Source organism: Setaria viridis, chromosome 9, assembly GCF_005286985.2.
Source record: "Setaria viridis chromosome 9, Setaria_viridis_v4.0, whole genome shotgun sequence".
In the NCBI taxonomy this organism is placed as follows: domain Eukaryota; kingdom Viridiplantae; phylum Streptophyta; class Magnoliopsida; order Poales; family Poaceae; genus Setaria; species Setaria viridis.
In genome coordinates this window covers 46,654,618-46,924,380 of record NC_048271.2, presented here as the reverse complement: position 1 = coordinate 46,924,380, position 269,763 = coordinate 46,654,618, and the positions used below count along the sequence as shown (strand labels likewise).

Sequence of the window (269,763 nt, the reverse complement as noted above, 5' to 3'; positions counted from 1 at the left end):
GATCTCGTTCTTTATCAGTTATCAACAGTGGTTAATGTTCGTGTTAATCTTTTGTCCATATACGTACTCTGCAAGCAATGCTGGCCGTTTGCACATTAGAATCACTAAAAGGACACCAGATTCCTAATTAGGACGACTGGACGAGGCCCTATGGAGCTAGTGTGCTAATACCTTTCTGTCCGTCAGCATGAAAGCTGTTTGGTAACCATCGAATAATGTCTAGTGCAAGCTAGGCATGTGTTCAATTAGTTCAGTTTCTATTCAAATATGCATGTCACTGTCTCATATATATACATACAAACAATGAATGTGCAACATGTGGTGGAGAGAAATAAATACTGGTTGTCACACACTACTATATATCTTGTACTAGCACAGATGTTATTATTGGTACGTTCAAATGTGATCGAGGGTTAGCATTATTTATATGATCCCCAAGATATCAAATATGCATATGCATAGATTAGGATCGTTTTATAGGAATCGGTTGAGTATGCTCATGTACATGGGCGCACTTTTGCTGACATCCACTGTTGGCCTGATGAATACAGAAATTGAAGAGGTTTGCTCGCATCATGATGCTTAATCTTAGTAGCTAGCGTAGTACTATGATAGAAATACAATTGCGTGCATAAAACATGCGAAAATGATACAAATAGATTACTGTTTTTGAGCAGGTCATCGTCATATCCCGGGGTTCTGATATGACCGCGCAAATATATGACAGGAATAATACAATTTGCTCGATGCATGCATGTATAGTGCCTGCTGTCTACTGCAGTCTCAGGCTCTCAGCTCAGTCCTTTATCTTGGCCGTATGCCAAATATTAGCTAGTTTAGCCCTTTAGGTCATGGACTCATGGTCTAGGTTATACTCCGTAAATAAGAAAAGCTTAAACATTGCACATGCGGATCAAGTGGATAATGTGCTACGACCCCGTCCAGTTGGTCCGATCCCCAAGTGGGCGCGCGCGCGCAAGACCTATCGGACTGATCGATGACATTTTATGCCAAACATCAGCTTAAACAATTTGCAACAATCTTGACGAGATCCTGCACGAGAGAAGAATTTGGGACACAGCTTCTCGCTTTTAATCGGTCGATAGATTTCACCACGTTTGCGGAAAATTCAAAGCCCCAGCTCATCCTGCTAGCTGCTTGATGGTTTGTTTGAAGGGGAATTGCTAGCTAGTAGCAGTGTTCTGTCGGAACGGAAGCCTTGACGCGAGTGGTTCTGAACGACTCCACTGCAGATGCTGATGAGTGGTGAAGGGACATGTCAGATAAATGTGTGACTTGCACACGCATGCCATTCTTTGGTAAACGTAGACGGAACGTGTCATATCATATCACAGGTGGTAGATTCAATAATGGGGATGGATCGGGACACAAGTCACACGGCACTTGGGAGAGCACGGCATACATATCAAACGACAGGGTTGTTGTCACGCACATGTTTCAGACTTGGATGGGCAAAAAGAAAAATATTCAAAGATAGCCTAGGTGATCCTCGATCCGCGTCCTAATCTTTGACAACTCAACGCTTGTGCTCTCAGCCCAATTGGGCCTCTTTTGACTCCAACCAGATGATCTCCGATCTTGACACCATTGACAGTGTCGCAGCAAAATAGCGAGACACAATCATTCATGGTATCGTCCTTCAGATGCGATGCTCGTACTGTTTGCCTTTTTACAATAGTGATCGAGTTTTCCTTTTACAATAGTGAATTATTGATTATCGCCCTTGCTTACTAAAAGATAAGTGTCATCTTCTTCCTCTCTCTCTCTCTCTATCTCTCTATAGTCTATCTCATTAATCCATGCTGTTGTTAGTGTATACCACGCATAGCAGGCAAGCTCTCGGCAGAACTCCAGCACCACCGAGCGGTGCCGCCCTTGCCGCGTGCTTGTTCATGTTCATGGCCATTGTCTTGTAAATACTCACTCCGCTGTGTTTCATTGTCTGAGTTTCTTTGTTTTGGTTCGAATCCAACTATGCGAGATTGTAGCCAACTCGAACTATTCTTTTGATTTAAACTTTAAATACATATCATCAAACTATGTGAATCAATTGTTCGAGTCCAACCATCTATATATCATGGTTAATGGTGAAAAGTCTTACGGTTCAAGTCATGGTTTTGACGCAATTAAATAAAAAATATATTTATCGGCTCCTATGCAACGTTTGAGGCTTGAGGAAGGCTATCAGTTAAAAAAGATGTCAAACTACTATGTATAAGTGGATTGGACACATTTCCTACTTAGGTTAAGCAGTCATCTAGTCGCCACATAGTCTTTTAATTTTGGAAACCATGTTGACATGTATCGTGTGGCGTCATTCAGTATGTGATGAGTGATTATTGACATTGTTGGCATGTTCAGTTTATGTGCATTTTGTTTCTGGTTATTATAAATTTACAATAGCTGTTCAGTATTTATAGAAACATGTATTTTGGCTTGCGTGTAGGTGCACGAATGTGACATGACCCGGCAAAGAGGTTGAGCTGGTGAAGCGGGAGGTTTGAGCCAATGAATCATGAGTTGCTAGGTGAAGTTATGGGCAGCCCACATCGCTCACATATGGGGGCGTAAAAGATACTCCCTCCGTCCCAAATTATAGGTCGTTTTGACTTTATTAGATTCATAGACTTTGTTATGCACTTAGATATACCCTATGTCTAGATGCATAATAATATCTATGTATCTAGAAAAGTCAAAACGACCTATAATTTGGAACGGAGGGAGTACGAAGTTAAGATTGAGATGACAAATACCGTGTTGATTAACTCAAGGTGGCTTCGATTCAAGATAAGATGTGCCTCGATCGGGATCGGGAGTTGGAACCACTTGATGCCGCCTTGGCGCCAAAGGGATCGGATGTAGTTGGATCAGAGCAGCTCTAGCGTTGGTGTCTAGCTAGAGGGCTGCTTGGAGTTGTCAGAAAAAAGATTCGCTACTGCCTCACGTCGAAGAGAGGTGTGCTAGAAAGCACCACCTAGCACTAGCACTTGGTTTTGCATCAAGTGCTCCAAATAAAACAACATTGCTTGATCATTGCAATCTCCGCGGGAAGGAAATAACAGGGTGGCAGGGGATGATGACTAAAGAGGTAGGAATAATTTTTTTTTTATTTGGGCCAGGATTCCACTTGCTTGACTACACGCTAAATCATTTTGTTCCGGAAAACACCTAGATGACGTGTCCCTGATCTGCTCTCAGATAGCTTGGCTAGAATCTAAGCAAGCGGTAAGCCATGCTTCAAAAAGCGTGTAAATATGTCTTACTAGTTTCCCTTAAAACCAAAGACAGGTAGAGAACGTGTGGCACAATCGTAAAATTTGTATTGAGGTATAATAAAGTTATGAAACCATCTAGTCCATTCGCTAAAAAACAAATATGCATGATTATTCTCCCACTCGGGAGTTTAAGTAGCTGACTGCCGGTCCTGAGATTTGGGAGGTCTGAGACGAAAGTAAAACTCGGGCTCTTTCATATAAACATTATAACAAATATATATAAAATGTTACCGATAAATTTTAAATGTATCTAAAAGCAATATTCATATCATAATTATCTATATCTATTACCTTAAAAGTTTCTTTTAACATTCCTCGATGCAAAATCACTTATGATAAGGATGATGTTAATCACTTATGATAAGGATGATGTTATATCTATTACCTTAAAAGTTTTTCTCGATGCATAATGTTGCCAAAATCATTTAACCTCTCATGATGCATAATGTGCATCTGATGCATTTACTGTGTTCTTAGAGTCACTTACATTGTTATCATTGTCGTTGGTGTTAACATTTTCTTCCTGATTTCATTAGTTGGTTCATCCGCAACAACTATTGCCAACTCATTTGGGTTCGTCGAAGCGCCCGTATTACTCTCAGGACCCTGATAACTCTTGCCAAATTTATCTATAGCTTCTCCCTATGATTCTATCATTTCATCCACACATCTCTTCCTTTTCCTTTTCTCGCAGCCTGATTCATATTTTCCACAATTGTTATAAATCAATTGAGATTAAATAACTTGTAATAATAAATTAATAATTAATGATATGGAGAATTAGGAAATTGGCAATCCAGCAGCAAACTTGGGTGCCGACGCAGTCGAACAAGAACAGCCTGATCTCGTCCGGCGTAGTTGAACAGGAACAGGAACAACTCGTGCACAACGGCACGACGGGGATCGCGCGCGCACGCGGCAGGAGTGCGGGCGCAGCACGCGTGCGGTGGCGGCCCTGGGCGGCGCTACGGTACTCGAGTGCGCACGTGTGGTGGCGGCGCTACGGAAGCGGTACTCTAGTGCGATATGCTAACTGGCGAAGGTAATCGGCAGGTCAATTCGTACCAGCCACTATATAGAGGCCCACGAGGAAAAGTTTTACCAATTGGAGCAGTCGAACAGGAATAGCCTGGCGATCTAGGCGTTGGCCTTGGCCTTTAGGCCGGCCTAAAGGCACCTGAGTACCTGACGGAGGGCCTGACCTGACGTCCTGCTACCTGACACCGGGGCCCCTAGGAGCCCTGAAGTAAGCAAGGGCACTTTGGAGCTCATGATTCATTTACTACCGCTTGGCTTGGGATAGTGCTTCAAGTTAGGATAAAAGGGAGAGAGGTGAGACCTCTAAATCCATGTATCCAAAAGACAACGAACAATAATAATAGAGCACACATCCATCTCGAAGTCATGTATTCACGAATTTGACTAAGAGGGTGTGTGGAAGATAGGGGCTAAACTTTAGCCCTATCACATTGGATGTTCGGATGCTAATTATGAGGACTAAATATGAGCTAATTACAAAACTAATAGCAGAACCCCTAGACTAAATCGCGAGACGAATCTATTAAGACTAATTAATCCATCATTAGTAAATGGTTACTGTAGCACCATATTATCAAATCATGGACTAATTAGACTTAATAGATTCGTCTCGCGATTTAGCCTAGAGGTTGTGCAATTAGTTTTGTAATTAGTATATGTTTAATACTCTTAATTAGTGTCAAACATCCGATGTGACAGGGGTTAAAGTTTAGCCCGTCTTCCAGACACACCCTAACTTGCATTGGCGGAGCAATTCCTAACGCTCCGTACCAAATAATCCATGTCACAGGCCTACAGCACTGCTACCATTGGTTCGTGCGCAAGCTAAAGTGAGGCGTCTTTTCGTAACACCTAATGGAACGAATTTTGTCACGGCCAGTGCACGGATGTCCCCCGTTCGCGCGTCAGTAGTGCGTGCGCACTAGACGCGCTTTACGTGCAGGAACGGATATTCTTCCCTTATCCATCCGTTCTTTAGCTCCCTGTGCACGCGGGACAAAGCCTACTTCTGGCAAGCTAGCATGCACCGTCCATGTGTACAATATCCCAGAGTGCCATAGCTAGCTATCTTACAACTCACACCGGGGTTACGCCAGGGTCCTTGGTTCAGCTTTCAAAGTGCAGTGGTTTAAAAAAAAAAACTGAAAGCTAACCAAAAGCACCAGCTTCCTTCCAGATGCTTTCAAAAAACCTGTTTTTGGTAGTTCATTTTTCACAGTAGGGAAGGGGTGGTTGTGACCGCTGTAGATCGGTGTTTTCGTGAAATTTACCCACTACCACTGATTATGTTGTATGGGTTCGCTTCTTTTTTCCTCTTCTGACTGTCCCGTCTCCCTCACACCCGTCGGCGCTCTCTTGCCCGGTGCTGCTCCACCTCCCCGACCCGGCAGACTCTACCCGTCGGCGCTCCAACTACCTGGCGCTGCTCCACGGCGCCCCTCCTCCTCTCCCGGTGCAAAGGCTGCACGCCCAGTCGATGGCGCTCTGCAGCACACCGTCCTTGCCGAGCTGGCCCCGCCGCTCACCGCGACCCCCATGGCGGCGCCTGCGGATGCGCGCGGGGCGAGCAGGAGGTTGGGGGCGAGGAGCAAGAGGAGGGAAGGGGAGGCCGAAGACATTGGGTGCGCGCGAGCTCTGACACCGGGCCTCACTGGGGCACGCGCGAGCTCTACCCACCGGCAGCCTCCCGCAGCTCTCCTCCGTTGGCATGAGGGAAATGATGACGTGTGCAGGAAATATGATGACGTGTGCAGGAAGATGTACGGGAGATTGACATGTGGGTCATGGATGGCAGGTGGGGCCCACTAACAGCAGTTTCTTCTAGAGCTACAGTTTTCCAACCAAACGGTTTTTAGTTCTCCACAGCTCACATCTCACAACAGTTTTTTCACATCTCATAGCAGTTTTTTGAGAAGTCACAGACAGTGCCTTACGCTGCTCTCTCTATCGTGCCGGCTTCCCCGTAACGCCCCTGCCCGCGCGCACGGCCGGCGCGTTCCGCCTCGCCCGGCCTGCCGTCTCGCTTGGCGCCTCGTCGTCGACTTGATCGCGCGGCCTGCCGTCCAACTCCTGTGCATCGATCACCATCCCTCTCTCTCTCCACTCTCCTGGATCGGACCAGCGAGCGAGAGAGCAACACCCGCGCGCGGACGGCTCGAGTGCGCGGAGCCACACGGATAAGAGACCCGGAAGCCCGGAAACAACGCCCGCGCAACGTGCGCGCGCCGCCGCGACCCCCCCCCCCCCCCCCCCCCCCCCCCCCCCCCCCGGGCCGGGTACGTGCAGTGAGATTTACATGTCGACACGCCCGGGGTGACGGCGACACCAGTCGATCGGTCGGTGACGCGACGCGACCTCCGCCCCCGCGCTCGCCACCACCCGCGCGGCCGCCGCGCGCGGAGGCCGGCCGGGTTGTTGCAGCAACCGAACGCGCGGCCGGCCTTGCACCGACCCCCCTTTCCCTAGCTAGCTCGCCCAAGATTTTTATGGTCGGGCCGCGCCACGTTTCGATCGATCCGTTTAGCTGCGGTGTGCCGCCGCACGTGCTACAGCGCCGGAACGTGACAGCATGACTAGGAACGGTATGTGTGGGCGTGTGGCTACCACTACTACCAGGGAGGAGGCTAGCTAGCTAGCAAATGTCGTGGAGTCCTACGACAATAGGATGTCAGTGTTATGCAGCTATGGTGCTCACCGACACGAAGAGATCCCAAGGTTTCCTTTTTCCCAGCTCACGATTGTATGACACGGACACCATGCTTTTGCATGCTCCTTTTTCCACCTGTCAATTATAGGTTTATACTGCACATGGGAAACGCATCCGGAGGTAGATAGGCACACACCGAATGCCCATGATGAGTCAATTTCCCCTTTCCATTTTTTAAAAAAAAGGAAAGATAGGTTTCTCCCTTTTTTTTCTGAGCGGTTGTTTTCAGTCCAATTTAGAAAGACCCTGTGTCTGTCTGTACAGGTCAATGCAAATCCATCTTTTTGGTCCAAGCAAGATGGGCCATTTGCTCAGTAAGGAAGTAGAGTTATTGGGCCCTTTTGAGCCCATACAGGCCCATACTCACTAATGCATTTGACATGATGGATGTACGGCCTCTTTTTTATTTAGCCCGCCTAAAGTTTCAGGGAAGCCCAACCGAAACGATACGGCAGCGCCGCTCCATCGCCTCTCGGCGCTCTTGAATCTCTGAATCGCCGGATCGGCCGTGCCGGTGCACGGCGGTCATATCCGGGACGACACCACGGCCGCGATCCCGCGCGCGCTGCCTCCGCCCCGCTCGCCACTCCCCCGTCTGTCTCGTAGGCTCAACACCACCTGTTGTCCGGTTCATGCTCTCGCCTCGGTTACGTTACGCGGTGCACCGAGCACCGTGCACCTGCTGTTTGTTCGAGCTGTAAGCTTGCGAGGGCGGGTACGTAGAAGGTCGGCCGGCGGAGCCGCCCCTCCCAGCTATAGTTAACCTTGTTAACGCGTTTCGTTGGGTAAAGTTCATCTAAGATGAGAGGACGCAAAGGAGCATTCGTATGTAACGAGCACACTAAAAAAAAAGCAGGAAAAGGGAAGAGTTCGCCGTGCCCCGCGCACTGCGTACGTGATCATGTTGTGTTTCTCTTCATCGTCGCAGGCCTGGTCCTGGGTGCCTGACCAATGAACGTGATTCATTCTAAACTAGCCACCGACCGACCTGCCGAGGTCTGAGCTTAGTCGCGGCCGGACACCCATCAGGTTCATACCAGAAAAGCTACTAGAGACGATAAGACCCCGCTCGGCTCGGTTCAAACAGAGAAACGGTAAGGAAGGTAGACACGCATGCTTCCGGCTCTGGTCCGAAATCCACTGTGCGCACGAAGAATATGAAGACTATAGTCATGGTTCTGACTGTGACTCTGACTCAAAATCTGGCCTAACGTAATTTGGATACGGGTCACAGGAAGACGAGATACGAGAGATACATGGCTTTTTCCAAAATCGGAACGAAAGGGGGAAAAGTCTCAATGCCAAGGACCAAAGGTTTGCGCAGCTGACAAGGAAGGTATTAAGCGATAGATACATGTGAGATGCAGGATTTTCCCTTTATAATTCTTCAATTTCTAGTGCTTGAAGAAAAAAGGAAATGTATTAGGGAGCTCAGGTTACCAGCGGTACGGTGATATGACGAGGTTCAGATCTACTACTTGTATAAGATTGTGATACACGAAAGAAGAAGAAGAAGAAGGTTGCAGCGGATCAAAGAATCGCTGCTTTTTTCAGCGCACTTCCATGTTAGGATAGTGCTCATTAACAGACCAAAAAATGGTCGGCCCGGCGCCGAGAGCTCACGTCTCGTGTGACGAGAACCCTCAGGGCCACGCACGTCTCGCGGGTTACGCAAGGCGTGTCCACCCCAGACGGGGGGTCGCCGGGACGCCGGCTTGCTGTGCCCTTCGTTTTCGGCTCGACAAGGAGCACTTGCGCTTGTTTTGGAGCGCTCTGTTTCCGGCCGGCGTCGTCGCTCTGAACTGAAGCCTGAACTGAACGGTAGCCACACCACAAGATGATGGGGTGCAGATTTTTCGAGGGCCAGAGGAGCGCGCGCTGGATTGCATCCCGTCCAATCGTCACAAACGACAGGAACCCCACTTGGATTGGGATGGATCCCACCGGGACTCAGCGGCAACAGCCACCGCCCACCACCATTTAGGCTCACCGCTAAAGAGGACAGCGAAACCGTGACATCGATGGGTCCTTTCCCAATCGCCGGAAAACGACCGCTTGCTCTCTCTCCCTTGCTATCGGAATACAATGTTACTGGTTTCCAGCAAGCATTAGCGCCTTGAGCATGCCAAAGAAGGCGCCTCGCTATTATATGATCAGGCTCGTGTCGCACTCAGGACAGCTGAAGCTAGGCACAGTAGCCCTTGTACATAAGTGGGAGTATATACAGAAACTCAGAAAGCCTTCAGGTAACTAAGCTCTTTTTTCGCTCTTTACTATAAAATATACCTCTTGTCCAAAGAATTGCATGTTTGTTACATCGGAGGCGGCCTCCGTTTTCCATCATTGGAAAGAACTACATTTACCCCCTTTTACATGATAATACTTTGCCAACTTACATTCTTGAATCGACATATCAATGGACTCAGGCACACCAATCAGAAATCCCAGGAAGGTGGTCAAGTCTTCAGGCACAGCCCCCCTGAGAAGAATGAAGAATTCGCTACTTGCTATGGTTTATGTCATTTTCTTGTCAGTTTGATAGTAGAGTACATCTCCGGTATCGCTAACATAGTGATCTTGCTTTAAGCTTTCCGCTAGCACCCCAAATAGATGCAACGGGAGAGGACCCGACTTCTTTGGTTCTTTGTAGTATTTGCCAAGCACTGGCTTTGCTGCCTCAGTCTGCAGGTGATCCAAAAACAACATGACTTATGGTCTAGTGAAAGAAACTTAAGAAAGGGAAGCAAGAATAGGGTGGGGCAGACTCTTACCGCCTCAATGAGATGGTAATGCGGGATTTGAGGGAAAAGGTGATGGATGACATGAGTTCCAATGTCATGATGGATATTGTTGATCAATCCATAATCCCGATCGAGCGTTGTCAGTCCTCCACGCAGATAACTCCATTCCTAATAGAGCAAAAGACAATGTGGTATCAATAAGCAACAATGAGCAGCACTTGAAAACCTCAACGCAGGTGAAAAGTATATAATAGGCTAAGCTAGCAATATACTCCGGTAGACGACAAAAAATAGGAAGTTACATCATTTCCCCTTAAAAGGACAAAAGAGGAAACTGACGTTTTTGTTCTATATGCTTCCATAGCATCCTCCAATTAGATCTTACTCCAGAAAGTGACCAATGAAAGGCTAGACCTTTAATTTATAACATCCACCACTAGGGTTTCTCTGATTTAAGGTTTTACGGTCATGTTGAACATTTGCACACCACATCTTAAATATCAGATTATCTGCCATGTATATACCAGCAATAACATTAACATCTGTCAAGTGGTGTCATGGACAACATCCAGTTTCATCCAAGATAAATCAAAAGGAGAGAGTCAATTGCACATCTAATGTTTGTGGCAGGGTATGTCCTTATGCATCTTCCATTTGTAGAAAGGGTGTATTATGATTATGCAACTCACCAAAGTCTGCTTCACTAACATGCAAGATACTATCCTAAACAAACAGATATAATCTTCTTCTATTAATAATGTCCTAACTTAATTGAGGCAAACATTTAAAAGCTTCTAACCAACCAAAAATGGATGATACCCTAGTTTTTGAAGATTACAACCATCTTGAAACACTAACAATTTGGAAGCTTTGTTAACATTCACCTTTCCACGGTACCAAGGAATCTTGTCTTCATGGCCATGATGGTGCAAGTATGTGACCATATCCAGCCAAGCAACAAATACCTGCACACACCAGCAGCAAACCACATAAATTCTCCAGCACCACACACACCCCACCCATTCAGATTATCATTTAGCAGGACGTGAGCCCAAAATTGAGGACACGTCGCTCTTACCAAGTATGGGACGGCGTAGAGCTTTAGCATCTGAATAGGTCCCATCACAAAGGTGAGACCAGCCAAAACACCAACCATAGCCAGCCAGGAAGCGGTTGATGTTATGATATCCTTCTTTTCATTAGGTTGGAACAGGTCACTGCTTGGGTTGAAGTGTGATCCTTTCTTCCCTGGACTCCTTTTAAACTGCACACCACACATTAACCCGTAGGGCAGAAATTTAGAACCACTGCCATGTTACGAAACAAAACGTCTAACTCATATGTCATGGTATGCTCTTAGCCTCACCAAGTATAACGGGAATGCGAGCAAGGGGAATGGCATGGTAAACCGCAGCTTCCGAGTCATGAAGTCCAGGCTTTTGTACAGGCTCTCTGGTAGCTGAAAGTTATCACAAATGGAGAAACCATCAAGCACGATTCATTGTCATGCACCATCAGCATATAACTCCTCATAAAACCACACGACGAGAAAGCAACAGGAAACCTACCGGGTGCCAGGACTCGTCCTTCTCAACGTGCCCGTGGTTCTGATGGTGCGTCCTGTGGCTAATCCTCCTGCAATTCCATTCAAAGACAGCTCCTTTCTTAGCATCAACGATAATTTGCGACAGAAACTAGCAGGTATATGAAGCATGGGTAGTAAATCATCATACCATCCATGGTATGGGACAAGAATGGAGGAATGGAGAATGTGGCCGACCACGCTGTTCAGCTTGGGGTTGTTTGAGAAGCTCCCGTGTCCACTGCAAACAACCAGGCATGCGGCAGAAGTCAAAGAGCTGAGTTTGTATGGTAAAACTCGCATGTAAAATAAAATCCAATCCAATCCTTGGCATGGAGTCGTGGTGGTCGGAGCCGTACCAGTCGTGGCCGAGGACGAAGAGCGCCCAGAACATGGTTCCCTGCGCGGCCCAGTAGAGCGGCCAGACGAGCCAGCTGTCGAGGCGCGCGGCGGCGGCGGCCAGCCCCAGGACGATGACAACATCGCGCAGCACGTAGCTCATGGAGCGCCAGGGGTCCTTGACCCAGCAGTGCTTGGGGATGGCCGCGCGGATCTCCGCCAGCCCGAACGGCGGCGGCGCCCCGGGGTCGAACTCCCCGCCCGCGGCCTCCTCCCCCAGCGGGGAGCTCCCCCTGTCCTCCCCCTCGACCGTCGAGGTGAGGCGCGTGGGCGCGGATACGCGGAGCGCCCAGTCGCGGTGGATGGCCGCGGCCGCGGGCCCGCGCCGCGGCAGCGCCGCGGCGGAGAGCGATGCGGGGGCCGACGGCGCCGCAATGGCGCCCCGGCCCGCGCGCAGGCGGAGCGGCGCGAGGCCGCAGCACTCGGATAGCACGAGCCGGGCCATTGCCGGGGGGCAGGAGCGGCAGGGAGGCCGCGAGACGGGGTGGATACGGGGTGGAGGCGGCCTGGATGGAATGGGTGGCTATCGGCTACTTTGTAGTCCAGTCCACCGCCGCCGCCGCCGCAGGCTGGCACGGGACGGGATCTTCTGCGTTCGCGACGGATGGGATTGGGTTCCTCGGGTCAGGTGTGCGGTGGCCGACGGGCTCTGGGCTCTGGCCGGCCACGCCGAGCCAGGGTTTTTTATACCGGGGCGCGCGCGAGGGAGGCCGCGCCCGGGCGAGCCGGACCCGGAGTGGGGGCGTGGGGCAAGGGATGGGTGGATGGATGGATCATGGGCGAGCGCGTCGCGATGGAGGCCGGCAGGCCGGGACGCGGTGCGGCGTGGACTCGGACCGGGACGAGCACACTGCGTGGGTCGGGGCCTCAGGGGTTTGACGCGAGCCGAGCTCGAGCTCAGGCACGTGTGAATCGTTGCGGGTCAGGACGGAGCCAGCCAGGGGCCTTTCCATGCCGGCGGCCCGGACTGCCTTTTTTTAATTCGTGTTGACTCGCTTTGGACCCCGCAATGGGAGGAATAACTACTCGTCGATCGTCGTCGGTCTAAAAAGGTTTGTGTGTCGTGTAAAAGTCGTGCGCTCGTGTGGAAATCGCAGAGCGGCGACGGTGCGTAGTTTCATTCCGCCACTGAACGCTAAAGTAAGAGAGCTTTTGTATGACAGGTAAGGTAAGCATGCTTTGCCTCGTTACTTCGTTTGCGGACGGTGGGGTGGGAGTCAAAGCCGGATCCAACGAACGGGTCAATTGTCTCGTGTTACAGTCCGTGTGTGCGACTACGTGTTTGTGGGCAGGCAAGATTTCAAAGTGCGCAAAATCTAAACCGAGAGGGGATGTCAGAGGCCCTCGATTTGGAAATGGAACGGGATGCCAGAAGAAAAAAAAAGAAAAAGGAAGAAGTAACAAATTGAAGGAGTAACAGATCGAGACACCTTCTTCGTGCGACCTCCTCCTCCTCGACGAGCACCTCATCTTCTCTGGCGACATCTCTAATTCCGGTGAGTTCCGATTTGAGCTAGGGTTTCGGGTTGTGGTTAGGATTTTTAGGTTTCAGTTTGGGGAGGAGATTTGTACTTGCGGGTCTAGAGGGATGGCCAGGGAGGCTATCGGACTGGCGGTGGTTGTGGGGTGCCGCCATGGTGGTGGAGGAGGCTGGTTGGGGAGGGTCGGTGGCGGGAGGCGTCAGGGCTGCAACTACATCAAGCAAATTGCGACAATGGTGGCGGTCGTGGGGGTGGCGGATCCGCCGTCGGATCAGAAGGGACGGCGGGGAAGCTCGGATTGCAAGGCGCTGGGGAAGAGGGGGAGGGGGAAGGGGGGAAAGAGGGTGGACTCGTCGGCATTGGAAGCAACACTGGTGAGGGGGAAGCTAACGGGGGAGGGGGTAGCTTGCCGACAACAGACGAAACTTACGAGAGAGCGGGGGAGGAAGACGATAGGACTTTGTTTTTTTTTATTTCGTGGGGCCACATATATACGCGAACGGGAGGGGCATGAGGGCTCTCCAGTGATTGTTTTAGGGAGATCCCTCTCTCCCTAGTTGCCTCCCTCAAAGTATATGGTGCAAAGGAACATTTTATCTACTGTGTGTCTATAGAAAGTGAAAAAAAACATGTTAATAAGTAGAGGGCTTTCTGATCCATGATGGTGATCTTGTCCAGTGGTGGAAACGGGGGATGGCCGATAGGGGCCATGACCACCCTAACAAAAAAGGGTTTATTATTACTCCTTTGTCAGTCCATGGTCACCAAGATGCAGGGGTCGAGCCCAACTACCCAACATACGCAGTTGCTCGTCAAGACATCAAGATCTCGCCCTTGCGATATTTCATTTTCAATCTTGCAATCGCAGCGGACTCGGCACTAGCGCCGCAGACGGTGGCTCTGCGACAACACCATTGCGCCAATGACAGCGGGTAGCAGGTGGCCGCGGCCGCAATGGAGGGCAATATGAACGACGTGTCCAGCTCTTGATGTTCTTCCACCAACTCAAACCATAAGCAAACCCTATTTCCCTAATCCATATTTCCTAAACTATTTCTGATTTAATTTGTTTTCTCATATTGAGAGAGATTGCAATGAAGGTAACGACATATTTGATTATTGATGATTTCAATACGGTGAAATTTAAATGGACAAGATATATTGATCACTTTTACAAACTATTCGTTTTTTGTATTGCCATTGCACAATTAATTACTGTAGTCATTGCTAACTAGTGTATGCTTGTGTTGATAATGAAAAATTAGGATAAATTGTCAAATTCTTGAACCGTCAAATACTTGTCTGCCTTCTTTAATTTTTTATCCAGTTCCGATATTGATCCAGTCGGGAAGTTCGAGAATGCACGCCTATTGCCTCCCTATTCAACACACGCCTCCCTGGTGGAGACAAGTCAATGACTATCCATCCCCCGACTCACTGTGACCGACTAGCACGGTGCATACGGATTTCCAAACGATAAATCTACATCATATATGTCTATGTTTTCGTATTCATAAGATAGGAACCCCATTTCATCCTATTTTTTTATTAATTTAAGGGCATGAGACTCGCAAAGTCTCATCATACAATTGTCAGATGAGAGCATAGTCAAACAACTCCAAGTACTGCATGTGGAAGTATAAAAGGCGTCTGGCCTACTAGCTGGTGTGACGTGTTATCAAGTCCCCATTTTTTCCGCTAAAAAGGGGAAAAAAGTCCCCAATTTCTACTGGCCCTACGTTCCGTACAATAGTAGCGCATGCACTAATCAAGTTGTGTCTCGTGTGTATAAGTTATAATGCGTATGAAGCTCGTGCATAAGTTATAGGACTTGTGTAAATTAGACCAATCCTGATACGGCTAATTTTATGACTTATAACAAATTGAAAATCTGAAAGATGTCTTTATAGGTGAAAAGTGCTTTCTTTTTTCCATTCTTTATTTCTTCGCCGTGTCATAAAATGATTTAGAAGGCAAACAGTTAAACGATGGTCGTAGATGTGAACTTCTGTTGGCAGATGTGAAGCTCGTAGTACTACATCATGTAGCAGAGGGTCCCGGTGGATCCGTGGAGCAGGCGCGCCCACGTCACCGGGCGGCGTGCCTGGAGCCGTTGATGAACTGATGGACGGCGTCACGTCGAGATATTTCCCCAGCCCAAGTGGTGGTCGTGCCTCGTCGGCGCGCGCGGTGCGATCTGTGCCTCGAGGCTGGCACGTCCGGGCCCGCGGGGGACAGGAATCTTGGGCGCATCGGAGCTTTTCGCTGCGAATGTGGACTCCGGAGTCCGGACCCGGCCGAATCCTAGTCCCCTGGCCGGAACAGGATCGAAAATTAATTCAACCGGTAGGGTCGGATTTTGTTTAGGCTCGTCTTTAAAAAACTGGTAACTGAAGGTATTTGAATATAAGGATTTAAGGATAGATATAGTTTATTCTAAAAAATTCCGGGTAATTTATAGACTCAACGCCACGAGGACGGCACACCGTCGACAAGATGTGTGGTCACCATTTCGCGCCGACTCCGACGCAGAGGTACGGTGAAAGTTGCCTGACCGCGACTTCACATGGTACATGCAACCGGAGGACGCACGCGCCCGTGTCGTAGCAAGGCGGGCTAGTGGCCGCAGCGCGCCGTGACCCCGAGCCGCCGAGCGAGCAGGCGCGGTCGGGGCGCGGTCGCGCGCGGGACGGGGCGGCGCGGTGGGGAAGGCCACCGCGGTCGCGAGCGGTGACGCTGGGGACGCCATCGGCCGTGCCGCCGCGATAGGATCACGGGAGGAGGCCGCGTCGAGGGGGAGGTCCGGCGGTGCAGGAGGTGGGCCCGCCTGGCGGCGAGGTCGGCCGGCACTGGATCAGGGCGAGGTCGTGTGGTGCCGTGGACGGAGCGAGTTTGGACGGTGGCGTCGTGGCAGTAGAGAGACACACGTAATGGAAAGCGGAAGAGAGAGCGGGAGAGAAGATGGATCTGACCTGTGGGTCCCATATGTCAGGTCCGTGTCATTATACAATCAGCATGCCACACAAGTAGTTTTTATACAATTAGCATGCCACACAAGCAGTTTAATGTAGGTACCGATGATTTGGGGCTCATGTGTGCTGATCAGCAAGTCTAGGAACGTGGATATGTATTTTGAGAGTTCGGGAACCTTGATAACACTCGATGCCAAGTTCAAGGACCGGGTGTACATTTTACTCGAGAAAAAATATATCAGGTTTTGATCTATGTGATGTGCGCAGCGCTGCGTTCCGAAAACTTCCCTATGTGTGGCAAAATAGCCAAAATCATCCCCGAACTTTCCCCAAAGGGGTCAAGTTCGTCCTTGAACTTTCAAAAGGATCAATACAGTCCCTCAACTCTTGTTTTCGGTCAAATGCATCCTTCTGCTAACGTGGCGCTGCATGGTGGCATGAGATGAATGTGAAATGTCTGTTTTGTCCTAAGCTCTTGCATAATGATAGGTGGGACCTACATACTAGGATTTTTCTTTTTTCTTTTTTCTTTTACTCCTCTCATCTCTGGCTCCAGCGGTGGCACGGTGGCAGCTGGGACGATGGAGAGCGGTGGTGGCCGACGGAGTAGCAACTTAGAGGGGTCGACTGTTGGTGCCACCGAGAGGAACATGAGCAGTATAAAAAGTTCCCAATACAAGAGCAAAACAAGCATTTCACTTTCATCTCATGCCACCCTAGCATAAGGTCAGTACAAGCGTGAGGTTATACACTCATACTATGCCTAGCTTGCTTACGACCCGGAGCGGCAGAACATTGTCCTTTGGTCATTGATATTTTGTGGACGGAGGAGGGGATTAGTTGTGGTGGTGGTAGCTGCATCGCCGTCACCGTGGGCGGTGCGCGGTGCTGCGCTATGCTTTGTTTTGTTTGGTTGGTCATGCCTTTGACCCTTTTCCGCTCAGATGGGGGACCTGCACCGCACCGGAGGAGGCCATTACATACATCCACTAATCGAATGCTATAAACATGGGCTAATAATAGGAGATCTTTGCTCGCGGAACCGCCGCAGTTGTGGCCGGCAGCTGCACACGAGGCCCTCGTGGTCGGCATCCAGCACCAATTGTTTTGGGTCCACTCCATCGCCTTCCATCAGCAGGAAGCTTTCGAGGTTGGAGCAGCAGGGGTACTATTACTGGAGTTTCTTGCTAACCAACCCACAAATCAAGTGGATTATTGCGTTGGCTGCCTGTTAAGAGTGTGTTTGGTTGCATGCACCGCATGATGTATGTATGGATGATTCTGAATGGTATGGTTCACTCCTATTAGTATAATAATGTATTAAATGGGATGGCTTCATTCTGGATAGTTAGTACAATTCAGCCAACCAAATAAAATGATCATTATTATTTTGAACCATTCCATACATGAATCAAATGATACAACCAACCAAATTCATGCCTACATGGTGCCGTTCTGGTTCGTAAGCAAGCTAGGCATAGTATGATGAGTGTATGACCTCACGCTTTGTAGCTACTGTCATCATTTTAATAACTACGTTGAACAAAACAAGGTAGGAGTTGCGGCGCTCGCTGGTAACTGACCTGATGCTACGGCCATGGTGAAGGACGGAGAGATTGAATAGTGTACGTGCATGACTGCTACATGGTGACTACGTGATGTCTTAATTTCGTACAAAGGCACCAGGTAGTTTTTAAGACAAGGCTAGTCCCTCTTTTTCGTTTAAGAATTAATTTAGGTGATGTCCTGGTGTTTGTTTCATTATATATATCTCTAGCCTATCTTGACGGTTGGTGATTACTAAATCCGGTCCCTCTTTCATCTCTGCAATGGTACTGCGGGAATTATCGTTTGCCTTTGCTTCGTGTTTGTGTTTGTTCAGAAGAGAATAATCAGGTGGGCTGCGCAGACTTATGGGCTGCCCAGGAAGAGAAGAGAACAGGCCCAGAGAGGGAGAGGCTGAACAACAACATTCTCCTCCGCCCGGACCCCATCAATCAAATCATCCTGCCCAGCAAATGATCCGTGAACCGGAAAGTCAGAGGCGTTACGGCGTATGAAAACGAGGCTCGCTGCTTCCGTTGCCGCTGCGCCGTGTCCTCTCCCGGCGCCACCCGCGGTTTAATGATGTTGCCGGTTGCCCGTAGCATCGGAAAGCTCCGATCCCTTGGCAAGCAAGAGAGAGCGAGGCTGGGTTAGCCACTTTAGCATTCGTCATCCATTAGAGCCATACTAGTAAGGGCTTATTTGGCAACCAGGTATTAAAGTTTAACACCCGTCACATCGGATGTTTGGATACTAATTAGGAGTATTAAACATAGGCTAATTACAAAACTAATTGCACAGATGGAGTGTAATTCGCGAGACGAATCTATTAAGCCTAATTAGTCCATGATTTGATAATGTGGTGCTACAGTAACCATTTGCTAATGATTGATTAATTAGGCTTAATAGATTCGTCTCGCGAATTAGCATAGAGTTCTGCAATTAGTTTTATAATTAGCTTATGTTTAGTTCTCTTAATTAGCATCCGAACATCCGATGTGACACTGTTAAAGTTTAACACCTCGTATCCAAACACCCCCTGGATACTGAATTTATACGCCGGCAGGCGGCAGGTCACATCCGGACGATCCGGTTGACGCTGAATCTCGGAGGAAAAAAAAACACATGCTACCGCTGCAAGGCCGATGCGAGCTAATTGAACGCCACGTCGCTTTGCTTTCAACCGGCTAGTAGCTAGTACCTCTTCAACGCAAGAGTGCAACGGATGCGGGTGGCGATTGAATGATCGTGACCAAGCGCGGAGGAATCGATCACGATGACGGTGCTCAGAGCAGACTGATTTTGGTTGCGCAGAGAAAGATCGGGCAACGGGTGTGTTACAGCCGTGCAGATGATCCGCGGCGTTCTTCTGGCTCTTCATGAGGTTACCTATACCTACTAGACTACAGCCTTGTTTGTTTCCGCTTATAAGCGACTTATCGGTGGAAATGAGTGAGAATCCCGCCAAACGCTTTGCTTATTTCCACCGATTCTCGCTTATATGGTAAGCCGCTTCAGAAATTTGAATTGCGAGAAGCGAAAAGCGAGAAGCGAGAAAATTTTCGCTTAGATTATAATCCAAGCGTGGCTAGAAGAAGCGTATACAAACATGGCCTACTACTCCCCCACGTACGCGGACCGTCGCGGACTCAGTCAAGCACGTCACGTACGTTACCGTGACGCTGAGTAACGCTAGCGGCTCAACGCCACGGTGACATAGCCGATGTCGTCGAGCCACAGGCACAGCCGCACCGATAGATCGTGGGGTCGTCATCGCTTCCACCACTTGTTCTCCATGTTTTTCCTGATCTGCTGGGCGAGGGTGGCGAAGTTCTCGGCCTCGCTCTCGAGCTCCGCGGATTGCTCGGTGATTCTCTGGCGAGATGAGGGAGGGTAGATGACGATGAGTCACCATGGCTTGATCGTGCCCGTAAGCACGGGGAAGAAGTAACTTTCTACTTCGAAATTGGACGTGAAGGGAAAACGTGAACTGGGTCCATTTACCGCGAGTTTCTCCTGCCGCTCCATGAGCTTTTGTTTCGCGTGAGCCGCGGCGGCGGCGGCGTCCTGCAATGTACGACGGTGGAATATAGAGAGATCAGTCCGGTAGATCATCACGTAGCGAGAAACTGGAAATGTTGGTGAAACTGTAGAAAGAAAATTACCCCTTTGAACTTGTATTTGGTGAGGATTTCTTGGGTGCTTTTCTTCCTTGGCGTCTGAAAGTCGCTTGATCCTTCAAACAGTTGCTCTCTCTCCACGTCTAGCGATAGTAGCCGGGACACTGTGATTAGGAAAAAGAGAGTACGTACTACGTAGCATACCATTCAACTATTATTGCCGTACCTGTCTTGGTCTTGCTGTTCACAACGGACGTGGACTGTGGTGCTGGTTTTGACGGTGCTTCGTCGTCGACCTTGATGTCATCTGCTGTGGATTATGGCTTGGCTTAGTACGCGCCAGAGGCACAGAGATGAAATGGAAAGAGAGAGACATAACCAATTGTCAATTCTTGTGTTGGCGTTGGTCCCTTATTTCCCATTGCCTACAAGATTGCGCGCCCTGGGCTGTTGGCTTTAGTTTTGCCGTGTGAAAATTTCTTCCAGGTATGCGTTTCCTTTCTCTAATCCTTTTGTGGCGTCGCGAAGAACTCCAGCTGATAGATCCACATCATGCAAGAAGCCCAGCGGTGAGTACCAGATATCATTCTGTACGAGAGAGAAGAATGCAAATTCATATGCAGTGTTACCTGCAACCGAGGATGGACACGAAGCAATGCGAGAAAGTCAGCCTTGTTCCAAATTGTTCATTCAAAACATAACGGGAGTCCGGTTTGAGTTCCTAATGCGGGATAGCAAGCAAACAGATGAAAGAGATTTGGGCAGTTTGTTTTATGGTAACCACATTTAGACACCTTGAAGCGTGGCCTGCCACGAATTGAGTTAAGGGTCGGTGCTCTTATTTTTGGGTAGCACAATTCCAGCTGATACTTCGTGTTGTTTGAAATAAAATACGACTCAGGAGTCAAACCTGAACGCTGAAATCGGGGTGAGAGTGGAAGTGAGTTCTAAAACAGCAAATACTCCGAGCCCAAATTTCGCTGTGATTGTCACGAATCATATCGAGGTAGAGTAACAAATAAGGGGAAAATATGTTCACAGTGGAAACATCGTCAGTCATACGAAAGTCTGGTGGATAATGCAAGTCCAGTATGTTGTACTCATTTCTGAATGTTGTGCATATTCAAGCATTATCAGAACGATTTAAACCCTATTTTGCAGGCATGAATTTCACCAGAAAAAAAACCCTACCTTTTGCAGGATTCGGAAAAACTTCGTGCAGTACAATCTCCATAGCAACACGAGCTACCTGAACCATTATACTGGCATTGCCTAGTTTTAACCTCCATACGTTCCATAATCAACTTTCCAAACGACCAAACCCCAATGCCAAGCCCTGCGTGGCCGTTTTCTTTGCGTCGGTGCCTGATAAGGGCACGTCTTTGTTATGCGTCACCTTTGCTAAAACGACACGTGGCTGAGGTGTCTTTCTCTGCATTATCAGGCACCGGGGAAATGTTCGCTTTCCGCATATGCAAGATCTTCGCCACCACTTCAGTCACTCTGAAAGATATAGTCCCTCTGCTGTGCCGGGTACTGGTACAAATTTGGAGGTGCAGTTCTTTATTCACAGATACATACCAAGAACCAATGAACTGTTCAGTCTAATTCGGGGTTTCAAATTAGCTTCAGTTTACAGGACTAGAACTGGAAGTCTAATTTGTTGTTAGTTAACTGTTTACAGGACCGGCAGGCTGACCTGCCTCCTTATTTAACCTACTCTTGCAAACAACATTCTAATTCTTTTTTTTTATCTTTAATTTCTAACACAAAAGGGCGATGTAGGGGAAAAAAGAACCAGGAATTAGATTAGACCACACAAACGGGGCCTCGAGCAAAACTGTTTTCCATTGGCTTTCACCAAGGCTACTACTCCCACTGTCAAGCCCGCGCAGATAATGGAGGAGATGAAGTGCTGTGCATTCCGTCCAACTGCAGATGAGATGAGATGATGAATATACTATTTGTGGTTTGTATAATTTAGATTTTCAAAGAGATGGGCACAGTTAATATAAGAAGCATGACACTATCGAAAACCTCTTAACTCTTAAGACAAGCAAAGCAGGCAGACCTTGACTGAGAGTGAAAGTTGTCGCGGTAATCCCACCAACTATGATTGCTGAAGCCACAGGAAGATACTGCAGTACATTTTCCAACAATTACAAAAAGTAAGAACAAGAGCAAAGTTTTTTAACTATGTTTTCCCCGCCTAGGAGCATGCTGTTTAACCATATAAGGGTAGCAATTCCCACCAATGAAATAAAAAGGCCCACTACCAAGGCAGGCAAAATATTAGTTAATTACCGAAGCAGATTCAAATCCACCAGTCTGAAAAGGAGAAGTGCTGCCTTGGCTGACCGTATAATAACCACTAATAAGATCTAGAGCATCCTGAAGACATTAAAAGAGGCACAACATATGCATAAATTAGTTGAACAAAAAAGGCAAGACTAAAGCAGGTGTTGGCATGAATAATCTAGCATGAGTACAGGGAAAGATAAATTATTAATACAAATGGCCGTGAAGCTGTATCTGAATCAATACATCTTGCAATACATCCTTAAGCATGGACAAGGGAAATGATGACAAGAAATCGTGATACGCTGTGTGAAGTTTAGTTACGCTCCAACCACTGGAGAGCAACAAAAAGGCATACAAGAAACACAACTAAGAGGACTGGTCACTGATAGGACTAGACAAATATTTGGGCGCAATATAAAAATGGCTAGTAATGCTGCCAGTTACCTGTCGCACTCCATCATGAAAATTATTCAAATAATATCGCGAAAGGGCGCTCATGCCATCTTTAATTAGTCCAGGTAATGTCTGCCTTCCATATCTGTGTTACATTGGCAGTTGCCATGCAAGTTAGCTAAGTTATGCACACAGCATAGTGCCACAGTTTATTCATGAATTATTGAGGTAGTAAATGCTAGACTACCTCACTAGATCCCCTTTCAAAGCATAAGAACCCGCATACTCCAGGCTTAGCTCATCACCGTGCTCAACCCATACTGCCAGGCATTATCATAAAATACGTAAAGAACAGTCTACTTATTGGCAATAAACATTTCATCATAAAATTAGCTTACATTTTTTGAATATATCATTATTGTTATCAGAGATAGAAATGCTTTCAGATGATGATAATGCCCCCATCCGCTGCAATTGTGAATCCAACGATTTTCTTGCAAGGAAACTCTGTAAACCAAAGGGATTAGTAACAATCATATGAAATGATAAAACCCATAGTTCATTAGGACATTTTAACAAAGCATCTTTTAGTCTTGTTATTCTGTTATACTAACCATTAGCAATACTTCATGCTCTGCTTAGACCCAAAGGAACTACTGAGCAATGAGCACAGGCTACACCATTGCCTATTAGGATAGTGTTGTCATGTAGAGATGCTCATTAGGCAGTATTAGTTAGGTTAGGACATAGTGGCAAAATATTAAGATCTAACCAAACATGTGCCGGAAGGAAGTAAATTACAGATAGGCTTTCCAATGTCAAAAGATTGTCAGGATAGAAGTACAGAACTATTAGTGAAACTTGTTTCATCTTTCACACCTGTGGACTACAGAAAGGGCTAATGATGAGAATGGGACCTGACGATCAGACATTTTGTAAGTCGAGATGACATGGCTCACTGAGAGATGAACTTTAGAAAATTTAATGCAGTTAATGGAGCTGATTTGTACAGGTATATGGATGTGTGAAGTGCTATCAAGATATACCTAATTAATTTCTTTTGAAAATAATAAAATTACTTGACACAAATAAAATGGAACACACCTGTGTTACATTTGTACGGTCCAGGCAGTCAATGCAGTTGGACCTAACTACACCACTTTGCTCCAACAAAATCTCGCCTTTTGAGTCCATAAGAAAATATCTGCTCAGCTGGCCCAGAAAAGAATCAAGAGCAAATTACTTGCCACAGTTAAACCTTAGTTAGGATAAATCTTTGGTATGTTGAGGAACATAAGTTAAGCATGAAATGTTGGATATTTAAATATTACCCTTGTTTCTGAATAGCTTCCTCAATTTGATTGTAGAGAGCTTGCAAATTATCAAAGTTCCCTCCATGACAGACATGATGGAAATCAAAATGCACGTACCTGTAAGATGGAAGGGCCACATCCAGCATATATCTTATTAACCTTATGTAAATACTAATCCTTGGGAAAATTTAATCATTTCATCATTTGTCATACCCGAAGCCAATAGAATGTAACACCCATGATGGAGAATCAAGGCCGTACAGTGCTCTGAGTGAAATGTGGGTCCCCTAAACATGGGACACAAGTGGAAGGGAAGACCATCTATAAGCTGTCCGGTCAGGATGAAAGCGAGGGACAGAAGTCACAGAACTGAATTGAAATTGAATTGCCTCTACTATTCGTCTTCTCCAATGGGCTCTTCTCACATTATGGCAATTCCTCGGAGCAGCGGTGAGATCCTGGGACATGAGGAAGATGACGAGCACTCACTGATAGAACTGCGTGGCTGCCACCAAGGAATGCCGTGACATGATTAATGAGAAGAGCTGATCGCCCATCGCAGAAGACAAACAGTATAGGGGATTCCATTTCAGTTCAGTTCTGCCCGTCTCTCATCCTGGCTGAGCAGCTTATAGATTGTCTTGCCTTCCACCTGGGTTCCATGGCTATCCACTTGTCAGTCATAGCACTGGACAACTTGCTCTCCATCACGGGTGTTACACAGAAATAAGCATTTCCAAGAAGCATAAATAACCTGACACCATGAATTCTGCCCATTTCAGCAGCAAATGCATTGCTTAAATCTCCTTCATCACCTCGCTGAAAGTGACAACAAGTTAGATGAGCTGCCATCTGTCTCAATGGCCAAAAATAATAGTTGTTTACATGATCCAAGTTACTGTACCAACTACCAGCTACCAGGTAGGACGGTGACTAAATCTCAAGCTTAAATTGCCCTAAGGAGTACATACTTCCCCATATTTTAGATTAAATGAAACTTTTTCCATATTGCATGTGTACTTTTTAAAAAAAAAACCGTAGACAAAAGATCGCACATATTGCATGTGTGCTTTTCCAGGAAGACAAGATCCTCCTTAAATCATCTTTTGTTCAAGTGTTCATTTTACTAATGTTGCCAGAAATCAAGCAAAAGTTCCTCCGCTTGAACAAACTGCAAGTTGACACTAGTAAACATAACATAAATAATGTATTTTGCTTTGTAAAATCCATAATACCCATTTGCTTAATCAAACAACAGTATGTTACTTCAGCATGTATACAAAACTTACTTTATCAGTCAAGTCAACAACAACTGTCTCGCCATATCGTTGCGAAAGATCATGGAAGTGGCGTTGAACAACCTTTGGCTGCATGTAGTAATAGCTTGAGAGAAGTCATCATGCTATATTCAGTATGTAGCCACCATGTAAATGATTACAAGTTCTTACAGTTTCTTCATGTTCAATAATGCTGAGACGTGGTTTGTAGCTCAAATCCACTATTTGCTCCCAGAGAAGTGGAATAGAACCTCGAACCTAACAAAGTAACAAGGGGATATGAAAGCTTGTAAAGCATTGAAAATGGGACACAGTATAGCTATAATTAAATATGCTTATTCATCATATGTGCTACACAGTATCAAAAAAAGAAAGACTAATTACCGGATTTTATGGACAATAACAAATTTGAACCTTAGTCAAACTACATGGACAGTGGACATCCACAGAAATTTCTTAAGGTCCCACTCCCTCCGTTTCAAATTGTAGGTTGTTTTGGCTTTTCTAAGTTCATAGATGTTTGTATGCATCTAGACATACACTATATTTAGGTGCATACAAACATCTATGCACCTAAAAAGCCAAAACAACCTACAATTTGGGACGGAGGGAGTATATCATTTGACCATAAATTGTAAAAAAAAAACTATTATCCCATACTGAATAAAGGGGAGAGAAAAAAAGGGTCTTTTCAGGGTCATTCTTGATCAGTTTAAATAGTTATGATCATTTAGATGACGGGGTCTGATGTCATGTTTCATCTTGGGTTAGATTTTATTAGTTTGCATGTACTGAATCCAAATGCCATTCTAAACCTATGACATAGCACTGGTTTAAAAAAATCAGTCACAAAACTACTTATAGGCTGCATTAAGGATGCTCATCATCATCCAACAAGAAGTTTCATTCATTATATCATGAAGTCACCTGTATAAATGAGGATGTGAGACCTTCATACTCAACCAACTGTTCTGTTTCTACAAAATTTGCAGTGGCACCTTCAAGATTTGCGCCCCTTCTCCACATTCTTGTTCCTGCAATGGGTGAATGACAGAACAATACAATTCAGAAATCTCATCCTGTTCTATAAGTACTCATGTTTCAAGAAATGTTAGCAAAAAGGAACAAATATAGAAAGTCCAACCTAGACGTCTGTTGCATCTCCTTGAGAACAATGTTATCCTGACAGGTCTATCCTTCAAGGTAAATTGCGCTGACTGAAAACGTAAAAATAGTTAAGGACAGACCAACTTCCTGGAATCCTGGTCATGTTTATCCTCCAATGGAGAAAAAACAATGGGAACAGCATGTTACACCCTTCCAATTTGGATAGAAAGATACAGAAACCAAAGTGATGCATGCAAAGCAAGTATATTCACACCACTAAGTAATAAAGATATGAAAAATAGCATGTCATGATTTTTTTTGAATTTTTTGGATATTTCCTTGTATCAAAGGGATGATGAACTCATCAAGCTGCAAAAAAATAATCCAGAAAAATAAGTAAGAACATAAGCAAGGAGACAAATCAACAAAATACACATTACGGTCCCTTCATAGATGTTTACCTTAGCTTCAATAAGCTCCTCTAATAAATTTTTGTTCCAAACAAAACGTGGATCAGCCTGAGTAAAGTGAAAAAAGTAGTTAGCACAATACAATTATTCAGAAAATCAATAAGGTGGGGAAAAACTATAATAGGAATGATTCCTTATCGGGAAAAAAAGTGTGCATGATCCTAATACAATAAGGAAATGTTTTGCTATGAAAGTTTTTGCAGCATTTCTCCGAATATCATGCTCACTACCCACTTCAAAATGCCTTGGCACATCAAGCTTCAAATAATAAGAACAGCAGAACTTGCGCTCACATTTATAAACATATTACAAGTCAATCAGGTTTTTGCAGCAAAGCATTACAATGCACAGATCAAGTTCACGACGTCCTTTTCTAGGATTAGACACAACTGATAGAAAGGGCAGACACCGTCAGAAACATGCTCTGATAAGCTCAATCAAAAAGTGATAGTGGCAGTTCACAATGCAGATGGAAAACATTGCATAATATCTGCTAGCATGTGATATGTTTCACTGTTATATTTATGCATCATGAGTCATTAGACCAATCTGAGCTTGTTTTACAAGCTTTTGCTTGCTTAAGTTACAAATGTGTTTCTTTAAATTGCAAATGCATTCTAGTAACTCCTATTGTTTGGATCACACTTCTATTTAAAAAGTGCATGCCTGTCAACAAAAACTAACTATGCCACAAAGATTTGAATACTGTGGAACATACGAAACAATAAATCATCACGAACCTGCTTCCATAGTGGTTTATGTATCCTCCCTGCAGCCAACTTGGATGCCCTCTGCAAACTACACAATAAAATCTATACTGAAGTTGGCTTCAAAAGAAGGTACGAGAGAGGACTGCATCATCACATGCTTTCCATCTTGTCAGATGCCAATCCGGTGTAACAAAAGATGCACCAAAGAGGCATTCAGTAGATGATACAGTCATACATCTACAACCTATTAAAAGGCGCTCGATATATCCTACATCCAGAACCTACCACACATTTGTAAGTAACAATGAAATTAACAAGCGATCAATTAGATTTATCCTTGATTTATATGCGCAGCTAAGTTTCTGATATTTAAGTCCAAGCAGATAACAGAATTATGGTGATAATGTAAGGCCCCAAACCTAGTAACTTGTATGATATAGAGCGTGACGAGTGAAAAATTGTCATAGGCAAGTAAACTCACACTGTATAATGGTTATCTGCATTTTTTTTAATATTAAAGGTGATATGCCTTTTGGTACCTTTATTGAGTTACATGCATGACGAAGTACTTACTTTAGCGTCAAATCCCTGTCATATGAGTAGTACAGTCCACAAGTAGTTTCTGCAATTCTCAGGAGAGACATGAAGTACGCCTCATCCCTTTTCTGCAGGCAGATAGTACAGAAAACTTAAATGCAGTGACCAAGTACCAGAGAAATATAGCAAGTGCTTAGTCATGACCAAACAATGTGTGTGAAACTACACGCTAAGTGATAGTTTCTCCATACTTCCTGTGAAGTCAAGTGCTTTATAGCGTCATTGCAGCATAAGAATTTCATTGAGTTCACATGGTATACAGGGGAGCCTTGATAAGAGCCAGCATCTTTTTGAGAAGTGATGACGAGTACATAACTTCCTGATGAAAACAAAGATTTGCAGAGTGAGAGGTAAATTTAAATTCCACTTGACAGGTAAATTAGCAAATAGTTGAAAGAGCAGGATTGTTTTATTGCACGACCCTGTCATCCTGTACTGTACAGCACAAAGTACAGTTGTGATCTTTATTTTGCAGTTAATTTGTTGGCCCTTGGCATTTTAGTTTGTTACTCCTTGTTTCTATATTCTGCTACTATGGCATTCTGCTGCACAAGCAAGTTATAAAACTGCATCCAGATAAATTATAGTAAATGGATGTAACAGTGAATGCAGCAATGATAGCATATCAGTTCATACTGGTAAATTTCTAGTTTAGAATATGCTACCAGTTTATTGCTAAAAATGAAATCCTAGGTGCAAGAACCAAGAGTCTATGATTTTTAATGGAACTTTCCTTCAAATCCTAACTACATCTTTGTACATCACAAGTACTTCTGCCACATTAGTAATTAGTGGAATGAGATTCTGTGTTAACCACTAAAACCAGTACACACTACATAGTGTAAGAATACCACAATGAAATGAAAAACTAACCAAAAATACATCCAGGGTGTAACCAATTGCTCCATTTTGCCTCCAAGTATTTTAGGTTGAATAGCAGTGGACTGTAATTTAAGGTTTTCCTTTCTGTTAGCTGTAGACATTTCATATTCAGTTGACCAATAGATGCGTTGATATGGCGCTGTGCAGCAGGTGCTAAATTGACCAAATCACATTATCAATAGAGTTTAAAGTACTTCTAGCCATAAATGCAGCAACACATAGCACAGCTGTTCATAGTTCCTACAGTAACCAACTTTTAGTTCGGAACACATTGAAACATAATATATGACCAAAACGGAAGTCCGCGGGCGAAGCATCAAACAGAGTGGCATTTCATGCAGTTTTTCACTAGGGTTACAGCTCTACTTGTACCTTATGACTGAGAACCTCTCTAGCCAAACAAGCTCAGGTTAATATGTTTGAATTACACAATAACCATTTCACGGCTAAATGTGGGCAGACAGTCATTCCATGGTGCTGGTTCCTTGGAGCATACAAGTAGGATCACATGGCAGTTGAAACCGCTCCAGAAGTGATATTAATGACAGCAAAGGAAAGCACTGTGCTGGGGAAAAAGCACATAAAAACAGTATGATCCGAGGTGGCGCGTGAAATTAGGTGACTCACCGGCGAGCAACCTGATGATGCCGGCCACTCCGTATATCCTCGACACCTTGCAGTCGCTCCCCACCGCGGCTTCCTCTGCACGAGAACAAAAGCAGAGGTGATGATTGGGTGAACCACCAGCACTTCGCCGATTGGCGAGCCTAACTTCAAAACGACACAAATCCAGAAGCACGCTTCGCGGCCGGCGAGGTGCTGCAAGGTTTATGGATTGACCTGGGGAGAGAGGGCGGATGGAGCCCCCCGAGCGGGTGACGGCGAAGGCGGCGCCGCCGCTGTCGAGCGAACGGATCACGTAGCGGTCGCGGAACTCCCGCAGCTCGAGCTCGCGGCTGCAGGCGCCTGGACGGAGGGGCTCCTCGGCCAGCAGCGGCGCTTCGTCGGCGTCGGCGTCGGCCCTCGCCATCGGCGGCGAGCCGCGTGCTGCCGCACCTGGTCTCGGTCTGGATTGGTTGCTTGGATCCGAACCGGGGGAGGAGAGCCAGACGGACGTGTGAGGGAACTGCCGGAACAGACGTGTAACGTGTTGCTGATCTGGTATCACATGTGGGCCAGCTCTGGATTTACTACGTGGGGCCAGGAGTTGGTGGGGAAAGGGCCCACTAGACGCGAACGAACTACAGGTCACACTTGTGCTCATTTTTATGCGGTAATGCTAGGAAAAAATCGGACAGCTCAATATATGTTTCAATAGTTCTGAACTATTGTTTCCGTATGTTTCACAGTGAATGTTGCATAAAACACTACAGTGAATATTACATAAAACATAGTGTTTATGTTGCGGCGGGAATTTTCTATCACAAAGTCAAATGATGTAGTTATTTTTTCGCATATTTTTCAACGTTGCAACTGTAGATTTTTTGTGTTGCGGATGTTTTATTTAGGCTCTATGCATAAGTGCGACGATGTACCACCTAGAAATCCTAGCCGCCGTCTTGACCTGATCCTCTCGTGAAATCCTACTTGGATCAGTCTTAATGCACAGTTTCGTTACACAGTTACGAAGATTGTGCTTATTAGGTGTCATGGGGAAAAACTCCTCTCTCATATGAGAAAACTCCCTCTCATAATAATCTTACCAAGTTAGCATTTTGCTGTTGTGGCAATAAATTTAATGCTCATGAAACTTCTATGAAACCTCCATTAAAACTACCTTTTGGATATACAGTACCCACGACACAATCACGTAGTGTTCCACCCTTATACAGTGTGAATACCATGAAAAAGGAGCTATATGGGAGCTAGGGGCCTCAACCTGAAAACTCTGCGGAAGAGGAAGAGAAGGAACGAGAAAGAGATGAACAAGAGGTGAAGATGGAGTTGTTGGCTTGCTAATGTGGTTTTTGTGGTGCTGATTTACAATGAGGATGATGCCAAAAAGTTGTTGCCGAACGAAGGCACAATCATACATGAATGAGACAACGAGTTCATGGCAAAATCGACCGTTTCTTCTTCATTAAGACGCATAATGATGGGCTAAACTTTTCTAACTCCTCTTTCCATTACACATGTCTAGCACTAACGACCATAATCTTATTTTCCTCGTAAGAGCGCTACACATCAGCGGTCTCATAGGTCGTCTCATGCAGTGCCATGTAGGATTTTTGATGATATGGATGAGAGAGAAAGAGGCCACTGTTTCGCGAAGCAACCACCTCATAAGCTAAATTGTAGGATTACGAGACAATTCAACAATCATTGTACGAGTTATTGTTACCATACAACTTATAATATTTCTTTTTTCATATGCACAAATTAAGGAGACAACTCATGTGTCAATGCATGAGACCGTCTATTAGACGACAACAATATACTTGCCTGGTATACGAGTTTGCTCTTTTTTCCGAGGGTCAACGGGGCTAGGGGGGAGAGTATCCCCACCTGATTTCCGCTTCTTGCAAGCCAAAAGATTACATCATAAGGTTCAGCATATTTTGGGGAAAAACTAAAGTACAACCATTTGCTTCAATGTTCTACGGAACAGGAAACAGACTACACCATACTTCAGCGATCCAGCGTTTAGGGCGAGGTCAACGACAGCTCCAGAGGTGAGCGTCCAGAAGCGTCCACTTTGCTCCTTTTAACCGAGGTTCATGGGAAGACAAAAATTAGAGGTGATTTTCTTTTTCTTTCCATCTCTTAAAATTGGTACCATATAGCATACGGGAGGAACGGATTTAAGAATTGAGACCACGAACTTACCAGATATACTACTCCCTCCATTCTAAATTATAGGTCATTTTAATATTTTAAATTTATAGATATTATTATGTATCTTAGATATAGTGTATGTATATGTGTATAATAATATTTATGAATTTAAAAAAAATTAAAACTACTGGGAGTAGTCAAACCTCACCTGTGGCTAGTCGTATGCCCGTGTATAGCGAGACCTCCGCAGCAGTCGTCATAGCCAAAGGCAATTCGGGAGGAATATCAATTCCACTTTGAGCCCGATTTGACATCCCATTCTGACACGAAGGCCAGCCAGAACAAGCAAAAGGACTAGACCCTGTCCAAAGCCATTGCCTAGCATAAAACGGCTCAAGAATCTCCGTATCGTCCTCTCTATCGAGCCTGCTAGAAAGGGGCCAGACAAATAAGGTTTGAATTGCGTGCAATCTTTTTGTTTCCGAGAATGTTAAATTGCGTATAATCTGGTCCATCGATTTCCAATCCAACGAACAAAATGCAGTAATCCTAACATCCTGAATGAGGAATTTTATCTGCAGGCAGGTGGAAGAACTACAATCTTTTCTCTTCACGCGAAAGCCGCCAACGCTGAAAGCCTGCAGCAAGCAGCACTAGTGCCGTACCGAGCACAGGTACTGCGTTCCAAAATATCATCATCACTCAAATAAGGCCTTGTTTACTTCCCTCCAAAATCCCAACTTTGGCACTATGCAAAAAGAAGATTCCCCATCACATCAAACTTGCGGTACATGCATGAAGTACTAAATGTAGATGAAATCAAAAATTAATTGCACAGTTTTGTTGTATTTTGCGAGACGAATCTTTTGAGCCTAATTAGTCAATGTTTGGACAATAATTCACAAATACAAACGAAACGCTACAGTGTTGCTACAGGAATTTGGGTTGCCCAAAGTTGGGCAACTAAACAAGGCCTAACAAAAATTAAAAAAAATTATAAACAACTGAAAGAACAAAATGCTGCAAATTCCCATCTCTTATTCTGGAACTAAAGGGAAATAACACGAATTTATCTGAAACTAAAGGGAAGTAGCACAAATTTAAGCGGATCAAGGCTAATAAATCAGCAGACCTAAAGCCCACGTTAATCAGTCAAAATGAGCGCGTAACAACCGGCACCGCCTCGTCGCAAGAGGAAACAAACCTCTCTGCTCTACCTGGCCGTCTCCGCCTCCTTTGGCTTCTCCTCGGCTCCTCCTCGTATCGCGGGGCTACCAGTCCAACACCGCCGCCTTCGCCACCCAACTCCCACCAAACCAAGTCTTACCCCCACACCCGCCGCGCGGCCCCGGCCCGCAATGGCGCGCGGGCCGGCTAAGAAGCGTCGGCGCGAGTCGTCGCCCCCAGCCGCCGCCGCGGCGTGCGGCGGGAGGAAGCTCCTCACCGGCGAGCACGTCGAGGTGAGCGCCACCCGCACGGTCGTTACGGATGAGGCCCGCCGCATTGCGGTCGAGGGTGGTGGTTCGCGGGGGACGGGCTGGGCGCTGGGGTTTACGGTTTCTTGGGTTTCGCGATGCTCGAGGTTGCTGCTAATGATCGGGGCGTGATCAGTCGATTTTCGGTTTAATCTCGATACCGAGCATCGGTCATTGTCGTGGCGCGCGAGGGTTGGTCGCGGCCGGGGATGATCGCGAATGCGTCCGCGTGGTTAGTGGTTACAAATAGCATGTTCTTGTTAATCTGCAGTGATGTCGGTGCTTAATTACATGTGTCTAATTGGACCGCGGAGCTTTTTATTGGGTGGTTGGAGTGACCTCATCTTATTCATGCGTAAAGGCGACAAAAAAATTGTATCTTTTGGCTCAGTAGCAATAGCACGTGCAAATAGTTCAGAATCTTGGCGTCTTGTTTCTGTCTCCAGTGAGTTCCGATAGTATTATTGGCCTCTAAGCAAAGTGTCAAAAATTGCATCAGCTACCGTTCTTGAGCTATTTGCCACAGATAACAGTTGCCTTTTGCATCTTGACCATTAATGCCTGGCAGTTGGGCTGCGTTGCAGTAATTAGGTAGGAATCAATAGCCAAAATAGGAATTGATGATCCTATTTGTTGCCTGTATATGTATGGATTGAATTTGACCTGCCATTGAGCCACTGATGTTTCACTATCCCTTTTAACACACCCCTGGAGTTTCCTTTAGAGTTAAGTTTTCCCAATGGACTCATTGTTTTTGCGACACACTGATGATTGTTGGATATAACAGCCCCTGTTTTTCTTTTGCACTGTCACTTACACTATGTCTGCCCTCATATTGTGGATGGAAGCACCTGCCCGTTATTCAGTGATATCTTTCTCTTCTGTAGGTGCTCAGTTGTGATCCAGGGCTATGTGGCTCGTGGCATCAAGCTGTTGTTACTGGTATTTTGGACAATGCTCGTACTGTAAGATATATTGATTTCATTGACGAAAATGGATTGCCTCTTGTCGAGAATGTTCAAGTGTCAGATGCCATTGATGGCAAGTCAAGTATGTCACTTGCCACTGATGGCAACTCAAGCATGGCTGGGGAACTCATTCGTGGGACTGTAAGGCCGATTTGTCCACATCAACCATTGCAGGTATCGGAAGCAAGCTATGGGCTCTGTGTTGATGCATTCTTGGAAGGATCCTACTGGGAAGGTGTCATTGTTGATCATGCTCAAGGCTCCACGGAAAGGAAAGTCCTTTTTCCAGATGAAGGTGATGAATGCAATATAGGGGTTGATAAGCTACGACTTACTCAAGACTGGGATGAAGTTACAGGGAAATGGAAACCACGTGGAATCTGGTTGTTTCTCCAGATGCTATTGGCACATGAAGAGAGAGATGGTTTACCTGTATCAGTCAGGCAGATATGGTTTGACATGAGATCAAAACCTGCTTTTAGGACTGATGCCAAAATGTGGATGTGCCGAACAGAAGCTTTTTGGGAGAGATCACTTGCCAATCTCATTGCTGAGTTGTGGTCTATATGTGGCAGGCCTACCATAGATGGATATCAAGTTGAAACCTATTCTACAGTGGTAGAAGGTTCAAACTCAGCAGCCTTTCAAAAGGAGAGAGTTGAGACCACTGTCTTGGATAAGCTGGATCCTAATCCAGCTGTTCTCTTCCAAACCTTGTCAGAATACACCTCATGCTATCGCAACAATAAAAGGAAAAGTGCTCTTGTCAAAAAGGAGTTGGCAAAGCAACACCTTAAATCTTTAGGATGGACCATGCTGGATGACAGAGGTAAGAACAAGTTTTACATCTCACCTGATGGTAAGAGGTTCCCATCTTTTCTAGGAGCATGTGAGGCATGTTTAGCATCAAAAGAAGCAAACGCTGACCAACATTCTCACACAAATAATTTGCTTCTAGATAGTGCTAGTGTGGTGCACAAGAATGCACATTACATCCCAACCCGCATGGATCTCATCTTGAGAGAGAACAAGTCCAATGATAAATTAATCGAAACTTCATCAAGACCTTGGGAGTCAGTTCAACTGGATGCACAATTTTCCCCGCAGATAGTATCACTTCTTGCTAATTACCAAGATGGCACTACTGTTCTACAGAGGCGAATCAACAGAACTCAGAGTTTAATGTTGAAGAAGCATCTGCTGGCATTGGGCTGGAGTATTGAGTTCAAAATTGATGAAATGATTCTAGAAAATGGCCATCATAAAAATATTATGAGATACAGGTACGTGTCACCTGACGGGAAAACTTATGCTTCTGTCATTCAGGTAATATGCAGCTTCATAGTTGGAAGTGTTAAACAAGTTGATGGAAACAGAGTGGACAATATAACTGACAGGCACAATCATCGGACAGCACCAAAAGAAGATGTTCATGCGACAGTGTCGACAGACCTGGCAAGGCTTGGTAAACGTAAACGAGGGGATAAATTTGGTGCCCTTGGAGAATACATACACTATATGGAAGCTGATAAGCAAAACTCCAGAACAAGGAAACTGTTGAGATCAAACGCTAAGAAGTTTCTCAAATCTGCTGGATGGAATTTTTGGCTAAAGCAGAAGTCTAGAAGCAAACTCGAGTTGAGGTATAGTGCTCCACATGGCAAGTCCTACAACTCTCTAGTGGCAGCATGTAAAGGATACCTAGAAAAAGAATATGAAGAGAACAGTGATACAAGCTTTGGAAGTGCCGACCAGGATTCTACTGATGGTTCTATGCATCCATCCAAATTGATAGCACTCAGTGGTCGGCTAAGGGATTCAAGTAGAAGGCAGGATATGCCAGTTTTGGACAGATGTAATAACATGTTTACCTTATCTACACGTCATGGAAAATCTAGGAAAAGAAAATCATCTTCAGTTCCTTTGACACCTTTTCTTTGTTCAAGACATGGACGGGCCCTTCCAAGTCAGCATCGTGCGAAGACAGTTTTGTCTTTGTTGATAGAGAAAAATATTCTGTTACCAAGAGATAAGGTTATCTATAAGCAAATAAGTGATGGACCTGGGATAAAAGAAGGTTCTATTAGTAGAGATGGAATAAAATGCATGTGTTGCAACGAAATATTCACTATGGAGAATTTTGAATTTCATTCTGGGAGCAATACTCCATTACCTTCCACTCATATGTTTTTAAAGGATGGAAGATCCCTATCACAGTGTTTAGTTGAATTCATGGGCGGAAACAAGCCCAGAGCTTCATTGCATGTGCGCTTGAAGGGGAGAAATTCTGATCTGGAAAGTGATTCAATATGCTCCGTGTGCCATGATGGTGGGGAACTATTACTGTGTGACAATTGTCCATCATCTTATCATCATGACTGTGTCGGTTTGGAGGTACTCCTTTATCCCTATCCAAGTGAACCTAGTTACTTTGCCTCGAGTTTCTATCTTCTGTTGCCTCTATTGTTGCAAGCTTCCAGTAAGTAGGCTGGCAACATGACAGTGTTAACCATACACTTACTTTTCCATTTGCTTTAGTTACATGATCATTAGTACTTTGATTAACATTTTCTCACTCAAGTGCCAAACTATATGATTGGTAGTGAGAACTTGCAATAAATGTTCCTCTCTTTTGAGCATGAGGAGCATGTGGTTTAAGCATCATAGTTACCTGATACCATCACTGTATTTCCTCTGTTCTTGTTTCTCCATAAGTTTTCCTTTCTATTTTCCCTTGCTTGTTTGAAGAACAATATTTCAGTAGCAATCTGTTTTTGTAGGCCATTCCAGAAGGAAGCTGGTACTGCCCATCCTGCAGATGCAGTATTTGTAACTTGAGTGATTATGATCCTGATAGCAGCCAATTCACGGAGAAGACAATAGTGTACTGTGATCAGTGTGAACGAGAATGTATGCTTATTTCAACATTATGAATACAATGTTCCAGATTTTGTTTTTGGACTGCTGATTTTGTTCACCTTTTTTTGATAGATCATGTCGGTTGCACTAGAAATAATGGCCATCAGCTTATCTGCCGACCAGAAGGGTGTTGGCTTTGCAGCAGTGGATGCTCGAAGGTATTACTTGATAAAAATTGCTAAATTTTACCCTGAATAACTTTAAAATAGAAGTTGAACTTGATTCATTCTCATTCTGCTTTCTTTCAGACAGTAAATGATTCACTCTATTGTGCAGATATTTCAACATTTGCAAGAACTCATTGGGAAATCAGTTCCAACTCCAGTTAAAGGTTTATCTTGTACTATCTTGAGATTTTATAGAGAAAATGGCAGTGACCGTGGTCATTATGATGATGCAATAATGGCAGAACATTATGGCAAGTTGTGCATTGCGCTTGATGTTCTTCATGAATGCTTTGTTACTATTATTGAGCCTCGCACACAGAGTGATATTTCTGAGGATATTGTCTTCAATAGAGAGTAAGAAGCGCTACTGGACCATTTCTGTGCATCTGTTTTTATTTCACTTTCCATTGTTCTTGTACTGATTACTCTTTGTAGATAGACTTGTGAGTTGTGACTATTCTGGAATAGTTAATATTTGTACATTTGCAAAGAGTTGAAACAGTATAATTTTATTAAAGGTTAAATATTTTACTGAATTGCCCGAATGGAGCTACACTAACTTTAGTTGTGCAACGCTAGTCAGCAAAGTTAATCTATTTTTCACTCCCCTTTACACCTCCCACAGGATGGTAAATTTGTTTGAAATACCAGTTGTTTTTAGTCTATTGAGCACGGTTGTACATCTATATTCTCTATTCATATTATATATTTATTTTTATGTGTTTTTGGTTGGTGTTTTTTTGCTCATTATCTATTGGTATAGTGTACGCTGCTCTGAGTAACTTTTGTATCTATCCTTCACAGATCGGAACTCAGACGATTAAATTTTAGGGGTTTCTACACAATACTTCTCCATAAAGGTGGTGAAATAGTATCTGTCGGCACTTTTAGGTATATGCCTCTGTTGTTGTCCATAGCAATTGAACCTTTTGTTAAGCATTTTTGTCCATGTCCAATTATTTCCTTTCCTGATTAGGATATGCGGGCAGAAATTTGCTGAGCTGCCTCTGATTGGTACAAGAGTTTCATATCGTCGACAAGGGATGTGCCGACTTCTAATGAATGAACTGGAAAAGGTTTGTACTTATTAAATATATTTTAAAACCTTCTGTGATGGTATTTTTGTTTAAATATTGCAATAAAAGCTTCTTTCAAAAGAAAATGTAACAAAGCGTTTACATTTGATCCTCAAATACTCCCACCATTTCCAGGGTGGGTGCTGATTTTCACTCTCTTTTTACTTGCAGTTGCTTTTTGACTTGGGGGTGGAAAGACTTCTGTTACCGGCAGTTCCCGAACTTCTGGAAACGTGGACAGGCTCATTTGGTTTCACAGTGATGTCGAACTCTGATAGGATTGAGTTGGCAGAGAACAGCATTCTCAGTTTCCAGGGAACCACCATGTGTCAGAAGGTTTTAAATGTTGCATGCAACAATCTGCAAGATCAAAATGTTCCATCGTTGTCCAACTCTGGGTTGGCAGACAAAAAATTTCTGAGTTTTGACAAAAGAACTATATGTGACAAGGCTGTAGATATTGCATCCACTCATTCAGACATGTTGAATGGAACAACGATTTCTCTTAGTTTCAACAGAACAACTGTATGTGACAAGGCTGTAGATATTGCATCCTCTTGTTCAGAAGTATTGAATGGAACAGCGATGCCCACCTCTGACAGAGAATTGGCTGAAAACTCCAGTCTCTATTCACCTGGAAGCAGTTTATGCCAGAAAGTTATCAACACGTGCAGTTATCCAGAAGGATTAAATGGTCTCTCTCCACCCTCTTTCCGTTTGTTTATCACTTGCTAGTTGGTTTTCTGAGCACACTTCTTGGATATTAGTTTCTTAATATGTAAGCTGAAAAGTAGTTCAAATTCATTTCTTTAAAAAAAGGAACAAAATTTCAGCATTCTACATGACTAATGCTTTCTCTGCATTTTGATGTGTTTGGCTGCTTGCACATATTTATGTATGAAACAACAATGATTTTTTGAGGAGAAAATAATATTTTGATAAACTAGCAAATGCTTCGAATGTGCTCATGGTTTGCATGTTTTTAATACAACAATTTTTATTGGCAATTTTAGGGTTTGATTACCAAGTGGAAGACAGTGGCATCATTGGTGAGACCATGGAAAGTGATTGTCAAGAAGGCACTTCAATAGTGATAGAAGGGATGGAGCAACTGGAGCCAGAGCTGGTGCATGGAATTCAGAATAACAGCGGTGAAGAGGGCATTTGTTCCATTGATGGTCTGAATAGTATGCCAGACCCTCAAGTTGGTTTGGCAGTGGAGCCAGAGCTGGTACTGAAAATTCAGAATGACAGCGGTGAAGACGGTATTTGTTCCATTGATGCTCCGACTAGAACGCCAGACCCTCGAGTTGGTTTCACAGTGGAGCCGGACCTGGTACTGGAGATTCAGAATAACAGCGGTGAAGAGGGTATTTGTTCCATTGATGCTTCGACTGGTGAGCAAGTTGGTTTAACAGTGGACATGCATCAGCAACCGTATGGCAGGTATGGTTTCTTCTGTTAAGGGCAGATAGGGTTGGCTTATAAAAAAACTCTATTTGTGCTTGCTTGACTGAACTCAAAGAGGTGGCATTGTGGAATTTGCATACTTTGTTACATCTCTCTTTAACTTTTTAAATAACCTTGTTATCAGGGCCATTTTAGGACAAATGCTACATTTAATTGATCCTGACAAATAACCAGCCATTAATGATTTGTATTTGGGAGAAAACCAAAACAAAACTGCAGTATAAGCTGCCAGACATTCCATTCTCCTAGTTGGCAATCTGGTTTACTATCTATACTTTCTCGGTGAGACAGCATCTTGTTTATAAGAACTAACGATTTCTCTGGTAACTTGATTAAAAACAGTTCTTTACTACAACCTTTACATGAACTTGTATATTTTTCCTTTACTGGGTACTGATTGTGCTCCATTTCTAGTGCCGGTGCAGATCAGTGCAGCGAGAATTGCACTTTGCCTGATGAGGCTCAGCCTGTAACAGTACGTACATGCTCCGAATAACTTCCTGATTATTTTTTGGAAGCTGCTGGTGTCGCTAAGAATAACTCTCCCTATGTTTTGCAGCGAAACACAGCTCCAAGATTGAAATACAAGTTCTCAGGAAAATGCTACGAGCGGGTCAAAAACGGCGCTCCCCCTAGGAATGTCTGGCTCAGAGTCTCCACGAAATAATAACCAAGGGTGGATCCACTGAAGCTGTGGATGTAAGAGGATGAATTTTGCGGAATAAACTAAGCCGTCATCATCGGCTTGGCCTTGTCTGTGCGCCAGTCGAAACTAACCTAACCAGGCTACGGAAGTGATTGTGTAGTGTACTAGTATGTTGCTTACTTGTTTGACAATGTAAGTTAAGGAGTATCGACCTTAAGTCGGCTATAAGGAGGAGAATATGTTGGATCAATTTCTGTGGATGATTTTACCCTTTGATCTTCGGTATATATACCTCTCTCTGTTGTAGTGCTCTTTCAGAGGCTGTAATGTTAGCCAGAGGTTGGCTGCTGCTGATTCAGCACGCATGTGATCGATTCAGCATGGCTGGTGGTCTGTTTCTGGTGAGGGTCTAATCCATTCCCTGATCAATCAGGTGCAGCCGTGCGGGGGACGTTCTGTTTCCCAGAACGAAAATGCCGTAGCCGCATGGATTTCAGGTCTTCGCCCAAGTGCTTCTGGCTTCCGTTTCAACGCCTTTCATCCCAGACCCAGTCCCATGGCCCGACCCAACCACCGGTGCCTGTGAAACTGCTGTGCCAAAACGCAGCGGGAGGTGGCTTGGGCTTCCAGAGCCCGGTGCCAGGGCCGCTAGTGCACGGGAGGAGATTGGAGAACCAACTCGAGCACTCAATTTCTATTTTCTGTGGTAGTGCTTTGCTTCGAGGGAAAATAAAGAAAGGTACTACTAGTTGCCTGACTTGCCTCGTTCTATTCTATTGAACCCGTGTCGTGTATGTATGCGTAATAGGGGCCCCAGATTACCTCGATGCCTCTCCAACTTCACGAATAAATTCGAAAGAGAGAAGCTGAGAGCCCATCCTTTTCTCCTGCCTGCCTGCCGCAAGAAAAGCACATAAGTCCTTATCACCTTTGTGAAATTTACTCGTAATGTTCTGTCTTCCTCATGAAGGCATTGGTTCCTCATGAAGGCATTGGCGCATATTCTCATCAACCCGTAAAGTAAGCATCGAAATCTCGTCCTCACTATACACATTCTACATTTACAGAGAACCACTGCGGCTACTGCACTGTCCTCTCCTGCTTGGCATGGACGCATGGGCATGGTTACCGTGCCAACACTAGTCAGGACAGCATGAAGAGGAACACTCTTCCGATCCGACATACAACATGTACCCGATCAACCTCGATCCAGCCTGCCATTTTGTCTTTGTTTTCCATCAGCAGTCGGGCATATACGCCAGATTGCCAGCCGTGTGCCCGTCCTATCTGGAAGCTCTCAGGCATGCACGCTGACTCGAACAGGCATGCAGCATGCCTGTCACAGTCGTCAGACGTGTAGTGCTAAACTGCTAGCCGAAGCTGCGTGCGGACGGACACAAAGATTCCATTTCCCTGAGCGTACGAATTCCAAGGCTGAAAAATCTATCCGCGTACCTGCGGCGGCGTACAGGGAAGGGCAAATCGGCAAAGGCAACGAATCCATGGATGATCCCATTCCAGTTGCGCAAACTACTAGTGCGATCTTGCACACGTTCACGTGAACTCCAGCCGATCGAGCTAGCGGCCGCTCTTGACCTCACCTGCACACTATCTCCTCCATCGAACCCGTGATGATTAGCGCAGCTAGACTGCTTGCAGCGGCGGCGGTATAAAGGTAGCCATCGGAAAGGCGCCTTTGGTTCCGCTTTCTCCCTCTCTCTTTGTCGCCATGATGCTGCCGTTCTGCGGCAGGAGGGGTGGCGCCGTCCTCGCCGCCGTTGCGTTGTCTTCCTATGTCGTCCTGCTGCACGCGTTCGCGCTGCCGGCAGCCTCGGCGCTCGGAGTCGGGCTGGCGGGGCGCCATCGGCGCGACGCCACGCCCGGCGCGGCGAGCTGCGACGTCTTCAGCGGCAGCTGGGTCCTCGGCGACGCGTCAGCCTCGGCGTACACCGGTTACAATTGCCCGCTCATCGACGCCGAGTTCAACTGCCAGCTCTACGGCCGGCCGGACTCCGACTACCTCCGGTACCGCTGGAAGCCGGCCGGATGCGAGCTCCCGAGGTAACATGTCTGCCATGGCGACACGTACGCGTGCTTGCATGCCTGCAGCTGCAGATTTTCAACTTGGTATTGCTACCAGGTTCGATGGCGCGGACTTCTTGACGCGGATGAAGGGGAAGACGGTGATGTTCGTGGGGGACTCGCTGGGGCGCAACCAGTGGGAGTCGCTCGTCTGCCTGCTCCACGCCGCCGCGCCGCAGTCGCCGGCGCAGCTCGTCTCCTCGGACCCTCTCTACAACTACAAGTTCCTGGTCTGCACATGCACCGCGCGACGCGTGTATGATTATTCAGAGCTTGGTCATCGAAGGGATTCAGAGTTTACATACGTTCGTGCAGGAGTACGAGGTGACGGTCTCCTTCTACCGCGCGCCGTATCTTGTGGACATCGACGTGGTCCAGGGGAAGAAGGTCCTGATGCTGGACGACATCACCGAGAACGCCGAGGCGTGGCGCGACGCCGACGTGCTCTCCTTCAACTCCGGCCACTGGTGGACGCACACCGGCGCGATGCAGGGGTACGCGAACGCGATTCCTCCAGTTCGTGCAGGATCAAACGCTCGTGAATGTGCTCCGCGTTATTGAGAAAATGAGAATGATGTGCGCGCGTTACAGGTGGGATTACATGGGGGAGGCCGGGCGGTACTACGAGGACATGGACCGGACGGTGGCGTTCCAGCGCGGCCTCACCACCTGGGCCAACTGGGTGGACCTCAACGTCGACCCGGCGAAGACCCGTGTCTTCTTCCAGGCCATGTCGCCCACGCACTACAGGTATCACATTTCTGATTTCTCCTTCTCCCCCGTGACTCCATGAGGCATGAGCCTCTCTGCCTCTCTGGGCACTGCCACTCTACTGGCATCCCTGTCCAGACGCGCAAAGCATGTGCAGGCACGTGTGCGCGCGTGTCGCTGTGTTTTTGGCATCCAATTGAATGAAAATTGATTCATTTTTGTTTGGGCTTTTATACCTACCGTGGCCTGGAACACACACACACAGTTCGAAGGAGTGGCCCAACCCGGTATCCAAAAACTGCTACGGCGAGACGACTCCGGTGGTTGGGCTCAATTCGACGACCACCACCGGCCAGGCCTCATCGGGCCAGGAGCAGGTGATCCAGGCCGTGCTGCGGGGGATGAAGAGCCCCGTCCGCCTCCTCGACATCACGGCGCTGTCGGCGATGCGGAAGGACGCGCACCCGTCGGTGTACAGCGGCGACTTCTCGCCGGCGCAGCGCGCCAACCCCGGCGGCTCGGTGGACTGCAGCCACTGGTGCCTCCCCGGCCTCCCGGACACCTGGAACCAGCTCTTCTACACCCTCCTCTTCTACAAGTAGTAGCGGCACAGCAATTCACCCACCGTGCAGCTAGCAGCTAGCCACCGCATTGTTACAGGCCAATTGAATTTGATTATTGCTTCGGTGCGTGCGTGTAAACAATCATTAGTGTGACGTCGTCTCACAGTCACACTGTCACAGGAGTATGTGAGCTGCTGGGAGAAATGAGTTGTCCGTTGGTTCCCCGGTGCACGTTGCTTTCCACCTTTGTGTTCAGTGTGCACTCAAGAAGAACGTGTAAATCTCGGCATCAACAAAGCAAGTGCCTCATTTTCTCTCGGCTGTCCTAGATCCTACTGCTTTGCATGCTACATACCCGCCTACCCCTATTGTTCCTGGCCATAAACAAGAGAGCACTTTAGAATATAAAATTTTTAATTAATTATGCGCACAAAAATGAACGCAAAAACCAGAATACATGTCCAGGGCTAGAAAATTTCAAAGGCTTCAAACTTCTTATAACTAACTGGCTTCTTCTTTAAATTTAGCTGCTCGCCTGCTCCACGTTAATCTACTACAAGAAAAGAATGCCGATGATAGTCAATTAGTCATTAATGTTAGCGTTCTCAGGAATCAGGATGCAGTGCGATCTCCATTTGTTACACCTACAAATTCCATTATAAATCGGTAAAGGAGGCATGCAAGCGATCTCTTTTAGCACTAAATGCAGATTAGGTCAATGATGCGTTCGCTAGGTTTTCAACTAAAATAAATATTAAGGAAAAGACAAACAAGAAACTTGAACATCCTCAAAAATCATGTTTCCAAGTTCTAAAAAAATTATCACTTTTCAGTTGATGTTGTATTACGGTTCTACACAAAAAGATCGAGATCAAAACTAAGCTCTTTTGTGAGATTAAAAATGACAAATGTCAAACATATGCACATACATCAGGACAAAAATTACACATTTTTGTCCTATTGTGCATCTAAAGGCTAGATTTGTTATTTTTTATCTAGCAAATGGGATCGAGCCTGATCTTGAAATTATTTGGTGGGGCTGTAATATACCATCTATGAACATTGCATTTCTTAAAATTGTTGAGGACTTAAATGCATGGTTTTGACGGAGTTTTCAAGTTTTAGTTGTTTTTCACCGGATATGGTTCAGCGTACAGCAAATGGCGTAGGTAACTTCAGAGGGCCCAGCTCCATTAAAGGGAAAGTGACGTCCACATTCCCTGTCATGCCCCCATGAACTTAAAAAATGTTAAGAACGGTACGGAGCAGTGGGTAGTTGTTTTGGGTGCATTTTTTGTTACCAGCAGAGAGTACTTGTTCGGTTAGCTCTAGTGATTAGTGTTTGCCTTCATTTGAAGCTAGGGCGTATAAAGTGTGATAGATCTTGCTGTTGACATTCTTTATGCCACCACCAATCGGCTGAAGTTTTGCAGTTGCTCAACTGATAATTGTCCTTTCTGAAGAAACTCACCCAATAGAGGCAGAAAGGGGGTACATATACACGTTGTTTTCTGTTGTGGGAGTAACAGTGCAATTGCTTAACTTTAGTATCTATCACATCGGATGTTTGATACTAATTAGGAGTATTAAATATAGTCTAATTATAAAACTAATTGCACAGATAGAGTCTAATTCGCGAGACGAATCTATTAAGCCTAATTAGCCCATGATTTGACAATGTGGTGCTACAGTAACCATTTGCTAATGATGGATTAATTAGGCTTAATAGATTCATCTCGCGAATTAGTATAGGGGTTCTGCAATTAGTTTTATAATTAGCTCATGTTTAGTCCTCCCAATTAACGTCCGAACATCAGATGTGACCCTCCTAAAGTTTAGCGCCTCGTATCCAACACACCTTAATTAGGTGCCGGACAGTTCTGATTATCTCAGCTTTACCACTCGGTGAAGTGTTGAGTGTCTGACATCATTTCAAGAATCTCTTCAGGAATCGGCCATCATGGCCCCATAAGTATATACCTGCAACCTGCCCCTGCATGTCAATCAAAATATTCAGATGCATGGTGCATGCATGTTGTAGTTGCAGCATTCAAGATTCTTGAAAGAAAAAAGATTGATGCATATGTCATCAATATTTAGGGGAGGAAATGGTTGTATGACAGCTGACAGGTGGGCACAAATGCACAATCTGTTGAGAACGGCAATTAAGCTACTGCATCAGTTTCTCCAGATTGAAGTTTCCTTTTTTTTTAAAAAAAAAAGAGGATTGAAGTTTCCAATGATGAGCACGAATTGCTAGCATGCCAGTCATGTGTTGTCGTCCGGGCTTTGATTTGCCAAGAATCCCATGAAAGAAATATACTTACCGACGTAAAGCAGCATCTTCAATTTTCTCAATCCTAAATTTCTAATCCACCATCATAAGATCGACCGACGACGGAATGTAAACTGGGGGCCTCTGAGTAAAGCATGGAAACAAACAGCATACCAAGATCTAACCAACAAACTGGTCAAACATCATATCGAAACCACATGCATTATTTTTCGGTTTCCTGCTCATGCATGTGGTGACTGTGTCAGCAGTTATGCGTATAACCTTTTTGCCTTTGCTCTAAAGCTTTGGAGTCACCTCGCAATTACCTGAAACCCCATCTAGATATACACGTGAAAACAGGTTGACTAAGATTTAAAAATTCACGCCGGCCGTGCATGTTGCTGTCGTCCTTGCCTGGTTAAACCTAGACAGGACAGATGCTACCCAAATACTGCAGATTCTGTTACCTTCTGCCGCCAGTTGAACAAAATGATGCAGATTCTATTTAATTGAACGATCAAGCTGCTGCAGGAGTGAGGAGTGCATGTACGATTCGATGGATTGGCTGAGCTGCAGGTTTCACCGCATTCCATCTGAAATGATGCTGCCCCTGCAAAAGGCAGTTTCTGATGTTAGCTACTTCTTGTTGACAAATGCCCAGGTTGGTTGTCTCAAGCTTCAGCTAGCTATCACTTCTTCAGCGAGTAGTGTGGTCTGTGTGGAGCAAACAATTTGTTGGAACAGTATTTCTAGTTTCAGCTACCTAGCACTTCTTTCTTTTGAATGGGCCATGGGCTATATATACTAGCTTCAGCACCTTTTTGACAATGCTAAAGTGTACGAAGATGCTCAGAGGTTGGTTGTCTCAGCGCTCAACGCCAAAACGTTGCTTTTGCTTCACTCCTAATCAAGTTAGTAGCTAGAGCAAACAGATAAAATCAAGTGCAGAATGCATCTACCCTGGCCCCACAATTCACTCATCCTGTAATTCTAATTATATATATGATCTCTGCAACTGAAAGCACTACCACCACCACCACTGAAACCAGCTGCGGCAGCAGCCGACAACTTCAGCCATCTCTCTCACTCCAGCCACCCTGCGGCCTGCAACGAACATTGTCCTGCATCCACGTAGTAGCTGAGCTCATGGTGCAGATACCAGCGATGACGAAGAGGGGGAATGGGCGGGCCCCGCTGTCGGTGGTGGTGGCGATCATCGGCGGGCTGGCTCTGGCGGGCATCATCTTCACCGACGACCTCCGCTCGCTCACTGGTACATGCTTCTACTGCTGCGGCTTCTGAACAGCAATGCCCTGCACGTTTGCACTTGCGCGGTTAGCTTCTAGTGCTCACTGGCATATGCTCTCTTCAGAGATCATGGAGAAGAAGGAGGACAAACAGAAGGAGCAGAAGCGGACGTCTCTACCGGCCGGGACGAGAATGATGTTGACGAGGCCGGTCGAGAAGGTGACGCCGCCGCCGCCGGTCGAGAAGGTGACGCCGGCGGCTGCGGCGGCGAAGGGGGCGTTCGACCCGAGCCGGTGCAGCGTGACGGAGGGATACTGGGCGTACAACAGGTCCAAGAAGCTGCATTACACGGACCAGACGTGTCCGTTCATCGACAGGCAGGTCTCGTGCCAGAGGAACGGCAGGCCGGACAGTGACTACCTCTACTGGGATTGGCATCTCGACGACTGCAACCTACCAAGGTCAGCTACCGCTCGTGTGTTCAGTGTTCTGTCATGCATTTTTATTATTACTTAGTCAACCGCATGCTGTGACGAATTACTCCGCAGTTTTCATTATCTAGGTGGGTGCTGTGCTGGCCTGCTAGTCAGGGATATGTTAATTTTGGTCTTGTACGTTTTTCCCCTGCTCGGTTGGATACTTGGATATATATTTTGGTAAAACTTACAGCAAATCAAACAATGTAGCGTAACCTGAATCATAGGCTTCAGAAAAATAAAAATAAATTCATCCTGTATCTCTTTATAACCTTAAATGGCTCGCGTTTTTTCTCTTTTTTTGTGAGTTTTTTTTTCTTTGTTGATTGTTGGAGGGGTGTGGTAAGGCACGCACTAACGCACTTGAAGTGGGCTGAATTTGGCCCCGAATGCATCTCTCTACGGGTCTTATTGAGTGGGCCGGATTTAGCGGGCTGCTTTTCATCAAGCTTCTAGGCCGCAATGCAATTCTCTGCTGCGCGATCGCGCTAATCCGTGGCCCCGACGGACGAAACTCTGTGCGCGCCAGGTTCGACCCGGCGGCGTTGCTGGAGAAGCTGCGGGGGAAGCGGATGATGTTCGTGGGCGACTCGCTGCAGATGGGGCAGTGGCTCTCCTTCGTGTGCCTCGTCAACTCCGCCGTGCCCTACACCGCCAGGACCATGGAGCGCAGCACCACCCTCTCCGTCTTCACCGCCACGGTAAGCACGCCGCCGTGTCGTGTCCGGCCAACCCACACCCACGCGATGCCGCGCGCGTAATAAGCTTAATACTGCAGGAGTACAACGCGACGATCGAGTTCTACTGGGCGCCGTACCTGGTGGAGGCCAACTCCGACCGCAACATCCGGCTGGGCGCCGATGGCCGGGTGCTGCACGTCGACGCCGTCGAGCTGCACGCCAAGCACTGGAAGGGCGCCGACATCCTCGTCTTCGACAGCTACGTCTGGTGGATGAGCGGGAGCAGGATCAAGACGGTGTGAGTGGAGCCGCGTACAGTGGGCAGCGCACTGTCATCTTCGGAGGTTAGAGCGAGTCGGTGATCGCCACCAATTCGCACTCACCATTGCGAACTTTCAGGTGGGGCGCGTTTGGAGACGACGGGTACGAGGAGCTGGACGCCTGGGTGGCGTTCCGGCTGGGCCTCAAGACATGGGCCAACTGGGTCGACGCCAACATCGATCCAAACGCCACCAGGGTCTTCTTCATGTCCATCTCCACCACGCACATGAGGCAATTGTTCAGCTCCCCATCCATCCATGATCCATCGGAACTTAATTCCTGATTCGATTGCTCATCACATTTTGGTCTAACAACAACAAGCATGCGCTGACGGATTGTGAGATTTTTCAGGAGCGAGGACTGGGGCCGTGAGGGCGGCATCCGTTGCTACAACGAGACGTGGCCCATCACGCGGAAGGGCTACTGGGGCAGCGGCGCCGACCGCCGGATGATGGAGGTGGTGTCCGACGTGCTGGGCCGGATGCGGGTGCCCGTCGCGCTGCTCAACGTCACGCAGCTCACGGAGCACCGCGTCGACGCCCACGTCTCCGTCTACACCGAGACCGGCGGCGAGCTGCTCACCGACGCGCAGAGGGCCGACCCGCAGACCTACACCGATTGCATCCACTGGTGCCTGCCCGGCGTGCCGGACACGTGGAACCAGATCCTCTACGCGCACCTGTAGCCGGCCTTTACCCTTGTAGCTCACTCGTAAGTCGATCGTAACACCAAGAACGAAATTAAGTCAGTGACAGAGACATTAAGTAAGGAAAATGCTTACTTTTAGATTGATCCGTAGCTCAAGTCTTTAAAAGGATCGAGTTCAAGGACATCAATCCCGGCACACACATGCATGCCTGAATCGCTCGCTCACACACGTACACGTACACAGTACACATTACACATACAAGGACACGTACGCTAGCGACAGTACAACAGCAACGTAAAAACAATAGCAGCACGTGTGCTACCGCACCATGCCATGGCATCGGCGCCCGGTCGACACGCCACACACCGTGTACCTACTAGTCGTCCTTATCCTTCAGCTTATCGTTTGTTATTGTCACGCCGCGATCGCGACCGCGACCTCTGTGCCGTTGACCGAGCCGTTCGCCGCGGCGTGGCCGTTCGCTACGGGCGCAACCCCGTTGCCGTTGGCGTGCGCGGCACCGGCGGTTTGGTCGGCGGTGGTGGTGGCGGCGGCGTCGTGGGAGGAGATGAACCGGCCGGAGGGGTCGTTTGAGGCCTTCCACTGCTCCACCCACTCGATGGCCGCGGGCGTGCTGCACGCGATGCTCGGGCCCCACGGCACCGTCTCCCTCGCCGAGTCCTGCGGCGTCACGGTTAGAGCCAGACATCAGCGCGCCGTCGCAGATTTTAACTAGCACAGGTGTAAAAAGCAAAAGCAAAAATGTCGGTGTCAAGCTGAGCCAGTCACCTGAGGGAAGAGCCTCTCAAAGATCATCCGGTAGTAGTAGGCCTCCTTGTTGACAGGCGTGTTGTAGGGGTACACTTTGGCAGCGTTGATCATCATTTCATCGGTGACCTGAATGAACATTGAGGAACAGAGTGTTGTTAGCCGGCGAATTTTTAGGAGATGCAAACCCCAACTTGTGCAGCTGAAATGATTGTTATAAGAATCACCTGCTGCTCAGTGAAGGCCTTGAGGCCATCGATCCAGCTGTAGCCAACGCCGTCACTGAACTGCTCCTTCTGCCTGTAGAGAATATGCTGCGGATGCAGAGACATCGCACAAGTGTCAGTTCAGACTTCACAACACAGACTATCTGAAAAAGCTTCAGAAACCGGCGTTTCTGTGTTACCTTTGGCAGGTAAGGGTTCTCCTCGTCTTCGAACGCCTTCCTCATGACCCACTTCTCGATCCGACCCAGATCCTTGTCGTACTGCGCGCGTGGCAACAAGAAGATATCGTCAGAAAATCACTACCAATAGCAACCGAAGCAGAGCTCGAAACTGCAGCAGAGGTTGAGACGTCGTACCATTTTCCACTCAGGGTCCATGCCCATGGCGACGTCGACGAACTCCTTGTCGAGGAACGGCACGCGGATCTCCAGGCCCCATGCCGAGGTCGCCTTGTTGGCACGCAAGCAGTCGTACTGGTGGAGTGCCTTCACCTGCGTATTCCTCGCGTCAGGATCAGAGCCGCTTTTTCCTCAGAATCCAAACGAGATCGAAGAGTCCCGAGTGATGGTCGGTGGTGCACCGTGTATATTACCTTGCGGCAGGTCTCCTTGTGGAACTCCTCCTTGTTGGGCGCGAAGTGGAAGTAGAGGTATCCGCCCAGGAGCTCGTCGGAGCCTTCCCCGGACAGCACCATCTTGACGCCCAGCGACTTGATCTTGCGTGCCATCAGGAACATGGGCGTGCTCGCCCGGATCGTCGTCACGTCGTAGGTCTCGTCGTGGTAGATCACCTCCTCGATCGCGTCGATTCCGTCCTGGGTGACAATAGGCGATTTGCCACTCGTCAGCGTCGTGTCCAAGTTCACGGCCAAAAGCGTTACGACTTCAGGTTTCCGTGTCACGTTTCAGGGGGTTTAGATTTACACGTCTGGAATCGCGTGAATTAGTTTTTTTTCCTTCCTGTTACGTTTTGTCCATCTGATCAGGCCGGTCATTGCCCATGTGATTTACCTGTACGGTGAAATAGAACTCGTGGTGGATGGTTCCGAGGTAGTCAGCGACCTCCCTGGCGGCCTTCAGGTCCGGGGATCCCTGGAACGTGCCGGCAAGAACCAAAAAACGTCAGCGCTCCACGATTCGCGACAAAAGGACACGCGTTGCAGCAGGGTGAGGTGAAGCAAAACCTCGAGGCCGACGACGAAGGAGTGGAGCTCGGTGCCGAACTTTTTGGCAGCCTCGGTCTCGACGAGGTGGCGCTTGGTCACTGAGGCGACGAGAGAGGAGTCGAGGCCGCCGGAGAGGAGGACTCCGAAGGGCGCGTCGGTCATGAGCCTCTTGATAACCGCCTGGGGAGTCACGGAGCAGAGAGCAAGCACATGGCCACGTCAGTGTCAATAAGCACCGAATAGGACGACGACGCTCTGGTACGGTAGTGCAGGGACTGCACGCACCTTCTCGAAGGCCGCTCTGAGCACGAGCGGGTCGTACGGCGCCGCCGGCACCTGCTCGAGGAACCAGCGCGGGTTGTACCAGCGCCGGAACTCGGCGGCGGCGCTGGAGTAGAGGTGCCCCGGCGGGAAGAGCTCGAACCGGACGCAGTCCTCGTTCAGCGCCTTCATCTCGGAGGAGAACCAGACGGAACCTGCAAGCGAAGGAAGGAAAGACGAGGCAAAGACCGATCGGTCATCGTCGTGTGCGAGCCGCTTTGTCTGAATCCGACCGCCCATGCAGGCGTTGGAAACAGAAGCGTGAACGGATGGTGCGAAACAGGGATGGGGAGAGGAGGATGGAGGAGACGCCTACCGTCGCCGCCCCAGCCAATGTAGAGGGGGTTGACGCCGATGGCGTCGCGCGCCGCCATGAACGTCTTGTTGCGGGTGTCGTAGAGCACGAAGGCGAACACGCCGTCCAGCATGTCGACAAAGTTCTCGCCATACTCCTCGTACTACGGGACGAAGAACAGAGGAGGTCGGCGTCATCATGTTGTGTTCTTTTATTCGCTTTTGTTGAGAAAAAAAAAGAAGAAAGCATGGCGAATGCAAAACTGCCCGTTGCGACTGAGTAAAGAATAAAATCTCTCTCACCAGAGCGATGATGACCTCGCAGTCACTGCCGGTGGTAAAGGTGTGCTTGCCGGTGAACTGCTTCCTGATCTTCTTGTGGTTGTAAATCTCTCCATTGGCCTGAAATGGGCAAAAGAACATCGGTATGAGTTCGTGACATGCGTGGCGGCCGTCGATGCGTACGTGTGGCAGGTTGTGCCGTATGTGCGCTAGCTAGCTGATCCTGATCCGTTGATGTTTCTTACCACGACGACCACGGTGCGGTCCTCGTTGAAGAGCGGCTGGTCGCCGGACAGCGGGGAGACGACGGAGAGCCGCTGATGGGCGAGGAAGTTGCCCTCGTGCTGGTACAGCCCCGACCAGTCAGGACCCCTGTGCTTCAGCCTGCACGCACCACAAGGATCCGCTGGGTCAGAAAAATAACAGAACCAAACATACTAGTAACCAATAACACATGAAACACAAGGGCGAAATAGACAACGGGGATTCCAGTGCTGTTTTTCAGATCGGCCGTTGTTACTTCTTAGCCCCTACCGCTCGATTCTCTGTGATACTCCCTATACGAGCTTCCCCCGCAAAAAGACAAAACACCCACAACAACCACCAGTCCTTGATTATTCCATGGCTCTTTCCGGCACGTTCAAGAACGATTGCCAGTAACACGCACATACTCTGACGTTAACCACATATCTAAGTATCTAACACACCCAGAACCTGAGAACCTCATCAAGATCACCCAAACAAAGGATCCAGCAACAAAAACATGCTCTATGACGACGGTGCAATGGACGGCGGGTGCTTGCCTGCGGGAGCACGCGAGGACGCGAGCCCTCTGGGCCTGGGAGCAGTCGGCGCACCCGAGCACGGCGAAGATGCCACACATGGTGGATTTGTGGTGATACGAAACGCGAGCAGAGGTGGTGGTGGGAGAGAGAGGAACGAGCGTGCGTGTGGGAGGAAGAAAAGAGACGAGACGGTGGGCGAGCGCTCTCGTGCTGGGATGCAGGAACCAGGGGGAGTGGGCTGCCATTTTATAGCCGGCGCGCGCGGCTCCGGGGCCTCGCGTCTGCGACCCGGCGGGAGCTGTACCCCGGACACGCGGCGGGTGGCCGTTCGTGGGGCACCGTGCGCGGCGGGTGCTTATCCGTTCGGGATGCAGCGCCGGCCGAGTCAGCGTGGGGCCCGCTCCAGCGTCAGCTCCCCGCGTGGCCGTCTGATCTCCATCCGACGGATGGGTGAGGCCCGGGTGGTGGGGCCGGAACGACGGGCCCCGCCGGATTCACCAATGGCAGCCGGCCGTGCGCTTTGCTGCGGGATGCGAAGGCGACGGTGTTAGTTTAGGCCTGCTTTTTTCCTTACGGGGGAAGTGTTTTTGTCGCGGGTGATGATGCAAACGACGACATTATTGTTGAGCATCTTGGAGATGAATAATGTATCCGGAGACGTAAGTTCAGATGGTGGGAAAGATTCGACGAATCCGTCCTCCTACTTCTTAATCTTCAACGACGTTAAATTTTCTTTCCGGGAGAAAATTTCAACGATGATAATTGGAACCCGGCTAAGCTACAAAATGGACGTACATCAGATCCCACATCACCGTTAAACCAGAAGCAGGAAGCCGCAATATGACGTTAAAGTCCAAAGTTGCACTTCCTCGGGTCAGTTTTACTAGATTGTCTACTGCCTCGACTAAACTTAGGGTACACCCTCCTAAACTTACAGGTGTTTGATACACCCTTCTAAACTTTAGGATCTGTCACATCAGATGTTTGGATATTAATTAGGAGTATTAAATATAGTCTAATTACAAAACTAATTGCACAGATGGAGTCTAATTCGCGAGACGAATCTATTAAGCCTAATTAGTTCATGATTTGATAATGTGGTGCTACAATAACCATTTGCTTATGATGGATTAATTAGGCTTAATAGATTCGTCTCACGAATAATATAGGGGTTCTGCAGTTGGTTTTATAATTAGCTCATGTTTAGTCCTCCTAATTAGCATCCGAACATTCGATGTGACCCTCCTAAAGTTGAGGACTTCGTATCAAACACCCCTTGATCGATGGTACGGTACAAAATGACTGGAGATGTCTATAAAAACACTTGAGTGTTCTGAGACCTCTGACAATCGAATTTCACAGCCATAGGATGAGGATGCGACGCCCCAGGGCGATGGAACAAGGGGTATGTAGCCCCTATATTAACAATGTACACGAATTTTGACTACAAAAAATCAATGAAAATCTTGATCCCCTACTAATTAGCCATTAGCCATTAACTACAGTCTACAGCTCCCCCTCTAGCATAGCTTTGGCTTCGCCCCTGCAATGGCCGATCTTCATCCTTGAGCTTCCGTCATCCACCGCCACCACACATATATGCCCCCACCTTGTCGCGGTGGGTACGGTCTCGCCGGAGCTTCGCGACGACCGACAGCGAACCGCTGCGCTTCGGCGAGACCCTATCCCTCATGCGGCAACTGCATTCTTGTCCCTCCTGCCTCCGCCGTCTCACCAACGAGGAACCCATGGACCGATCATCACCAATAAGTTTTTAAAAAAAAGTCACCAAGGAGTTAACTATACGGAACACCGTCCAATGTAACCACCATTTACCTCATTCTCTAATTTGACACGCATTAATAACCAACGCACGAGCTGACGTTCTGGCAAAGTTCAATCATTGCAATGCCTAAGCTAGACACGATCAGCATTCAGCAGGGACCTCCATCCCATAGGCGAAGCTTAGGAATAGTCAACAATAATCCAAAGAACCCGTACGCGGCGATGACAGCCGAGCCGGGCTCCCGGCCTCTCGTCTACTTCCGGCGTAGCCTGGTCCTCGCCACGAGAACATGTAGCTCTATAGTAGATAGGTAGCAGCATTATTTTAGGCCGGCCATCGCCATCGTCCGTTGTCTGCTTGCTTGTACCGCATGAACAGCTCTTGGCCTCGCACGCACGCCGGCGATCGACGATATCGCCGTATCGGCATGCGTGCACGGTGCACCGGCGCACAGAGCGGTTGTTTTCGACGGTGGCGCTCGATCTCGGATGCGCGGTCGACGCCGGGTCATGTGCGCTCCGATTCGTCGGCATCGACGGCGACGTCTCGTGCCGGGCCGTGCCATGCCCATCTCCGGTGAGGACAAGAGCCGTGCCCGTGCGTGCTAGTGGTTGCGGCGAAGAGGGACGGGGTGTACGGTGGGCGGTTGGGCAGGAAGGAGAAGCACTGGCCAAGCAAATGCGAGCCGTGAAAAGCTTTACACCGATCGAAATGCATGGCTGTGGGAGCTAGCTAGCTACCAGCTGAAGGGGCACTGTCACTCTGCTAGCTAGCTAGCTAGCTGCCGTAGGATGGCAAAGATCAGAGAACGCACACTGCGCTGCAAGAAGAAGGGGAGCCAGCAGCAAGCATCCACGTACGTCGAAAAATGGCCAGAGGCTATGGTTTATTTCAAAGCGCGTGCAAGATTTACATATATGATATGTGTACTAGGCCCTCTTTCTGGCGAAAGGGATGTGCGGCGCTAGCGCGATACTAGCTGCTGAGTAGTCTTCGGTTGGATCATATCGACATGCTTGGATTTAAAAGGCCGTGGAGACTTTTCTCCCTTTTATTTTGGCTGAGAACGAAGTAGAAGAGAAATATAATAGCTCAACTTAGTTCTTTTTTCCTTGAAAAAGAAAAAAGGTAGGAGGAGCCCTGGTGGCCAATTAACTAGCGGATTGCTGGAAGCAGCAAAACGTTCAGATGTTTATGCAAAGACGGGACAAACAACACGCAACTAGCAAAGAGATAAATAAAACAACCGAGAACAAAGACAGAATCACAGAAGCACAATGCAAGCTAACACAACAACAACGGACGCTCGGTACCTTGTTCTTTGCTTCTACCTCTTAGATAGGAAACTAGCTAGGATTAGGATCGTCGTCCTCGTTAGCTTTGCAAATAAAAAAATATTTTCTTAATAAAATGCAGTATAGGGATTTTCATCTAATCATGAATGTTATCATCATTTCTAGCCAGTTGCAACAGGAATTTGGAAGTATGGCTACACCCAAAAACTCATTGGGATATATGTTTGGAGATCCATGGACACAGACGACATACGCCTCCCTTCCAATGCAATGAGCGGAGCTTCAGAGCGTCATGCGTTTCTTCCAATAAAACAACTCCGTTGAGGAACCCAACTCGATAACATAAACTCAGTAGCATCAACATCTGAAGAATTTCGAATAGCTAAAGGTGCTTTTGAATTTGCACCTCCAGAGTCCAGAGAAACATTGAACCATAGCTAGACTTCGTCAGCGTATAGCTAGGAGTGAATAGAATTCGTCGGTGTTCAAGTTGTCAAGTGCAGCTGCTAACATAGAGGACAGACAGAATGACGAAACGGTGAGCCCATCCTACATGCATGCTTTGGAACCGTAGCGGGATAGGAGTAGTTCAATACTAATGCATTATCACAGACTAATCGAGAGAAGCGAACAATGATCGGTGGTCCATGCATGTTGGCAGAGAATAATTGAGATCCCCATCCCTCCTTGTCTGGAATCAAGAATCAAGAATCCCGATCGAGCTGCGCACGTCATCCTATAGTACATTGGCCGTCTTTAATATGCAGGTCACAAGCTTTGTATTAGCCTCAGTGCATTGCAAGGTCACTGTTGGATGTTGGTCCCCGTGTACAATGACAAAGCAAGTGCTTCCTTATCGTTCTCTTCTCCCTCTTTAATTTGTACGGAGTACTATGTCAGCCAGACATGTATGTACTGAAAAGCTCTTTAATTATTTGCAAAGATGCATTTAGATCCTTAACTGTATTCTCTAAGTAATACAGAACACGACGTATCCCGTTCAATGAGGCTATGTAACATTTGCATCCGATTGAAACATAGAATTCAAGCCATGTACTATCTGACGCGTTCAGGATAAAAACAAATACTTTTCGTTTCCCCACTTGTCAAAAAGGAAAGGGAAACCAGGAAGCTAAATGTTAATTTAGCTTGACTCCACCAGGCGGAGGAGGTGCTTGACTGCGTGTAGCGCCGGGTAATGTCGTCGTCTTCCTCCTCTGGCTGGGGTCTGGTCGTCTGGCAGCAGCCGATTCCTTCACGTAACCGCGCACTCCGCTCCACGATGACGTGGACCACGAGCCCCGCGGCGAACCAACGTTGTCCAGTCTATCTGGCCGGCCCAATCGCATTTGCACGTCCAACTCATCATCCATCTCTCTCTCCGATCACAAATAATTGGTTGCACTGCCATCGATCGTACATGCACAAGGACATTGGGCACTTGGACTTGTATGCGTTTGTGGTGCCAACAAAGTGGCTGGCAAAGTGAAATGCATGGTCGGAGAGCATATCCGGCGCCCTTTTTCTAACCGAAGCAATGCGAATTATTCTCCAAAAAATGCTTGAGATCAACACCGAGATGCGTATATGGTTTCGTTGATGCTTTAACGAAAACCGACCACACTGGCCTTGTATATTAGTCCATGTGATACATGTTGTACTTACAGCGTGTGGTAACAAGGAAACACGGATTGATAACTAAGTAAGATAATTTATTCGCCAAAAAAAAAGATAACTAAGACTAACCAACCACCAGTTTCAAGTAGGTGAGCAGCAAAATCAAATTAATCAAAGTATTTAAGGTGGAATGCGCGAGCGTCGGCATGTGGGCATTCAACAAGACAACAACTTGAGGTTCTTTCAACCATCATAAAAGAAAATCTACTTATAGCTAGGGGCAACGTGGTATGCCGCTATAAGTGATTCATGATATATCGTAATTAAGTACTGCTATTTAAGATCTCCCTACCACTTATTCGTCCACAAATGGCGAGCTTATCCATCACCATTATTCTATATCATATCTACAAAAAGGAGCCAATCTCTCGTGTTAACTTTGCACATGCGGCTGTTGCTGCTAACCCTGTGTGATGTATGGATCACAAGAAGGTGCTTGCGTGCACATTATTTATCCTATCAAGTATGAACTGATGCGAATCGGAGAATCTTTACCCATTGAAAGGGCATTATGTATTGTATAAAAACTTGTCGCTCATTCAACTGCCAACGCATCTGATGTACCGATTAGACTAATCTTTTTGCTTAAATTGTCAGAAACAAGCCTAATAATTCTTCAGTGGCCTGGTCGATCTCATAACGCGTTCAGTGCCTTATCCGATTCAATGATTCTAGCTAGCTTATACAGAGTGCTAGTAGTATCTGTGGTTATTTCGCTCACCCATACACCTTACCACACACTAATGTTTAATGTGTGCATCGACTAATATTTGAAAAAAAAAAGAAGCCCAGAAGCAAGAGATGTATATGCCTCTATGGCTTATGCCCAGATATGTGGGATATGGTATTCAAAAATATTACACGAAGATGGGAATTCTCAATGTAGTGTTACTAGTGTAGCTATAAAATTGAAGATGTATATATAGAATCTCCCCCAGTTACTTCAATTTGGAGAGCAAACTTAGGAGTCCAAAATGGATACATCGATGCACAAGTACGTATAAGAAAGGGTGTTGAAACCCAAAGAGAGATCATCTGATCCAGGAGACAACATCAAAACCCTAGAGAGTACAATGAAGGACTGATCGTCAAGCTCCCACCCGTAGTCTAGCCCTAGCATAATTCTTTGTAACTAAGACTAGACACCATCATTATAGTCAATCCGGATATATACAAGAATTCCAAACAGAATATAGGGTATTACTCCTCGTCGCAGGCCCAAATCTATATAAATCTCTATGTGTGCATAACTCTTCTATCCCTATCAATCTACCATAGTCGAGGTTCCAAAAGGTAACCATGATCATTGTCAACTACAATCATCGACTTCTAGTGCTGAGCATATAAACTTGAATATTCTCTAGTACAAGCCACCACTTGATGCCTCCGTTTGGAGGATTCGACCAAGTTGTGTGTAGTGACAGTGGCTAGCTTCTAACCACTCAATTCAGGCAAAGGGCAAGAGCCCATTCATTGTCTTAAATACCCACACAAAATTCTCTCTCTTTTGTGTGAGCCTGAGCATCTCTGAATGACACTTCGGCTACTACTGAAAAAAGGGATAAAAATCATGAGTTGCACAGACAAAGACGCAAAGTGCAGAGTTGCTTTCCATTTTGTATCGGAAATGGGCAACACCACACATGGAGCGAATCGGTCAAGCGAGCTGTGTATTGTCTCCTGGCACGTTTGCTAACATCCTAGCTTGGCTCTAGTTTTTTTTTTCCCTGAAAATTAAAGCAACCGGCAAGAAATTTGGCAGGCATGTATTTGCCGGCAAGCTAACATCCTAGCTTGGCTCTACTAGTTGGCACACAATGTGATGATGTCAATTACTACTTGTTTGAGAATTAACACCATTAATGGAGATATATACATTTCCAAGTCAACAAAATAGCTCAGCTTCCTGAAGTAATCCTAACAAGTAATAAGCCCCTAAATAATGCAGACCACATAAGCATAGTTTGGGAATGGGCATATATAAGCATGTGCACGGCGCTCTGGATCAGCGTGACGTTGAATGAGCAGATTATGATAGGTTCCCCTCGATACTTATAGCGTATTACATCTGACGATGCCAGCATGCATACAATAATCCGAGATATACATGTTGGATTAATTTGCATCCAAAATGGTATAAAAAGTGCAATTAGGGAACACACGCATATAAGCAACGCAACTTGCAGAGATGTAGCTATCTCTGGCCTCTGTGCATGCACATTCTCACGGAATACGCAAAGCTAATGTATGCACCAGCCAGGCAGCCAGTGTATCCATCAGCTATCTGATTGTAGGATTGCTCTCGTTTTTTTTTTTTTCTCTAAAGGAAGGATTGCTCTCGGTTGATGCGTTTTTGCCCCTTCCAGAAATGTGCGGGTGCGCTTTAGCACGAGAAGGGTTTGCTACAGCTCGCTTCAGCATCCCAAGGGCCGGCACTGCTGGATCTATCGATCGGAGAAGGAAAACGGGAGGGAAGAAACCGAAACGCAAATCGCCTTCACCCTTGAGCGCCTCACAATCTTCATGCGAGCCGATCCAGTCGCGCTCTCGAGATCCGGATCGACACACATTTGCGGAGTACCTCCCGGTCGACGACGCGCGGTCGATGTGGCCTGTATCCATCCCTGAAAAGCCTCACTGCAACTGGCTACTGCTGACCGTACGTCAGCGTGTGGCACCAGAGTAGTAGAGAGCCGAGAGGCGGAGAACTGCATGTACCTAACCGTCGTGTACGCGGCCAGGTGCCGACCGAACTTCTCACGGTGCCGAAAGGCCGCGGTTGGCACTTGAAAGTGCCGGTGGTCGCGAGAGGAGAGTTTTAATTGGAAGCACTCAAAGAGTCGTCGTCGCAGACTAACTGGCAAAAAAAAAAGGTCGCCGAGATTATTCTTTTTTCGTGGTGGTGAAAGTAAAAAGGAGACGACGTGCCGACCTTCTCCGCGTGTAAGTTGTGGCGAAGAACATTGGAGCCCTCGGCGGCCGCACACCAGAGGAACCGGCGCGCGCGGCATATCCGCGGTTGATTCTTGCTGGTGCCGCGGCGAAGAGGGGACGCTGATGACGCAGCGTTTTCACGGGATATTTTATAGACATGCAGTACGAGTGTACTACGGTCTACGACGACGTTGGTACGCAGCTCTGCTCACAAGCGTCGTAGCTCGCTCTCTCCTCTCAGTCAGTTGTGGGCTGCCTCTCCCGAGATGTGGCCCGTCTATGACATATCCAGGAGCTCGGCCCGGCACTGGTCTTTGCTCCCTGGTCGCGGCAGCTGTTCGGCTGACATGTGGGCACCACTCTCTTCCTCTACTATTTTCCCACCAATTTACGTCCAGTTTTGAGTTGTCGCCAAAAAAAATGTAGCTCATTCCCGTAAGCAGGAAGTAAACTCAATCCATCCTGTGCAGTTAACTCAAGATTAACTCACAAGTGTAGCTCAGCTGGTATACCTATCAGGATTCGAGGTCTCAACTCGCCATCGGTACTTACATTTTCCTTGATTTATTTCAGGATTTAACCGGCGCTATTCTTTCAGTAGTAAGCGACATGCCCCTCGACAGCGAGACGCCAGTGGTAACTTCGTCAATATCGAGGATTTGCTGGCTCAGTCTTTCAGAGGTGTTCATAGGGGTAGGGTTGCGTGCGTGTGTTCATTGGGCGAGTGTGCATACGTGTTTGTGAGCGTATGCGTCTATACTACGTGATTCAAAAAACAAGATTAACTCACATCCGCTTAAAAAAAGATTAACTCTCATCGCAAAAAAAAAGATTAACTCAATCCGTCTATATGAAAACTTAAACTTTTGTGTATCCATCCCATCTTCAAAGGGAAAGTGCAGCACTAGAATATCATCTTTCTTCCTCTGGCAGGAGCTGGTTCCTTCACGTAACCTCACCCCAGTCTACAAAGACTACAAACAAATCTACAATGGCGTGGACTTGGAGCCCCGCGGCGAACCAACGTTGTCTGTTCGATCGGTGTCTACCTGCCCCGCCCAATCGCAAACATGTCATGGTCGGCCATCCGAGCTCCTACCACTCGCCTGCCCACTAATGGCGTGTGCTTATCATCCCCTAAAAGAATAGCTTATCTCGTGTGAACTTTCCACCTGCGGTTGCTGTCCGTGCGTGCGATGCGTTCGACCGTGCATCACGAGGGAAGAGAGCTCGATCTGCGTCTATTGTTTATCCCCTCAACCGATACTCTCATACCAATCGGAGATTCTCCGACAGAAAAACTAGCTGCCTCATGTGCATTATACAAAAGCGTTATCACAAACCGTGGATCGACGCGTCACGATACATTGATTCGACTAATCTTTTGCTTAAGTTTTCAGAAACCAACCCAATAATTCGCCATTGGTCGTCAGAGCTGTGTCCACTCCAATAATGCTAGCTGGTCTTTTGCGCCTGGTGATTTCACATGCACAGTGGCAGTTCTACTTCCCTTTGTATACTTAAGTGATCTATGGAAGCAAATGTAGATTTGTCTACGCGTACACGGAGTAGTTTGAGGATACATATACTGGATATTCTCTACTGCCACTTGGTATCTCCGTTTGCAGGAGGGCAACCTGCCGTCAGTTGTGGGCTGTGGAAGCCTGTGATAGTGGTGGCTTTGTTAACCATTAAAGTTCAGGCAAAGGGCAAGAGCCCCTTGTCTAGCTATTCCAATTCCTTTGTGTGCATGAGCATCTGGGAATGTCACTACAGACAACTTACTGAAAAAAATGAGAGAAAAGTTCTTCTCCAAAGTATAATTAACTAGCAATAAGGACTGTGAGTGGCACAAGCAAAGTGCAAAGTTGCTTCCGATTGGTATATATTAGCAAATTAATCACAGCACATATCGATGCATATAATGGCCCTAAAAAAAATATCGATGTATATAACGTAATAATGGAGGGAATCGGTCGACAAATCTTTGGCTTGTAGCTGGATACCCACTTTATTTCCTAAAACAATTAAAGGGTGAAACAATCCAAGTCAACAAAATAGGTCAGCTTGCCATGCCAAAACAATTCTACAAAATAACAAAACACTCCAACTAATGCACTAACAAAGCATTATATGGAAAGGGGGGCGTGCGGTGCTGAATCAGCCTGACGATAGAAGACGAAATTATATGACAGGGATGATAGGTTCCCGTTTGATAATTGGGCCTTTTATAGCGTATTGGCCATCATTTGTCATACCTAACTTTTGGCAAGTGTGGTAAGCCACAAAAAGTGTAGCAAAGAAATTTGAAGTCACACTTTTCCATGGTAAAAGAAATCTTACCACATTTTTTTATCTTTTGACATGTGGAGTCCAAAAAATCTTACCAAAGATTAGTTGTCCAATCAAACACTTGCCAACTTGATCAAACTTGCCTAAGGTTAGGTGTAGCAAAGTGTGGCCGGGAACCAAACACCACCTGCGTCTGGAACCAACATCTAATCGATTCTGGGATAGGTCAAGTGCAATTTACACACATATAATAAGTAGTGCAACTTGTTGCCACTTGCAAAGTGAACTGTTTGCTCGAGCTGTGCATCCATGGCTTACGCAAGTTCCGTGCCGGCGTCCATCAGCTATGTGCTTGGAGAGGAACGAGGGCCACTGATGCCTCTTCCAGAAGTGTTCAGGCAGCGAGACAGAATGTCCGTGCTTTGGCCACCAGAGGTTCGCTCCGAAGGAACGGCTCATTTCAGCGTCTCAAGGGTCACTGTTCGTGTCTCAAGCCTGCATCTGGTGATCTGGATATGGCCGATCATTGCAGGTCGAACAAGCAACTGGACACCGATCGTGTTCGTGTGCACCAGGACGGATTGCTGTTCTGATTCATCGAACGTAGCCGCGTACGCGGCGAAGTGCCACCTTTGTGCCGGCGGAAGGTCAGTTGATTCTTAATTGGTGGGTAGAGGAGGCCGGCGGCGGGGACGATGCGAGGAGTGGTGTGCTTGGCATTTGGAACTGCAGGTGGCCGCGACGGCTTGGAAGCGCCCAAAGGCCGTCGTGACCTTGGCAGCTTACTACTGTACTGTAGTTACTAGCTCTCGCACGCTTGCCCGGATTGTCATTCTGTGGTGAAAGCTCAGGAAGAGGAGAGGTTCGTTCGCCAGCGCAGTCATTGACTCGTTGGAGTCCGCCCGGTTGACACGCCAGAAGTGGGATCGACGGCGAAGGTCGGCATATCCGCAGTTGGTTACGGCTGCAGAAGATAAGGGACGTTTGGATATCAGGGATTAAACTTTAACCCTGTCATATCGGATGTTCGGATGCTAATTAGGAGGATTAAATATGAGCTAATTACAAAATTAATAGCAGAACCCCTAGACTAAATCGCAAGATGAATCTATTAAGCCTAATTAATCCATCATTAGCGAATGGTTACTGTAGCACCACATTGTCAAATCATGAACTAATTATGTTTAATAGATTCGTTTCACAATTTAGTCTAGGGATTGTACAATTAATTTTATTAAAAAAATTAATCTATATTTAATACTACTAATTATCAAACATCCGATGTGACGTGGGATAAAGTTTACCCCTACTGCCGAACACCCCAAGGTAGTTTTCTCTCGAGCATTTCCAATCTACATCGTCTGTTCTGTTCGCTCCGAGGTCCGAGAGCCTCCGAGCGAGAAGATACCGCAAGCGCAGCGGCGTGGGCCGTATCGCGATGCGTGCTCCTCGCCCAACCGAAATGAAAGGCTCGGCGCGATGGATTGGGCCGTCATGGCACAGTAGGCTTAGTGGGCTAGATGGGTTGCCTCCAGCCACGCCCTGGGCCGTCATTCCACAGTAGGCTTAGTGGGATAGATGGGTTGCCTCCAGCTAAGGCCCGGCCCCACAATTTCAAAGAAATTCTCGATGTGCCCCCTAGTCCAGCTGCTGTTCTTCGGCCTCGAGGTAGAACAGAAACAGACAACACATAGGCAGCAACTGCCACTGCCAGCAAGAGTTTACAAATTCGTTGGATTTCGTTACAACTGCGCCCATCTTTTCTGTTGGGGTCGCAGACTCGCAGTTTGGACTTTGGAGTACGTACCAGGAGCATACCTCTTCATTCTCGTAAAGATGGATGTTGTTGCGAGCACAGCAAGGCTGACCATATGCATGCAACGCGACGTCGGCCCGGCCCTTCAGTTAGCTAACTGCCATTTGCAACAGCAACAGAATTATGGTTCACTAATTGGGCACTAACTACACGTCTACACTACAGGAGACGGTCGTAGTCGTAGATAAAGCACCGGCGGTACTTGCGGTAGGGCGACAGCACCTGCTGCTGGAGACACTCCACTGACCGTGCCCAATCTACACTAGAAGCGTACCTGCAGCAAGTGGGCTTAGGTTGCAGCGGCTTCCAATGGAACCGGAAGCGCAGCAGATGCGTGGCGGTTGTGGCTTGACTTGCCCCTGCCCTTGCCCATGTGTGTCTCTAAGCTTCGCATGCATAATGGTACGGCCACTAGCTTCCACCTAATGGTAGCATGCTAGCAGTACTGCTCCTAATAAGTTTCTGCTTTTGGGAGTGATGGATAAGACACCACGACCGGCTGCGTTAAGTGTAACTAACTACTCATTCCCTCTCTAAATCACATACTACTCTCATAAGAGTTTTCGTGGGTTACTTATGTTTCGTTGTTTGATCTATATTCTATATATGGCTGTAGATCTGCAGTTCTGCACCATGCTGAAACAAAACTCTATTTTGCTTAGACTGAAACAAGGACCTTTTTTTTCTGGCTTATATCCGCTATTGCTGGAGATTGAGACTCGCGCATTTCTAGTAGCATATAATATGCAGAAATCGGTATTAAATCGATCGGTGACAAAGAAAGGAAGAGCCGCGTAACCTCTCGGCCTCTATAGTCTGACCTAGGGACCTTTTCTCTTCTCTGAAAACAAGATGCCATCGTCTGCATTGAGTTCGGCCGTTGCAGCTCACGACTCTGCCAGCAACGTTTGCCCTGCTGCAAGCTAAACCCGGGACGTCGTCCGTCCTCAGCAGACGGTAAAGCTGACAGGCCTTTGCGATCCGAACGTTCTTTTTCAGGATCCGTCCTGGCACACGCATTTCGCATGACTTTCTGCAGCTATATGTGCCCGGACCCTGGACCGGCAGTTCGGCAGCAACTGCCACAGCAAAGGCTCGCCAGTCGTAGTCGTAGCCTTGCGCCCCAAGCAGCGATAAAACGCTAGCAATTTGTCCTTTAAACAATCTCACCGTACCGATGCACATGCCTCTATACTCTACTGAGTACTGAACATGTACCCTCCAAGGTCTAAGCTCACCTCGACGCCTCCAAACATTTGTCTAACAATGACCACTGATCATGCGCTAGCTGCTGTTCCATTAACTGATGATCCCGAATGGTCACCATCAGCACGGCGCCGCAGCGTGCGCTTCCGACCCTTCTGCGCCACGGCAAGACGGGCCGGACATTTCAGCTCGCCTCAGCTCCTCTCTTTAATTTCTTTCTCTATGGGTACCGAGAGAGAAAGTTACCCGCGAGCTAATATTTGGTTAGGACTTTGGGGGGCTAGCTGGGATTGCTCTCACTTGAAGAGAAAACGATCTCTCCCCGGCCGGCCATCCGCTCCGATTCCTCCTCTCCGTCCTCTCTCCTAATAAGCTTCTCCTTCACACCCGACCTCCCTCCCATTTCTGTCTCTTTTCGTCTATCCTTTACCAGTACAACGTTCAAAAGGGAAAGAAGCTGCCTGAGATCGGTTGCTTCCATCCCACTTTGTTAAAATCTTAAGCCATTCCATTTGTGTGTCCCTTACATATGTTACTTTACAATCATGTGTCCATCCATCAGCACATATATATATAAATGGACTCAGCGATCGGACAAATACTAGCTACCATTGACATGTGACATTCTGGCTGCCTGAGAAGATTGGTTGGTGCCCAGACGCTGCGGTTGATGAGTTTGAGCCAAGCACACATTGTCCGCTCATCGGCTCTCATGCGTGTTCGAGAAAGGCAAAGAATATGTAGTACTATCCGGAAGTGGAGAAGCTGATCAAATGTTGGTGTCGAGTAATCACCAGAAAGATTTATCGATATGCAGAATCATCGATCGTTTCTTAGCTGACGGAGGGTCGGATCTGCCGGGCCGGTGTAGCACTGCACTACACTACTACTGGCTAGCTGAGAAAGAGGCACGCACCGAACGCCCTGAATAAGTGTTTCTGTTGACCCGCTCGTGGGCAGCGGAAAAAGCGCATTTCAAAACCTTGATTGAGAAGATTATTAGTTAGAGGCTTTCTCCGCAAAAGGTCGCGCCAGCAAATGAAGTAACGGGCTAGGTGCCTTTTAATTCACAGTGGTTCGGGTGAGCTTTTCAAATTCGTTTCAAAAAGCAACCTTGCAACAGGGTCTTGAAAAACAATTTGATCTGTTAGTACCAGAAAGCATCTGGTATATGTCCTTCGTGGATTTTTTTTTTCAGGTTGTTGTGATCTATACATTTGGTACAGCTGATCAGACATGTCCAAGCAATCCAACCAAGGCAGGTGTGTGCCCGTGTTAATAGCAGTACCCTACATGGAGGATATACTGAATGATTGGGATTTCATTGTGTGGTTCTGTTGAACCATAGACATACCCTGCAACCAAAAGGAATACTCACTAGGTCGCAGTTTCTGTGCAGAAGAGGCTCACTCGCTTTTGAGGACTGTTCATTATTTGGATTGTGCAGTTATCAGGGTTAGGTGCAGTGGAATTATATGGTCCTCAACTATGGGCACCTAAAACATGCCATGCCGATGCTGGAGAAGCTTGATCGATCAGAGAGAGATAGTAAAACCACGGCTTCATTGAGGTTAATTCTGAGGATCATGCATGGCTTCATCGCAGTGACGACTGAGGTGTAATAAAACAGGACAATACATTAAGCCGCTGGTCCTCGTCTTGCTACTGGAAGAAATTTAGCCTGTTCGGCTGCACTTATAAGTTAACTGAAAAGCTGAAACGACTGATTTGTTATGAGAGAAAAACACTGTTTGGTGGCTGATAAGCTGAAGCGAAGCCGATAATCATGGCGGACTTCGAGAGCACCGGGGTCAGTGCCCTTTGCATGCTGGGGTCAGTCGCACAAATGTACAGTAGCTCCTATAGGATTTCTGGAATCTTATCGGGTCAGCTGACCCTTTTTCTACATAAGATAATATTCGCTTCAGACACCAGAGCATCGGAACACAAACATTATAAAAATAGGAACATGTGACCAAGACATCAGAATAACCGATGTATCAAAGAAAATAAACCTAAAGATCAAAGAAAATAAAACTAAAGAAGAAGAAGAAACTCAAAATCTCCAACAAACTACTCCAGTAATCTTCTTTTGCGGCATATTTCGTCAAGTTGCCTCCAAATGAACCATCTTCTCCACATCAGGTGAAAGCGGACCCGAAGCTTGAGCCAAATCTAACAATGAGGAAGAGAAACAACTCCATCTGCTGATTGACGCTCTCACTACCAAACTAAGACCGCAACAAAACCATCCACACTTCCACTAACATAGGCAGTGGGGATAAGTAAGATACCCGTAGCTATTGAAGAATCTGAGTTGGGAAACCATAGTACCCGCACGAAGTGCACCATCACGCAAAAAGCCTCCAAAAAACGCCTCCACCGAGGAAATGACGATAGTCGCCACTGCTGTTGCCCACTGGGACAAAAGTATTCACCTGGAGATCTAGTGATGAGTGAGATCGGGACATATGGGTGGCGCCTCCAAGAAGGAAAACGCCCAAGGGTCGACAAGGTGCTCATACCGCGCCATCACCAATCGCTGGAGGCAGAAGCACCTGAGATCAACTGTCGACGAAGTGTGTCCCATACCACACTCGCCGCACGACGAGTTCAAAAGCACCCGATGCAAGCACAAAATTTGTGACCATAGTCACTGGCCATCCTCCCAAAGCACGACTTTGCCAGATCTGCACCGATGGAAACGCCAGAGCTGCACCAAAATCGGGCAGCCCAAGCCACCACACCGAGGTAGCCTAGAGCCGCGCGCCGGCAGCAACAGAAGCCGCAAACTGCCCACAACCTCAACTGCGCCAAGTCACATGCCGCCGGACCAGAGCAAGGTCGCGAGCCGCCTCCGAACAGCGCAAGGCTGCGAGCAGCCACAGGTGTTGCGCCATAGCCCGTCACCGCCTCCACAGCCCCGCGAGAAACCATCTCGCAGGAAGTGCATGCCACGGTATATTTTTAACGAAGGTGATTTTGATTCAAATTGTTAATAATAGCATATGTGTCGGTGCGAAATCTGGCCGACAAGTAAATATTTGTAGTTTTACCGTACGTTAGATCGGATATGGTCTAGCACATAATGACACAGGATGTATATTGGTTCGAGCAACGTGCCCTACGTCCAGTCGGGATTAGTCGATTGACTTTATTCCTGAGCCCAGTGCTCAAAGTTTGCAGTGGGGGTACAAACGAGAGGAGGATGAAAGGGGGTGCCTAAGTCCTGGCCTTGTTCTTGTCTCAGTGGAAGAGAGTGGCAGGAACTCAGACGTGTGCTAAGTGTGTGAGAGTGTGAAAGCATAAGAGTGTAAGAACGTAAGAGTGCGTAAGTCGTAGAGATGGAGGGTCTGTCCCCTTTTACAGTACAAGGGAACAACCTTACATGTCGGAAAGCATAAGAGAGTGAGTGTACGATCGCTGCTGTGACATCCTGGCCCAAGGCTTAATAGGATTGATAGAATACTCATACCAATAAGTTGCAACTTCTTTTCCGGAAGCTCATCCTCAAAGAACTCCGGGGTTAAGCGTGCTTGGCCCGGAGCAATTTCGGGATGGGTGACCGACCGGGATGTTCTTCCCGGGTGCGCACGAGTGAGGACAAAGTGCGTAGAAAAGACTTATGTTGGTCTGTGAGGGAATTCTTGATATCCTAGAGAGCTGCCAAGTGTATGCGGGCCCGGCCCCGAGGGGGCGGGACGCCACAGTTGGTATCAGAGCCGACTCTCGCTGTTTCACGGGCGCGTGCGGTCGCAGTTGCGCAGGCATGGTGTGCATGGCTGGTGTGGGCCCAGAGTGGTCACACAGCATGGCACATGTGCTGGCACTAGACACACGGACGTGGCCAAGAGGGGACGTTCCTGGCTTGGGGTTGACCGACGAGGGCGTCGGTCTTCTAAGGGGATGAGTATGTGACATCCTGGCCCAAGGCTTAATAGGATTGATAGAATACTCATACCAATAAGTTGCAACTTCTTTTCCGGAAGCTCATCCTCAAAGAACTCCGGGGTTAAGCGTGCTTGGCCCGGAGCAATTTCGGGATGGGTGACCGACCGGGAAGTTCTTCCCGGGTGCGCACGAGTGAGGACAAAGTGTCCGGAAGCTCATCCTCAAAGAACTCCGGGGTTAAGCGTGCTTGGCCCGGAGCAATTTCGGGATGGGTGACCGACCGGGAAGTTCTTCCCGGGTGCGCACGAGTGAGGACAAAGTACGTAGAAAAGATTTATGTTGGTCTGTGAGGGAATTCTTGATATCCTAGAGAGCTGCCAGGTGTATGCGGGCCCGGCCCCGGGGGGGCGGGACGCCACAGCTGCCTAGTCTTGTCGAAACCCACATCGTCTGGTGCGGTATGGCCTCCGTCCTCGGTCCCTGTTCTCCTCATCAGGACACTCCGTCGTAGCGAGTAGGTTTACAGCGGTACTGTACAAGTGTGCGCAGTGCGTGGCACAATACAATTCTGCGTACGGTCGGCTAACCCGGGTGCTTCCTCGTTATCCGTCCCACCTGCTCCCTAGGCCCACACCGAGCGGGCGTCCCCGATCGGTTGTCCCAGTCGGCCCCGACTGAGTCAGTCGGGGGAAGGAGTACGTGCGGTACGGTGCATCCCCAGCCGGGAGGACTCAGTCGGGGTCGGACTGTGGCCCCACCCCGACTGGCTCCTTCCAGTCGGGGTGCTGATGGTCGGAGGAATTGGTCCGTGGCCGGATCGGGGCCTCAGCCTGGCTACTCGTAGCCGGGTCGGCCCAGGTGTACGTTGTTGTTGTGCCCTTCGTTGAGCCAAGTGTCGCGGGAAGGCAATTTCGTTGGAGATCCCGGGTCTATGGACCCGTTAATATGTGAGTGATTTAGATACAATTATATTTTATAATGTTAGTGGTGGGCAATTTAGATACAAATTTAAGGGGTTATTTTAAATTATTTTTTATAATGGCATAGGTGTGTAATTTAGATGAAGATTAGGGGTTATTTTAATTTATTTTATATAATGGCAGAGGTGGGTGATTTAGATATAGATTTAGAGGATTACTTTAGACTATTTTCATAATGGTATAAGTGGGTAATTTTTTAGAAAATATAATAGATCCAATAGCTATGATGATTGAGTCTACCGAATTGATGGCTAGATGTTTTGTTTTTTTGAGAGAATTTTTAGGATTTCTCTGTTTTTCCTAGAGTGTCCACCTAAGATTCCTAGGTGGCTTCATGTAGAGGTTTCAAAAGGAGTTTCCAATTAGTAATAGTAAAATATGAACCGGATAAGTTTATTTTATTGTAGAAGTCTTGAGATTTGGAAGCGGAAAGAAGGTCGGATAGACAAGGATAGCAATGATTTCCGGTTTCCAGTTTCGGAAAAAAGGAGATGATTTTTCGTACAACACTGGCTTAAGGTCTTTGGATGTTAAGCATCCACAAGGAAAAAACACCAAAGTTTAAGTTTACAATGTACCCCATTCCGGGAGTTGCTTCTGTTCAATTCCAAATCAGATACTTTCCGCAGACAGTTCTGTGTCAACGTCATATAATATTGGATGGAGGGAGTATTCCAAAGACCAATGCAGACGAATGATACAACAATCAACAAGAGAGCTGGGTGACTGTTTCCCAATGCAAATGAAGTAACTTAAAATGGCATTTTGCATATACTAATTAAACAATATATGAACCGGATAAGTTTATTTTATTCTAGAAGTCTTGAGATTTGGAAGTGGAAAGAAGAAGGGTCAGATAGATAAGGATATCAATGATTTCCGGTTTCGAGTTTTAGAAGAAGAAAAAAGGATATCGATGATTTTGCGTAATAAGAACACTGGCTTCAGATCTTTGGAGGTTAAGCATCCACAGGGAAAAAAACACTGAATAAAATTTAAAAATGCGTTGGCACATAGAGATAGGGCAGCAGGCTATGATAGACAGCAACATTTTTGAATTTTGTAGCCCTACACCAACTTTGTCCCACATATATTAATTGTGATGATTAGCACAATCATATTATCGCTCGATCATGACCATCATCATTATTTCTGAACTGATGGAGTAGAGAACTGAGCATATCTCTCCATGTTCAGTATATTTCCCATTAGGACTCACAAATTAGTATTTGCTTAATCTAAGCCATAGTCAGTTATGAACACTTTAACAAATCTGAACAGTAGCCCAGCTTGTCACTTGTGGCTCCACTACGTTAACGCTGTCAAAACTCGGAAACCTAAAGAATGCGGCTGACACATCATTCTCCTATGATGCACGCCCATTCCATCGTTATGACTTTGTTTAAACGATACATATATGAGCAGTAAGCACAAGTTATACATTCCAAAAAAAAAAAAGAAAACGAAAGGGGCAGTGACGTAGGCCGGCATCCCCGCCAGGTGGACCTGCCGAGTCTGCTTCAGTCGCCATTGGCCCATTGCTTCCCCATCTCGCCATCTGCTCCCACCCCAGGCGCGACAGGACAGCCACAGTCCACCCACTGACTCCATCCATCCATCCCATAAACAAAACAAATACATCCTCGCGACCATACAATACAGCCAGCCTACATCCCTCCCGTACCCAATACGAAAAGGAGAAGCAAAATGGTATCAAGAGCAAGCAACAACTGAATGCTGGAACACACATACGTACACACCAAGAAGGGCAAGAAGGTGATGGGGATGGGCGGATAGAAGTATAGAGCACAACACTGGCACACGTTGCTGTTGTGGTTACATGTACAGCAGCAGCTTAACCTCCAAACCCCCCATGGAAGCCTTGCAAGCTTGCTTGTTACTCATTTGACCCACCCTCCCGGTAGGCCACAGTTTCTCTCTCTAGACACATAAGGAGGAGGCGAATGGGAAGGGCAGCCCAAATCCTTCCTAGCGCTAGAAAATAGAGAGGGTTAGAAGTGTTGGTGGAGGAAGAGATCCGGCAACCATAAAAGAAGAAAGCAGGCGAACCAAACCAAACATACCAAAGCGAAGCAAAGGAAAGGCACGCATCCAACAGAAGGGGACACCAAACTCGTAAAGGGATCGGCGTCATATATAGGGAGCAGCCAGCAGGCGATCGAGAAGGACAGGGGAAGGCACGCAGCCGCAGCAAGCAAGACCTGCGACTGCGAGCAAACTAAGCTACGCGAGCTCCGTTTCGTCTCCCAATCTCTATCCTATACAGAGAGGGAGGAGGAATAGAGGAAATCGAAGCAGAAGGAGCTTCCTTTTCACGCTCCCGATCGTGGGTGTGCACGCCACCCCGAAAGGGTCGTGCGGGCGGCGGCGGCGTGGGTGAGTTCGTATAAAGCGCGGGCTCGGAGGCCACCGGGGGGCTCCGGAGATGCAGCAGCGGCGCAAGTCGGTGTTCGCGTCGGCGCCGTTCGCGATGAAGCAGGCGGCGCTGGGCGCCGGCGTGGCGGCGCGCAAGAACGGCGCGCCGCTGTCGCTGGCGGCGGTGGTGTTCGCGCTCTTCGTCTTCGCCACGTTCCTGTACAACGAGGACATCAAGTCCATCACCGACTTCCAGTTCAGCGCCGGCGCCATCCGCGCCAAGGCCCCCGACCTGCACCTCCTGCAGGAGGCCGAGGCCGCCGCGCACGCCGCCGTCAACACGCTCGCAAAGCGCGGGGAGGAGGTCATCGTGCGCGTCCTCGAGGCGCCCGCCGCCGCGGGGGCGCTGTCATCGCTGCAGGGTGGCGCCAACGCCACCGCCGGCACCACCGGTGCGGCCGCGGCCGCCGCCGCAAAGGCGAAGGCCAATGCCAACGCGGTGGACGTGGTGCAGGAGAAGGAGCGGGACGTGACGCTCCCGACCGTGACGGGCGGCGGCGGCGCCGACGAGGCCCGGCGGCGCGCGGACGAGGAGGCCGCCGAGAAGGCGTCGTCGGCGAAGGCCGCGGCGGCCACGGCGGCGCTGCGGACCGTGGTGAGCGTGCCGGAGACGTGCGACCTGTACCGCGGCAACTGGGTGTACGACGAGGTGAACGCGCCCGTGTACAAGGAGGGCGAGTGCGAGTTCCTGACGGAGCAGGTCACCTGCATGCGCAACGGTCGCCGCGACGACTCGTACCAGAAGTGGCGCTGGCAGCCCACGGACTGCGACCTCCCGCGGTACGTTCTGGTTTCTTCTTCTTCTCCTCTCTGATGACCGTTTGCGTCCATGATCCCTGGCGCCGCCGCCCGGAGATCAGTCCATGATCCATCATCGTCGGTTTCAGAAACCTCCCCTGTTTCTCTGGAAACTGACGACGGCTTTAGCGGCACGCAAACGACAAGTAGACTGAAGTACACTATTTTTTTCGAAAACAAAAAACGACACTAGACTCTTAAAAAAAAGATTTGATCTTGTAAGAACACGGAAATTAATGGTCAGCGTGTCAGATGCATTAATGCAGCAGTACACAAAACGCTCGAGATTAGCGCAGGCAGAATGGAGTAGTAGGACTGTACTGTCCGTTGGGTCCATGCATGGACCCCGTATTAGTCTAGGACAGCAATTTGTCAGCGACGACTGCTACTAAACAAATTCGATCAGGCACGCCAAAATGTTCGCTCGTCCAACCGAGAAACAGCTGCACGCAACCTGACGCGAATAGAATACGCCATGGATTGTGATGACTGATGAGACGGCTCGTCTGGCTGCAGGTTCGACGCGCGGCTGCTGCTAGAGCGTCTCCGCAACAAGCGGCTGATGTTCGTGGGGGACTCGCTGAACCGGAACCAGTGGGAGTCGATGGTGTGCCTGGTGCAGTCGGTGATCCCAAAGGGGCAGAAGACGCTGACCAAGTTCGTCAACGGCGGCTCCAGCAACGTGTTCTACGCGCACGCCTACAACGCCACGGTCGAGTTCTACTGGGCGCCCTTCCTGGTGGAGTCCAACTCCGACAACCCCAAGGTGCACAGCGTCCCCGACCGGGTCATCCAGTGGCACGCCATCGCCAAGCACGCACGAAACTGGGTCGGCGTCGACTACCTCGTCTTCAACACCTACATCTGGTGGCTCAACACCCTCGACATGAAAGTCCTGTGAGTAGTCGATGTCGACCTGCTGCTGCTGCTGTTCTTGTTGCACAATGCTCATTCGATCGATCGTCAGGGAAGAAGGGCTCTCTGATCTGACTGACATTGCCATCTGTCTGTTGAAAATTGAAATTGGCAGGAAGGGGTCCTTCGACCAGGGCTCCACGGAGTACGTGGAGGTGGACCGCCCCGTGGCGTACAAGGAGGTGCTCAAGACGTGGGCGAAATGGGTGGACCGGAACATCGACCCCAACAAGACCACCGTCTTCTTCATGGGCATGTCACCAAACCACATCACGTAAGCCACAACTCTTTTCCCAGCCTGACACACTGCTACTCAGCTAACTTCATTTTTGCAGTAATCCATTATGAATTTGAATTTATCTGCATTTTGAATTGTTCCGTAATGCCATTATGCAAGCATGGTTCCTTGAGCACTTGTTAACGTCGAGGGAGATCGATCGATCGACACCTGCTGCACCAAACCGCGCGCGCACAGTGACACGGCTCTGTCGATTAGGCGCTGAGCAATCACCAATCCGCGCTGCCTTCACGAGGGGAGAACCAGCGAAAGTGACAGTGAATTAGAACCTACACCTCGCGAGAAGTGACGCCTGCTTTTGCGAAATTAGGTGCTGAGAAAAGACCAGCGAACCTTCAGAGGTGTACCACAAGCTGGCCACCTTCACTGCAGCAGCATGCCACCTGCCTGCATATTTAGCCTAGGAACATTCAGGCCATACGCCGTCAGAAAACATGGCTGACGTAGGTGCATCATCATTGGGTGAAACATGATCAATTCAACATACAGATTTGCAGATGCATTATGACTTTGTAGGTCAGGATAAGCCTGCATTTCTTTGGAGAAAATTAAGCTGAATCAAATGGGCAAGCAGGTGGACCATATAGAATTCTAAGGCCCACACCCATAGGCATGCGTCTCAATTTGGGCCCACCCTATACCTAAGGCCAAGAGCAAGTATACGATTCCAGCTTCCCGAGCCCCACGCACACTTAAGTTAATGACAAAGACAATGCGGTCGATACTCCTGTCCAGTTCGCTAATGCTGCCCCGGAAAAATGAACACCAGAAACTTGAGAGCATCCAGTACCCTTTTTTTCCCCGAATCACACAATACATATGCAGACGCTCACATATATATAAGCACACTCGTCACACAAACACATGCAATCCTACCCTTATGAGTATCTCTGAAAAATTGGGTCGGCAAATCCTTGAAATTGACGAAGTCATCACTAACACCTCGATATTGACGGGCACGTCACCTACCATAAAAAAAGCGCCGGTTAAACTCTAGAATAAATCCAAAAACATACAAGCATCAGTACCGAGTCAAGGACTCGAATACTGATGGGCGGGTTCCATCACAAGAAATATTACCAGCTGACCTTTCGCTGAGCATCCAGTAGCCTTGCCGTTGCATACCTTTCATACTATTTTTTTGCCAATGTTTGTTACGCAAAGGGATTCTTGTAGTGCTCCGTCTGCAAAGTTATTTTGATCCCCGTGGAATCTAGCACTCCAAAGCCTCACATGCAGTAATAATGGCACCAATATGCGTGTGTGCACCATCTCAGCGTATCTCAGGACGACCGAATCTTAGGACGCGCAAGGCTGGCGGCTTTAACTTTCATAAAAGGCACCATTTCTACTGGCCATTTGCCACTGGCTCACTGACTAACCGATGGGTGCCGCGCATATGCAGGCCGGAGGCGTGGGGCAACCAGGGCGGGATCAAGTGCGCGATGGAGACGCTGCCGATCACGAACCGGAGCACGTCGCTGGACGTGGGCACGGACTGGCGCCTCTACGCGGGGGCGCAGGAGGTGCTCCCCACGCTGCGCCGGGTGCCCGTCCACTTCGTCGACATCACCGCGCTGTCCGAGCTCCGCAAGGACGCGCACACCTCCGTGCACACGCTCCGGCAGGGGAAGCTGCTCACCCCGGAGCAGCAGGCCGACCCCAAGACCTACGCCGACTGCATCCACTGGTGCCTCCCGGGCCTGCCCGACACCTGGAACCAGTTCCTCTACGCGCGCATCGCCTCCAGCCCATGGCCCGCCCAGCAGTAGCATGCCATGCATCCTCTGATCGCTTTACTACTCCGACGGGGCAGCGTCCGAAGAACGAGGCTCCGGTGTTGTTGCTGCAACCATGCCGTACAGTACAGGAACCTGATCGTCAGCCAAGGACAAAGTTGTCTTGACACAAGGGATGCTCGCTCGCCTTTTCTTTTCTTTTTTTTTACCAATTTTCTTTCTTTTGGTTGCGTAAAGCTGTTCCGTGTTGTTAACCATCCTTGATTCTTTTGTTGGAACACAAGTGGAGGGTCTCTAGCTAGGGTAAAAGGAAAAAAAAAAGTGGCGAGCTGTGTTGAGTAGTAGCTCGCTAGCTCATTTGATTTCTTCTCCTGGTGATCAGCATGGCTCGGAGAAAAGCAAAAGGTCGTGCAAGAGATGTTGTAAAGGGGGAAGCAAAAGAGGGGTTACATTACATGTAAAGAAGAAATTTTTGTGTATTACACTATGCTGGTGCACCCAATGTTAAGAGAGGTATAAAGACTACCTAGAGGTGCATCTGTTCTTCAATCATGACAACTCCTGTGTGCATCCACTATCCTTTTTTCCCTCTCTCCAAGCAGTGACCACTTTGCCTAAACTGTTCTAGAACTGCAACTGCTGTACAATAATGTATGACTTGGCCATACAGGCACCATACAGTTGGATAATAAGAAGATGATCAAGATAAAGATCAAGATACAGCCACACGGGCACCATATGACTTGGCCACAAGAATGTAGGCCTGTCTTTCAGAGTTACTGTACTGTCAATCTCAGTATATGAAGAGAGAAACAGGCAGAATCATGCATGGATAGTTGAGATCATGTGATGCTCCGGCATCTGCGCATGCCAAAAGATGCCTGTACTCCCTGTGTCCAACAACAACGACCTGAGGAGGCACTGAACTTGAGCTGGGCCAAGGACACCATGCGGTGCACCGTGCACAGTAACTTTATATGGCACGCCAAGAGTTGCTGGGAACCACCAGCATGGGACATGCACAAGATTCTCGGACGCAGAATGGGAGGGGTCCTCCATTTGAGAGTGACTGGGATCGTGCCCATGCGATTGCTACGGGCATATACAAAAAATCTCCATGTAGTTTAGAACGGTACATAATGCTATACAATAAAAATCAGTTTAAAGTGGCACATAATGTCACATGGCAGTTTCAAATTGGATTTTCTAAAATGGAGTTGGCATGTTACATATAATTCGAGGAATAAACAGTTATCTTCAGCTCCTTCACGGTCTTTGAGTATAGATTATCTCAATTGGATGATGTCTTTCAGGTAGGATCATGGTTCACCATTAAAGCACCCTGAAATTTAACTACTGAAATTCGTATGCAGTGATTAGAAGGGAATATAATGCATGAAATGAAAATAAGAAGATTAAAACCTTGATTAGGGGTAACTAGGGTTTTTCTCACACGAAGGACCAGTTCACGAACATGAAGGCAAGGCAGTGCGGGGTGTCGTCGTCGCTCAGGACCTTCCACGCCACCGCCTGCTCGTACGACACGGGCCGCCCCATGCTCGACACGCAGACTCCGCCAGGGAGGTATGCGAAGCCCTACAGAGGACACAGATTGATGTTTCGCATTAGAATCACTAGTCCATCAACCCGTGCTCCCGCACAGGCTAATATTTTTAGAAGCTATTGTATATAAAAATTATTTAAAAATTAAACTCTTAGCTAATTAAAATTGTTTACCTACTACTCTCTTATTTTTCCAATACTTCAACATAATAATTATATAGATATGTACCTATCTTTGTCCAGTTGTGATTGCTTTTTAATCAATAATTACTCTGTACTTTTTCATCCATATTCATATTTTTTTCATTTTGTATCACACCTCCAATCCTTCGTACATTATGTTTAGCATACAAATCAATATTTTTCATCGATTCCTCACATACATGTATAAATGGTCTAAATGGTGGCACTCATCGTGTGTATATACTTTAACTTAGTATTTTTATATTAACAATGACATAAATAGGTAATTTAGAATCATATATTAATTTGCTTTTTGATATTTCTGTATGATGCACATGAAGATAATTAGATTAAGATTTAGGTGTTTACTTTAGGTTATTTTTAATATCGACATACGTGGGTAACATAGATAAAATTTTACAATGATATTTTAAGTTATGCTTTATAATGATGTGTATTAGTAAATTGGATGAAGATTATGAGGTTACTTTATATTATTTTTTATAATAGCTGAGCTCGGTAATTTAGATATAGGTTTAGAGCTCATTTTTTAATATTTTCACAATGATAGTGGCAAGTAACCTTTTAAAAAATATAATAGATCAATGGCTATGATAATTAGAGTTTACATGATTGGTGTTTGATGTTTTTAATTTTTATGAGAATTTCTCTCTTTTTTTCTAGCTTGTCTCGTGGGAACTAATGTGGAGTCTCCAATGGAAAAAAAATGTAGGGTTACCTCATGTTACTTTTAATAATAGCATGTGTGGGTAATATAGATGCAAATTTAAGGGTTACTTAAAACTTTTAAGTAATAGTGGTAGGCAATTCAGTTGCAAATTAGGGGGTTATTTTAAATATTATTTATAATGGCATAAGTGGGTAATTTTGATGAAGATTAGGGGGTTACTTTAATTAATTTTATATAATGGCAGAGGTGGGTAATTTATATATAGATTTAGGGGGTTACTTTAGGCTATTTTCATAATGGCATAGGTGGGTAATTTTTTAAAAGACATAATAGATCCAATGGCTATAATGATTTGAATCTATCGATCGATGGTCGGATGTTTTGCTTTTTTGTGAGAATTTTTAGGATTTCTTTCTTTTTCTAAAGTGTCCACCTAGGAATCCTAGGTGGCTTCACCTGGAGGCTTCAAAAGGAGCCTCCAATTAGTAATATAAGATACTATGTGATGTAGTTACGCATTTCTTATTTGCACATAATTAAAAGTTAAAATAGTGACTTAAAATAGAATTTCCTAATAAAATGCACTGAATAATTAAGCTCAAAACACAAACTCAATTTGGCCACTGAGCCCAGCAACTAATAAATAAAAGGAAAATGTTATTTATTTGACTAGGCTGAGGCAATGACTTAAAATAGAATTTCGTAATGAAATGCACTGAATAATTAAGCTCAAAACACAAACTCAATTTTGGCCATTGAATCTTCATTGCTACAGTACAACTGCGCTTCTTGGAATGCGGCTGCATGGGCGTTTGAATGCAGGGACAGTATAGAAAATTGAAAGTAGATAACAATCTAATTTATTTATTAAACTATAAGGATACATCCTTTTTCCTATACAGTGACCGACGAGTCAAAAAATAACAAAGTCCGTTGTCGTGTAATTAGCAATTACGGTCTATATTTTATCTCCGTGTGCTCTGGACATTTGATCCATCGACCATACTGCATACTAAATTACTACTACAAGCTGAGATGGGTCCAAACAACAGCGAGAAACGAAAAATCCGAACTATTATTTTGTGTGCTCAGATTTTCTACCCCTTCCCCTTCGCTCTCATCCGTTCACTCTCCTCTGCTGTACTCATCCAAATCCAGCCACCAGACAGAGCTGGAGCTCATCGACGCGTGGCCGGGGCAGCTGTGCATCTCCTCAATCTCACACTCCTCCCTCGGTTCCATCGACCCCTACTCTCTCCCTCTCCCAAATCCCACCCACACGGCCACACACACACTCACTGTCTTCTCCACTCTCCACTGTCGCCATGAGAGACAAGCTCCCAGGATGATTGGCAGGCTCGATCTGTCATCATATCTGGCCCTCTCTCCTTTTCCTCTGGGCTCCAGCTCCCTCTACTCCCGAACATCCATACGGGGGATTTCAAGTTGCACGCAACACTACCGGAAAATCCACATTTAAGTACCGGTTGGAACTTTAGTACCGGTTTCGCAACCGGTACCGGTAATTTGGTACTAAAGTGAGCCCTCAGTACCGGCTGAACAAACCGATACTAAAGTTATTAAAAAACTAAAAAAACAAAATCCCCCGGTCCCGCCTCCCGGCCCCCCCCTCGGCCCTCCCTCCCCATCGCCCGCCCCACCTCCACCTCCGCCCACCCCGCCTTCGCCCCGCCGCCGCGCCTCACCCCGCCCCACCGCCGCTCCTCACCTCAGGCATGAGGTGAGGGGCGAGCGGAGAGGGGAGACCGGGGAGGAGGGAGGAGGCCGGTGGAGGAGGGAGGAGAGGAAGGTGAGGGAGAGGGTGAGGGAGGCGGAGGAGCAGAGGCTGAGGGAGCTAAGCGGATGGATAAGGTGAGGGAGCGGTGGAGGATAATTAAGGCTAGCGCCTCGAGGGAAGGGAAGGGGCCGGTGCAAACCCTACCCCTACCCGGTACTAAATGTCACCTTTAGTACCAGGTAAAACCCCCGCCCGGTACTAAAGGGGGTCACGAGGATCTCCTCAGGGACTATCCGTTAGACTTGGTACTAACACTCACATTAGTACCGGGCCAATTTCAACCAGTACTGAGGCCATGAACGAAAGGAACATTCCCCTAATAGTGCAAGATGGGGGACCTCTTCGAGGGACAGTGTGTGGTGGAGCTCCAGCGTGAGGTGCACGTGGTCATGGCGCGGCGCTGCCTGGCAGGCATCCTGCAGGAGGGGTCGTTCCCAACACACGATGCAGTGGCTCGCCGGGGAGGCGAGCATGTTGTGGCGGTGTCGATTGATGGAGCTGAGGTATAGAGCTTGCCCACGCGGGATTGCAGGGAGCTCGTGCGCGCGGGCCTGCCAGCCACCGCTCCACCTAGCGGTGGCGCCTCCCGTTGCCTGTTGGCGCTGCCACTGCTCTGCCCCGCCTATCTGCTCCAATCGCAAGTTCCATGCCTCAATTCCACAAGTATGTATCCCTCAGGCCTGGGTTTCAAGAATCTTGGGATAACTTTAGGGATTCGACTTGTGTTTTGGGGTTTTGGGAATTTTCTCTTACCTTTGCCATTTGATTCTCCTCCTTCATTATTTCCCAAAATTGAGCCTCCGGATCTGTGATGGCGTCGGCGTGATGGAGATGGCGACGGTGACGGCATGGCGGGCAACAGCCATTGGATCTTTCGGTGTGTTTGAGGCGAAGGCTGGTTCTAGAGACGACGGGGCCGGGATCTACAACACGGCGGTGCCGGTTTGGCAGCGTTGTCAGGATCAATGGCGGAGGCAAGGTGGCGGCGATGGAGGCATGTTTGGCGTAGGTGTATTAGATGAGGGAGGTGGCCTTTGCCTTGATCGGAGGGCCTCAGATGGCGGGTGGAACATTGCTGGACCGAGGGACGACTCTGAGGGATCCCAATGATCAACAGCGGGCGCACGCGCGCGGAGGGGTAGAGGGTGAGCGGATGGCAGGGCGTCGGTCGAGGGCGGACCAAAAAACGCGTGAGACGCTCGTTCGACGATCAGGGTGTTTGGTTCTTTAGTCCGGACTAAAGTTCCTATCATATCGAATATTTAGATACTAATTAGGAGTATTAAATATAGACTAATTACAAAACTAATTGTATAGATGGAGGCTAATTTGCGAGACGAATCTATTAAGCTTAATTAGTCTGTGATTTGACAATGTGATGCTACAGTAAATATGTGCTAATCATGAATTAATTAGGTTTAATAAATTCATCTCGTGAATTAGCCTCCATCCGTGTAATTAGTTTTATAATCAACTGATGTTTAATTCTACTAATTAGTCTCCAAAGATTCGATGTTTTTAGCTGCAGAGACTTCGGATCATTTGAACCTTTTTCACCCGGATCTAATATGAGCTGTAAAATATCAGCCACACAGCTGCGGACATCTGGCCCAGCAGTCCTATATGGCAGCCGGTTTATTTGGAATCTGAAATTCAGGAATGCTAACAAAACAACGCACACCGGCAGGGGCCGATCCGCAGATTGCAGGGGGTGCTGCAATGCTGCAACACTCCCCGCCGGCCCTGCAAGTGCAAATGTATAAATTGTGAGCCCAGGAGCATTAAGACAGCCCAGTATGTGTTGGTTGTTGAATGTGGATTGAGTGATCGTCATTACGCCGAGCGAGTGAGATTGCTGCCTGAGAGAGGGTGAGCAACAAACAAACCCACCCTAGAATTGCCAAGGAAAACTTACCCTAGTACTCGAATTGTTCCAAAATATAGTATTTTTGGTTTCGTTATGAGTCGAATTTATTTATTTATGACCAATTTTATTAAAATAATACACAAACATCAAATTAATTTTATTAAATCCACCATAATGCATTTATTTACTATTGTAGGTATTAATATATTTTTATATGAACTTAGTAAGGTTAGAGAAGATTTACACTAAAACGTCTTGTATTTTTAAACGGAGCGGGTATTTAGTTAGTACTTCGTGGGAGAAGTTCGGATCAAACAGGTGACGTGATCGAAACAAAATGGAGAGTAGCACTTCGTCATTTCAAACTGTGGTCCTTAAACAGTTTCTCCCAAACTTTCAACTTTGATACTATGCAAAAAGAAGATTCCTCATCACATCAAACTTGCGGTACATGCATAGAGTACTTAATGTAGACGAAATCAAAAACTAATTGCACAGTTTTGTTGTACTTTGCGAGATGAATCTTTTGAGCCTAATTAGTTAATATTTGGACAATAATTCACAAATACAAACGAAACACTACAGTGTACTACAGTGCTACAACACTGATTTTGCATCTTCAAAGTTGGGCAACTAAACAAGGCGTGAGAACGCCACGGGTCATGCTGATGGAAGGGCGGGCCTGGCGTACGTCGCCACTGCTGCCGTGCTCCGAGACGTTTTTTCCGACTTCTCCCGAACTTGGTTCAGGAAAAAGGAAACACTGGATATCAGGATATTTGTGTGGCGGTCGCGACGTCTCGTCAGTCGTCAGTCACCGGCAGGCTCACCGCCGACAACATAACAGGCGGGAGAAGCGAAAGTTGCCATGACCGAGCGGGCAAAGCCTGACCGGTTGACCAAGGTCCAAGAACAAGATAGTATGGCACTTGCAGTTGCAGACTGGCAGTCTCTAGTCCGGGTCAGCATGGCAAGGATCATCCCTCGTCGGCAGTTTGTTCGTCAGATTAAGCAAAGGCAAAGCAGTCAAACCCGCAGCTACGTCCTAGCTTGAACGTTGACGCGTGCACTGAACGTCTCGACACACGCACACGCAACGCAACGCAACGCACGTCTCGTATATCTTCAGGTTGCAGTTCGCATCGCCCGCGCGCGCTCTTCGTTTGCCTACTCCCTGTGACCCTGTCCCGTTCGCACGCACGCGTGCGTCGGCAATTACGTGTGCTCGCAAGCCGGGCAGGGCTGGGGCGGTCCTGAATCCCGGTTGAAATTAGTAGTAGCCAGGTCGGATTGCTTTGGTTGGGGGACCGACTGGATTTTTGACCGTTGATTAGCCACGACCACGAGCAGAACCGAGCATGGGGCGGCTGCGTGCTGTGCTTTCGCACGTGGACGCACGAACCGGTAAATGCTGGGATGTGAACTGTAAACAGACAGCCGGTCAACTCGATTTTTTTTAACAAAAACGCCTCAAGTCAACTTTGCTTGCAGCAGCAAAAATTTAAGAGCGTTATGTGTCTGACGGTACATCGTTGGCTTATGCCGATCCTAGCTCGGGCCGTGTCTTGTCCCGTAAATGGGCCTCTAAAGGCTCAAGCCCAACCCGAGATATCCTGCGCAAAGGTCAGGCCTAGCTGTCCTGAGCAGCTGCGCCTGAGCTGTGCCATACTGCCATGGCACATCGGCGGACTCGGAAAATCGAGACGAACCATTCGTTACGTCAGGCGGCCAGGCCCCCACCGGCCACCGCGGCGCCGCATCGTGGTGACGGTGATGGCCCGCATCCGTCCAGCCGACCGCCGTGTGGTGGCGACCAAGTGCAACGGCTAGTACATTTTCTCCGCCTCGTGGAGCCTCGTGGTCGTGGACGTGGCCCTCGCGGCCTCGACTGCCCCCTTCTCTCTCCCTCCCTCGACCCCCTCCCGCGGTTCGGGGCCCACACCGTACCCGCTACGGCCACACGATCCCTTCCACCCAGAACACACCATACTGTGGCCCCAACGCAGGGTGGGACGGAACCCAGGTCGAGGTCGCCAATCGGCAATCGCAGAGACAAATGCTCGTACTACCGCGCCACGGTTCAGTGCCATAAATGATGATTTTGCAAAAAAGCATATTCTGCGAAACGCGCTTACGAGGCGGATTGCAAATTTACACACGTCGAGCCGGCGCGTGGCTTGGTCATCCAACAACCCTGGCGCGCGAGGTTACTTAGGGTGTGCGTTTGTGAGAGCTCCACATCTGATTCTCTGTTGATTCCAGCGGGAGTTCTGTTAAACAATTTTTAGAAAGAAGTGATTATCTGATGATTCTATGAAGTAATTTCTTAAAATAAATTAAGAGGTTGGGAGCTGAAAAAAATAGCTTCTTCTAATTCTGTGAAGTGATTTTTCATCCTAATTTTAAAAATTTATGCTAGAGAATCAGAGTGAATCACTTTTATTCTGAGAGAATCAGCTCCAATAGAGAATCATAATTGGATGACCTTAATCCAGTGTGCCAATGCGCGTCTGCACGAGCGTATGCGTACGCGTACGGGACGCGATCTGCGGCTGCAGGTAGTCGCCTTGCTTCCTTCCAACGTTCGTCTGGGTCCGGTCCAATCGCCGTTGGTCAGCGTCTCGTCCGCAACCGTCCCGATCCCCAAGTCTTCCAGACCACAGCGTTCTACAGCTCCCCCCGCCCCCGCCCGCAGCTTCCGTGCACGTTCCTGCTCCAACTCCCATCCCAATCCCATCAGGCCACCACACCCGCACACGGGGTCGGGTCGGCGTCCGTCCAAGGAAACCGGTCCACGGCGCCGCACGCCGCCCCCCAACGCCCCGTGGCGGACAACGGTTGGGCGGCACCCGTGTCCCGTGTCGCGGACGAGGAAGGGGTTGCGTGTTCGTGCAACGGATTGCCAATTGATTAATGACCGCGTCATACTAGGAGCCGAATAGCCGATCGAGATCGGCGTTCACAAGGCAGATGGATCATGGATCGGCGCTTGTTTCCTTCCCGTTCCCGTGGTCGTCCCCCACACGGGATTAACGTATGCTCGTTTGACTCGCGCGCCGTTCACTCCCCCAGTCCCAGCCCAGTGAAACCTGCTCCTCCGCCAGCCACAGCCAGGCTACAGTACAGCTACAGCCGCGCTCGCTCCCTTCCTCTCCTTTCCGTGGTCGTTTCCTATGACCGCCCGTGCGTTGGTTTTTTCCGGTGGACTTGCCAGTGTGAAAAACTGGGCGGTGCTGCGGTGGAGACCGGGTATAACACTCCAGGGCAGGCGCTATCGTTTTCCTTTCGCTACGAGTTTTAAAATCACCGCATTTTTCAAATTTCTATGCTGCTAGTGCTGCTGCTGGCGTCTCGCAAAACAGCGGGATTTAAGTTTGAACGCTACTGCATTCCAAAGCACGCATTCACACTTCCATTCTTGTGTTGCCCACGGAAGAAGAATTAGGGACTTCGAATTTAATTGGCTTTATACATAAAAATTGAATGATATAGCCAAACAATGGATAACTTAAGAAGAGCCAAAGCGAAACAGCAGAGCTTGGAGCACACATGCTAGCAAAAGAAGCTTGGAGGTCCATCGCTTCAAATGCTTGTCAATTTTCTTGTCTCAATGTAAACCATGAACAACTTGCCCGGTGCAATGTGCGCTCGCAAATGTTCACTGGGGCGACTTCTGCCTCATCTCTGTAAACTGCTTATAATTTGCAATACATTTTGAGTATAAAAAAAAAAGCGAAACAGCAGAGGTCCTGTCTTTTTAGTAAAAAGAAAAGAATACATGAGAGCCAGAGACCCAGAGTGATAAATCCAATTGGGACTCCTTTGCGGTTAGTGTAAACGGAAGAGAAGTTCTTCAGTGGACTGAAATATCTGCCAAGTTTGTCTTGGGCAGATTTATCGCACCAGAAAAAAAAAATTCTCTTGTCCCTTTGAAAATACGTTACAGACTGGAGCATTTGTCTTTTTCTAGAAAAAGTTGATTCCTAAAGCAGAGCAATAGTTTTAGATATTGAACCGGAAAAAACGTTTTTCCTCAGTGGAAACAAAAAACATTTAAAAAGAGCATCTCATATTCTCACGGCATAACATATGTTCCAATCTCCATGACAACGAGGGAACAAAGTCCATTCTTATCCCTACTAGTCAGAGAGGCACGCGCCATAGGCACGTTGTTTTAAAAAACCAACTAAACAAGAAGTTTACATATTTATAATATAAAAAATCTAGTAAACGGCGATGGCATATCTTCAAAACTCATAATAATAAGAAATTTATATTAAGTAACCAACATTTAGCATCACACGGATTAAAAAAATATTTAACTAGTAACAAAAAACTTAACTATTGCCATAATTATTCATCTAAGTAGATTGCACAAGCCCCAAATACGTGTTTTCAAATTTTTATAATAAACAAGAATTTAATATACATGCAACATGTGGTCATTTGTTTAAAAAATAGATTATATCCCAACATCCCTTGTGTTATAACTTACGAACAAATCTCACTTGTGAGTCTGAAGAAATAATAAAGAAAAAGGATGTCCATATTTGCTTAACATGTAAATTATAATACACGTGAGCCACACATGTGGTTATAAAAAAATAGTAAATCTAAATTAGTTCATTTTCTCATTTACATTCACGCACGATTACCAAAATGAAAAAGATCTACGTATTTACATGACTATCCATGCTCGCCAGCGACCCAACGACACCTTGCCTCAACCAAAGCCACTGGTCCCTCCAATGAACCATCATAGACAGGTAGTCGAGTGGTTGGAAAAGAGCTTTATCATCATGTTTTAGGGTTACCACTTATCACTTATCAATTCTCTGTATATAAAACAACAACTAAACTGATCAGCAATAAAGACGTGTTATGGAAAAGCACTTACCACTTATGAATATTACTCAGAATTTCCCTAAAAGATCAGACCTATGATTAGAGCTTCCAAACATAATTACAGTAGTTTCTTCAAAAAAACACAATTACAGTAGCCACCAGACATGTCATGGCCCATTTATTTTCGAATGGGGCAAAACTGGAGAGGCAAGTGGAATAGCATGGATGTAAACAGATGCTAGCTGCATCTCCACTAACTCCATCAACTATATCAACTTCTCAATATCTGCAAACATATTCTAGCAGTTGCCTTTATTCTTCCAAAGCAATTCATCAAATGCAGTGATGAACATTATCTGATTTTTCATGCAAAACTTAGTTCTGAGCAATGTAACAAAATATCATGTCGGTGTTTTTGGACTGCCAACTAGTGATTGTTTGTCGTACTCTTCTCACTTCCGATGGCTAGCACACAAGACACAAGGAGTTATACTGGTTCGGAAAAATTCTTACGTCCAGTTTCGGCAGGAGTCGTGTTCCTTGGATCAAGTGCACTGGGCTTACGACGAGGTGCTTGCAAGCAAGCGTTTGTGCGATGTGTGGGCGTATGCGTTGAATGCTAGAGAGAGAGAGAGAAAGGAGGCTTGGTTCCCCTTATATAGGTCAGGGACCGGGCAACAACGTTGAGAAATGGAGGGGGTCCCCGACCTCAGAGGTCGGAGGTTGTGGCGTGGTCGGATCTTCCTTGCACCATGAGGCCTCCTTATCCTGTCCCCTTGGCTAGTCGTGGACTTCGCACGCCTTGTACGGTGGCTCCTGTGCAGCGTGGGTTGCTTACGCACAGCCCGGCTTGCTCCGTGGCGTGCTCCCATCCTGTACGCCAACTCCATGGCAGTAAACAGGACGATTGTTGTTGCAGTCGTCTGTACTGGTGACGAATGGGTGGGTCGGGATTAGTGGCCTAGACGGGGCGCGCCTCTCATCCCGACTTCCCCCGACCTCTTTAGTGCGCTCACGGCCGCTCCTTGACGTAACGTCTGTCGCTAGGTCCCACCTCGCCTGCAGGACCGCACCGAGCCTGGCGCGGTGGCATGACCTTGATCTTGACGGGTCTCCTCGACGGCGAAGGTGATGATGATGCTGGGGCGCGTGGGCGCGTACGCCCACGCGTGGCCTCATCCTGCAAGCCGTCATGGGCGGTCCATAGGGTGTAGCCTCACCCTCAAACCCCCTGATTAAAGGTCGGCTCCCCTCGCCCGGTCATGTCTCCAGCGTGGGACGGTTAGGGGGGCCACGCCGTGCATTTAATGCCTCTCGTACGGCGCAGGTCTTCCTAAGTCAAGGAGTAGGTAAGGCATTGTGGACCCCTTGCGGGCCCTACCCTCGAGCTAGCTGAGCCGGCGAGTCGTGGCTCTTATCTTCTGACAAGGGAGGTCGGGCGGTGGGCCGCAACATCGTCTAGGTCACTTCCAGGATGCTTCTAGCTGTTGGACCTTTGGCCTTTTGGCGCCTGGTTGCCTTAGCCCCTTTCTGAAAGTACCCTGGTACAGGTACCCGTCATATCATAATGAACTGAAGGAAAAAAATTCTATGGGCACCAGTTAGTACAAAGTATTTCAAAGTTTATCAGCAACCTTTTGTTAGACCATCTAAGTACACCAAGAAAAGAAATGATAGTACAAAATACCATAAGAATGGCCCGCCAATGGAACTTAAGTTCTATAATAACATAAAGTCTATCTTATACCAGTAATACCTAAAATAAAGCACAAAAGATAAAACTACCTGCTGCAAATTTCAGCTGACATGACCAGATCTCGTGCCGTCTTTGCCATCATCAAGTCACTCACAACGTTCAGAAAAAAAAACAGCCTATGTGAGCAGAAATATAGCACCATCATTATGGGAATAAAAATAGAAAGTAATAATTAACCAAGAATATAGCACCAAGGGTCAAATTATGGATTCTTCATGCACTGCGGCAAGAAAACTAACCCATTCAACAAGGAAGCTGGGTGGGGATTTAACTCGTTCCTTTGGAAGAAGAGGAATGATATAGTTTTTAATGGTGCCTTGCCCAGGAGGGATCGGGGGCTTCTCCTTGCACAGGATGAAGCTGATCAATGGATGTTGGCAGGCGCAAAAGGCCTCAGTAGTCTGACCGCTGCTCGATCTGATGGTTAGCAGTGGTGGTTGGTTAGGGGTGGTCGCCTCATACTAAATCGGGCGCATATGTATTTAAGTCCCAGGATGGGTGTGTGGTGTGCGTTTTGTATGGTTATTTGAGTCTCTTTTTTCTATCTTAATGCAATGATACGCAGCTCTCCTTAGTATTCCAGAAAAAGAAAACTAACCCATCAAGACACATATTTTCATTGAAAATTTATCTGATGTCTCATGGAATGGAGGCAGGTCCTTCAACCCAGTTGTCCACAGAGAGCAGGGGCCTGGCAGGTCCTTCGACCCAGTTGTCCACAGAGAGCGGCGGCCTTTGGAGCAGGCTCAGCAGCAACACACTGTAGATGTTCTCAAAACACACCACACCAAGTAAGAAGTAGGTCCAAAAATCCTATATTTTTAGTCAATCACTTGAGGTTACAGATGACTGAATTTTGAGTTTCACAAATTTAACTGGTGTGAGCCTTCTACGCTTTTGCAAGATATCAATATAGCCGCATGAGGAGGCAATAATGATGTATTAAACTTTAACGCTTTGCATTCTACGTTCTCCAAGAAATTTCATCTGTTCACATATCAGCAACCACTTTAATAATCAAAAGGAGACTAATAGAATAAATAAAACAGAACGGAATTTCCTATTGAGTTCTCAATTATATCTAGACTCTACTACAGAAAGGAAGCATAGAATCAAAATAAATTTCATGACTAACCCAATATCAGTAATACAATCCATGAATTAATAAAAAAAGTAGAGCTGGATTGATAAATTAATATTGAAATCCAAAAATCAATGCTGCACTTCAGAAGATGGTGATCACATCAAGATAAAGAACCGGAGAATGATATGAATGAATTGGAACCCGCCTTCTTACTGCTGCAAGTGCATCCAAAAAATTATTCCTGAGATTTGAATGAAGCTATTCTCAAGCTTCTCTCCAGTCTGCAGTCGTAGCAACCATCAGTCCACTGAGCTCCAAATTGGAGCAAAAACAACTATTTTAAGTTTTTTGGAGAGTAATAATGCCAGTGAAACCCATCTAATTAGACCAGATGCTATTTTACATCAGTTTGAAGATGAAAAGAAATTAAGTGTCCTGACAAAGCTCATACAAGTTGATACCCAAGTGATGTTTAGAAAATTAAACATGCAAGGTTCAACTATGAAATGCACACAAAATAAGTATAGATATAAAGAATTATAACTCGATACTCAGTATGGACCATGAATATTTTGTTTTGACAGAATAACTTGAGGCAGTGACTTGGCTCGTAACCTAAAAACATTCTCTTGGGATTCTTTTGTATGATGAAACGAAAAGGAAGGACATCGAATAATATTTATTTACCTGGAGCACGAAGTCGCTGACAAGTCTCAAATCTCTATTTCACTATCTCCTTGAACTGCATCATGTTGGGTACGGCAGCACGTTTGATCGTGAGGTTAACCGCACAGCATGGCACGCTAGAACCTCAAGGCCGACGGTGAGGAGCTCGTAGAGTTGTGGAGGAGAAGGAGGGTCGTCGTTGCTCGGTCGGGATCGAGGCGATAAGGAGGATCGAATCATAATAGCAGTTGTGGACTCCCGATCCGGAAGTGGAGAAGATGAGGACGCACTGGGGAAGGTCCCACGGCGATGAGCTTCTTGGCGACCAGAATCGTCAGCTTCCTAGGACGTCGTGCCGACGGCGATGGCGTCCGGAGAGGAAGGGGTGCCAACATCGGTGAGGAAGCGGGGACACAGGGAGAGGCGGGCGACAACGCTGAGAAAGGCAGATGAACTCACCAGTCCCGGAGTTCGGACACACGGCTGATCCCAATCTCGACCACGTAGTACGGTGATATGGCACAATCAACAGGGAAGGGGATGCAAAGGAATGGGCCGTTGCCCTCAGGAAGTTGGCGACTTGTCGTTGAAGCAGCGGTCCGCCACCACCATTTCGTTTTTCTTCTACATTAGCTGTGGACCCCTGCTGGAAACTGCCATCACAGGGAGTCAGGGATTAAAGCAACGATTTCGCAGGGAGTAAATGAGGAAGAAGGGAATCAGAATGAGCTGATTGCGGAGGATTGGGACGAAAATCCGAGCTGAGATCACCGGAGGTGCGTGTCCGAGGTTGAGGGCAACAGGCGGGTACGGCGGGCGGGTAAGCGGGGCGTGCGGTGAGAAAAAAAGGGCGAGAATCGACAGAATCATTTTCTTTCATTGAAAATAATGGATCCACCTTTTCATGTCAAACCTTTTAACTAGCAAGTGAGACTATTGTAAGAGGTATACATGCCTAACTCTAACTCTAAGTGAAAATTGTTTTCAATTGTCTCGACTTGTACTTAATAATAGAATAGTCCATCCCCCGTCCCGTTAGGCGCGTCCACGGCAACGCGTCCCACGGTATATAAAAACCCCTTTCAAACGGCCATTTCCGCAGACCATTCCAAACAAAGCCGAGACCAGCGGAAAGGCGTTGGACTCGCGAGGAGAGGCAGGGCACCAGCGCCGAGCACAGAGAGAGCGCCCGGAAACCCTAGCTCCGCCGCCGCCGCCGCCTCGCGATGTCTTGCACGGTGGCCATCCCGAGCTCGCCGGTGTTCTCGCCCTCTCGCCGCCAGCTCTCCTGCAAGGCCGCGTCGGCCTCGCCGGAGCCAGCCGTCGCCGTCTCCACCTCCTCGCCGGCGCCCGCGCCCGCCGCCGCCGCCGGCTCGCCGCTCCGTCCCTTCGCGCTCCGCGCGCTGCTCCGGGAGGAGATCTCCCCGTCTTCGTCGCCCCAGCCGGCATCCGCCGCCTCGGTGGCCTCTGCACTGGCCGGGCCAGTCCTGAAGAGGCGGCGACCGGCGCCGCTCGTGGTACCGCCGACTGGCGCCGCGGCGGCCGCGGTGGCCGCGGTGGAGGTGGATCCGAGGAACGAGGTCGAGGAGGAAGGGGAGGAGTTCGCGGCGTACTGCCGTAGGGGAAAGGGACGAAGAAGGGTGGAAATGGAGGACCGGCATGTGGCCAAAGTCGCGCTCGGCGGAGATCCCCAAGTGGTAAGCTTGATTGAAAGTCAATTCGTCCGATCTGTGTACTTTGCCGTGATCTTGAAAAAAACGAACTACGAATTGTCCTTAAAACGTGACCATTCGGGTCATTTGGCCGGAAAATTTCAATTGTTTTCCTCTGATGAAGTTGTCCTAAGCACCGAGACTTAATCGACTTTTTCCAACTGCTCAGGCGTTGTTTGGTGTATTCGATGGTCACGGGGGGAAGAACGCGGCCGAGTTCGCTGCTGAGAACATGCCCAAGTTCATGGCTGAGGAGTTGAAGAAGGTAAATGGCGGAGAGATTGAAGGGGCGGTGAAGAGGGGCTACCTTAAGACGGACGAGGAGTTCCTCAAGAGGGATGAGAGCGGGGGCGCGTGCTGCGTCACGGCTGTGCTTCAAAAGGGCGGCCTCTTCGTGTCCAATGCCGGAGACTGTCGTGCGGTGCTCAGCCGAGCGGGGAAGGCAGAGGCGCTCACTTCCGACCACCGGGCCTCCCGGGAGGATGAGAAGGAGAGAATTGAGAATTTGGTAAGTAGTGGTAGTCCTACCCTTGCCCTTTCCTGCACAAACTATGCATTTTGAATAATGCATAAAAAACACTCATCCTACTGTTGATGAATGCGCATTTTGAACTTGATAACTCTTTGAAAATCGAGGAATTCGTTGACATCTGAGAATGCATCATGACGACAAACTCTTCAATGTGACTTACGTGCCTGCTCTTCTCCATTTCAGGGTGGATTCGTGGTAAATTATCGTGGAACATGGCGAGTTCAGGGCTCCTTGGCAGTTTCAAGAGGCATTGGGGATGCGCACCTGAAGCAGTGGATCGTGGCTGACCCCGACACCAGGACCCTCCTGGTTGACCAGCAGTGCGAGTTCTTGATACTTGCTTCTGATGGCCTCTGGGATAAGATTGATAATCAGGAGGCAGTGGACCTTGCACGGCCTCTCTGCATCAATAATGACAAGCCCTCTCGTATGGCTGCCTGCAGGATGCTCACTGAGACATCGATTTCCAGGGGCTCAACTGACGACATCAGCGTTGTAATCATACAGTTGCAGAAATTTACAAGTTCTTAACCTATTTCTGGGAGAAACTGGATTTAGAGGCCGTGTAGTGCTAACAGACTGGTGGTGGGGAGCAGGCAGGATAGGTTGACATCACTTATGTTACGTTGCAGGCTAAAGTTTTCATGAGCTTGCACTACTTTGTGGGGATTTTAACATTCATTCTTTGGCGTAGAACAATTCTTTTTTTTTAGAACCATTCTTTATGTACTTAGATCTATTTGATTCATTCTTTGACAGTACCATAATAATGCGGATGATTACTCGCTCCATACTGTAAAAAGGCAATTTGCCTATGTACAATGTTACATTCTATTCATTGATTAAAACTTATCCTGTTTCCTCATACGTTGTCTTTCTAAGTTTGTGTTGGTTGATCCAGATGACAGAATGCCAAGCATTGTATCATGCTGCAGACCGTAGCATCCTCTTAAACATCTCCATGTTTAGTGATCTCTCATTTTTATAATATAGAAGTGTCTAATATACAGTAGTTCAGACGTCAAATTCCAAGGAAAAACAATCAATTTTTCATGAATTGTGGCCCATCTAATCAAATCTCTATGCACATCCATTGTTAAGCTGTTTTAAAAATATTAAGTGGTATCAAGCTATTTAGTTTTCAGGAGAATCCCGCTGTTCAAAGGGTGCAGGAACAGGATACCGCCGCAACTTTTGCTTAGATTCTGACGACTAGAAATCGTCAGGCGTGTACGGGGTGCACTGAACAACGCCTGACGACGATCAGTGTGGCTAACAAGGCTTCGCGATGGTCGCCTGATGAGACCCAAGAAAACACCCGTGTTTCTTTCCATTCAACCTTTTCTTTAATTTTCCTCCTTTTTTCTTTTCTTGAAAGGTTTTCTGTTTTTTTTTCTTTTTGCTACAGAATGAAACGCGTGTTTAGGTTTGCCGTCTCTTTTAGGAGCACAACAATGTTGGAAACCGCGTAGAATACGGTAGTGCAACCAATCGAGCAATTAGCTTATATAGTACGAGTATCACTCTCTCAAAGTCAATTAACATATCAAAATATGCTGTCTAGTTGAACTATGATGTTTTCTTTTCTCCTGTCGATTTGCGCGTGGCCACGTGTTTCGGGACCAATGAAAAGAGCAGTCAAGTCATTTTCTTGCGAAGCATTCTAGTCAATGTTTCTTATGATCTGTATCTTTCGAATTCATCAGCCTTAGACAAAATTACTTCTGTTCTGAACTTGTTTCGCGTCTGGACAGAAGAATATACCTACGACGACGCGTCGTTTATGCCATAAACTTACCGCGTTCCGATTAATTTTGACCAAAGTTTCTTGCGGGACTTCACTTCTAATTTGATACAATGTGTATGTGGGTGGCGTATTGCTGTCCTCACATCAGTAGTTACTGTAGCCTCATCGATCCGTTGCATTATTTCTTTTTTCTTAGGGAAAAAAAACATAGGTTGGTAAAGCTGCAGGTACCACGGTAGTTTGAGAGTACTTGGAAGCTGAGAGGCAAGACAAGACTAACGTTCCAGGCTGGTGAGTAATGCCAATTAGAGTATATTGTGATTTCAATGATCGAGTAACAACACAATCAATTGAACTAACATGATTATCAACTATCAAGTATATAAGCTTTAGTAGGTCTCAGTGATGCACAGAAAGAAAATCCACTGAAATCCGGACAAAGTTTAGACTGAATGGAGTCCTAGGAAAGTTGTACTCGTCAGGAAGTTCGACGATAAGAATTTTGTATATGCCCAAGCATTGAAAAATTGCGCTACACGAAGATGCAACACACCAGATTGTTCGGTGATCATACTGAACGATGAATGCCTTCACGGGAGTATTTTGTTCTGGAGCTTAGTGCTCTCTGTGCAAAACTTACTTGAACAGACTGGATCCTCCGAAATCAAAGGATTGCACATGCTGGAGTACTCGATTCCTCCGCTATAACCTTCTTTTATTCTATATTTCTACTTTACCTTTATAAATAAAGAAAGTAGTTGCTAAGAAAGTTTATTAGGTTTCATCATGAATTTAACCTTTTTTGTGCGGTAAACTAATACAGTAAGCAGACCTTACAGCACATCTGAATAGAAATAGCTATGCAAAGCTTTTGTTAAAGTTAAACCGTTTTACATGTCCTAATTCACCTCTCCCTCCTTAAAAACGGGTCGTCATTCGTCAAGCCGGCAGACGGGAGCACTAGCAAATTTTGGAAGCTTTCACCGAGAAGCAGCATGGATGTCAGTCAATGTGGCCCATCTCAACGTGTTATTTCCGGGCTGTGCGGGCCTCAGAAAGGCCGATGATGCTACGCGTGCGCCGTGTTGCCTTCCGGACCTTTCTTTTTGAAAAGTTTGCCTTCCGGACCTAAAGCCCAGCCCAGGTATCCATCCTAGGTCCCGCGCAACTTGCAAGCTGTCCCAAACAAGCCCGACCAAGCCTGCCAGGCTCGTTAACACTTCGGCCTTCCCACCTGAAAAGAGAGCAGCAGAAGATACCGATAACAAGAGCGTGTTTGGCGTGGCTTTCGAGCTGAACTCCAGCAACTTCAGCTAGATTTCCAGTCAAACATCCTAGCTTTCAGATTTTCAGTCAAACACTCCAACTTCAAAATTTCATGGAGTTGCCAACTCCATGAAGCTCCTCTTGCAATTGGTGGGTAATTACCTACCAATGCTACTGATTAAAAAAACAGTTCGTTTCTTTTTCTCCCGAGACCCCTGCGCGCACCACATCTCCCTTCCGCGACTGCTCTGTTGGCTTCTGGCACCCGGTCCCGTCGCTGCTAGGGTTCGGCCGCCGCCACCCGGCACCGGCGACCGCCGTCCAGCCCCGCCGACCACCGCTAGCCGCCGACCCTGCGCGTGCACATCGACGGCGGCCGGGACATCATCTTCGCGCCCTACGGGGAGCACTGGCACCAGCTCCGGAAGATCCACGCCGTCGAGCTCCTCAGCGCATGCCGCGTCCTCTCCTTTCATGCCGTCAAGGAGGAGGAGGTCGCGTCGTGCTCGTGCGCCTCCGACGCGGCCGCGACGGCGGACGCGCCCCGCCGTGGTGGATATGCACGCGTGGCTATCTACGCTCGTGGCGTCCCGCCACGGTGCTCACCGTGGTGCGCGACCGGTTCGAGCGTCGCGACGTGTTCCTCCTGCCTGCGCTCGACCGCACCGTCAAGCTCGCCGCGGGGTCCAACCTAGCTGACCTGTGGCTGTCCTCCCACCTCGTCAAGGAGCACCAGGAAAGAATGGCCGTAGGCGGCGGTGTTGGCAAGGATGAGGACCTTGTTGACGTGTTGCTCAGGTTAGAGAAGACTGTCGGCCTCCAGTTTCCGCTCGACTTGGACATCATCAAAGTCGTCATGTTCCCTGGCGGTTGTGTCGTGGCTGGGGACAGCCACGTTTTCTGAGGAAGAAGAAGATGGGGATAGAGAGGATGACAAGTGGAGCTTGAATTGGGGGGCAACAATGGCAATCCACACTGAAATCGGTCTTTTTTGGAGCTGAAAGCACTCTTCTAGCCAAACATCCCATCTAGACAACTCCACCTCCACCCAGAGCTAGCTCCACCTGAAGTTCTGAAGTGAAGCAACTCCACTTGGAGCCATGCTAAACAGAGCCCAAATTGGCGGTCCACACAAACATACCGACGCAATAACCCTGCTTCCTCTTTCTTCGTCGATTTGATAATTGATGACTGGTGATCACTGATCAGATTATGAAATGGATTAAACCTTGACAAGAAGCACTGATATATGAAATACAAAATGCACGGTTATGGAGCGAACTTAACAGCAAAAATAAGCATCAAACCATGCGGTAAGATAACCAATTACCACTGAAAGTTTTTTTAGTCTCTCAAATCCTAACTATAAATCCGTTCAGACATCAACATGATACTGTTTATATAAATAGGAAGAGGTAAAGATGATGGAAATATATCGTGATAATTTGACAATGTCATGTCAATATCATATTCTATGTGCTTTATTAGACATTGATGGTCAAACATAAAAAAGATAGACGCATGTGTATTTGGAACTCAACTTCTATTAACCTGCAAATGACCAGTAAAATTTTTCTACTATCTTATCGTCTTTTGAAAAAAAAAGTTTCTACAATCCCCAAGCATACAGATACAACCATACAGCACAGGCACCATGGTTTTAGAGTCTAAACTAAGCGCATCGTCAGCGCTTCTCTGAATCATTTCGTCTCGTGCACCGGAACGCAGACGCAAGTACGCAACATGCATGGTCGCATGGATCACGCGGTGCTCCACCATCCTTCCTGGGATCCAATTTTTCGCAGCTCTCTACAGCAGCGGAGACCGGAGAGCCGTCAGTAGCCGTGCACTCCGCGTCTCCGCAGCCTACCAACGTGATGGTGCTAGTGGCTGTAGCCGCCTACGTGACGCCACGAGGTCCGACCCCGACCAATACGGTGGTAGGTGGCGCGATGCTCCCGGCTCCCAAGGAATGAATGCAGCGGGTTGCCAGAGCTGTCTACTCTGGCTGCAAGTGGGCCCGAAGAATGGTCCCGGCCTCCCTCCACCACGTTCTGTTTGCTTCCACCGCCATGCGGGCCCCAGGTCGAGCCATCGCCCCCATGGCCCCACCTGAGGCCGATTCCTAATAACCTCCGCCGTTGCTTTTCGGGTCCGTCCTTGGAAGTGAGAGAGTCGGACCCGCTTGCCCCCGCCACGCCCGGTAAGGCCGCCGCCGCTTCCCGAATGGCCGCCGCCTCCCCCTCCTCGTCTCCACCGCCGCCGCCGCCCGCTCCAGGGGCGGCTTCCCCGGCCGAGGAGCCCCGCGGAGGCGGAGGGGGACGGCCGCCGGTCCCGCCGTACGTGAAGGCGGCTGCAGGGTCCCTCGGCGGCGTCATGGAGGCGTGCTGCCTGCAGCCGATCGACGTCGTCAAGACGCGGCTGCAGCTCGACCGCTCGGGGGCCTACCGGGGCATCGCGCACTGCGGCACCACCGTGGCCCGCGCCGAGGGCGTGCGCGCGCTCTGGAAGGGGCTCACGCCCTTCGCCACCCACCTCACGCTCAAGTACGCGCTGCGCCTCGGCTCCAACGCCGTGCTGCAGTCCGCGTTCAAGGACCCCACCACCGGCAAGGTCTCCGCGCACGGCCGCCTCGCGTCCGGGTTCGGCGCCGGCGTCATCGAGGCGCTCCTCATCGTCACCCCCTTCGAGGCAAGATTGCGCATCTCTCTTCATCAGCATTGTAGTTCTTCAATTCTCTTAACTTGGCTGCGTTGTGCATGCTATAGCTTATACGGATCGCACAAGAACCGTTTGCCGCATAGATAAAAATCGATTATACTCTAGATGCTTCTTGTTGAGTAAACAAATTTCGAGATGTTACGCGCAGATTACCAATGTAAAAGCGGCATCAATACTGTATAGAAAAAGAACGGCTATACTAGTTTATTAATCTTTGTGTCAGAATGGTATTAGATGCATCTTTGTCAGCTTGGGATGTGCGACTAAAGAAAAGACAGCTATGCACTTCGCAGCCAAATTGTATTTTGCTAGTATCATGACTAAGCCAGGGATTGATCAATTGGGGAATATGTTAAAACCCTGATGCAGTCAAACACATTTGACCAAGAAGTTACTGCAAATGGCCTGCTTCTCTTTTAATAATAATAATTTGATATTACGTTTTGTATGACTCAAAATAAATTACTTCCTTTTCTCAGTATGACCATATTGTGTTTGTGTTAATTGGAAACACTAAAATTTAAAATTAGCACATGTCCGGTCCTTGTTAACATCACAGTGTTTTAAGATGATAAAGACAGCGCAACCATAAGAAAACTAAAATGCTCGTAAAAAGGGAAGCAGTCAGATAGCATTTGGATCTCAATTTTTGTATGATAATTCTGAATACGCATGCCCTGTTTATAGCTCTTGTGAACTTCCAGTCAAGGAATGGGAGCATAACTTTGGTCACATAGAACTTCACAACTGCATTATGCCTTTGTGAACAGTCGTCCGGTGCTTTCTGCTGTTTGGTTCTTACAGAGTGGTGACCCAAGCATATAAATCTTGCCCAGGCTATCCCACTTCAGAGAGTAGGACTGGAATGGTGATAGTTCATTTCTGTGTGGAAGATTAAGGGGTACCTAATAACTAGATGTTGCTGAAAAACCATAGTTTATTTATTTTGTATAAGATTTGTTTACGTATTGTTGACTGGAGATATAATGTTCCTCCAAACAATAGGTCATTTGGAAACTTAATCACACCAAGGCAACCAAGCATGATGTGTAGTTCCATATTCTTTGAGTTAACGTCGGGATCTAGAACAATTAGTATCCTTACAGTTTGCATAAACTTTGGATGCTTTTGATGTGTTTTGTTGTCACACCTGTGGGAGGCAAATGATTTTCATTTTGGCAAGTGACATTCTGCTCCTTTCAAGCTTCTATTCTGTTGAGTTTTTTTTTTTGGTAATCTGTAATATTTCTTTACCATGGATGCAGGTGGTGAAGATTAGATTGCAACAACAAAAAGGACTGACCACAGACTTGCTTAGATATAAAGGTCCCATACACTGTGCAAAGACCATAGTTCGGGAAGAAGGCCTATTTGGTCTGTGGTCTGGAGCATTACCAACTGTCATGCGCAATGGCACAAACCAAGCTGCAATGTTCACAGCCAAGAACGCATTCGATATTGTTCTATGGAAGAAGCATGAGGGAGATGGTAAGGTCCTCCTTCCATGGCAGTCCATGATCTCAGGGTTCCTTGCAGGAACCGCAGGGCCCGTCTGCACTGGACCCTTCGATGTCGTGAAAACTAGGTTGATGGCTCAAGGGAGAACTGGTGACATCAAGTACACAGGCATGGTCCATGCGATTCGAACAATATATGCTGAAGAGGGGCTGCGAGCGCTGTGGAAAGGCCTGCTCCCCCGGCTCATGAGGATTCCACCTGGACAGGCTATAATGTGGGCAGTAGCTGATCAGGTGATGGGCCTCTATGAGCGAACTTACCTGCAGCCAGCTCACGTTTGATCAATATCCTACTTCAGTGCTACTCTGAAATTTTTTGGGTTGTCATAATTTTGAGTTGGTGGTTAGACATGGAAATCGTCAGTCGAAAGTGCAAGCCATACCAGTAATTGGAAATTCTTTTGTTCATTGCTAATAGCTGGGAATTGATGGAAGCAATGAACTCTTGTACCATGTTGTCGTCAATAATTATGAAACTCCCTTTTGGGACTGAGATAGAATATTTCTGTTCTGGTGACTGCTGATGATCATGGTTGTCAAACTGCGTTAGGATTAGTATCATAGTATTATGCATTACTCAATCTGCTAGGTTCATCTGGAAAGCTGAACTGCTGAAGGTCTCATTTGTACCTGGGCCTTCAGAACGTGTTGTTTGTTACTGGGCCAGAAGTGATAATGCAGCCCATGAGCAAAATTGAATAATGGGCTTTATTCTACACTCTTTATCCTGCTCCGTGTGCAAACCTTTTCTTGAGCACCTACCTCTTTTCAACTGAACAAAAACGAAGAAAGAAAAAGTGCACGTGCTACGTAGCCTTTTTGTTTCTTAAAACGCGATCAGCCGATCACTAGTCCAAACCTCAATTAGTAATTGGTGGCATAAGTTCGTTGTTGAAGTTTAACACTAGTTAAACCAAAACCAGTTAACTTGGGGACTTGCTATACACCTTCTGATGAGCTCACTTGGGAGGGACATGGTGGGCACTGACTGACGTCCAAATCCGAGACCAGATTATGTCCGTGACGTTGCGTCCATGCGCGGGGGAGTACGGGACGGCCATGGTTGCCGCTCGGTTCGCGCTCGCGCCCCCACCACCTGAGCTCAAAACCTCTCCGCCTGGTTGCTGCCGCAGGGCGGCATCCAATTCCGAAGCTTTGAGCCTGCGACGCAGTGGCCTCCTTTTTACCTGCGTACTCCGGCGAAAAGCTCCGAGGGATCCGGTTCTCCTGCGACCGACCCGAGCATCAGCCTTCGTCGCCACTCGCCACAAACGTAGCCGCTCCTCGGTCCACGGTTGCCGCCGGGCTCCCGCACGCTTTCGTCCCGCCGGGTTGCTGTCTCCGTGCAATTCCGTTTCTGAGACGCCCGGCCACCCATGTGTGCGAGCGCGTTCAATTCCTTTCCTCGCCCGGCCATTGCGTTCGCGTTTGGAGCAGGAGGGCTCACATGATCTCTGTTGGGATCGCAAATGTTTCACGTGAGATTGAAGTGTCCCAGACGGGTCTCCGCAATCGCAACGGTTTTTCGTGTGACGAGAGGAGCGCGCAAGGTTTTTCAGGCCGGCGACTATGGGCGAGCTCGTGCCAGAAGACGCCACACGGGGGACCAGCACGGCAGCACATCATATACGAGTATTTGCTTAGTATATCTGGATTCTGGAACAGCATCGGCGCTCCTGTTCCCGTCTGCGCCACATATACCATTTTCGAGTGAGCTGAGTAGATGCATGAACGTGCGGGCCACTGCTGGGTGAAAACACCTTCAGTACCGGATCCAAATCCCCTTAAGTACCGATTGTGCAATCGGTAAATAACCAGTACTAAAGGATCCTGTAGTACGGTTGGGGAGCTCAACCCGTACTAAATTAGCTACCACGTCGCGAGTAGTCGAGGTCAATTTAGTACTGGTTGGTCTCCCCAACCGCTACTAAATTCTTTTTTATTTTCTGTTTCTTTTCTCATGTTCTTGTTTATTTATTCTATATTAATATTTCGTATTTGTTTTCTTTACGTATACTAGTTCTAATACACAATATATATAAAGTTGTATTTGCTCTATAATATTACATTTGAGATAATATTATACATAGACATATTGTGCGCACACATATATAAATAATATTACATTGCATCAACTCTCCATATTCAACATTTTGGATCAACTATTCTGAACCCGAGTCCTGACGGTGATGCAGATTTGATCTATTATTATGGAACTCTCCCGCTAGATTTACTACCTTGTTCAGAAAAAATCCACTGAGTTGTTCTTGAATTGCCTTGATTTTTTCCGTCTTGAGGAGTTATTCCTTCATGTGCATAATCTATATCATTAACAAAGGTTATTATATTAGATCAATGGATCTGCACAACTAGAACTAATTTATTGTTAAGAAATTTGTACACATACTTTGAATTTATGGTCGTTTATATGCTTGGGACGTACGAAGCCGTGGATGAACTCACATACGTAGTATTCGCAAAAATTATTCCCCGAATTCTGTCTCAAACACTATATATGGTAAAAAAAGTTATGAAATATTTATTGTATTCAAGGAAGATACACGATACGTGCAAATTCAATACATACCTGGGATTCAGAGTGGATACGAAGTTGCTTCTTGAATTTACCTGAGTGATGTTGACGGAAGCAATCCCATGCTTTGTTAAGCATGTCTATAATGTTGGTGTATTGATTTCTTGATCTTCTCAGAGAGTCCAGGATATAGACCATGCTTCGATCAACCACGACAACAAGGGGTACCCAATGGAAGCTGTACATATATGTATAGTGAAAAGCTATTTAGTCTTATTTTTAATTGCTAGTTCGAAAAATAAAAGAGATGGGAATGTACTTCTTGTAATGTTGTTTGTTCAAGAAATTATATATATTCTTCAAGGTCCGATTTGCTTTATCTCTTACAGTTGCCTCGTTTATAACATCCGGGACCATGAAGTCAATGTTATACAATCCTTTCCTCCGGCAAGCTTGAATCTCCATCCTGCATGATACAAAATTGTTGATGGCAGTTAGCACGCCAGTTTGTGAACCGCAAGCGCATGGATTATCGTAGCTTTCCCTTAGAGTATTCGTCCAAGGTTTATCAATCCGTGGATCAACAACGAACTAAATAGGGTTTTCCACCTAATCTAAATGATCTATCCTAACATGAAGCATCGATTGCATATAAAGGTAACTATAATAGAAATGAATAATAGAGCATAGATTGATCACATTCACGATTCATACGAGATAGCATAACCATAGGTAACAAGGATCTATCATCTTCTAGTTGTAGATCTAGCTAATAAGCAAACAAATTATGCACCTCATCCAAAGCAATCTTTAAACTACTACCTCCGGTCAGCCTCCCGAAAATCCCACTTTACATAAGCCAGATCCTATCACGATTCTCTCTATCGATGCAGGCAGTTTAAGGGCACGAACACAGGTGAACATGTTTAGCTATAATGAAGGATCCACATACTAGACCTAATCACCATGATTACACTACTCATGCTAGGTAGTCTAATCCAAAATTAGATTAAGGAATAAGCATATCCATGATAGATAGAAAATATAAAAGGGGGCATTGAGTTGCTAACAGATCGAATGACATGAAGAACATTGCTCACATAATAAATGTATTTAGATCATCACCTCTGAGTACATACCATCGATGACCTAATTCTGCTCCTGATCCCCACCATGGCACAACTGCGCAGGAAGGCCATGGTGGCTAGGTCTTGGCCTAAGTAATCTCCTAGACAACTTCGAAAACTTGCGACAGCCCACAGCTCCCTTTGATGAATGCCCTAGGTTTCGTTCAGTTCTGGTGGATGGATCCTATGTACTAATGAAAATTGGACATATTTATAGTCTAGAGGTGCCGTGGGGTGAAGGATACGTCGATCGGGGTAACAAACGGGCGAGGCCAATCGGCCAAGGCCCGCTCAGCCGATTGGCCTAGGTGAGTTGGCCACCTTCCTGGCATCAAACGTCAAAACTTTCTATATGAAAGTTATAGATTTTTTTGAGCCATACAATTTAGACACCAAATTCACCCCAATCAGAGTCCGAACGAAGGAGATATGCCTTGTGCAAGATCTGCTACTTCTTCGAGCCTTCTAACCTTCCAATCTTGGGTTTCTCTTATCTTGACCATGAAATATTCATTGAGTTGCCAAATCACCACATACTTCGCCTCTAAGTCATCTGGAATGATGGTTCATCGAATGTGGACGCATTTGGATGGTGAATTGGTCCAACAAAGACCGGGTCCAAATCCAACTTGTAGAAAACCCTTCACTTATGTCGTATTTCCTGTGATTTTGCAATATGGTCCAAAACACAACATATATGCGAATATGGGGTTATTTCAGGTCGCAAGTGAAGGGTTAGTATAATAATATGCATGAAAACACTATTAAAATGGTACTAAAAGTATGTCAATAACGAGCGTCAACAAAAAAAGCATAGGAGATAAGATATCGCACAATGACTAGATCGAGAATTTTGAAGTTAGAGAAAAATTAAACACTTATAGAACCTAGGAATAGATGAGTGATTTGTCAAGTGCATCTTGATTATAAAGGAAATAAAGTTCCTCGAGCGACATATTTATAATGGCATTACCACAGAAATAATGCTAATCTCCAATCCAAATTTGTAGCATGAGTAAACCCATGGCTGAAGCCTCCATGTACCATTGGTGCAATTTGTACATCTTTGTTGGAAGTCGGTCCACCAACTGCGGCTACACAAGCTCTTTCTCTAACTCAAATTTTTATTTACCAGCCCCAGCATGCTTTGGGATATGATCCTCCCCTCGAAGTTGAGCTGCGGTCAGATTTGTATCTTTGGCGAATAAAAGTAGGTTCTTAGCAAACTCCGAAAGCACTTGGAGTAGGGCAATTGATTGGTTAGATTGGATTCCGAGCTATGAAATACTTGACCCGTTTTTCTTCTTCCTCTGAAAAGTCTTTATTATTGTGCGGTTGTGCTCAGATAGCGGTGGTTTCTCTGACTTTTTCTTTTTCTCCAACTCCATGCCTCTAATGAAAGTCCAAAATTTAACCTTATCAAGTGTTTAGATAGAAATACATAAATTTAAAATTAAGACCCAAACAACATGATACACTACAACAAACTCAAATGTTGCTGAAAATTTAGATAGAAATATACAAATTTAAATTTTAGACCCAAACAATATGATACACTACGACAAACCATCCACTGAGTACTATCTAGGAGGACTTTAAGCATCTTTGGGTGGCGAAGACGAAGGTTTCGCTGATCCAGCTTCATCCTGTGGTTTATTTGTGCCTCCTGCTACTGTAGTACTCAGTGGACTTGAAACACCCAAAACTGACGATGGAGTATAACGACCACCCAAAGAAAATTTCTAACCCGCCGCAACAGCATTTCCATGACATATTTCCAAATAACGAAGCATTACTCTCTTCCACGTGCTCATTTTCTTCAGCTTATCATAAGGGCCAACTATGGTTTCCCCTTGCCGCGAGAGGAACGACGATCGCCCCCACCATCACCACTACCTCCAGCAGCAGTATCCATCTCTATGTACCATAATTTATTTAGCTCATATTTGCAAATGACTAAACTATGAATAAATTATATTTTTTTCCATAATTTATTTAGCTCAAACATAACATATAAATGAAATTTTTCTCCATTGTAGCTTATTCTAAAAATTACTAATTCCAACCTCTTTTTCATATTATTATCTCTATGTACCATAATTTATCTCGCTTATATTTGCAAATGATTAAAATATGAACTAATTATATTTTTCCTCATAACTTATTTAGCTCATATTTGTAAAGGATTAAACTATGAAATTATTGCTCTAACCTCATATCACTTTGACTAATACAAAACATAGTATCCAAAAAATTGTAGCTTATTCTAAAAATCACAAATATGCTCTAAATAACACATGCATATAAATGAAAAAAATTCCATTGTACATTATTCTAAAAATAAAAAAATACTCTAGCTCTAAAGCATAAAACTTAGTACACTAACCATGTGTTAAGTGAGGATGAAGTTTCTAACCTTTAAAACACTTAAATGAAGTGAAATCCCCACGAAATGGTCCAAAATCTGGCAAGCACCTCCCCTATTTCGCCATGAATGGATGAAGCCAGAGCTGGAGGAAATGGCTCGTGCAGGAGGAGGATTAGGAGGAGGAAGACGCCTGATTTATGGAGTGAAGTTAGTACCGGTAGGGGGCTCCAACCGGTACTAAAGGTCACCCATTAGTATCGGGTGGAGCCCCCTACCGGTACTAAAGGTCACCAATTAGTACCGAGTGGGTACTAAAGGTCACCCATTAGTACCGGTTGGAGCCCCCAACCGGTACTAAAAAGGGTCACAGGAGACACCTGTTGAACTAGTCGTTAGACCCGATACTAATGCTCACATTAATACCGGGTCAAAAACCAACCGGTACTAAGGGGGTGTTTGGCTTCGGGGGGCCTAAATTTTAGCCGTGGCACATCGAATGTTTAGATATTAATTAGGAGTATTAAATATAGTTCAATTACAAAACTAATTACACAGATCGAGGCTAATTTGTGAGACAAATCTATTAAGCCTAATTAGTCCATGATTTGACAATGTGGTGCTACAGTAACCATTTGCTAATGGTGGATTAATTAGGTTTAATAGATTCATCTCGCGAATTAGCCTAGAGGTTCTACAATTAGTTTTATAATTGGCTCATATTTAGTCCTCCTAATTATCCGAACATCCGATATGGCAGGGCTAAACTTTAGCCCCTAAGTCTCGAGACAAATGCTGAGTTTTCCGGTAGTGGCAGGCAGCCGCTATCACGTGGGGGCACAGATACATGTTATGGTGCCACAGTGACCGTACAGGTACAGTGCGTGCGAGTTGTGAGATTGTCAGGTTGATAGTCTAGGTCGAGCACTCGAGGCAGATGGAAAATAGGGGAAGCCTTCGGGGTGTTTGGTTGGAGCTGGCTACACTTTAGCCCTGTCACATCAGATGTTCGGATACTAGGACTTAACATAAGCTAATTACAAAACTAATTGCAGAACTTCTAGGCTAAATCGCGAGACGAATCTATTAAACCTAATTAATCCATCATTAGTGAATGGTTACTGTAGCACCACATTGTCAAATCATGGACTAATTAGGTTTAATAGATTCGTCTCGTGATTTAGCCTAGGATTGTGTAATTAGTTTTGTAATTAGTCTAAGTTTAATACTCCTAATTAGTGTCCAAACATTCGATGTGACAGGGACTAAAATTTAGCCCCTCCTCGTAGTTGATGCGTGCATAGGATCGTTGTATGATTCATCGGTGTGCAGCCCACTGCAAATATTGCAGTGGATTTCCATTGTTGTTTATTTTTATTTTTATTGTGCCTCGTTCACATCTTCAGTATTTGTCACCGTTATGAACTCGACACTTGACAGCACGACAGGTTGCATAGGGGGGACAGGGGCCTATTTCTGGTCATGCATTCGAGTGGGAAAATTTTCAGAGTTGGTGACCAAAAGAACGATTGTTTGTCGAAGCTGTCTCGGCACTTTGCGAGGAAATGACTTGTACGTCGCAAATATTTACATACAGTACTTTACACGATAAAAACCACCAGGGCGTGTCGCCACTGGAAATGGAAAGGCCAACGTTCACTGGCCGTGCGGCAAAAGTGAACCGGCCACCACGTTATCGACAGTAGCAGTTACTGTTGCTTTTTGTAAGTGACCTGTTTTGAGGTGAACCAATGCCTAAATCAATCAAAATCTTTTTGTCATCAAGTACTAATGCTTAAGCTGATTGCATGCGGAAACCCATCCTCGTAAGCCTACTTCGGGTGCGGCCCGCGTCGGATGTCTTCTTTTTAATCCGGTCTTTTCCACAATTGCACAACACGACAAACTTGTCGAGTAAGGTTTCACTTTGTGTTAACTAAAGCTGATAACCTAATCAGACTAGTTCAACACATGAGCGCTGTCAAAAACAAACCGGTTCAACTTGAACTCAAGTGCTAAGAATCCGTCTTGGGCGATACTTAGCGGATGGATAAGACTGAAGCTAAGCTAAGGTGTTACTAGGTGGTCCAACCCTAAGCCCTGGCCACTCTTTCCTATATTGAGATCTTTCTTCAGAGTTCGGATTATTTTTTTTACTTTGGAGGAACATTTTCGGAATAAATAGTGAAGACATTTCTAGAACAACTCTATTTATTCCTGGACTCTGTATCCGATCCCCACTGTTGACCTCGGAATCGGTCCTTGCGCACGAGTTCACTGAATATGCAGTAGATGGCTGTCATCAAACACTGAGTTCACTGAATATGCAGTAGATGGCTGTCGAGCACCGGTCATCGTAACTGAGAACCAACTTCAATTCTCATTGGTTGGCCGGCGCACCAGATGATCAAATGAATCCAATGCATTCAGGCATCCATTCAGCTGATGTTCGTTCTGCCGTTATGATGTGCGTTGGAGAAAGAGCAACGACGGCGTCAGTGCGTCACCCTTTCCCTTTTCATTTTCAGACCGCGGACTCTGCAGTTTGTCAACTTGGAGCGGTTCAGTCTTTCTGGATCCTTTATTACAGTCGGCTGGTACATACATAGATGCGCGAACTGTGCACTCGGGCTGCTTAAAAACTGTCAAGTTGATGCGCGCAACATCACAACATGGCTGATGCGACATCTGCATCTCTATCTACACATCTCATGGCACACAAAAGAAATATCTTTAGTAGTGTGATCGTGACAGTTGCCATCAGAGAAAGGCGCCGACCTCCAGCTTTTAAATCCAACGAGGGGATTCATTCAGGCATGGCGTAGTACGTCGTCGGATGCCATACTGACTAGTACCACTGACCAATCTATTTCGAGCTGGAGTAGTAGCGCATCGATCGCATGGTGCCGGGGCCCCACTGCCACTAATCTAGCCTAATAGCTCCACAAAAATGTGCTGACGTGACCTGTGATTTATCGGGCAAAGGTAGCGACGACTCGGATGCCACGGCCGGCTATTAAAAAACGCGACGGTTGCGGGCTGATGATGCGTGAAGGCTAGCACAGCAGGCCGGCCGGCAGCGCTGGACCAGGGGGCTTTGCGGCTGTCCGGCCGGTGCGTGCATCTCACCCTGCACTTGCACCGGCTCCCGTTCGATTGGTTCGCCAAGTTGCCCGTCCCCTCAGCCCCCTCCTGCCCTAGTGCCCTGAAAAAAGGTCGGCCGTCACAGGGTTCGCGGATCGCGGGCGGATGCCGCGCGCCGCGCCGCACGCGCTCTCTAGACCGAAACGGACTGCCGGTGCGCCGCGAGAGTTGTCTGCTGCTCTCTGGTATTATGGTAGTAGTACCTGTCTAGATCCTGCCAAGGTGTTTCTTGCTTGGGCACACCTTGCTCTGAGCTCGCACGCCTTGTGTTCCCAGATGCTCAGGATCAGCTCCTACAATCGTCAAGCGTGAAATTTACCGTTGTCTCGGACTCCCAGGGGAGAAGCGTGAGTTGAAAATTGATACTCCTCTTGCAAAAAACATATTCAACGTAGCAGACGAAAGTACGAAACCATGACAGTTTGGAGAGGTCCGTGACAGAGTGAGGAGTCAACTGAAAAGTGAAAACCCTGCCATAGAGGTCGGCAAATACCATTTCTGATGCGTCGTGGGCCTGTTCAGTGTTCACGGCCCTTTGGTAAAACTGTGCGGTCATGTGACCTCACTGCCGAGAGGAAGCAAGGAACAACTAGTCACAGGGTCACGCTCGGTAAAGTAATCGGCAAGCTAATGCATTCTTTGCGCGGCGCTGATGGTGACGGTTTGCGCATCGTTATCAGAACATGGGTGGAGACAGGAGGCGCCGAGGCCACCCACAAACACCGGCGCGAGAGGGATCTTGCTTTCGAGCCACTCGCACGTGATGGCAGCATCCGCCTTTATACGCCAGGATGTGCAGGAGCCGCAAAAAAAATCCGGTGCTCCCATCCAGCGAAGGGAGCTGAATTTTGTGGTCCGGATGACGCCCCCGAACCGATCGATTCGCCACGGCGCGCGGTTGCGTTGCGGCGGCGGCACATGCCGTCTCGGCGTCGGCCGGTCAGCACCGTCGCGCCGGCGCCAAAACTGGCACGACAACGACTGGGCGGTGAGCCAAAAGGCCGGGGCGGGGCCAGAGACAACGCGCGTGGTGGGGTGCGGTGGGCAACGGCACCACCAGAGTCCCCAGCGGGAACGCGTGACCGCGTGGTCTGGTCTCGCGACACCGGCCGGCCGCCCCGGTGGTTTTTTCTCGCGGCTTCGGCCGCGCGGCCGGCACCCGGGGCCCGGGGTGTCGGGCCGCCCCCGGCCTCCTCGCCTCCCGCCCCACGTTACGCTGCCCGCCGGTGTCGCGCCATTCCATGACACCCCGCCGCGACAATCCTGGGCGCCTCATGTCACGGCCTCCAGCCTCCTCCACCCATTCCCCTCACGCGTGACGCCGTGGGGGGGTCTCGGGTCCGTTCGCCCCCGCGGCGGCGCAACGTTTTTCGCGTTCCACGGGGACACCGCGCAGGAACCCGTCCGTCGGCTCCGGCACCGTGCCGGCAGGCGGATCCCCCCGAGCGGTCGGCGCGGCGCGTCCCGCATGCGTACGTGCGTGCGGGGCGTGGTGGATGTCCCGCGTCGTGCCGACTCCCGGCCGGGAAACGATTTGACTTGACCGTGTCTCCGTCGTGGGGAGGACTACTGCTACTACTGGCAGTCGTCATGCGGTCTGCCTGCCCCGGCCAGCCGATCGTTTTGCCTGAGATCTATGATGCCCCAGTCCAGTTCACCGTATCCTGGCTCGGGATCGTGCCGAGAACCTGGCCGCCGTCGTGGGTGCATGCCATGCGTTTCACTTGCCCCATACACCGGGGGTCCAGGGACAGGGGTGTTTGTTTACTCGAAAACAGCTGTGCCTGCCCTGGGTTAGCCAGTTAATTAACTACGCGCCTTTTCGCGGGTCCGCCGGCTTGTCCTGGAACGGAGGCAGCTCGTCCAGAAAGCGATGCCAGAAAGGATTTTGACCAGGGGAGTGCTTGCGGCCCTCTCCCAGTTTCTAGCAAGACGGGGGAGTAGACTACGTTATCAGGAAGCACACCCCCAAATTAGGACGGTATCTAGCCTGACAAGCTTGAGAATAGGTCGCGTGATAGCGTACAAGGACAGCAAAGTTGAGAGACCAAGTGAATGAAATTTGTAGCAGGCATGTGTATTCTGTTTTCGCTCATGTTGCAAGTGGCCTGAATGGGGATTGAATCTTGGGCGATCCAGTGCTGCTTTTGCTTGACGGCCACACCATTCAACGAGAATCAAGGCGGATCTTATCCTACGCGATGAGCATGGGGAAGTTGATCGCACGCATCAACTAAGGGGGTGTTTGGATGCGAGGTACTAAACTTTAGGAGGGGTCACATCGGATGTTCGGGCGCTAAGAGGACTAAACATGAGCTAATTATAAAACTAACTGCAGAACCCCTATACTAATTTGTGAGACGAATCTATTAAGCCTAATTAATCCATCATTACCAAATGGTTACTGTAGTACCACATTATCAAATCATGGACTAATTAGGTTTAATAGATTCGTATCGCGAATTAGACTCCATCTGTGTAATTAGTTTTGTAATTAGACTATATTTAATACTCCTAATTAGTATCCAAACATTCGTTGTGACACGTACTAAACTTTATGAGCATGTATCCAAACATGCCCTAAAGATGTGTTTGGTTGAGTTGTGATTTTTGAAAAGTAGCTGTGAGCTGTGGGCTGTGGAAAAGTAGCTATGCGCTGTGGAAAAAACGTTTGATGGAACAGCTGTGACTTTTGTGAAACACTTACGAGCGGACCCCACATATCATTTATACTCCACCCCACTCAACCCTCTCCCTCTCTCACTGCCGCTCATCAGCCCCTTCTTCTTCCTCCGGTCGTGCTGCCGGGATTGGGCGCCACCGAGGTGGAGGAGGGGTGCCGCTGGGAGAGGCCCGGAGAAGGCGCCGTCATTGGGAGAGGTCCGGAGAAGGCGCCGTCACCGGGAGAGGCCCAAAGAGGGTGTTGTTTGTCTGCCGAGCAGAGCACCTCGCCTGCGCCAAACTAAGCTAAGCAAGCTCTACTCCGCCAGCAAATCTGTTGCGCCTCGGCCACCTCCGCCTAACCCATTTCAGCCGCAGCTCCTCAACCACCCAAGCTCGCTCCCTGACCACATCAAGTTGAGTGCCAGTCGCCCTGCCGCTGGGAATCGCAGGTTTGCCACCCACCATGGCTGCTGCTACCGCTTGAGCTCCTCCTCCACCTTCACTGGCCGATTCCTCCTTCGCTGGCCGATTCATCCATCCACTGACTGCCTCCCTCCAATCCCTCGCGTATCACCTCCTCCATCTTCCCGGCTCCAGCCTCCGCCACCTCCCTTCGAGCGACAGCCAACAACATGCCAGAAATTGATGGATTCCCGTTCGCCCGTAGCCTTGCGCCGCCGCTAGGAACCGCACACCGATGGCACCCCTCCGGCCGTCACTTCCCCAACCAATCACCAAAACGAGATCATGGTGAGACACCGGTGCCCGCGCCCCTATTTCCACCCTCTCTCCGCCGCCGGATAGAGGCTTGGGGCTTCTCCCCTCCGCCGGACCCGACAACACTCCTCCTCTCCGCGCCGGTCCGCCGCGGCCCCTCCCCTCCGCGCTAGACCGCCACCGCTCCTCCCCTCCGTGCGGACCCAAGGTCGCTGGTGATGGGGGCCGATGGAGAAGGTCGTTGGCGATTGGGCCGCCAAGCGCTCGAGCTCGATGCGGCTGGAGAAAACATCGGGAGAAAGGGGAAAGAAACGAAGCGGTACGCTCATAACGAGTGGCAGTGGGTACTTTCTTCGAACTTGTGAAAGCCGAAAGCCCGAGGAAGCACCTCCCCACCTGCTGCCAGAAATGAACTGACTGAAAGCTACTTTTGAGCGGAAGCAGCTGAAACTTTTCACCCTTTTGGTTAGCTTTTGACTTTTGGGAAGGAAAAATGGCCTCCAAAAATCCAACCAAAGGGACCCTAAGACTGCAGCTAGTGGATGGATGAAATGGGGGAAATAAAAGCTCCAGATCAGGAGCAATGCAAATGGATGCCTATCTTGGCATCTTAGCCCCAGTGTTTGGGATCCATCGGCTGGATATGCCCGTAATAACTCAACCGTTATCTAGCACAGCCCGAATCTTCGAGATCTCTGGATAAGGCGATATACATGAACGCCGGCCTCATGTCTGGCACATACCCCGGCATATGTCGTGCCAATGTGTGCACACCAACGCTAAATGCCGCCTATGCGGATTGGCACAAGGAAGAACTCATGTAGTAAGCTCGCGGTGACCGATGCTGCCGTCCCACGTTAGACGTTACAGATGGATCATCAGAATTGTGTCCCCCCTCTGATTGCCACGCAGAGAATGTTCCTTTCCAATCATTGTTACTGATTGCACATTGTTGTTCGGCTTGAGGGGTGGCCAATGAACGCGCCAGATGAGGGCTTGAGAGGACAAACACAATCAGAAGAAAGGTCAATCCAGTAATGAGCCTGCTATTTTTAAAACCTCATGATTAGGGAAACTACTGACAATACTCTCTACCCACTCTCAGAAAATTGAAAGAGCAATACACTCCACCTACTGTCCTGCACACGTTGTCCGTTTCACGAACGGCGACTGGACGTGCCACCAGCGCCGTCGAACTGAACAACCTCGGGGCACGGACTGGCGGACGCCGGACGTCCAAACATGCAAAGCGGAACAAAAAAAGCGGCTGCGATGGCAAGTCACACGTTTTCCTCGCGAGAGCCACGCATTCGCGAGGCGATCGGCACCCACGTCGAGGATGGTGGTGCCGCGGGGTTCGCCGCTCGCCAGCCTCTGCGTTTGTGTGGCTCGGCGGCGCGCACGTCCCCCGCCGCGGCCGCGCCAGCGGGCGGAGGACGCCGCCGAACGCGATCCCCTCCCCGCGCGATAAATGCCGCGGCGCGAGCGCGATCCCTCCCGCGGCCTGGAGCCACCAGTCCGGGCCTCGCGCCACGCATCGCAGGCCACTGCTTTGCGCAGTGCCCCCGCTTTCCCCGGGCTCTTTTTGGCCGCCTCGTTGCCGGACCACCTGCGCCACGAGTGCCCCGGGCCGCCATGTCACCGCGGCGTCGCGCTCCACCCTGCCACATCGGCGGCACGGGACGAGGCCACAGTCCACAGATGATGAGGGGGATCCGGCGTGGTGTGGCTCGCCGCGCTTCGGCAACAAAAATGTTTTATCCTGTCGATAAGGAAATGATATGGACGCGTCGCTGAACGAAAAATTGTTTTTCGAGTGGGGGCAAAGCTCCACTGGTCTCTTGGATGCTAGCGCGGGGCGCGCAGCTCTTGTGTGGACACCAGAATCATCCAGGATATATTTTGATGCGTGCAGAGGACGCTGGTGCTCGAGGACATGCCGAGATTTTCAGAAGATTTCCTCTTCCTGCATCTCTTCGGTTGGCGTTGACATCTACTTCAGAGACAACAACTCCTTTCACGGCAGCAAATAGCCAAATACTACTAGTGGGCCTGTTCGCTTCAGCTTATTCAGCCGGCTTATCAGCCACCAAACAGTGTTTTTCTCTCACAATAAATCAGCCGTTTCGACTTTTCAGCCGGCTTATAAGCTGAAGCGAACAGGCCCACTAGAGTCGAAACTGTAATCAAAGGAGAAACGAAAACACACTGCACAGGATCGGTCGCGATATACTTTGCCGTGCTATTGGCAGGCAAATAGTTGGCGATTGTCACAGGAAAGAACTGGGGTGCTGTACATGCCATGGTCACAGACACACACAGGTAAATGCCATCCATCCAAATACTATCGACTAGGTAGAAACCCCCCATCAAGGTCACCCCAGTCTCTGCCCATGTGGCCTCAACGCAGCGGCACCCCGAAGATAACAGCCGCAAGTTGCACGGCGTCCCCCTCTCTCTCCAACGCGAAACAAACCGAGACCCTGCGAGTTATTCCCCCATGATATCCCATAAATATTCGGGCGAGTTTACATCCCGTCCGCCCAACATGCGAATCAAGTTGATATCCCAGGACAGGGAGGGCAACGAAATGAGAAAAAAAAAATGGGAGGAGAATTTCCGAGGCCGAAATCCTAGCCCACAGAAATTGCAGCGCCGGAACGGCGGAGCCCCACACTATATAAGCGCCATCGGCACACTCCCCCGTTTCTTGCACTCCTCACACCACCTGCTCCCTCTTCCTTGCCAATTGACTCCTCCACGCCTCTCACACTCGTCGGCTCTGCTCTGGTTTCGACTCCAGCACACGCGCATGGACATGGAGTGGCTGCGCGGGAAATGCATCGGCAGGGGCGCGTTCGGCGCGGTGCACCTGGCCGTGGACAGGGCCACGGGCCGCGCCTTCGCGGTGAAGTCGGTGGACGCGAAGGGCGCGCCGGCGGCGGCGGCGCTGGCGTGCCTGGAGAACGAGATAAGGATCCTGAAGCGGCTGAGCTCGCCGTACGTGGTGGCCTACCTCGGGGACGGCGAGACTGGAAACACGAGGGACCTGCTCATGGAGCTGGTTCCCGGCGGCACCGCCGCGGAGGCCGCGGCGAGGCAGGGGAGCCTCGGCGAGCGCGGCGCGCGGGGCGTCCTCAGGAAGGTGGCCGCCGCGCTGCGGTACCTGCACGGCGAGGCCGGCGTGGTGCACGGTGACGTCAAGGGCCGGAACGTGCTTTTGGGCTGCTGCGACGCCGAAGGCTGCGGCGCGAAGCTCGCCGACTTCGGCGCGGCGAGGCTGGTGTCCGAGGCGGCGCCCCGCGGGCCGCGCGGTACGCCCGCGTGGATGGCGCCCGAGGTGGCGCGCGGCGGCGCGGCGACGCCGGCGTCGGACGTCTGGTCCCTGGGCTGCACGGCGCTGGAGCTGCTCACGGGCAAACACCCGTGGTCGGAGCTCGGCGGCGCCTGCGAGGTCGGCGAGCTGCTGCTCCTCGTCGGGTTCGGCGGGAAGCGCCCCGCGATCCCCGCGTTCCTGTCCAACGCGTGCCGCGACTTCCTCGACAAGTGCCTCCGCCGCGACGCCGGCCAGCGTTGGACCTGCGAGCAGCTGCTGGAGCACCCTTTCCTCTCCGGCGCCCACAACGACGCCTGCGCGACGGAGCCGTTTCCATCCCCGTCCCCGTCGCCTCGCGCGGTCCTCGATTGGCTCCCGTCGGATTCGGACTCCGAGGCGTTGGACGACGCTGAGCCCGAGAGCGAGCACGAGGTCATGGTGCGCGCCAAGGGGAGGGTCGCCGAATTGGCCTCCTCAAACGGGCCGCGCGCGAGCTGGGATTGGGAGGAGCCGGATTGTGGCACCGGGCCCACCTGTGCGGCCGACACCTGGGCCCCACCTCCCAGCTCCGAGGCGCCAAGGACCGTGCCAGTGCCATCAACATCAGAAGGCGCCGCGGGAAATGGCAACGCCGGTGGGCCCGCCGTCCCAAGCTCCGCCGCGGCCTCCGCCGGCAGTGATCATGACGTCGTCCTCGTCGGCATCGGCAGTGGCGGCGGCGGCGGCGGGGCCTGCCGTGGCCACGGCCATCCTGGTTGTCACAATAGCCACCTTTGCCGGATTAAATGCGGGTTCGGGGTAGTAGGATTCGGCTGGCCGCCGTTGGCCGTTGTACCTTTGATGGTACCATGTACCGTTGTCCCCCTCATCGATTCAATTCAATCCAAATTTTTTGTCCAATCAGAGCAGGCAATGAGTTTTGCGTGCTGTTTTGGATGCCTTCTTCGTTGATTTTGACCCAAATTGCTGCTGATCGGACAGGTCGGCCAAGATTAGTTGATCAGCGCGGCGCGAGCGGCTGATCAGCAGCGGCGTATTGATGTGCTCAACTCCCGCAAACTGGTAGTTAGTTTTTCTTTTGCAGAGATGCTTTTCTAAACGAGTTGACTAATTATTCTCTGGAGGAAGAAGAAGGAGAAGAAAAAGGAAACAGCATGCTTATTCAGGAAATTGAAAAGGGTATTTCCATGGTGGTCTGGTATCAGGCCTAGAATGACAGGTAGGCATGGATCTGCAGAACGGGGAAACGATGGATTCAGCTCTTCTGAGCAAATACGGTGGCCTTGGATCCGAACTGCCAAAACGCCAGGTAGAATATTTCCGGTATGCTACCGTTAGTATTCATGCGTTGCCCATGGCTGCGTGGGCAGCCAGCCTGCTGAGTAAGGAGAGTGCTACCACGCAGCAGCAGTCCAGTAGAGCAACAGAGAGCAGAGAGCAGCGACCGATCCAGAATTCTCTGCAGTGCAGGGCAAAGATTTTGTTCCGATTTCATACAGGGCCCGTTTGTACTTGTACGTGAATCGCCAAAATTTTCTTCAGATCGGGTCCGTCCGTACCGCACGCAATGTACGCGAGTAGCCAAATTCCCTTGCTGAAACAGCAGCAGCGCAGAAGAAGTAAGCATCGGCATTCCCGTTGGCCCGTGCCATCCTTACCCCGTGACCCCGTCCTGAGAAGCGGGGCCGCCGGCAACCAGCGCTATCAATGAATGACTACCGGTATCACACACACATCCACACTGAACATGCGTACCCAAGCTGCAGCGCGCACCAATCTCATGGAGGGGATCGCACATCTGTGGTACAGCACACCAAACAACCAATCTCGCTTGTCCCTGGACAAGAGGGAGGCTTTCATGGCGGCTTTGCAGGTACCACGGCCGCGAGCGCGGGTACGCGCAGGGAACCACGCGTACATCACGTCCCGGCAACATGGAAGATACGCACGCCATGGATCTGGGAGATTTCAGCGAGCCGTTGGGGTTTTATGGCAAATCAGCAGGGGATCATGCGCTGCCCGCCATGGGGATTGTACGTTCCGGCAATGAGGACGGATACGCAACGCATCCCGTGGAGCGTCAGGATTTTATTGCAGATCATTGGGACATCATGCCCGGATTACCATGACAAATTGACAATATAATCCGCCGTATCCAGATAGCAGGCGAAGATTGTTTTATGGGTACGGCATATTGCAAGGGATCGTACAGAGTAATCACTCGTATCGCCAAACCGTCTATCAAGAAGAGCAAAAGGTGGCCAGCAGCACACGCCAAGACCAAAAAATGGAATCCAGATATAAAGATGCGTACACATAATGGATAAACAAAGTATAGCATCTCATATTATTGAGGACAACAAAAATGAAGTAGACAATCGGAGCGAAAAGATGACTTTGGACAACTCAAGCCGCGTCCATTCCCAAAGCAACTCCAAATAATTGTACAAACATGCTGACCCAGCCACTCCATCCCAGATAAACAGGAGACTTCAAGAACAGTCTATCAACCACGAATGCCAAGTAGATGACCGACACAACTAGATTCCACCCAACACAAACATTCATCCCGAAGAAAACACAAATGAAAATTTGTGAAGGGAAGATGAACCCTGACAACAAAATGAATGGAATGACACTCATTTGACACTTGTTTCAGTATACAAATGCCAAAAACGCATTGGAAGCGAATGCAGGTGCCTTCACTCTTTGACATCCTTCTTATCATCTGCTGCTGGAGATTCCTCTTTCTCCACAGTTTCCTCCTTCTTGGCCTCAGTCACCGTTAACTTCTCCACCAACTCAGCAGCAGAGGAGGCCTCCTCGCTGTCTTTTTCCTCGTTCTTTCCTTGCTGTTCAGCAATCTCTTCAACGGTATCTTTGAATTTCTTGCAGTCTGAAATAGAATGGCAGGAGTAAGTAGCAAGCCCACAAAGCCTGGTGTATAACGAGAAAAGAAGGATACTCAGGAACGAGTATGCCATGAAAAATTTGCAAGGCTAGGCCTAAAAATATCATTATGCCACAGCAATATCTCAGATAGAAGCAGCAACCAAACCAGCAAACACCTTGATTCAATTCATAAAGAGTTAAACCTCTCTAACAGACACAAAATTTACAAAACTGCGAAACAATCAATAATGCTAATGATCAGAAAGATATTCATACATATCAAACAAAAAATGCCCTACAATGCTAACATAAACTATTCATATATCATCTGACACATAGCAATGACTAAACCGCACCACCACTGGTCCTTTTAACATAGATCCAGTTAGATCTGGTACTTAAACTTTAAAAATATGGTACTTAAAACTGTCTCCTTCGATAGGAGGCAAGTAAACATAGCGGTGGTTTGCTACATGTTTTAATTTGTTATTTATTTCATCTCCACCTTAATTTCAGAATCATCAACGTAACCAATATGATCTATTCCGCTGTGGACTTCATTCATGTCTTAGTGTTGCTAGATGGTAATGATCTTGTCCTTTACTTTACAACTTGATGATATTGGATATATGTGGTTTGTCACTCTACCCATCTACAACCTGCCTTGGCATTGCATTGCATCTCATCATATGGCAGATAGAGTTATGTCGCCACTTGGCATTGCATTGCATTACATCTCATTGCACGGCATAGTTTATTGTACATGCATACTGGAACTCTGGTCCAGTAAACGTGAAGGCTGTGACAGCCTAGGTTAAGTATAATGACGAGGAACTGAATTGATTTATTCATTATAAGCATCTAACAATCAGGTTAAAACAATATCAGTTATCCATGATGCATGAGGCAATATGTGGGTAAGACATGAAAAAGAATCAGTTTCAGTATATTGGTCCATTGTGAATTATTCCGGGTGCATGCTGACACGGCACAGCAAATTGTCAGATCTCTGATGCATGGACCAATATGGGGACAATGCGAAAAATTAATTAGCAAAAAAGTAACAGCAAGGCAGCTGAGTGGAATGCAAAATTGTTGACAGTTATTGATGATGCATAATAACAATACAATGTCAAACGATGATCAAAGTTTAGCATCCTTGGACAGTTACCAACTTGGCACAGGCCAATATTACCAGTTAAGCTTTCCATGTTTTACATAAAAATGGAAAGTTTATGTACAAGTTCAGAGACCAAAGTGGTAGTTCACTACAAATTTAGGGAAGTTTGTGCCAGTAGGATAATGAAAACAGGTACAGCAATACCACATTGAGTGGAAACAAAAATAGCTTTTGCTTAGAGCACAAGTAATTCTTTTTTTCGAGGAACTAGCACAAGTAATGATGTCCTCCCACATTGAATAACACTTGAAATACAGAGGAGAGCCTGTGACCGTCCTAAAAGTAGCAAGATAGAATTACAGAAATCAATTCTGAGGATCCATGGATCCACAGGGCAGTAGTCGATCAACTCTTCTAATGAAAACTAAAGTACATAAACCAAACAGCAATCACCAGTCAAATTAATAGAAAATCCCCAATAATCAGAATTTTAAACTGTAACAGTGTAACCAGATAAATATGAACAGAAAGGGTGCTAAGCCTAAGATGCAAGGAGGGTTAAAGAGTTTAGATGTAGTTCTTAGTGCTTACTATCGACAGATCCGAAACGGATGGCGAACATCTCCTCCTTAAGCTCGCCATCAGCGAAGTCCAGGGCGTGCCACACGCAAGACTTGTCGCTCCCTGCGTGCTCCTGCATCTTGGTAGTCGCCACCACTGCGCACATAGGAACACGAAGCGAAACCCTAGGGTCACAGGCCCATCCACACAAATCGAAATCGCACAGAAAAAACAACAAAAAAACTGGGGGTTACCAAGGTGATTAGCGCAGATCTTGAGAGTCTTGGCCTGGCGCATGACAAGGCGGACCTTGGAGTTCTCCTTGTGCTTCAACAGCTTCACCGTGCCCGTTCCCCGCTCCTTCCACTGGTTCCCATCCTTGTCAAACCGGTACAGCTTTGCCTTCCTGCGCAACCGCACCGAGAGACAGATCAAAAACCTAGAAAAAACGGATCGGATCGAAGCGAAGCAAAATCAAAGCGTCAGATCAATCGCGGCGGATTCACATGTCAAGTAGGACGTCCTCATCCTCCTCGCCGGTGGTCACGGCGACCTCCTCCAGCTTCACGATGGGCGCGACCTGGGCGCCGGTGTCCTCGTCCTCGCCGGCCGCCGCGGCCTCCTCCTCCTCCTCGGCCGGACGGTGCTCCGCGGTGTCGGCCATAGCGTTCGGCGCGGTGGTGGCGGCGGCGGTAGCAGTAGGGCTCGGGGTCGCGGATGCTCCTGCTACCGGTTGCTGCTGTGCGTGGCGGCCGCGGCGGTGGGGAGGGGCGGCTATAAAGTTGAGACGTGGGTGGGGACGTGGGCGGCCGAAAGGGTTCGGCTTGGAAAAGCGATAGCCCAGTAGGGTTGCGTTGCGGGGGGAGAGATCTCTGCGACTCTGCGGGTGCGTGGGGAGGAACGGAGTAAAACCGTCGCTTGGATTTTTTTTTTTGCGAGTCAGGATTGAATTTGAACCTTTGTGGCGTCGATTTGCTGATCGACGGTTGAGATGTGTTATCGAATCCATGACGGGCCGTGGGAAACTGAAGCCCAGCCTAGCCCTTTCCCGGGCCGGTTCGGCAGGACCAATGGCTGACATTCGGCCTTGGTAGAGCTCAACTAAAATAATAGTAATTTCATTCTTGTACTTACATTTTTACAGTATTTTCTTATTTTGGCATGTATAGTTCCTCCCATGACAATACATCTTTATAGGTTTGTCCAAAATCAGACTTCTAGATTAGCATTATCTACAGAAATCTAGTGACTGCATGACACTATGCTAGATTCACCTTTTTTTTTTCTGTATGTCTTCCCATTTTATGAAAGCACATTTGCATGAAAGCCTATGACGGTATATGACCTATACACAATACACCGTGAGTCCATGGTGCTGTAGCAGTGTTAACCAGGGCTACAGTGCCTTTTCCAATTATCGTCCCTCATCATATTGACATACTCCACCCGTTACAGGTCGTTCTGGTTGATGCTACACACGACTCGACTCGAAACATAGTGGATAAAACATATATGAAGTATATAAATGTGCTTAAACATTTTCTTCAGAACTTATCCATTTAAATCTGATGATATATATTAAAAAACATTTTTTGGAGTTGCGAATGTTATTTTTCAAAAATGCCTGTTTGTTTTAGCTTACAATCATTGGGATTGTGTCTTGCACAAAGCTGGGAAAGTAGATTGTTAGACTGCAACAAATTTTCTTTTGAAAAGAGTAGACTGTAACAATTTAGCCCATGAAGTGTTACAATTTAATTGAAGATATTTTGCTTCAACTTACAAGTTTAATCAGCCTGTAAACTTGCAATACATAAAATATGCAAATTTTCAAACGGGTACACACAAGACGCAAGTTTGTCAACGTATCCGTCCATACCCGCCGTTGCCAGCTCGGCACACTCCAAATCATCCTACGTGGCACGTGGTTCGAACGAACTCCGCAACAGCCACGCAAACCGGCCTCAAAAGCTCGAATTCTATTGGTCGAGTTCGCTGGAAGTGCCTTCCAAGAGCCACGTGTACTTGGTCGCGAAACATCTCGACCCGAACTCCCGAAGGGACGCCTCCTCTCTAAAAACGGCGGGCCTTCCTCCATGGCCAATTCCTCCTCCGCTTCCCTCCAAATCCAGCCTGAATACGACTCAGAGATTCCCAAGACGAAACCAAGCCGAGCAAAATTGGGCGCAGGAACCTTGACCCAGCGAAGCAGAACCGAATCGAAGCCGCGCGGCACGCCGCGATGGGGATCCCCCTCCGGTCTCTCCTCGTCGTCTCGCTCCTCCTCAGTTCGGTCGCCTTGCACGTCGCGGCGGCCAAAACTATAGATCCCTACAAGGTGAGAAATATGCGTAATATTGGTGCGTATTTCGCTATTCCTTGGTTAATTGTAAACCCTATAGGCATTTTGTTCAACTGATTAAGCGGCGTGCGCATACAAAAGAGCATCACTGACAAACGAATTGACAATGCTAATTGTTCACCCGTGCGGTTCTAAATGGTGTGATACTAATACTGATGTTGATTTGTTCTCTAAGCGAGATTCTCTAGTAATTCAGAGGCGAGAGTTCAATAGTATATAGTGTAAAACTTAATTCTGTTTGATGGTTATTATGTTCATAATTTCATACCTGCCATGTGATAATTGTCAGACAGTAGTCACATTTCAAACCTGAAATATTACTTACATTTGATCCTTTACCCTATTGGAGGAAATTGGAATTGTTATATTTAAATGATATTAGTTTTGTCACTGTTTCTACATCATGTCCTCATGATAATTTTTGGTTTCAGGTTCTTGGAGTTGACAAGAAGGCCAGCCAAAGGGACATTCAGAAAGCCTTTCACAAGTATGTTGATGTTTCAACCTTTTAATTTCAGAAGACGATTCGATTTGGTTTCAGCCTATAGGATTAACAGTCTTGTCTCATTTCTGATGTCTACAGGCTTTCTCTAAAATATCACCCTGACAAGAATAAAGGCAAGGGTGCACAGGAAAAATTCGAAGAAATAAACAATGGTAAGAATCCGTACTTTGACTTTTCAATCCCTATTTAGCTTTAGAATTTGTAGACGCTAATGATGTATATCATAAGATCCTTAATTTGGCATTCCACCTCGCACGAACCATGGTACCTTTGGATGGAAGATCGTGGCCGTTCTGTCCATATGTGTCCAGAGTCCTTTTCATTTGATCTGGTTGCTTCTGTTTATGTTCCCATCATGAGGTGCATTTATAATGTTCCATGTTTAAGTTTTGTAACCATACATGCTCTATGTTTGACACATTCCGCTTCTGTTTACACTAAATTATCAGGCACTAAGGGTTCCTGTAACTGTTGTTTTATGAGCTGGTTTCATTTCATGATTGCTAGATGAAAATATCTGTCCCTTTTCTGTAATACTGAATTATCTGGTGCACTGGTGTACCTTTGCAGCATATGAGATTCTATCTGATGAAGAGAAGAGGAAAAACTATGACCTATATGGGGATGAGAAGGGCAACGCTGGATTCAGTGGTGGAAATTTTGGAAATCGTGAGGGTTATACATACTTCACTGGTGGTGGCCCCAAGACCAGCTATTTCCAATCTGGTGATGGATGGCAGACAATGGGTGGTCAGGGAAATACAAAATCATTTTCCTTTTCATTTGGTGGTAATCCTGGGGCCAGTGGTGGAAAGCCATTTGGTGGTGGTTTTGATTTTAGTGATGTTTTCTCTAACTTATTTGGTGGTGGATCAATGGGTGCTAGCCAGCATGGTGGATCAGCTGGTTCAACTAGAGCTAATACTGGAACTTCTGGTCAGCATTCTGGTGCTGTCAAGATTCAGGATGTCACTACACAAATTTTCAGTAAAGAAATATCTGATCAAGGAATTACTTGGCTTCTGTTATTTTATACCCCCCAGTCAAAAGGTCAATTTGTTCTAGAAAATGTTATGCAGGACGTGGTCCATTCACTGGATGGTGCTCTAAGGGTAAGATGAGATTAAAAAAAAAGAAATAATAGCGCTGCTCAACATACAGTAACAACATACTTATCTAATAGCCTTCTCTTTTGTGCAGGCTGGTAAGGTCAACTGCGATAATGAAAAATCTCTTTGCAAAAAGGCTGGTGTTTCGCTAGGGAAATCAGCCCGTCTATTCGTTTATTCGTATGCCACTACAGAAAAGGGGTCTTTGCATGAGTATTCTGGAGAACATGATGCTAAGAGCTTGAAGACATTTTGTCAAGAACACCTGCCAAGATTCTCCAAACGGGTAGATATTGGCCAATTCAGCTTCCCTCCAAATGTCCTCCCAAACCTTCCTCAAGTGCTCTTACTATCGAGTAAGAAGGACACACCAGCAATGTGGCGTGCTATCAGTGGGATGTTCCGCAATCGTTTAATTTTTTATGATGCTGAGGTAAGTAATTCAGTCCATTACTGTACTGTTCTATTTGCTTATCAAGTTTAGGAAATTCTGGTCATCAATAATTGCTCTGCTCTTTATGGGAATACTTGGCACACAGTGTACCATGAGATGTCAATCAGTATAGGGTGCAATTACTTCTAGGCAGCAATTGAATGGTTACTACATAAAAATATGGTATGGCAAATAATGCTACATGATTGACCTACAATTAGAGTAGTGTACATTTACCATGCGGGTGAACAATCAGGATTGGTAACAATATATGTTATTAGGACTCGACAAAGAACTTCAATGGAAATATGTAATGTGATAAACTGTGGTGCTTGTTTAGGTTCATGATGTTTCTCATCCGCTGCTCAAAAGTCTCGGCGTGAAGAATCTTCCAGCTGTAATTGGTCGAACCGTTAATGGGGAGGAGCATCTTCTGAAGGATGGCATTTCGGTGAAAGATCTCAGATCTGGTATCAGAGAATTGAAGACACTGCTAGAAAATTTTGAGAAGAAGAATAAGAAGCTAGCGTCGAATCAAGCTAATAAGAAACCTTCTAGTCAACGGGAAGAAAACAATGTTCCTCTCCTCACAGCTTCTAACTTTGAGGAAATCTGTGGAGAGAAGACTTCAGTATGCATCATCGGTGTTTTTGGATCAACCAAAGCCAAGGAACAGCTTGAAGCAGTCCTGTCTGAGGTGCATCTCCTCTCTTAAAAAGTTGCGTTTTAGTAGAAGCAGAAACACACATTTTCTTATTCTTCGCACAGCTACTCTTAATGCATAAAAATATCTGTTAACTTGTGATTCTGCTTTTCTTAGTTTTTGGTGTAACCATCGTTAACACAGACTATCTCTTTTCTTGTGATCCTGCATCCAGATATCTAAGAAGACTCTGATAAGGGGGCAGAACTACATTTCCGGAAGTGCACTCTCATATGCTTTGTTGGACAGGAACAAACAGTCCGTGTTCCTGTCATCGTTTGACAAGTCTGGATTCAAGTCATCTGACAAGCTTCTCATCGCCTACAAGCCTCGCCGGCGGAGGTTCGCCGTGTACAAAGATGAGGTGACACTGGAAGAAGCTGAGGGGTTCGTGGGCTCTGTTTTGAATGGAGACGTCCAGCTTTCGCCGACTCAACAAAAGCCAGTCCTTAGGTAGACAACCATTGCAATTCGAAGAGTTTTAGATCTAACGGTGTACGTGTTATTTTGAAGGCCTGTACATAGCTGAATGAAGAGAGTGAAATGTATAGCGTTTGTCGGACAATTTTGTCGTCCGGAAAACAAGAATTACTGACGTATCTCTCCCTCGACTCCCTGCCAATGTAGGTTCCGTTTACTTCACTTATTTTTAGCACCCGTCGAATGTTTAGATACTAATTAGGAGTATTAAACGTAGACTATTCGAGTATTAAACGTAGACTCGAGAGGTTTTCTAAATAGTCTACGTTTAATACTCCTAATTAGTAATGTAATGGGCTTTCTAAATAGTCTACGTTTAATACTCCTAATTAGTATCTAAACATTCGATGTGACACGTGCTAAAAATATGTCAGTGGAAGCAAACGCTCCCGTAATTGTGCGGATGTTATAGTGTCCTGTTGAGACGTGGAATGTACATCATATATACAGACGATCCTTGCTAGACTTGGGTTTCTCTATTTCTGTTCTCCTTTTTGCTTGGTTTCCAAAAAGTTGGAACACGTGGGTTGGCTAATACTGCAGACTATGACCTAAAAGGAGTACTTATTAACATATGTAATTAGTGCACTTTTTATTTTACTAAATCAATTTGATTCTATTTCGAAATTGGTGTCATTCCAGTTGAGATGGTTGTATTTTTCGAAGACAGGACTAGCCGACTAGCCGAACAGAACACTCACCCACTCTCCGGGCCTGCGGCAGTCAGTGATCGTGTTTGTTTCACGAATTCGGCCCAGCCCAAACGTATTGTCTGCGCTAAGCAATCGCCTCGCGGATCTGATTCGTGGACAGCCACAGCCTCACCCTCACACGAATGTTTATCTTCACTGGCCTTAGCACAAAATGCTGTGGCCGAGTGGAGGAGAGGAAGATGGCTGCCACCAGCCTCAGCTCCTCCCCGCCCAGGGTTACTGCAAAAGTAAGCTTCTTGTCTCTAGATCATAGTTTCATCTCGTTTATTCCTGCTTCTTGATGCAACTGCTCATGTGCGCACAGCTACCGGGAGTCCCCAGATCTTCGTCGTCCTACACCCAGCTCAGCTTCGGCTCGAGGCATCACTTCCAGAAGGCGGCGGCGGCTTCAGCCTTCCATAAGCTCCTGCTGCTGAGCTCCCCGGCGAGGAATAAGCATGCAAGAACCACCTGCCGAGCCACTGACAACGACCAAGCGGCGCCGGCCGCGGCGCAAGAAGCGGCCACCCCCTCTCCTGCTCCTCCCGTCCCCAGCGCCGAGAAGGCCCCAGTGACGCCCGGCAACGGCCAGCCGCAGCAGCCGGTCGCCAACGCCAACGGCAGCGCGCCGGGCGAGCCGCCGAAGCGCGTGCCGCTGACGGCGCGGGAGCGACTGCGCGCGGCGCGCGTGCTGGGCAAGTACGCGGAGCCGTCGGCGGCAAAGGGGGCGTCGTCGACGCCGTCGAAATCGGGCAAGCCGGAGTTTGGCAGCGGGGTGCTGGACGCGCTGCGCGAGGCGGACGCGAAGAAGGGCGGGGCAGGTGGCGGGCGGCGCGGGTCGCGGCTGCCCGAGGCGCCGGGCAACCTGTTCGACGACAGCAAGCGCGGGATGCCCAAGGAGGGGTGGACCTTCGAGCTGCCGTTCGGGGTGGACGTCTTCCTCGTCCTCGTGTCCTTCACGCTCATCACCACCATCATGTTCGGCACCGCATTCCTCGTCTGGAAGCTCGGCGCCATACACTTCAACGAGTACTAGCCTGTAGATTGTCTCTAGCTTTGGGGTGATTCTTGCAGACTTGCAGTGCTAGGTGAGAGAATTGCTTGGTTCTGTACTAGTATATTGATCGTCGGCCGTGGTTTGGCACAGATTTTTGAGAACATAGAAATGATGTGTTTGTACGATGTTGTAGTCTATACTTATCGACGAAACATGCTCTAGTATCGTCACTCTTTACAGGCGAGATAAATTCCGGATTCCGGTTAAGGTGAGGAGACAGAACCGACAATTAAAAGTGATTACAGTTACTTTCATCAAAGTGGCTGTAGTTTAGTGGTGAGAATTCCACGTTGTGGCCGTGGAGACCTGGGCTCGAATCCCAGCAGCCACACACAGTTTTATTTTATCTTTTTTGCTTTTATTAGTTATCTGCTCATTTTTTGTTTTCCAATTATAATTAATTATTCTGATTAGACTCTTGTCGTAAGCGACGCATCAGATTCGACCGTCGTGAGGCACGGACGGCTAGAACCCACCGGTTCCCGCGTCTCTTCCTCAGTTCCTCCCCTTCGTCGCCTCTCCGCGCTCCGCCATCGCCATAGCCGCGGCAGATCAGGATTCCTCCATTTTTCCAGATGAATCCCGACGCGGGCGGCTCCAGTTCCGCTTCGCCACCTCCGTCCTCAAGCCTAGGTGCGCTCCCAAACCATGGTTTTTACGAATTTGCCGTTTTGTTCCTCAAATTGGACAGCCCCCGCCGTCGCTGCTAAAACCCTAGCGCGTCCTGTCTCGAACTGTTTGCTGCAGGCGCGGGCACAGAGGCAAAGGAGGAGGAGGAGGAGGAGCGCGGCGGCAAGCTGCTGCTGGTGGTGCTTATGGGCCCACCGGGAAGCGGCAAGTCCACTTTCGCCGAGGCCGTCGTTGGCGGCTCCAACGCCGGCCGCTGGTGGGTTCGCGTATGCCAGGTGGGCCCCCACACGGTTCTCCGCCTCAATGCGTGCAAATTTGCTGAGCGGTGCTAGCGTTTCCCTTATCCTTTGCGAATGTGATGTTTCAAGACAAGGTGCTACTAATTGCAAAACTGTACTTGTTAAAAGTTGAGTGCTACTAACTGCAAAACGATACCTGTCTATCTGAAGTTAAAATTCGGTCGAAAAATTCATCTTCTGAACTCCATCAATAGCTCTTATAATCTGGAAACTGCATTGTTTGCTTCACTGTATGGTGTATAGTGGATCAATACTGTCAAGTACCAATTTAGTTTATTATTATCAGCATGACATCACATAGGGAAGCAGAGAATCTCAAAACACTGATGTATTATTTTCCAAGCACTTCCTGGGCAATTTAACTCATGGCGTTTCATGATGGATGTTTGTTAACCAGCACAATAGTTTGACAGTCTGACAGAATTCTCTTTGGGCACTTATCATGATCCAGGATACGATCGGAAATGGCAAAGCTGGGACTAAAATACAGTGTTTGAAGGCTGCAGCGGATGCTTTGAAGGACGGCAAGAGCGTTCTCATTGACCGCTGCAACTTGGAACGCGAGCAGCGTGCTGATTTTGTGAAGCTGGGTGGCACATTGCATGCGGATGTGCATGCCGTAGCCCTGGATCTACCTGCAAAGGTCTGTATCTCACGTGCAGTGAACCGAAAGGGCCATGACGGAAATCTCCAGGGTGGAAAGGCTGCCCTTGTTGTGAACCGCATGCTGCAGAAGAAGGAGACACCCTTGCTAACAGAAGGTTTCAGTCGGATCATGTCCTGTAATGATGACGGTGATATTAAAAAAGCAGTTGATTTGTATAGTGCTTTAGGGCCTTCAGATAGTCTCCCATCAGGAGTTTTTGGTCAGAAAAGCAAAGGACCCGTACAAGTTGGTATAATGAAGTTTCTAAAGAAGGGTGATACTTCCAGTGTTGAGAAATCTAGCGGATCCAAGCTTACATTGAGTGAAAGCAAGCCAGAGCAGCAAAACCCTTTGCCAAAACATGAAAAGGTTGAAGCCGATATTACCTGCCCAATGGAAGTGGGGAAGGGGTCGAATGACAAGAAGGAAAGTGGAGAGCATGCTAAAGAAAGTGATTCTGATGATGTTGGTTCCCGCACTCTGGCATTCCCTTCTATTTCTACTGCTGACTTCCAGTTTGATCTTGACAGAGCATCTGACATTATAGTAGACACAGCTGCTGATTTCTTGCAGAAATTTGATAGTATTAGACTAGTTCTTGTAGACCTGAGCGAGAAATCAAGAATATTGTCATTGGTGAAAGAGAAGGCTTCTAAGAAGAGCATTGACTGCAGCAGGTTTTTCACATTCGTGGGAGATATCACTCAGTTGCGTACGAGAGGAGGTCTTCAGTGCAGTGTGATTGCTAATGCTGCCAACTGGTAATATAATTTTGGTCACATAACATTTTGTGCTCCTATGTATTTTCTTAAATGCACATTTTTTAGAAGAGAGGCTTATGTCTAGATATATTCTTCTGTTGAATTATATGCTATTCTGTTTTTGATTGAACCAAACTGGCCTGTTTGCTTTTGAAGAAGTTAGGGCCCTTCTTGCTATGGACAAGGTGGTAATATCTGTGCCCTTATCATGCAGGAGGTTAAAACCTGGAGGTGGAGGGGTTAACGCAGCAATATTCAGTGCTGCTGGAGAATCTTTACAGCATGCAACCAGAAAATGTGCAGATGCACTGAGGCCAGGGACCTCTGTTGTTGTTCCACTTCCATCAATTTCTCCTCTGCATCAAAGGGAAGGTGTGACCCATGTCATACATGTGCTTGGGCCAAATATGAACCCAATGCGACCAGATTATATGAAGAATGACTATACTAAAGGGTCTAAGATTCTTCATGAAGCATACAATTCACTTTTTGAGAATTTTGCATCCATTGTCCAGAGCCACATGGGAAAGCAGAACGGCAGGTTGGGGGCAGAAATGTCAGCATCCGGAGGGACATCACCTAATGACACGAAAATGAAGCGTGAGGACAGCCATGGATCTGAAAGGATGAAAAAACATAAGTTGCTTCCACCTACCATGACAACAAAGAAACAGCATGAGTGTACAAAGGCTAACACGCCAAATTGCCATGATAATTCCATGACTTCATCTGCTGCTCCAAACCAATCTAGAGAGGGAGATAACAAAAAGAGTGGTGTGCTCGCCAATAAGACTTGGGGATCCTGGGCCCAGGCTCTTTATGAACTTGCCATGCACCCGGAGAAATATAAGAACACTGATTCTATCCTGGAGACATCTGACGAATTTGTTGTTCTCAAAGATCTCTATCCAAAGGTTTATTATCAATTTTTCTACTTATATACCATTTTTTGTTTTTTGTTTCTTTGTTATTTTCAGTGATCTGATTGAACTCTTAGCTTCTCTCTTTATATATGCAGGCCAAAAGGCATGTTTTGGTGATATCTAGGACAGATGGTCTTGATTCTCTTGCAGATATCACAAAAGAACACTTGCCTTTGCTGAGGAGGATGCATTCAGCTGGGGTCAAGTGGGCACAGAAGTTCCTAGAGGAAGATGCGTCATTGGTATTCAGGCTTGGATACCACTCGGTATGGTCCTAAAACTTTTCTTGAGAGGTAGAGGGTTTTTGGTCCGAGGAAACCCTCATCTTTGATGGACTGGTCCATCATGGCATCATCCCAAAATTTTGGTGTGATAATATGATTCCCAATTTCTGTAAACATTTTCTTATGAGGGATGGTTTAATGATCTATTCGGCTGTTCGAACCCAATACATGGGTGGGACGGATCATCCATCTGTCGTTCTTCAAACCAAACACACTACTGAGCAAGCCTAGATGTCGTCTTCTTTTTACAGGTTCCATCTATGCGGCAACTGCATCTTCACATCATTAGCCAGGATTTCAACTCCACGAGCTTGAAAAACAAGAAGCACTGGAACTCCTTTACCACGCAGTTTTTTCGTGATTCTGTTGATGTCATCGAGGAGATTGAGCAACATGGATCACCAACCACCACCAGTGATGAAAAGGTACTGGCAATGGAACTTCGGTGCCACAGGTGCAGGAGCGCGCACCCAAACATCCCAAAGCTGAAATCCCACATCGAGAGCTGTAAATCTTCCTTCCCTTCGCATCTTCAGCAGAAAAACAGGTTGATATCGTCGACCACGATGCATGTGGATTGCACGTAGAAGTTAGAACTTGCTATGGCTTTGCGAGCACATTTTGCAGGTCGTGCTTGGACAAGGATTCGGTTGATCGAGTTTTATTTTTGTTTTATGCCAACTTCGCATAATCTTATATTATCTGAACTCCGGTTTTGCAAAACTGCTACTGGTTGTAGCATGTCCGCCATCCGGTCCTGACGTGACAATGCACTTCATCCTGGAGCATTCTCCTTCAAGTTTCACTTCTTTCAGTTTGGATTGGATCTCTTTAGCGTTACATGCATCATCCGGCTCAAGACAAAATTATAATTTGTCAAAGTGTTCCATCCATCCAGCAAAAGTTTGGTCAATAGGTCACTTGTTACTATTGAAAGTAACCCTTCTCTTTGTTCTTTCCACCAAACCCATCATAGATCTTAGATAATCGAGATCAAGGATATGATTAGGCGGCGCCCGGCGAAAGCAACAGAGCACATCGAAACCACATACAGGTAGCTCCAGGGATCGCACGGGAAAGCGTGCGCATGATGGCAACTTGCCGAGAAAGTTGAAGTAGATCTTCTCTCTCTTAGCCCCTGATAGGATAGATTAAATCATCCGCACCGGGGGGCGCACCTCTGATGATGCGCCCCACATTCCATTATGTCAGGGCATCTATGCAAGGTTCAGTGCACATCGGTTCTTGCACCTCATCCCCTTCTATGTTCCTCGACCAGCCAAGAGCTAAAAGCTGCACAAGGGACACGCCAAGGACCACGTAACTCGTTTACATATGCGTATCACAAGATTCACTCCCTGCTCGGCAATGTTCCTCTGATCACTGAAATCACACTGGTAGCACAGATAGAGATATAGAGTCCGTGTCACATCACACAACACATACGGCAATCGCGAACCTTCTCTGCGGCATTAACAAGGGAGAACACAGGGGATTTGTCACAAATAGATACAGGACCACTGGAACACAAGAACAAAGAGAACCGGGCATTAACAAGGAGAAAACATAACAGAAAGGGCAAAGCGTCCACGTTATTCGATTGAGCCCCATCGTTCCACTACCACTACCGAGAATCCGAGGCTTGGATTTGAGCTTGCAAGACTGCTGTTCTACTGAGGATTCGGTGGCCTGGAGTTGGCTGCAGAGACCCTGGAGCCCCACTCCAGCAGCTCTTTGCTGGTGTCGTCCTTGTGCGCGATCACCTCGATGAAGCACAGGCAGTCCTTCTTCTCCCCCAGCGCCGTCTCGATCGCCGCCGTCAACTCCTCCTCACACTTCACCTGCACAAGTCATCATTACATCAATCAGCAAGAATTCTTCAGCCGTAACAGCACGCGGCACCTGCTGGTTCAGCTTGTTCTGGTAAGCGTTAAACTATGGCAAATAGTTTACCTTGGAGGTCCAGCACTTGCCCTCTCCATTGTGGATGGCATCCACAAGGCCGGTGTAGTTCCAGTTCTTGATGACGTTGTAAGGTCCGTCGTGGATCTCCACCTCGATGGTGTACCCGCCATTGTTGATCAGGAAGATTATGCTGTTCTGCTTGCACCGCAGCATAGTTGACACATCCTGTGCTGTGACCTGCAGAAGGTTTGCCCCAGGATCACATTAGAATCTACTAGCTATCATCCATCAAACTGAAGCAGAGCAAAATATATGTAATCAGGCAATGAAACTTCACCTGGAAACTCCCATCACCAATGCAGGCAATCACACGCTTGTCATTCGCCCCCTGAGCGTAACCAAGCAATGCACCGACTGACCATCCGATTGAACCATACTGCATTTGGAATTCATACCTGCAGCATGCAAGCAACCATCGTCAGAACAAGGAAAACAACAAAAATTAGGACACATAACAGAACAGTGTGCCGTCACAATGCTCACCCACAGCCCTCGGGCAGCTTGAGCTTCTGGCAGTTGAACCAGGAGTCACCAGTCTCAGCGATCACGGCACTGTCACCTGTCAGCATCTTCTGAACGTGCTTGAAGAGTACATTGACACGCAGTGGCTCATTCGGCTCACTTTCCAGTGGCTGGCCCTCAGGCACAAAGATCCTCTTATAGTTCTCATAGGCAGTGGTGTTCTTCTTAACCCTCTTAGCCAATCCAGACAAGAACTCCTTCATCATGACACATCCAAATGCCGGCCCATTCCCAACTATCACACGTTCAGGTTGGACGATGATGGCCTTGTCCTTCTTCAGGAGGAAAGAGTAGCCAACAGAGCTGTAGTCATTGAAAATGGGTCCAGCAAAGAGGTAGGCATCTGCGGACTCAACAATCTCAGCACAAAAGGCAGTGCTAACTGCGCCCCAGTAGGTGCCGATGAAGTGGGGGTGAGTCTCTGGCACAAGACCCTTGGCCGATGGCATCACTGCATAGGCATAGCCGCTGGCATCTACCAGATCAACAAATGCCTTTCCTGCCTTCGCCACACGCAGTTTGGGGCCACCAACAAGCACCGGCTTCACCGCCTTGTTCAGGAATTCAACGGTAGCCTCTACTGCAGCCTCTAGCCCCATCTTGTTGCTCATTCTGCAACATTACAGACACAGTTAATAACAGGATTTCAGATAGTATCTTGTTGCACACAGTAGCAGACTTTTAGTGCCATATTACAGTTCACAGACAAAAGTCATCTGATGACTAGAAAATAAACCAAGCTTTCGCACTGGGTACGCCCTTTTTTTATCACATCATATGATTGTTCATCTAGTCCGAGATTTCATCAGATGACTTGACTTCATATAAAATTAGTCTATGTATCTCAGAATCAAGAGACTAAACAACAAATGTTACCTGGGGGAGAGGAAGAAGGGCACGGGGTCGCGGCTAAAGGTGGGGTGAGGTAGCCCGGGGAGGTTGCAGCTGATGCTGAGGTACACCGGCTTGCTCTCCCTCAGCGCCGTGGCGATGGCCGAGTCGATCTGCTCGTGCGCATCGTCCAGATTGGTCACCACCGCCTGAATCCACGAACAAGCAAACAAAGCCATTAACCGACCAGATGATGAAACAGACACTCTAAACCCACCCAAAATCACAAGGAGCAGAGGGGGAACACGCGCGGACGCACCTGGTGGCAGGTGACGGTCTGGAAGCAGCGGAGCTCCTGCGAGAAGTCGGGGAGGCCGATGGTGTGGTGGAGGATGCGGTTGGTCCCGTAGTCGTTGGAGTTGGGCCCGCCGGCGATGCAGATGACGGGGAGGTTCTCGCTGTAGGCGCCCGCGATGGCGTTGAGCACGCTGAGGCCCCCGACGGTGAAGGTGACGGCGCACGCCCCCACGCCGCGCGCGCGGGCGTACCCGTCGGCGGCGTACCCGGCGTTGAGCTCGTTGCAGCAGCCGACGAGGCGGAGCCCGGGCTCGGCGATCAGGTGGTCGAGCAGCGTGAGGTTGAAGTCCCCGGGGACGGCGAATACGTCGCTGACGCCGACCTGGACGAGGCGGCGCGCGAGGTGGCGCCCCAGTGACGCCTCCCCCGCCGGCAGGGTCGCCGCGGGCTGCGCCGGCGTGGACGCCATCGGGCACCCGGGAGCCGACGCCGGGCAGCCCACCACCGTGCCGTTCCCCGCCCCCAACGCCGGCCCGTCCACGGATCCGATGTGGGTGTCCATGGATGGATGGATCGATCGATCAAGCGCCAATGGGGAGGGAGAGGAGGATCAAGGTGGGTGGGGGGGCGAGTGGAATTGCAGCGGAGCAGAGGGAGTGGAGGGGCGAGATTATAATACGGTTTCCTGGGGGTTATCTGAGGTTTTTGGCTTTGACGTGTGTCGGGTCAGGTTCGGTGGGTGGGTTTCCGGAGGAGACACCACCTGTCCTTTTATACCGAGGTGGAGCGGCGGGGGCGTCCGCGGGATTCTTGTGTGATCACGGGCGCGGGGGGGTGGGGGTGGGGGGGGGGGGGGGGGGGGGGGGGGGGGGGGGGCGCTCCGGCAAAACCTGTGTCATCTTTTCTTCGGGGAAGGGAAAACCATGGGCCGCGCGGCCGCGGCGAGGGAGGCGTCGGCGAGCCCACCGCACTAGCCCCCCGTGAGATGTGTCCCCACGCGTCAGTATCAGGAAGGACGGGCGAGTTTTAGCCGCCTGGTGGGTTTCGGTTGGGCTCGCGGGCGTAAACGGGGAAAGGCGCGTGTGCGGTGGCGGTTTTGGCTTGGAGCGCACGTCGCGGTTTCGGGTGTTCGTTTGCTGCGCAAGGCGGACTGGACTCGCTCGAAATCGGCCGCCGCCGCCGGTTGCACGCACAGTCGCGCCGCACCGCCCTGCTGATCTCTTCAGAAATCTGTAACAGTAGCTAGGATTTTTGCTTGCGCGCCTGGCACGTCTCATCACGATCCAGCTACGCCTTATCTCTGAATCGCCACACCCTATCTCTTACCCAAAAACGCGACCCCATCAGCGGTAGCGCCGTGCCAGGAACGACGCCCATGATGAGTTCACCGATGGAACGCGCGCCACTACGCTGTGCCTGGCCTAGCGTTTGGCGACTCGATGGGAAGTTTGGAACGCGGCCGGCCACGAACCCGCTGCAGGGAAAGCGGCGGCAGCAGCAGCGATCGCGAAACAACGTCGCGGTATGCAACCCAAAGCCTCCCGCCGGTTTCGGTTGGATTGCATTGGCTGGATCTGGACCGGCACTAGTCCGGCACAAAGCGCCGCCTGCTGCCTCAAGCAATCGTTTTTCCAAGAGAGAAGAAGGGTGGGTCACAGCTAGCAGTCCGCAAGAAAACGACTCACTGACGTAGCTGGCGTCGTCACGATCCACACGTGCGCTGATAGCTCCCTTCTACTTTGCGAGTGATTACAGAGCAAATATATACTCTTAACTCCTACAAGCAAATAATCTTATGCCGTCCGTGGCGGACCCAGCGGTCGAACGGAGTCTGGACGACAATTCTCTTCCCGTCTCCCATCCATCAGAACAGCAAAAAAGGTTGCTAACTGTGGACAACAACAGCTTAGTTTCTTTGCAGCTGCAGCGTCGGAGCCAGGGCATGTGCGGATGTGCTTAGGGTGTCCGGGCCTTGGGTCCGCCCCTGTATGCCATATTAGAAGAAAAAAAAAGAATGAAAAGTCCATGCTAACTATTGCTCCTTGATTACGTACTCCTCCCTCCGTTCCACATTGTAGATCATTCTAACTTTCTTGGAGAGTTATTTGACCAAAATTATAGAGAGGATTAAGAAGATTTATAGCACCGAATAGATATACTATGAAAATATATTTAGTGAAGAATCTAATGGTGCTTATTTAGTATCATAAATGTTCGTAGTTTATTGTATAAATTTAGTCAAACTTGAGATGATTTGACCCTCCAAAAAAGTTGGAATGACTTACAGTTTGGAACGGAGGGAGTAGCCAGCTGTAATAATCCAGCTGTAATAATAATACTGAGATCCGAAATCCGGTGCTCTGTTTCGCCACGTATGAGCTGAGCATAAAGCTTTATGGTAGAAAACGATTACATTGGTCAAGTGGGTCAAGTTCCAGTCGTAGACAAATAAACAAACGATCATCTGCCACCGGAGAAGAGTACGCAGCAGTTTTCAGAGCGAGAGCGAAGCCGTAGCGAAGGTTTCCAACGCCGCACCGCCGCCGCCAGCATGCATGTACGCAGCACCGGAGCTGGACCCTGCGCGCGGCCAACTCGTGCACGTTGCCCTCTCGCAGCTCGCGTAGCCGATGAGTCAATGCAGAAGTCAAACCCAGGGGGCTGTTCCCGCCACACACACACAAAAAAAAAAACAGGGGGCTGGGCGGCGCTCGTCAGACGTAAACCAGGCGACCATAGATTGTTCTTGCCAGCTCGGATCTAGATCGGTGGCGGGTGGAACCGGGGAAGTCTGCGACACAGTTTGCATCAGGCCGGCAGCCAGCCGTTGCACAAACTGTGATACTGACACGGAATCAGTATCCTAGGACTTTCGGACTCCATCATGCTTCAGAACTCTTGGGATTCACCCACCAGCATAGTCCCTGCATGAGAGCCTACAAGAGGAGACACGGACCTGGCATTCTGGCGAATCAATTTCTGATGTGCACTTTCAGTGCAGTGAGAATTCCCTCCAAAGAGACGTCAGGTACCTTTTCATCTCATTGTCGAACCCCTCCAGTCAATTTCTTCAGGTACCTGATTATCAGATGACGATGCTGGGGACTGCGACAGACCGGGGCTCCTCCTATAGAAGATGGTTAAGTGGGTGCACCCACATCACAAAAATCACCTTCACTCTACCAACTTCAGAAAATCATGGACCTTATATACGTGTTTTGGTTGATTGCAGTGTTCCAGTTCCAAAAACATAGGAACTTGTTATGAATAGTCTATTTTACCCCCTGTGAATGGGTCCAGGTGTCATTGTCTTCTCTTTTCTCCTCACCTCTTCCTCTCTCCTCTCTTTTCCCTTCCGCACCATGAGCAGCCACGGCGAGGGCGTCGTCGAAGAGCTGCTCAACATCGTCCTCGAAATCATGACGCTGCTCGTACAAGTATCCGAAAGCATGCCGGCATCCCAAGTTCCAATTTCCTCTCGTCAACGCACCAATGTCCAACTCTTTCCTCGATCTGTTCATCTCAGTAAGCAAGAAATTTACCAACCCCTTCAAATCAAATCCACTGAAGCATGTCCCCCATGCCACTCCTCTCCCCTGATGCCACTCCTCTCCCCTGAATCCGTCCAGCACAAGCACGTAGCTCTCCCTCAGCTTCAATCGTCAAGCAACCAGCTGCTACTCTAATTTCACCAACTAGCGTTGTTGCATCTCACCCAATCGCACATACAACAGCAGCTCGCCGCCCGCCGTTGGGCCGAGCTCCGGAGGACGGACGAGCGAGGGAGCAGACTGGCTGCGCTCTACTCGACCTCGTGAAGCTCCTGGCGGTGCTGGTTAGCTCCAGCGGCGACCTTGGGCAGTGAATCGGCACAACAAGGCCGGCGACGGCGCACGGGTGGCAGCGATTCGGAAGCAACCCGTCGGCGTCGCCTGGTGGATGATGCTCAGCTCGGCATCTCGAAGGTGCGGTAGCGGTCGGCTTCATTCGGTGGAGTGTCCAGGCTGCCGGCAATGGTGCAGCCTAGACCCGCGGGGCGGCCATGGTGCGCGAGGGGCGCTGCTGCACGCGCCGAGGCTTGAGCTCGCCACCGTCGGGTGGAGCTTGCCTCGCGGAGGTTCAATCCAGGAGCCATCCATCCATTTACCCCGGAGATTGGGCCGACGGCGCCCAATTTAGGCAGCGGTGGTGGTCTAGCGACAGGAAGAGAAGGGGGCGACGGGATGGGGGGCCGAACGGGAGTTTTTATTTTCGTGAATCGAAACGGTATGTGCGTAATGGGTGGCAACGGTGGGTAAATACCCACTAACTCCACCAGGAGGTCTGAAAAGGGGGTTTTGGAGCACCTCTTGAGATACTCCACAAAAAATGTGGATCTGATCCCCTGCTCCACCTTTTTTCTTAGAGCCGGAATTAGTGGAGCTAGACACGTTTGGCTGCAATTCTTTTTAGAGTTTGTGAAGTGGAGTAAATTTTCCTGAGGTAGAATTCTGCTAAACATACCTAAGAATTTTAACTTTGCAACCCACCATCGCGCTAATCTCATTCGTCATTTTTCATGTCAACATTCGGCAGGCTCAAGCGCGGCCCGGCCTGACAATGATGGACCTGTAACCTTAACAGCTGGTCCGAAACTGACTGAAATCCGGTCCAACGACCTTTCTTTTGGTTGGAAAGAAAAGTCAGGCCGTGTCTGACAAGGCCACTTGAAAGCTTAGGGCCAGTCAGCCCACAACCTTGTGAGGCTTTACCAAATGGGCCACGCGATGAAAGTGTGGGGAAGCCGCCCAAATGGCTGAAGGCTCTGCAGGCTCAACCGAACTCCTCCGAAGCATTCCGCACATACAATTTCTTTCTGGAAATCGCAGCGCCAGATGGATCACATATCATCACAATTCGCACCACGTACCATGGGTCTGTTCGCTTCAGCTTATAAGCCGGCTGAAAAGCTGAAACGGCTGATTTGTTGTGAGAGGAAAATACTGTTTGGTGGCTGATAAGCCGGCTGAATAAGCTGAAGCGAACAGGCTGCATGTACGTTGAGGCCTGAGAGAACCTGGGGCGCAGCGCAGGTGTCGGTGGCCAATGGCCACGCCACACTGGCCGTGGCGGCGGGGAGGACTGGAACTCTGGAAGCCTGGAGGGCGACGCAGCAGTGCCCGCCCGCGCGGGGTCGCTGTCTTTCCCACGTCGGCCGTGCGTGTGGGCGAAGCCCCGTGGACGGCCGGTCCAGCTCGGCGAGCGCGACGGACGGCGGCATATTGCCTCCCCCTTTTCCTATCGCCAGGACCAGCGGCGGGGGAGGCCACCAAACTCGCCTCTGTTCCATTAAGAGCAGACCAGCAACACCAAACTCCAGTTAGACCTGCGTCCAGCGTCCTGGCGCGACGCGCACGCCTACGGCCACAGTACTCTCCCTCTTGATTCACAAGCCACGGTTTCAGTTGGACATCGGAAGAATCGGGACATCTTCACTCGACTGCAGATGGCCCTGAAATCCTGTGTCTCACTGTCTGACCTCTCAGTCTCTCAGACCAGCGCTGAACTGAAACTTCCGGATTGCATACCGTGCGAATGTCGGCAAGGCAACAAGATCGGTTTTTCTGATGGCATGTGGAACTGCTGGTGCAGAAAAGGGAAACCTCTGGGTGACAACAGTAACTTGGAATCGAAGAACGGCAAGTTAGGTGCAGGCCTGGGGAGGAATAGGTATTGCTTAGCACGTTGTACCTGGCCAACCCCGGGGTTTCTTTGGATTCCGGCTACGCCGGTGTAGCCTCCATTTAACATTCAACGCTGGTGTGTCTGTTGGTGAAGCAAGTGGCTCCAACAAACTATTTTTCCTTCACTTCTACTGTCCTACGAAATACGGGCTACCAGTTTACCAGCCTGTGGAAAACATGGTAAACAGTTTGGCAGTCCCGGGTGAAAGACTGGAACTGTTCTCAGCCCTCTGGTCTAAATGTGATGCTATTCCTGATCTAACATTGTGATGGGATCACTCACCAAACGAAGATGGAGGCCCGGGGTGATCTTGCCATTCAACAAGGGCGTCAGCTCCAGCGACGAAATCGGCTCCATTCTTGTGTACGACTGACAACGAAAGTCCAGTGCAAAACGTCGGATCAAGCACCGCCCAAAAGTTCCACACCAGAAAAGGCTGATGCCGACGCGCACGTTGCCCGGATTTTTTTTTCCCTACACGGACGGTGCCGTCCTGGGTGCAGCGCGGCGACGGCAATGGCCGGAGTGAAACCCACTTTTCACCGTGGCAAGTGTGAGGTTGCCTTCACTGACGCAATGATGTTCCGGTGAAAAGTTTGATCAAGGAAGAAAAAGTGGGGTGCCTCATTGTACTGGATGTTTGGCGGCTTGAAGGCCGCCTGAAATCTGAATCAACTCCGGATCGTGATGAGTGTCCTCCATTTGTGTCTGCAAAACACGACGAGATGTGCTCATATTATCAACGTTGGTTTTGAAATGAGTTGTAGATGATGAACAGCGTACGAATAGCCACATGTTTGTCGGAATTCGTAGCAGAAACACTGGAGACACTAACTCAGATTCCGGCTATGCATCTTCTCATCGATCTGCGGAACTTTAATGCAGATGACTGAGAATGATTGTAAACTGCAATGATCACTCCCTGGTACAGCTTCATTATCTGCAAATAGACGATTTAGGGGGCGTTTGGATACCAGGGGCTAAATTTTAGTCCTGTCACATCGGATGTTCGGATACTAATTAGAAGGACTAAACATAAGCTAATTACAAAACTAATTGCAGAACCCCTAGGCTAAATCGCGAGACGAATCTATTAAGCCTAATTAATCCATCACTAGTGAATGGTTACTGTAGCATCACATTGTCAAATCATGGACTAATTAGGCTTAATAGATTCGTCTCACGATTTAGCCTAGAGGTTGTGTAATTAGTTTTGTAATTAGTCTAGATTTAATACTCCTAATTAGTGTCCAAACATTCGATGTGACGGGGGCTAAAATTTAACCCCCTCCTCCCAAACATCCCCTTATATAGTTCCTCACATTTATGTGTGAGACTGCCGATAAATCTTTAAACACAGTGGCAGATGCATTCAGGTGCCATACACAGATCATGAGGAAGCATCTTTCATGGTTCATGCACCATACATCAAATATCTGGCAGTTTTGTCAATCAATTCCGAAGGAAAAAAATTGCTGGTTGGTAAATGCTTATCCAATTGCTCATGTTGGGTGTCATATATTGATATATATGCGTGTGCGCGATCTAAATGTGGGATCCGAGACTGAGAGACTGGGGCTAAATTTTAGCCCCTATCACATCGGATGTTTGGACACTAATTAGGAGTATTAAACATAGATTAATTACAAAACTAATTGCACAACCTCAAGGCTAAATCGCGAGACGAATCTATTAAGCCTAATTAGTCCATAATTTGATAATGCGGTGCTACAGTAACCATTCGTTAATGATGAATTAATTAGGATTAATAGATTCGTCTCGCGATTTAGCCTAGGGGTTCTGCTATTAGTTTTGTAATTAGCTCATATTTAATCCTCCTAATTAGCATCCGAATATCCGATATGACAGGGCTAAAGTTTAGCCCCTGGTATCCAAACGTCTCCGGATCCACGAACTCCTTCAATATGTCAGCAATTTCCGACGCATCAGGGAACTTTAATTAGAACCTGTGCACCATGTTACAGAGGGAAACTTCTTGCTGTCATCTCTGTTTACGCTGTACTGCTTTCCGTGTTGCCACCTCTGGCAACAGTTTCAGAACCTTAATATGTAGGGACACCAATCCATGTAGCCATTTCCCCCATAAACGGTAAACCCATTGAGAGTGACATGGGCATATGCTTACCTTTCTTCTGGTACCAAATGAAAATCTCTGTTTGAATCATCATTTTTCCCTCAAAGCGATGAATCTTCAGAAATCACAAGGATTATTTCTGCAAGGCTTGCTGTAACTGCAATAAATACTATAGTTCAGAAATTAATAAAAATTACTTCTACAATGTGTGTAACCAAGTACCTGAAGGAATGGATCATATTCATGCGTCTAGAAGGTAAACACATCCTGAATTTATTTCCATTTTATTCTCTGTTTTGGCCGGCTTTCCCTTTATTTCTTTTTCTTCCTATAATTTAAAACGTTTACTTGCCTATTGTTAGCAAAATTTGTCCCCAGCTATGGCTGGTAAAGGAGCTCCATCGAACTCCTTTTACACAACTTTAGACAGAAGAAAGCTTACAATCAAGCTTTGCAGTCAGAATAAATCAACCATTGGAATCAAGAAAGCAACATAATTTCCGATAAAGAATAAAGACTAGAAAACAAAGAAAAACAAGAAGTAAGGAGATACCAAACTAGTTTTTCTCTTTGCTAGAGCAGCATAGCACTCCAACAGCTAAATCTAATATCTCAAAAGCACCTGCTAAGTGAACAGGAATCAAACCAGGGTGATTCAATTCAAATGATCCAAACGGCACACAGAAAAAAGTGAGAAAATAATGCAAGTAATGACGGCATTTTACTTTAGTGAAGTTCCACAGACAAGTCAGCTACCCCATAGCGATCACTTTAAGGACAAGTAATTAGCCCAGCAACAGCTCCCACCAAACTCAATGCTCCACCCATTCTTGCTTACACATTTGTAAGTTTCTCTAGCCAGTGATACAGCACCTCACTTATAAAACATCGCCTTTAATGCTACCACTATATGAATGAGGAGGTAGGACACATATATATTGAGAGGATCCAATACCACCATACTGTAACCTCATCTTCTCTGATGAGGAAGAGATGATGAGGGAGGGCGATGCATGTGTTGCGCTTCTGAGAAGCAAGCTCCATGGCCTGATCGAGAGGAACCGTGCTCTGGAAGAGGAGAACAAGCAACTAAGACACCAAGTGAGCCGATTAAAAGGTCAGGTCTCCTCTCTTGAAGGGCAGGACACTGATAAGAGGATGCTATGGAAGAAGCTGGAGAATTCTGCAACCAGCATCAGCTACTCCAAGGAAAAGCAGTTTGTCCAGAGTAACGATGATGCAAAAGAAGCTGTAGATCTCAACAGCTCATTGTGCCACGGCAGGCAGCAATTCTCGAGGGCAACGCTAGTGAGATCGAGGGCACCAAGAGTTCCAAATCCACCACCCAGTCCGACATGCATCCAACCAAAGACCAATGTGAGCAAGGAAGGATGCATGGCCCCTCCTCCTCCTCCACCACCTCCACTACCTTCCAAGTTGCAGAGAAGCCCAAAGGCAATACAAAGGGTGCCAGAGGTAGTCGAGTTGTACCGATCGTTAGTACGCCGTGAAGGCAAAAACGACGCAAAGTCTGGATCCGTGGGAATTCCAGCAGCAACTAACAGCAGGGAGATGATTGGAGAGATTGAGAACAGATCAGCTTATGTTTTAGCTGTAAGTACATATATTTTCTATCTCATTTTCAAGCATATCGATGTATAACATATTCTTCTACTTATCTACTGATGCCCCCTTTGTCCTTTTATTCTTTTTAAAATAAAAGTTTGCAAGAAGTGGTTTGGATAATGTTTCTTCCCACTTCCAAGGCATTAGCTATCAGTTCTTTACTGGATTAGAGACGTTGGAGAAGGATTGCTGCCAAGAAATTAATTTCTGAATATCTAAAGTCAAATCTGTTTCTTGCATAACATGTTACTCATCAGAATATATCATATATATCATATATTCTCTCTCCATCCATGTGCTACTTTGAGAGCAGCCAAGATTTTGTTTGGTTTGATTCAGAACGACGTATCACCATGGATAGAGGCTTGGGCACAACCATTTCAGCTGTTGATTCAGAGATAAATTACTGATACCCCTGCCTGGGCCTATCTTGGTAGCTAATAGGTAGTTTTCAGAGAGTTTTTAAGCTAAAAATTTCTCCATTTACAAATATGTATATTTGATTTAAAAAAGAACTCTAATAACATTCAAAAAAAACTTCACCAATTTTTGTGTTGCTAAACTAGAGTTGATAATAGTTCACATCTCTTTAGTCGAACTACTACTAGTAAAATATGTAATGGTGGATAATGGTTTGTACAGTTGGGTGTAGAATTTAAGTCATGCTTTAGTATTCTTCATAGGGCCTTAAGTAGAAAGGAAACATTTTGAAACAAATTTGAAGTGTGTGCAGTCGAACCTTTTAGACTTTGCTACAGTATCTTAATAATTATTTAGGTTATGATATGTGTATGTTTGTCTAGAAAAACATTTACACGATAGTTAGTTTTACCAGGTTTTATAAATATTTTACAATAGAAAGTAATAGTCAAATCCCCTTTATGGGTTACCATGTCTGTCCAAACCATCACTTATTTGTTAGTGTTGGTAGTGGCGGTGATTTTCCCTATCAAACTCTTTTCAGAACTAAACCTAAACACCCCGTTATAATTTCCATTCCAACAGATTAAATCAGATGTAGAAAATCAGGGCAACTTTGTGAACTTCCTCGCAAGTGAAGTTCAGAATGCCGCATACAGAGAGATAGCTGATGTTGAAGAGTTTGTGAAGTGGCTTGATGGGGAATTGTCATACCTTGTGGATGAAAGAGCAGTGCTCAAACACTTTCCTAACTGGCCTGAGAAGAAAGCAGATGCCATGAGAGAAGCAGCATTCACCTTTCGAGATCTGAAGAACCTAGAATCAGAAGCATCATCCTTCCATGATGACAGGAGAGTGGCTACACCTATGGCTCTCAAGCGCATGCAGGCTCTGCAGGATAAGTGAGTAGATAAGTGGAATGTGTTTAACAGAGTAGAAATTGTTACATCCCTACTTTGTTTTGATCCTGCTTCTGCAGCATCACTAAATCAAGGAATCAGCATTCACCAAATTGTGATTTCCCTTGTTGTAGAATTGAACAAGGTATTCATAACACTGAACGAGTAAGGGACAGTGCAAGTGGAAGATACAGGGATCTGAAGATCCCATGGGAATGGATGCTTGACTCCGGAATCATAAACCAAGTACGTATTCGCAAACTGGCAACATTGTTCACAGTATGTTTTTGTCACAGCTTGCAATAAAGAAGAGACGCTTGATTGCACAAAGTCTTGAGTCCCGTTAATAGACATATGACACATGTGCATGCCCATCCTGCATTAAACAGCTAAAGATGGCTTCCTTGAAGCTTGCAAAAGAGTACATGAACCGCATTGTGAACACACTGAAGTCAGATCCATTTGCAAATGATGAAGAGCTCCTTCTGCAAGGTGTCCGCTTTGCCTTCCGCATACATCAGGTAACTTATTCCAAACTACAAATTACTTTGCAATGGCATTGGCATTTGCGTAAACTAATTAACGGCCTGAGCCAAAAACAAATCTGCAGCTTGCAGGTGGCTTCGATGAAGGATGCCGGAAAGCATTTCAAGAACTAAAGGCTTATGCAAGCAAGTCAGAGTGATCTGAGTTCACATGCGTTCAATAAAAATTGAGACGATGAGATCACACATAGATTACTAAGTTTTGCCGAGGTTGGCTCCAAGTGGAGTCCACTAAATCTTGAGGATAATGCTGCATTTTATAAAGCTTAATTTATTAGGCATCAGTTGTTGGTCACTTGGATCCATGTTGGGGCTCCGAAAATTCTTAGCGCATCTTACATATGAAGTTATGGACACACACATTCGAACTAAATTTCTACCAACATTCACTCATTTACTATGATGCGCTCTCCAAAACAATTAATCGACCAACATATGATCGAGTACAGAACCATCCAAGACAAATGCGCGAGGCAAGACAAAACGAAGCAGGCATGAGAAATGAGTAATCGCTGGCTAAATCTGCAGTCACACATGAATAAGGGCAAGATATACTGCTATCCTGCAACTGCTCCACAAGTACCTGTATCGCACAGGCTTGGGTGAATCCCAGTCGCGATGAGACGCGAATTCGCGGCAGAAACAACCGGCGGGCCGGTCCAAATTGGTCATCTCGCCGCGGCGACGTGCAGCCGCCGGTCGCCGTCGTTTACTGCTTCCCCGCAGTTTTTCTCACTAGGATTCGTGGAGGGAGACGGGGGATCGGGGACAGCTCGCCACCTCATCCGGACCCACGTGCCAGCGAGTCAGCGAGACGATCCCGCACCGTCACCGTCCGCGCACGGCGCACCAACTTCCCGGCGCTTCGGGCCTGCGTTTACTGTCGTTATCACCGTATTAATGACTGACCTGCGGGCCACGCATGTTGTCGGCCCCACTTGCTGTGACTCTGGAAGTATATTCTCTGTACAGTACTCAGAGGATCGTGCTCCCGTGTCGGCCCCACTCCACATCCGCGAGCCCACGACATCGACGCTTCCTTCTGGGCTCCGGCACCTTGCAAGTCCCACAAAGGCTCCCATCTCGCCGGCGATGGCGAGCTCCGGCGGAATCTCCGACCAGCTCTTCGTATCCGTCAAGCTGGAGAGCCCCTGGCTCGCGGAGCTCGACCTCGACCCCCACCTCTTCGGCTCCCATCCTGTCGCCGGCTCGTGGGACCCCTGCAAGGCCGTAAGCTCCGGATCGCCTCTAGCTCGCGAGATATGTGTGCGGAGCGGATTTTTGACGCGTTTCGTTTTTATTTTTCTGCAGCTGCCGTTGGAGCGGGCGGCCGCCGCCGTGTGGGACCTCAGCTGCGTCGTCCCTTCGCAGCATCGTGAGTTATTTGATCGCGGGGGTTTGATAGCTTAGCAGGGCCGCAAAGGGTTTGGGTTCTTCCATGACGAGGTTTAGGGTAGGAAAAGCGCAATCCGTGCTGTAAAGTTGGGATGCTCCGGTAATTTAATAATTGGGCCGGGGTACTTTTCTTATTGGGATGAATTAGTGAATCCTAGTTTCTGAGGTGAACAATGTAGTATGCGAAGCTTGCTTTTAGTACTAAAACTAGTTATTTGTAAACTGATATTCTAGGATTTTGTTTCCATTGTTAGCATTCTAACTAGTTTTTTTTTCCTTCTATTTTTCCTGTTTTACTAGAACCGCTGGATTTCAAGTTTATTTTAAAGCAAAAAAATGATAGCTCTCAGTGCATTGTTGAGGAGGGACCAAACCGATCTCTAGGTTGCCAGAGCAATGAAGTTGAAATGAGGACTGCTGTGTTTAAACTCAATGAAGGGAAGGATGTACTTGAGTGCAAGGTTCAGGTTGAGACAGAAATGCTGTCCCCATTTGACCTGGCTGCTAGTTGGAGGGCTCATCAGGAGTATGTTCTGCCTTCTATGGTGCGAGGGGCCCATGATATTACTATCAACACTGGGTTAGAAGGCAGGGCCAAGGTCTGTTTCACTGTTTTTATTTTTATGTTTGGATATACGTAGGCAATTTCTAGAGAAAGTAGAGAATAAGGAACCTAATCATATTGACATATAGCCATTTAGTGGTCTGCATAGAAATTTAACATTGCAAGATAGGTGATAAAAACAATTATTCGACAAGTGACACTGGCCACAGGCTCACAGCGAGGTACCTAGAATGGGGTTCCAACCAATGGTTGGCACTTAACAGTCTGATACTTTCGAGGGTGCTGTTTGAGCTGTAGATAGCTTTGGACAGCTTGCGACTTGGTTGTGGGACTTGCCCCCTTTTTTGGAAGTTCTAGGAAAACACATTTATTCCAACACATATAATGACATGATGAATTTACTGGTGATGTATGATTGTAAATCTTTTATCAAAATATATTATAAAAATTATGAAGCATATCACAGGTAGAACCTGAATTTCACGAGAATACTCTTCCCACAAAGCTGATGTCTATGTTTCTATTTCGAAGTAAATGCTGCTTCCTTTTCTGTTCTGCCAATTTTCTCTTGTTCATTCAAACAGAATGGCTTCGCTTCTGGTTTGGAGCTTGATTTAGAGAAGTATGTAGTTCCAACACCAAACATGGGTTCAGGTGTTGTTTATGCAGCTAACTTGACTGAAAATCCACGTTCATTATTGCAAACTGGGAGTTCCTCAAACAATGATACCACAAAGGACATTTTGTACAACTCGACTAAAGGCGATTCATCCCCGAATCACTATATTAACACTATGAAGGTATAACTTCAGTTTCATATTCGATTAATTGTTAGCTTAAAATCATGGAAGTGTGGTAATTTAGGTGTTCCACTATAGAAAAAGTAGTTGTACTTTTGGCCGAAATATGTGATAATTTTGTCAGCTTCGAAGTTACTTCTCCAGTAGTGTCATCATAACTTGTTCATGCATGAAGCAAGTTAATTACTTTATTTATATCTTCAGTTCATTCTGAAATAAAAATTTGGTTGGATTAATTCGAACAAATTCATTAGCCTGAAGTGCATGGATTTATGGTATGAAGCCACCAACTTTACTTACTGAAACATAAGCCACTCCCTCTCTCTGGCATCTGTTGTCAGCTTAAATTTGTTATCTGTACAAGTTCCTTCTCCTGTAGAGTTTTTACCTTCTATATCTGAATTTTTTAACATTTTTTTACTGATATAAACTGAAAAGGTTTGGACCTATAGTCATTCATGTACTTTTTTTAACGTTTCATTACCATCTGGAATATATAGCCCTATGAATATATACTTTACCAGTTATAATAAATTCACCAGGAATTGTTTCATAATTGTTTGCTTCAGGGCGCAACTGGAGGGCATGCACCATCACTGGAAGAACAAAGGGCAATGTTTGTTGATAGAGGTGTTGGCTCACCAAACTTTGCAAGACCAACAAAGGAAACCTTTTCAGTGAGCAACTTTAAGTTGGATTCTGAAGCAAAGGTTGTACATACACTTGACATCACTACTAAATCTTTAATGTTTTCCATGGGTTTATAGCAAGTATAATCTCTGTAGTGTCATTGGGCTATTTGATGCGTTCTTATAGGCCTTAAACTATAAGTACCAAAGGGGAACTTCATAACTACTTAGGATATGTTTGGTTCCAGGGAAGGAAGAATGCTTTAAAGCATATTCTTTCTTGCCTGTTGACAAAATTGGGGAAAGACAGGCAACATCACCAAATATGCCCTTACTTGCTTCAACATGTGCAGAGGGTACACACCTTAATTACCTCAAACCTTCAACAACAGTAAATGCATGGAAACACACCTTGTGCTTAGGGATGCGGTTGGTTACACAATGGGTAGTTGTAGGTCACTACTTTAGTCCATTAGCATCCCATTTTTCATGCTTTGAAATCCGGGTTAGTTCAATTGTATGAGTTTTGGGTCAACCCAATGACCTAGAAAAAGCCAAGCTTGCATCCCTACTTGTGCTTCAATGGTCACACTTTCAGTTAAAGTTGCAAAATGTTGAAGCTCTTGAAGTGTTGCGTATTTAGAAACAACCATGGGATTCTGCCTTAGTATTTAAATATTTCCATTTCCACCCTCTCTTTGTTTCACACTTTCACTTTCACTATAACATTCTGTCACATTATGTGAGATGACTGAGTTCCTATCATCCTATTATATTCCTTGTAACAGCTTCTGAATTTGTTAAAACTTGTTGCTTCATTTTTTGTCATCTTAACTTCTGACAGTTGTCACCAGCAGGATATGCCAGCAGCAGAAGGAGCTGTTGCAGCAGCTGCAGTAGCTGATCAGATGTATGGCCCAAAAGAGGACCGCAAGTTGACCATTGTGTTGGTAATTTTCATACACTCACAAATGTTGATTTACCTTGTAGTTACAACACACTTAGCCTAGATTACTTAACTTGCTGCTACATGAACATTTTTTGTTTTCACAGAATTATCATTTGTGTACAAATTATAGAAATCTGACTTTCTTTAAGGGTATAATAACCTCTTGCAGCAGATCTTTTGTTCAACCCAAAGTCCACAGAAAATAACTTGCTAAGTGCTAAGTGATATACTGATATGACTGCTCCACTTTGAAAGATGCATCCTGGTCTGCCTGTAGTTTGCACACCATCTGTACTCATCCGCATGAATTTAAATTTACTGTGTACCCAGCTACCTTTTGTTTTCTTCAAGTACTCCACCGATAAAAAATTTGTACGGCACAGCTTTACAAGAATATATAATTTTTTATGTGCATGGTTTCTGTTAATTCATTGACACACTTTCTTTTTCTTCAAGTACGCATGCTGTTATGTTCATCTGTTGTAATCATATGATGACATTCTAGGTTGGGTTGCCAGCTCGTGGTAAGACCTTTACAGCAGCTAAACTTACAAGATATCTTCGATGGTTAGGTCATGAAACAAAACACTTCAATGTTGGAAAGGTGAACTTTATCTTAACCTAATTTTGGAGAGAATTGCATATATCTATGATGTCACTAATCATGTTTGTTATTTTTTTAGTACCGTCGGCTCAAGCATGGAACCAATCAGGTATTTACAATTTTTTTTTTACTCCTTGTGTTTTTTCACAGTAGTCACACAGAAATATTACTCTCAAGCTTGTATTTAGTTCTTGATATTTTTTCCTATTTTTTTATGAAATATATAGTTTGTAGTTTCAGTTTCATTATGGTCCTATATATCCCTGTCCAAGAAGAATTTCTAATAGGATCTAGTTGTTTTGAGCAGACTGCTGATTTCTTTCGTGGAGATAACAGGGAGGGCGTTGAGGCACGCAACGAGGTCAGTGAATTGCTACTGCTGCCGCTGTATTGAAAAATGATAAAGAAAAATATAGCCGTTTGTTATGAATTAGTTCCAACTGTGTCGCACATCCTAAAACAGGATCTATTTGAGAACAGGGGTAGCATCATGTATGCCTTTTCATGAAATACGTGCATTCTTCTTCTTTTTTAATTTAAGATCTGGCCCCATGCTTTTTCAGGTGGCAGCATTAGCAATGGAAGATATGCTATCCTGGATGCAGGAAGGTGGTCAGGTAAGGCATTAGTTAGGTAACACTGTGTTAGTGTTTTCTAATTATTAACTTTTTATCTGGTCCACAGGTTGGTATCTTTGATGCCACAAACAGCACAAGAATACGGAGAAACATGCTGATGAAAATGGCTGAAGGAAAATGTAAGGTATAGTTTATTCAGTGTGGACATCTTGGATATCCTTTTGGCTTTTTGAATCGTTTGTCTCCTGCCAAGTGCCAATAATGCTGTTTAAATAGAAAAAGGGTGACCTTCAAATAGGTTGTTCTTGTATATTCATTCCAGAAGAAGCTAAGAAATTTGCACAGCTGTTTACAATGAATTATATTATCTAGACTCATCCATTTACTTGCATTCTCTCAAGCACCTTCCCTCTGTTACAAAGTGGAAACATCTTTGGGTGGTCTATGCGTTTGTCACTAGGGTGTGAAAATTAGAGTTCATGCCCAGTTGCTTCTTAGTAACGCACGCATGTGGACTAGAAGTTATGAAAAATTGCATCGCCTGGTGTTTTGGTCTGGTCTGGCTCAAAAGCAAAGAATTATTCCATCCGATCACTATATATAGGATCAGCCACTCCAGAGCATTTTCAAACATGTCGTTATCTTCCATGTTAGAATTATGAAAACTATCAACATTCTCATTTACCAGTAAAATGTAATGAACTGAGAGTTACCATTCAAAGACTGCTCTTGCCAGCAAACCCAGTAAACAAGAGTTACCGTGCACAAACTGCTTTTAGTAGAGAACTTTCCAGTTCTTGCTTTGTTACATATTAAGAGCATATGAGCATATGAGATGATTCCAAAATGTCATTGTTGAGTTACTCATCTTCCTGTTACTGCCACCCCATTGGAACCTAGACTGATGGATCTTTCTTCTGAGTGTTATATGGTAGTGTGGGGAGAGTTGGAAGAACATGTTCAAGATCTGTAATCTGAGAATTAAATTTGTTTAGGGAAGGGGTGGATGACTACAATCATAAGAGTAAAATTTAGACCATTTGCCTCATGTGTTGAAAGATGCGAGACATTGATGTTTTAAAATGGATTCAGTGTACTCCTTTGGAAGAATATTTGGTTTGCCTTGTGACAGCATTTATAAAATTAATCTTCTAAAGTTGCATAAACCAGATATTCTGATAAGATTGTTCACAACGTATGTGCATTGTGTAACTGTTTGGGGTGTATTATTATTGCCCTTTAACATATGGGTCCTTCCCTTTACTTTCCAGATCATCTTTTTGGAAACGATATGTAATGACAAGGATGTTCTCGAGAGAAATATACGATTGAAAGTTCAACAAAGTCCCGATTATGCAGAGCAGTAAGAAATAACTTATTTACTTGCTATGTTCATCCTATTGATGCACTTCTTTATGCGATCACCGTCTTCTATCTTGCAGGACAGATTTTGAAGCTGGTGTGCAGGATTTCAAAGAGCGATTGACCTATTATGAAAAGGTCCATAATTACCGAATTATATTATAGAGAAAATCCCCCTTATGCCATTGCAAATTTCCTAAAACCCTTATATGTCATCAAAAATTGCTTATCCGCTGTATGCCATCTGTTTGCAAAATCGCCCTTCGTACCGTTCTTGTCCAGTCAATGCATGACAGGTATGAAAAGACGAGTTTGCCCAAGCCTTCTTGTTCCTCCATTCCTTGTCTTCTTTCTTCTCTTCCTGAATTCATCTGTGAGCCACTGACCCTGATATGTTCCTGTTCCTATCCAAAATTCAAAGCCCACGTACAAACCCAACCCAACTCATTATACATGTTGCTTCCGTTTCATCGCATCTCGAAGCCCCAGCTGAATTTGGGCCAAGATGCCAGTTCAATCACCGCAGAAGACCAGCGCCCATGGCATGCAGAGAGATATGAGAGGAGTTTCGCTGGAGCTTGAAGACGAGGGTAGATTGTTAATTTAGGACATGTTTTTATGGACTATAGTAAAGGAGGTGCGTGGATGGCATAGGATGGTAAGAAATTGAAACCAAATGGCATATAAGAAGTAAGCAATTTGTGATGGCAGATCCGGGGTGAAAAGAAATTACAATTGCAATAAAATTGGCCCTTTATATAGGAACACTATTTTTTTTCTAGAATGTGGAATAGTTATATGCAAACAACTTGAACGCAGGTATATGAACCGGTGGAAGAAGGCTCTTACATAAAAATGATCGACATGGTTAGTGGGAAGGGAGGCCAACTACAGGTATGTGTGAATAGTCAAGTCACACATGTAAAAGCAGCATCAAAAGTTTTGTTCCCCATGATATTGCTACTGCATACTCAATTAATTACACAATCTTGACCTGATTCTCCTTTTGTTTATCATGAGTATATGGACTAGAGAAACAAGTACTCTTTTGAGATGAAGCAAAAAATTAACTTGCAGCATAGATACTAGTGACATGCTCCTGATCTCATACCCTACTTTGGCCTTCTAAGATTAACGCAATATTAACTTGCAGCCTAGCTACTAGTGACACACTCCTGATCTCATACCCTGCTTTGATTTTCATGCAGATTAATGACATAAGTGGTTACTTGCCTGGACGGATTGTTTTCTTCTTGGTACATACCCAAGTCCAATCTTTTTTTTATGTGCACCTTAAGGCTACTGGATATCTTTGACATTCGGTAGAACTGTAGTTCCCTCTGATCTACTTGCAGGTCAAATCGTAATGCGCATCTTATTTAGTGATTCAATGATACAGACATCTAATCTATTGGGGTCTGTCTGATTGTCTGTATGTTTATCTGAGTATTTTTTTCAAAATTTCCACTCTGCTCCATATCTTCACAATGTGGTAATTGAGTCGTAGAAAATCCTCCTTGCTAATAGATTACATGGGTAGAAAATCCTCACAATGTGAAAAGAGATTTTTTGCTTTCTTGGCTGAACCTGGAGGTGAAAATCAAAACGCTTCCAAAGTTCGAATAGATATAAGTTAAATCGTAATATGTGTTTTCTCAACTAACTCAGGTAAACTGTCATCTGACACCTCGTCCTATTCTGCTAACGAGACATGGCGAAAGTATGGATAATGTCAGAGGGAGAATCGGTGGAGACTCTTCTTTGAGGTTGTTTCTTGATTCGCATTTCTGTCATTAGTATCTTTTATTTCTTTGTTCTGCAATTTTGTTATTTAGCTCTTTGCTGTGATTTTAATTTGGGTGCCACAGTACGGAAGAATCCATGATAAAGTTTAAAATGTCCGTAAGTGTTGTATGTCAGCATGCAAACCAATGTACAGTGAAATATCAGATCTGAGTAAAACAAAATCCTTCCTTGCTAATTAACCTGTGGTTTTTGCTCTCTTTTTTACATCAAGCGCACAAGAGAACCGCGTATCATTGCATCGAAATAGGAATGAAGTTGTGAACGTTTAACTCCAGGATAGACACCTCACCCTTGTTTTTGCGATTTTTAGTTATCTTACTGTGTTAGATTATCATTGATGAACTTTGTGTTATATGTGCTGTAAATAGGGCTTGTGATAGATTGATATGTATTTTCTTTTCCTCGAATGCACAGGAGAGCTGCGCATCGTTATATTAAAAAGGGTCTAAGAAGAAATAAAAGAGACTAAGAAGATTCACAATAGGTATAAACCTTGGTGGTAGATGTAGGTGTATTAGTAGGCTTAGCATACTTGTGAACTTATCGAAGGGGACACAAAACAGAGGTAGTTATAATTATGGGTAAAGTAACTCCATTCGTGTTGCCGTATGCTCGCATGGATTCTAAATTGGTATTTCTCCGTGTATACTAGTTTACAGTCTTCTGTTTTTGGCATTCATGTGATGGAATAATTGGTGTGCAGTGAGTCTGGCCAGCTTTATTCAAGAAAGCTTGCAAGCTTTGTAGAGAAGCGACTGAAGTCTGAGAGGACTGCCTCTGTAAGTATGCCATTTGCTTCTCATCATAACAAGAAAAAAATATTTATTAATTTTATGTGCAACAACCAAGTCAGATATGGACTAGCACACTCCAGAGGACAATATTAACAGCACATCCGATCATTGGTTTTCCAAAGGTTAGTTTCTGTAGCTAATAAAAAAGGTTTTCAAATGATTGTTCTCAGAAAAACTAACTTGTTTTCCCACATGTCTTCTAGATACAATGGCGTGCTCTTGATGAGATAAATGCTGGGGTTTGTGATGGGATGACATATGATGAGATAAAGAAAAGTAAACCTGAAGAATATGAGTATGTGAAGTCACTGACACCATGCCATTTTATATCAAAAATTTCCCCCTCGTCTTAAAGAGAATTTTAGTCAAGCATTCGTACTGTAGTTTTTAAATTTGGTAGGTGACACCTTGTACATGATCTGTTATTACAATTATTCAGTATGATCTCTCATTCTATTCACTTCATGAGTGCCTTCAGATCACGTCGAAAAGACAAGCTGAGGTATCGTTATCCAAGAGGAGAATCCTACCTTGACGTCATTCAAAGGTTGATATGGGCTACTTGATACTATTTTTTCTTTTTGACCGAAAGGCTACTTGATACTATTGCATGCCTCTTTACATAAGTCGGTTACTGTTATTATCTTCCTTGCCACTCAATCCTGACATTCGTCTCTGCCCAGACTAGAACCTGTAATAATTGAGCTTGAACGACAGCGTGCACCAGTTGTAGTCATAGCTCACCAGGTAAGGACCAGCTTTTTCATTCTTCTGAACATCCTTTTGGTACTAAGCTATTGTGGATACCTGAGAGAAATTTTCTGTATAGGCCGTGTTAAGAGCACTTTATGCATATTTTGCTGACAAACCACTTGAGGAAGTCCCAAATATTGAGGTAAGGCAACTTGTGCCAACATGTTGTAGTATAATTGGAACCTTTCTTTGTTGTGACTGGAAATATTTTCATGTAGATACCTCTACATACAATAATTGAGATACAAATGGGTGTTGCTGGTGTTCAAGAGAAACGCTACAAACTGATGGATGCAGTCCATCCCACCGCGGGGTTGTAAGAAATAAATGCATGGAGTTCGCCTTCTGAAAGTAATCTGCACAAATAAACTTTGTGATGGTATATTATCACAATATTCAATCAATTAGATGCTATAGTTCAAAGCGGGGTATTACCCTAACAGGTTTAGCACAAAGATGATTTGACTTTCAAATTTTAGCTAGTTATAAACCCTTTATAATTCAATGCGCCCGGACTGACGCCTACAGAATTGCATGTTTAATTGTGGCTTGAGTTCTGAGCATGTTCATTCAGGTCATAAGGATTTATAGCGCCAAAGCCAGCGTTTCTAATAGCAAATAAGTATTGCTTTGGTTGGACAACATATTGGTGTGTGGCCGTCTCTTGTCTTCTCAGTGAAATTGGCTTAGGAGTCCATCGGCAGCGTTCATGCATCATATTATTCTCGTCTGGATGGGCTCATTCCCGGCCCAATTGAAGTGAGTGGGCTGGGACCTTGAAGCTATGATCAGGCCGGGAATCACATAAGGATTTCAGTTAAATTTTGAACAAAATTATAAAATTTCCCCGTAGCAACCCCCTTGAAATTAAACCATAGGTTATATTCTTGCATATGCCTTGCCCTTTTTTCATTTGCCAGTACTACTTGGGTAACTGGTCAACCGATCCCCTGAAGAGTGCTGTGTTGCAAATAGACCGTGCAATTTCATTCACTCTTGTTTTTACACATCGTTAGTTATCCTAGTAATAAACTGCCACGCATAGCACGGAATTTTGTAATTCCGGCCATCTGCAATAGCTGTCTCACAATGGCTAGTTGGGTATAGAAAGTAACTAACGTTTACCCTCGCCCACAAGAAATTGCTTGCCCACTCAAATCGAAGAGAAGTCGGTATCAAAAAAAGAAGGAGAAGAAGAAGAAGATAAGTACCACCAGCAGGATAATGCTCAGCTACCCACAAATGATATTTTCCTCTTCTGCCCACGAAATTTACCGTGGTAACTGTGAGTACGTAGCTGGTTGTAGCTTATAAGAAAGAGGAGAGCCACCGTGTTATTACACGCGGCTAGTCCGCTTGTTCAAGTGCAACCGCCCGGCCTGCTCATCTAGCCAGCCTCCCGCTCAGTTCCGCGCACCCAGCAAGCATGCCCAGCTGCGGCCGCAAGCCACCGCCGGAGAGAGCCTCCGGGAACTGGAGCGACGGCGAGACGTCCACCCTCATCGACGCGTGGGGCCCGGCCCACCTGCGCCGCCACCCGCGCCACCTCCTCCTCAATGACTGGCGCGCCGCGGCCAGCGCCGTGAACGCTCACCGCGCCGCCGCGGGGCGCCGCTTCAACCGCACCCGCCTCCAGTGCCAGACCCGCGTCCGCACCCTGAAGAAGCGGTACAAGGAGGAGCTCTCGAGGCAGCCGCCGTCGAGGTGGCCCCACCTCCGCCAGCTCCACCCTTTCCTGGCCAGCGCTGACGGCCCGCCACCGGGCTTCCCGGCCGCGACCAGGGCTCCGGCGCCCGCCGTCAAGCAGGAGGTGGGCGGAAGCGTTGGGTTGGCGGCGAGCTGGACGGTCCCGAGGAGGCCGAGGAATGGGGCCGCGAGGAGTAGTAGCTCGGGGTTCTGCCCGGGGGCGGTGGTGACGAAGCTGGCGGAGGTGTACGAGCGCGTGGAGATGGCAAGGATCGGCGCCGGGAACCTGAAGATGGAGATGGAGGCGCAGCGGGCCATGCTGGACGCCGTGAAGGTGGAGCAGCAGTGGAAGATGGAGAACGCGTAGTGGAACCCATGTACTGGAATTTGAGTAGCACTAACACGTACTGCCTCTGAAGATGAGGTGAGATGACCATGATGGATGGTGTGTAGTGTACTGAGAGTAGTTTGGCTATTTAGGTTGTGCTTAGTGCTCAGTGGTGTGTCTGTAGTTTACTTTACCGTGGTGTACTCGACAGCAATTAACGTTAGTTGTAATATACGGTTTCCAGTTAACTTAACGATGCCGTTCTTTTAGAAATGGAAAAGGTTCCGCCCGTCTGCCGCGCCCCGGCGAGCGGCGACGCAACCAACAACGAGACCCCGCCCCGGCACCGTGACGCGCCCCGGCGATCGGTGACGGCTCGCGTCCCACGGGCCAAGGTGACAAGCGTTCCAGCCGCGCGCGCGCGCTGGCATAGCCGAGCGAACGGGCACGGGACCGCACCGCAACACGGCACCAAAACCAACGGAAGCCGACCCAGCCCGATCGTTCGTTCGACCGAGCGAGCAAAGCCTCCAGCGTGACCGCGCCGCACCCGAGCCCCCCACTCACCCACACCCTGCGTCGCGTCGCACCGTGCCGTGCCGCGGATGCACGCCCCATTCCACGCACCCCACGTATATATATACACACGCGTCCGACGTAACCACACAATGACACAATCCAGGGTGGGCCGGGGGCGCGACGCCACCGACCGATCGATCGATCGGGCTCGGGCAGGAGCACAAGCATCACACGCCCCTCACGGCCGCACCCACCCCGGGCAGACTCCGCCTCGCCTCCCTCTCGAGCCAGCCTCTGCCTCTCCCTCCGTCGACCCGCCCGCCCGCCCGATGTCGTCGACGCGCCGCCGCCCGCTGCCACCGCCGCCGGCGTGGACGCCCGAGCCGTGGAGCGACGGGGAGACGTCGGCGCTGCTCGACGCCTGGGGCCCGCGCCACCTCCGCGCCCGCGGCGGCGCGCTCCGCCCCGCCGACTGGCGGGCCTGCGCCGCCGCCGTCACCTCCCGCCGCGCCGCCGACGGCCGCGCGCCGCGCACCGTCGACCAGTGCAAGAACCGCGTCGACTACCTCAAGAAGCGCCTCAGGGCCGAGCGCGCCAGGCCCAAGGGGGGCCCGCCGCCGCCGCCGCCGGTGTCCGGGTGGCTCGACCGCCTCCGCGCGCTGCTGCACCTCGCGCCCTCCGCTCCTCCCGGGTTCGCGCACCGTCCCGCCGGCGCCACGACGACGGCGAAGGTCAAGGAGGAGGATGAGAACGACGACGACCACCACCACCATAAGGCGAGCGGCGGGGCTCCTCTGCCCCGCGACTGGCCGCCGGTGCCGAAGCGCCCGAGGACGGCGGTGTCGCTGTCGCCGTTGAGCGCCGCCTCGGGGGAGCACCCCGAAGGCGGCGGGAGGAGCTGCGTGGGCCCGGAAGTGGCGGCGGCTCTGGACAGGCTTGCCGGGACGTACGAGCGGGTGGAGGCGGCGAAGCAGAGGGAAGCCACGCGGCTGGAGGAGCGCCGCCTCGAGGCGATGCGCGATCTCGAGATCGAGCGTATGCGCCTCCTCGTCGACGTCGCCGTCACCTCCTCCGTCGGTGTCGACGGCGCCGCCGCCGCCGCAACGGCCGGCGGCGACTTCTAGTTGGTGAGTCCTGATCTTTGTTTTGGTTTAACGCGTGCTTTGCGTTAGCAGAGCATGTCACCAGGTGTTTATTGCACAATTCGTGTTCGATAATTGTTGGTTAGTGTTGGAATTGAGAGGCGGCATGGCTTGAAATTTTCATTCGTTGAGAGAACAGAGAAGACCAACTAACGCATGATCAGGAGATGATTCAATTCGGCTAGACATCCTTTATTTCCAGAAAGGAACGAGTGCCTTGAATTGGTTTCGGGATCACTTTTTTTTTTTTTTTGAAAGATGGGGTCGCTTGGTATGTAGGATTTCAAACGGGAGATACTGGTATTTTCTGGCGAAACTAATCATTGTGCTGATCATTGTGCAAAGTTTGCCCCCACTTAAATGTGTTGTTGCACCTCTTGACAGCAGAGTACAAATTACAGAATTCATATTTCTATGAGTGCTTATTGTTGTTCAGAAGCAATAGTGTGTTTATTGTGTAGACGCATGAGAAGTCATTCATGTCTGACCGTTCAATCATTCAGATGATACAATTCCCTGATATCTTTGTGTTCTCTTTTGCAGAAGAGAAGCTAGGATAATAGGCTGGCCAAGGTAGCCACAACCCAGATTCCAGCCTATTTTTTCTGCCAAAGAGCCGATCGCATCATGGAGATAGGAGGCACTTGATGTGATGCCCTTATGGAAAGTTAAATCGGTTTAGGTTACATGACAAGCTTAGCCAGATATAGGATAGCACATGGTGAGATTTTTTAGTTCACTGATTATTGCAGGTTTGCATCAACTGAGAAAAGAGGGAGAGAGGCTTAATAGCCTGAAAAGTATCTGTGTTATTGTTAGCGATTCAGGCTTCACTTTGGTAAACTGCTAGTACTGTAATCCCTCTTGGTTTAACAGCTGCCCGGCTGCTCAGTTGCGGAATCATCCAGTACATATGTATCTTTGGGGTACTTTATCTGATGCTAGCTAGTATGCTACTCCTACTTCCTATGTCTATGGAATCATGGTCCTCGGTCTTTATTCATCACTCTGCTAATGATTGGCAACGTGCTTCTTGGCGCAGCAGTGGTGCCTGTCAGCATGTGTACTTGCTCTGCCATCATACTCACTCATCACTCCAATGATTGGCAGAAGCTGACGGGCGTTAAAGCTTCCCAGCTTTTGTTTGGCCAGGTAAAAAGAAGGCGGCGGCGGCACAGCGCTGTAAGATCGATCAGAAACAGATATAACAGCTGATGCAGGTTGCTTCAGAATTTATGTTATACGGAGGGTTTTTGCATTTCAGTTTCGTTTACAAAACATCGAGGATTTGAAGTTTGAACTGTGCCACAAGCCTACACGACGCACGTGGGCAAACGAACGGAAACTCCTCGCCGCCGCCGTCAACCACCATTTCCGCCATGCCTGCCGTCCTTCATCGCCGCTCGCGCCGCCGGGCAGCCCGGGCTAGCTAACCCAGGCAACCACCAATGCGCAGGCTCCTCCGGACTAGCCCAGCGCCGCCGCTCGCGCGCGGTCACTCGAGGCGCGCGACCGAACAGCTTTGGCAGGCGCCAGCCAACGGCCAACCAGAGCACCACGCCTAACATGGTCGCACGACGGCGTCCGCGGGGCAAGCACACCCAACCCAAATGCCACCGAGGGCGCAAATCCGCGGCGCGGGGTGATCGCACTTCGCACGGGAACGTGCAGGAAATTGGAAACCATGGCCGCGTTCCGTCGCCCAGTTCGAAGGACCCGTCGGTCACTCGGCCGGCGGGGAACCCGGTCACGCCATGCTCGACGCCCCCGGGGTTGTGTCACGCTCGCTCGTAGCGCGGGATGCTGGCATTGATCCGTGCTCTGCGCCTCTGCCTGCGGGAAGCTGTGGCTCGCATCACGGGCCTCACGCGCGCCGCGTGCCACGTGATGCGCAGGTGGTTTTCTGTACGCGGGCCTCAGACTCGATGGGCTGGCCTGTCATGAACTGGGCTCCAGAAACTGCGCGATCGAAACCCACCCACCCAGGCCACTTCTCTAAACTGGTCCACTTTAAACGTGGGCCGAGCGAGAAACTTAGAGGTACGCCCCACGCCCTGAAATCCGGGTCCATGCAGCATTTTTTTTCCTTTTATTGTGGGATCAAGAGCATACACGCACTGGTAGTCTAGTACACACTGTCTGCTTAGTGCTAAAGTGGAGTTTGTAGCTTTTGTACCTCTTTATTTCTTTCTTTTCTCCGCGAAGCCGTATGGCGCCCATGACTCGTGATCATGCGCACCCATGGTACAGTGCACTTGAACGTTCCAAGTTCGGTCGCGCTCTTCCTGGTCGGCTGCGTGGCCGCACAGCAGGTCGACACGGCACCACGTACCCCGTCCACTTGGTTGACGAGACAACGCACCTAGCTCCTGTGCTGGCATTATGACATCGGCGATCCCAAGGATAAAGGAAAGCAGTGCCACGAGCACAAGGATCCAAACTCTCCATGCACGTCCATATCCCAGGGAGTGTCCTCCCAAAATTCATTTCCCTATCCTTTTTTTCTTTTTTTTAAATACCTATCTTTTTCCTATCAAGAGAAGGAAAAAAAACGCACGATGTGTCGACGTTAACCTATCTGTAGCGTCAGATAAGCAGGGGCTCTTCCGAAAGGTCCGAGGTCGACTTGGAGGCATGCTCTCTCTGCTTTGTCGCGACGCGCCGGTAGCGGTCTAGCGGATCGCTGCCGAGATCAGAGCGGGGAGGCGGGATTAAGCACGTGGGGCCCGCCTCCCCCCGTCGCGCACAGGCACAGTCCATCATGGTGGCGGGGGGTTAATTAAGCCTAACAGTATCTAATGACCCCACAGAGGTGGCTCGCCCACACGCTAATCCCACCGCCACCCCAGCTGCTGCATGCCATCTCTATCTGCCCTTCCCTCGCCTATCATTAGGCGATCACTTCACCAGCAGTCGCCCATGATTGCTCCACACGTACGTCCAATCCCTTCGCCCGGCACCGGCGGGGCCCGCGCGACTCGCTCCATATCGTGACCCCCCAATTATCTTAAGCGAGGCTGAACAGTGCGACGCCCAACTTACAACAACATTCCCTCCTCTAGCCTTAACTCTCTCTATTCATTACTTTTACCATTTTATTAACATTGTGGAGATTATCATTTTACAAAACATCTGCAAGAAAAATACAAGTAGATAATGTGGAACCCTGGGGAGGTGAGGGATACCATCACCTTCTTCTTAACAAAAAGAGGGAGAGAGAAAAGGAAATGAGGATAAGAAATCTTCATCCAATAAAGCATATAGTATCTTATGCCTTTAAAGTCCCGTGAATACCTTTTTGTGAAGATTTTCATTTTGATACACTCAGAACATCGGCGTGGTTAGAAGATAAATAATTTGAGCAGTGATTTTAATTTCAAATGCAGTTGCATGATAGCACATGCCCTGATGTTTGATGTATAGTTAGGCAACCCCTGATTGCCTTGTTAACTACAGTCAGGAAACACATTCACATGATAGTCAGTTGTACAAGTGTGATAAGCGGAAGTTGATGGACTTTAGGTCGTGTTTGGCGGAGCTCCCAAGCTGATGATTCCTTGCTGATTCTGTGAAATGATTCGCTGAAATAAAGTAAGAGGCTGGGAGCTGGAAAAAAAGTAGCTTCGAAGTGATTCTTCATCCTTATTTAAAAATTTATGTTAGAGAATCAAAGAGGATCACTTTCATCCACAGAATCAATTCTCTCAAAAAATCAGCTTCCATAGAGAATTATAATTAGATGGAGCTCTATCAAACAGGTATTTTTCTTTGGTTCCTAGGCTGGATAATGCTCATAATGTGAATATATAGTTATAAACGATACAAGGAAGAGGGATCTATGCAGTATGTGATGGTGTAGCTTTACGGCTCCACACCATCATCAACATGTTAACCTCAGTTTCTGCACATTTTTTTTTGACCCTGCAGGCTTTGTAAAATGCAAAGCAGAATCACCTCGTTTCCTGCTGTAGTGCTGTCCCTCCCCAGGGAAAGAGGTCCATTTCAAGCGAAATCCCACGGTTACAGCAGCACGGAAGAAAAAAAACGACTAAAATTTCCGAAAGGGAAATTCCTGCAGAAGAGGGTGGTGCCGTGGTGGCAGCTACGGACCTCCGCCTTCCTCGGTGTCCTTCCCCTCCGTCCCCAACGAAGCGCCTCGTCCCCCCCGCGCGCCCGGCCTTCTCCCCGCCGCCCCCCCGCAACCAGCGGCATTAACAGGTCTCGCCCGGGCGCACGGCGGGGACGTGCGGCCGCGCGGGAGGGCGGAGGCGACGCGCGCGCGCACCAGCCGTTCCGCCGGGAACTCCCGCTCCGGCACGATCGTCGCCGTGCGGCAGGCTTGCCGGCCAAAGGCACGCGCGAGCGCCGACGGGAAGACCATGACCAATAACTTCCTCACGACGATAAAGAGCCTCAAGCTGATCGAGGGTTGCAAGGCCGCGCAATTATATGCCTTGAGCTCCGTCGGGGCGTCGGCGTCCACGTCCGGCTCAGGGGATGCTGCCGGCGGGAGCGGCAGGCCCCAGCCCCAACCCCCGCCACCGCCCAAGACCGTATCGATGAGGTCGGGCTCGCTCTACTACCCGCACGCGGCGCCGTCCACGTCGGGGGCCTTCGCGCCCGAGCACCACCTGCCGTGCGGCCTCCCGGTGGCCGACGCGCTCGAGCCGGCCCTCGACGCCTGCCTGCGCCCCGTCGACCACGTCGGCGCGCTCGCCGCGTCGTACCGGCGGGTCTCGGCCGCCGCCGCGGGGGGCGGCGACGACGACCTCTGCGACTCGTACCTGGAGCAGCACGCTCTGTTCCAGTCGGTCGGCGACGCGCGGCTGCTCCGGCGGGCGCTGCGGGCCGCGCGCGTCCACGCGGACGACCCGCACCGCCGCGCCGTGCTCGCCGCGTGGCTCCGGTACGAGCGCCGCGAGGACGAGCTCGACCCGGCGCCGCCGCCGCTCGCGCCCTGCACCGCCACGACGCCGCTGCTCGAGTGCCCGCGCGCCGCGCTCTTCGCCACCGCGTCCGCCGGCGTGGACCCGGTCTGCCCGTGCCGCCGCCCACCGCCTCCTCCCGCCACCCCTCCGCCCCACCGCCTGAGGCGCAACGCGTCCGAGATGAGCGAGGAGGAGGAGCCGGAGACCAACGACCTGTGGTTCGTCATCGGCGAGGAGGAGGTGGCGTGCGAGCGCTCGTGCATCGCCGCGCTCTCCAAGCCGCTCAACACGCTCCTCTACGGCGGGTTCGCCGAGGCGCACCGCGACCGGATCGACTTCTCCCGCGACGGCATCACGCCGCGCGGCATGCGCGCCGTCGCCGCCTACAGCCGCCACGGCCGCGTCGATGACTTCCCGCCCGACATCATATCCCAGCTCCTCGCCTTCGCCAACAAGTTCTGCTGCGACGGCCTCAAGGCGGCCTGCGACAACAAGCTCGCGGCCATGGTGCGCGGCGTCGACGACGCCCACTCCCTCGTCGACGTCGGCCTCGAGGAGGCCTCCCACCTCCTCGTCGCCTCCTGCCTCCAGGCCTTCCTGCGGGAGCTCCCCAAGTCTCTCACCAACCCGGACATCGCGCGCCTGCTCTGCAGCCCGGAAGGCCGGGAGCGCCTCGACATCGCCGGTAACGCGTCCTTCGCGCTCTACTACTTCCTCTCTCACGTCGCCATGGAGCAGGACATGAAGTCGAACACCACGGTGATGCTGCTGGAGAGGCTGAACGAGTGCGCGGAGCTCCCATGGCAGAAGCAGCTGGCGCTGCACCAGCTCGGGTGCGTCATGCTGGAGCGCGGCGAGTTCGAGGACGCGCAGGAGTGGTTCGAGGCCGCCGTCGCCGAGGGCCACGTTTACTCGCTCGCCGGTGAGGCGCGCGCCAAGTACAAGCGCGGGCACAAATACGCCGCGTACAAGCTCATGAACAGCGTCGTCGGCGACTACGACGAGCCCGCCGGGTGGATGTACCAGGAGCGCTCGCTCTACTGTGTCGGCAAGGAGAAGCTGGCCGATCTCCAGTCGGCGACGGAGCTCGACCCGACGATGACATTCCCGTACAAGTACCGAGCTTGCGCGTTGCTGGAGGAGGACAATGCGGCGTCGGCGATCGCCGAGATCAGCAAGGTGATCGGGTTCAAGATGGCGACGGATTGCCTCGAGCTCCGGGCGTGGTTCTACCTTGCGATGGAGGAGTACGAGCTGGCCGTGCAGGATGTGAGGGCGATACTGACGTTGGATCCGACCTACATGATGTTCCATGGGAGGATGCACGGGGAGCAGCTGATCGAGCTGCTCCGGGGGCAGGTGCAGCAGTGGGATATGGCGGATTGCTGGATGCAGCTGTATGATCGGTGGTCGGCGGTGGATGACATCGGCTCCCTAGCAGTTGTGCAGCAGATGCTCGCCAGGGAACCCGGGAACGGCAGCTTGCGGTTTCGACAGTCACTACTCCTGCTAAGGTACATATCTGCATCTATTGCTCTCTCTTCTTTCATGTGCTGACTGCTGAGACCACATTTTCCCCCCCAAACTTCTGGTTCATGTGAAATGTTTAGTAAATCCAAAAATCGACGAGGGCTAACATTTACAATTCTGGAAAGAACTTTGCATTTATAATTGTCTGCTACATTGTTCATCAGCTTGCTTTATAGAAACAAGGGAGAGATTTATCTGTTGTTTTCCGGATCCATAGGCTTAACTTTTTCGTTGTGATCTTGTACATTGTAGGCTAAACTGTCAGAAGGCGGCCATGCGTAGTTTGCGATATGCACGGAACAGTTCACTCCACGAGCACGAGAGACTTGTATACGAAGGATGGATCCTATACGACAGTGGACATCGGGATGAAGCACTAGCCAAGGCCGAGCAGTCAATTAGCCTTCAGAGATCATTCGAGGCCTTCTTCCTGAAGGCCTACGCTCTAGGAGATTCCAGCATGGACACGGAATCCTCACTCTCCGTCGTGCAGCTCCTGGAGCACGCCAACAGCTGTGCTTCCGACAACCTCCGGAAGGGCCAAGTAAGAATTTCTCCTGACCATTTCCATGGTCTCTGCTCGCTAACCGTCTCTGCTCACAGCTCACGTTCTTCATCAGGCGTACAACAACATGGGAAGCATCTACGTGGACTGCGACATGCTGGACGAGGCCGCCGAGTGCTACGGCATCGCGCTGAACATCAAGCACACGCGGGCGCATCAGGGCCTGGCGCGCGTCCATTACCTGAAGAACAGGAAGCAGGCCGCGTTCGACGAGATGACCAAGCTCGTGCGGATAGCCACCAGCAGCGCGTCGGCGTACGAGAAACGGTCGGAGTACGGCGAGCGCGACGCCGCCATGTGCGACCTGAACACGGCGACGCTGCTGGACCCTACGAGGACCTATCCTTACAGATACAGATCAGCCGGTGAGTCCAAAATCCAAATCGGCATGGGATTCTTGTACTGTTCATGCCTTAAGTAATGCAAGCTACACTTTTGTGATTTTTTTGTGTCTGTGTTTCATCAAATCATGTGGGTTAAGAATGTTCGATTTGATGAGCGCAGTAATTTTGCCTTCTTTTTTTTCGTTCTCACAGTTCTGATGGACGAGAACAAGGAGGAGGAGGCGATCGCGGAGCTGTCGGGAGCCATAGCTTTCAAGCCGGACCTGCAGCTGCTCCACCTCCGCGCGGCGTTCTTCGACTCGATGGGCGACAGCGCGAGCACCCTGCGGGACTGCGAGGCGGCGCTCTGCCTGGACCCGACCCACGGCGACACCCTGGAGCTCTACAGCAAAGCCTCCGCCAGGCCCGAACCGGAGAGCTAGCCAGCCAGCTCGCAGGCCGGCCGGCCGGCCGGCCGCCGCCCTCCTCGTCGTCGTCGACTCAGCTGCGATTTTTTCGAGGCAGAATGATGAGACGATCCCTTTCTCTACTCTCCCGGGGTGGAAGCAGACGAGAAGCACAGAAGATCGGCGAGGCATGGGCGCCTGAACATACGCGCATGTCGGCATGTGTAAAGATTATATACAAGAAGGCTTAGTGCTGTTAGTAGTCAGGAGGCACCGCAGGAGGTTGTCGAGCACGTGTTGCTTTAAGGTAGAGTGTGCAGGTGGGGCAAGAGACATGCGTCTCGTGTGTGCATCCAAGGTTGAAGACGACCGGCAGCTCCAGAAGGGAGGAAGAAAAAAGGCTGAAGAGAGACAGAGACCAGCGAGCCCAAGCTGTCCTTCGGAGTTCAGACAGGCGGCATGATCGCTCTCGTTTTCTTCCCCCCTTTTGTTTATGCCTTGTGATGTGCATTTGGAGGCACGACTGATCACAAAGAATTCGAGTTTTTAAAGTAATGCAGCGAAGGCGAAGATTCTCTCTACTTTTATTTCTGTAGCGGGTGTTCTCTGAGCTGTGGTTCCGTCGTGCCTCCAGCTAAGGAGCCCATGAAATATCCATTGCGTTTCTTGGTTGCTTCCCTTTGGGTAAGGCTCGGTATGGTCGTGCTCACAACTACACCGAATGTTCTTCCGTTCGAAATACTAAGTTCATCGATCCGTCCTTCCACACAGGCTAATAATTTTAAAAAATTATATTTGTTCTGATAATTAAACTTATTTATCTGCTATTCTTTTAGTTATTTAATATTTTTGCAATACTCAAGTTTTGATTGATTTTAATTCATACTTTTTTACCTTACAATTACAACGCACCTCCGTACATTGTGTTTAACTTGAAATCAATATTTTTCATGGTTTCCTTCCACACATGTATAAATGGTCTACATGGCGATACACATCATGCATATATACCTGAACTTTGTAGTTCTATATTAACAACAATAGAAATAGTTATTTTAAAATCATATCTTTGTTTATTTTTGGTACAATGAACATGCATATAATTAGATTAAAATTTTGATAGTTACTTTATATTATTTTTAATAATAACATACATGGGTAATTTAGATACAAATTTAGAAAGATATTTTAAGTTATTTTTATAATGATATGTATGGATAATTTAGATATATAGATTATGGGTTACTCTAAATTATTTTTTATAATGCGTCGGTGGGTAATTTAGATGTTGGTTTAGATTTTATTATATTTTCTAAAAAATTACCTGCATATACCATTATAATATTTTCATAATAATAGTGGTGGGTAATTTTTAGAAAATATAATAGACCAATGGCTATGGTTATTAGAGTCTACATGACTGATCCTGATATGTTTTTCAATTTTGTGAGAATTTTCTAACGTGTCTTGTGAAAATTAATATGTGGTCTACAATTTTTTTTAAAAAAATAAGAGCAGATAGCTTAATATCAAAATATTTACCTTGGGATCTCTCTCATTTGTTAAATATGCTAACACAATACTTATATAGATATATAATTATTATCTTCAACCAATTATCATATACTTTAGTTAGTAATTACTCTACGATATTTTCATCCACGTTTAGAATATTTTTCTTTCTTTTCACTTTGCATTGCAGGTATACGCTTGAATTTGTTTAATGGAATCCAAATTTTATTTTAACATGAAAATATATATTCCCATCACTTTCTCAATATATTTATAAATGGTGACGCGTATCATGTGTATATGTCTTAATTATTATTTTCTATATTAATAGTATAAGAATAGGAAATTTGAAATCATATATTGATGTACCTCTAGGTATATTTTTAATGAAGGTGATTTTAATTCAAATTTTTAATAATGGCATATGTGAGTGATTTAGATACAATTATTTTTTATAATATTAGTGGTGGGCAATTTAGATGCAAATTTAAGGTGTTATTTTAAATTATTTTTTATAATGGCATAGGTGTGTAATTTAAATGAAGATTAGGGGATTATTTTAATTTATTTTATATAATGGTAGAGGTGGGTAATTTAGATATAGATTTAGGGTTACTTTAGACTATTTTCATAATAGCATAAGTGGGTAATTTTTTAGAAAATATAATAGATTCAATGGCTATGATGGTTGAGTCTATCGAATTGATGGCAAGATGTTTTGCTTTTTTTAGAGAATTTTTAGAATTTCTTTTTGTTTTTTAATGTTCACGCCAATAAGATAAGATAAGATGGACAGCGCGTATCGCCTTATCTGTGATCGAGCTGATTCGTTGCATAAATGCTGGATTAAAGCGTTCATCAATCATTACTAGGCCCACGAGACAAGCGGTTAATCAGGCCCATGATAGAGATGAGGCCTGTTCGTTTATAATCCGGCCCACTAGACCGGGCAACGACATGCGATGCTGTCTGTTTAGTCCCATACCGCTGAGCTCTGGCAATCATCTCCGCCGGACGCTCTTAAAATAGCGACCGAGCCGGCCATTCCAATGCATGGAGCTGCGTGGTGAGCACAAAGCGAACTATTCTTTCGCCTTTTACTAAAGAATACCGTGTGCTCGCCACAACAAGCAGCATACGCCAATTTTTGGAGGGATCCCTTCTCTTTGTGAGAGGCGTCCCACAATACCAACGACAAAACGTTACTGTTTGTTTCGATTTGGGCTTTAAATTTAGCGTTAGCAATTTTCAGTCCTGAATGTTGGAATAGGAATTACAGGGAATTGGCATCTTCAGTCTCAGAAGACTGTCAGTAGAACAGGTCAACTCTGGTATGAATTGCCTGAAAATCTAAAAACAAACCACGCGCCCTTTTCTATTTCTCAAGTTGGCTGTAATGCCTGTTACATTGTTAATCTTCTTTACATGTACAATACCACTCCCTATGCAATTTTGCACACAGAACAAATTCTCAACCACCCTCTACCTAATCAAGTCCACGAAACAAGATTAGCAGCAACCAACAGATTAAAGAATATCATCTGGCTGGCCGCCAACTTCAGGTCTCAGAAGACATGATCTCAAGCTCCGCCCACCACAGCGGCGACACCTTCGGAGTCGCTCCGTCAGGCCCCAACGCAGTGATCTCTCTCATCCGAGCTGCAACCTCTGCCATCCGTGGTCTCTTCTTTGGATCTGGATCAATGCAGGACCTTACAACCTCGCAAAGCGCACGCGCAGCGTCTTCGGGGAAGGAACCCATGCTGGGGTCAATCAGCTCCTCAAGACGCATCTGGCCGTCGAAGTAGCGTGAAGCCCAGTGTTCAAGTGGCCCATCCACCTCAGAATGGGGAGCTCGTCCGGTCAATATTTCCAGCAGCACTATGCCATACCAGCGCACAACACTCTCCAGGTCCGATGATGATGTGAGGTTGTCGTTGGTTGAATTATGTCCCTTTGCATCATTCCAAAATTCAAGATCTGAGACTTTTGCAGCAAAGTCATCCGTAAGGTATATCGTAGTAGAGTCGAAATTCCTAGGCACAACTGGTGTTTTCAGCTGATGCATGTGCTCAAGACAGTAAGCAATGCCCATGGATATCCTGAGCCGTGCCATCCAGTCAAGCTTCTCTGCTTCCCTGACTGCAATGCAATCACGATGACAATGTCAAACGTTGACACATTATAATATTTTTCTCAATCATGCAGACTGAAGAGAACAGATTTTTGACAGAAGGAATTGATAGATTCATGACAAAAATTAACAATGCACTTACTGTGGAGATGCTCAAAAAGTGTCCCATTTGGAGCATATTCAAATACCATCACTCTGGTAAATGGATGCTCTTCCTCGCAGTAGCCAAGCAAATTCATAAAATTCTTGTGGCTTACTTTGGACAAACTTGTGATCTGAAACATTTATCATTTGAATCAAATAAAAAGTGAAGCAAAGTGACACTTATACAGACTCGATAAACTGTAAAATGCTACCTTCTTCCTGTACTGTGATTCATTTTCTTTCGACCAATCCTTAGCAGATGTTACCAAGCTTGAGGCCACTGCAATTTCAACTCCACTGGACAAGGTCCCCTTGTACAGCATGCAGCTAGAGGTAGAACCAATTATATTGCTGAAATCCTCACATGCTGTTTCCAGCTCTGACCGTTGCAATGAAGGTACACCTAGAAATATGATTACATTATTATGATGTAAAATTATAATAGTTCCCCAGATATGGTATGTACATAGGTAGGGGAACAAACATACCAGTTACAAAGGCTTTCTGCAATTGACCACTGAGACCTGTCGCCCATGGCCTCACAGTTCCCATTTTCTTAGCTCGGAAGCAGAGAACACTGGCTGCTGATACCAGAATGAAAACAGCAATCCCTGCTGCAACCAAACCATAGGTTGTCCAGGAATGTTTATGCGAAGAATGAACTGGAGTTTCAACTGAACGATCGTGTTCGTCCGGCTTAGTTGTAGGCCTAGACCTGTCCAAATGTGGAGGGGCTGCAGTTGGATGATGGTGTGAAGGAGATTGGCGTGGCATGGATCCTGAAGCATGTGGTGATGTAGAAGGTGAGCTTTCTGGTGGGGATATGAATGGTGACGGTGATGGAGCAGACGTTGGTGCTGCTGCTGGCGTTGGAGCTCTTTTACGAGATCTGCTCTTGTGTGAGAAAGTCCTTGCATGTGGGAGATGAAATAGGCTATCTTCGTTTCCATCTCCAATCTGCAACAGCCTTCTGGAATTCCTAGAGAAAGAATAGTCAAATTTACCCTGATCATTGATTCTGTTTTAAATTGAAAATAATAGACCCGATTCTTGTTTTTTGACCTAGCTATCCATCACTCTGTGACTTAACTCCAGAGCTTTCTAAAATGAATAAATGTGCCTCAAAATAATGCTTACTGATGCATGCATACTAGAAAAATTTGCCACTAGTTCAGTACAAAGAAAGCCACGAGCAAATTCTGTTTTTCAAACAAAGAGAAAAAGATTCAACAACTCCAATTCTTACAAGAAATTAAAGTCACCACTACACACACCACAATAAAAACTGCTCGTACATACTAACGCATGGTTAACACCAATTAGTCCAGTGCCCTGTACAAGCGCACATGATGATGGCCATCTTAAAGGGCAAAAAAAAAAAAAACAAATTCACAACTTTTTGCCATTTACCAGCCATGTATGAAAACAGGCTAATGCTAAAAGCATCCATGCCTCTAATCTTCAACTCCAATCCCCCTAAAGCTACATATTCTGGAATCTGGATGTCAGAAAAATGATGGCACCCATTTCTAGCAAGCCATAAAGTGAAGATCTAATTCCAAGAATCTGAGCACGCTCACCTAGGACTAACGGAAGCTCCATTGCTCTCCGGGCCAACTCCGAGGCCTCCAATCCCTGCAGCAAACCAACAAGGCGAACACCATAAACCCAAATGCACACCCACCAGCTACTCTGACAAATCGAAAATCCAAAAAGAAACCTGCACTCCCGAGCGGAGAAGAAGCGGCGAGCAAGAAGAACACTTGGAGCAGCAGCCTCGGTGACCGCCGCCGCTCCATTACTTGCACACTGAACCGCAGCACGAGCCGTGACGAGAAGCCCGGTGGCACGGATTGGAGGGAACCCGAGGACGCGAGGCTGAGGCGGTGGTCACGGGAGGAGAGGAGGGGGTGCGCGTTTGGGAGGGAACGCGCAGTCGGTTGGGCGAAGGCCTGAAAGGGCGGTGGAGGCGGCAAAAGTAGCCAGCCGGAGGTGGTGGAGGCGAGAGGGAAAGGAGGCAGCACGAAGGCGACCACACAACTAAGGGGGGCTCTTTCGGAATTCTTTTTATTTTTTAGAAAAGAAAATGTTTGTGGTTGTTGGTGTAATCATTTCGTACTTATGAAATCCTAGGTTAATTTAGGGAGAAATTTTAAAATAATTGGAATAGCTAGCTAATCATTTCATAACGACATGTCTCCACCTTGTGTCTTGAAATTTTGACATCCATGGATTATTGGAACGGTTGTTGTATGTTTGACACACATAGGAGTATATAATATCCCCATCTTAATGGCAGCATTCTAGATTTCTTTCCCCCCTCAATTTCAATAGGAAAATGGGATTGTCACAATGTTATTTTACATCTTATTATTGCATCCTAGTGGCATGGGTATCCCTAGTTTCATGCTATTGTGTTGTTGATCCCTAATTATCAAGTGTCATGACACTGAATCAAACACACGCCCTAAAAGACTAGAGTTGTAGCGTGGCAAGGTTAACATCTAACCCTATGCCTTGGTAGCCTATCTGCGGTGCACCCTTGACCCTTCCGAGGTCTGCTCCAAGTAGCTGCGCCTCTGCCAAGGTGCCTGTCCAGAATTAGAGGCGTCACGTGAAGCAAGGCACGGGACGCCGCTGTCGCCATAAACCCTCCCCCTGATCGCAGACGAGGCCGACGCCTCAACCAGTTGACCGCGACGGGCAAACCGCACCAGCCGCAGCGCCGCATCCGACGGAAAAAGAACCCTCGATTCACCGAGGACCCACGTGACACGATAAGCTAGCTGCTAGCGAGCACATACCGTAGCAGCCAGCTAGTATCCTCGGGCGCTCATCGATCAGTTCGCGGTCAATGGCGATCCCAAACGGTGAAACGGGCAGAGGCGTGGACTAAACAAAGGTAGGTGACATCGTTATCCTGATCCCCAAGTGAATCGGGCGCTCATCACGTTGTCCCCGACCGTTGCCGATCAAGCATCGGCCGGCCTCGGCCAAGCGACGAGGATATACACAAACGTCTACTTGGGCGCAGGATTACAATAGGGCTGGTGGCTTCCCGTGCCCGGCGGCGGCGGCGACCAGATTCCCGTGCGGCCGTGCACAGCACAGGTGGTGGCGAGGTGCCGGGTCGTTTCGACCTGACGCTGGCGCGTGGCCTTTCGCCAGGGAGGGATCGAGGCCGTGCGGCGACAGGAAAGTGACGGTGGAGGGTGCGGCGACGGGGACGCGCGGCCGTGCGACAGCGACGGGCACGGGAGGGGAAGGGAAGCCCTCGCGCGCGCTGGCCGAGCGATCTGGTTGGTCTCGGTCAGGGTCGGTCGTCGGTGGCTTCTTGGTGACCCGCATCTTCCTGGGAGGAGTTCAGTTTCAGTTGCCTCCCCGCCTCGGATGATTAGCGCCGGCCAGCTGGAAATTGGGGGCGGTTCCGTTTCGTTCATGATTAGGAGCTGAGTTATAGATAGATAGATGTTCTTGTCAGGTTAGGTGGGTAGCCCTGACGGCCTGCTGTCGCGCACCGTTGTGAGTAACCGGTGTACGACACGACACTGGGCTGGCCTATGACGAGGGAGTAAACGCGAGAACGAATCTGAGACCCTGCAGGGCTGCAGGAACCAGGAAGTCGTGAGGCGCATTTCAGTTGCTGCTGTGACGAGCGCTCGCTGGGCACCCAAGACCAAGAGGCTACCCAAGACGTTGGTCGATTTGTTTATTGTTCAGGCATTGCCTGTACGATCGACGGGCAGATTCGGGAGGCAACGATCTGCGGCGCTTAAGATATTGCTGCCGGTGACGGGCGTTTGTTTGGTGGTTACCCGCTACCACGTCCTGGCCATTACCTTGTTTCTTTCCGCGGCAGAACTACGCTGGTGGGCGGTGGCCACTTGCCGCTCGGCTAGTGGAGCGGAACGCGGCGGCGGCCGGCGGCAGGACCGCATGAAGAAGGCGTCGGGAACAGCCTTCATCACCCGGTGACTTGGAGTGTAAAACACGGGCCATCCATTAGGAACTCGTGATGGGGAGGAGGGATGGGCCGTGGTGCTCCGAGTGGTGATGAAGTGAGGCGCAAGCCGGAGCGGGGTCGGTTGCGCGTGCGCTAGCTCCTGATCTCCCACGAGGCATGTGCCGGAGGGCGGAGGCAATCCGATGACGCTGGGGGTGAACCTGCCGGCCACGGGCCACCTCCGCCGCCCAGCCTGCCGATGCGGGAAACGCGTGGAATGAGCTGAAGCTGAACAACTGAAACCCCAGTGAGCACGGGGCATCGTGCAGCTTACTTCACCGCTCCTCGGTCCGCACCGACACGCCTGCTGGCCAGCACTCTCTCAAGACCCCAATTGTGACTTGAGCGGTCACGGTTGCTGAATCAAAGCGCCCTTTGCTGGTCCCTCCTCCTTATACTCATCCAGCAAGGCGCACGGAAAAGTGAAAACTAACAGACTGAAATCGACGCGCATTATTAGGCATGCAAGTGATTGCGGTGAGGTGCGGAGTACATGACATCTGGGAATCACGTAGTGAAATGGCCAGAGATGCAAGTAAAGACCCGGAACTCCGGTGAACATCCTCTTGAGTCCTTTAACCAAAACCTGCTTTGTGGACTAGCAGCAGCAATGGGAAATCCATCCACCAAATTATCCAAAAGATCGCATTGCACACCTGCAAATAGTTGGCGTGCAACAGCGGGGCCCAAGCCCCCGTACAGAGCTGTAAGGAGATGCACCGCCAGCAAGCAACTCCAGCAGTGATCACTCCGCTACCGATCCCTAAAGAGCGCGACACTATATAAACAGAGTTTACGAACGCACTCAAAATCGCTTTTCACATGGACCTTTTTCACAAGCATCATCTATTTCCACGCAGCAACCTATCTATCGGAAGTAAATGGAGATAAGAGGAATGTCGATGTCCTTCCCTTTGTCATCCTCACAAGCAACGACGACATCCAGATGCTTCCTGTATTCTGGGACGTCAACCTTTGCCACCTCCTTGGCAACATCCGCAATCTTCCTGCTCAATCGATCCTTGTGCCTTGGGAACATTGTGTTGTACAGCAACGATGTGCCGCAGGAGACACTGTAAGCGCTCAGGCCCTTGTCACTTAACCACTTCAGTAGCTCTGCAACTGTGATGTCACCCTTGATAGACCATCGATCCCATACGGTCCACCTCATACCTTTATGCTTGATCACAGTGGGTGGAAGAGGTTCAGATTTGGTGAGCATCGGTAGCGCCAGGTTAGAAAATGTATTGTGGTAGTCTTCGACTGGGTGCCCACCGGCCAGAACCTTGTAAAGCTCAAGGCACACAAGTCCTGTGGCCATGGCTGTTGAAGTTGCAATAGCCGGGATGATCCTTCCAGCAATAAACTTCGCCTTCAGCCTGTCGACCTCTTGGATGCCGTAGTTCCTTGCGCGCATATTTGCGAGGCCAGCAATCAAGTCCATGTGGAAATTTGTATCATCATCCTGTAACAGGAACGGAACATGTATAAGCAGAATTAAGATACCAAAACAATCAACTGCTAAAGTTTTAATTACTTTTGTTTTCATACAGCTATATATCTTAAGCATTTATCCTATATTGGATTTTAAGTTTCAACGGGAATGCCCATATATACAATAATGTGGCTTTTCAAGACTTAAGCTTTAACAGAATTGGCAGCACACAATTTTTCTCAGTTGTATCATGAAAAGGAAACAGAAACAAATATGGAAGATTTAAGTGACCGAAGAACACGCTGTCAAGATCTCTCAGAGCTCTCATTTTCTCAAAGAACTGCTAACTGACCTTTTTCTCTCTGGCAGTGTGGTGGCAGGTTATGAAGGAATACTACTAGCAAGGAGTCACAAAACTGATATGCTATTAACTTTTGTAATCCAGTCACAGAAGAAAAGTAATGTGACCCCACAGCAGAATCTTTGTTAATCTTTAGTTCTTATCAGGTCAGAACTTACTTATTGACTCATATTTTAAACAATATGCAGGTGCTTCCAAATTGAAAATGTTTGCAAATGAGTTTGTTCTTCAACAGCAGGGGAAAAGGCTAAAACATAGGGTTTTAACCTTAAAACGGCAGAAAGAAGCTTTTGAAAGGCTAACCTTCTCAAAATGAATAGGTTTCAATCGGAATCCTGGAGGTAGTTTCTTGGCAGATGCTTCCAACTTGGCTAAAAGGTCTTCAATAACAGCGGCATCATCAACTGAGGCACTGGAGATGTTATTGGCCTTTTCATCTGTCTCAATCTTAACCCCACTCTTTGGCTTAAATTCAGGTACGTAAACTTTACTGATTGCATCGATCAGATTAGTAGTGCTCTTTGCCCAGTCAGGTACAGTGATTCCAAAAGACACTGCTCTCAATATGGAAGCGGCCATTATAAACTGAACATGTGATAAATCCGTAGTTGAAAATTCCAGCGGGCGAGGGAAACGCTTTGGAGCAGACCAGAAAGGGGCTCCTGTGCTAGTGGCGGCATCTTCAGGAAATGTGAATGTTAGCTGCTTCACACGATTAGAGAAGTAATCTTCAAATCTGGGGAAAAAGAAGGATATTAGATGGCACCTAAAATGAGCACCCTTCCTAGTAGTCCTATAGGTTTAGATGATACATTCAACAAAATTAGTTAAACTTTGAATAAGGAAAGATGGCATGACATAGACCAAGAGAAACAAAGAATGGTTGAATTCACAAAATAACAAACAAACTGGGGAGATAAATCATACTTCAGTCTTGCCCAGGTTATGCAATCTTCAAATCTTTCACAGCGCTCCTTCTCAAGGCATTCACGTACACGCTCAAGCAATTCTCTGGCCTGAGCATCACCAGCCTTTTTCATGGCAGCAGCATATTGCGTAGGATTAGACAGAAAAGAGTTGACTTCATTTGGAGTTTTATCTAGCAGACCCTCAAATTCTGAGCGAGCCCATGTCACACAATGGTCAATATTGTGCGGAAATGAATGGACTGTGCACATGGGTGCCTGCTTCTCAGGAGGGTCTTGTGAAGCCCCATAATTTTCAGTAAGGTGAGGAATTACCATTTGTGTATTACATTTAGTACCCAACGTTCCAGATTCCAAGAGTGGTTTCTGGAAGTATAAGCATCTCATGTCCATGTACATCCTAGCATTAACATTATCAAGTGCATTGATGACAACATCAAGGCCCTCCCAGAATGCATCATGGAACACATGCTCGGTCTCTGGACAAGCACGATTCTGGAGAGCATCAATGTGAAGGCAGGAATTGATAGCACTAGCTGCTGTAGCTGCAACTGTAGATTTAGCCTGTCCAATATTCCAATCACGAAACAGAAATTGGCTGCTCAAGTTACTTTTCTCAATGACATCATCATCTGTTATAGTTAGTTTCCCTTTACGGCTGCAAGATACTCCCATTAAAGCCAGGTTCTTCAAGAATTCGCATCCAAGAGCACCAGATCCCACAACAAAGACATTGGCATCTCGCAGCTTTTTTTGAAGCCTAGAGCCAAAAACAGAAATCTGAGCATCATAGCGGCTATTCAATGGCTTCAAGTCTTTAGGGTCCAATTGATGGGTTGGCAGAGATTCAACCGAATCCAAGTAGAAGAACTGACAAAGATAACTTTCTTGTCAGATAACAACAGAATAGAGAAGCATAGAATATCTTGTAATCCATAACAGTTACCTGGTACAGTGGCTGAAATTTTCCAGAACATGCCTTCACAACTTCTTGACCAACAATTCCACCAAAAATAGCAGCCATTGGGTTCAGGACAGCTCTAGAACCACTTGCAAAAAGCCGCAGCAACTTCTCATCAAGCTTACCTTCAATCTTGTAATCAATTGTGGCTTCATTGAAAGAAGCAGTGAACTCCACAATCCTTTGGCCATCCTGGGCACAACCAACAGCAGGGAAACGTCCAAACTCTTTCCTAAATTTATCCAAAGCTAGGAATGCAAAATGAAGCAGAGGTGGGCGGTCAAACTTCAAACAATCACTCAGAGGGAAATTGCCAGGTTCTCTAATAGAATCTCTCAAACTCTTAAATTCTACAACCATTTGTTCTTTCACCTGCATAACAATTCCACCTTTTGTATAGATGCCAAAGTTATTTGTATCCTCCTCGATGCAGAACGAATATGGTCTTGAACGTATTATCTTCCTTGGCTTCCCATCATTCAGTTCAATCATTCCCTGGACCTCTGAGAAAACAACAAGATCACCTTCCTGGAAATCAAGGCGCTCATCATCAATACAGTACACCGTTGCAGGATTGTCATTGCTGATTGATGCAATTATGCCAGTATGCGGATCTTCACCATCAAAATCATGAACAGCGAACTCAGGCCCAAAGTCACAAAAGACACTACCAAAAAGACCACGGACTTCTGTTTTGATAAAGGAAATTGGGGGCTGGTGGCTGCGACAATAATCATCGAATTGAAACGCCTTGTCCAGACTAATGTCAGTGAAAACAGCCACCTGAAAATCAGAAAGTGTAAGTATGATAACTGTATGATGACTTCACAGAGTTACGTTGACGATTTGTGATACAAGACTTGAACACTGCAGCAATACATTCAGTGATGCTACCAAACATGTCATTATCATTAAATAGATTGTATTGGAGGGAAACTTTATCACTTTAATCTGAACATATAGGCTTAAGTCATATGATGTTACTAATCGGAGGTTGCGATTTTGGTGTCACTTAAAGATTTCCAAATTTATTGACTGTGGAAAGTTATCAAGATGCTATCAGGCCCACAGAGCAAGATATCAATATACAAGGTTGGTTAAGGGGTTCTGCAGTAGAATAACCAACCAACTTCTTTCACAAAGTAGGCTTAAGTCATGGATGCATCTGATAGCATGGAAGCACATCTGTGGTATAAGCAAACCCTACACAAACTTGCACTTGGCAAAGAGATAACATACAGATTTGCACTAATTCAATTTAACTCCAGGTTTCAGTAATTTTTATTTCAAGCAAATAAATTCAACTAGGCCCCACAAAAGGAAATCATTTGGCACTATGAGCACGATGACACTCGGATACAAAAGAAAAAATTACTCATAATCATAGGATCAGATACTGTAATCAAATAGAGAATATGAGCAGAAACATTAAAGATCATCATATCAAAGGCCAGGATGGATTAGCCTGTTACTACCAACACCAGGAATTAACCTGAACACATTTATAACGTCATACACTTCAAAAAGGGATCTCAAATAAAATAGTTTCTCAACCATGATTATGCTACCTATCACTGGATAGGAATGAAGACAACATAACAAGAAGTAACAAATTTTAACACAGTGGAGAACTAGCAGACCTGGAACTTTGAAAGGTGCTCGGTGGTCAATTCTTCTGTTAAAGCAGATATATCGACAGCATTGTTAAGTTCTTGAAGCTTTGCAGCACAAGCAACAGCCCTGTTCTTCCCAATGTCATCCTCAGATAGAAAGAAATTGCCCGATAGGTCCCACATTTCCACATTTCCCGCATCATGTAGGGTGACAGACTTAACACCAGCCAGAGCAAGATTCTTTGCTGTTGAAAGGTTATTAATTCCAAAGATCATTTGTCCAGATAACATATATACTAATAAATCATAGTTTGATTAGCAATTATACCATACCGATAAGACAAGAAGGCATGGTAGCATTAGAATTTGACATGATAAAATAAATAGCTGTCTCTTAAATAATTACAAATTACTGGCTCAAACAGGAAAAAAAATCCTTATGCCCCTGTGCTGACAGGAGATAGAGGGGGTGATCTAAATCATAACAACTTGAGGGGTGAAAGAAATACACACATGAGAGGCGGTGAGTTTGGCTACTCACTACTCATACATGTATCTTATAATGAAGAGAACCTTTACATGTCTCTGCCACAAAATAACGCAAATATGTACATAATTAGCAGAAAAATGGTCACAACTTGAACGGAGCAGAAATGAATAAGGGCATAAGACCGCCAGTCTGTTTGCGTGTGCATGCCAATTATATGCAAGTATTCAAAGTGTATTTCACAATTAAGCAAATGAGCCTCTACACATACTGCATTGCCTAGAAACATGGGGACACCAAAATATCACAGGTTGCAAACAACATGTAAAAACATGAGAGCAGCTAGAATGCTAGATAGACAGGAATTTTTTTGCGGGAGCACCAATATTAGAACAGGAAACTAATAAACGTACGAATCAGAAATTAGAAGGGGCACGCACCGATCTCAGCTCCAAGCCCGTTCAGACCGGAGATGAGCACGTTGGACGCGAACAGCCGCCGCATCGTCTCCCTCCCGTACACGGCAAGCTGCCTGCTGTGCAGGTCCTCATCGATCTCCGCCACCCCGCTCATATTGCCGCTCCCCCCGCCGCCGCCCGCCTCCTCCCCGGCCACCATCGCCCCTGCCCCAACAGCCGATTCCCCTGCCCAGCCTTCTTCACGACCCCGTCGCTGCTGTCCTCAACTCCCTCCGCTCTCTTCGTCGGAAGCATATAGTGAAAACTCCTGCACCGCGCAACAACAAAGACATCAACGGCGAATCAAATGCCCAAAACCCCCACCCCAAAACCCCAGGAATGGTGATCGGGGAACACGGATCGAATCATCGGAACGAATCGAGTCGACGAGGGAGCTTACGGCTTTACCGGTGGGGGCGATCGGAGCGGCGGCTAGGGTTCGCGCGGCGGTCGCGGCCTCGAGGCTCGAGGGCGGCGGGTCGCCTCTTCCTTCGGCTTGGAGGCTAAGCTGATGAGATGGAGGTACTTATACAACAGTGGCGGGCGGCGGAGGGGGGTGGCGACGCCGTGACGGTGGATGCCGGTGGCGTGGTTGAGCTGGCGAGATGGAGGGATTCGAGCGATCCTGGCCGTTCATTGTTGAGAGTGACGGATGTGAATTCTGTAGATTGTCTCGACGGACGGTCGCTTTTGGGCAACGATGTGTGGACAGGTCCGCCGGAGGCATCACGCATTCACGCTGCTGAGCTGGACGGGTGAAATGCCGGATTTTTAGAGGGTTTGCCGCCAAAATTTGGTAGCCAACCAAATAGTAACTTTGCATGCCAATATTTTGGCATCAAACCAATCAGGCTCTTCCTTTGTGTTTCTCTCTAAGCATGCTTTTGGTTCATAGGATAGCTTAGGATGGAGCCATTGGAAATTCGATCCTATAACAGCATTTGGATGGATGCAAAGGATATAAGTGTATCCCAGAACATGAATATACTTTGAAGATTTGGGACGAATCCGTTCAGTTCCATCACTCTCTAGCCAAACACACGCTAATAAGATGTGCTGAGCTGGAAGGATGCAAAGATGTAAAATCGCATTGTAACTACATTTGACATATGAGTTTGGAAAGAACTTTATACTAAAGGAGAAGAATTTTATAGTTTATATCCATAATTTTACTAATGGTTGACAAGGTAACAATGCCATGGCTAGTTACCGTATCTAGTGATAAGGTACAGTTAGAGATCAAGTTTTATTGATAGTGGATTTTTACGTGGTCCATCTCCTAAAAATTTATGGAGAAAAAACACTCCTAATTAAGTCATGTTCCGATAGCATAGATGTGAGTGTTTTCTCAACCTCTAAAGATACCTAATGCCGATACTTAAAACTGGTGAGGCACGCTCCATTTTTCCCCTTCACAACATTTACTGCCATAATACAAGATTATTGTTGAATACTTGCCCACAATTTTAATTCTTATGCCCCCTGCATTGAAAGCTAGAGGGAAAAGAAACTCTGTTGCCACTAGCTTGTGAGCTTTTTGCCCAATTTTGATGTTGTCCTGCGAAACTAGTAACCCTAGTCCGCAAACCTAAAGTACATTATCTATAAAATTCGAGATAGGTTTTGATTTTTAACACTCACTGTGTTTCCTACCACATTCACTGTGAAACATGTAGAAATAATAGTTGCAACATCGATGCTTAACTAGTGCAACATATGTCGAGCGTCCGATTTTTTTAAGATTTCAGACGCATTACCGTTTTTAAAAAGCTAAAGTAACATGGTTTTCTTTTTTATAGAAACGTGTAAATTTTATTAACCACAGAGTACAGCACAGTTGAGTCACTGGCCCTAAAATTTTCATCTTAAATGGTTGGCTCGGTCGTAGAAAAAACACAACAAGCAGAAGATGTAACAAAAACTATGCTGAATTTTCCATTACCCGACCAGGGGCGCATTGTTAGGAGGGGCTCATATCTGATTTCCACGATCCAGATAAGAGTAGTAACTTTAAGGCTCATTAGGCTCATAATAGAAAATTAACTCAACAATTAGATTCAACATTTTTTAAAACTTAAATCAACGTCTACAAGGAGTGCATTCAACATTTTGTAAAATATTGATCAACATTTTGAAAAAAATATCACGTTCAACATTTCTTGCTACCTAGTTTAACATTTTGAAAGATTGAATTTAATATTTTTCTAAACCTAATTCAACATTTCAAACCATCATTTTTAACTGCTTCTTCTTCCTCGTGGCGGTGGGAGACTGGGAGCTCCGGTGGCGGCGCGCGGGCCAGCGCGCCAAGGGCGGCGGTGGGCGCGGCCGGCAGCGCGCCGGGGGCAGCGGCCACGGCCAACGGCGCGCGAGGCCGGGCCGCCAAGGGGCGTCGGTACATGCACCGGCGGCGCGTAGGTCCGGCGGAGAACGAGGGTGGCGCGGGGACGCTCGGCCCCGGCGGCCGGCGGCGTCGAGGTCGGGGTCGGGGGCGGCGGCGGCACAGGAGGAGTTAGGGTTGGAGGAAGGGCGCGAGGTGCATCCGACGGACCATATTATGCGCACGAATCCCAAAAAAACAATGGAAGTTGGGTAAGAAAAAACTTTCCGGAAGCTGTGTAGGTTCCCCGTTGTCAGAAGGCCAAACCCGACGTACACATAAACCCTACAAAATGAGCCCACATAAAGCCCAATAGTTTCACACTCTGAAGCCCACGAAGGCACGAACGACGCAGAGAGTGGCAGAGACTCTCCCCTCCGGCCCCCTCACCAGTCACCACTTCGCCGGTTCGCCCTCCTCTCCATCTCCTCCCCCTTCCCCCTTCTCGTCTGGGTCTGCCGTCTGCCCGTCCCGCTGCCCCCACCTCCTCCCCCAGATCTCCAAGGCCAGGAGCCCCCGGGACCCTCCCGCGCCCGTAGCGATGTCGGCGAGCAGCACGCCCGTGGACGCATCGGGGGAGCCGATCCCGACGTCGTCGGTGCTGATGGCGGCGTCCAAGCACATCGCGGTCCGGTGCCGCCCGGAGAACGTCGCCTTCCTCAACTGCAAGAAGAATGACCCCAACCCCGATAAGTGCCTCGAGAAGGGGCGCCAGGTCACGCGCTGCGTCCTCAGCCTGTGAGTTCGCTTGCCAAGTTCTCTTTCTATCCTCCCTGCTTGCGCTCCGTCCGATCCCACTCCTGCCCGATTACGATTGGAATCCGGGCTCGTAAAATGTTGCTTCCATCGTGCTGTTCGTTACGGTTCAATTTGTTAGCGAAGGTGCGCTCGATGCGGTTAATTTTTGTGCCCGATTTTGTTAGTTTGTAGTGAGCGAGAGGCTCTGGGTTTGTGATGTTTATTAGTGGGCGCTATCAGATACAAGTTGGTGATTGTCAGGCTTATCAATAAGGCTGTACTGAGCTGGGGATGTATCAGTAGCTGCATTTCCCAGTTATTCACTGTCAGATTATGCACAGTATATCAGTGATGTTGCAGGTGAACAGCTAATTGGCAATGGGTATGTGGTAGCTGAGTGTGTGCTCTTGGTTATCAGGGTACCCAGCAGTTGAGTGATCATGCAATCTTCTGCTGAGGTTGTGATAACCAGTAGTATTTCCTGAGAAACATGTGAAGAAACTTCGCATCTTAAGCAAATATGCTATGCAGAGCTATGAGACTTTTTTGTAGCAGCCAATGGACATAGAAAATTATGAATTATGATCGCATGATACAATGCTAGAGTCATGGTTGTGCGATTACATTGGTGGGGATAAATTGGTGAGGTGGCATAGATTAGGCAGTGCACTATTAAACCGGTGATTTTGCAATTGTTAGATAGCTCATTTTGGCTTTAGAGTCATACATAAAAAATGAACAAATGGTTCCATACCTTTATTTCTTGGTTAGTTTTTTTTTTTCAAACAAGAATCCTCCTTTGCAACCAATAAATTACTGTGATCTCCTTAGTTGATAGGAAATCTTCACTCGCATGATACCTGTTTAAGTATTTAGTTTTAACTTATCTGCATTTTTGTTGGTTCTGATTTGTATCATTTATGTGTATCGGATTGTTCTGGGATAGGGTGATAGGTATTGATTCTGCTATGCTCATTTTCTTCAACAAAATTGCATGAACCATATGGTCTGTGTCCTTTTTCCTTTCATTTAGTGACCATCAACTTATTAATTCTAATCGTATGGATCCTAGGGACAAAACAGTGATTCGTGAAGTCCCAAACATAGCCAAGATTGATAAAGCTGCCTCTAACATAACTAATAGAGAATGTAAGTGATGGTACAATGCTTAAGTTCATACATAGTCTTCACAACTGAAATACAGATACTTGCTATCTGTCATAGCCTCATAGGTTATCTTGCAGTGGTTAGTTCAGTGTTACCCCAAACTGGAAATGTGGGTAGCGAGAACCTACTGCTGCAAGTTGTGTCACAACACGTTCTCTTCTACTAGTAGGCTGGGAACTACCCTACTTTGTAAATCTTCCATTTAACTGCTTTGTATTTTGCTCTTGAGTAAGCTGACTAAAAGTAACCAGTTAGTGTCATAACATTTTCTGTTTGCAGCTAAGACCACATTTCTCCCCATTTGCTGATGTGGGTTGCATGTGTTAAAGTTTGATCCACCCTCTAGTCTTATGCAATTAGAATGTTCTGTTGAGGCCAGAGGATCATCATGCGTGTGTGGCATATCCATAAATTGATCAACTGAATTTACTCGTCATATCCTCAAAGTAGTGGTGAAAAAAATACATGTAATGCCAGCAAGTGATTCAGGGAAGCAAAGGAGTAACGAAATTTACTTGATTATGACATTGCGTTGAAGGAGTGGAGATGCTGGTAACACTACTTCAACACTAGTGCTAACATGCATGGTCGCATCTCCCAAGATGTTAGGACATGTTCTTCACAAGTATCCAGTAGTAAAACTATAACACGATGTGCAATGGAGGAATTGTTGGTTTTTGCCCAACTTTATACCTTTTTTCTCTACACTGTGTTGGCGGTGAAAACAAATGAGTTAAGTATCCAATAGAGTTTCATTCAGCCTTGTCACACATGATTTTAAAATAAAAGAATTAGTGACGTCAACCTGGTTTGAAATTTACTCGTTATGTTTATTTTACCTGTCAAAATGAGTCCATTATAGTTTGGCAAATTTGTCGAGTAGAAGACTGAAGTTGTTGAATTGGTGATGCCATACTTCCATTGCACGTGCCTTTTTTTAGGGGCTTCTTGAGCATTGTGGTCAGGGAGTTAATTATATAGTTTACATAGGACAGAGTTAGAACAGGAAAGTACATTGTCTGTGTTGACATTGTGGCTTGTATTATTTGAGATCTACCATATCCTGGGGGCATATGGCATTCTTTGAAGCTTGAAAAGATTCATGATATGCACTGAATAAGTACATGCCTACAATATGACAACTGACACCCATTGAGGCTGACCAATGGGTCCTGGATTCACATGTCAGTATGTGCTTTTGCTATTTCTTATTTAGTAATTGGTAGCATATAAGCCTGTCTTTTTACCCAAGAAGCCACCCAGGAAGTTTTTTTGTTTAATCTGGGAGGTGGTTAGGATTTAGGCGAGGAAGATCCATTCAGCGGTAGTGCATCCTTTTTCCCCCCCTGCAATTCCGAAATCGGAGGTTATGTTCCTTTTTGCTCCTATTTTGTGCTTCTCATATGAATGCAGACCGGTGTCCAATGTTTTAGCTGTCTTTTTTTAGTGGAGTTACTTGTATGATCCTATGCTTCATTATCAGCCCTGTTTATTTGAACAATGTGGTTTCCATTAAGCTTATAACTCTTTGTTAAGTTGCATTTGTCCCTAGGTTGTAGCACCCTGCATTTCTTGTTTAACATGGTTTTCTTGAGCAATTTCTATTAAGCTTATCACTTTGGTACTTCTTGTACCGTTTTGACTGACCGTTGTTTCATTCACAGGTTGAAAGAACTTCACCAGAAGTGTCCCAAGGAGATGGACGCTTATGCTGGTTGCATGTATTACTACACCAATGAATTCGACTTTTGTCGTAAGGAGCAGCAAGCTTTTGAGGAGGCCTGCCCCATATCCGAGTAGATCATTCAGAATTTACTTCCAGTGATCTTCGCGAATAAGGAGAAAAGCCAACAAACCGAGTTCATGATCTCCCATGTTTGTTGTCCTTATGGAATTTTTACTGGTGGATGAATAGCACGCCCTGGAGCTATTCACCCCGCTTGTCTCGCTCTCAATATTTTTCAAACTTGAATCGATTCAGCCCATCAGTCGTAGGCTCTAAAATGATGATGATGGTTTCACTTGTTGTGATTCACAAATTACATTTGGCGGACTTGCCGTTATTTTCTGCCCGAGTGTGTTAACCTGATAATATGATCTTGGAAAAAGTCCATTTTACTTCCCTCATCTATCCACTTTGTTCACCTAATCCCCTGAACAAAATTTAGACTCACTTTACCCCTAATTAGATTTCATTTGGTCCAATCTATCCCCAATTAGATTTCTCTTTTTTTTCTCCGTGCATGAGTTAAAATTTTGAGTTCAAATTTTATGAGCGGATACAAAACATGATGCCTTATGTTAAAAATTTATACTAAGATTTTTTCAAGGTTATTTTCATAGGTTAGGAATATTTAGTATGAAATTTATCTTAGCTGTACGAAAAGTAATCATGAAAAATTGCTAATGTATTTTTCTAACATAGAGTACCATGTTGTAAGTCATGAAATTAAAATTCAACTCGTACGCAAAGAAACAAGAAAAGAGGAATATAATTAGGGGTAGATTGGACCTAATGAAATAGTTGAGGGGAGTAAATGAATCTAAATTTTGCTTTGGGGGTTAAATGAACAAAATAAATAGGTAAATAGGTGAGAGGAGTAAAATGAACTTTTCCTATGGTCTCTCTCACAGCTATGTACTGCACCCCACATCACACTGCATCAGATCTGAATGGTCTGTGCCGAGTATCATTCTCTCTTTGTCAGAGTGCAGGCGATAGGCGCTGCAGCCGGCGACCTGCCGTTTTGTAGCAGGTGATTGATTGCTTTCTGCTGCCAACGCACGGGCGCAGGCATGGGCTATTGGGCTCCGAGAGAGAAGGCGTCACTGCGTTTCAGGCTTTCAGCGAGGGCTGCGTGAGGATATGATGGCTGCAGAAGATTATATGATTCGAAGGTACTGACTGGTGCGTCCATGCGGTTGAACTTTATTACTCACTGGCATTTCTGTAGGTTCCACAATTGTAGCCTGAGTCCATCATCATAGAACCTGCCTGCCCATTAATTCGATATATGCATGTAAATGGCCAAATTAGATATTTGGGTGCGGTGATTTCGTATGAAGAGGCAGAATAGTCGATTTCATCCCTTGACTTTTGCTACAGGCTCAAATTCGTTTCCATGCCAGAGCTGAGCTTTAGGGATGTAAGCAGGCGCAGGTTTGCCTGCCAACCTGCTAGGCCCTCCTGCAAAAATAGTTTTCGTGGGCTCTGCAGAACACCTGCATTTTGCATTGCGGGGACAAGCAGGCGAACCTGCAAAGCCGAGCGGGCTCAAGTGGACGAACCTGCAAGGCCTGCGAACAGCCTGCAGAACCTGCCTTGCCCGCATCACGCTCACACCCCTAGCCTGGCGCCGCCCGCCGCCCCTCCAGCCGCGCCGCCGCTGCACCATACTAGCCGTCCTCGAGCCCTTGCACTGCACCCCGCGGCCAATCTACCTCCAGCCAAATCCCTTCAATTCCCAGCCATGTCTGCTCCGGCCGAGCCCTCCCCTCGACGAGTCGCGCCGCCGCCGCCCGACAATCCCGACTGAATCAAGGCCGTCGCATGCGGCCCTGAACTCAAGCTGCAACCCATCCAGCGGGAGGCAAGCGCAGAAAATCGGAGAAGCGAGAAGACACGCAGGTGCATGGCGAGGAGGCGAGGAGAACGCGGAGGGAGGAGGCGAGGTCACCGCCGTGCATCCACTTTACCGCCGGCGTTGCCACCTCGTCCCGGGCCGACGCCTAGGGCGTGTGCACGCGTTGCCGCCGCCCTGCTGCTAGCTCTGCGCGTCTGCGCTAGAGACCGCCGCGCCGCCTGCTCAGCTGTTTTGAACTCAATTTTCCTAACAGGCGGGCTCCGGCAGGCTGCTTGTTTTCCTCCCGCAAAGCCCAGCAGGATTTTGCCGCATGAGAAACAGGTGCAGGCGGGGCTCTGCAGGAATAATCAAGTTACTTAGCAGGTTGATGCGGGTAGCCTGCAGGCGTCTGCTGGCGGGCCCGCTTGCATCCTTAGCTGAGCTGAAGTTCCAGAACCGCGTCTGCTCTCTGCATCGACCCCAGGCTTCCTGTTCAAAAACGAGCCGGGCCGGAGAGGCGGAGAGCCGGAGGCAACCGTCCGGGCTTCGTGTGGGCAGAGGAGCAGAGCGCGTCCCCCTGCTCCGCGCCGCGTGTGAGCGTGTCGGGCCCACCGGCCGCGCCCTGCCGTGCTGCAACGGACGGCCTGGATGGATGCGAGAGGCAGCGCCAGCGCCGCGCGGGCACCGTTCGTTTCGGCCGATCGCACCTGGGCGCCAACGGTCGCCGCTGCTGTGCCTGCGAGTCGCCTCGTCGACCTCTCGTCGCTGCCGTGAAACCACGGCGGTTCCCTCAGCCAGCGATTCTCTGCTCTCTTCACAAATCACACTCCTCCCCGTCAGATCGACATGGATTTGTCAGTTACCGTGTCTACTCTACCCCAAGTGTGCGCACAGATCTACTCACCCTCACCGTATTCGGCTGGCTGTTGATCGTTGGGTGCACGGCGGTAGACGAAAATAATTAGGGGGGGGGGGGGGGGGGGGGGGGGGGGGCGGGGGCGACACAATCATTCTCCATTGTTTTCTGGCAACCAAACACACGTCGCTCAAGGATTGGGATCCCCCAAATGGAGGGCAAGGGATAAGAGAGAAGAAGCATCCGATCTGATGCGCGTCATCAAGGTTGACAGAGTCGTAGGTGGCCACTGTTCCACGAAAACGAGGCGCCATGGCCGGCCATGGAAGTACATGGCGTGATCACAGGCAGGCAGACACGGAGTAGAAGAAGCGGGGAGATGTGGACGAGGGGTGGGGCGGCTCACTCAATTCTGACCCGAATTTCGCCGCATCGCAATCTTTGAGCAGGTCAGAGAGAGAATCTCCAACAGATCTTGACCTGTCGCAGAGACCAGCCACGGTAGATCCAACCTTGTTATATGCTGCTCGCAATGCGCATCCAAAATTCCAAACACTGCTGTTCTTCGTGGCTCTTGATAAGACTACTGTGCAGGTGGTTGCGGAGTATAGGGCAAAACATTGTCCTTCATCCCCCTAGATCCTGCAATTAAAACACTCACGCCCTTTCATTTTCACGTCACTTTCTGCGGGCTATTTCAACATGGGCAGATATTTCAGGCGACAAGAAATGTGAGAGCAATAATATAACAAGCCTTTGCACATATATATCATATGATATTTTCTCAGATGCAGTTTCCTGCATGATTGGGCAAACAGCCAAGCCAAACTGATATATATATATTATATAGCATATAGTAGAAGGAAAAGGAAGAGAAAAGAAAGCTATCTAACATTCTGCCTCTGTAGGATGGATGTGATCTCGGAGAACTGAGGGCGCTTCAGAGGGGAATTCTCCCAGCACCTGTTCATCAGTGACCTCAGGAAAGGAGGACAGTCTCTTGGGATCTCTGGCCTCAGCCCGCAGGCAGCGATTCCGACCGCTGCTTGCACCGGCGAGTAGGTGGAGTATGCCTCCTCCCCGGTGATCATCTCCCACAGTACCATTCCATAGCTGTAGACGTTGCTCATCCAGGTCTCGGAGACAGTTTCAGGATCTCCAGCAATGATCTGTAGACACCATGGTCGAAAACTTCTTAGCAAGGTCAATTTTGGTATAAAATGAGATGGTAGAAAAGTTATTCGAGGTATTGTCAATTTAATGTTTCTTTTCTCTTACAGCCCTGTTTTGTGAGTTACTGCCAAAGATGGAAGGATAAAACAATATGAGTGCAGAATTCATTTCTCATGGTTACAGGGATGAACTACTGAGTGAACACAAGAAAACATGAACTTGTGGAAAGAAAAGGCAACACTTCATCACAGGCTACACAAGAATGTTTATTAACTCTCCAATAGGATAAGAAAGAAAAATAAACTCTTCTCCTTCATGAACAAAAAATAGCTTGACACACACTAATTTGGCTGTGAACACATGTATCTGCTAAATAGATCTGCGCACAAACCTCTCCTAATTTCTAGAATTGAATGGTGCGGATCATTGAATAATAGCATGTGAAGATTAGCCGTTTAAAATAGAGCAACTACATTCAACAAGAACCTCTAGCGTGCTACTAGAGCTGAAAATTTACTTTCAGAAAGATTACTTCTAGACAACAATATAAATTTTCAGTAAATTTATCTAGTAGATAACTAACCTCTGGAGCCAGCCATCGATATCCAGATGTCTCATACTCAGTGACCTCACCAACATTATTACAAGGGGTAACAATGCCCATGTCCCCGAGGCAAGCGTTCCCTTGCCTGTCTAACAGGATTTTCCGAGAATTGAGATCACGGTACGCAATGCCATAGCTGTTCATGAAGGCCAGCCCGTCAGCAACATCAAGGGCAATCCTAACAGTATCTCGGAGGGACAGTCTTTTGTTTCTCTGCATAATAATATCATGAACAGATCCCCCTTCCATCATTCTCGTCACTATGCAGAGCCCATGGTTTTCGTTGAAGCAAATGCCATGGAATTGGAGGATGTTCCTCTGGCCACAGCTCATCAACTGCAGCAAGTCCTGACGGATCTCGACATCGTAAGCACTTCCCATGTCACAACCCCTCAATTTGTTGACCCAAACCTTCTTTCCTCTAAAGGCCCCCTTGAATGAATTTGCACCAACCCAATCAATGAACTCAATCTCCTCGGAACGCAGCATCCAGCGGTCAAGCTCCTCACCACCAGATCGAATTGTTTGCCATTCATCCACAGAGACGAAGACTGATGCCTGTGGTAGGGGAGTGGGAAGCTGTGGTCTGCGAATCGGCTCATTGTCAAGTACCTGACCATCATCTGGATCAAACATTGACTCCTCATCAAAGTTTCTTGATCCTTCTTCTTGGCAGCCACAAAGTCCAAATGGTAACTTCACACCACCGCTGTTCATCCTTTGCTTCTTTACAACCGATTTCAGTGCAGACTCAACCCGATTCTTGAAGACCGCTTCATTCCCAGACTGCACAAGTATCATGACAACACCAAGTGTCAACCCTCTCTTCTCAAAGATCTGGATCTTCTTGCAACAGAACAAAGGGCTATCTAGTGATCCTGACATTGACTGCCATGAAAGTGGGGCAACGCAAGCAAATGTTAGCTGAAAAGTAGTGCCTTCATCACCACCTCCTCTGCCATGAATTTCCTCAATGTTCACTGCAGGCTGATCCTCACCAGTCGCTTGCTCTACAAGGCGGGCATGCAAGAGGACATCTTTCATGTCAAATCCTGCCTGTGCATAGCTGCAAAGCCGAAACTTCTAATGTTAGCAGCCATTCAGCAAAACCAAAGAGAAATGCATCGCCATCTCAGCTTACATATCAAATTATGTGCTTCATTTAATCATATAAACATAGTAACCAAAAAGTGAAGGCGCAAATTTGTGATATCTGGAAGTTGAAAATAAAGAAGGTATAGACGAGATCCATCTCTTAATGTCCGCTTGATGGCTAAACATTGATGTTAACAAACAACTGATCTCGGATTGCGGCAAATTTGTGCCACCAATAAAAGACACTGGCAAGTTTTACCCCTAGTTACATATTTTCACCCGAAGAGGCAAAAACAGTTCTGATTGTTGCTCCTTGCAAAGTTGCAGAATTCGGTGGTCCTAAAAAGAAAAAAAAACAACGCAAAAAGGGGGTCACTTTGGGACACTGACCTATTGGGGAGAGCGTCGAAGTGGCGGCGGAGGTCGGCAACGAGCTTCTCCGGCAGCTGCTGGTTGCTGTTGCCGCGGGAGTAGAGCTGCGCGAGTCCACGGAGGAGGAGCGGTGGCGGCTTCTCGGCGCGCGGTGAAGGGTCGCGGGGGAGGCCGCCGCCATCCAGGCTTAGCGTGTTCTTGAACGCGGCGATGGCGCCGGCGAAGTTGCGGCCCAGCTTCTGCCACTTCTTGGGGGGCGCCGGCGCCGACGTTGGCTCGCCGGTGTAGGCAGAGTCCGCGCAGGTTGGGAGGGAGTCGTCTGAGCGGCCGTGGGGCTTCATGAGAACCTGCTCCACCATCTCCTCGTCGGTGCTCGGCCGCCCCGACCAGCACTCCAGCGCCGCCGCCATCGCTGGAGACTGGGCTTTTCCTTCTGCTGCTGAAACTTCAACTTCCTGAAGAAGGCAGCTGGAGGGCTCCTAAAGATGGGAATCTTGCTGGCTCAAGTTCGGATCGATTCTACACAGCTGAACTGATGCAAATGAAACAGAACCAAGATCTTGCTATGGTAGTTCTCCGTTCTCTAGCTTCTGCTTGGAAGATTGGACCGAATGACCAGGAAAAAAGGGAGGAAATAGTTTGGCTGTAGAAGAACACTGAAGGAAGAAAGTGTCTACAGAATGAGAAGAAAAATAGCAAAAAAAACTAGATCGAGCAGCAAGCGAAACAACTGATAAATGTTGTTTCTTCTGCTGGTTCTCTGGGGAACCTATGGGCTAGGGAAGAGATTTTTTTCTCTCTCGCTATGATATTTGCTCTACATAACTCGTCCTGCTCCCAACCTTGCTCAGCTCATACGAGGGAGAAGAAGAAGGGAGCCAGGCAAGGAGAGAGTGAGGCAAAGAAAAATGACTCCATCTTTACCAGGCTACCAGCGTGCTATGTCTGAGGGCCTCTGGTCCATAGCAGAAGGGGAAGGGAGAGAGAACATGCATCATGGAGGGAGGTGGGGCTGGCGTCCTGCGAATAATTTATGGAGGTGTTTGGTGTGTTCATGTGATCTTGCTGCCATGCACAGGCAAAAGAATTGGATTAAGTTGCAGTGCACAGGCACAGAAAATGAATTAAGGAGATGCTTTGCAGCTTGCAAATGGCACTCTTTCTTTGCATGGACCATGCACACTGCATACACTGATACACTCTGTAAGCTTTGGGATTTCTGGTCCAAATGTCAAGTGAGAAAGCATGCATATACATCCTCACAGTTCTATTTTTAAAAAACTTAAAAATTTTACGAAATTGTTGCTTCTGCACTCCTTTTTTTTTACAGTTTTCACAAAGCATTGCAACCAGTATCAGTTACTATGATGGAAATGTAGTTTTCAGTGTTAAGTGATGGTATTCTGCTGAGATTTCCTTAAATATTACCTTTAGGGGAAAAAGTGACAGCAGCAAATATGGAGATTTCTGATTTCGCCCCAGGCATGGTAAAATCCGTCTCACCTCTTCGGCCTTTATGGTATCACGAGAAAGGAAAAGCTTCTCTGATACAGTGGCTGTTGCCGTTTGACCTTTTTCGCTGCATGGCCTGCTGCCACTGCCGTTATGCCGACTCGGACATTGCGTGAACCATTTTTTTTAGAAAAGAGATTGTGAACCAAATTTTCACTCACAGAGTAGAACGGACTACAAATCAGAGCATGACGTGACACGATCGTTCAGGATCGGCATCGTGGCATGCTTGTCTGCGGATCTCGGAATGGGTGACAACTTGACAAGGGTCACATATACCCACATCGCTTGCAACTTGAGATGATTCCGATGTGCTGCCGCTACTGCAAAGCCGGAATAAAATCACGTCACGCACAGCGGCCACGCCTGTGTCGCCGCGTCAGTTTGCTGCTTATGGAAAGCTATGTCCGGGAACCCTAAACGAGCTAGAGAAGAGCGCCACAAAACATTGCAGGAAGGCCGGGCCGGAGAGCGAGCTACTGTTCCAGTCAGCATTCCCGGCCGCCGTGGGACCAGTAAGCAAAGATTCCGCGCCCCATACCGGCAGAAACGCCAAATCGCAAAAACACCGTGTCGTGTCTAATAAGCTCCAACGGAATCGTTTCAATGCAAAATACAACGTCGGACTTGGGATCAAAGATCAAGGGAGCTGCAATGTACACTACAGTACAGTGCGGCGCCATGGACATGGGGTGTGCGCCCGATTTGACGTTCCAAGACATGACCACGCGTGGTATGATGCTACGGGCATTTCCCCTTCAACGGCATGCGTCACCCGTCCCCTCAACGGCAAGCCCCGTCACTGTTCGAGCCCCTGCCACTTGTCTCCGCGCGCCGGTCTCGCCTCACCGGAAAGCGCAAAACATGCGTCCCCCAACTCAACTGAACCATCAGGCGCTGCTCCTGCTCGCTTCTTCCTGCACGATCCTGATCTGGAATCCGGCCGCCGTGTCGGCCATCTCGCTCCGCTCCGCCTCTCTGCGTGCACTCGATCGCGGAGTCGGCGAGCTAATCATGCCTGCGCTGCCGGGACGATCAGGTTAGCACCAAAAGCTAAGCTGTTTAACGCGAACCCATCATGCTAAGCCGGCCATGGGATCAGGTCCTTTTTGTGCGCTTCCGGACTGGCCCCCATTTGGGGCTAATCTAATCTTCTACGGAGTAATACCAGTCAGTCTATAGACTCACTCGCCTTATCGTCACCCGCATGTCCGGACGCGAGCAGCCTGTACCCAAATGCCGAATTCATTGGCGTAATTAAACCTGTAACCCCGGCTGGGTCTGGGTGGATGCTGATTGCTGAAGGCGAAGGGCAGTTGGTTCTTTACGCCGCAACAGTACAGGGCAATAAGAACCGTCCTGGATGGCCCGGATCGTGCTGCTATAGATGGTCACATCCTCCGGATACCTTACACCGATTATAGAACGCAGTACTACTGCTGTGCACTAGCTAGGGCGATCTATATATGATATCGATAGCATGTATATACATATGATGCACTGCTCCGAGAAAGCAATTAGGCTATTAGCAGATACGGCAGGTTTATTTTAAGGCTAGTCTTAGTCTTAATGAAAGTGTCAGGTGAGTTTCATAAAGATTGGATCACATGCCACATCAGCAAAACTACTGACTTGGCAGGCTATTTGTAAGGAGAGAGGAGATGGGAGTTTCATCTCCATGAAATCCACTTGACACAATTACCAAATCCCATGAAATCTAATAAAACTTACACTGAGCATTTTATAGTTTCATGACATGACACATTTAATCATAGGACAACATAAAAATTAAATTACTTAGGCTATCTATAAAATTGTGCAATGAAGCATTGAAATTATACACTGAGAGTGACAATTTCATTTCATTAAAAGCTGACATAACACTCATGGTAACTGTTGACGCTGAAAATCGGCCAATGACTCTCGGCGTCGGACACACGACCCGGGAGAATCTGCTTAGCTCCTGTTCGGGTTATCGCCCTGGTGCGGTTCGCGCGGTGTGCCAGTCAATCTGACCTGATGATTGACAAGGAAAGAAAAGTGTTAAATTCCAGGGTTTCGATCGGCTAGAGTTCCGATCTATTTCGAAGCATGTATCAGCGAATCGGCCGAATTACTGTAGAGATGACCGGCTATAGAGCAGCCGATGATCACGTAGCAGTTGTAGAAGAAACTACTAGAGCAACCTAAACAACGCTACAAAAGCAACACTTGGAACATATCTAATCGGCTATATGATAACAGACAAAAATAATGATAAAAGCCAACAGTTCGTATTTCAAGCTGGATAACTGGTGATAAAACTAAAACAACAGGTAAAACCTATAATTCTAATTAATATTGATAACTGGTGAATAAATCTAAACGAAACAACAGCAATGCGCCCGAAGTTAAAGCTTAGATATTACTTGATAAATGGAAATTACAAATTGGCCGAAGATCGTGTTGATACAGTCCTGCCAACTTGTACAAACTCGTGAAAAGAAAATGGTTTGGCGAAGTCACCGACTTGAAAGTAAAGTGCGAGGAAAAAAGTAGATTTGTTTTGTTGATTGATGTGTTGTTCTTTACAAGCCTTACGAGGCAGCTATTTATACCCTGTTACAACTGATTTCCTAACCGACTAGGATCTATCTCTAATTTGAAGATAACAAATATTTACAAACGAACGCAACCCGCATCGGAGTTGGTTATTATTTTCCCACGGGGCAATTTTCATCTTCGGCTAATCATCATCCTGGCCCACTTTCGGCCCACATCGGCCAAGCCGTTCTGGCTCCCAATCGGCTGAAACATTGTAGCTCTAATCAGCCGACTCCTAGCTGTAACTTCTTGCTTGCCGCATCGGCCACCTTCCTCTCCTTTGACGCCGATCTAAACACGTGTCAAAATCCGGCGTCAACAGTAACAGTACAGTAGAACCACTGACATAACACTATTGGTAATAGTACAATTTCATTTGATTACTGACATAACACTCATGGTAATAGTAAGTAAAACCATGACATAACATTCTCGGTAGCAGTACAGTAGAACCATGCGAACCATGCACAGAGACTAGCCTAAGACCCTGTTTGGATATGGGCTTATCCCCTATCACATTAGATGTTTGGATAGGAGTATTAAACATAGACCGATTACAAAATTAATTGCATGGATGGAGGCTAATTCGCGAGACGAATCTATTAAGCCTAATTAGTTCATGATTTGACAATGTGGTGCTACAGTAAACATTTATTAATGATGGATTAATTAGACTTAATAGCTTCATCTCGGGAATTAGCCTAGTTATAATTAGCTCATATAGGGGTGTTTGGTTCCACTGACTTGTTTTTAGCACCCGTCACATCAAATGTTTAAATACTAATTAGGAGTATTAAACGTAGACTATTTTCAAACCCATTATATAAGTGGAGGCTAAACGGCGAGACGAATCTATTAAGCCTAATTAATCCATAATTTGACAATGTGTTGCTACAGTAAAAATCTGCTAATGATGGATTAATTAGACTTAATAGATTCGTCTCGCCGTTTAGCCTCCACTTATGTAATGGGTTTTGTTAATAGTCTACGTTTAATACTCCTAATCAGTGTCTAAACATTCGATGTGACGCGTGCTAAAAATAAGCAAAGGGAACCAAACGCCCAGCATCAAATAAGTTGAACTTCAACCAAGCATCTAAACACGCTCTGACGCCGCCTGATCGCGTCGGCCTGACACGCTCTTACCGCGCCGCGAATAGAATACGCTTCTTGATGGGGTGCAGAGCGGCGTGCCTGACGTCCAATCCATAGTTGCTCGCAACCATATCGTGACGACGACGACGACTTCTTCCGTTCCGTCGCCGCGCGCGGCCGTTCAGCGAGGAGGCCGGCACGTAGCCGCTCGCGAGGCCGGTGCGCCGCGCATGTGGCCTGCGGGGGTCGGCCATGTGAGGGGGCCAAGCAGGGCTGTTCAGACTTGCATGGCGCCGCACGGGGTTGGTGGTGGCGGCGCGCCCGGGCGCCCGCCGTCCGATCCGGCCCGACCGGTCGAGATCGCTGGCGGATGGGCCCTGCTTCCACGCGCGACGCGTGGCTGTCGCTGCCCCGGTGTCCCCCGTCACTGGCGATCGACCGGCGAGAGCTCAACGACCTAATGGCGGGCGGCTTTGCTTTGCTTAACCAACTTGTGTGGTTAGCTAGACTAGATAGATTCGGTTTGCCTTGGGCTTTGCCGCCACGGTGCCCCTGTCATCCTGGCAGGGCAGCGGCGGCACCCCCCTGGCTGCCTTTCCGTTCTTTTCCGCGGACCCAATGGGGGAGGCGTCCGTACGAGCCCCAGCGCTGCGAGGACCACGTGCTCGCGGACGCGCGGTGGTTGGCAAAGATCTCTTGCCATGTGCTGATGTGCCGATCGGTCGACGCCGGATTGCCGGTGCGCCGCGCCGCGCGCCGCGAGACCGCTGGTGCGCTGGAAGCCTGCAAGCGCTCGCGCGAGCCCGTGTGTGATCGCGGCCTCGCGGGTCTGTGCAGGGCCTGCTGGCGACGGCGTTCCGCGCGGGGTGTCAACTGTGACTCTGTGAGATAACCTCAGTCCTAGCGCCTATCCGTGGACCGTGGAGATCCGCTACATGGGATCTAGAAGTTGAACTAAGATCATCGCAAAAAAAGAAAAAAAATTCTAGAACTAAGAAGAATGCATCTCTAATATACGAATCCCGGTCACGGGATCGGGCGCTCCTCGAGCCCTCGTTGAGCCACGTCACGCTGTTTTTTTCAACCGTCCGGTGCAAAGCAGGTTGGCATCTTGCCGTCGGTTTCGTGCCTCTGGCGCTAGCGATCGCGACCCTTCGCGTGACTTCGGCATTCCCCCGTTGGTCCTGTCTCCCCGTAGCCGTCGCATCTGGCACCCCTCGCGAGTCGCGAGCTCCGGCCAGCCCGGCATCCATCAGAGCATCACCCCTCCGTGTGGGGCCTTGGCTCCCGCGTCCTGCCCTCGCATCACTCTTCGCTCGCAGCAATCCCATGAGCGTCCGTAACCATCGCAGCAAGCAAATGGGTTCATCGTAGCGGCCAGTGCTGGGAAGTGGGAAGAGGTGGCGGCAAGGATGGAGGAACTGGAGCAGAGCACCGGGCTGATGTTGCTGCTGTAGAAGGAAGAAGGTCTGAGTACGGGTGCTGCCTCTCGCCAAGCAACACGGCCGGGCGTCGGCTGCCGGCATCCAGTTACGGCTCCGGCCATTCACTTCTGGTCATTCGTCCGCACCTGCATCCAGCTGCGGTCCATCATCAACGCCCCATCTTCCTAGAACAGCATAGCACCGCACTGAGACACTGCCTGCTCTTCTTTCTTCCTCAACACACATAGTACAGCTGCTGCTGCTCCCCTCTCCCGTCCAACTGTGCAAAGCAGCATGTTGCCTGTAGCTCCATTTCAAGCAATCCCATGTAGCTCCATGGTCAAGCAATATGCATACCAAACGCCGATGCTTCCATAGATTGCTTCCAAATCAGAATAATATGTTTCACATTTTAATTAATGTTCAGTTCAGTCTAAATGCTAAACTTTAGATTATTTATGCTTAGCTGCAGCACTAATTTTTGAGGGAAATTTAACCGAGTTTTGATATATGTAGTAGATGCCGTCACATGAGATTCTAGCAATGATATATAAAACTGTTAACTCTCTGGTAAGGCTACGTATTTGTGCTTCTAATATATTGCACTGAGTGAGTTACAGCAAGCCTTAGGAAACAAGTAACAGAACCCTTCATCATATGGCTTTTTTAATTAAAATTGATTTCTTAAAACACTCTGTATTCATTTTATGTTCTTTTTTCCTCATACTGTTTCACCAAAAGCAAAAAGAAACAGAACAGCAACATAGACTCTCTTTATCACAGACAGGAACAAGCTTACTTGGTATACTAATATAGACAATTCAATTTCTTAATTATTTAAGTACATACAGTTGTATGCCATGTTATAAAACAAGCCATGGTAGCTATTTTTCTAAAGTAAGTAATACAAATGTTTTCATGGTGCATTACCTTAGTACTCAGACATAAAGATTTGTACAGTGGTTTGCTTCCAGAAAATAAATATTCTAAGCACTAGCATAACTATATGTTTTCCTCTCTTTTGCAACGCTTCAGATATTTTGAAGAACAATCCCCAGGTTTGATGCTCATAAATTTCCAATACAACATATGTTAGATGGCCAGTGACATAATAGGCAAGAGGTGAAATTTCAAAAGCTGCTGAAGGGCAATTAATTTCATTCTTTTGTCCTTTAACTTCTACAGTCTTATTATGCATACTAAAACTTGCCAGCTCCTTTCATCAGGCTCCTGCATATTTGCAATCATATCAGCCTTCTACATAATTGAAATCCTCTCCTGCATATTTGTAATCATATGAGCCTTCTACATAATTGAAATCCTCTCAAAGCTGTTGTACCAGTTCGTTCTTAACATTCATCAAAGAAACCTCTAGCTGATCTATCTCCAATGTGTCAAAGTTGTTCTGCTTTCAAATACATGGAGTCAAATACTGCCAATTACTGTATTTTCCTTAAAGCTGAACGATTTCCTGTGACCAAAGCCGTCATTTTCAGTTTTGATTTCTGCAATGGCTGCCTTCAAGTGAGAGCCAAAACTCTGATCAGATGCTTCCAGGTTATCGTAGTCCACTAAAACAATCGAGTTATCACTATTTACTTGTTTTTCCTTCCAACAAAATCTTCAGTTGTTTCTCAGCGGGTGTTACTATTTTGTTGGTTTTCCTTAGTTAGCAACCTGCAAAATACCAACTTTGTTCTCTTCCCAGCTCTAACTGGACATCCATGGCAAGCTAAAACATCAGCAGCCAACTTAAGAAAACGAAAATTTATGGGGCGGTTGACTCCAACAAGGGCGCGGCAAAGCCGCGCCTGGGGTTCTAGTGAAGACATATCTGCTGAATATTATTTGTCGTAGACAAAGGATGAAAGCATCCATGAAGCAACATCCTATTCCTATCCTTTCAAGATAGGCCCAACACCATCACCCGATTGGGCCGAATGTATGTTTGTAACGTTTGGACCATGAGGCAACCTATCCACCATTCTGTCGTGCCCAAGTTAGGCCCAACACCATCACCCGATTGGGCCGATGCCGACAGCATGTCGTCAATCGTTACTCTTACCTAGACCAAGTCCACGTACACCATGGACCCGTACCCATGCCGTGGCCCGCAGCTCTGGAAACCGTCGTGCGACCAGCGTACGGTGCCTCCACCACCGGTCATCGACGCATCGGAACGAGATCCTCTGCCGTTGAGTCAATGCCATGTGGGCCCACATGGCAGTGGCTCAAAGGTAGAGGCTCAACGGCAGAGGAACCTCCCTCCGACGCATCACGCTCGCCCACTTCCCTTTCCCTCCCTCGCGGCCTCCCCCACCTCGCCGATCTAACGGGGAACGCGGAGAGGCTTCCCCGCTCCGCCACCGCGCCGCTGCTCCGCTCTGGGAGTGCGCCGCCATGGCATCCACGTCCTCCTCCAGGTACGCGAAGCACCGCCGGATCGGGGAGGACGAAGAGACGGAGGAGGACGAGGAGGAGGCCGAAGAGGAGGTACTCACGCTTCCGCTTCCTTCACGCGCTTGCTCGCAACCCGGTTCCGATTTTTTTTTATTTTTTACCAATAGTGTTCGGTTTGGTGCTGTCGTTGCGTAATGACGGGGATTGGTTTTGGGGTGTACTTACTAGGTTCGTAGCTTGAATTGCTGAAGTTTCGAGGCTACTTTTGGAGAATTTGAACGGTATTTTGGTCGCTAAAGTATGCTAGTATCGGACATGTCGATGTATTGGCCACCAGATCACGGTTCACGACTGTGTTGATCAGTTGGTGCAGTCCATTATTGGGCTGTAAGCTGTTTATAGTGTTTTGCTTCTAAAGGAGTATGCATTTGCAATTTTGCACGTTTCCTGCTGTAAAGTGCTACTGTAAGAGGCAGAACAACTTGGCAGTTTGTAGGGATCATATGTAACAAACTCTATGATGCTTAATTGCATAATGTGTGTCTTCAAACACGCTAATTGCTCGGTAACTGCAGCCGTGCTTTGTTGGATACCATTTGCTGAATTATTTAGATTGACAGCGTGTAACTTGTAATTAGTGCTAGCTTTTCTTCACTGTTATTTTTTGTAAGGCCCAGTGTGTGCAGCTCCATACATTTTATTAGAAGTTAAAATTTTGCTGAATCCTTTTGAGCTGAAACTTATCTGTTGATTATCATACTCTATTTCTATCTACAGCTTGAACGGTTCGATGATTTCACTATCGCTTCATCATGGGAAAGGTCTGCAAATCTACAATGATGCTATCCATTTTTTATTATCGTTTTTGGTCAATTTTAGTTATCTGCAAAGGGTTATTGAGATTTTCTTGATCATCTAGGTTTATATCTGAGATAGAGGCCATTTGCCGTCAATGGCTTGCAGATGGCCCGAAGATCTTAATGGTACTGCTCTGTCTGGGACCTCATATTCAAGCTCGTGCGATAAACGTTGATCTGCTAACTAACATACATTCTTGTAGCAAAAAGGTGCAGAGATTGTTCCTCCCTTTGAAAACTTATACTTGATCAAACGTGAACTGAAGCATGGGAAAAGAGTGTATTCTATGGAGTATCATTTCATGAAATCTGCAAAAGGTGATTTTGTTAATGCCTTCAGCAAGTTTGTGTGTCATGTTATTCTTCTCAAGATAACTTCTGCTTTTTATTCTTGTTTTCTTACAGTCACTGATATCTATCTGTAGGCAAAAACTCATACTGGGATGATGATACACATAGCATGCAGCTCTCATTTGGAGTTGATGAATTTTTGGTATGATTTTTTATGTCACATTTATACAAGCATAGTCCGTCACATGATTTTTCTGCTGGGTGCATTTATATTACTTCAAACGTTTTTGTGTTTTTTGCTTTTATTAACTCTCTTTCAGCATAAAGCAATTTCAATTTTGCCAATTAAAATCACTGAATTATTAGTGCAACAAACTTTATGTGCCCCTCCAAAAAAATATTCACCAAGCTCTAATATGTAGTGGAGCGTAGTTATTGTGCATAGGCTAGTTTACATCATTAAATCAAATCTCATAGTGTTTCTTATGTGCTCACAGATGATTGCTCCGCTGAGTGCCAGCGGTGTGGTTCTTGACGATCCAGAATCAACTAAGCTTTTGAGTTCTGTAGCAATTGCCCTTTCTAATTGTGGCAGGTGAGTGAGTTTTAAAGCTTAGCTTCCCTAACAAGCGTTATCACTGTCATTTTACTGAATGATTGTTGAAATTTAGCAATTGGCCAGCATTTGTACCCGTTCATGACCCTTCACGGAAAGCACATATAGGAATTCAGAACTTGGGAACAGTATTTACTCGAAGATTTGAAGCTGATCGAATTGGTAGCCAAGTGCCAATAAGACTCATGCATCTGGAGGGGTTACATGAGCTATTTCTATCAAAGTTTGTGAGTGTCTCTAAAAGCTTTTACTGTTTCCTGATGTCTGTGGTCTTCCATTAAATCTTAATAGTATTTAACAAAACTAAGAAGTTGCTGAGAAAAAGCCAAGATAATTTTTTTATAGGAGGTAAAGGTAGGAGTGGCTAACCGTTATACAATGCGTAGCATTTGAAATTTAGAATATATCACTTGCTTTCGTTCAGTAATTCTGTTCATCTTTAACTTCTCTATATTCAACATGTCCTACCGACTGCTTGTGTTTGTACATGGGTTAACCTTCATTTTTCTGTTTTTGACTTTGGAGGTCCTATCCTCAACAGATTTTCCATCCAGGGTAAAGGTTCACTTCTCAATGAAGCTTACCTACAGGACTCCTGAGTATGATTATGATAATGAGACTTTAGATTCTGAAGCTGCTGAGTCATTAACTGAAAATGAAGTTGCAAGCCACCCCAAAAAACAATGGGACGATGATTGCCCTTGGGCAGAGTGGTACTCTGCTGAGGATCCTGTGAAAGGTAACTGAAGTCTCATGTCTTTTACAAGTAATTATAAATAAACAACCATAATTGAAGAACCGACGTTAGCCATGGGACTGAACCTAAAAGGCACAGGTCAGTGTCATTAAGCTACCGACACTTACAAAAATTTCCACTGAATTATTCCACTTTACACCTGTGCCCTTTCACCATCCAGTAACATGAGGTCTATCCACTTTGATATATACCATCCAAGGTTGATCTAGCATCACTGCATCATATATTACAGTTTTCATTATCCTATTTTAGTGGTAGTCACCTCATTTCAATCGAGTTGTTCCCTTGTTTTACATATAAGTGCATTTTTGTATAAGGGTAGTACATAACATAGTTATTGAGATTCACATTTTACCTTTGACACCAAAAGTTATCTCCACGTAGAAGATAATCTATCCTTTCATTGTAAAAGTAACTATGGAGGTAAAATATTTCTTGTTCAGTCTTCATACAAGACAAAAGGAACCCTAACATGGACAAGGTAGATTTCTTGTATAGAAAATTATCTATAATAAATAGGTCCACTTTTCCAGTGAGTTGAATGATACGTTTAAGAAGTGTTATCTCTTAGTTGCAAGTTATATATTGGATTTGATACATATCATGTTTTCAATTTTCTAGAGGATATTTCATATTGATGTATATTTAATAACATGATCCATTTGGTTATCCTAGGTTTTGAGCTGACTGCCATTTGGGGAGAGAGGACATTTGAAGAAACCCTTGAGATGGCTGAAGTGGAAAATGCTTCTTCCTTTGATGCTGATAGCTGGTTTCTTCACCCAGTTGTATCTCAATACATGTAACTCTTTTTTGTAAATCTCTTGTTGACCGTCTGCAAGTAATTTCAATTTCATGAAGTATAAGCATCATATCTATCCATCATTTCAACACTCACCAGTTAGGTGTCTAGTACATACATAATAATGTGTTGTTTTCCCATATTCTGGATGCATTTGTTTTGATATATGTTCAAATTTACATTGTAGGGTAGATGATTCTATTGGAAAATTTGTTGGGTTTGCATCCCAGCTACATCTTCTAGTGAATGCGTATGAATCGTCAGCGGAGGCACAGTTTTTGGAAGACTTCGTTGCAGGTTAAGAAGTTGATACGAGTCACTGTACCTGCCAAGTGACCCCAATTACCTTTCCAGGATTTTGTTTCTAATTCAAATTTGCCGTGCTAGGTAGCAGATACTTCAGGCCAGGACAATTCAAAATCTACTACTACTGTGCCTCCACCATCTGTTATTGATCGTGTTATGAAAGATCTTTTCAGTGATGGTACTATTTATCCTCCTTTTTTGGCCTGAAAGAAACTTATAGTTACTAAGTCAACACATTATCTAGCATAATGGAGCCAATCACTTATGAAGTTCAATACTGAAAATCTGAACATTCCACAATGTTTCACTAGGCTGCGAGTACATAAGTAATTTGCTGGTTCATATGGTACTTTTTGCATGCTATTCAAATATTAGCACTTTGGGAAGCTTCTCTTTAAATCTACGTAACTGGAGTGACCAATTAATCTGAGTGTGAGAATGATCTGCTAGCATTTGCAGAAAAGGGATTACTGCCTGAACTCATGCTACTCTCTTTGTGTGTTCGTGGTTTGGCAGCATCCGGAGTTTTAGTTCAGCAGACAGCAGTCTTCATGGATAGTTCTGTCTTGCTTGATCTGATTAGTCACCTATAGTTTTATCCCGTGACTTCCATCCCAGTTTCCCTTTTTACATCTCAGCTTGTGTGCATGCTTCACGAGCTGCTGAGCCAAAAAAAAAAAGGGTGTCAACCCTACCTTGCCATCAAAAGGATGTCAACCCTAGCTTTTGAGGTTGCAGGTAGTGATTGGCGTTGCTGGATTCAGAAATTCAAACTCAACTAACAATAATGAAATGGCATTACTTCTTAGTGAAAATTAGGTAGATGGATCATGTTATTTTATTAAATTTCTGCACTCTTCTCTTCGAATTCATTTTGAGAATCCAATAAACTCTTATGTTTCTGTTCAACAGAGGCTGGAAACTCAAACTATATGGAAGCAGAAAATAAGCATAGCCGTGCTATGAGAGGTGCACCTGCAGATTCACTTTTTGGCCAGTTCTGTTTGCACGCACTGTGGTTTGGCAACTGTAATATACGCGGTGTGTATTATTGCTGACTTTTCTTTTAATTTCTGTTTTCTATTGGAGAGCTTTATTGATAAAAGACTTGGTTGTTATTCCAGCAATTGCTGTGCTGTGGATTGACTTTGTACGTGAAATCCGTTGGTGCTGGGAGGAATCAGAAAGATTGCCTAGGATGAAAAGCAGTTCGAGCATTGATCTCTCCTCTTGTCTTATCCACCAAAAGTTACAAATGGTACATCAATACTTTTTCCTTGTCTTGAGGGCCACATCTCCTCATACGAGATTATAAGTCAGAGAGAATGCTAAGAATGCTATTTATTTAGTTATATTGTTGCTTGATATACTAGTTTAATGAATTTAAAAAATAATACATGTATATTGTAGTACTCCTAGGTTCTAGCATGATTGTGTCTTCACCGGACTCAGACAACACACGCTCTCAGCTCTGCTCTGCTGTCATGCCAGGATGGCAAGCTCTGATATGGCCTGTGTCAAGCCTCCATTGTTGTGCTTGGCCTACACAATGCCCTCAATTCCACAGCAACATCGATGCTCCAGTGTTGCTACCATCATGTCTTTGCCACTACGCTAAACCCAGCTATGATGCTGTCCTTGCATTGTGCTCCTCGTGCCAAAAGAATTGGTCTCATGCAGGCTTTGGATAGGTAGCTTGATCTGATAGCGATTAAGAGGACAGGTCTGATCGACACTCTGGGGGTGTTGGTTTAAGGGAGGAGGTTATTAGGACAAGAATAAGTTTGAAGGTTATTTTTTTGTTCGGATTTATTTTTTATCTAGTTTTTTTTAGAGTGATAGAAGGGGGAGGTGAGGAGGTGATATAGAATCAGTCACTAAGCATCAGTCCTATATACAAGAAGGATCCATGCAATTTTCATTATGTTACTCTAACAAGGTATACAGTCTCATGGGTTTTCACACTTTTCTGCAAGCCGCTGTTTGTCAAATGATGCAACTACTTTTCCCCTACCTCTTTCACATCTAATAAATTGGCATTAAGGGGCTATTTTTTAGTTATCTTACGAATGGAGAGTTGGCAAAGTGAAACATGTTTTTAACACTCAGTACTTAATTTATTGGGTGAGCTGTTTCTTTCCAGCATATTTTAAGCAGTTGTGCCTTTTGCTTTTTCTTTTGGCAAGCTTGCGATATGCATTGAGAGAAAGAAATCACTGAACCGCGAGAAAGGTGCCGGCCACAAAGATGAAACTTCAAATGCTACGGTAATATACTGTCATTGACTGTTTTTATTTGGAATTTGAAACAGTTTGATGGTTACTCATAGTTTAAGAACAGGCAGTGAACAAAACTCGGAAAGGATCAGCTGGTGTTGTGCCTAAAATGATGCTCCTGAATACATTTCAGGAAATGCATGCTCCATATACTCAGGTTCTGCTTGTGCTCTTCTTCAGATTTATTATTGTGATCCTCATGCACTGCCTCATGTTTCCATCAGTTCCTTAGGATGCACCTTTGATGACCGAGGATATGCATGAAGAAAGGCTCCATGCAGCAGAAGCTTTTGGCAATGCCATTGTAAGTTCTTGAAGTTGCTCTTTGTATGCATGAATGGTCAAATCCCTTTCTGATTCATAGTTTGTCCGAAGAACTACAGTAGCTCAGTTAATTGGAGGGATATATGCACTACTTACTCTATTGCATAAGTCCGCCTAACTAAATCGGATTTGATTTTCATAGCATTCCTCTGTTCCCGCAGGGTCTATCTGGTCAACTGGAAAGGGATATATTATCTTCAGGTAAGATTTTCTGGGAACAGCATGACTTAACATCCGTTACATGATGTGTTATTGTTCCTAGATCTATCTTCATAAATTTTCTTTTACTTACTCTGATTTATGAGCAAGGCAATGGGCTTTTGGATTAGGAATTCTTCTTTTCCTTTTTGTTACTAGTATTGTAGAATTTCTTCATTTGCTACTAACAGGAAGCTCTGCTCCTTGCTTAGATATGTCTGCTTTTAAAGCTGCAAACCCAGACGCCGTTTTTGAAGATTTCATTCGGTGGCATTCACCTGGTGACTGGGTGAGTGAGGACAAAGCAGATGGTAATTCAGGTTGGCCTCCTAAAGGAAAGCTTTCTCAGCGTATGTCTGAACATGGGAATATGTGGCGCAAAATCTGGAATGATGCTCCACCATTGCCTGTATCCGAACAGAAGTCGCTGCTTGATCCTGTTCGGGAAGGAGAAAAGGTAGTTCGTTGTTTCTTATCCATGGTGATTCCATAATCATATAAGAAGGCATGTTGGCATTGCAACTAATTATGGTGGAGCAGGTGGTTTTGTGCTAGAAAGTGGTTCTTCAGTTATAAATGACCGATCTGAATATGAATAATGTGCAGTTTGAAGGTTTCAGTTATTAATTCAAAGAAAACTAAATTAATCAGCACATATTTTCTTTACCTGGAAATGGGAGTTCTGAACTGCATGGGGTTGGCTCTCTTTTTAAGTTGGAACCATGATCTTCGTGACTATTAGTTAGCATCTAAGTATCTTACTATAGATAAAATACTAGCATGATGCGTATTAAGCTTTTCATATATGTGATACACAGGTGCTTCATTACCTTGAAACTTTGAGGCCACAGCAGCTCCTTGAGCAAATGGTGTGCACTGCCTTCAAATCATCAGCTGATATCCTGAACAAGACCACATATGGTGGCTTCAAGTTAATGAAGACTAAAATGGATCAGCTGTATGCCACAATGGCGTCGACACTGAAATCTCTTCAAGGTACTACTATACCTTTCATACGGCTGGCTGTGTGAACTGTAGACTTATATTTTGAAGTAAGTATCTATGGATTGTTTTTCACAGGAGACCTTCTGTTACCAAGATGAGCTTTTGTGCCCGCTTATCCTTTGTCTAACAAAAGAACCAACAGCCAGTTTGAAATGTTGAATGTTTTTAAGAATATTTTTCTGTCAAAATGCACCTTTAAAACACAGCCCCAGGATTATTGGCTGCCAGGCAAATAACAGATACTCCAAATAAAATATCCAACTTGTATGCCAGCAACCCTTTAGGGACTAAAGAACTTCCAGGATCTTAAGCACTGGCCACAGGCAGCGATACTGAGTCTGTTGTTTTAGCAGGGAATTCTGACATCAGTGATTTGGCTGGAGACCTGAAGAGGCTTTGTCAAGTCTTTGAGCACATTGAGAAGTTGCTGATTCTTGCTGCTTCCATCCATAGGAAGCTTATAGATGCTCCACGACTGGCGCAAGCAATTTTTGCTGATTACTTCAACTACTATCTTCCGAAAATGGGAAGTACTTTGGAAAGCATTTGCTATGAAAAGGTAAATGCTATGTTCTTTACCCTTCGTTCGTTACATACGGTCATTTGCAGGAACAAAGTTGATGGAACTAAAATGTTCATACGTTCAGTTAATTTGCTCATCGGTTGCCTACATCCTAAAATTGCAGTATATGATAGTTTACTAGACAGTAAACACTGAAGGTTTTCATAGTACTCCCTCCGTTTTCAATTATATGACGTTTAAGACAAGCTTAATGAACTAATTAGCTTTCCCTAAACGTCATATATTGTTCTACAACACTGCAAGTTTCTCTGTCACTTATCAGTTTTTTCAGCCACATCATGTGGGTGTGGACTAGAGATATTTTAATTCATTGCAATGTGCTTCTTTTTTCTGTTTAAGTTTATTCAGAATCTTAATTTTTCTAAGACTCCATCTGGTGTTACTCTGTTAGTTTCTTGCTGTGCCCATGCTCTGTCATTGTTTTGCCAGCAAATTTTCTGAGGCCATGTTCCTGATTTCCTTTTAACATTCTATGTTAGGAGTTCACCACTAAGGAAAAAGTGGGGATGCATGAGAGAGATGCTTTGTCAAACCTTTTTCCTCCCCCTACTGCAAATCAATCATGGAGGAAAGTTTTGAGCATGGGAAATCTTTTGAATGGCCACGAACCAATGCAAAGAGAAATCATATTCTCAGTCAAGGAGAGAATAAGCAACGGTCACTATTCGAGTCCGACCCCATTATGTACTGATGATGAGCAGATCCAGACACATAGGATGTATATATCTGGGACATCTAATGATCTTTGGGTTGCATTGTCCGTGACATCATGGGATTGAGCTGCACATATATGCATAAGAGAAGAGGTTGAATCGAGAATTTGCTTAGTATTCCGATGGTGCAGATCTACAGGTGGATTAGCAACACAGTTTTGGCAGCAAATCAAAGGATCAAATCCTCATCCACGAAAATAATACTGGGATATGTATGACTGACGTCTGTGGCTGTAGATCTGTATCTTAGTGCCGTGAGCTGAGTGAATTCTTTGATTTGGCTTTCTGTAGAGAACTGGAGCTACATAAGCTCCATTTTAGCCGAGGGCATTGTTTGGAGTGGAGGACTTGGAAGTCGCATCGATCGTCTTGTGTAGTGTGATGTGACGTGGACCATGATTTACGCTGCATTCTAGTTATGCTCGCATTCCACTCAGCCACCTTTTCCTATTCCCGTCTCGGTAGCTGATATTGCATGCAGACTTCATACTTCGTCAAGACAGAACACTATAGCCGAAGTACGGTTCTTCCAATTTGCCGTGCCATATCAATGCGACTTTGTCAAACGTCCAATTGATTCTCACCCACAATGTCATAACCAAAGAGTACACCCAGAACCAGATCAGACTATAATTAAGCGGCAAAGCAGCTTAGCATATCATTATTACTGTACGAGTGCACGACCTACAGCAACCCATAATATGTATTCCGGACAGTAACACGCAACTGCCTATGTCCACATGACCCAACAATGTATCAGTTATCATTATCTGGGAGCCGCATCTTAATCTTGCTCTCCCTTCCCTCCTCTTCTGCAGTCGCAAGCTCGATGCCGCCGGAGTTGTAGCTGACGCCGTGGCGCGCCACCGCAGTCTCAAGCGCCATCGCCGGATGGCCCAGACCCTCGCAGACCTTCGGAGGATTGCTACCCTTGTAGGCCTTGCAGATGTAAACCTCGAAGTTCTCGTAATCCTGAAAACCGAAACGCGTTCACCATCAGCAAAGAAACAGGCTTGATCAAACAGTCGTGCACTCGTGCAACGTGAAGTGAGCCATCAGTGCAGCTGAGATTCAGGTGGAAGTGTGGAACTGTAACATACCTCTAGCAGGGGCTGCCCGTCGACGACCACCCATGGGACGTACCGGTGCGGCGGCACCAGAGCGTTGGTCTGGTTCGCGTACTTGAGCTCAAGCTGGACGGAATGAACGAGATGCGAGTTAACGGTGTGATTGAACTATTGAAGTGACGGGATGGAAGTTGAAATTCGCACAACATCACAAAGAGGTAGCATAAGCTAGAGCCGATGAAGATTGGAGGACGAACCTTGTGGCCCTGTTCGCTCTTGTAGCAGTCAGTAACAGGCTTGGGGTCAAGCCCCAGCTTTTGGAAGCAGGAGTCCCACTTCTTGTACTGGCGCTTCATCACCAGGTCCTCCACGCAGTAGATGAAACGGAAATGCACGTCCTGCACCCAACAGCAACGACACAGACACACATTGAGCCGTTGTGGATTCTAAGAGTCCCAATATTTGGAGCAAAAAGCTGCAGAGATTTGTCAGTTTGAGCCGGAAGCTTTGAGCCTTGAGGAATGAGAACAGAGTACGATGGCCTGTTTCACAACTATTTGCTGATAACAAATTCGCTGTGATCAATTTTAAACAAAAAAAAAAATTCACTGTCATCTATCCATTCATCGTACGGAGGCCGGAGGGTCTTGCCCTCGTTCTTGCAGGTCAAAGCACTAATGAGCAGAGAATATGAGGTGAGAGGAATTACCAAATCCGGCCAGGCGTCGATGGCGCAAGCTTCCACGGTGTTGAGCAGGCACTCGTTCGGGCCATGCTGCAAGAAAGCATCAGCTCACCTGTGTTAGCATCAGCAACAAGCCAACTACTCCTACTCCTACCGCAAGAAGAGATAAATGTTTACTGAGTAAGGCAGGATATCCTCAGGAAAATGTATCTCAGTAATACATGTTAAAAATATATTGGGACATATACGATTAAGTTTTTAGCTAATTAGAAACATTTAGCCCTTCCAATCAATATAAATTAAAATACATTTATGCTGGCGAGTGCTTATGATGCCATTTGTGCTGACCATTTGTGCTGACGGGTGGTTACCTCACCCGTCAAACACAAAGGCAAATGCATTTGTAGTGACGGTTTTAACGGGTCACTGAACGCTGGCGGGTATGACAATCGTACCCGGCAGCACCCAAGATATCAGTACAAATCGTTTCACAAATCGTTTTGGGCGTAGTGAGATACCGAGCAAACAACCGCGATTCCAAACGAAATTGCGCAAGGAAACGGGAGGAGCCTATCGGGCGCGGAGCCAGCCGCTCACCTGGCAGGTGATCTCGCCGCCGGCGTGGACCCTGGCGTTGCCGTAGGGGACGAGCGTGAGGTCGACGGCGTCGAGAAGGCCGTCCTCGAAGACCCTGGCGAGGTGGTCCACCACGAAGCGCGCCGAGTAGGGGCACAGCGTCTCGTAGTAGAGCGCCACGGCCACCTTCCCCGGGCCCTCGTCGCCGGCCGCCGCGGCCAGGGAGGAGGCGAGCAGGAGGAGGAGCGCGGGGACGCCGAGGCGGGCGGCCATCGGGTCGGTGGGATCGCGATGCCGATGGGAAGGTCGCCGCGGTGAATTGAAGTGAAGTGAGGTGAGGTGGTGCGATGCGGGGAGCCCCACGAGGCGTATTTTATCGGGAGATTAGCGCGAGGCGGGTGACCACGTGCGCCGTGCGCCGTTATTATCACCGGAAGGCGACTACAAGGTGGGCCCTACTCGGCCTGCCACGTGGGACACCGTGGGTCCCATCGGCAGCGACAGCGCGCCCAGCGGGTTGGGCTGGGCGCCTGGGCCGCGCGAACGTGGACGGAATCCTGAACGAGATTAGCTTTGCGTGCGCAGCGTGGACAACAGCAGCCTGAGAACGTGCAGCGTCGATGTCCAGCCGAAAATATACGGTGTACAGATACATCCCGAAAGGCCATGTACTATGCGTACAACGATGCAGGCATTAAGAGGAAAGCTAGTGCCGTATGCGTACAAGATGATTTTTGTACGCAAGCAACTGACGAATTTGGAGAGCGTGGACGTGGCGTGTGAGAAAATCAGATACTCTGCAACCTAGTCGAATTGGACATGAAAGATGGTATGTCTACTTGTCTAGAAGCTAAGAAAAGAGTGCAAGGTCTTAGTGGGGCTTTGGCTAGCAATGCATCAGCTACAACGTCCGCACTTACTGCAAGTACAAAAACCAGGTCACTTTGCAATTCGTCAAGGAACACGGCCACAATTAGCAGCTGGCGGTTGCAGATCATGCTTATCCTACCTCAATTGACGCAGTGCAAGCATCGATTCGTGTCCAATTACGGCTGGTGACTTGATGAGCGAGAGCTTTGACGTATAAAAGAAGGCGACACTTGTCTTTTGTCGATGTGTTCAGTCACATACGCGTCCACGGCGAAAACACAAGCTAGTAGTTTCAGGCCCCATTTGTAACATAGGATTCATGTAGGAATTTTGTAGGAATTATTCCTATAGAAATTTTTTAACACTACTGGAGAGTCTAAGCTTTAACATTACTAGAGTGACCTTTAGCCGTAACTGACCGAGGAGGGTGTTTGTTTCTTCAGTCTCTCCTAAAATTCCTATCACATCGAATGTTTAGATACTAATTAGGAGTATTAAATATAGACTAATTACAAAACTAATTGTACAGATGGAGACTAATTTCCAAGACGAATCTATTAAGCCTAATTCCATAATTTGACAATGTGATGCTACAGTAAACGTGTGCTAATGATGGATTAATTAGGTTTAATAGATTCGTCTCGTGAATTAGCCTCCATCCATGTAATTAGTTTATAATTAACTTATATTTAGTCCTCTAATTAGCCTCCGAATATTTGACGTGACATGAATTTTAGTTTGGACTAAAGATCCAACACCCCCTTATTCTTTAACACTACTGGAGAGTCTAAGCTGAAAAAAACACTGGAGAATCATTGGACTGGGCCTCGATTTTTGGTTACCTGGCAGGAGATGTCGCCGTTGGATCCGACGCGGGCGTTGCCGTAGGGGACGAGGCGGAGGTCCACGGCGTCGATGAGCCCGTCCTCGAAGATCCCCGCGAGGCGGTTCACGATGAACCGCGAGCAGTAGGGGCACAGCGACTCGTAGTAGAGCCCCAGGGAGACCTTCGCCGCCGCCTCCGGCAGGAGGGCGCCGGCGGCGAGGAGGACGAGCACGGCCGGCAGGAGGAGTAGACGCCGGGGATGGGGAGCAATCATGCTGCCCGGCCGGGAGGCGTCCGCGTGTGCTTTTCCCCTTGCTTTCTGGGTAAACCCTGAACGGAACCTGGAATTTCACGGTGTCCTTGTTGCGTGTGGTGCTGGCCCTGGCCGATGCAACGCGAGCTTTGATGGTTACAGGGGCTCGGGGATTTTTCTGCTCCTTGAGACGTGCCAAGTTTCCAGCGGCAACTTAGTTCCCATTAAAATATCTCATGCTTCAATTAACAGAGACACAAATTCATCGAAGGAGCGAACCAACAAAATGGCTTGATTGGTCTTTCAAAAAGAAAAAAAACAAATGCCTTGCATGAGTTGCCTAGTTGGTAACAAGCTCTCTGATTGGCAGAACATAGTAGCAAAAATACCTCATGCTATTCAATTATTGAATGCGAGAATGACACTTTTTATTTGAGACTTGCATAAGCATGCTCAGTTCTCTGGACCTGTTAATCAAGGTGTTTCTTACTCCTCTCGTTAACTTATTAGGAAGCATTTTTTTAATTTAAAAAAAAGTGTGGTGCTTCCAACATGGAGTTATACCGACTAAAGACAACCTATTCAAAAAACGAATGGGCTGCAAGCCGAAAGTGTTGTAATTAAGGTAACTTGCTTTTAATTTTGTCGTGTAAAGAAAGAAAGCGACGCTGTCTAGCGATAATAAGAGCATCTACAAATGCCAAGGCTAATTATCACAATTTTCTTTAAGATCCTTTGATTAGAGACGGAGTTTGAGAGATCATGTAAATAGTAATGAGTTACTTTAGACCCCCCGAGCATCTTGCTAAATCAAATACCTGCTACAAACTAATTAATTCTCTAAAAAGTTCGTTCACCGCCTTTCCAGAATCTGTTAAGCCTAACTGAATACCAATTAGTCAGATCACATCTGGACGTCATCGTTGCCGCAACAGCCAGACTTGCAGCCTGGTCCCCTATAGAGTTGTAGGCTTGTAGCTGTGACATTCGTCATCAAAGAGAGAACCCTTTGCAATCACAGGGCGCCAGCAGTAACCAGACAACTTCACAACCTTGCCGCAAAGTTAACACAAGCACGATCAAGCACGATCAATGGCAGACACAAATTCAAACAAAAAGAACAGATTCAAGCTACAAAACTTCATTTAGCCAAAAGTCGACCAACACTCAGAGCAAATGTCAGGCATTGGAATTTGGATACATAAGCATGGTCCGCATTAAGAACTACTAATAACACTGAAATTTGACGAGAGGTTTTAAGAACAGTAGTAGACACCACAACTTCAGCATCCAGATAGGCAAGCAATCTAGAAAAGAGATGTTCCCTTCCCCTTCTTGTCTCCACCAATCTCAAAATGCTTGCACCTCTGTAACACAGGAATGAGAAGAGTGAGCAAACACATACACTTAAATACTTGGTCCAATAGTATGTTTAGCCGAAGAGAAATGAGACAATACCTTGATCGGGTGCTGTGAGTAGTGCTTGCAGCTCTGGCACTGCAGCTTCAGCACAATCTTCTTGGTGGTCTTAGCCTGAGAATAGAAACCAATTTTTTTGTGTTATGAACAGTTTACAACAACGGAATATCATAAAACATTTCTTCACATAAGCATGTCAGATTGCATTGCAAAGACAGGTATGCAGCATTGACAATTCAATTGGGCAATCATAGATCAACAACTTTGTAGTACCTTCTTGTGGAACACAGGCTTGGTCTGACCACCATATCCTGACTGCTTGCGGTCATAACGACGCTTTCCCTGGGCAGATAGGCTGTCCTTACCCTTCTTGTACTGAGTCACCTTGTGGAGAGTGTGCTTCCTGCACTCCTTGTTTTTGCAGTAAGTCTTCTTGGTCTTCGGAACGTTCACCTATATAAGATGGAAACAAAATTACACATGTTAGGCGAGGAGGATGGTTACGAGACAACAGATAAGTAATTCATATAAACTAAACCGACTAAAAACATTCAAAGCTAAACTCCATATAGCTCTGTGGACCAAGTCAACAGCGAGTTAAAAAACGCAAATTGTAACATCAAAAGGGTCCTCAGAAGATATGCTTATGGTTGACATCATAAGAATGATCAGGTCTCAAAGATTCCATGCCATCATAGGACCCAGCAATTCGAACATCAAGCAGTAAACATTTCAAATAAAAATCAAAAGTAAATCAATGTTCTAAAAGATTGCAATTACGACAAATTTTAAGCAGAACAACTACTAGGCGGTACATGGATACAGAGCATCCATTTCAGCACAAACTGCCAAAGTAGCAGACCCTGCTTTTCCTCAATCAGAAGACACTACATGAGCGATCTGCATAAACTAGAAGGGGATATTTAAAGAAAACAACCTTCACATAGCATGCTATTCTAAGCACAGATGTGAACTAAGCAAAACTGAATATCCAGATGATATGAATGACAGAACATCTGGCATAGAACATGGCACATCAGCCATATTGAAATGCTATAAAACTAAGCAAAGCAGATAAATTCCAAGCACTGGTAAACAATGCATAGAACCTATAATCGCTAGTTAGTAGCAGATAAGCTGCAATTGCGCATGAGAGAGCAGGGAATCAAATTCAAAGCTGTGAGTGCACATCTAAGATCTAAAAACATAACAGTGACTGAAAGTATAACCAGAATCCCTACCAAGACCATAACTTAAAACCAACGGGAAAAAAAACACCACAAGATAGCTAATAGTAATCACAAAGTTCATTATCATACAGCAGTCACAAGATCTAACCACGTGTAGGGGGCAACGACACCAATCTGGCTACCTCACCCACGGATCCCATCAAACGACGACGGACTACTCGTTTATACCAGAAAGATATGACATCTAATCTAGGTCTTTGTATCCACAGGAATCTAGTACCGGACCAAGTCACAAACCACAACAGGAATCACTTCCAGAAAGTGAGGTGAAACCATTCGATAACTACCCAATTTACAGGAGGCTACTATCAATCCAACTGGAGACCGATTACAGCATGCGTGGTTCACTGAATCGAATCGAGCAAATCAACACGGATCGGCGCAGGAACAGACGAGAAAGACGGAGCCTTTTCCCCAGCCGAGCGCGGGCGAGAGAGAGGGAGAGGCGGCTTACCATTTTGGCGGCGGCGGAAGGGAGAGCTAGGGCTCCTGCAGCGTGCTCCCTATCCGGGCGAGAAGTTGCGGCGAGTGGCGGCGGCGGGGGGAGAAGGGGCGTGCTTTTATGGTGAGGCGTTCCGCTGCGGGCTAGGGTTTACTCCGGGGTGGCTCACGGGCCGTTTCGCCCCATGGGCTCAGCGCCTCGGACGTTATTGGGCTGCTTTTACTAATTGGGCTTCGTCAACAGTGCGCACGCAGCCCAGTTTTTTTTTTATCGCGTTGCCATAGGGAGATGCATTTCATATACAAGTAACAAAGATCTAAGGTATGGGGAGAAAGAAAGCTTAGTTTCTGTATATTTGAGCAGAATTTCTGCTAGTCGAATTTCCCGTGCATCTACAGACTACATCCAGCCCATATTATTGCTTCTGGACAGACAGTAACGTGGAACTGCCCATGTCCACATGAGTACACGACCCGAAAGAGCACACTCTGCATCAGCCATCAGTTACAGGTGGCGAGCAAGCTTGACGCCGCCGGAGCTGTAAGTGACGCCGCTGCGCGCGTTCGTCGTCGGCCGACAATGGACCAGCCCCCGGCAGACCTTTTTGGAGGGCTGCCCTTGTAGGCCTTGCAGATGTAGACCTCGATGTTCTCGTAGTCCTGTGACGCAGACATGCTCGTCATCAGCAAAGAAATGCCATGGCCTTTGATCAAATAGCGTGGCGCAAGGTGAATAAAGTGAGCCGTGACTCGTGAGTGCCGCTGAAATTTCAGGTAGAAAGTGGAAGTGCAGCTTACCTCTAGCAGCGGCTGCCCGTCGACGACCACCCACGGGACGTACCGGAGCGGCGGCTTCAGAGCGTCGGTCTGGTTCGCGTACTTGAGGTCAAGCTGGACGAAACCAACATTTAAGCAAGATGCAAACCAACACTGGTTAAGATCAGGGCGTAGCATGCTATCTTTATTATCTAAGAAGGGGACAACTTGTGATGGGATCACAGTTGTGCAGCAGCACAAAAAAGTACACAGCAGAAGCTAGCCGAGGAGACATAGATTGGAGGACGAGCCTTGTAACCCTGTCCGCTATGGTAGCACTCAACTATAGGCTTCGTGTTAAGCCCCAGCTTCTGGAAGCAGGACGACCACTTGTCGAACTGGCCCTTCACCACCAGGTTCTCCACACATGAGATGAAACGGAAATGCACATTCTGCAGCCAAAAACTAGTTAAGAACAGAGACATATCATATACACGGTGCCGCTGAGAAACTTTCAAGCAAGAATAGCAGAAATGCTGTCAACTTGAGCCGCAAGCTTAAGACTCTGAGAGCAGAGTATGATGATATTTGCTATTGTTATGTCTGCAACTGCAACATTTGTTGATCACAACAAATTCATCGCGATCAACCGATCGGCGATCGGGGCCTCGTTCTTGCAGGTCAAAGCACTGATGGGCAGAGTCTATGAGGCTAGAGGAAGATGAATTACCAAATCCGGCCAGGCGGCCATGGCGCTAGCTTCCACGGTGTTGAGCAGGCACTCGTTCGGGCCATGCTGCAAGAAAGCCATCAGCTCACCTGTGTTATAAGCATCAGCATTCAGCAACTATAGCCAACTACTCCAGTACTACTGCTGCAAGAGCACTTGAAACAGCGAACGGTTCCCAACCCTTTATCGGTGTTGAGTAGTAAGCAAGCAGCGAGACTCAAGGTGAGAAGCCAACAACCACAATTTCCGAGCGATATTGCACAAGGATACTCCAATTCAACCAAACGAGTTTAGTTTTTTTTTTCATTTCTTTTCCTTTTCCTGCCTACGGCCTCCCAAGGGTGTAGTCTTATATTTTTTCTATTATATCGATAGAAACTCGCACTATTTTATACGGTTCGTTAAAAAAAATTGATGACGATGTTACGGAAATAAATAACATAAGTCAATAAATTAGGATAATATAGATGTTTAGAGAATCAAAATAAACTTAATTAGTACTTAGATTTGACCTACAAGTTGAACAACAGGTTTATTTTAACCAAATAATAGTAATACAACTATACTGATAAAAAATAATTTTAGTATTTTCATCTTTATCAAGCCTAATGAGCTAATCGAATATCTCATGAGCAGGTCACGAGCCAGCTCCTCATGAAAACCAGCTGAAATTGAGACTTGACTCGGTTTATTTAAAGGTCGAGCCACGGACGAGCTGAGTCAGCTAGCTTTTGTGCCGGTCCTAGCGGAGGTCCTTGGCGTCGACGAGTCCGTCCTTGAACATCCCCGCGAGGCGCTTCACGTGAACCGCGAGCAGAAGTAGAGCGCCACCGAGACCTTCTTCGCCTCCTTTCGCGGCCGCCAGCGGCAGCGGCCGGCGACCGGCGAGGAGTAGGAGCACGGGCGGCAGGAGGAGGAGACGCGGAGCAGCCATGCCGCCCGTGTCTGTCTGTGTTCGCGTGCTAACGATTGTTAGTTACTTACCTCATCGGCGGAGAGTGGCAAGCGTCGGCTCGTTCCGTCGTCGCCAGGGAGTTGACGGGGACGGGCCGTCGTCCGGGACCTGGGTGTCCATGTCGCGCGTGTGGTGGGTGACACTGACTCGTGACTGGGTGGTGGACTAGCAAAGCCCATGCTTGAATCAAATCGAAGTAGCAATTCGGCTAAAAATTAAGCGGCCCAAGTTTTGCACAGCTGCTAATTAACCGATTAATCACCACCCCTCCGACGAAGACGAGGAGCCGGCATAGTAGGCCGGGTCGGCCAGCAGGTCCGCTCCGATCTCCTTGTCGCAGTCTAGGATTAATTTTTTTAGCTGTTCAGAAACACCCTGTCGCAAAAGGGGAAAAAATAAAATTAAAGTATCAGAGCCAGGTTTCGATCCTGGGACCTGTGGGTTATGGGCCCACCACGCTTCCGCTGCGCCACTCTGATCTTGCTGTAGGATGTCTTTTTAATTTTTATTTATTCATTTATTGAGTGCTTGGCATCTCCGGATTCCATCGACAACCATCTGATTCTCCCGATCCACCGTCCACCCGACATCTCACCGCCTCCCCTCAGAAAGAGAAAGAAAAACAACTTGAAAACCCCCCAGCGACGTGCCAATCCGCGCCGGCCAGGCTACGCGTCCCGAGAAGGGCAAGCCATCCTCGCCGGACGCGTGTAGCCCCCGCGTCGCGCCGCTATAAAATAGCCGCCTGCGGCACGGCTCCTCTCCGCTGCTGATCTGGATTCATAGAACAAAATATCTCTGTGCTTTGGCACTAGTTCACACTCAACGGCTCAACGCTGTGCTGGTTGGGAGCTTAGTTCTCGTAGCTTCGTTTTCCCAGATGGAGGATTCGGTGGGTGAGGAGGAGAGGAGGGAGCAGGGGAAGACGGTGGCGCAGCCGAAAGCGCATCAAGAAGAAGCTGCGGCGGCCGGTGCTGGCGGCGGCGGCGGCGGCGAGCCAGCTCAGGATGGCGGGTTCCTGAGCGCCATGGCGTCCAAGATCAACGCAACGATGTCCGGGACGAACGGGAGCGGCGGCGAGGCCAATGCCGCCGCGGCGTCTGATGGCCAGGCGCTGAAGAGAGATGGTAGCGGCGAGCCAGGTGACGAGGACGGGTTCCTGAGCGCGATGGCGTCCAAGATCGGCGCGGCGATGTCCGGTGCTGATGGCGGAGGCGAAAGCAACGGCGGTGGAAATGCGGCGCGGGCGGCTGATGACGAGGGCAGGGAGCAGGACGAAGGTAATGGCGGCGGCGGAATCTTCCATAAGCTCCTGTCCAGCTCGCCCCCTGCTTCGTCGTCGGCGTCAGGTATGGACTATCTGTTTTCTCCAATCTCCGCAGCCTATTAGATCAGGGAAGTTTCCAGTTTTTGCAGTGTATCCTTTCGATTGATCGATTGATTCGTGTAGGAACATTGGAAGCAGAGGCAGCGAAAGGGGAAGAGAAAGATCAGGGGGTGGCAGACGAGCAAGCCGGGATTCTGAGCGCGATGGCCTCCAAGATCGGCATGGCCATGTCTGCCGCCAATGGCAATGGGAACCACGGCACCGAGGACGCCTCGAAGACGAGCAATGGCCACGCTGCTGATAGTAACGGTGATGAGAAGGGGGGCGACGCGAATGGTGGTGGAATCCTGAACACCATGGCTTCCAAGATCGGCATGGCCATGTCTGGCGCAAATGGTGACGATGACCATGGCGGCAGTGGGGTCAACGCCAAGACGGGCAGTAGCGACGCCGTTGATGGCAGTAAGGATGAGGAGAAGAGGGACGAGGCGAATGGTGGTGGGATTCTGAGCGCTGTCGCTTCCAAGATCGGCATGACTGTGTCGGGCTCCAATGGCAATGGCAACCACAGCACCGAGGACGATGCCAAGACTAGCAATGGAGAGGAGGAGAAGGAGAAGGGGCATAATGCGAATGGTGCTGGAATCGTTGAGCAGATCATCTCCAACCTTCCGTCAGGTAGTTTTGCCGCAAGATTGTGATGATTCGAGTTAGGAAAGCTATACTTTTCACGATGGATTGAACTGACAATCTCTCTCCTGTTTTCACCGTTAACCCAGATGATCAGGCGCCAGACTCCGACGAGGCTTCCTTGCTCATCGCCATTATTGAAGATTAGCTCTGATGGTCGTCCTCGAGCAGGAGTGAAATAGATTGGGTTGTTCTATTTTACCTTTAAATCCCTCTTTAAAAAAATATAGATCGCTCTTAATATGAATGCATGTAAGCTCTTGATGTGGATACACGTAAGCACTAGAGGTAGGTTTCTTGTAGACACTAGACTCTAGAGATGCTGTAAGACTCTTCAACTGTAATCACATTGTCTACTGGACAGAAGTGAAAGCGATGTTTGTATTTCAGACATCAGGCTCGTGAGGTAATGGAGTTCAGTTCAAAACCAAATTGCACATGCTGTCAGACTAAATAAACTCTTCAGAATTTTCGAACATTTCTCTTGACAGAATTGAGCACATAATGGCATTTCGCGGATAAAAAGGCGGAAGTTCAAAGATCACTCGCTTCACTGCATCAGTAGTGATGTAGAAGTGAAACACAACGTTCAGTGAGCAGGTCATGGCTAAAAGAATACAGATTTGCAACAATATTATAGACACCCGTTGGTGTCGAGAATAACGTAACACACAATTGAGAACTCAGCCGATGTCATAAATATTGATTCAGGTGGGCCTCGAAGGTGCACCACTGGTCAAGTCATTAACCACGAAGACATGTAATAAACTGATAATAGCAAAAATTTTAGGTCACAAGATCTCTCAAGATATGTCAATGGCTGGATGTCGCAAATAATCAGGTTCTTCTGCTAATCCTGCTCATACTCTGCTACAAAAAAGGCTTCATTTCAAATTGACAGCACCCATTTCAAGTATGTCGATCAAAGAACTTCTCAATTGCCACTGAGAAAGCAGCAAAACCAGCGCATCCAATGCATGTAGCTTTAGGGCCACCTGCAAGAATTTAAAAATTCCATTAGTTATAATATTCAATTATAGATACACCAGGGCTGCAATGTAGGAAATATCTCCTCATTCTAAGCTAGTTATATAAGCAGGAACTGAAAACTAAGGTATAGAAAAAGAAAATGTCACCACGCATACAAAAAGAACAGAAATATCTTTCAACTTCAGGCTATAATCAGAAATGCAGATTTACAGTTAGTACAGAACACTTCAGTAATTTCACCTATCAGAATTATGAGACATGGGTGGAGACACAAATAGCTGAAAGAAAGCTACTAGAGATGTTAAAGATACCCATCCACACCAATCCATACGAAATACAACTCCAACGAATGCACCATGGGGTTTTAGTCCAGGAAATTGTCTTGGAAACTAGTTGATAATTAAAATTTAAGTATATTGTCTCAGGATTTTATAGATAGTGACATGGCAAAACAATTACCTTTTACTGCTAGAGCTCCTCCTGTGACACAGCCAGCTACCGCTGTATTGGTAGTGTCATGCTTTGCCCGAGCCTGCCAAAGTATGAGAATACAAAGTTTAAATAGGAAGAGAACATGTAGCAAGTAGAAACATTCATTAATGTGGAAAATGTTACAATTATCTACCTTCTCTACGACACATTCAGCTGCTGAGAAAATCAGACCCATGACCGCGAAGGTTTTGGCATTGCTTATACTTCTCCTACCCATCTGTTTTGCTGTGTATACAATTTGTTGCCTTGCTGTCATCTCCTCTGCCATTATTGGATTGTCCAAAGCTCCAAAGAATAGTCCCATAAGTACACCAAGACCACCTCCTATTGAATGGGGAGGATAGTGAGTTAATACAAGTTATCTAAAAGAGCATGCTACGCTATCTATCATTGGTGGGTGGCCAAGCAGTTCATACTGTAGGGACATAGGGTATTTTAGCTAAGGTAAGAAAAGACATGGTTTTCAATCTAAACATGAGTAACCAAACATTAGATCTTAATGGCTGCCATTCTGACGGTACTAAAAGCTAAATTGCAAGCAACCACTGATGATTGGATTATTTTGATGATAGATAGGGTGCATATTATGGATATCACTAGCTCTGTCTTAAACTCGTTTTAAGAAACACAAATGTTGTGCATAAAACATAAGACTGTTACACTACGGGAAAAATGTGTTTCACAGGCCTTTCTTGATAGAATGAAGCATTCAAAATCAAGCTTCCATAAACCAAGCATCTGATTCCCATGTCATTCCTTAAGGGAGGAAACTTGAGATGTGAGCTGGAATTTACAAACTAAAGAAAATGCCATTGTATGTTTATTACTCCATGCTTATAGCAACTCTGAAGGTAAATGAAGAAAACATTGAAGGGCATGCGCAGTTACATACAACCTTTCTACCTCTGGCCTCTGGGTAAATTCTTAACAACCTACTTGAAATTTTTCGAACCAATTGATATTCCATGACCATCGATTACCACGACAAAATTACATAAAATATTATGCTTATCTAAGGCAAGTTCGCTGCAAACATGCTCCCTTAGCATATAACATTTCACATTAAAGTTCATTTCAAGGGATAATAAGATTTTCCTATGATCTAGTCCAAGAATTTCTTAAGATCTGGCAACCTTTACACACAAATTCTTCTCGCTCCTTACAAAATTGATAGAACTGACGCGTTACCACACACCAAATTCTTCTCATTCCTTACAAAGTTAGCTTTATTTGATTGAAATCTCTGGACAAAAAGGGGAGCAACTACCCATAACCAATGAACCGATATCCAGCAAAGTACCAGACCTCTCTCCATTTCTCAAGCACCATCCAATCTCCAAACTTCCAATAGTTTAACTAATGAACCACGCCGCCATATCCCGCAAAGTATTTTTGTCCAAAGCATGGCAACAGTTAAACTTCATCATAATATTAAACGCCTAGTTCACGCAGTGCCCCAAACTCTGAATCAAAATGGTTTCTTGCAAAACTTCGCCAATGGAGAGACTAGCTACGAAACTAAGACGCCACCGACGACGCTCAAGAAAAGAAACAAAGCCGTAGCCTCCGGGCTCAAGTGTAGTTGCTCACCCATGACGCCACTGACGACGCTGCGGACGGCGCAGTTGTTCCAGATGTCCTGCCCCTTGATCTCCTCCACCGTCGGCATCCGGATCGGCTCCACCGCCGCCGCCTGGCTCGCCGACTCGCCCCCGGCGCCGGCACCCGCCGCGGATGGCTCCGGCGAGGCCATCTCTCGCTATCTGGTCCCCTCCCCCACCTCCTCTCGGCGTCGGAGCTAGCAGCAGCCCGCCGCGCCGCACCGCAGCGAGCGCGCGTATGGTTCCGAAAGTTCGAGAGGCGGGTGGGTTGGACAGGATCACAAGACCCTGCCAGTGTAGTGTGCCCCGGCGGCGGCCTCGCTTTCTTACCCCCTCCTCCAAGAAGAGGGTCGGCGCCGCGCAGGGAATCAGAGGGGAAGCAGAGGAGGGGGATCCGGACCTCACGTGAGGCGCACGCGCCTCCCTAGCCGGTACTAGTAATACGTAAACGCTTAGAGGTTACGTAGTGTACCTGATTACGTCAACACCTGTGGGAAACGTAACAAGCAAGACAGCGCAAACCTGTTCGAGATATCACCCGATCCATCGCGTGGCCGTTCGATTCGTTCAGTTCCCTTCCCAAGCACAACACCAAGCATCCTCCTCAGCCCGCACCCCAGCCGCCGCCGTCTCTCCAAAACCCAAGCAAACCCTAGATCCGCCGCCCCTCGTTTTCCGACCGAAGCTCCGGCGAGACCCACCCCTCCGCCAGCGAAGATGCCGAACCTCGAGTGCCGGATGTACGAGCCGCGGTTCCCGGAGGTGGACGCGGCCGTGATGATCCAGGTTAAGCACATCGCCGACATGGGCGCGTACGTGTCCCTGCTCGAGTACAACAACATCGAGGGCATGATCCTCTTCTCCGAGCTCTCCCGGCGCCGCATCCGCTCCATCTCCTCCCTCATCAAGGTCGGCCGCCAGGAGCCCGCCATCGTGCTCCGTGTGGACCGCGACAAGGGCTACATCGACCTCTCCAAGCGCCGTGTCTCCGAGGAGGAGGCGCACTCCTGCGAGGACAGGTACAACAAGTCCAAGCTCGTGCACTCCATCATGCGCCACGTCGCCGAGACGCTCGAGATCGACCTCGAGCCGCTCTACCAGCGCATTGGCTGGCCGCTCTACCGCAAGTACGGCCACGCCTTCGAGGCCTTCAAGCTCATCGTCGCCGACCCCGACTCCATCCTCGACGCACTGACCTATGAAGAGAAGGAGACCGGCCCAGATGGCCAGGAGGTTAATTCTTTTTTCTCAACCTGCAAATCACAATCGTGACCAGGCGTCATATGCCCAGATGACTGCTTTATTTCGATGCTCCGGTTGTCATAGACTGATAATATACCCCAGATAAACATTATTCTCGTTTGTGCATGTTTACCTTTATGATCGGACGTCTTCGTGGGATAATCAACTATTACTTTAAGAAACTTAGAGCAGCAGTTCCTCGATAGTCTTTTGGAGCTGTAAGTAGTTTGTAGACGGTGCGGCCTCTTTGTTGATTTTCCCCCATATGAAACTTTTCTGCTAAATGTATAATCCCAGCTTTGTGGCTGCTGGTGTGTTAATAATGCTGAGATGATTAGTTGGCTTTCTATGCTTGACATCTGTTATTTCAAAAATAAACCTTGTCAACCTAACATTCACCATTGCAACCTGGATAGTCGTGCCTATGGTTAGTTAAGTTGTTTGAACTTTGAACATCATTACATTTAGTGATGATCATTAAAAATATCTAGTTGGATTTCCAAACAGTTGATAGACAGTGGTATAGCTTGGTTTTGGTGATTGGCTTTGTGTTTAGTTTATCATATAGGCAAACATTTGCCAAATTTGGCACATTTAGTTGAATGTGTTATATTTATGTCCTTTAGGATGATGTTGCTGAAGAGTCTGATACATTGTTATTGAAATGTATTATGAATTTTCTCTAGATGTATTTGCATAGAAACTTTTGAGACAAGGATGTGCTTAAAATTACTGGCAGGTGACTAAGGTGGTGCCTGCTGTCACCCCTGAGGTTAAGGATTCTCTGGTGAAGAACATAAGGAGGAGGATGACTCCACAGCCACTCAAGATCCGTGCTGATGTGGAGATGAAATGCTTCCAGTTTGATGGAGTGCTCCACATTAAGGTTCTATTTTTTACACCTGTTGCTGCTATTATGATTTGACGTACGTCTTTGCAAAAGTTAATTGTACCTGTATTTGCAGCAAGCCATGAAGAAAGCTGAAGCCTCTGGCAATGATAACTGTCCTGTGAAGATTAAGCTAGTTGCTCCTCCACTTTATGTTCTGACCACACAGACTCTTGACAAGGTTGGTATTTTCTCAGTACTTATTTCATGTGGGTTACTTGTTATAAGCTGAGCTATTAGATAAAGTTTCATCTGTGATAAAGGCTCTCCATTTCTCCTTAAATATGTGATTACAAATTTTATTGAAGCACATTGTTGAGATCAAGAGTGCGTGTTTCAATTGATCCTTGACTATTCTGGAAGATAGATTCAATTGCATCACTTTCCAGATTGCACTTATATGATGCTAATTATAGCTGTGGCCTGCCAACCATTATTGTGGTGCCTGTTCTATTTTGTTTTGTTTTCTTGTATTTTTAGTATTGTGCCTTTTTCATTGTGAAAAAGGGCCTGATATACTAGTTAATTTTTTTTCCTGGAGTTGCATTTCACATAATGCAGTGACCAGTAAGCTGTCAAATTTATAATGCAGCCTTGCCAGATTCCGGACTTTTCATGGTTCTTAATTCTTATCAATGTATTCCACAATTCTTTGCCTTCATTTTTAACTAATGCTAACTTGTATGAATGATCGTTGATGGTAATTGAGAATGATATTTTGTGTTGCTTGTTTAGTTTGCCTTCTGTGTGGGCATGCGACATTTGTTTTACACATTTACCCCGATATATTGCAATTTATTATATGTTATTCTTAGTTTTGACCCTAGTATTGTGGTTACGGGCTTGTCTCTTTATCATCCAGAAAATAATGATGATTGTGTCTTTTTTGCACTGCCTTTGAACAGGACCAAGGAATTTCAGTTCTCACTGATGCAATCAAGGCTTGTACAGCAGAGATTGAAAAATACAAGGGAAAGTTGGTAGTGAAGGAACCACCAAGAGCTGTAAGTTCCTTTCTACATCTGCTGATTCTTTTGCAAGCTAGTTATCTTCCAAATGCAGGTTCTGAAAACTAATGTTGTGCATACTTTTTTGAAAACAGGTGAGTGAGCGGGAAGACAAGCTATTCCTGGACCAGATTGATTCCCTGATGGAGCAAAATGCTGAGGTTGATGGTGATGATGACAGTGAAGAGGAGGAAGACACAGGAATGGGCGACGTTGACCTGACAAATTCCGGAGTCACGGCGTATTAAGTCTCCTCTGGTTGGTTTGGATGAGATTTGCTGTATAGCACCAGCTAAGATCTAAGACGTCCTGTTTGGAAGCAGTTCTTTTGTTAGGCCTTTTGTGGCTGATCCCCCTGTGAATTCACTGAAACCTGCGGTATTCATGTTTTGGGGTTCAGCTGATGTCGGGAAAGCTTCTACTTTGGTTGAGCAGCACCTAATTTTTCTTGGAAGTGAAACAAAGTTCGTTCTTATACACAAGTTCTGTTAATTCGCCGCATCTGCTTTTCTACATGTATTCATTCGAAGACGTTTTGCCCCTTGTCTCGTGATAAGGAATCCTATCTGGTTAGAGCAACTCCTATCTCCCTCGCCAAGCTAAAATTTAGCAAGCTAAGCTAAAATTTAGCAAGTCTCCTAGAAAATCACTTAGCAAGTGTGCTAGAAAATCACGCAACTGGATGGTCATCCCATTTGGCTTGGCAAATGTGAGTTCCATTGCAGAGAGTTTGTCACAGTGCGAAATGGAGTGGATGGTTGGGATTTCGCTTGACAAATGTGAGTTCCATGGCAAAGAGTTTGTCATTGTGCGAAATGGAGTGGATGGTTGGGATTGGAAAGTGGGAAATAGATAGTACGTTGGAATGAGCAACTTAATATGGAGAAATTTTTTGTCAAGAGAGGTAAAGGTAGAGTTTTTTTACAAGTTAGCTAGAGAGTCAAAAATATATGGTCTCTCGGAGATGCAGCTCCTGAGCTTACGTTGTTTGTGTTCATGCCAGGATGTCTTCTAGTACTACGAAACGGGAGTCGTCTCCATCTATTGCGTTGGAAAATCGATCGACAAGATTAAGTGCAGTCCGTAACTTCAGTTGCAAGATGAACTGCACCTGATCCTCTTCCTGAAATCTCGTATTCCTGCATTTCAGACGAAGTTTATCACATGTAATCAGTTTAGATACGAACTTGTCACCTGTGATTATTTTAGATTTGCCAGGGGAAAAAAGGAACTCGGCTACGGCTAGTCGACTGCCCCGACTCCCGCAACAGTACAGCGGCACTACCGTCTAGGGACAACACCCGCTGGCCCTGCAGCGTCACACGGAACACGAGGCAATGCCGTCCAATCGCCGCCGCCCGCTGCCGCCGTTCGTACCTGGCCTCCTCCTCCCGCTACTCCTCGCCGTGGCGCCGCCACCGGCGGCCTCCGCGGTGGGCGTGAACTGGGGCTTCGCGTCTTCCCACCCGCTCCCGGCGGCGCGGGTCGTGCAGGGCCTGCTCCTCCCCAACTCCGTCCCGCGCGTCCGCCTCGCCGCCGCCTCCTCCGACGCGCTCTCGGCGCTCGCGGGCACCGGCGTCGCCGTCACCGTCGGGGTACCCGACGCGCTCCTCCGACCCCTCGCCTCCTCAATCAAGGCCGCCGCCGCCTGGGTCCACGATAACATCACCCGTTACGCCTCCAGCGTTCGGTTCGAGTAAGAACTCCCTTCCGTTGCAAGATTTCTATTCGCCACTTCAGGTCCTGAAATGGTTGGGAAATAATGGTTCTTTTACTAGTGCATTTTTTTAAAAAAAAGAACAAGGAGCCTTAAATTATGGTTTAAGTTGACCAAATTCTTATGTTGACATAGAAAGGGCGATTGGACACTATTGACTCCAGTTGACTTGAATACTTGATTAGCAAAATTTGACCCTTTTACTCTCTACCTGATATCCTAGTTAACCATGTCTGATCTTCATTATATTTCTAGAGGGTTAGATCCTGTGGATGTCGTGGAAAAAATGTGATGTATTTTTTGGCCTGAATTCTATGGTTTAACTAAGTAATGCTGATGGCTGATTAATCTACATGGAAGACGGGATATATTGCTCTAATTAACTAGCTTTTCTTCAGCATTATGGTTGTGCATATGTATGGGATTTCATTTCTAGGCACTCTTTTGTTAACTGAAATCATATGAAGAGTTTGCACATGTTAGTGTTGATGTACTGGTCAATTTTATTTTCTTACTAAGTTTCAGACCCTCTTGTTTGTTCGGGTTTCGTCTTGGTGAATGTAGTTGGGAGATGATACAAGGACCTGTCTCTATACCTAGTAAGTAAATAATGGGAGGTGGAATATATCGATTCGAAGAGCAGCTTTTTTCAATGGTAACATTTTGTGAATGTATCCCTAGTTCTTTAGTTACAACTTTCCACATGGGTGAATATTTTCTGTTGCACTTTGCTATTCTTCATTGAGTAAATTAGGGGATCCTGGATTTAAGTAATACTGTGTAGTTTGTTTTGTACATGCAGTTATGTCACAGTTCAGTTATTATTGTGCCTTGGGATATTATCTATTTTTTTCTGACAAGCAAATCGACTTTACAGATATATTTCTGTTGGGGATGAGCCATTTCTTATGAGTCATGGACAACATTTCCAGCCCTACGTGGTTCCTGCAGCAGCAAATATTAAAAAAGCGCTGACTGCTGCAAAGGTATCTAGCAAGATCAAGGTGGTAGTACCCTGCAGTGTTGACACATACCAGAATGCATCTGTGCTGCCTTCAAAAGCTAGCTTCAGACCTGATGTTAACAAGACCATGGCAGAACTCCTCTCATTTCTTACTAACAATAGTTCACCATTTATGGTCGAGCTGAATCCATTTTTAAGCTTTCAACAGCACAAGAATCTGTCATTGGACTATTACCTTTTCCAACTAATGTCACATCCAGTAAAAGATGGTCAAAACAAGTATGACAACTACTTTGATGCAAGCATAGATGCTCTGGTTACTGCTCTAACTGAAGCTGGCTACGGTGACATGGACATCATTGTCGGGAGAGCAGGATGGCCAACAGATGGAGCTGTGAATGCAACTGCAGCTATTGCTCAATCGTTCATGACTGGCCTAGTCAACCACCTTGCTAAAAAGTCTGGAACTCCACTTCGCCCTAAAGTGCCTCCAATTGAAACGTATCTCTTCAGCCTTCTAGATGAAGATCAACGGAATACGGCAAGTGGAGGTTATGAAAGACACCACGGCATTTTCACCTTTGATGGCCAGGCAAAGTACTATGCCAACATAGGTCAAGGTCCTAAACCTCTCAAAAATGCCCCTGATGTGAACTACGTTCCATCAAAATGGTGTGTGCTTGACAACAACAAGGACCTCTCCAATATTTCTTCCAGTTTTTCTGCAGCTTGCTCCAATGGTGATTGCACTGCTCTGTTACCTGGTGGCTCCTGCTCTGGACTCGGCTGGCCTGGTAATGTGTCATATGCGTTCAACAACTACTACCAACAGCATGATCAGAGTGAGGACAGTTGCAACTTCAATGGCCTAGGGTTGATAACCACCGTTGATCCATCTGTCGACAATTGCTTGTTTCCTCTTGCAATTCGGACTTCTGCTGCCACTTCTTTGCACCTAACATTGGCCACGTTTCGATTAGTAGTTTTATGGTTATGCATTCTGTTTATAGTCTGATGTAGCTGCTTACCGTTGTCTTTGAGACCAAATTGAGCCTTAACAACTGTTTCTTTGGGCCTTTTGTTGCATGTACTCCAAATTCTCGGTCCACAATTTCTGATGTCCTACTTCTTGGAGGACTGTGCCTATCTGAATTGGGAGGTTTGGTCAAAATGTAAGGGTTGAGTCTTAAGTTAGTCGGGCCAACTCACAACAGCAGCTATTCTCTTGTTCAAAATCTGAACTTGGTAATATACCCATTTCATGAGAATGCAATCTTGGTTTCACTATATCCTAAAAAGGTCCACAGCAGAAGGCGCTGCAAGTTATGCATTTAGACTTAATTTCACTACAAGTTATGCGCTTAATAACTTGTAAAAACACAGATAACATTCAGTGCAACGTAAACAGAAGGCGCTACATGTGGTAAGTGAAACCGTGCAGTTTGGGTGGAGAGCCAGACGGCACTGGTAGGGTAATCAACAGCTGTGAGCTGGGACTGCGTTTTAGAAATAAACAGACACAGATGCTGAGATGCCTTGTATCATTGTTCTGTGGTTTCCCGGGACACGGGCATAGTGTTGATGAATAATGCCTATTTGCAGCCCTATGTCAGAAGCGTACTCTTCCCAACATGAGGTGTTTGCTTTCTGAAAATACTAGATGTAATAGCAATCGTAACCAAAATATCCAGGTTTTAAAGCATGCAACTGGAAATTAGGCTACATGACCCTCAGCTGTTTGTGTGCATCTAATTTACCCACTGAGATACAAAACCGTCACACAATCTACTGAATTCTCAAGATCGATGCAAACAACACGTCCCTGAACATCGTTCCTCAGTTTTAGTCGCCATGTCAAGTGGGAGGCTGCATTTTCCAGAACATGGTCACCGAGGCAAAACACATGGCACAGTAGAGCTCTATCGGACATTACACCATATACAAGGCACGCCTGGTTGACGTACAATATGAATTACGCATCAACAATTGAACAGGAGACAGATTCGATTCATGGAAGTAGTTGAATGGTAAACCAAGTAGCATCAATCAAGAAACCACAAGATGAAAAACAACAACCGTAATGCAACACGAATTGCTCGACAAACAACAGCTAGTCGCACGGTGACACGGACTACTGATCGAATGGCTCACTCACAAGCTGGACTGGCATCAAGAAACCTTGAGAAGGTACGTCGAGATAGACGCAGACGTAATGTGATTTGCTCGGCTGCCTCCAGCCTCTCCTCCGTGGCGTTAACAGTAAGCAGCAACGACGATTTGGAATCGCCCGGCCTAATCCTAGTCCTGGCCTCGATGTACACGACATCCTCGTCTTGCAAGCTCAGCCTGGGTGTAGCACTGACCAACTTTTTCAAGTCTGCTAGCTCGTTCACCCCGTCGTTGTCCGGAATCTTCCGGAGTAGGCAAGAGGCCGAGCTCCTCGAGTCGGCAGCGAAGATGTTGTCCGTGTCAGCCCTGAGACTGATGCCCCGGTGGACTGAGCTGGTCTCCCTCTTCCATACGGTGGCCGTCCAACCATGATCGCCGGTGGCGCCGTCCAACCATGATCGCCGTAACGGAGCTGCAGCTCCACAAACCTGATCACGCCATTGCTCATCGTTGCGTCCCGGAGCTCGACAGGAGAGGCTATGTCTAAGGGCACGTCGCGGGGTGGCGGCACGGGCCACTGGATCAGCCGCAGCACAGGCTGCCCGTCGTCGAGCCACTCGCACACGCTGCTGAAAAACTGTGCATTGCTCCTAATCTTTAGTACCAGTTGGTTTTTGATCCGGTACTAATATGGTTCTAACAGCTAGTTCACCAGGAGCTCTCCACGTAACCCCTAATTATTTGACCCAGTACTAAGGCCCCCGTACCGAATTTTTTCACAACCTATACTAAATGGTATACTAAATGGGGTTAGGACGCTTTCCCCAAAGAACGCCGCGCAGGTCGATCCATGCCAACGAGCCACCACCGGCGGCGACGGCCTTAGTAGGTGTGTGCATCAGCTCCTCGTCGTAGGTCGTCTCCTCGTCCCACGAGAACGTGGCCACCCTAGAGCTCCACGCCCGGGTCTCCGACGAGAAGATGAAGATCTCGAGCTTGAAGCTAGGATCCAGCCGCTGGACGGGGAAGACCACGGGGTAGTCCGGCACGGCCGGGGTACGACGCCTACCTGTTTGGGGAAGAGGACCTTTTGGCAGGGCCCGGGACCAGGTCCAGCGACGGCCACCAGGGGCCGGCTCGGTAGACGAAGTAGTCGATGACGCGGCCGCGGCGGGCGATGAAGAGCATGCGCATGACGACGAGGGCCCCGGCGGCGTTGAGGATCTGGGGGCTCCCGTTGAAGCCGCGATCCTCCTCCAGGCCGGGGCAGTGGACGAACCAGCGGGAGACCCCCGGCGGATCGACGAGCTCGAAGGTCACGTCGACGGCGCGCCCGGCGCTCGTCACGCCCGTCGCGGTCGTCGCGTTCCTGACGTCGCCGAAAGACGCCAATTCTTCCGGAAAGACCCAGGCAGGAGGGCCGCCGGAGAACCGGCGGGCGGCCGGTACGGGGTCCGACATGGCGGCGGATCGCTGGAATCAAGCTGACTGCATTGGCGGACGTCATATATAACGGGGGCGGTCCGGCTCTGGCTCTGCTTCGGACAGAGGCGGTCCGTTTCCGAGTCGGATTTGTTTACGGAAGTAGCGCGCGCAATCAGGACGCGTGCACTTTGAGATAATTGGGCACGTGCAATCAGGGACTTCTAGTCCAATTACCCAATCAACAACAAGATTTGTGCAATGTTTCTTCCAGTTTTTCTACCTGTGAATGTGAACATTGAGAAAGTGGGGTGGGAGGGGAAGGGACGGAGGCACGGAGGAAGAGGAACGCTCGCGAGCCATGGCGGCGCCCTGGATTATGCTCCCATGAATGTGCCCATTTGATTTCTGAAACTGAAGCCTTTTCGTTGCCTGCGTCTCTTAGCTTACTGCTTTCATCTCGTATAAATACGGCCGCAAGCCTCAGGTTCCCACAGACGTCGCACAACAAACAATCAGCGCATCGCTAGCCAGCACCACCACCATCGTCCATGGCTTTCCCCGACATGCCCTTGGCCGTGCTCTCCTGCCTGGCTCTGCTCGCCGCGACGGCGGCCTCGCACCGTCCATCGCCGCTGTCGACGGCGACGTCCGCACCCGTGCCGGCTTCGGCGCCGGCCGTGGCCGGCCTGGTGGAGCGGCTGCAGGGCGAGGGGTCGCAGCAGTGCTGGGAGGCGCTGGTGGAGATCAAGTCGTGCACGGGCGAGATCATCCTGTACCTCCTCAACGGCGAGGCGTACCTGGGGCCCGGGTGCTGCCGCGCCATCCGCGTCGTCGAGCACAGCTGCTGGGCCGCCGACGCCATGCTGTCCGTCATCGGCTTCACCCCCGAGGAGGGGGACATGCTCAAGGGATACTGCGACGCCGGCGACGACAGCGGCGGCGGGCAGAATGGCGCGTCGCCGCCTCAGCGTGCTGCCGCAGCCGCCAACGGCGTTGCTGCACGCGAGAGCGTCGCTGCTGTGGAGGGAAGGAAGAGCGCCTCGGTGCACCGTTGATCGTGGTGTGGCTCGATCGTGTCCACGCCCATGCTTGCGGAAGTAGTAGCGGTGGTCAGGTTCTCGTGAGACTGGCTGGTGACGGCGTCTTCTCCGGGTTTTGTGTAACCTGAGCGGCCTTGCCGAGATAAATAAACAGTTGAAATTCTTTTTTTTTCGGGGAAACAGTTGGAAATCTTACTATTTCGTGATTGTGAACTTGGCAAATCAAAATTGTGTAACTAACAGGTTACGCTACGCGTCCAATTAACATTCTGACACGATCTTAAACCGCAAACGATCGGGTGGCCTTTTGACACGGCGAATCACAGAATAATCACTTCCAAAACCGACGCTAGTTACAGTGCACTAATCTTTACCACAAAGTGGGTGCCATAGCGATTCAGTTCTGGGTTATCTTACCAGCCCGTTCTCTCTCGCCATCGATCGGCGGCCGCGGGGCTGAGGTCGGCCGGACTCGATCATCGGATTCGCTTTCGCAGCCGCGCGGAACGACGACAATCAGGCCAGCTACGGCGGGCCCGCGCTGTCTGTGACACAGGCCGCGGCGGCAAGCACCACGTGAGCGGTGCGGGCCGCGCCGCAGGGCGGATGGGGACGCTGCCCGCGGCCGGCCGAGGAAGGCTGGCTGGCTTGCCATCGGGGTTGGGTCCCACGTGAGCACCGAGCGTGCCGGTGCGGAACAAACGCCAAACAGACGAGCTCACAGCCTCACACGCTCCCGCGCATCCTCGGTCACGCCGCCGCCGCCGCGAAATGCCGACGACTACGGGACCACGCCTGCCGCTGCCGCCGCCGCCGCTCCTGCTGCTGCTCCTCTTCGCGGCCGCCTGCAGCTGCGGCCTCGCTGGCGCGGCGGGAGGCGGGCGCGGAGGCGGCTCCTGCGATCTCTCCGTCGAGCGGGGCGGAGCGCTCTACAGCTTCGCCCTCGCGGCGCCGACGCCAGCGCACCGCCACGGCGTCCTCAGCGAGGACGGGTACGTGACTAGCTATGCCACTGCGCGCCTACGACTGCTAGTGTGCGCTTTAAATTGGTTACTACTTCCTCTGCGTCCATCGGGACAGGGATTGGCGCAAATTCCTTTTTGAGGAACCGATTGGCGAGGAGGCGTCCTCGCGCTTCGCGGTGACCTCGGGGCCTCCTCGTGCGCAGCGGCCGCGCAGCCGCGCGTCTCGTGTTTGACGAAATGCTCGTCCTGTGTTTGGGCGTTGCTGAAGTTTTGACTACCTCACCCCACTTGCTTTGTTACGCGGAATGATTGGTTAGTATATCGAACTATATCGGTACCCGAGCACGGTGTCGCAACAGTCGACAGATTTGTGCATTCGTGGCCTGCTTCTCCATTTTAAAAAGCAAGTGGCATGCATGGCTTACTTGCTGAAATTAGAAGCTAAGACCTACGAACCCATTGGGCGGCAGGGGCAGCCTTTGGAAATTAGAAGGATGCCCTGACAGATCTTGAAATGGATCTTGAATTGCATGTGTTGTGTTACGGTACCTATGTTGAGTGTGTCCTGCAATAATTCCCATCTCGTGTTTCAGGTTTTACAAAGTGGCTGTGAATGATTCCACACTTTGGTTCCAGGTTGGTTGAAATAGGATACTCTTTTCTGTGTGATCGTAGTTTGCATATGTAGGTGTAGTTTCCACATTTGGAAATGCTAATATGATAAGCTGGCAAATAACTGAAATGGACCTTTTGAATTTTCTAAAAGGAGCTTTTGTGGTTTGGTGTTCCACTAATGACGGTTTTATTTGTTCCACGCGTGCAGCTGTGCGATGAAATGCTATTCAACTTTGACCCACCGATGTGTCTTAATTGTGAGGTATTCCCTTAATCTAGCTATTTCATCAGTTAAATGCACGCTGTTCAGATTTTTTCCCCCCTAGAATTTCCTTTGCGGATTAGCATGCGTGTTCATGCCTGTACATCAGCATGTAACTTTCATGCTTGTGTCTGTTTCTGTGTTGCTTTATCTGGACACTGCTTCAATAGAAACTTCATTAGCTGTATTTATTATGATTGGTCCAAAGGGGACATTTTATCACTGGTAGACTTTGCACTTGTCCATCAGAAGTGCATACTTCACTGCACGTTTGCAGTTAGCTGAATTTTCACCGTGATAAATTCCCTTGTCAAGGACCAGCATCATAGGTGTAGTGATAGCATGGGCATACTTTACTTTTTTTTCTCTTTTCTCGAACACACAGGAGAGTTTCGTATCATTATATTAAGAAGAAGAAAGGGTCTGGAAACCCATACAGCACCACACACTCACATGGACATACTTTATTGCTTGGAACTCTGTCATTTTTCTAATAATGTAGGCTCCTCTGTACCTTTGCATTGAGTGTTGTCAAAGATTCTATTTTTTTCCTCGTTTGTTACTTTAATTCTGTTTTGTTCTAACTATTTATATACCATAATAGGACTGCGGCGGTCCATTGAGGTGTGGAACCCAGTGTAGTGCACTTGTGTCAAATAATATGGGAGGTAGCATTTTTCTCTCCTGAGTCCTGATTGGTTATGTTTTCAGCAGTCCTTTTACCCTATTATATCCTTAATTGTGGATCCGGAATGATACTGGTGGAACAACAGGTTCCCCATTTGCATCTTTCAAATGATTTTAAATTTTATTTTTCAAATATCAATCGGAATTGCTCTATTGTCCTCTTTTGCTGTTGGCGCTGGTTACTGGGCATTAAGTAACCTGCATTTTTTCTGTCTGCAGGGTATGATGTTTGCACAACCATTGGGAGTCTATCTAAATCCCATATATCTCTAATTGGTAACAATGACGTACAATTCTTTCAGAACTATCTTTGCTGCGTGGAACTAACATGATTTTTTTTTGTTGGGGGGAGAATAGATGAGAGTAATCCTCGAAAGGGTATTGTTGTTAAGATGTTCTCGCCAAAGTGTTCTATTTCTGTTTCTGTCCTTTGTGATTCAAGTGTAGCCCAAGTGAGTAGATTCCTTCATTTACAGCTCCTTGAAGTTTATGTTTTATCTGTTTCTCTATCTCCTCTTATTTTACCTTGCTGCTTTATTTCCTTCCATTCACAGGTACCGGACAAATTTGTTGTATCTGGTCGTTGTGATTATGTGGGTACACAAAATTTGCAATGATGCAATTTTCTACAACATATTTTCTTCTAAGACATTAACATAATTGTACCTCACAGGCTACAACATTTAAGCACCCTTCTGGTTGTGCAAGATCTGTTTCTGCTTCTGGAAGTGGCTGGGGATGGTTAGGCACTTTGTTCATAACGTATGTTATTCTAATTGTATATAGTTATGAAACTTGAATTTGTTATCTTAGACCATTGGACTACAGTAGGAAGAAATTGTGTCTAGCTCAACTACTGGAAGTTGTGGGTGTACAGCCCCAGCCTCCAACCACCTCAGTTCAGTCCATTGTGCCTGTTTTCTTTATAATACAAAATTATAGTCTCTTATATGATACGATTTCTCATTGCTCGCAGAGTTTCAAATTTTTTCTCTCTTTTGGTAGTTCTTGCCTGATTGACATCCAGCTTTTCTGCAGAATTATGTCCCTTCTTGGAGGGTACATTTTGCTTGGAGCAGTTTACAGATATTATTTCCTTGGCATTCATTCTGTAGAGGTAAATCTAGTATTTCAAGAGTCTGCCAGTTTATATGCCTCATCCATTTTGTTTCAAATTATTTGGAGTACAATATTAGCTTTCTCGGTTTCTTATCTGTAAGCTCCAGTCCATAGCTTTGATGGTTAGAGTTAGAGGAAAATTCTCATTAACTCAACTCCCACTAAACAGATACATCTACAAATGCATCTGTGTGTGCACATGCGCGCGCATGCATCTTGCATGGTATTGTAAAGAATATTTTTTCTGAAACCAGTAGAGAGAAGTACCATTTTGTCCCAACTTTTGTATTATGTCATTTTTCATTAATGGTCCCAGCTTTGGGAATTGGCTCAATAAAACTTCTACTGAATATTTGTTAAAATTTGTATTAGTCTTTGCCAAAAAGGTTGAGTTATTCCAACTCCTCAATTTAGACTTTATCTGAGCCCAATGTTTAGAGACAAAACAATGCCTTAAAATGTTTAATTGTACTTAAGTTTTACCGAACTTCAAGTTGTGGGACCAAAAGTTTTATCTCGTAATTGATTCAATTCTAGCTTTGCATTTCTAGTAGATACGTAGCAGTAGCGAAAATATTGATTGCTATTATAAGGATCAGTTTTGAAGATAACAAGGTCCACGTGGCTATGAAAATAACCGCTTTGATCATTCTACTTGGATTTCATGGAAATTTGTATATTCCATCTGGTTTCCCTCATTTTAATTGTTTGTTTAAGAAATGCATATAATTTAACAACACGGTGAAACTAACTGAGAAGTAGAAAGGAACTAAAAGAATATAAATATATCAATTAATAAAATACAAATAAAAAATGTAAATTATAGCACGCCCTTTGTAAAACGTTAAACGTTTGTATGGAATTTTTTGTGATATAAAGTATCAATCCTCACTTGGCCCTGATATTTCTGTGAGCAGTCAATTTATGAACCTGTTCCATCAATTTATTTATCAATCCTTTCAAACCACTTCTTGTCTTACTCTGTTCTTATATTCTAGGCCATTCCAAACCTGGATTTTTGGATCAGTTTGCCCCGACGAATTAAGGTAAGTTTAAGGAATGTTTATATTCACTTTTAAATGATGTCTCTTCTCAATTGCAAGCTGCTTGATGCAAGTGATTTTGTTGCATTGGTTCCCTCTTTTCTTTTATTTATATGTCATATTTGCTCTGTACATCTGTAAATTACCAGTACATCCAGAACTAATGATATAGTGCTAACCTTCTCACAAGATGAGTGCAGTGAGAAGTAACTGATACTTGTAAACAAGTTTCAATTCTAGCAACTATGTACCATAGGTCTTCAGTATTTATTTAGTTGCAGTAGCAATAAGAAACATGCTGTTTTTTTAAAAAAAAATGGAAAAGGTATTTAGGCATCTTATAGGTCTCTGTTGAAAATTCCTAGAGCTCCTTTACTTGTGTAACATCATACATGATATGTAACCTTATGGCTTGCTCATCCTTTCGTCCAGACCATGTTTGTTCCTGCAACAAGAAGCCGCATAAGTTATAACAGAGATGGTCTAGGCGCATATGCCCCTGCAAACCATTGAGAAAGTGGCGTTGAAGAAAGTTTATGGGCAGCCATACAGTTAAAACACATGTATGCATTCAATGGCAGGACAAATCTTTGATCTTTGCCAAGGAACCAGGTACCGTATTTTGTCTTTATCTTATCCCTTGTGTTAGTTTTGGGCAGTATCTGATTGAACTCTCACTGGGAATTAAAAGTCTATAGTGATTGCAATTACCATAAGCAGGTTCATATATTACCTGTAATTAGGTGTCTTTTCTTTCTCTTACTTCCTTGGGGTGGCCCAAATAGTTGCTGGTCAACTATTATTTCACACAAAGTGGAAATGTTGTGCTCATAGCACACCTGCACTATCATTATTCAGACATCATGGTTATGATTCATTTTTCGTAAGTTTGGAATCATTTTCTCTCAAACTCACATAATGTACACATCGGTCTGAACTAAAACGTAGAACTAGATAATATTTCTGTACATAAATATTTTCTCACCATGCGAGTAATAGTCAAATCAAATGTGATGGGCTATTTATTTCCGGTTTCCTTTCCAGAACTGCATTTCCTTATAAAACTAATCCCTCCATTTCAAAATATTAGTCCACCGAGGAAGGTGTAAAAATAAAATACTACCGTTAAATGGAGAATCTACTGATATCTAATAGATACAAGTATGAATGTATGATATTACTATGTAATATATTGCATTAACTCAACATTTTGTTTCCTAGGAATGCAAGTGGGACTTATATTATGAAAGGGATGGAGTATTTGTATGCCTTGCAACAACAGTTCTGATGAATTGTTATCACTTTGAACATGTACTATCATCAGCCATCAAATGTGTCTCAAGGTTGATGTACACTCTCAAAAGCATCACTTTGTTAATTATTGCAAATGATGTAGAGCAAATCCCTGCACCTTTTAGACGGCTACGATAGTACGTTTATCTAGATGCATAAGTTATTGTGCATATGATTGGTTTAATTTGGAACCATGAAACTGAATGTGTTTTTTTGCACGTCTTGTTATGAATTTTCTTAGCTTTTCTGCTTGGTAACCTTTGTCACGAAGATGACCTTACAATCTCTCTGTCCAAAGGAGGGCAATGATAAGCAACTCTTAAGTCTCTGATAGTTTTCAGCAACTAGATGCTTGTGACCTGGGCATGGGCAACAGAGAAGAGAAGATTGAGACCTCCAATTGAAGGCTATTACTTTGTTCTAGTATAACATGTGGAAGCCACATGTCTTCTGGCATTGGCCACAACTTTCTGTAGATAAAAATTCTGATAGCTAGAAATATGTTCATGGTAGGTGGATCAATCACTCTTTGTAAACGTGGTGAAAGCAATGTGATGCGACTTTATCATGAGCAGACGACCAAGGACCAAATTAGTACGTGGAAGGATGGTAATTTTGCTTAATTTCTTGCCATTCCTTTAGCTCAGAAAAATCAATGCGACAATTTTTGGTGCGGTAAGGCAAGTAGGAATCTCTTAAATATTTATATTTCTGTATTGTTCATTTGTTGCCTTCCTTTAACAACTTGGAGCTTCCTTTTCTTGCATAGATAAATATTCTTGTTTCCGCTCTAGTATGATCTTTGTGCACTGGTTGTTTTCAGAATATGAACCTAGCCAGATAGCTTCGCCTGAACAGAACTGCTGTAGTGTAATTGTGCTACGCTTTGCTTTAGACCCTGGTGCCGATGCCCCATTCCGATGTGATGGTATATTGGAAATGAGATCTTCTTACTTGGAATTGACAGATTCCTCTATAATGGCTTCTGTGACATTTTGATGGTTGCTCATTCTTTTGTCTGTTCTATTCTGTTTTACCCAAATGTTAATTACACTACGGCCTTCATTTTGGGGTGAACTTGTTTGGAGTGTTCATTTGTGGTGCAATTACAAGTCATCGTATGCTGTTAAGAGTCTACCTGAGGTAGAACTACAATGGGATGTTTTTTTTGTACTTAACAAAATGACATGCTGTCGTCCACAACAAAAGTGACGGGAAAGAAAGAAAACCTGATTCCTGATGATGGTTGATTATTTATATCAAGAATCTATTGGTTATCATTATAGTTTTTCTTTTAAGACTATCACCGTGTTAGTTGTGCTGCTTTATATTCTATTCCTGCTGCTGCGAATTGGAGAATGCCCGCATGGCTAAAAGAGTTACGGATGGGGTGCCTAGCCTATCTGTAGAAATCAGGAACGAGTAGCATCTCTAAACCTTTACAGATAATGTCTATATTATAAGATTTTCTCTTTGCCAGGTTGCAAATTCGTGGCTTGTCTGTTTGCCCTTCCCTTTTTGGAGAGTGGCTGTTACGTGTACCACTAACTACCAGGCCACCACTGGGTCGTGCTTGGCTGCGTATGCTATATTTTTCTCCCTAGTTCCTGGAGGAACATCCAATAAGTCTCACATACCAATGCAGCATTAGCAAGTTGCTACCAGGCCTACTGTGTCACTTGACTTGTTATTTGTCTCTGATGGACCATATGATCTCAGATCATGAAGTTGATGGCATACAGATCCTTGCAAGTTTTGCAGGTTGACCTGCAGATCCTCATCTTGGACTTGCCTTTCTGCTTGCCGTTTCTTCCAAGCGAATGCCAATATGCCACTCACAAAGGCGTCAACCTTCCAAATACAAAAAAACGTCCGGAAACAAACAATCACCCACCATTTGTAAATCAGAATCAGACCCCGACTTGATCTCTCCAGCTGGAAACAAAAGGCAACTTCTCCTGCTTGTAAACCAAATTATATCAAAACAACTCGGATTCCTGATCCGGCCTGCTAACATCATCAAATTAAATCAAATCAATCGAGGAACAAAGGAATATGCAAAAAAAAAAAAAAAATCTTCCTAGTGCCCCTTCAGGGGACTGAAGAACGGATTCCCCGAGAGGAGAAAAAACTTGGGGAAGGACAAGAAAAAACTTGGGGAAGAAACTGCGACACGGGCCGAGAAGGATGCGCCGGGATCGATTTGACCTCCGCCTCCTCTTCCTCCCCTTCCCCTCCTCCTGCTGAATGGCGACACCCTCCTCCCCCTCAAATCCCTCCACCTCTTTATTTCCTCCTCCTCCTCCTCGTGCGCTCCCCGTGCTCCGCCCCGTGCTACCCGGTCAAAACCCTAGCCCTACCGCAGCCGCCGCCCCCCATGGCTGCGGACTACCGCACCCCCGACCGGCTCCTGCCCGCCGCCGCCGAGGAGCCGGCGGCGCCACCGGGGCCCCCGCCCAAGCCGGTGCTTAGCGCCCCCGCCGTCCCCGCGGCCACCCACGACGGCCTCCGCTTCTGGCAGTACATGCTCGCCGGCTCCGTCGCCGGCGTCGTCGAGCACACGGCGATGTTCCCCGTCGACACCCTCAAGACCCACATGCAGGCCGGCGCGCCACCCTGCCGCCCGGCGCTGTCGCTGGGGGCCGCCCTGCGCAACGCCGTGGCGGGGGAGGGTGGCGCGCTCGCGCTCTACCGGGGCCTCCCCGCCATGGCGCTCGGCGCCGGGCCCGCCCACGCCGTCTACTTCTCCGTGTACGAGTTCGCCAAGTCGGCCCTCACCGACCGCCTCGGCCCCAACAACCCCGCCGCGCACGCCGCATCCGGGGTGCTCGCGACCATCGCCAGCGACGCGGTCTTCACGCCCATGGACACGGTCAAGCAGCGGCTGCAGCTCACCAGCAGCCCCTATACCGGCGTCGGGCACTGCATCCGCACCGTGCTGCGCGACGAGGGGCCCGGCGCGTTCTTCGTGTCCTACCGGACCACCGTCATCATGAACGCGCCCTACACCGCAGTCCACTTCGCCACCTACGAGGCGGCCAAGCGGATGCTTGGTGACATGGCCGCCGACGAGGAGTCCCTCGCTGTGCACGCCACGGCTGGGGCCGCAGCTGGAGCACTTGCGGCGGCGGTCACCACGCCGTTCGACGTTGTCAAGACGCAGCTACAGTGCCAGGTGAGGATCTTATGCACTTGATTTGCGATCTGACCAAAGCTGTGATTTTTAATGATCCACGACAATATTGGAACTGATTTGAGTGGTTCGTGATGGCTTACTCGCCAAAAGGAGGGATCTCTTATGCTGTCTAGCTGTCCTATTCATCTCCAAGATTATTGGAAATAATTTGCGCTGCAAAGTTAGTAGCCTTTTGTGTTCCTTCGATCTGCTAGTGGTGATTACTGTTCTCAGGATGCTCCATAGCACTAGAATGGAGGCCTACTGACATAGGGAAGCAACCTTTTTTGTTCTGCCAAAACTGGGCTGTGAGATGCTAAAAGCTCAGAAATTTTGAAGCATCTTGTAGAACTCCTACTGAGCTGCCTATTCCAAATAACAGTTCTTGAATGTACAAGTTTTGAATTGTTACCAATCCAATTTGGACTGGCTATGGGCATTGCAAGTTGTCATGGGCTTATATATTCTGGAATTTGTAAATGAATGGATTGTTTTTCTTGTGAACCATTGAACCTTAAGTTGGATTGTAGGAATTGCCAGATGTCTATATAAGGACTAGTTTGTGTTTTGTTGCTTCTGGCTCAAAAAAAAATAGGAGAAATTAATGTAAACGGGACAGTATAACTGTTTGGCACTGTATAGCTGTTGCCAAGACCTGACGTGCAATTTTTGTGAAAATTGGAAGTGAAATTTGTATAAATCATTGATTGACCTTTGATTTTAAGTTGGATTGTAGGGATTGCCAGATGTCTATATAAGGACTAGTTTGTGTCTTGTCGCTTCTGGCTGAAAAAATAGGAGAAATTAATGCAAATGAAACAGGTATAATTGTTTGTCACTGTATAGCTGTTGCCAAGACCTGACGTGCAATTTTTGCTGAAAATGGGAAGTGAAATTTGTATAAATCATTTATTACATACATGAGCAACTTTGTAGTTTGAAGTTATTTTGGAGCTTCACATATTTTTACTGGGCAACCTTCAGACACATTTGACTGGCCTCTATCATCTATACTGTTTATACTTGACATGACGACAAATTGGAATTCTAGATTGCAGTCTCCACCGATTGCATGTTCTCTCTCTGCTCTCTTGTTTGTTTCTGTCCTGGTGAGATATGCTGTTTGTTTGACTGGTTGTCATGTATGCCATGGCTCTTTTTTTATTGAATTTGCTTTCAGTGTGTTTGAAGAAGTTATTATGATTGCACCGTTTGTCCCATAGTTCATAAACTATCAAAGTGCGCATCTGGATCCTTTTCAAGTGGTTTACTCTAGGTCCAATTAAGGGCCTGGATTCTCACTTGGGATGAATCACTTGAAAAGTTTAAGGATCCATGTGCTCACTTTGATATTCATGGACATTTATTAGAGTCCAGGTGCACTTTACTCATTAAAAATAAGCTATCCATTTTTGCTAAACACCGGCGTTCCCCTTGACCTCCCTGTCTTGTTTCTCCCTCATGAGTTTCCATGACTGATTCCTCCAGCCTAAAGATGCTATAAGAACAAGCGGATACACATGAACGGAACATAAAACAACAACCTCAAAGGCTTTTTCCTGGAACATATGGACCAGTGGGACCTTGCTTGAATATTGTTTTAACTGCATGTTGTTTTATTCTTGATTGCACACTGACATTGTAGTACTATTTCCTAATCTTATGGAAAGTCATCAAGTGCAGAAACACAATTAATTAACCATAAAAGTCCTTCTCTTTTGTGTAATCAACATGAAAAAAAAATCCCAATGGTGCCCTTAAACCCTTTGTTTGTGGTTCAGTTGGAAGTTGCCTATTTCATGGAAATACTGCACGCCTGCACCTATCACCATCATTCTGTTTTTTTGGCACATATATTCAATTTCACTATGGATTGTTTCTAAAAGTTTTGTTTTTCTTTGTTAATGTTATTGACCTGCCTGTTTCAAGATAATAACGCTCACTTTGGTGATCAGGGTGTCTGCGGCTGTGAGCGCTTCTCAAGCAGCTCAATAGGAGATGTGTTTAGAACAATCATAAAACGAGACGGATATTCTGGGATAATGAGGGGATGGAAGCCAAGAATGCTGTTCCATGCACCTGCGGCTGCGATTTGTTGGTCCACGTATGAGGCCTCAAAGTCATTTTTCGAAAGGTTGAATGAGGAAAGGCGGAAATAGTCCGAACATTTCTTGGAGTGGCATGTATTTTTCTTGAAGTCAATGTACTTCTACACAGAAGCATACTCGCTCAGCTGACAGAAGATGCAGCGCCGGGACACATTTGTTGTGCTGTTGTGTGCCCCAGAGCTGTCCTTTGGGGGAATTGAGATGTGCCGCGCGTCAAAATCTGTCTAACAAAGATCTGTCCGTACCCTGTATTTCATTTCAGATAAGTTGATGTATTATTTTCCTGCCCGGGGTAGAGGCAACAGTACTAGAGTAATATTTTGCAAAGTTTGATCCGAACCACTCATCAAACTATCCATGTAATTCTGTATGGCCTCCTGCCTTGTGCTGGTTTTTTTGATAATGCAACAGTGGTTTTGGTTTAGTTACCACATGCTAATGTGATTGTACACTCCATTCTCCAGAATTGAAACGAATGAATGATTTAACCCGAAAGTTATGGTTGTGGATGCATATGATATGATGTGACGATATATGATTTCCATCAGATTATGGTAATCCCCTTCTTTCACGTTTCACACAAAAGCACCAGTGGTCTAGTGGTAGAATAGTACCCTGCCACGGTACAGACCCGGGTTCGATTCCCGGCTGGTGCAATATTGTTTTGTTCAGATTCGATTTTTTTTTCTTTTGTTTCGATGCGAATCTGTCAGTCTGTTTTCACTCAGCTCGACAGCGTTGGGCCAGCAGCTTCTAATCGACCATTTCTCGTGTGTTATTACGCAAAATGTATCATGTATGCTTGCTTGGTTATACATTAGCTACAAAAACCTGACAACACAAAACGCTTGAACTGCACCAAGCTCTGCTTGGGCCAATGTTCGCATTAAAATCTGACAGATGAACACACCGTCTGATTAATCTTTCCAATGATCCAATCCCAAGACTTACTACGTACTACCTAGATGGATCGGCGTGCTACACTACGCCCATTCTGAAGCAGTCGACGTTATTGAACAATGTATGGTAATATGAAAAAACAACGAAATGTGGTTGCAAGTAGAAATATAGATTTTTTATGCCGGAGTGTAAACCCGTACACTCCGCAAAAAAAAAAAAGAGTACAGAGTGTAACCGGTTACATTTCACACGTGGTCTTAATTAGGCTCCGTTTTCTTCCACTGACTTATTTTTAGCACCCGTCACATCGAATGTTTAGATACTAATTAGGAGTATTAAATGTAGACTATATACAAAACCCATTACATAAGTGGAATCTAAACGGCAAGACGAATCTATTAAGTCTAATTAGTCCATGATTTGACAATGTGTTGCTACAGTAAACATTTGCTAATGATGGATTAATTAGGCTTAATAGATTCGTCTCGCCGTTTAGCCTCCACTTATGTAATGGGTTTTCTAAATAGTCTACGTTTAATACTCCTAATTAGTATCTAAACATTCGATGTGACACGTGCTAAAAATAAGTTAGTGGAAGAAAACGCCTCCTTAGTATATCGCTGGAGCTTGATTGTACTTTAAACTAATAGAAATTTCACATTTAAGAAGTTTCAATATTTTCAAGGTAGTATGGATTTGATATAGAGAAAGTTGTCCTTAGAGTAAACCCGTAAACCGCATAATTAAATTTTTATAGGTAAAACATTCATACGTGTCCATATGCTCTGGCGTCTACTCAGTGTAAATAAGAAAATGTGTAATCAGAATACTTTAATGGTTTGCTGACTGCAATTCCCAATAAGATAATCGGGCATTCAAATTAGTTGCTAAGATTTTCATTTGGAAGATTATAAAAGTATATGTATTGGCTGCTATGCCAACTGTCCTCTACAAATAGCATCCAAGCATAAAATAACTGCTACCAGAACGATATATTTTATCTTTCTATAAGAACACCATCCACACGGATATTACTGACAATCGTCAACCGAGGCAGAGGTCAATTATTTATTAGTTGATGCCTGTAGCAAAAGGACCGATTTCTCTATATGGTTCAGGATGTGTTTGGTTGAGCTATTTTGAAAAAATAGCTGTGAGCTGTGGGCTATAAAAAAGTAGCTGTGAGCTGTGAGCTGTGGGTTATCGAAAAGCCGTTTGGTGAAACAGCTGTGGCTTTTGGAAAAAGTAGCAAGAGTACCCCTCTCGTGCAGTTCCGCCCGTGCACCTTGCACCGGGGATGAGAGGAGCGGGGACGGAGAGGGAAATCGCCAGAGGGGCCCGCCTGGCGCCTGCAAGGAAAGGCTAGTGAGAACCAGTCGCGCCGCCGCCCGCTCGAGTGGTGGAAATGGAGCGGCTCCCCTACTGCTACTGCTTGCGCCCAGGAGGAGAAGAAGGGGCGCCGCATCTCCTCACCTCCACGTCGCATCTCTCGGCTCCTCTCGCTCCGCTGCGCACTCCGCCGGGAGAGGAGGGGCTTAGGGAGGGGCGCCGCCGCTAGGAGAGGAGGAGGAGGGGCGCCGCAGAAAAAGAAGAGGGGCCGTCCTCGCGCCCGCCGGCCGCCACCGCCCCTTCGTTGCTGCTCGTGCTCGCCGACCAGGGCAGCCCGTCCCCTCGCCCGCACACCGCCGCTCCTCCCCGCCGGCCAAAATCCCTCGACCGTGCGCCACCGCCACCCAATAGTCCTCACCCACGCCTGCGCCACTTCCCCAGCTACCTCCCCGACCGCTTCTTGCTGCTCACTGTCTGCTCCCTAGGCGGAAATCAAAAGATTTCTCCCCCATCATTGCCGTCGGCCGAAGCTCCACCTCCTCACGCCCGCCGGCCAAGAACTCCGCGCCACCGGAGCCCAATAGCCCGCGCCCCCGTCTCCTCCACCTCTCCAACTACCTCCACAAGCCTCTGCGTTGTTCGCCATCCGTGCTCCGAGCAGTAATCGAAGGATCTCGGCTGCCACTGTAGCCGCACCGCTCCAAGCTCAACCCCGTTGCCGCTAGTCGGGAGAGGAAGAGGGGCGCTGTCACCGTTGGCCAAGAGAGGAGGAATAGGGGTCCACCGCTGGCTGGGAGAGGAGGAGGGGTCCGGGGAGGGGAGCTCGGTGGGGTAGTGGCGCCGGCGGGGATCCTCCGGGTCCAGCGGGAGCGGAGAAGAAGAGAAGATGACGGGAAAAGAAAGAAAGATCGAAGGGGTATGCTCCTTTATGAGCGGCAGACGAGTAATTTTGGGTGAAAACCGTCCGTCGCAGCCGCTAAAAGCAGGGTCCGAGTTGCTGTGGGAGATGAACTATACGGAAGTTGCTTTCTTCGACGCACCTAGGAAGAAGTTGGTTTTTTAGTTAGCTTTCAGTTTTTCCTGAAAGCCAAAACACTTTGAAAGCCCGGAGCCTCGGAACTTCAACAGATGCATGCTCTCGTCAAAGGCATGAGTCAAAGGCATGACCCACTTGACAGTGACTACAAAAAGAAGCTACCGGAGCCTGACCCCCATGAGCTTCCGCTATAGCAGTAGATAATACAGTATCTCTCACAGTAAAGCACAAACACACACAGTCCAGTGCGCACAAACCTCTCTGCTAGTGCTAGCTGAGAGTAGAATTTTATTTCTGCAAGTGACCAACCATCCCAGCGTGCAGCGCGCAGCCAAGCAGCAGGACCAAGATCGTTTCAGCTAGAACTCGTCGACGGTGATGCCGCCCCTGACGACCTCGTACGCGTCCCGGCTGCGCGACCTCTTGATCCCGGCCGTGAAGTGCACCTTGGCGGCGTCGGCCTTGACGGCGGTGACCCTGGCCCAGACGAGCACCTTGGTCTTGATCCCCTCCACCTCCGTGAGGCGGCCGTCGCCCAGCGTGCCGGTCACCGTGGCGTCGAACCGCAGCTCGGAGCCGTCGCGGTAGCCGACCTCGCAGGGGGACGGGATGTGCACCGTCAGGCGCCGCGTCTCCGGCTCGAACTCGTAGTTGGTGGCCTCCCGCGGGAAGAGCCCCACCGGCAGGCCGTGCTCCTTGAGCAGGTCCGACAGCGGCTTCTGCATCTTGCCTTTCAGCTTGTTCACCAGCCATTTCGCGCCATCCCCGACGCTGGTTGAGAGCGACTGCAGGTGCAGGGAACATCAGCTCGATCAGCAAAAAGTAAGTGAGACAATAGGACAGGGGATAAAGAAGGATTAAAGGGTTTGGATTTTATTTTTTTTGTTTCTCCGATTATCTCTGACAAGAAACCAATCAGTATTAAACACGCAGGGTACAAAGGAACGAAACGATGTGTAAACTGATGATAGACAGCAACAGTGATTACTAATCGATTCATTCATTTTTTTGAAAAGTTCTAATTGATTCATTCGGAGCTTGGTCACATCGAGATCAGAGAGCGCAAGGCAGGCCAAGGTTTGTGCGTGCGCTCATCAGAGCAGAGCAACGCTACGAGCCTAGGACCAAACAAATCTCTAAACGAAACATGATGAGGTGCAAGAAAGAGCAGGGATGAGAATCATGAGATGGTTTTGTGTCACGGACCTCGATGTCGTCGCCGGCCGACGAGATCTCCTTGTTGGCCCTCTGCCCGAGCCAGTAGGTGCCCACCTTGTTCATGATCTCGTCCATCTCTCCGCGCCCCCTCTCCTCTGCTGCGGCTCCCTCCTGCGTGCGATCTCTTGCTCTGATTCTCGGTTAACTTCGTTGGGACGCGGAGACGGAGAAGAAAGGAATCGTGCGGACTGCGGAGGGTGGTGTCCTGGTTCACCAGGTCACGCGTCGGACCCGACCGGATCAAAGCGAGAAGCGGCGAGGAAGATGTGCCCTCCACTGCCGCGTGAAAGCGACGGCTCTTTTCCTCCTCGCATGCTGTGTGTGGTTGGTCGTCGCCACGGTTGCGCGTATTGAAAAAAAACAGCGGCTGACGACGGACATGTGTGACCTGAGGAGAGATAGCTCACGTCTCGCCTCTTGGCTTCCACAAACCTCCTTCCTTGCTGGCGCCAAACGATGAGGTCAGGAGACATCCATGTGCTGACAAGTAATATGACTTTAAAGTCCATTAGGTCGAAATTAGAAGATCAACATTTTATATCAGATTCAACATTTTAGCATATAAGATTCAATATTTGTTAAAATCTAATCAACATTTGCAAAATACTTGATTCAACATTTTATAAAAGTTACATTCAATACTTCAGAACACATATTTCAACAGCTTGAAAAATATATTCAACATTTTTCTAAACCTACATCAATATTTTTTTTAAGAAAATGCTCATCTTCTCCGGTGCTAGCAGGGGCAGCTGCCGAGAGGGTCGGCATGTGCGGCAGCCCTGATGGTGCCGGCGACCGTGGCAAACCCGACGGTGGGTGCGGCAACGGCAGCCCCAACGGTGGAAACGGCGATGACGGGGCCGGGGGCTGCGGCGGCACGGGGGAGGGAGCTAGGTTGAGGAAGATGGGTACACCCAAGGGGTGTTGTTTGCACGAATCTCACAGTGGAAGCGATATAGTTAACAGGCTACCGGAAGCCAGATAGGAAGCCCGCTGACGGTTTGGGCCAAAATGCAGTAGGCCTACGACGATCTTATATTAAGCTAACGAAATGGGCTTATGAAAATCCAGCCCGTCTCACGTTCCAGTATCCCCAACCCCGGCCTGGTCGGCCCACTCCCCGAGGCTAGGGTTTTATGGGAGCGTATAAGAGCGCCCACCCGCGCAGCCACCCACGCATCCTCCAAACCCTAGCGCCGGCGCCTCCACTTCGCTTCCTCACCCCATCTCCTCCCGCTCAGGTATCCATCCGTCTCCCTCTCCGCCTTCGATTCCACCGCCGGTCTCTTGACGCGCTCTCTGATTGTTATCGTCCCTACTGCGCTCGTTGCTGATCTGCGTCGTCCTGTTCGAATCTCATCTCGGCAGGGTCCAGCGGCGAAGGGAAGGCAAGATGTACACCGCGAGGAAGAAGATCCAGAAGGAGAAGGGCCTCGAGCCCTCTGAGTTCGAGGACTCCGTCGCTCAGGTGAGCAGAGCGCCAATCCCTCTCCTATCTTCTCCCGTCTCGTCGCTTCATCTGGCTGTTTTCTTATCTTTGAACTGATGCTCTGTGTGTGTGATCGGGGATGCTTCTCCGGTGTCTGATGTATTTGCGCTCGTTGATGCCTCGCAGGCTTTCTTTGACCTGGAGAACAGCAACCAGGAGATCAAGAGCGACCTCAAGGACCTCTACATCAACAATGCTATGTAAGCCGCCCGTATCTTCCTATAATCACTTGTGAGATTTAGTTGCCTGTGGTGTGACCTTCGGTGGTGATGCTTTGCAGCCAGATGGATGTTGCCGGGAACAGGAAGGCTGTTGTGATCCACGTCCCATACCGTCTGCGCAAGGCCTTCAGGAAGATCCATGTCAGGCTCGTCAGGGAGCTGGAGAAAAAATTCAGTGGCAAGGTGAATTTCGTTTGTTTTGTTGTGCTATTGTGGTGCATAGCTTGTAATGTTCAGTTACTGACTATGCTTGAATAATTAATGGGCCTAGAGATCGTGCATGAGGTTACTTACATCATAAGTAGTAGATGTATCATTAGTAAGAAATGCGGCACTGAATATACCATCATCATGCATGGCTTGAATTTTGAACAGTTCAGTTACAGTATATCCTTTTTAATCCATCGAGTATCTGAATTGATATACAGATGAAGAATCAATGCTGTTTGTGTAGGCTATATTATCATCCAGTAATTGTTTGAGTACTCCTTCCTAGAAATTTGCAGAATTTCTTCTTGGCCCGGGTTATCTTTTCAGTGCTTGTGATGTTAATGCATGTTACTTTAGTATTTGCTTTGTGTTTTGAGTTGTTATTCCATATGGTGATTTTGGTGCCATGGCTTATAGAGTGGAAACTTTTGGCTAAGTGATACTGTTTGGTGTGCTCCTCTATAATTGTATACAGGTTTTCAATAATTGAACATAATTTGATCATTCTTTTTGCTTGACTCAGGATGTTGTGATTGTTGCCACAAGAAGGATTGTGAGGCCACCCAAGAAGGGTTCAGCTGCTCAGCGTCCTCGCACTAGGACTCTGACTGCTGTTCATGATGGAATCTTGGAGGATGTTGTCTACCCAGCTGAGATTGTGGGGAAGCGTGTCAGATACCGTTTGGATGGTGCCAAGATCATCAAGGTATGCTTGCCTCTTATTTGGCTTTGTTCGTACACTGAAATCTTTGGCTTTGTTATTTAGAGTTATTCTGTGCTTAGTTTTGATATAGTTTGATGTCTGTCACATTAAGGTGATGAATTCGAGTACTGATAATTTTCATATGATGCTCATTTCAGATCTTCTTGGACCCAAAGGAGAGGAACAACACCGAATACAAGCTGGAGACCTTCACTGCAGTCTACCGCAGGCTTTGTGGGAAGGACGTGGTCTTTGAGTACCCTGTCGCCGAAAACGCATAAAGATGTCCTGGATCTCTATTTCATTTCTTTGAAGCAGGATGGTTTGGTTGGGGTCTCAACTAGTTTGCTCCCTCTGTACTTCAAAACCATAGTTTTGATGCCAAAGTTGTTGCTTAGGTGTTCGGTACCTGGAAATTGGCAGTGAATGTGAACTATGTTAAGTTTTGAGCATTTAAATTAAACCTTTGCCCTGTTAACTCGTCATTTGTTTCATTGCTGAATGCGTTAGCTGCCACTTAAGAAATAGTTTGCTTATCGTGTTGAACGTGTCAACACTACTGTCTACTCTTACTCTTCTAGTAAGTATATCTTGTTTTTTTTGTTTTATATCGTTGATTAAAATTAGTTATGCTGGTAGTTTGGCTGAGTCGAGAACAGAAATTGATGTCGGTACTTCTTGAGTCTCGATGTTCGCAAGAGATTTTCTGCTCGCATTATCGTTGCTTGTCAGTCCTGTATACTTTGTTATTATTGTTGCCACATGCCGTAAATAAACATTGCAATTTCATTGCAATTTACTAACTGCCCATTGTGCCTTCCAACCGAGTTGCTCCGGCAAGAATTTTTTTAGATTATGCTCCGGCAAAGCAACTGCCCATTATGCCTTCGTCCGGCAAGATTTTCCTTTAGGTCCCGTTTGGGTCCAAGGAATTGGAATCTATTTAATGGAGTAGGCTAATTTATGTTGGAATGTGGCATTCCACAACTTTCCAAAGTTTAGATATAAGCCTATCTTAAATTCATGGGGTGGGAGATGGAAATTGATTCTATAGATTATGGTTATTAGATGGAATTCAATTCTTATAGCATGCTCTTAGACTCGCTTCTCTATAGTAGAAGTGCAGCATACAAGTATCTCTCCCATATCACCAACTATAATATACAACTATATTCCACATACAATTATATTAGCTTAATTAATTTGTGTCTAAATTATGATTATTAGGATGGAATTCAATTCCAATGATCCAAACGGGGCCTTAGATCATATGGGGGCATTGGGGGGGCCTTGGGGGCTTGCACTATAGTTTTACGGTGGCGATCTGGTCCGTGTCTCCGTGAAGAGGTGACGGTTCCGTGAAGAGGCGATAGCAGCAGGAGGAAGATTGGTAGAACCGGAGGTAGAAGAGGCAGAGGAAGCCGGGCCCGTGACGGCATTGAAAACAGAACAAAACTTCACCAAACGGCATGCGCTTCATATTTAAATACTGTCAAACTACAATTTTGTGCAGATGATCATTGATGGTACACAAGAGTTTACAGGTGCCAATTTTACATCTCGATCAAAATTCAACCATGGCAGTAAACAAACATAACCAAAAAATTACGGAACTCTATGAAAAAGTCCTACAATAACCTCTGTAGGTTCTCTCGCCCCTGATGTCATGTCACCACCCCTCTGAAATAGAACTTGATACCATCAGGAGTTCGTCAGATCCTTTACCTTATTATCTGATCCAGAAATCTTGAAATTCTAATATCTCAAGCACCGATGTTCTCAATGCTAGCGCCTTTGTTGATCCTCTTGAGAATACCTGCTATAACCTGGTACAAGAGCATTATTAAGTCTTTTGCACCAACAATAGTTGAAGCTGCTGTACTACACTGCGATGACTTGAAACAACATGCTGAATAATAGAGTCAGAAACTGTAAGATAATCTCTCACCTTTCCTGGTCCGAGTTCATAACTTTTCTCAAGCCCCTTGCCCATAAGAGTCTTCACAGTGGTCTCCCATTGTACAGGAGAGGTTACCTGATGCTCCCGCAAGCCAGAGCCATACAGCAGTCAGAAATCACATTATCCCAGAAAGCAGTTAGCCTGCGATATGAATTTAAGATTGGCATGGAGGTCACCTGCCGCGCCAAAATCTGCTTGATTGTGTCAGGATCTGAATGGGGCTGTGCATCAACATTGGAGATGACTGGAATTCTCGGTGTTCTAATCTCAGTGGCAGCCAGTGCAGACTCCAATCTTGAAACGGCTGGTTGCATGAAGCTAGTATGGAACGCACCAGCAACAGCTAGGCGAACCTGGAAACATAATGGTTAATTTTGGCATGTAAAATCCTTTGGTGGCAATGAAACAAAAATGGTGAATGGAAGATACTGAAACTGTAATAGCCATATTTCTCAGTTGAGTGGTATAAAATAATATTTTCAAACATATACTTTCAAGCAAATTTAGATATATTGGGCCACTAACCGTCATTCTGGCCTTGAAGGACTTGGCTTTGGCTTCAACCATTTCAATACCTTTAACACCACCGGAAACTGCATAATTCCCCTGTAATGTAATTTTACTTCGTTTCATATCAATCAAGATCCAATAGAGAAATAAAAGATTCTACTAGCAGCATCAGACAAAACGCTTACAGGGCAGAGAAAGTTTGCTATCTGAACTCTTTCCTTTTCATCTACTTCCTCATTAGCAGCATCACATAACTGTTGCACCTTTTCTGAATCTAGACCAATCACACTAACCATCGCACTATTGGCAGCATCTGAAGCATCCTACACAGACAATTGACATTAGAATTCAGGGTGCAAAATCAAACAATCTCTTAGTGTTTCTGTGGACTAACCTGCATAGCTTCACCTCTTAGCTTGACAAGCTTCAGTCCATCCTCAAAGCTGCATTGTTGATATACGATGTGTAAGTGTGCATATTTAATATACTATTGCATCCAAGCTATAGTCACCAAAATAAGCCTATTATGTGTAGTGGTTCACCCCATGATGGACATGATTTGACATGACAAACTCTAAATAGAACAAAAGGAATACCTAAAAGCTCCAGCAAATGCAAGGGCAGTGTATTCTCCCAAGCTGAGACCGCACGTAACATCAACAGAGTTGATCACATCTTCGCCTCCATCGCGTGCACGTAGTACCTCTACTGCTGCAAGGCTGGTAACATATATAGCTGGCTGCAAAATGGACATGTTCAGCAAGCAGAACACAACACTTCGCTGACAAGACTGCAAAAATACTACACTTCAAATGCATAATCCTATGTAAAGCTTGAGTCATAGAAATATGCGATACAGCTTATGCAAAAGGAAAACTGCCAGATTAATTTCTTGGAATGCCCATCCTAACTGCAAGCTTCAAAATGAAAATACAGGCAACCGAACCAGAGCAGGCTACTGTTGAAAAATTATGCAATTAAATCTGGGATTCCCAGGTTTGGCATAAAGTTACTGCAAAGCTATACCATATAAATCAGGAAAAATGTTTAAGTAGCAGGTATTTAGCAGTAGTGAATGGGCTGCATGCAAAAGAAAAGACTTATTGTGCATTTGTGCTAATAATTTGGACTCTGAAATCAACATACCTGGCTGATCACCGTTGAGTCAAGCTTTTCTTTTGGTCCATTGGTGCAAAGATCCAACAAGTCATATCTATGTCAACCAATAGAAAGAAAAGAGTCAGCATGAGCTTTAAAGTACATCAAATGCAAGAAAGACCCCCCAAAAAAGACACATAGATACTATCAGAGGCTTGGAGATACCCAAGTATGTCATTTGCATGGTTAAACAGTTTGGCAGCTGCTGGAACGCTCTGAGCTTCTGCACCCATTCCAACAGTTTGGGCACCCTGAAATTAAAGGCATTCAGAAATAAATGGACAGGGGACAAGGTAATGACGCCAACATGTCCCAAGGGTAAGTAGCAGAGTTTTTTTAAAAAAATATGCAAATCACAGCAGCAGTAAAGCGTCAGATTATAAATCAACAGAATCTATTGGCACAATCTAACCATCACACCTTAATCTTTTGTGGCCAAAAATTAATCTACGTTAACTGAAGCGTGCAAAAGTCTGTTTTTGAAATAGCTACCAATGCCAAATTGCTTCTGATTCCTTCTCAATTTCCATTCAACTAGATAATATTGTCATTTTTTACTTTCAAAGTTGAGACATGCCAAAAGAGTTCGCTCTGCCCTCACTGTACCTGGCCGGGGAAGAGGAAAGCGGTGGTGGGCTTGTAGTCGGCGAAGAGCGCGTCGGCGCTCACCGCCACTTCCGAACCGAGCGACACCCTGGCCGATGAGTACCTAGATCTGGACGACAGCGCCACCCTTGCGGTCGCCGGCGCGGCAACCCGGCCCCGGGGCCCAGCGAGCGGGGCCGGCGCGGAGGGCCTGAGGATGGCGAGCGTGGAGGCCATCGGGGAGCCCGGAACGAGGCGGAGGCGGCGAGGCGGGAAGCGCTGGAGCGGCAGGCGTGAGGCGGCGAAGAGCATGCGAGTGCGAAGCTTTTGTAAATTGTAGAGCCAGGTGGGCGAGGATGGCTGGCCAGTAGGTGGAGGCGGAGCTCACGAGGACGAAGTGCGGCGAGGAGGATGGCGGCGTGTTGGGCCGCTCGTAAAGGCTGAGAAAATGGGCTAGACGGGGCCGGCGGGCTGGGCTGAGCTCATTCAGTCTACAGCTCTCCTGCTGGGCTTTACGGAAGGTAGGTTAGGCTTGGCTATTACTTAGTGGGCTTATTTGTTTGGTCTTAGCCGGGCCCTTTGATGAAACTCATCTGGGATAGTAAAACGCATTTTTGGAGTCCATTCTGCATCAAAAATACTTCCTTCTTTTAGAGCGCATTTCTCAGTACGCAAGGGCTAGTTTGCAAGAATTTCATGGTTCTAATAAGATTTTTTTTTCGGGGGCATGGCGCTAATAAGATTGTTTATGTTGAGCTAAGCTTTCAACCTACTAGGACGTCCAGAAAGAACGTAACTTTGGCTGACCTGAAATATAGAAAGTTTACAGGTTCATTTGGTTAATCACCTCACCAAGAGATTGGACAAGATCGAGAATGTCTTCAGTGGCGGAGGGAGGGGGGCCGCGGGGGCGGACCCCCCTATGGCTTGATATTTTCACTATAAATTTTGAATTTGATCAAATTTTGAGCAAATTCAGCACTGTTGATCCTCCTAACAAAGAAAAAAGGGATTCCTAGCTACGCCCCTGAATCAATGTCTAACCTTACGAGTTACGATCCTTTTCAATCCCTACGTAAAGAAGGAACAGAGTCCGGCCAGATGTCCCAGCCCCAAGCCGATTCCTATGCTAGCTATCGTGTGAGCTAAGGAACATCGACTAGAAAATGTGCAGCCAAAGGAAGACCATAGTTGTCAAAATCATGATTATATGCTCTGACTTCACTCTTTACAGTCTTGATTTAGGATCCGCTTTATACAATTCTACTCGATAGAATCTGTGTTCCTGCGATTTATATGTCCCAGATCTTGTGATTTCGATCCTATTCGATGTAGAATCTACGATTTTGATGACAACCGTAGTGTACAGGAGCTTGTAACTGAAAAGGACCAATCCTCTACAATTCGCTCGTGAGTACCAGCTGCAATCACTTTGAGCTGAAAAAGACCCTCGAAAAATCGAGCGCTACACGACCCGCGCACACCCCGCAAGCCACACGTGACAGAAGATGCGGTCAAAAAGGAAGGATTTGAAAGGGAGCGAGATGTACAGTCACGCGCGCGCGCCCATCAACGACCGTGCCATTTGCCAACTCGGATCGAGACGGCGATCCGATCGGCCGTGCGTGCGCGAATGCGACCGCGCGAGACTGGGCGGACTCGGACCACGGCCCGCGTACGTGCACGCGACATCAGCCCACGAGACGCCCGCGTGTCCGTGCCGTGGGCGGCGGACGGCGTGGCGGTGCTCGCCTGGCGCGGGCATGTACCTTCGCCTCGCGTACCGTCTCCGTCTGGGGAGGAACTGTTGGCGACAGCCGACAGCTGCTACTCCTAAGCCAGCGGTCTCATCACAGGAGCAAGCTAATCACGAGGCAAACCCTACCGTAACTACTTGGCCATGCACGGCGCCCGCTCGTGCACGGCGCTGCGCACCGGAAGTACGTACGCACGCAACTAGTCAGCGCGGGTGCGGCGAAAGAGTGGCGAGAGAGCGTAGAAGGTGACACAAATCACGAATGCAAGACGACGAAGCAAAGGGGTGGGGTGGGGGGGGGGGGGGGGGGGGGGAAGGCGCTTTACTGCTCCTTGTCCATCAGAACGATTTTTTAAACGTATCAGAAGAATATATACTGTGCAGCTAGAAATCGGAGCAGCCCAAGTTGCAGTTGCAGTTGCAGTTGCTCTCGCCGATGCTTTTACTTTTGGCGTGGAGAGCAACTGCCTTGCCTGGCGGAGTTTTCCCTCCAAAAATCGAAGCCATACGTCTTCGCGTTACCTAGGCAAGTTGCAGCGTGTTGGTGCTGACTGCGGTCACTGCGGAGCTAGAGCCGCATAGGTACCGTCACTTCATACCTTCACCTGGTTTGGGGAGCTTTTCCGGCTTCTCCAAAAACAAGTCTTGCTTCGATTCCAAGAGCCGGCGGCCGCCGCCTATCCCTCCGTTGAAACGGGTTAATAAGATGAACGGCTGTATTAGTTTCACGGTGAATTTTACGGTCATTAAATTTCAATTCACATCAGCAATTTTGCTATTTGATAAGATCTTCACGATGAGAGAGCAGGCATGATTACCTAGTTCCCAATCTTGGTAGCAGTGTTCATGAAACTGTGTGTGGGTGTCTGATGGGTTTTGGCCCACCCACGCTAGTTGCCGGGCCGCGTGGTTAGCGAAAACGAAACTCGAAAAAAAAATCAGGCTAGCCTAAGCCCGCCCAAATAATTAATTTCATCTGTTTTTCAACTAAAAAAGAACGGGCGGCTCGAGCCCGGCTCGAAAACTCGGCTCGACAACGCTCATGGGTTATTCGTGGGCACAAATTTTCAGCCTAAAATGATCCGGGCTTTTTGTCAGCCCGGCTCGAGCCTGATCCGGTCCGAAAAATGCTACCTTATGAACATTTTATGCCTAATAAATTTGTTACAGTTGTGGCACAACAGCATTATATTACTCTCCAACCAAGCACAGCAAGTGCTGAAAAGAACCCAATAATTTGCACAGAAAAGGGCAGGCAGGACCGAAGAAATGAAGTACAAAAATTTCTTTAAGAGGGATTTAATTCTACCACTTAAGCAGAAAAACTTGCAAATTTGGCCCCCTCTATTACTTGATCGCCCCCCTCTCAGTTTTTATCAAGCTCCGCCACTCTGGATCGATGTGAATTTGTTAGTCACCCTCGGAAAGAAAGATATGAATCTGTTAATGGACCTACCATGACAGCTGAAACATATCAGGCGCATCACGAGTAAAACAAATCGCCATATATGGCCCCAAGATTAGCTGGTGCTTAGCAGACTATATATAGCTATTAATTTTACCCCTAAAATAGGACTGCTTCTAGGCCCACCTTAATTAGCTGATCATCAACTTTCGTGAGCCAATCTGGTGGATGATGCTTCGTGACCAAAACAAGCCCATACCAAGTGAGACCGATAAAACAAATTGCAGGATAAGTCTGTCACCCTCAACATTTTCGATCCGGAGAAAATTTCGAAACAAATAGCAACGTCGAGCTACCATCCAGATCCAGTGACGCCTCTTTTTATTTATCTTCTTTTCAACATTTAACTTTTCAGAGCACTTCTCTCTGAGTAACGTGTTGCCAACTTTGGTATAGGATTCAAAGCAGCCGGCCAGAGGCCCAACAATTTTGGAACGAATGGGGTCGGATATTTTGCCGATACCATTCAAAAAAAAAACTGTTAAAGGAGTACGTGGAGTTCATCGCCATTTTATTTACATCGGAAAGGTGTGGCTCTGAAAGGAGTAATCGCTTTGTAATCTTATACTACTCCTTATTAACATACTCTAAAAGGAATATTAGGTAATATCTGCAGAGTGTGCGCAATTACAGGAGTTCTGCTGCTCGCTCGTCCGGTCGCCGAAAAGAGACACTTTGTACAAAAGCTGGTTTTCGGGGCATGTTCGATGAAACTAACTGACGAGACCGAATGGCACCTAGAAGTACTACTATATATGTATGGCAGCAGCTGAGCTGATCATAATAAACCAACCCCCAAGTGGACTGTCTAATCTAATCAGTCTGCTGACCAACGTGACCAACAAGATCATGCAAGATACCCTAGCTGTCGGCGGCGAACGATCCTGGCTTGCTCGACTGGCCAATTAGAACGCAGGATCTGGAATGTCTAACCACTTGGACACTGTTTGGTGCGTGTTATGACATCGACTGGCCAGCACGTACGCAGTACGAGTACGCACGAGTAGGAGTACCGTGTTACGTAGTTTCCTTTATTCTCTCTTCCGCTGCAGCAGCTTGCAGGCGTGCATCGGCGGAGAAAGGCGATATAAGAGCAAGCCCAACGCAGGCTAATGGAGGCTCGGTGCCGACGTGGTGGTTCGGGCAGCACTCCAGCGTGGAGCGGTGAGCAGTCACTTCATCAGATCAGGGTCTAGAAAGCTACTCGCTCCGTTTTTAAATTATAAGTTATTTTAAAAAATTTTAAAAGTTAAAACGTCTCAAGTTTGATCAAATTTATATAATAAAGCACTAATATTCATGATGTATCATTAGTTTTTTTATTAAATATATTTTCATATTATATCTATTTGGTACCGTAAATCTTTATAATCCTCTCTATAATTTTGATCAAATATAAAATAATTTGACTCTAGTTGGAAAACTTAGTAATTTGAAACGAAGGGAGTACAAAATCAGTACAAGGTCACAAGATGCGGTCAAAAAGATGGGAGGTAAAGGTACAGTAGAGTCGCATGTAGCTGCGTACCCATGAAGGCATCAACCTGCCGGTTGCGATTGCCAACATGGATCGACGACGACCGAGAGACGGCGAGCGGCGGCCGCGGCCGTGCGAGCGCGACCGGACGACCACGCCCACCCGCATGGCCAGTGCAGCGCGTGCGCTGCCTTCAGCTGAGATACCCCAGCCGCGAGATTTGCATGCGCGAGCTGATGAATCCCGCGACCGCGCGCGAGAGCGGGTACGTGTTGTGTTCGCGTCGCCCGGCCCGCGGGCTTGGGCACACCGTGCGCCGTGCGGAGAAGTAGAAAGGATCGTCGCGCGCCGCAGCGTGATCAGGAGAAATCTGACCACCGTATCTTAAAAGAAAAGGGGACAAAAGAAACCTGATCACCGTCGGTCAGATTTTGGGAGTGTCACAAGGACCGATTCATTCGCACGCACGCACGTCGGCAATGTCGGCCGGCCGCGTTGGATTCACAGTTCCACACATGCTGCCGCCGAGCGAGACAAATAGAGCCGAATAGGACGGCAGTCGGCAGCATTCCCCTTCCAAACAAAAAACATTCGCACGAAAATCTCTGCAGGGAGCGAGATCCGGACATGTAGCAACCGGCGACGTGGATAGCATTGCGTCCGGAAGTCTCACATCAGAGCAGGAGCTGATCGCGAGGAGCCGCCCCAGCCTACAGAGATCCTCGACCGAGTCGACATGCCCTAGCTGCCCATGTCACGCAGATGAGGCAACTGCGACTAGTGGAGCACGCTACTCGAGTAGTTGTGTTGACACCAAGGGCAAGCAAGGCAACAAACGCGTCGCCGAACGGAGTCGGAGGAGCCAACCCGCCAGGGGAGACCAACCCACCGAGGGAAGGCGACGAGGAAACAAAGAAAAAGAAAGCCAGAAGTGCCGACCGAGCCGGCGTACGCCCGGGCCTTGGAGTTGGCGTACTGCCCGAATCAACGCCAGGGGCGCCCGTCTGCTTTTGGCGTGGAGCGCGCGAGCTGCAAGTTGGCGCGGTGCTTCGGTCGATGTTCTCTTCCCTTTCCTCCCTCTCCAACCGCCGAACGAAGCCATCCTTGTTTATCACTCTCTGCAAGTTGCAGAACGGGTTGATGTTGAGTTGTTAGCACTTCATTCCGCGCGGAAAATTTGCTTCTCCTCCCAAACTAAATCTGCTTTTCTGAGAAGCAAAGAGGGTCTTGTCCTCTGAGTGTGTTTTGGCTCCAATCACACGTGCCCGAATGGAATGCAGCCCCAGTAATGAGCTCAGAAGCAGGATCGGACGGACGGACTCAGCCTTGCCAGATAGATTCATCAGCCTGAAGGCTATACTGAGTGTACCAGGAAACAAAACAGATCACCATTTTTAGTAATAGTAGGATACATAGCCCCAGATCGAATTAGCTGGTTCTCAAACAGGCTACAGCTATCTGATCTGTAAAATAAGACTGCATCTGGGCCCACCTTAACTGGCTGATCATCAGATAGCATGGGCCAACTTAAATTTGGTGATGATGGCTGATGGTGTGTGAATGCATTAAGTACTTAACACAGTAATAACAAGTCTGAGAGAGAACTAAAACAACTGCAGGACAGGTCTCTTCTCCATATACAATCATGCATTTAGAGTCGTTGGTCACACTATATAGCTCGACCTAGCTAATTTGATTAGGATAAATTGCAAAAAATAGATTACTACATTTTAAGCCTACCGAGCTATCATCCGAGAACCAGGCTGATTAGCAGAGGGTCTGCCCACTAGGATCAAGCCTTATTAGCTTTGATGTTCTATGTTTCTCACGGATACATCTAAGTGAGTGTATAGATAAAAGTATGTGTCGATGCAGCAAAGCATCTGATGAGACTTTTTTCTTTTACCTATTCTCCATGATTTTGATTTTTTTGGAGAACTTTTCCATCGTTAACTTGCTAAATTTGCAATTACTACATGCGTTTCTGGCTCATAAACGAGCAATCGATGTTAAGAGTAATATGCAATCCTACGAAACAGTATGCAGATAATTAAAGCGCAGAAGAATATTGTTCCCGATGAGGATAATGCATGGCACTGTATATATACTACTACACACATAGTGCGTTCCCTCTGTTGGTGAGAGGGGAATAAACAATCGACACATATATCGCTTTATCCACTTAGTGGTGCTAGCTGCGGATGAGTCCAAGCAATAAGACAATAAGATAGTCCCCTGCAGGAAGATCATTCTTCAGTCATCTCGATCGGCATGCAGTCAGTCACTCACCAGGCATCGTCTATGGTCTATCCATCCACAGTTCCACACAGCTCGCGTCCTGGAAACACCAAACTTGGCACAGCGCAGCAACATCATCCAAGTCCCTGTACGTGTAGTCGTCGAAAAGACGACAAGGATGAACAGGCTATGTTCGATGAAACTAGACGATATCTATCGGGCCGGGTCACACAGTTGAATGTACATTATTAGCACCAGATGATAATGAGATAAACAGCCAAGTGGATTTTGTCTAATCACTCAGTCTGACCGCACGACCGCGGCCACTGGCGCCATATATAGCTGGGTGAATAGATCGTGCGTTATGTTGATGCATACTCCATGCATACTTCTTGTTTGCTGCAGCTACTTTCGGCTGCAGCTGTGGCTGTAAAACAGTTAAACAGCCCAGCCGTTTGGCAGCCAACAGCTCGGGCTGTTATATCCACCGTTCTCCATCCCGTTTCACAGACCAACTCTTGAGCGTTCCCAACTGTCATATTCCTTTCCCCGTTCAGAGCATCGGAAGTGGGGAGATGCTGCAGCGCTGCGTTTGCATGGTTGCTGCACCGCAAACCGAACAGCTTGACTAGCTGTCGGACGGTGACGGCCTAGTCGAGACCGGCGAGCCCGTCGAGATCGTTCCAGAAGCAAGTAGAAGGATCCATCCATCCATCGACTCCGCCCAACTTGAATACCAAGAGGGGCAGAAAAGAATTAAAGGCGCTTGCGGGGGAGGAAGAGGAACCAGCCGTGAATGCTAATCACGCGATCAGACATGCAAGTTGAGCGCCCACTTGCGCATTTAATTACTCGCGTCACGTACATCTGCTGACCTGGCCCGCTGTCCCGGCCCCGTGCTCTCTCTGTTCTTCCTTTCCTTTCTTTTTTTTTCTTTTACCGACGGGCCGGGCAAGTTGCCGAGCAGCAACGTGTGTGTGTGTGTGTGTGTGTGTGTGTGTGTGTACAAAAGGGGGTCAAGGAGGAATTTCGAAACGGCCGGTGCGAGGGGGAGAGGCCGAGAGGGACGGACGGACGCGATAGGTGAGGTGAGATCGAGAAGGGAAGCAACGACAGGCCCTTTGCCTCTGCCCGCGCGCAAGTTGGGTGCTGCCGTGCTGGGCTTGGCTGGCGCGTGGAGCGGGACGGCGGGGCGGTACAGCTCGAGATGTCGCGACGCGCCGCAAGTGGGCGGGCACTTTCGCCGCGCGGCCCCTGGGTTTCACTCCTCATCTCAACCAGGGGCAGGGGCTCGTCGTCTTCGCCTTCGCCTTCGCCTTCGTCGTCTCGTCCCCACGCCCCCTTTGGCCTTTGCGTCGGACCGGGTTTTATTTTGCGACGAGCAAAAGATCTTACGATGATCGAGCCTGCAGGGTCCGGGACTCACTGGCTGATTATCAATTTGCTCGGAGTTTTTTCTGCGATTTCATTAGTGATCGGTCTCTGCTAGCTATTCGAACGTTGCCTAGTCCGATCCCGCAAGGTGTGCTTCCGCATAATCTCATCATTGGTCATGGCATGAGATGCTTAAATGTGGTTTAAAAACTGCATATCGATCGAATTGAGAGCTCCCTGATGCTGACTGTTAGGTTGCGTCAGGCGCTGATCGATCTAAACCCTTTGTTCGTTATTTGATGTGTGATCTGCAACCGGGAAATGCATTTGCATACTCCATGTTTGGCAGCGATAGATGTGCTCCTGCTTCCTTTTGTAGCTAGCTTTATCATTATGCATCGATCAATTAAGAGTAGCAACAAACTAAGTTGACTGGCTGGGTGTCAAACTAACGAAGTGAGTACCACGTACTGTTACAAGCTCGATCGACAATGGAAGCATGATCAGTTTTCTCATTTTCTGTACTCACGGGACACGCACATACTATGCATTTGGTACATTCAGATCAAAACTTGCAAAAGGACATACAATCTTGTGCGCTTTGTGCTTTCCAGACCATATCTA

General features: G+C 47.2%; 39 protein-coding genes, 1 long non-coding RNA gene, 5 other non-coding genes and 1 pseudogene across 54 annotated transcripts in view; 28 read left to right on the top strand and 18 right to left on the bottom strand.

Annotated features, from left to right (window-relative positions):
- Nucleotides 1-9,282: 9,282 nt before the first annotated feature.
- On the bottom strand, nt 9,283-12,436 carry LOC117839178 (omega-3 fatty acid desaturase, chloroplastic). The gene is made up of 8 exons (XM_034719453.2): nt 11,724-12,436; nt 11,516-11,605; nt 11,351-11,417; nt 11,149-11,241; nt 10,861-11,046; nt 10,667-10,747; nt 9,813-9,950; nt 9,283-9,723 (listed from the first exon to the last, which is right to left on the bottom strand). Exons 1-8 carry the CDS (start codon nt 12,206-12,208, stop codon nt 9,556-9,558), a joined length of 1,308 nt encoding a protein of 435 aa, XP_034575344.1. The 5' UTR covers nt 12,209-12,436; the 3' UTR covers nt 9,283-9,555.
- Nucleotides 12,437-18,840: 6,404 nt separating this feature from the next.
- On the bottom strand, nt 18,841-21,268 carry LOC117838980 (uncharacterized). Its single transcript, XM_072290757.1, has 3 exons — nt 19,927-21,268; nt 19,766-19,828; nt 18,841-19,636 (listed from the first exon to the last, which is right to left on the bottom strand). The coding sequence occupies exons 1-3, from the start codon at nt 20,086-20,088 to the stop codon at nt 19,532-19,534; spliced, it is 330 nt and encodes a 109-aa protein (XP_072146858.1). The 5' UTR covers nt 20,089-21,268; the 3' UTR covers nt 18,841-19,531.
- A 150-nt stretch (nt 21,269-21,418) lies between these two features.
- Nucleotides 21,419-30,055, bottom strand: LOC117838979 (phosphoinositide phosphatase SAC8). 2 transcript variants are annotated; one of them, XM_034719198.2, is made up of 20 exons: nt 29,772-30,053; nt 29,559-29,633; nt 28,241-28,368; nt 28,026-28,117; nt 27,483-27,540; nt 26,734-26,790; nt 26,608-26,641; nt 26,310-26,390; nt 26,093-26,199; nt 25,337-25,423; nt 25,178-25,255; nt 24,643-24,707; nt 23,907-24,005; nt 23,680-23,779; nt 22,974-23,082; nt 22,823-22,895; nt 22,627-22,720; nt 22,186-22,272; nt 21,953-22,019; nt 21,419-21,813 (listed from the first exon to the last, which is right to left on the bottom strand). In XM_034719198.2, the coding sequence occupies exons 1-20, from the start codon at nt 29,959-29,961 to the stop codon at nt 21,686-21,688; spliced, it is 1,809 nt and encodes a 602-aa protein (XP_034575089.1). In that variant the 5' UTR covers nt 29,962-30,053; the 3' UTR covers nt 21,419-21,685. The 2 variants fall into 2 exon arrangements, with proteins under 2 accessions (XP_034575089.1, XP_034575091.1); XM_034719200.2 differs by lacking the exons at nt 21,419-21,813; nt 21,953-22,019; nt 22,186-22,272 and adding an exon at nt 22,279-22,513 and having other exon boundaries at nt 29,772-30,055.
- A 2,837-nt stretch (nt 30,056-32,892) lies between these two features.
- LOC117835065 (uncharacterized) lies at nt 32,893-40,744 on the top strand. Of its 2 annotated transcripts, none has more exons than XM_034714420.2 (11): nt 32,893-33,166; nt 34,069-36,543; nt 36,930-37,059; nt 37,141-37,226; nt 37,345-37,589; nt 38,040-38,126; nt 38,212-38,311; nt 38,483-39,005; nt 39,325-39,757; nt 40,207-40,256; nt 40,341-40,744. In XM_034714420.2, exons 1-10 carry the CDS (start codon nt 33,065-33,067, stop codon nt 40,235-40,237), a joined length of 4,212 nt encoding a protein of 1,403 aa, XP_034570311.1. In that variant the 5' UTR covers nt 32,893-33,064; the 3' UTR covers nt 40,238-40,256; nt 40,341-40,744. The 2 variants fall into 2 exon arrangements, with proteins under 2 accessions (XP_034570311.1, XP_034570310.1); XM_034714419.2 differs by having other exon boundaries at nt 32,894-33,166; nt 40,196-40,256.
- Nucleotides 40,745-41,588: 844 nt separating this feature from the next.
- Nucleotides 41,589-44,111, top strand: LOC117836335 (protein PMR5). Its single transcript, XM_034715737.2, has 5 exons — nt 41,589-42,488; nt 42,568-42,739; nt 42,825-43,003; nt 43,101-43,259; nt 43,486-44,111. Exons 1-5 carry the CDS (start codon nt 42,157-42,159, stop codon nt 43,820-43,822), a joined length of 1,179 nt encoding a protein of 392 aa, XP_034571628.1. The 5' UTR covers nt 41,589-42,156; the 3' UTR covers nt 43,823-44,111.
- Nucleotides 44,112-47,072: 2,961 nt separating this feature from the next.
- LOC117839041 (probable xylan O-acetyltransferase 8) lies at nt 47,073-49,575 on the top strand. Its single transcript, XM_034719278.2, has 6 exons — nt 47,073-47,331; nt 47,431-47,767; nt 48,312-48,483; nt 48,561-48,760; nt 48,862-49,014; nt 49,135-49,575. Exons 1-6 carry the CDS (start codon nt 47,205-47,207, stop codon nt 49,466-49,468), a joined length of 1,323 nt encoding a protein of 440 aa, XP_034575169.1. The 5' UTR covers nt 47,073-47,204; the 3' UTR covers nt 49,469-49,575.
- Nucleotides 49,549-53,504, bottom strand: LOC117839040 (asparagine synthetase [glutamine-hydrolyzing] 1). The gene is made up of 13 exons (XM_034719277.2): nt 53,293-53,504; nt 52,735-52,873; nt 52,511-52,609; nt 52,230-52,371; nt 51,878-52,068; nt 51,611-51,772; nt 51,438-51,518; nt 51,020-51,241; nt 50,784-50,918; nt 50,607-50,687; nt 50,428-50,514; nt 50,222-50,329; nt 49,549-50,113 (listed from the first exon to the last, which is right to left on the bottom strand). The coding sequence occupies exons 1-13, from the start codon at nt 53,370-53,372 to the stop codon at nt 49,847-49,849; spliced, it is 1,794 nt and encodes a 597-aa protein (XP_034575168.1). The 5' UTR covers nt 53,373-53,504; the 3' UTR covers nt 49,549-49,846.
- A 7,422-nt stretch (nt 53,505-60,926) lies between these two features.
- LOC117840471 (uncharacterized) lies at nt 60,927-61,839 on the top strand. The gene is made up of 2 exons (XR_004637016.2): nt 60,927-61,315; nt 61,540-61,839. It is a non-coding gene; the product is annotated as an uncharacterized lncRNA (long non-coding RNA).
- An 11,263-nt stretch (nt 61,840-73,102) lies between these two features.
- Nucleotides 73,103-77,886, top strand: LOC117840824 (xylan O-acetyltransferase 6). The gene is made up of 4 exons (XM_034721363.2): nt 73,103-74,367; nt 74,902-75,282; nt 75,416-75,574; nt 77,004-77,886. Exons 1-4 carry the CDS (start codon nt 73,598-73,600, stop codon nt 77,368-77,370), a joined length of 1,677 nt encoding a protein of 558 aa, XP_034577254.1. The 5' UTR covers nt 73,103-73,597; the 3' UTR covers nt 77,371-77,886.
- A 15,010-nt stretch (nt 77,887-92,896) lies between these two features.
- On the top strand, nt 92,897-94,899 carry LOC117835159 (probable protein phosphatase 2C 32). Its single transcript, XM_034714534.1, has 3 exons — nt 92,897-93,487; nt 93,672-94,010; nt 94,218-94,899. The coding sequence occupies exons 1-3, from the start codon at nt 93,017-93,019 to the stop codon at nt 94,563-94,565; spliced, it is 1,158 nt and encodes a 385-aa protein (XP_034570425.1). The 5' UTR covers nt 92,897-93,016; the 3' UTR covers nt 94,566-94,899.
- A 4,321-nt stretch (nt 94,900-99,220) lies between these two features.
- Nucleotides 99,221-101,809, top strand: LOC117840599 (mitochondrial succinate-fumarate transporter 1). Its single transcript, XM_034721120.2, has 2 exons — nt 99,221-99,738; nt 101,034-101,809. Exons 1-2 carry the CDS (start codon nt 99,274-99,276, stop codon nt 101,565-101,567), a joined length of 999 nt encoding a protein of 332 aa, XP_034577011.1. The 5' UTR covers nt 99,221-99,273; the 3' UTR covers nt 101,568-101,809.
- A 14,195-nt stretch (nt 101,810-116,004) lies between these two features.
- On the top strand, nt 116,005-118,402 carry LOC117835753 (mitogen-activated protein kinase kinase kinase 3-like). The gene has a single exon (XM_072290775.1). The coding sequence runs from the start codon at nt 116,336-116,338 to the stop codon at nt 118,100-118,102; it is 1,767 nt and encodes a 588-aa protein (XP_072146876.1). The 5' UTR covers nt 116,005-116,335; the 3' UTR covers nt 118,103-118,402.
- Nucleotides 118,403-119,475: 1,073 nt separating this feature from the next.
- LOC117839411 (ran-binding protein 1 homolog b) lies at nt 119,476-122,555 on the bottom strand. The gene is made up of 4 exons (XM_034719738.2): nt 122,231-122,555; nt 121,979-122,130; nt 121,755-121,880; nt 119,476-120,047 (listed from the first exon to the last, which is right to left on the bottom strand). Exons 1-4 carry the CDS (start codon nt 122,386-122,388, stop codon nt 119,854-119,856), a joined length of 630 nt encoding a protein of 209 aa, XP_034575629.1. The 5' UTR covers nt 122,389-122,555; the 3' UTR covers nt 119,476-119,853.
- A 1,169-nt stretch (nt 122,556-123,724) lies between these two features.
- On the top strand, nt 123,725-127,447 carry LOC117836050 (dnaJ protein ERDJ3A). Its single transcript, XM_034715409.2, has 7 exons — nt 123,725-124,062; nt 124,518-124,573; nt 124,670-124,743; nt 125,162-125,703; nt 125,792-126,133; nt 126,474-126,830; nt 127,012-127,447. The coding sequence occupies exons 1-7, from the start codon at nt 123,967-123,969 to the stop codon at nt 127,291-127,293; spliced, it is 1,749 nt and encodes a 582-aa protein (XP_034571300.1). The 5' UTR covers nt 123,725-123,966; the 3' UTR covers nt 127,294-127,447.
- Nucleotides 127,448-128,101: 654 nt separating this feature from the next.
- On the top strand, nt 128,102-129,190 carry LOC117836051 (uncharacterized). The gene is made up of 2 exons (XM_034715410.2): nt 128,102-128,256; nt 128,334-129,190. Exons 1-2 carry the CDS (start codon nt 128,152-128,154, stop codon nt 129,042-129,044), a joined length of 816 nt encoding a protein of 271 aa, XP_034571301.1. The 5' UTR covers nt 128,102-128,151; the 3' UTR covers nt 129,045-129,190.
- A 134-nt stretch (nt 129,191-129,324) lies between these two features.
- On the top strand, nt 129,325-129,396 carry TRNAH-GUG (transfer RNA histidin (anticodon GUG)). Its single transcript has one exon. It is a non-coding gene; the product is annotated as a tRNA-His (tRNA).
- On the top strand, nt 129,331-133,331 carry LOC117836048 (transcription factor bHLH140). Its single transcript, XM_034715406.2, has 6 exons — nt 129,331-129,698; nt 129,813-129,970; nt 130,446-131,401; nt 131,616-132,315; nt 132,420-132,590; nt 132,860-133,331. The coding sequence occupies exons 1-6, from the start codon at nt 129,641-129,643 to the stop codon at nt 133,193-133,195; spliced, it is 2,379 nt and encodes a 792-aa protein (XP_034571297.1). The 5' UTR covers nt 129,331-129,640; the 3' UTR covers nt 133,196-133,331.
- Nucleotides 133,332-134,051: 720 nt separating this feature from the next.
- LOC117836049 (pyruvate decarboxylase 2) lies at nt 134,052-136,977 on the bottom strand. Its single transcript, XM_034715408.2, has 6 exons — nt 136,246-136,977; nt 135,972-136,135; nt 135,057-135,707; nt 134,851-134,968; nt 134,562-134,750; nt 134,052-134,449 (listed from the first exon to the last, which is right to left on the bottom strand). Exons 1-6 carry the CDS (start codon nt 136,783-136,785, stop codon nt 134,279-134,281), a joined length of 1,833 nt encoding a protein of 610 aa, XP_034571299.1. The 5' UTR covers nt 136,786-136,977; the 3' UTR covers nt 134,052-134,278.
- Nucleotides 136,978-144,862: 7,885 nt separating this feature from the next.
- On the top strand, nt 144,863-147,932 carry LOC117837735 (INCREASED PETAL GROWTH ANISOTROPY 1-like protein 1). The gene is made up of 5 exons (XM_034717487.2): nt 144,863-145,656; nt 146,674-146,990; nt 147,122-147,233; nt 147,377-147,508; nt 147,598-147,932. Exons 1-5 carry the CDS (start codon nt 145,036-145,038, stop codon nt 147,670-147,672), a joined length of 1,257 nt encoding a protein of 418 aa, XP_034573378.1. The 5' UTR covers nt 144,863-145,035; the 3' UTR covers nt 147,673-147,932.
- A 485-nt stretch (nt 147,933-148,417) lies between these two features.
- Nucleotides 148,418-158,309, top strand: LOC117837734 (6-phosphofructo-2-kinase/fructose-2,6-bisphosphatase). 3 transcript variants are annotated; one of them, XM_034717484.2, is made up of 23 exons: nt 148,418-148,762; nt 148,844-148,907; nt 149,228-149,526; nt 150,077-150,292; nt 150,862-151,002; nt 151,776-151,871; nt 152,376-152,474; nt 152,554-152,583; nt 152,782-152,835; nt 153,038-153,091; nt 153,159-153,236; nt 154,324-154,415; nt 154,495-154,552; nt 155,234-155,308; nt 155,623-155,670; nt 156,083-156,180; nt 156,924-156,999; nt 157,074-157,136; nt 157,218-157,309; nt 157,493-157,561; nt 157,698-157,761; nt 157,844-157,909; nt 157,986-158,309. In XM_034717484.2, exons 1-23 carry the CDS (start codon nt 148,433-148,435, stop codon nt 158,085-158,087), a joined length of 2,364 nt encoding a protein of 787 aa, XP_034573375.2. In that variant the 5' UTR covers nt 148,418-148,432; the 3' UTR covers nt 158,088-158,309. The 3 variants fall into 3 exon arrangements, with proteins under 3 accessions (XP_034573375.2, XP_034573377.1, XP_034573376.1); XM_034717485.2 differs by having other exon boundaries at nt 148,515-148,762; nt 151,779-151,871; XM_034717486.2 differs by lacking the exon at nt 150,077-150,292 and having other exon boundaries at nt 148,513-148,762.
- A 127-nt stretch (nt 158,310-158,436) lies between these two features.
- Nucleotides 158,437-160,034, top strand: LOC117835752 (uncharacterized). Its single transcript, XM_034715079.2, has one exon. The coding sequence runs from the start codon at nt 159,194-159,196 to the stop codon at nt 159,818-159,820; it is 627 nt and encodes a 208-aa protein (XP_034570970.1). The 5' UTR covers nt 158,437-159,193; the 3' UTR covers nt 159,821-160,034.
- A 595-nt stretch (nt 160,035-160,629) lies between these two features.
- On the top strand, nt 160,630-162,411 carry LOC117835751 (trihelix transcription factor ENAP2). The gene is made up of 2 exons (XM_034715078.2): nt 160,630-161,427; nt 161,986-162,411. The coding sequence occupies exon 1, from the start codon at nt 160,630-160,632 to the stop codon at nt 161,422-161,424; it is 795 nt and encodes a 264-aa protein (XP_034570969.2). The 3' UTR covers nt 161,425-161,427; nt 161,986-162,411.
- A 3,054-nt stretch (nt 162,412-165,465) lies between these two features.
- On the top strand, nt 165,466-169,776 carry LOC117840849 (ethylene-overproduction protein 1). The gene is made up of 4 exons (XM_034721384.2): nt 165,466-167,884; nt 168,153-168,444; nt 168,521-168,830; nt 169,002-169,776. Exons 1-4 carry the CDS (start codon nt 165,822-165,824, stop codon nt 169,229-169,231), a joined length of 2,895 nt encoding a protein of 964 aa, XP_034577275.1. The 5' UTR covers nt 165,466-165,821; the 3' UTR covers nt 169,232-169,776.
- A 1,988-nt stretch (nt 169,777-171,764) lies between these two features.
- LOC117841208 (U5 spliceosomal RNA) lies at nt 171,765-171,884 on the top strand. The gene has a single exon (XR_004637232.1). It is a non-coding gene; the product is annotated as a U5 spliceosomal RNA (small nuclear RNA).
- A 174-nt stretch (nt 171,885-172,058) lies between these two features.
- LOC117835397 (probable inactive receptor-like protein kinase At3g56050) lies at nt 172,059-174,998 on the bottom strand. Of its 2 annotated transcripts, none has more exons than XM_034714758.2 (6): nt 174,706-174,998; nt 174,566-174,620; nt 173,474-173,955; nt 173,198-173,388; nt 172,984-173,116; nt 172,059-172,849 (listed from the first exon to the last, which is right to left on the bottom strand). In XM_034714758.2, exons 1-6 carry the CDS (start codon nt 174,782-174,784, stop codon nt 172,266-172,268), a joined length of 1,524 nt encoding a protein of 507 aa, XP_034570649.1. In that variant the 5' UTR covers nt 174,785-174,998; the 3' UTR covers nt 172,059-172,265. The 2 variants fall into 2 exon arrangements, with proteins under 2 accessions (XP_034570649.1, XP_034570648.1); XM_034714757.2 differs by having other exon boundaries at nt 173,474-173,964; nt 174,706-174,997.
- Nucleotides 174,999-177,524: 2,526 nt separating this feature from the next.
- Nucleotides 177,525-183,794, bottom strand: LOC117837769 (ubiquitin-activating enzyme E1 3). 2 transcript variants are annotated; one of them, XM_034717528.2, is made up of 7 exons: nt 183,638-183,794; nt 183,212-183,497; nt 182,312-182,529; nt 180,657-181,454; nt 179,712-180,580; nt 179,088-179,520; nt 177,525-178,453 (listed from the first exon to the last, which is right to left on the bottom strand). In XM_034717528.2, exons 2-7 carry the CDS (start codon nt 183,387-183,389, stop codon nt 177,857-177,859), a joined length of 3,093 nt encoding a protein of 1,030 aa, XP_034573419.1. In that variant the 5' UTR covers nt 183,390-183,497; nt 183,638-183,794; the 3' UTR covers nt 177,525-177,856. The 2 variants fall into 2 exon arrangements, with proteins under 2 accessions (XP_034573419.1, XP_034573418.1); XM_034717527.1 differs by having other exon boundaries at nt 183,630-183,787.
- Nucleotides 183,795-185,990: 2,196 nt separating this feature from the next.
- On the top strand, nt 185,991-189,582 carry LOC117840862 (NADH dehydrogenase [ubiquinone] 1 alpha subcomplex subunit 8-B). Its single transcript, XM_034721396.2, has 2 exons — nt 185,991-186,347; nt 189,179-189,582. The coding sequence occupies exons 1-2, from the start codon at nt 186,151-186,153 to the stop codon at nt 189,312-189,314; spliced, it is 333 nt and encodes a 110-aa protein (XP_034577287.1). The 5' UTR covers nt 185,991-186,150; the 3' UTR covers nt 189,315-189,582.
- A 3,083-nt stretch (nt 189,583-192,665) lies between these two features.
- On the bottom strand, nt 192,666-196,220 carry LOC117839154 (serine/threonine-protein kinase STY46). The gene is made up of 3 exons (XM_034719422.2): nt 195,196-196,220; nt 193,690-194,776; nt 192,666-193,102 (listed from the first exon to the last, which is right to left on the bottom strand). Exons 1-3 carry the CDS (start codon nt 195,585-195,587, stop codon nt 192,818-192,820), a joined length of 1,764 nt encoding a protein of 587 aa, XP_034575313.1. The 5' UTR covers nt 195,588-196,220; the 3' UTR covers nt 192,666-192,817.
- Nucleotides 196,221-204,042: 7,822 nt separating this feature from the next.
- LOC117840194 (uncharacterized) lies at nt 204,043-213,355 on the top strand. 2 transcript variants are annotated; one of them, XM_034720652.2, is made up of 21 exons: nt 204,043-204,284; nt 204,969-205,012; nt 205,111-205,174; nt 205,252-205,366; nt 205,474-205,541; nt 205,837-205,934; nt 206,011-206,182; nt 206,481-206,694; nt 207,388-207,514; nt 207,702-207,811; nt 207,909-207,998; nt 208,733-208,861; nt 208,945-209,078; nt 210,007-210,087; nt 210,161-210,253; nt 210,329-210,400; nt 210,582-210,621; nt 210,831-211,075; nt 211,437-211,614; nt 211,974-212,182; nt 212,686-213,355. In XM_034720652.2, exons 1-21 carry the CDS (start codon nt 204,192-204,194, stop codon nt 212,983-212,985), a joined length of 2,676 nt encoding a protein of 891 aa, XP_034576543.1. In that variant the 5' UTR covers nt 204,043-204,191; the 3' UTR covers nt 212,986-213,355. The 2 variants fall into 2 exon arrangements, with proteins under 2 accessions (XP_034576543.1, XP_034576544.1); XM_034720653.2 differs by having other exon boundaries at nt 204,044-204,284; nt 211,977-212,182.
- A 197-nt stretch (nt 213,356-213,552) lies between these two features.
- LOC117840195 (gamma-interferon-responsive lysosomal thiol protein) lies at nt 213,553-217,348 on the bottom strand. 2 transcript variants are annotated; one of them, XM_034720654.2, is made up of 5 exons: nt 216,960-217,348; nt 214,696-214,761; nt 214,244-214,384; nt 214,020-214,112; nt 213,553-213,891 (listed from the first exon to the last, which is right to left on the bottom strand). In XM_034720654.2, the coding sequence occupies exons 1-5, from the start codon at nt 217,215-217,217 to the stop codon at nt 213,676-213,678; spliced, it is 774 nt and encodes a 257-aa protein (XP_034576545.1). In that variant the 5' UTR covers nt 217,218-217,348; the 3' UTR covers nt 213,553-213,675. The 2 variants fall into 2 exon arrangements, with proteins under 2 accessions (XP_034576545.1, XP_034576546.1); XM_034720655.2 differs by lacking the exon at nt 216,960-217,348 and adding an exon at nt 215,269-215,601.
- Nucleotides 217,349-218,319: 971 nt separating this feature from the next.
- Nucleotides 218,320-220,477, bottom strand: LOC117840197 (large ribosomal subunit protein eL42). The gene is made up of 4 exons (XM_034720656.2): nt 220,320-220,477; nt 218,889-219,068; nt 218,655-218,729; nt 218,320-218,563 (listed from the first exon to the last, which is right to left on the bottom strand). The coding sequence occupies exons 1-4, from the start codon at nt 220,320-220,322 to the stop codon at nt 218,504-218,506; spliced, it is 318 nt and encodes a 105-aa protein (XP_034576547.1). The 5' UTR covers nt 220,323-220,477; the 3' UTR covers nt 218,320-218,503.
- On the bottom strand, nt 219,243-219,315 carry LOC117841243 (small nucleolar RNA R66). Its single transcript, XR_004637263.1, has one exon. It is a non-coding gene; the product is annotated as a small nucleolar RNA R66 (small nucleolar RNA).
- A 233-nt stretch (nt 220,478-220,710) lies between the features above and the next one.
- LOC117840672 (gamma-interferon-responsive lysosomal thiol protein-like) lies at nt 220,711-223,004 on the bottom strand (annotated as a pseudogene).
- Nucleotides 223,005-223,154: 150 nt separating this feature from the next.
- Nucleotides 223,155-223,226, bottom strand: TRNAM-CAU (transfer RNA methionine (anticodon CAU)). The gene has a single exon. It is a non-coding gene; the product is annotated as a tRNA-Met (tRNA).
- A 287-nt stretch (nt 223,227-223,513) lies between these two features.
- Nucleotides 223,514-225,196, top strand: LOC117837256 (uncharacterized). The gene is made up of 3 exons (XM_034716851.2): nt 223,514-224,096; nt 224,198-224,752; nt 224,854-225,196. The coding sequence occupies exons 1-3, from the start codon at nt 223,628-223,630 to the stop codon at nt 224,910-224,912; spliced, it is 1,083 nt and encodes a 360-aa protein (XP_034572742.1). The 5' UTR covers nt 223,514-223,627; the 3' UTR covers nt 224,913-225,196.
- A 243-nt stretch (nt 225,197-225,439) lies between these two features.
- Nucleotides 225,440-228,243, bottom strand: LOC117837258 (mitochondrial import inner membrane translocase subunit TIM22-4). Its single transcript, XM_034716853.2, has 4 exons — nt 227,837-228,243; nt 226,380-226,570; nt 226,214-226,286; nt 225,440-225,759 (listed from the first exon to the last, which is right to left on the bottom strand). The coding sequence occupies exons 1-4, from the start codon at nt 227,997-227,999 to the stop codon at nt 225,674-225,676; spliced, it is 513 nt and encodes a 170-aa protein (XP_034572744.1). The 5' UTR covers nt 228,000-228,243; the 3' UTR covers nt 225,440-225,673.
- A 160-nt stretch (nt 228,244-228,403) lies between these two features.
- LOC117837257 (eukaryotic translation initiation factor 2 subunit alpha homolog) lies at nt 228,404-231,486 on the top strand. The gene is made up of 5 exons (XM_034716852.2): nt 228,404-229,080; nt 229,829-229,975; nt 230,055-230,159; nt 230,884-230,982; nt 231,081-231,486. The coding sequence occupies exons 1-5, from the start codon at nt 228,565-228,567 to the stop codon at nt 231,231-231,233; spliced, it is 1,020 nt and encodes a 339-aa protein (XP_034572743.1). The 5' UTR covers nt 228,404-228,564; the 3' UTR covers nt 231,234-231,486.
- A 140-nt stretch (nt 231,487-231,626) lies between these two features.
- On the top strand, nt 231,627-234,777 carry LOC117837255 (glucan endo-1,3-beta-glucosidase 9). Its single transcript, XM_034716849.2, has 3 exons — nt 231,627-231,889; nt 231,989-232,681; nt 233,580-234,777. Exons 2-3 carry the CDS (start codon nt 232,323-232,325, stop codon nt 234,679-234,681), a joined length of 1,461 nt encoding a protein of 486 aa, XP_034572740.1. The 5' UTR covers nt 231,627-231,889; nt 231,989-232,322; the 3' UTR covers nt 234,682-234,777.
- Nucleotides 234,778-237,520: 2,743 nt separating this feature from the next.
- LOC117835750 (uncharacterized) lies at nt 237,521-238,410 on the top strand. The gene has a single exon (XM_034715077.2). The coding sequence runs from the start codon at nt 237,749-237,751 to the stop codon at nt 238,253-238,255; it is 507 nt and encodes a 168-aa protein (XP_034570968.1). The 5' UTR covers nt 237,521-237,748; the 3' UTR covers nt 238,256-238,410.
- A 469-nt stretch (nt 238,411-238,879) lies between these two features.
- On the top strand, nt 238,880-244,795 carry LOC117838536 (uncharacterized). Of its 2 annotated transcripts, none has more exons than XM_034718597.2 (12): nt 238,880-239,232; nt 239,799-239,841; nt 240,029-240,082; nt 240,687-240,750; nt 240,989-241,045; nt 241,127-241,221; nt 241,324-241,362; nt 241,443-241,531; nt 241,808-241,886; nt 242,887-242,934; nt 243,364-243,543; nt 244,566-244,795. In XM_034718597.2, the coding sequence occupies exons 1-11, from the start codon at nt 239,012-239,014 to the stop codon at nt 243,442-243,444; spliced, it is 870 nt and encodes a 289-aa protein (XP_034574488.1). In that variant the 5' UTR covers nt 238,880-239,011; the 3' UTR covers nt 243,445-243,543; nt 244,566-244,795. The 2 variants fall into 2 exon arrangements, with proteins under 2 accessions (XP_034574488.1, XP_034574487.1); XM_034718596.2 differs by having other exon boundaries at nt 238,883-239,232; nt 244,153-244,795.
- A 1,550-nt stretch (nt 244,796-246,345) lies between these two features.
- LOC117838534 (uncharacterized) lies at nt 246,346-249,931 on the top strand. The gene is made up of 2 exons (XM_034718595.2): nt 246,346-247,399; nt 249,355-249,931. Exons 1-2 carry the CDS (start codon nt 246,602-246,604, stop codon nt 249,556-249,558), a joined length of 1,002 nt encoding a protein of 333 aa, XP_034574486.1. The 5' UTR covers nt 246,346-246,601; the 3' UTR covers nt 249,559-249,931.
- Nucleotides 249,932-250,092: 161 nt separating this feature from the next.
- On the top strand, nt 250,093-250,163 carry TRNAG-GCC (transfer RNA glycine (anticodon GCC)). The gene has a single exon. It is a non-coding gene; the product is annotated as a tRNA-Gly (tRNA).
- A 2,689-nt stretch (nt 250,164-252,852) lies between these two features.
- LOC117836389 (uncharacterized protein At5g01610) lies at nt 252,853-254,291 on the bottom strand. The gene is made up of 2 exons (XM_034715798.2): nt 253,979-254,291; nt 252,853-253,557 (listed from the first exon to the last, which is right to left on the bottom strand). The coding sequence occupies exons 1-2, from the start codon at nt 254,063-254,065 to the stop codon at nt 253,132-253,134; spliced, it is 513 nt and encodes a 170-aa protein (XP_034571689.1). The 5' UTR covers nt 254,066-254,291; the 3' UTR covers nt 252,853-253,131.
- Nucleotides 254,292-255,090: 799 nt separating this feature from the next.
- LOC117840616 (small ribosomal subunit protein eS7) lies at nt 255,091-257,094 on the top strand. Its single transcript, XM_034721138.2, has 6 exons — nt 255,091-255,234; nt 255,362-255,461; nt 255,609-255,682; nt 255,763-255,886; nt 256,437-256,619; nt 256,775-257,094. The coding sequence occupies exons 2-6, from the start codon at nt 255,387-255,389 to the stop codon at nt 256,895-256,897; spliced, it is 579 nt and encodes a 192-aa protein (XP_034577029.1). The 5' UTR covers nt 255,091-255,234; nt 255,362-255,386; the 3' UTR covers nt 256,898-257,094.
- Nucleotides 257,095-258,072: 978 nt separating this feature from the next.
- On the bottom strand, nt 258,073-261,198 carry LOC117841071 (uncharacterized). Its single transcript, XM_034721641.2, has 10 exons — nt 260,851-261,198; nt 260,410-260,495; nt 260,233-260,299; nt 259,683-259,825; nt 259,481-259,529; nt 259,272-259,409; nt 259,102-259,182; nt 258,753-258,929; nt 258,565-258,651; nt 258,073-258,442 (listed from the first exon to the last, which is right to left on the bottom strand). Exons 1-10 carry the CDS (start codon nt 261,139-261,141, stop codon nt 258,380-258,382), a joined length of 1,182 nt encoding a protein of 393 aa, XP_034577532.1. The 5' UTR covers nt 261,142-261,198; the 3' UTR covers nt 258,073-258,379.
- Nucleotides 261,199-269,626: 8,428 nt separating this feature from the next.
- Nucleotides 269,627-269,763, bottom strand: part of LOC117835880 (abscisic acid receptor PYL4) — a 1,229-nt gene continuing 1,092 nt past the window's right edge. The window contains exon 1 of the mRNA XM_034715201.2: nt 269,627-269,763. This exon is cut by the window's right edge and continues 1,092 nt beyond it. The gene's annotated coding sequence lies outside the window, so the exon portion shown is untranslated.

Excerpts from the sequence above, each read along its gene's own strand:
- LOC117839178 (XM_034719453.2), bottom strand. The coding sequence starts at position 12,208 with ATGGCCCGGCTCGTGCTATCCGAGTGCTGCGGCCTCGCGCCGCTCCGC. Across the intron at positions 10,748-10,860 it reads TCTACGCCGTCCCATACTTG|GTATTTGTTGCTTGGCTGGA; the intron begins GTAAGAGCGACG and ends TGGTGTGTGCAG. Across the intron at positions 9,951-10,666 it reads TTCCTTGGTACCGTGGAAAG|GAATGGAGTTATCTGCGTGG; the intron begins GTGAATGTTAAC and ends TTGCTCTATTAG.
- LOC117838980 (XM_072290757.1), bottom strand. The coding sequence starts at position 20,088 with ATGGTATGCTACGTAGTACGTACTCTCTTTTTCCTAATCACAGTGTCC. Across the intron at positions 19,829-19,926 it reads CCAAATACAAGTTCAAAGGG|GACGCCGCCGCCGCCGCGGC; the intron begins GTAATTTTCTTT and ends CGTACATTGCAG. Across the intron at positions 19,637-19,765 it reads AGCGGCAGGAGAAACTCGCG|AGAATCACCGAGCAATCCGC; the intron begins GTAAATGGACCC and ends TCATCTCGCCAG.
- LOC117838979 (XM_034719198.2), bottom strand. The coding sequence starts at position 29,961 with ATGGCGAGGGCCGACGCCGACGCCGACGAAGCGCCGCTGCTGGCCGAG. Across the intron at positions 27,541-28,025 it reads GACAGGGATTTGACGCTAAA|TTTGCAGAGGGCATCCAAGT; the intron begins GTAAGTACTTCG and ends TTTATTGTGTAG. Across the intron at positions 26,200-26,309 it reads GAGATGCAACAGACGTCTAG|GAACAAGAATGTGGAGAAGG; the intron begins GTTGGACTTTCT and ends CACCCATTGCAG.
- LOC117835065 (XM_034714419.2), top strand. The coding sequence starts at position 33,065 with ATGGCGCGCGGGCCGGCTAAGAAGCGTCGGCGCGAGTCGTCGCCCCCA. Across the intron at positions 38,312-38,482 it reads TAATGAATGAACTGGAAAAG|TTGCTTTTTGACTTGGGGGT; the intron begins GTTTGTACTTAT and ends TTTTACTTGCAG. Across the intron at positions 39,006-39,324 it reads TTATCCAGAAGGATTAAATG|GGTTTGATTACCAAGTGGAA; the intron begins GTCTCTCTCCAC and ends TGGCAATTTTAG.
- LOC117836335 (XM_034715737.2), top strand. The coding sequence starts at position 42,157 with ATGATGCTGCCGTTCTGCGGCAGGAGGGGTGGCGCCGTCCTCGCCGCC. Across the intron at positions 42,740-42,824 it reads TCTACAACTACAAGTTCCTG|GAGTACGAGGTGACGGTCTC; the intron begins GTCTGCACATGC and ends ACGTTCGTGCAG. Across the intron at positions 43,004-43,100 it reads CACACCGGCGCGATGCAGGG|GTGGGATTACATGGGGGAGG; the intron begins GTACGCGAACGC and ends CGCGCGTTACAG.
- LOC117839041 (XM_034719278.2), top strand. The coding sequence starts at position 47,205 with ATGGTGCAGATACCAGCGATGACGAAGAGGGGGAATGGGCGGGCCCCG. Across the intron at positions 47,332-47,430 it reads CGACCTCCGCTCGCTCACTG|AGATCATGGAGAAGAAGGAG; the intron begins GTACATGCTTCT and ends TGCTCTCTTCAG. Across the intron at positions 48,484-48,560 it reads TCTCCGTCTTCACCGCCACG|GAGTACAACGCGACGATCGA; the intron begins GTAAGCACGCCG and ends TTAATACTGCAG.
- LOC117839040 (XM_034719277.2), bottom strand. The coding sequence starts at position 53,372 with ATGTGTGGCATCTTCGCCGTGCTCGGGTGCGCCGACTGCTCCCAGGCC. Across the intron at positions 50,919-51,019 it reads ACAAGGAGACCTGCCGCAAG|GTGAAGGCACTCCACCAGTA; the intron begins GTAATATACACG and ends AGGAATACGCAG. Across the intron at positions 50,330-50,427 it reads AGGCCTTCACTGAGCAGCAG|GTCACCGATGAAATGATGAT; the intron begins GTGATTCTTATA and ends ATGTTCATTCAG.
- LOC117840824 (XM_034721363.2), top strand. The coding sequence starts at position 73,598 with ATGCAGCAGCGGCGCAAGTCGGTGTTCGCGTCGGCGCCGTTCGCGATG. Across the intron at positions 74,368-74,901 it reads ACGGACTGCGACCTCCCGCG|GTTCGACGCGCGGCTGCTGC; the intron begins GTACGTTCTGGT and ends GTCTGGCTGCAG. Across the intron at positions 75,283-75,415 it reads ACCCTCGACATGAAAGTCCT|GAAGGGGTCCTTCGACCAGG; the intron begins GTGAGTAGTCGA and ends TGAAATTGGCAG.
- LOC117835159 (XM_034714534.1), top strand. The coding sequence starts at position 93,017 with ATGTCTTGCACGGTGGCCATCCCGAGCTCGCCGGTGTTCTCGCCCTCT. Across the intron at positions 93,488-93,671 it reads TCGGCGGAGATCCCCAAGTG|GCGTTGTTTGGTGTATTCGA; the intron begins GTAAGCTTGATT and ends CCAACTGCTCAG. Across the intron at positions 94,011-94,217 it reads AGGAGAGAATTGAGAATTTG|GGTGGATTCGTGGTAAATTA; the intron begins GTAAGTAGTGGT and ends TCTCCATTTCAG.
- LOC117840599 (XM_034721120.2), top strand. The coding sequence starts at position 99,274 with ATGGCCGCCGCCTCCCCCTCCTCGTCTCCACCGCCGCCGCCGCCCGCT. Across the intron at positions 99,739-101,033 it reads TCATCGTCACCCCCTTCGAG|GTGGTGAAGATTAGATTGCA; the intron begins GCAAGATTGCGC and ends CCATGGATGCAG.
- LOC117835753 (XM_072290775.1), top strand. The coding sequence starts at position 116,336 with ATGATATCCCATAAATATTCGGGCGAGTTTACATCCCGTCCGCCCAAC.
- LOC117839411 (XM_034719738.2), bottom strand. The coding sequence starts at position 122,388 with ATGGCCGACACCGCGGAGCACCGTCCGGCCGAGGAGGAGGAGGAGGCC. Across the intron at positions 122,131-122,230 it reads GAGGACGTCCTACTTGACAT|GAAGGCAAAGCTGTACCGGT; the intron begins GTGAATCCGCCG and ends GCGGTTGCGCAG. Across the intron at positions 120,048-121,754 it reads CCGTTTCGGATCTGTCGATA|ACTGCAAGAAATTCAAAGAT; the intron begins GTAAGCACTAAG and ends ATTCTATTTCAG.
- LOC117836050 (XM_034715409.2), top strand. The coding sequence starts at position 123,967 with ATGGGGATCCCCCTCCGGTCTCTCCTCGTCGTCTCGCTCCTCCTCAGT. Across the intron at positions 126,134-126,473 it reads TAATTTTTTATGATGCTGAG|GTTCATGATGTTTCTCATCC; the intron begins GTAAGTAATTCA and ends GTGCTTGTTTAG. Across the intron at positions 126,831-127,011 it reads TTGAAGCAGTCCTGTCTGAG|ATATCTAAGAAGACTCTGAT; the intron begins GTGCATCTCCTC and ends TCCTGCATCCAG.
- LOC117836051 (XM_034715410.2), top strand. The coding sequence starts at position 128,152 with ATGTTTATCTTCACTGGCCTTAGCACAAAATGCTGTGGCCGAGTGGAG. Across the intron at positions 128,257-128,333 it reads CGCCCAGGGTTACTGCAAAA|CTACCGGGAGTCCCCAGATC; the intron begins GTAAGCTTCTTG and ends ATGTGCGCACAG.
- LOC117836048 (XM_034715406.2), top strand. The coding sequence starts at position 129,641 with ATGAATCCCGACGCGGGCGGCTCCAGTTCCGCTTCGCCACCTCCGTCC. Across the intron at positions 129,699-129,812 it reads ACCTCCGTCCTCAAGCCTAG|GCGCGGGCACAGAGGCAAAG; the intron begins GTGCGCTCCCAA and ends TGTTTGCTGCAG. Across the intron at positions 131,402-131,615 it reads ATTGCTAATGCTGCCAACTG|GAGGTTAAAACCTGGAGGTG; the intron begins GTAATATAATTT and ends CTTATCATGCAG.
- LOC117836049 (XM_034715408.2), bottom strand. The coding sequence starts at position 136,785 with ATGGACACCCACATCGGATCCGTGGACGGGCCGGCGTTGGGGGCGGGG. Across the intron at positions 134,751-134,850 it reads TTGGTGATGGGAGTTTCCAG|GTCACAGCACAGGATGTGTC; the intron begins GTGAAGTTTCAT and ends AACCTTCTGCAG. Across the intron at positions 134,450-134,561 it reads GCAAGTGCTGGACCTCCAAG|GTGAAGTGTGAGGAGGAGTT; the intron begins GTAAACTATTTG and ends TGACTTGTGCAG.
- LOC117837735 (XM_034717487.2), top strand. The coding sequence starts at position 145,036 with ATGATGAGGGAGGGCGATGCATGTGTTGCGCTTCTGAGAAGCAAGCTC. Across the intron at positions 146,991-147,121 it reads ATGCAGGCTCTGCAGGATAA|AATTGAACAAGGTATTCATA; the intron begins GTGAGTAGATAA and ends CCCTTGTTGTAG. Across the intron at positions 147,509-147,597 it reads TTGCCTTCCGCATACATCAG|CTTGCAGGTGGCTTCGATGA; the intron begins GTAACTTATTCC and ends ACAAATCTGCAG.
- LOC117837734 (XM_034717484.2), top strand. The coding sequence starts at position 148,433 with ATGACTGACCTGCGGGCCACGCATGTTGTCGGCCCCACTTGCTGTGAC. Across the intron at positions 151,872-152,375 it reads GCAAGTTGACCATTGTGTTG|GTTGGGTTGCCAGCTCGTGG; the intron begins GTAATTTTCATA and ends ATGACATTCTAG. Across the intron at positions 152,475-152,553 it reads AACACTTCAATGTTGGAAAG|TACCGTCGGCTCAAGCATGG; the intron begins GTGAACTTTATC and ends TTATTTTTTTAG.
- LOC117835752 (XM_034715079.2), top strand. The coding sequence starts at position 159,194 with ATGCCCAGCTGCGGCCGCAAGCCACCGCCGGAGAGAGCCTCCGGGAAC.
- LOC117835751 (XM_034715078.2), top strand. The coding sequence starts at position 160,630 with ATGTCGTCGACGCGCCGCCGCCCGCTGCCACCGCCGCCGGCGTGGACG.
- LOC117840849 (XM_034721384.2), top strand. The coding sequence starts at position 165,822 with ATGACCAATAACTTCCTCACGACGATAAAGAGCCTCAAGCTGATCGAG. Across the intron at positions 167,885-168,152 it reads CAGTCACTACTCCTGCTAAG|GCTAAACTGTCAGAAGGCGG; the intron begins GTACATATCTGC and ends TGTACATTGTAG. Across the intron at positions 168,445-168,520 it reads ACAACCTCCGGAAGGGCCAA|GCGTACAACAACATGGGAAG; the intron begins GTAAGAATTTCT and ends GTTCTTCATCAG.
- LOC117835397 (XM_034714757.2), bottom strand. The coding sequence starts at position 174,784 with ATGGAGCGGCGGCGGTCACCGAGGCTGCTGCTCCAAGTGTTCTTCTTG. Across the intron at positions 173,965-174,565 it reads GGAGCTTCCGTTAGTCCTAG|GAATTCCAGAAGGCTGTTGC; the intron begins GTGAGCGTGCTC and ends TTCTTTCTCTAG. Across the intron at positions 173,117-173,197 it reads AATCACAGTACAGGAAGAAG|ATCACAAGTTTGTCCAAAGT; the intron begins GTAGCATTTTAC and ends TAAATGTTTCAG.
- LOC117837769 (XM_034717528.2), bottom strand. The coding sequence starts at position 183,389 with ATGGTGGCCGGGGAGGAGGCGGGCGGCGGCGGGGGGAGCGGCAATATG. Across the intron at positions 180,581-180,656 it reads AATTTCAGCCACTGTACCAG|TTCTTCTACTTGGATTCGGT; the intron begins GTAACTGTTATG and ends TATCTTTGTCAG. Across the intron at positions 178,454-179,087 it reads AACCTATTCATTTTGAGAAG|GATGATGATACAAATTTCCA; the intron begins GTTAGCCTTTCA and ends TTCCTGTTACAG.
- LOC117840862 (XM_034721396.2), top strand. The coding sequence starts at position 186,151 with ATGTCGGCGAGCAGCACGCCCGTGGACGCATCGGGGGAGCCGATCCCG. Across the intron at positions 186,348-189,178 it reads ACGCGCTGCGTCCTCAGCCT|GTTGAAAGAACTTCACCAGA; the intron begins GTGAGTTCGCTT and ends TTTCATTCACAG.
- LOC117839154 (XM_034719422.2), bottom strand. The coding sequence starts at position 195,587 with ATGGCGGCGGCGCTGGAGTGCTGGTCGGGGCGGCCGAGCACCGACGAG. Across the intron at positions 194,777-195,195 it reads TTCGACGCTCTCCCCAATAG|CTATGCACAGGCAGGATTTG; the intron begins GTCAGTGTCCCA and ends TCGGCTTTGCAG. Across the intron at positions 193,103-193,689 it reads ATCGATGGCTGGCTCCAGAG|ATCATTGCTGGAGATCCTGA; the intron begins GTTAGTTATCTA and ends TGGTGTCTACAG.
- LOC117840194 (XM_034720652.2), top strand. The coding sequence starts at position 204,192 with ATGGCATCCACGTCCTCCTCCAGGTACGCGAAGCACCGCCGGATCGGG. Across the intron at positions 205,542-205,836 it reads TTGGAGTTGATGAATTTTTG|ATGATTGCTCCGCTGAGTGC; the intron begins GTATGATTTTTT and ends ATGTGCTCACAG. Across the intron at positions 211,076-211,436 it reads CTGTTCGGGAAGGAGAAAAG|GTGCTTCATTACCTTGAAAC; the intron begins GTAGTTCGTTGT and ends TGTGATACACAG.
- LOC117840195 (XM_034720654.2), bottom strand. The coding sequence starts at position 217,217 with ATGATTGCTCCCCATCCCCGGCGTCTACTCCTCCTGCCGGCCGTGCTC. Across the intron at positions 214,762-216,959 it reads ACGGCGACATCTCCTGCCAG|CATGGCCCGAACGAGTGCCT; the intron begins GTAACCAAAAAT and ends GCTTTCTTGCAG. Across the intron at positions 214,113-214,243 it reads AGAGCGAACAGGGCCACAAG|CTTGAGCTCAAGTACGCGAA; the intron begins GTTCGTCCTCCA and ends CATTCCGTCCAG.
- LOC117840197 (XM_034720656.2), bottom strand. Across the intron at positions 218,730-218,888 it reads AGCCTGTGTTCCACAAGAAG|GCTAAGACCACCAAGAAGAT; the intron begins GTACTACAAAGT and ends TTCTATTCTCAG. Across the intron at positions 218,564-218,654 it reads ACTCACAGCACCCGATCAAG|AGGTGCAAGCATTTTGAGAT; the intron begins GTATTGTCTCAT and ends CCTGTGTTACAG.
- LOC117837256 (XM_034716851.2), top strand. The coding sequence starts at position 223,628 with ATGGAGGATTCGGTGGGTGAGGAGGAGAGGAGGGAGCAGGGGAAGACG. Across the intron at positions 224,097-224,197 it reads TGCTTCGTCGTCGGCGTCAG|GAACATTGGAAGCAGAGGCA; the intron begins GTATGGACTATC and ends TGATTCGTGTAG. Across the intron at positions 224,753-224,853 it reads CATCTCCAACCTTCCGTCAG|ATGATCAGGCGCCAGACTCC; the intron begins GTAGTTTTGCCG and ends CCGTTAACCCAG.
- LOC117837258 (XM_034716853.2), bottom strand. The coding sequence starts at position 227,999 with ATGGCCTCGCCGGAGCCATCCGCGGCGGGTGCCGGCGCCGGGGGCGAG. Across the intron at positions 226,571-227,836 it reads CGTCGTCAGTGGCGTCATGG|GAGGTGGTCTTGGTGTACTT; the intron begins GTGAGCAACTAC and ends CCCATTCAATAG. Across the intron at positions 226,287-226,379 it reads CTGAATGTGTCGTAGAGAAG|GCTCGGGCAAAGCATGACAC; the intron begins GTAGATAATTGT and ends ATACTTTGGCAG.
- LOC117837257 (XM_034716852.2), top strand. The coding sequence starts at position 228,565 with ATGCCGAACCTCGAGTGCCGGATGTACGAGCCGCGGTTCCCGGAGGTG. Across the intron at positions 230,160-230,883 it reads CCACACAGACTCTTGACAAG|GACCAAGGAATTTCAGTTCT; the intron begins GTTGGTATTTTC and ends GCCTTTGAACAG. Across the intron at positions 230,983-231,080 it reads TGAAGGAACCACCAAGAGCT|GTGAGTGAGCGGGAAGACAA; the intron begins GTAAGTTCCTTT and ends TTTTGAAAACAG.
- LOC117837255 (XM_034716849.2), top strand. The coding sequence starts at position 232,323 with ATGCCGTCCAATCGCCGCCGCCCGCTGCCGCCGTTCGTACCTGGCCTC. Across the intron at positions 232,682-233,579 it reads GCCTCCAGCGTTCGGTTCGA|ATATATTTCTGTTGGGGATG; the intron begins GTAAGAACTCCC and ends TCGACTTTACAG.
- LOC117835750 (XM_034715077.2), top strand. The coding sequence starts at position 237,749 with ATGGCTTTCCCCGACATGCCCTTGGCCGTGCTCTCCTGCCTGGCTCTG.
- LOC117838536 (XM_034718597.2), top strand. The coding sequence starts at position 239,012 with ATGCCGACGACTACGGGACCACGCCTGCCGCTGCCGCCGCCGCCGCTC. Across the intron at positions 241,222-241,323 it reads GTGATTCAAGTGTAGCCCAA|GTACCGGACAAATTTGTTGT; the intron begins GTGAGTAGATTC and ends TTCCATTCACAG. Across the intron at positions 242,935-243,363 it reads GTTTGCCCCGACGAATTAAG|ACCATGTTTGTTCCTGCAAC; the intron begins GTAAGTTTAAGG and ends CCTTTCGTCCAG.
- LOC117838534 (XM_034718595.2), top strand. The coding sequence starts at position 246,602 with ATGGCTGCGGACTACCGCACCCCCGACCGGCTCCTGCCCGCCGCCGCC. Across the intron at positions 247,400-249,354 it reads AGACGCAGCTACAGTGCCAG|GGTGTCTGCGGCTGTGAGCG; the intron begins GTGAGGATCTTA and ends TTTGGTGATCAG.
- LOC117836389 (XM_034715798.2), bottom strand. The coding sequence starts at position 254,065 with ATGGACGAGATCATGAACAAGGTGGGCACCTACTGGCTCGGGCAGAGG. Across the intron at positions 253,558-253,978 it reads CGGCCGGCGACGACATCGAG|TCGCTCTCAACCAGCGTCGG; the intron begins GTCCGTGACACA and ends CTGCACCTGCAG.
- LOC117840616 (XM_034721138.2), top strand. The coding sequence starts at position 255,387 with ATGTACACCGCGAGGAAGAAGATCCAGAAGGAGAAGGGCCTCGAGCCC. Across the intron at positions 255,683-255,762 it reads CTCTACATCAACAATGCTAT|CCAGATGGATGTTGCCGGGA; the intron begins GTAAGCCGCCCG and ends GATGCTTTGCAG. Across the intron at positions 256,620-256,774 it reads ATGGTGCCAAGATCATCAAG|ATCTTCTTGGACCCAAAGGA; the intron begins GTATGCTTGCCT and ends TGCTCATTTCAG.
- LOC117841071 (XM_034721641.2), bottom strand. The coding sequence starts at position 261,141 with ATGCTCTTCGCCGCCTCACGCCTGCCGCTCCAGCGCTTCCCGCCTCGC. Across the intron at positions 259,183-259,271 it reads TAGCAAACTTTCTCTGCCCT|GGGAATTATGCAGTTTCCGG; the intron begins GTAAGCGTTTTG and ends ATTACATTACAG. Across the intron at positions 258,652-258,752 it reads AGCAGATTTTGGCGCGGCAG|GTAACCTCTCCTGTACAATG; the intron begins GTGACCTCCATG and ends CGGGAGCATCAG.